We start from the raw sequence: 203,023 nt of genomic DNA on the forward strand, positions 1-203,023 counted from the left end.
GAAACAAGGAAGAAACCATGTCGCGCTGACAACTTTTTTTTTCTATTTTACAAGTCGGTGTTGATCGACAAGACTGACCGGCAGAGCCCTCCCGTTTGGGTCAAATGCACGTTCTTGCCGTCGCATCTCACCTGCACATGGCAATCTGTCCAGACATTTTTGGCGCGAAATTGCGCTATAATTTCCACTATCATCAATATAATGCATGCCACGCCAGCCAAGCTGGCGCGTTCGCATACCTGATCACAATCTGTGCAATCCGAGGTATGTTGTTGTTCTTTTGTAATTCTGAGAATTTATGTTTCTTTCTGTTAACCGGGAAAGCGTTCTTCGGTTATCGAACTAGGAATTGCTTCTTGACAAAGTCTCCCATACAACATACTTTAACTGCATTTTGGAGCCTGCTGGCTCACCTACCTTAGAATAGGGGCAGGTCGTAACCACTGTGCGTCCCAGCTTGCAGCTTCTGGGAGGTTTCTAAGGCCCTAAGGCCCCTAAACTGGACTCCACTGACTGCCCCTCGAGAAGTTGAGAGATGCAAGCGAACTGCCAAACGAGACTGGAAGCTGAGCGCCAGAACAGGCTTAGCGCGGTTGGTTTGCGTGCCATAGGCGGCACAACAGTGCAGGAGCGACGCGTAAAGTGGATACGCAGTTCGCCGCCAAAAGCAGGAACCAGGGACCGCACCACCTAAAAACAAACCTGGCGCTGCCGCAGCGGCCTTGGCTGAACTTGACCCCTGGCGCGAAGCGCCCAAGAAGGGAAAGGATGGGGAAGGAACCCGAACGTTGCTGCCTCCATACCCTCCTATTTAAGCAACCGCCTCTTCATTAAATAACAGTCAAGCGCTGCAAATTCTTGAACGACAGGGGAGCAAGCAAAGAAGGAAGGAACGGAAGCCCGAGTCCAAAAGGGAAAGCGGAATTCGATCGTAGGGAAGGAACTAACAGCCGCAGCACCTCTTTCTTTGTCTGTAGTCCGGACGGTTACTGTCTGCAGCGCATCTTTGTCCAAGACGATTGTCATTTCTCCCTTTAAATGCATTTCTGTCCGACTGAAGCTCAACCGTGGCAAACACTGCCGGCCGCTCGTCATTGCGTCTCGCCGAGCCTTCGGATTGCACCTGTAGTCCACTAACTGCTAATTCTCATTGGGCCGCCGAACCAACCCCCTCCCCCTTGGATCGTCGGTCTCAGATTCTCCAAAAGCATTTGCTCCTTTTTTATTTTCTCTCATTTTTCTACGTCGTGTGTTTCCGTAACCGCGCACGCCGTGCTATTGTTTTCTTTTCGCGACGGCTCATTTCGATAGTATCGTCCTTTTGCCGCCAAATATTCCGTACCTTGAGTATCTCAACACCCCTTCGATCCGCCAAATCGAGCCCCTGTCCACCCGTCCCGCGAACACGAACCAACTGCCGACGTCGTCCTTGCAAGCCCATCCGTCCTCTCTCGCCGCAGCCGTCTTGCCATGGCCTAACGAGCACGCAAAATACGTGGCGCTTGCTTGTTGGGACTTCAGCCAGTGCCCGACTGGAGCCTACACGACAAGAGACGCGAGACACATCGGACTAGACTCGCCAGACTAGAGCAGCATCCTCATCGCCGCTCGAGACGACGATATACGGACACACGACCCGCCACAATGAATGGTCTAGGAGCCAGGAAGGCGTTTGGCCTCGGACCGGACGAGACATCACCCTTCCAAGACGTCGTACCTACCGGTCGCGCCATGGCCAAAGGCTACAGACAAGAGATCATGAACGGATTCGAGGCAGAGCGGCCACGATACAACCCTGTGAGTTGACCGTCTGCTCGGAGGGCGGTTGTGTGACACATGCACAAGCAATCGGGACTAACCACCTGCCTCCCATAATAGATGAACGCCGACCGTCCGCAGAGCTCGCCACTCGTCGACCTCAAGGACCCGATCCAGGTCCATCTACTCACCGAAACAGCACTGTCCGACAGCCGAGAATGGGTCATCCTGTCCCAGGAAGAGGTGGACGACCTGAAAAAGCAGTGCCAGTCCATCACACAGCGTATTGAACAGACCCAGGCCAACCTGGCCATCCAGTCCAAGTACCGCGATGCCGCCGTCTCCATGGCAAAGCTGTACTCGCCAGGCAAGCGGAAGAGCGTTGTGAGCGACCGCAGCAGCAGCGATGCCGATGCGGAACGTCTAGCCTGCGAGCAGCGGTGCGAAGAACTGGCCACAGAGCTGTTCACATTAGAAAAGCAGCTCATGGAGCCGCAACGGCGACTCTTCCAGCACACGGCGGGCATTCTGCAGCTGACGCACCGAGCCGCCCCGCGAAACAAGAATGCCAACGGCCCGACACTGCCCGTCAACGGCATACCCGGCAGCCCCGAAAGCATGTACACGTATTCCAACGGCCGCGAGAGCATGGAGCTTGTTGCTGGCAGCGACAGCATGTTCGACGACCGCAGCTTGTATCTTCCCATCGACCAACCATTCGACCCATCCGGCCGCTCCAGAAAGAACGCCATTGAGATCCCGCAAAAGTCGCCGATCCGGAAAGAAGCAAAGGAGCTCCGCGAAGAGAGCGACCGCCTGAGGGACACCAACGCTCGACTGCAGGTTGAGTGCGACCAACTGCGTGCTGCGAGCGATTCGGTTGGGCTTGAGCTGGCTGCATTACAGAGAGAAAGCGGCGAGCGGCTCCAGTCGATGGCCGACGCCGAGCGGCAAATCGAAGACTTGAACGGCCGCCTCCGCGAGATCATTGTCCGGTTTAACCCGAAAAAGAACGGCGGTTACGAAGGCCCTCCGGCCGGCACTGGCAACGAGCCAGGAGACGGACTCGTCTCTCAAATTCAGTACCTCGCCGAGGGCCTTGGCGTGGCACAGCAAGAGCAGGAGCTGAGTGCGTCTGCGACGGCCAGACAAGCCGACTTGGGCGGCGCACTGGCACAATTCGAAGGCCGTTTGGCAGCCGTCAATGGCCAGCTGCAGCGCATCGTCTCGTCGGCTGCTGCTTCTCTAGAGCCGGTTCCGTCCGTGTCTGGAAGCAGCTCTAGTGCGGGCCTGGGCAGCCAGCTCAACTGGCTGGAGGATGTCCTGCCCACGATCGAAAAGGAAGTCGACCGCGCGGCAGAGGCGACCAATGCATCCGCTTCGAGCCAGCAAGCAGCTGAGCAAGCAGACACGGTTCTCGCGGGCCTCTGGGACATAATGCAGTCTGGCTTCGCCGAGCAGCAGCGGAAGCGCGAGGAGCGCAAGGCATCCAGAGCATCCATGGGCCTCGGCGCCGACGAGGAGGACGATTCAGGCGACGAGTCGCCCATGAGCCCCAGCGAGACGTACTCGCTGCAGGCCTTCTCCGCCAAGGTGCAGTGGCTGTACTCGCAGACAACAAAGCTGCGCGAGCACAAGTCGGTCCTCAAGCGGCAGATTAAGCAGCAGCGCGAGCTCAACAACAAGTCGGACGCGGAGAAGGATGAGGAGCTCCAGAAAACGATGGCCGAGCTGCAGACGACGGCCGCTGCCCTGCAGAACAAGACAGTCGAGCTGCAGCAGACACAGCGGGCGGCCGAGGAGGCACAGGACCAGCTGGCACGGACACTCCTAGACCTGAGCGAGGCCCAGGAGGTAATTGCAAAGAAGGACGCCGAGGTGTCCTCGGCCAGCCGGTCGATCGAGCAGCAGTTGTCGGAGCGCACAAACAAGCTCTCTGCCCTCGAAAAGCAGAGCGCGCAGATGCAGGCGGCCGTGGCGACGGCCGAAGCCAACGTGGCCAGCCTGACCGCCCAGCTCAAGGAGGCATCTGAGGCACGCGATGCGGCAGCCGCCAACGCCGCGCAGGCGGCCAAGGATGTGCAGGACCGGGACGCCGAGCTCGAGAACCTCAACGCCATGGTAGTGGAGCTCAAGACGGAAGCCACGATTGCCAAGGCAGAGCTCGAGGGCGCGTACGGCTCACGGACACAACGCGCCAAGGACGTGGCGGCCTACTCCAAGTCGGCCGAGAACGAGGAGCTGCAGACGCAGCTTGACAAGATGAAGAAGGAGCTCACGAGCACGCTCAAGGAGTACGAGGACCTGACCAAGGATACGATCGCCGCGGAGCGCGAAAAGCTCGATCTGGAGGCCCAACTCGACGATGCCCTCGCCGCGAAGGCCGCGCTCGACGCCGAGGCCCGCGCCACGCGCGAGAAGCTCGAGGCAACCGTGGCCGCTCTCAAGGAAGAGCTGGATGCGGAGAAGCTCAAAGTGGGACCCGCGTCAGGCGGCGGTCCATCGCGCGCCGGTGCCAGCATGCTGAGCGAGCAGTTCCGGGCGACGATGAAGGAGGAGCGCAAGAAGTTCCAGGAGGAACTGAGAGTGAGTTTGCCCACTGCTTTTTTGGCCCTTTACGCCACAACAAGCCACAAGACTAACACCCGCAGAACGAACAAACACAGAGACGGAAGCTCGAGGACGAGGTGCGCGCATTGAAGCGGGCTGCAGGGCCTGGCAAGAGCCCATTGAGTCCACGATAACAAGCACAAGTTCGCTTGCTTTGCTTGACCGTTCAAAACCATTTACCACTTTCAATTTCCCAAGTCTTCATCCGTCCTTTCGTCCAGATAAGGCCATTTGCATCATATATGCAGTGGACCAGTGGACAGCATACCGGAGTCTCTCGGCGCTTACATTGTCCGCTTTTTTTGGGATTCAGTTCTATGCTTTTACATCTTTCCTTTGTCGCTCTACTTTCGTTCTTGTACTCTTGGATACTTGTAGATTTATTTTTGTCCCATCTTTCCTGGCATTTGGATATAGAATTTTGAGCGTCGCAGCATTCTGGAGGAACAGCACGGTGCTGTTTGGCGGGATTCTGGACAGGACACATGTACCCAAAGGGCATTTGCCGCTGCCAGAGGGCCTGGGGTGTCTGGTTGTACTCTAATGCATTTCAAAAAATAGATATTTGCTTCATTTTGGATCTGGTGTGTTTTATATGTCTTTTGGCTTGTGTGTAATGTTGCGGCACGTGACCGCCTACAGCAAGGCTCAAGCTAACATCATCCCGTCACCAACCAACCGCAGCAAACCCGCATCGTCAACCTTTTTAGATGAATGTGAGTCGGACCCACGCCACCTTCTCATATTCTACGACACCAACGTATTTTCTTTGTTAAGTAATACGGCAAGGACGGTCTACGCCGCCTGGTAGAGAACCGCTCGAGGAACATTCACACTCCAAACAACGGTGCCAATGGGAGACGACAACACTGCTGCCGCCGCCGCGCCGCCCACGGAGATGAAGGTCGATCCAGCACGTACCGCCGCGCTGGTGGCCAACCTCGCGGCCGTCAAGGAGAGGCTTGCTGCGGCTATCTCGGCATCACCGTCTTCGGCGGCACTAAACGTCCGCCTGGTGGCGGTCAGCAAGCTCAAACCGGCCAACGACATTTTGGCGCTGCACCAGCCGACCAGCACGGGACAGGAAGGCCAGCTGCACTTTGGCGAGAACTATGCGCAGGAGCTGCGCGACAAGGCGGCGCTGCTGCCACGAAGCATCCAATGGCACTTTATCGGCGGTCTCCAGTCGGGTACGTCTTCCCGCGGTCAGCGGAAACGCCACCCGCCGCCCAAACTGGCATGTCGTCGGTTGTCGTCGGTTTGTCTAACCAGTCACAGGCCACTGCAAGAGCCTCGCCCGTGTCCGCAACCTGTGGTGCGTCTCCAGCGTCGACTCGGCCAAGAAGGCCAAGCTTCTGGACACGGCGCGGGGCGCGTTCCGCAACGATGCCGCGGGCGGCGACGATGTCGGTCCCATCCACATCCATGTCCAGGTCAACACCTCGGGCGAGGAGAGCAAGTCCGGCTGTGAACCGGGCGACGAGACCGTGGCGCTATGCCGCACCATCGTCGAGGAGTGCCCCAACCTCAAGCTGCTCGGTCTCATGACCATCGGCGCCATTGCACGGAGCAAGGCCGTGGCGGTCGACGCATCCGAAGAGAACCCGGACTTTGTGGCGCTGCGCGAGCAGCGGGACCTGGTGACCAAGGCGCTGGGCCTTTCGGCACCGCTCGAGCTCAGCATGGGCATGAGTGACGATTTCGCGAGCGCCGTGGCGTCGGGCAGCGGTGAGGTGCGCATCGGCAGCACCATCTTTGGTGTGCGGCCGGCCAAGGCGGATGCGAAGCTGACCGTCTAAACCACAGGTGGTGCGGTCACACGGTGTTATCGGATGCGGCGGGAAGGAATATGCCACCTGAAATAATACCGAAAAGCAACACCAACTTTTGTAATAGACATCATCGCCATTGGTGCTTACCACCTCGCTGTTCTGACAGCCAAGACACTCCATTGCGCATTACAGAACTGTCTTTCCTCGTCTCATATTTGTTTTCGTCTCTTGGTATGGTTCTTTCTCCGAGAAAGTCTCGTCGGCGTCGATCACCCCAGTTCATGCAATGCGATCGCGGTTGCGACTTCGTCCCATCATGAAGGGGCATAACGAACCAAGGATGCAAGATACGGCAGATGCGTTCCCGTGCAGATCACGGTGAGTCTCGTGAGTCAGCTTTTCATCCGTTGTTGTTCGTGTAATCGATTTTGTAATTATTTGGTTCATGTTTTTAATTCATATTTTATTCACAAAATGTTTGGTGGTTTTCCCCGCCCTTATTGTCACGTCGCAAATTGCGTAGCGCATCCGTATATAAGTTTTTATTTGGATTTGTTTACTTATTATTATTTATTTCGAAGTACGTTAAAAAATCGAAGAAAATCAAACCTTTTCTTGAAATATTCACATTTCCGACCATCAAGGAAGGCTGGTGACTGCGTATCAAGTGGACGCATCAGGATCTACGTTCCATTCCGTCTCGTCGAACTTCTTGCGATCGCTCTCCAAAACATAAAACCACTACAAAGCTCGAGAGACACACCGATTTTGGAAAGATGAAATTCCCATTTCCACTACGAGTGAAGCATACGTGACTGCCGAGTTTTTGCTTTATTGTCCTCCTTGCTCTGCCGCCTGGCAGTTGTGTCTGCGCTATGATAGCCTCCGTGCGCCAACCATGCAACACACATCCACGGGATAAGAGCGACATCTGACCTCATCTCGAGTGTTACCGTAGACGAGCCAACCGACATTCGCACACCCATCCAAGGCGCTCCCCAAACTGACCGCTGTGTATGTCGTATACCAAAGTGGCGTGAATAGTCGACTCTTCTGGATTGCGATTTGATCACGTCCGGCAACAGACGGCAACCCCCCAGCAAAAGTGGCATCGAGAACCACGGCACGGCAGAGCAAGCCTGACCATGTCCTTTTATCTCGAAACGCCCCTGTCAACCCCGGACTGACGCGTCGCCGTAATTTCTTGTTCACTGGGGACGAGAATGGGGCAATAAAAGACAAAGGAGGACGGAGGAAGACTTGAATTTGTGGCCTGTTGCGAACGTGGAGAGTCGAGTCTATGTTGGATTGGGGATATTATGTCCTCGGTCTTTCCTGGACGCAATGTATATTCTCTGGCCAGGCTGGACCATGCTTAGCCCATCATTTGCCGCGATGGAAGCCGCCTGGTATAATCCGAACCTTCGTTTGCGGCCCGCAATCAAAAGAAAAGAGGGTGACGTAGAGAAGGCTAGCCCCCCCAAAACGCAAAAATCAACAACAACAAAATAACAAGAATGCTAAATGCCCGGCTCATTCGGTCCGCCCACACGTCGCGTATGCACGGAACACGGTTCTTTTGGTTTCTTTCATATATAATCCATTTTCACATCCCGTGGTAAGAATCTGTGTATTGACTCACGCGGTATGTGTTGCCATAAAGCATGGAGGGCATGAAGAGGCTGCGCCGTCTAGCCTCAGCGTATGGAACATGGCCTCGGACCTTCAGCGCGACGCAACCGGCTACCCACACACACCAGACGATACATTCTGCACGCTTTGTATGCTGCACGCTCTGTATAAAGAGTAATACTCTGTGCAGCACCTACCACACGCCCAGTTCTCCAGCGCTTGGTTTGCGAAATACCGCACACCTTGCGACCCGCTTGCTTCACCGAGAGCAAAGGGCTAGGCCACTCACCGACCTTCCTTGGGGTGGGCGCTTCGGCACGGGGGACGCTGACACCGAGAAGTTGTCGGTATTAGGGGTAATTTCGATGTGCAGAATACTCCAGTGGAGATAGGAGACCCTGTCAGCACATGGTTGACTTGGAAGGAGGATCGCAACTACTTCGTAGAGGGGAAAACTCTGCACCTGTCGCCAAGGAGTCTTGAGCGCCATGATACGGATGTCTTCTCTCCACGAAAGGTCTCTCTCTTTCTGAATCGAACCATGCTGCGTTTCATATTCTTCTCGCGGCGAGTAAAACTTGCCCGCACGGGAAGCAAACTTTTCATTTCAAATGGGACACGGCTCACAGTGTTGAAAAAACGACCACTCGCTTTTCTTGCCCATGGGGAAAGGTGGCACGTCAAGATTAAGCGGTAGTGGCAACAGCTGCCGTGGAGACCACCATGTGCTCATGGTTGTCTGAGTCTGTGTAACTGTCGGAGTCACATTTACCTCCCCACCGAAATTGCGAGGTTGGTGGGAACATGAACAGAAGGTACATCGCAACATCGTATTACTACCCAGTCCGGAAAGCGTCGTTGGACTCCTTTGATGTTGCAGATCATGTCGCGTGGGAAACAGACGGGGGGCTCGGCTGCCCACTTTGACAGAGCCCGCAATGAAGACCAGAGAACATCAAATGTGTACTTCAAGTACCGGGATAGCTCCACAGCACGGGTGTGTACAACATAGTGAAGCGATCAAATGGTCTGGATGGAATGAGCTCGTGAAAAGCCTGTCGGCACAAGCATTGCGGTTAGCGAGTCCGAACGGAGAGTCCACGTGTGGGAGGCGGGAAGCAAAAACGACTGCCTCAGTGCCCTGGCCTCCCCATATCCCTAAAATGCTACCTCACACAACGGTCGTTTGAGGCAAACACGAAAGAGGTCACTGCAAGGAAGAAATCGAAAAGAATAGGCGTGTTCTTGTCTTCCCGCGTTCGATTCCTAATGCGGCCTAGGGTACCATTGGAATTGACAAAAAAAGACGGAGAGAACACGGATTGGAAGGGCGCTGGCTCCGGTTGTGTCGTTCCTCCCGTGTTGCTTTGGTAAAATTGATTTCCTGATCGGGAAACGGCTTCGACGAACACAGAAGCTTCCGAAACGGCTGGACTACAGGGGGTTGGGGTGTGCGAGTTGACCTTCATTAAAAAAAAAAGCTTTGACTTGTGGGTGTGTGCAACTCCACAACAGAGCTTGGCTGCCTGGCTGCCGGGCTTCTTGTGGGCTCAATATGAAGTAAACTCATCTGTCAATTCGTGCTTGGGTACTTTGGTACCGGTCTGGGTCCGGTCCCGTGTACTTCGTATGAAATTGGCGAAAGTTCTTGTCGATGGGCGAACAGGAAACCGCTGTTCTGTTCCTCATGAACGCGTCGCAGGCTGTCACGGTCTCGGGCCCAATGTCACCTCCAGCATGTCGCATAAGGATGGACCAAGATGGACCAAGAACAGGACGTTTGGGCGAGCCGTTGTCGACGCTAACTGACCTTGACAGGGGACCAAAGTGGACCGTAGTGGACCACTTAATTCAAAAGTGCGCGGATATCTTCCCCGGCCCCAGGCAAGTCGAGGGAAGACCGAGAAGCAGGGCGAGCAACGATGGAGAGAGCCCAGTCTGAACATGACACTGAGACGTGGCATTGTGGCGTTCTCAGAATCAAGAGAGACACCGAGCCCTGGGCCAGAGACCCTCACCTTGGCCTTGCATGAAGGCATTGCTGAACATCAGATGAGGAAGAAGAAAGACATCCAAAACCAGTCCTAGGGGCGGTCAAAAAAAGACGAGCATGGCCTCGAAATGGAACCGAAAGTCCAAGAAAGGGTCTGAGCATTGCTCTCCCGTCCCGTACTCACAATTTTTTTTGTCTCTTTTTGGCTTGCAGATCGGAAACCGGGATCACTGCCGAGAAAGCGGACATGGCAAGCGGGCCCGTGTGCGCGCGCCGGCTCTTTTCCTGTAGGTGGGTGTGTAACGGTGTGTGCTCAGGTTGACATTTGGCGCGCGTGTGGTAGGATTCGTATCTGTGAGCGCCGCAGTTCGTACATAGCTGCGCGGATGCGAGACATCAGTGTACTGTTGTTGACGAGAAAGGCCCTTGTTAGGACGGGGTGGAGTTTCCAAATGCACAGTCTAAGATTGTTCGGATGGACACCATATGCAGGAGGGCGTCGACAGCCTGGCCCGCCAGGATGTAGGGCAAGGTGAAAGCTAGCGGAGCGGTGAGCATGCTGGAGATGTTGTTCACCTCGAGTTGACATAGACGCTGAAGCATTCAAGGTATTCTGAACTCTTCAGAGGTCCCCGCGCATTCCCCCCCCCCTGCAGAGACAACGCAAGACCTGCCCAGGAAGGATGAAAAGCGTGGCAGGGGCCCCACTGAAAAAGTTTTTCTTGGGAAGGGATCAGAATATGAGAAGTGAGCAACAAAAAGGGGTTGCAGCCAAAAGAAGCAGCTGCGTGTGAATGGGGGTGCCTGGATGAGCCTGAAGAGCCCCTGTGAACAGTGGACTTTCTGCTGTCTTTTCCATTCGGACCCTTCTCCGGAGTGGATCGAACAGGGTCTTCCCGGCCGATTGGATCCAACGGAGGAAATTTAGATTTCCTGGGAGCGGAGCAGGGGGGGGTGAGACTTGAGGGTAAGCAATCAGTATGGAAATATTTTTGAGCGCCGTGGCCTGAAGCCACACCGTGTTCCGTATTGCCCCTGGAGACGAGTGCTTGGGCGCAGTCCTGAGCACAGGGCTTCGGCCTGACCAGCCCCAACTACAACAAATGAGAATGGCTCGGTAACGAGACTTTCTCACCCCCGGGAGCTTAGAATCACCAATCTGTTGGTGGTGGTCTGCGATGTGTGAGTCGTCCATGTTGCAGAGGCGCGAAATGCGTGTCGAATGAAAAGCATGCGGCCAGGCTTGGGTCGCTTGAAAGTTTCATCACATGATGGGCGGCGCATGCAATGGAATGGGGAGGATGGTGTATGCGCGAGCTGCGTCAGTTTCCTACTGTTCGGTTGGCTCGTTTCAATCCTGTAGGCCGTCCAGCTCGACTGGAGGGAATTCGGCGACTTGGATTTGGACGATCAGTTATTTGATAGGTCGAAAAAGAAAAGCAAAGCAGGGAACGTCGACAGGAGGAAAGGGGTGCCTGCGAGAGGAGTGGCCTCTGTTGCGCATGCTTCATGAGATACTTAACCAGCCAGGAGGTAAAGACACTGTATCACCCATCACAAGGGGGGTGTGCTTCGACCGCATTGGCTGGCAACAGTATCGTGTTGAACGATGGAGATTCGTGACGAAGCACAGGCGTGTATTGGGCGGTGCTTGTGTGAGAATGGGCGGCGGCTCGTACTCATTGGCAACTTTGCATCCTGTGCTTTGTGTGCTTGAAAAGGGTTGAGGAGGCAAAAATAGCAATCCAAGCAAGGGCGACAAGACAAGAGACATAATTGGAGGCCCCTTTTGGTTCCTTCCTTTCCCACCCAATCCTGCACCTGCCTCCCTTGTTTCATTCGGTCACTCCTACCTCTTCTGTCCAACAGCAGCTCGAATGGGAAGGGGCGAAGCCCGAGATACTGGGATTTGGGAAGGGATGAGTGATGCACCAGGGAACGGACGAGCGACGCTATCACAAACACAGTTTCCTTTATTAGAGTTGTGTCCTGACTCCCTGTTGTGGTACCCAAAGAGCAGGCGCGATCCAATGGGGCGGGCTTGTCTGTACGATGATGTACTTTGGTAGCGTTCTCCCATTCACGAGCGGCGCTACTGCAGGAACAGCGGACGCTATCAGCTGGCGGCCGGCAATGGCTCCACGGGGTGTGGATGTGGAACCGAAAGGTCCAACAAGAACAATAGGGGAAGAACAACAGAACGTGGCGACAAACCCTCGTTAGGAAGGAAGAATCGAGCCACGCATTTTGCACAGGACTTTCGGGGGCAGGCATGAATTTCGTCTCGTCTCGGTGAAGATGGCACTGACCAGGCAGGGGCGATGGTGTGGTAAGGTACTGTTTTGAGGGCAAAAACCGTTACAAAACACATTTCAGGCGAGCATGGGGCAAGAAGCAAGGTTTTGACGCATCGAGTCCCCTTTCCGGCAGGCACCTTCGCGGAATACGGAGTACGACGTACGGCGGCAGTCTGTCGCCACTTCCCCTTTTCGTTGGTCGGGATTGCAGGGAAGGGCCAGACGGGAGGAAACATGGAGATGCGATGATTGCAGCTCATGATTTCATGCTATTTCTTTACTTCTGCATACGGCTGTATTTTGCGCAAGCAACTTTCACTTCTCATTGATACCCGCCACTAACTCTATCGAATCTGTCAGTGCTCGCCTCAAGTGTCCGAGGTGTGAGGGTGTGAGAGGCTGGCCCCGGCGTCCATACTTGGTAGTATTGGTCGTACGATGCTGGTCATTTGGCCTCCGTAGTACGAAGTAATCCGCAGGCAGGATTGGGTTGTGTCTCGTTTTGCAAGTACCTCGCTCGCTGCCCGACAACGACGCCCTGTAACGCAACACGCGGTTTGTGCTGACTTGCCCGAGGCGCAGCCTGTAAAACCCTGGATGGGGGCGGATTGCTGCCTGCAGTCTGATTCCAGCTGCGTTGTTGTCGACTGACCCGAAAACGCTGGTGTGCATTCGTTTGCGACGTGCGTCGGACGGGGGAACAAGCGTCGCATTTCTGGTGCCTGATTTGCACACGGGGACTCGATCCGATTACCAAGTCAAGGCCCAAAGCGCAAAGCTCCAAACTCGGGTCGCAGGCACGGATCTTTGATTGCCAGTGATCAGGAAAAGGATCCAGGGCGGGAATATGAGGCTTGCCTTGCGTGTGGTAACACAACAGATCGGGATGTGCTGTGTTGGGCAGAGGAAGAGACAAAATCGAGGACACGGGTTGTAACGTATGCGACGCGCAGCTTTGACTCCAAGGGCCATCCCGCCTCCAACCGTACGTACATATATCGGCTTCCTGCATTTGGACGAATTGTGTACATACGAATAAAAAAAGGACAGGGACTGTATTCTGACAAACAAGTGACACAAAAGCCGAGAAACACTAACATAAACCGTAAAGATCATTACGACGTGGAGTCTCGCAATACGGAGACGCACAACATGCCGGACGCAACACGGGATTTTGGGACACGGCGCACGGCATCGGTGTCCAGAGATCAAGGGGGCCAACGGCAACAGATTTTGCACATATTGGTATTCGTATGTCGTACTCCGTACAACACACATTCCTGTCTTTATTCCGTTTGCGTAGAATACGACAGCCAATGGAGCCCGAATACCCACGGATCTCGATGGTTTGTACCTGAATCCGCTCGCACAGAGACAGGAGTTTGTTACCAATTGTCTCGGTGTCGGTGAAGACGGAGGGAGGACGATGAGGATGAGGATGAGGATGACGGGCTCAGCCTATTTTTCAACCACGTTTTTGTCTTGGATCGGATATTGGTTTGGTAAAGATTGAAACCGTGCAACGGTAGCCGTCTACGTCATTCTATGAGCCCCTATTTACGGCATACTATCGATATTTGAAGACTGGTGTAGGGACGATGTCGCACAATGTATTTGTTTGTACGATTGCTCAACCTAAGCTTGCCTGGTGACACCCTGTTCGCGTTGAACGTTTCTCTGTCCACTTACACAGGAAGTTGGTGGCTTTTCTGTGGCTTCTTGGGTGGCTGACGTAGATGGTAAACGTAAATAAGTTTAATACGGCATACGGGAGTTTGAACATTGGATAATGCCAGCATCTTGATTGCTACGTCTACCCTCAATCGGGCCGCTGGGCTGGTTGTCTCGCACCCACTGTTTTCCAACGGCCATGGGTAGAAATGCAACAGGCAACGCGATGATTGGTCTGCTGCGGTACAGTTTTCGCTACCCCGTTGGTAGTGGAAGGACGGGCTAGGTGCCGTTGGAGAGAGAAAATACGGGGTAAAATGAGTGACGTTTGGAGTCTTTTCCTTGTTTCCCCTGCTGAAAAGAGGCCATGGAGAGTTTGAAGCAACCTACGGAGCCAGAGAGAAAGGGGGCGTGTGGAAAAGGAGGACAGAGGTATTTCGTACGAAGTAGAGAATCTTTGAAAACCGAAGAAAAAAAAATCAAAATGAAACAAACACACAGACCTCTCGTTTGGGCCTCGGAAGAAACGTGCAAGCGAGAGAAAGAGAGAGTGGACCCCCATCGTTGGACTTCTAGAAGGATTCCTTGGTTGCCTCGAACGACAGGATAAGGACGCCAGAAACAGACCCAGATGAATCTTAGGACGAGGGGGGTGTGGCTGGAATAGAAAAAGAGAAGCAGGAATCTCCATGGCCACGGAGTAGAGTGGAAAAATAAACAATTAAACCTGACACGAAATAAAAGCAAAATTTCCAAAAAAGCCGGGCCGTTCAGCGAGTTACCCTTGTCCTAAACCCAGGAATCCACTTCTTCCCTGGTCCGGCTTCAGTTAGCATGGCATTTCCACTCAGTAGTCTCGTTTATCTCTCTTTTTCCCTCTCCCTAATTAAACCAGGCGTGCCAGGGACGAAGGTGGTACTTTGGAAGAAAAAGGATGCATCCCAAGAGCCTTGCCTAGCGTCCGGTCGCCTGGCAAAAGTCATCAGGAAGCCGACGGAGTCATACGACGCAGCAGGGCTGGAAACACAGCGAAACATGGTAATTCAAGATCCAAAAGAAAGAGCCTCGAAGCCGGAAGGAGAGGCAAACCGGACAACGAAAAGAAAACCTGAGGCGAACCATCCGCATGTTGCTCGTGAAAGCTCGTCAAGGTTCGTCAAGGTTCGTCAAGGGTGGTCAAAGATAAGCGGAAGCTGATGCGCCGTCCTCACTTTTTTGGGCATACACACGGCCTCTTAACGGGACGAGATGCCACACCAATCGATCCTCTGAACCACTTTGGCCGGTAGGATTGGCCGGTAGGTAGAGACACACTGGTGGCATTCTCTCGGCAAGGAAGAAACAAGGCCATCACAAATTGGGCCACTCCAAGCAGCGCGATCAGAAAAGACCTCACACCCTCTTCGTCGAAAACGGCCGACCGTTGTCAGAAGCACCGGCGGCGGCGCCATGTTTCGGCAAAGTCCTTGCACCGTGTGCCGACTTTAAGGGTAGATACGTACGATACTGGGAAACCTGTTGGCAGCAGCATCCTTCGGCCTCCTTTTGGATAGTATCTTACGTGCTCCTTTCCGAATATGGCTATTGGGATCACCAAACATACGTATTCCGTGCGGTCCGTTTTGTCGCCAACGTTTGTCTGATCACGTCCAGTTTTTTTTATTTTTTCCCCCTTTTTTCCCTTTCTTTTTTCATTTATTCTTTCGCGACCGCTCGAACCGAACGGCTGCAGCTTGCCGTTGTGCAGGAACAAGAACAAACGAGACGAACTGCGAGGCTGCCTCCCGCCCTGCCCGAGAGTTTGGCATGCCGTGTCTGATTGCTCGGGCAGGCAAACAGCAGCAAAATGCAAACAGGAAACCAACCTATGGTCCACTAGGCGCTAGTCTGGGGTTTTGGCTGGCCAGGGTCAGGGTCAGGGACATCGACTCGGCGATACTCCATCCCTCACATGCTAATCCTCGAAGCATCAGCGTTTGATGGCTTGGACATCACGCCCTGTGTAATTCCACTTACTGCTACCCGAGTATGTGTCTGCAGATGATTTGGAGAGTATTGTCACGTGCGGTTGTTTCGTAGGATCCATGTGTGTTATCCTAGTTATTTCTTCATACTTTTTTTTTTTTTTTAAACTAGCTTCATTTCTACGGAAGGTCGTTTGTGTCTCCGGAAGTTGTATTCAGTTTACGCGTGTGACCGCAGAGAGGAAGAAAAAGCAAACAAGAAAGGGTTTGCGTTCTGTTGGGTCGCATTGGCAGTCCCCTGTCCTCTGTACTTTGCATTTGTTCACTTTGTCGTTTTATTGGTGTTGGTGAATTGCATCGCTTTTGCCCTAAACTGCAGCGGTTTAAGAGCGTGTGAATAGTTGGGCTGGCCAGCAACTCTGTCGTTCGGTCTGAAAACCTGACCTGTATTCCTGGCCGAGGCTTGTCCGAGCTGCGCCACACGCCCTGCTTTTGATGGCAGCGTGTTCCTTCAATGATTCTTGCAACTTTCAGCCCTGGCAGTTTTGGGTGTTGATATCATAGTCCCCTCTTCCAAGCCTGTGGTCCTTGTCAGGCAGCCTGAGTCTTGCCCTGGCTTTTGTTGCAGTTCCGTGGCCTTGCTTCATACGACGACGGTGCAACACAGCTAAAGAAAGGGAAGAGTAGGTCCACATCGCGGCCTGGATGGGCGTCAATGAAGGGGGGATGTACGGAAAGAAGCAAGGTTAAAGAAACCAAAACTGTTCCGTAATACTCCGTAGGGGCTGACCCGACCAGCTGGATCCCTCTAAATTTAAACGAGAGGCGAACCCATTTTGGGACCGAGTATGTTTGTAGTAATGAGTATTTTTCAGTCTTAAGAATGGAACATAAAGCTGAGCATGGCAAAAGGGGCCACCGAGCACGAAGCGTGCAACGTGGGATGAGACGAAAAAAGGGACGCCACTTACCAGGTTCGTGGGAGAGCAAATGGGGTCTCCAAAGCAGGAAAAGGAAAACGTTCGGAGAACGGAGTACGCTGTAATTGAAACAAGGGAAAAGCGTGGGGGGCAGTCGTTTTGGCAGAGGGGCATCACGAGAGACAGAGGGGGTGTAAGTTTCTTTGGCAATTTGGCGGGGGCGGGTTTATTGACAAAGACCGAGACCAAGGGCGATTCGAAACAAAAAGAGACAAGATGGCGAAATGGCGACGTAAGAGGGGGCGTGTGTTGTAGGCAAGATGGGGGAGAGCGTCAAGAAGACTCGAAGAGTTGAACGGCTCAGAAGCACACAATTGTGTCGCGAATTCAGTCATCTTCACAACATATTGTGTCTGTTTTTCCACATCTCACACTTGCTTCCATACTGGCCGATAGGAACAGAAATGCTGCCTGCCATGAAGAGCACTGCTGTCCAACAGATGACCCACGTCCTGCGTACGAAATAGAGACCTGTTCGTGTTCGGATTCGGACTTTGTCCGTAAACATTCAACGAGGCGTCTATATTGCGCTGCGAGACGGCGCACAAGCAGAAGAGGAAAGGGAGCTATTGACAAACGACGTAAAAGAGAAAGCACAAGAAAACAATATTGATGGGGCGGTACAACGGCCTGCGTACTGCTACGCAAGGGACTGAAGGGACAAGAGGGCAGCCCTAAGAATAGAAAACGAAAAATTCTCTAAACTGTTAACACAGCCGTGTTAGTATATTGGCTTTGATGAGACGTGTTGTGCTCTTGACACAACATGCTGTGCTGCCCGCACTTGTGGAACACTTGTATCCCGACGACGTGGCGTTGACTTGGACAGCTGGCGGGTATGATGGAGCTAGATGTAGTGGTGTATAGGCGTGCAGGCGAGGATTGGTTGGTAAGTACGTGACTTATTTCAGCTTCCGCCCGGTTTTCAGCTTTCGTCTACAACAGCGTAGATGTATTGTCCGTCGTGTAAGATAAGATTTATATGTTGCACTGGGGTGCGATATCATAGGAATATGGAAGAAGAAAAGACCATGAACGCCTGTGGTTACATGGATGACACGCAATGCATCTCATCTTAGCCCGCTCAGAACGGCGTATGGCATTCCTTTTGGCACTCTTGTGGCAGGCGCAGGACCTTTCGGGAAACAAATCATAATAAGACGAACAAAGTTGACGCAAGGATTGCCTCCCTGGGAGAGCTCTGCTTGGATGCTTGTGTCCAAGGCCGGTTTTGATACAGACTGCCTCCAGCCCCCTTTTGCTTTTTCTTTTCCTTTTTGCTCCCACGACTGGCTCCACTCGTTATATTCGTTTCTAGTCTCCCATCGCCGCGAATTCAGAGTTTCTCGTATCCTCTGCTGCTCCATGGTGCCTGCAGCAATACTACCCCAAACGCAGGAAGAAAAAACCGTTCCGCCGACTTGTTGGGACGGATAGTTCCCTGACATTGGCGTGGTCTCATATTCTTAGCGCCATGCAGCAGGGAAAGAAGCTGGGTCGAGCTATTCCATTCTGAGGCAGACCAGCTCACAGCGGTTTGCGAGTATGCTGGATCAGGAGATTTTACACAGCTTGGCTGGAAAAAAATGATGAAAGATGTATTAGCTTGCCGACTTGTGTGACCCGAGCGCCCATGCGAGTGTTGCAAAAGAGACATGGAATCGTGTCTTGTCAGGCCCGCAGGCCCAAGTCGTTGGGCAGCCGGGCTGTCCTCGTAGGTCGTGGGCGTTCTTGACAGAAACGGATTGCGCCATAAGGATGTCGCTGTAACCGCGACGTTCTCCCTTGAGGGAAGAAAGACGGCGACCTCTCAAGGGAAATTCGCTACGACTGTGCTGGTTTGTATTTCTCTCTTTCTTCCTTTTCACCTTTGATTGTTTGCCTGACCCTCCCTGGGAGGAAATATAGGGCGAATTGCCAGTATAGAAAGGACGAGAGGTGGCCCGAACCAATGCGTTTGGGCATCCAGCTGTTGTCATTGTGGCATTTGGCATGATGTGACAATGTCCGTGTTTTTATTTGTTGTACCCCGTATCGTACCTGCATTCCGGGCAAGCCTGCTTGACAGCTGCAGTCCAGAACACGCGTCGGTACTTGCTCCTGGAGCGCGCAGAGAGCATGCAGTAGCGGGCATGACACTCGATCTGCTGAGCTACCCACACGGAATTGCTATCCCATGTCACTCCTCTGTCTTTCTGTAGTGTGGATGCGTCCTGAATGGGCGGCTCAGCGGGTCAAGTACCCGCCACTTGGGTTCGTTTGGGATTTACCCCAAAACAGTTGCGCGTTGGAATGGCGATCGCTGGTCTCTTTTTTCGATTTGTGTTTTTGTTGCTGTGTTTGACGGTCAGTGACCTCTCATCTGCCTGTCTCGCTTTCCGCGACGGGGCCTGTTTCTTTTCCCTGTGGCGACTGTGGTGATATCTGACCTCATTCTGGATTCCTTTCAGCTTTCTTTTCTTTTTTGAGTTTCCCGTTTTTCTTGTTTGTTGTCTCACCCTGTCGTCTCTCCCTACCTTGGGCATGGTGGAACAGACTCGAAATTGGATTCACGCCCCGTCTGCTCTCCTCCCCTGGCAGGGAAGTCGCTGGGTGTACGGAGTTGTAAAAATGGGTCGCTGTCAATCAACTATTGTCGGGGAAGCTTCCGTCCACCGTCCTCAGCTCGCACCACGGAACCAAGGAATGTGATTACAAGATTCGCGGGTTCATGTCTCAGGCGAAGAAGGCGCGAAGGCGAGGAAAAAGCACAGAGATCAGTCGTTAGAGCGACGATCGCACAGCGATGTCTGCCACTGGGATCGCGGAAATTGATTCTTGGGTCTCTGTCTTGGGATGCTGGCTTCGGGGTGCTGTGGCCTATTTGTCGATTTGTCGCACTCGAACTCGACGAAGCAACGACACATTTGCCGACCGGCCTTGTGTTTCGTGCTTTGTGTGTCGTAATACTACGCCGTCAAATAAAGTTGGCGGTGTCTTGCGGCTAGCAGCAGATGACGCTCACAGCCATTCGCCGAAGTGGCAAAGAGGCACCGGGTACTGTCGTCTGCTTATGGGTAAGATTACTTGCACCACTCTGGTCTACAGAATCGCATATCGTTGTGCAGGACTCTGCCTCATCTGCCAGCGAAGTACTCCTTATCGTCTTGCCTCGTTTTAAACAAACCACTGCGCAGAGGGCGGGAATCTTGAATCTAATCGTGTTGTGCAGCACAGCATTTTGCTGCGGACAGCTCGTACCTGACGGAACGGGCCTCGCAGGTCAGCCTGACACCAACTGGGCGGCTGTGAGGGCATGATGTGCGAGGCGTGGATGTCAGCAAGGTTGGTTGTCTGGTCATTGTTGTTCGATCCTTTTTGTTAAGAGTGTCCACGACTACGACGCAACCGTTCTCTTGTCCAGCGAGTGCGGGGGGTTGCCAGAGTGTTGGTCTTGGGTTGTAAAGGGGGTGCTGGGAAGCAAGGTCGAGAGACGACGAGGGAGGGAGGTATACAGACAGTCAAGGGTGAAGTCAAGTCCGGCTTGCTACTTCGCAGATGTTGATACTCTCTGTAATATACGTAAGGCCTTTCCGAGGTGTCTTTCCAAAGGTACTCGACCAGGCCTACTGGATCGACGAGCGGAGATGTTGAGCAGTAAAGGCCGTGGATGGAGGGAGGTGCCAGCACTGGGATGTATGCAATAGTATGGGATGCGGCGAGAAACAGTCACAAATACGACAGAAAGCAGAAAGAGAAATTATGTAAAAAAGCCATTGAAATTGAGGCGAAAATATCAACACACTATCAGCCACTCAAGCAGAAACACGGAAAGTGCTCGAGGTCCAGTCCTGCCTGAAGGAGGCGATCGAAAAGAAAGCAAACAAACAAGGCAGGAGCAAACAGCTAAAGCTTTCGAGGGAAGGAGCAAAACGGCCACGTCCATCGTTACTTCCCAAAGCGACATCTTTTCGCATTATAAGAAGGCAGCCAAAGCCCCTTCCTTCCCTCGTCTCTCGTCCTTCCTATTGTTGTCATCCTTCATCGAAAATCGTGTCGCATCTGGCTAACAACATCCTCTATTTTGAGCTTCATTCTGGCCGTCATCGGATTTTCTCACCTCTGTGCGAACACACCTACACTGCCTCATTGACACCGTTGGCTGCCAAAACACCTTCACACGGTGACAGTGACTGTACCTCAGATAGGCCAGCGCAACGACCTGCGGAAACCAGCCAGAATCCTCCTGCTCTTCTAGAAGCCCGCCTCAGGCCTTCTCTGCACCCCCCGTCATCCTCGCTGCCGGGAGCCCTTTCGAACACCCCTTCGCAAATCCCTCCCAGCGGCCCTTTTCTTCCGTACACCCCTCTCCCCTGCTCTCACGCTCTCGGCCTGTCTGCCTCTCTTCCTCTGCCCTTGGTGTTGCACTCCCAGCGCGGAGCATCCAACGCCTTCTCCCGCCCTGCAGGTCCCACTCGCGACCCGTACCTGGCACTGGTCTCCATTTCCTAATACCAGCTATTAGTCTGAAATCAAAGTCTACCCCCCCCCTTTCGCTGCCTTTTCCCTGTTCCCCTGATCCCCGGCGCCGCTAAATACACACGCGACCGCGCGCAAAGAAAAGGCCAGAGAGAAAAAAAGAAAATACCCATCCCCCTATTTTCCCTCTCCAAACCTTTTTATTATTTGAAATTTGCGCTTGTTTCGTGGTTATTTTGCGCCCAGTGTAGGTCTGGTCCTTTCTGTACAGCGTTCGCCTCCCCTTCCCTGGCCTGTCGCTTTCTTATTTTTTTCTTTCCATTCTTTTCACACAAAAAGAGGATCGCCCCCGACTTTGCGACTCGCTTCAGCTTCCTTCTCTCCCTTTTCTTTTTCTCTCCTATTCCTCATTCCGCCTTCATATTTATCTTCCTCCGTATCCCTTTCGCTTTTTTCTCCTTTTTCCTGTACTCTATTCTACATTACTTCTAATAATCTCTTTTACACATTTCTTAGCTTCACCATTTACTCAACCTCAACATCCTCGCCTTTTTGCGCACCAACTTCAGCTCAGGAACACACACCGTCCAGAACATTTGCAACTCGACATCTATTTCTGCCCAACCTTCTGGCTTTGCATACATCTGCAGCCGCATGCGCCGTCCCATAAAATCAAGTGAGTCAGAAGAATCATGGACTTGTGTGATGCGGTCAACGGAGCAGCCGGTGCGGTCAACTTCGACTTGGTCTCTTTTTATTTTGTTTTCGGTCGCACACTTATTTGACTATAAATGGGGGCACCTCTGCGAGGCCTTTTGTTCTATAGCTGCTAATATCCCGTCACAGAATAAACATCTTGTTTCTGTTAGCTCGTGTCTACTGCCGCAGACCAATACGCGCACACGACAAACTACATTCTTCTCCCTACCTCTCTTCAAGAATAAGAGCCTTCTACATATTCAAAATGGTCGGAAGCCCATCACAAAGTCTCGTCAACAACGGCCGTGGTGCCTACGACACAACAGGCGTTCCGAAGCCGACGCCGCCAAAGCCTCGGTAAATTATCGAGAAGCTAGAGCTCAGAGAGGCATCTCGCGATGTTTTCTCGTCGCTCACTGCCCACTGGTCTGACAGCTACTTGACCTGTTTTGGCAACAACTCATCGTTCTCTCTTTTCTTCCTGCGAACCTGGCCGGCTTCATCTCTCCATTTCTCTCGCCATCGTTTAAACTACTGGACCCCGACACCGGGGCGCCGAGACGCTCACCGCATTCACTTACAACAACGCATCTTGCATGCTGCATGCAACGCCAATAACCGAATTTCCTTTTCGACAAACCCATACCCACTCACCAGCTCCCACCGCCTTTCGCTCTATCGTTTCCCACTGTACTACTATCGCCTGTTCCATTTTCTCTTGTTTGCTGCATGTCCGCGTCATTGTTTGCTTTTCCGTCGCATTATCTCTTCAGCCATATTTCCTCTTTTCTTATCAACTTTTTAATACTCACAAATCCTTCGAGGAGAGAACACGAGGATGATCAACAAACATTTACACTATTCGGCTCGCTGCCAAACCAACGACTTCGTCTTGCTTCCCAGCAGCTAGGCATGGGACGACATAACAACCAACAAAACGCGCAGCATCGAGGAGGAGAGAATGCCTTCTCGGAGACATGGACGATTTCGCGGTTTTTTTTTTTCATTTCATTTCAGTCTACTGTTTTTTCCATTTTCGGTTCGGCGTTCAAATTATAGACGGTCTCAATTTCGGTTTCTCTTTTCGGATTTTTTATTTTTCAAATCCCTCTCACCGTTTCTTCATAACTACCGCCTCTCGACGCACATCCAACACCGACAACGCATCGCGATCCGCGCCCACCTTCCTCCAGTCGTTGTCTCACCGGAGACGGTCATACCCGCGAACCAACCGGACAATGTTATCGTCACCTCATGAATGTTCGTCGCTGCCCAACGTCATAGTTCAGCTGCAAGGTCTTTTTTAGGCCGGCATTAGTGTGAATGCTCTCACCTTCATTTCGACAGCGTCTCCGTCGACGGGTCCTATACTTTTGCGCTTCTGTTTGCCCCGCTACGCACTTTTTCTGCTTCGCAGTTCTGTTTTATTATCGAAAAGGGCATCGTTACAAAGGGTTTGATTTTTTATGGATTTGTTCGGAGATGGATAGGTTCTTCACTTCCGCGGGAGGCCTGTCTGCCACCTGAGCAATATGGATTTGTATTTTCTGTTTTATGGGACGGACAACAAAAATGGGGGGGACCGGAAAAGAACTTTGCTTTTTCTGCTTTGATTTTGTATTAGCTTCTTTTTATCAATGGGCCATGCATTATATAGATAGACGGTTTCTTTCGCTTTTTTCGCTTCGTTATTTTTTTTCTTGCTTTTATACACTCGGCCAGGTTTTTCCTGTTTGGTCTTCACAGACCCATGGAAAGATTCATCCCGAGTATGGGTGGACTTTCTCGTTTCATCACTTCTTTTCACTCTACTTATTTCTATACCTATTTCCTTTTGTTTTGTCTGCTTTCACAACGCAAATTATTCCCTGTACAGATACTACAACTGGTTTTGCTCTTAATAAAAGCCTGAAGATGCCGCACACAATAATGATTTGACCGAACCGGCATGGTGACCACTTGTAGCCCGAAGGAAGAGGGATATACGGGAGTATGTCTTTCTCTTACGTAGTCCCAACAGTAGTATATCCTCATCCGTTTGTGTCGTTAGCTGGGGTAGATGTGTCAGATGGCTCACTTTTTGCCGTTTCATTTCGTATTCTATTTCGGAAGCTTACGGAAAGGCTGAAGAGATTTTCGAACGGCAAGTCGTGTATTTTGAGGGCACTTTTATAGGACGTTAAGGTTAGCCATCCGAGATAAAAATCGAGCCTCGGCACAAAGCCATTGAGCTCCCAGGCTCATGAATACAATAATACACTGCTGCAAAATTGAAATACGGGCTAATTATCCGTACTTGTGACGGTAGAAATGGTGCTGGCCGGGCACACCGTCCTCGACTTCTCAACAAGTTCAGTGCCCGGAAGCACAACTGGCGCGGTGACCCCCAAGAATGAGAGGATAAGGAGGGTCGCACATATGAACGACGCACTTTCTCTGGGTTTTCGAATCCGTGCCTGCAACAGTGCTGCATTCTTAGCGTAAAATAGAGTTCATATTTCATTATACGGCGTTATTCCCATGACATTTCTAGACGACCTTCTGAGTCGTTGCTTCCTCTCCTCTGTCTCGTGTTGTGACTCAAGGTCAAGGCAGGACGAAGAAGCACTGGCTCATGACGGTTCTGCTCCTTCTTCGTTCATACATTCTGAGTGGTTCCCCTCTCTACTACATTAGGCCGGGACGGGACGCGGCTTCCCCCATACCCTAGGTGCTAGCTTGCCTCTTTAGTGCCGAAAAAGTAGCACATCTCGAAGCTGGCCTCCATTTTTTTTACGTTCCTGTAGTGTGTTGGAGCACAGTCTGGAGCAAGCTATGCTCCTGTCGTGCTAAAGGCTCACTAACTAATGACTATCGTCGTACCTCTTAGCTCAAGACTATGCTATTAAGGGCTGCGTGTGTGTAGCCGAGAACTATTTTTTTTTGCGGGCAAAGATTTTCAGGGGAGACTAGCACAGAGGTAGGAGAGAAAAGCAAGGACAAAACCGATAAACAAGAAACATCCCAAAAAGCAAGGGCATGCATGGCACATGCGGAGGAGGCCGAGATGGGTCTCCATTCGGCGTCCCTAAGTATTCCTTGTTTTTACCACTCCTTACAATGGAACTTAGATGGAGCCAATTACGGAGCTGGACGTCTCCGGCAGTCTGGGTAAAACGACTGTCGATACTTGCTTTGCACGGAATAGGGCAGCTTCAAGAGCCAAACCACATTTCTGGGGTCGAGAAGGTTGCCGGAGCCATTGAACCGTTGGGTTTTTGTCCCTGGTTTTGGGGGAATGTATCGTGTCCTTACTAAGTCTTTTGAATCACCACAGCGAGCTCTCCAGCATCAACTTTCGCTCCCATTGCGACGAGCAACCGCTCCGTCGCCCTGGCTGTTCCGGCGATTTGCATTGGAATGGAACGTGAGCTGACTATTTCCTTCTTCTTAGTCTTTTTTGCCCCTTTGAAAGCAATTTATGATTGGTTTTCTTTTCTTTTTCTTTTTTCTTCTTCCTTTTTTCCAGCTCTTTCCCTGCTCTCAGACCTGTCACTTTTTGCCCGCCGTCCTGAATGTGGCCATCCTTCTTGTTCCATCTTGTGCCCTGAAAGACAATCCAACCAATACTCCAGGGCCTGTATTTTCAATTAAAGTCCTACCAACACCGCCCTGTTAACACCAATGAGGGTGAGCCCGCCATCACGGAACACAGTCCCGGCTCCGCTCTGAGACTAACGCGACAACAGCGAGACAAGAGACATGGCTCGGTGGTAACATTGCCCCATTAAAAAATATGGAGCAGAAAAGTACAACAAAAATGCCTGCAAGTCTTGCCGTTGCAGCTCCCCTGAAAATCTCTTTACGACGGATACTCAATATTATCCTGAAAAAGTATCTCTCTGGGACCGCTGAGAGCGTTGTGATGTACTCCGCCACGCCATTTCTCTCCCGGAGAGAGCAAACGAGGATGGTAGGCAGCTAGAGCTGAGAGTGAACGTCCAAAGCACGTGAAACCCGGACCACGACCCTCTTCCACATGCGTTACTTAGCTTTTTTCTCCCGAAATGGTCTCGTGCGGCGTAGGTCGTTATTTCTTCCTTCGCGGTGTCCTCCGCGAGCAGATGAATATGTAGACTCCACATATAAAAATCCAACACGGCAGGGCAGGAAGATACGAAAAGGGAGTGAAAAACTGGAGTTGCACTTTTGCACTTCTGCAGGTCTCGGGGGGTTTTGTGGTGGCTGGCAAACCCAGGACCACGCTGCTGGGTCGGTCCAAGTCCCCGACGTCGCCTCTGCCCGATACTTTTTTTTTAAACAAAATAAAAAATAAAAACACCAGTAAAGATAGTTCGGGGTCAACGCACCATTGCCCCCTTGTCGCCAAGATTTCCAGCTGCATGCTGAATGGAGACAGCCACGCCCCCAAGGTGAAAGTTATCATCCTTCACGACTTATAGTGCTTTGTCGCGAAATATTGTGTCCCCTTTGCTTCGGTATCAGCCACAGTTCATTTGTGACGATGGCAAGGAGTTCAAAGGACAACACGAGAGACGTGAAAAGAGCCCGATCACCCCACCCCATGGCGCAAATATTCGTATTGGGTCTCATCCAATCTTAAGTCAACATTGATCCTCAGGTGCACTTGGAGACATTCATTCAAATCAATCCCTGAAAAACCGAACCCAGTGTGCCCTGCTGTGGCGACTGCCTGTGTGCTGCCTGCCTGCTGCCTGTTTCTCTCACCGTGCATCTTTACCCCCATTCAGTCCCCCCACGCCTTGTATCATTATCACAGTCCACCTTCCTTGGCCAGCACCCCCGTTTCAGACGACCATTGCAGCCGTCGGTGACCCAGCAGGCTTCGGCGCATTCCGAAGTTCACGATTATCATATTACGTTGAACAACGCTGCTGTGTGTACCCCCACTCACTGCAACTGCGTGAGAGCCAACAAATCCGGCCTGTAAAATGCGCACACCGAGAGCCTCCTGAATCGACGCAAGTCTGAAAAACAAATACATCGAGCCAAATACCAAGCTAAATTCCAGACGAAAATCAACCCAGACCTTGTCCCAATGACGCAAGGGGTATTGACCACAGTAAAGGCGCGCCTTAACTTTTGTCTTGCAGTTTTAGCGCCACCTGCGAGGCTGCAAGGGGTGGTGGTCATATCTGTACGGCTACTCAGTGTTGACGCTCCAGTATTCTCCCTACTTTTGCTGTGTATGGCAAGTTTTTGGCCTCCTGAGCAGTCTCTTGCATTGACCATCTCGATGCAAGTGTATTTCGACGGTTGTTTAGTCGATTTGCACATCCATTTCGTGCTTTCAATAACACCACCATATCCGGTGGTGGGAGCAACCACTTCTGTCGGGCTTATTTTGTCTTTGCCACTTCACTGCTCCTGCTATTTCTCGGCGCTTTTCTGCCGGGTCACTTTTGTCTTCCTCGCACTGCGCGTAGATGTTTTGAAACAAGTCACGATAGGTAGCCGTCATCCCACGTCATGACACATTGCACACACACACACACACACTTTTTTGGCCCTTCTCTTACCCTCTCCCTCATTTCCATATCACACCCCTCCCCCTTCATCTTCCTCGATTTTGCGACAAATAAGGTCAACCACAGGGAAGCACGGAAGTTGGCGGAAGACTGGAAGACAACTGTTCAAAGTGCCGGACCTGCCGTTTTACGTCGAGTGGGGTGCGCTACTCTGTAAATCCAAGGTATGGTTGGGGGATAGCCCAGGCCACTGAGAAACGAGAGAATGGAACGAGAATAAAGATTGGACGAGATCGCAGGCCGAAGAACTGGGCTGTGCATACTGCGTCATTTTCTGTTCTCTGACATTCCCTTTCTGTCGTCCGCCACCCAAGACGAAGGGCATCTGGGCATGTTGCACAGCGCTCACAATACAAGAGAACGTCCACGACATCCCATTTGAGGTCTTTGCCGCTAACAACACGCCCCTTCTTCGCCTCTCCAGCGGAAACGGCCATCACTCGGCGGGACCCAGACAGCTGGTCTGCATGCTGCATGCCTTTCTTACAACAGACCACCGTAGTTACCCTGTGTTGGCTGCTTTTGGTTATGTTCTCGGCCGCCTGGCCGCGGGCTGCCCGCTGTGGCTTCTTAATTGGGGCTTGTCAGGCAGCCGTACCGGTTGCGCGCAACAATGGGATGGCAGCATCCCGCCATGCAGCCATGCACCTCAGGCCGCCGGGCTGAGCGCGATGCTACAGCTGATCTGGTAAATGGAGAAAGAGAGGGTTAGGGACGCATCTTATCGGCTACTGCAAGCACTCACTCGGTGCGCCGTGGGCCCATCTATGTATTTTGTTGCAGGTCGGATGGATAACATAGGACCGCGTTCTCGTAGAATCTAGCTGCCTATGGAAGTTTGTTTGTGAGCGTGGCTTTGGCTTCTATGTCCGCCTGGGCAGAAGGCATTCTCGTGCGGCATATGCGGGTTATATAGAAATACAAACTATGGCTGAGATTACTTTGTAAATTGACTGTGTCTGGGTTTAGTTGCAGTCTTCAGCCTCGCGGTGCCTTCCGTTTTGATCGAGTATGCTGTTACACAGGCAAGAATGATCCGCTGTCGACATACTAGCGGGTAGCTCTTTCCTCCACCAATTCCAAAGAGTGGGGCCACCTGCACCCAGCTTACTACAACAGAAGGTACGCCCAGCCCCGCACCAAACGCCAGTTGCCTACCCGCCAAACTGTTGCGCATCGTTGTCACGCATCGTCACCATTGTGCAGCTCCGACTCTGACCTCTTACCTCCATTATTTTCTGTTGCGACATCAATTGACGACACACGACAGTTTGCCTTACCACTTTACCACACCCACGCATCCGCGATGTCGATCATCCAGCAGCACAACGCCGCGTCCCTCAGCGACGCCTGGCGCACCATCAACATCGATGCCCTCGAGGAGGACAGCCCAGCCAACTTCGACGTCTCCACCTTGCGGCCGCCCGTCCCCGAAATCACCGAGCCTGAGGTCCGCCAGCTTGCCGGCCAGGTCCGCCAGCTGCTGCGCGGCGGCGACAACGACGGGGCCCTGCGGGGCTGCCTGGAAATGCCCGTGTACGTCGGCTCCGACGGCGCCAAGGAGGCCGCTCTGCAAACCATCCTCGAGGTGCTGCAGTCCATCAAGGCGAGCGACATGAGCCCGTTGCTGAAGCGTCTGTACGCGACCGAGAATGGCAGCGAGCTCCTCGATGTTCTCATGAAGTATTTGTGCGTCACCCACCGCGTCTGCCTCTCCATCTGCCCGAATGCACTGCCCGCCACTAACCCTCCTCACCACGCCCCAGGTACAAAGGAATGGCCACAATCAAGGGCTCGGGCTCGTCGACCCCCCACACGCCGACACGCACATCGACAAGCGGCTTCAACACCATTGGCAACCTCGGCTCTACCAAGGGCTTCCTTCCCGGCCAGGGCGGTGGCGACTCGACGGGTGCCGCGATGAGCGTGCTGCTGAGCTGGCACGAGAAGGTGGTCGAGGTCGCCGGCCTGGGTAGCATACAGCGCACGATGACGGACTGGCGGAGGGTGTAAGAGAGTGGAGTGCAGAGGGCAGAGGGGACCCTACGGCTGGGAGGAGCGGATGCACACAGTGGCTCAAGAGCTCACGAGCCACACTTACTCTTGATTTGATGTGGGCAGCTGTGTTGCATTTGCTTTTTGCATCATTGGGGTTTAGTGGTGTAGTACCAATTGCGAGTCTGTACGTACATGGATGAGTCAAATAGCGAAATCAGCTTCTCATGATGTGTTCTTTTTAATGGACTAGTCTTCTATGTGTGCATGTGTGTGCATTTTTGTGCGTATATGCGCTTGTGTGGGGTTCGAAAAATGTCTTGCAATGTCTCTATATTGTTTGGTACAGTACTCGCTGCTTACTTCTTCTCAAGCACGTCCTTGAGGTTGATCTGTCCACTGCCCCGGGGCAACGGCTGTGGCTCCTTGGCCGACGGGTGCCACCCAATCATGTAGATAATCCGGAACGTCGCCGGAATCGATCCGTCCTCGTTGCCGTGCAGCTCCCGGTAGATGGCGTCGTTGGCCAGCAGCACGTCCCGGCCAATCGCGCCCATCTCCCGCCCCAGAATCACACTGCTCTCTCCCATCGCCTGCAGGTCCGCCATCAGCGCAAACGTATCTGGGTAGTCCACAATAATGTCGTCCACGTCCACCGTCAGCATTGAGAAACCTGCCCGCTGCAGCAGCCCGCCCACATCGCGCACATCCGCCAGGGGCGACACGTGCGGCGACAGGCCACCACGGCGGTCCTGCTCTGCCAGCTGCAGCGACGTACGCAGCTCGAACAGCGTGTCACCGCCGAGCATGGCGCCCAAGAACGGCGCGTCGGGTTTCAGCAGCCGGTTGATCTGTGTCAGGACGCCGGGTAGGTCGTTGGACCAGTGCAAGCTCAGGTTGCTGAGGATGAGATCAAACGACTCGGGCGAAAACGGCGAGTCTGCTGTAATCGTTGGCGAGCCGTCGCCGCTGGCGCTGGCTGCGCCGCTGCCCTCTTCTTCCGTGAAACTCATGACATGGCGTGCAATGTCCATCTCCTGGTTGAAAGGAAGGTCGGCATCGCGGTACAACAGGCCGGCTGACGACTCGGCCGCGACCAGCTGCTGAATACGCGAGGACAATGGCAGCGTGCCGGGTACTGCCGGATCGGGATCTGGCCGGACCAGCGCGCGGGCCACATTGCACGAGTTTGCTCCAAAGTCGAGGGCTCGTGGGTATTCCCGTTTGATGTCCTGCTGACGTTAGGCTTTTGGCATAGTGGTGGCCCATGCAGAGTGATCACTCTATGTACATACTAATAACCGCTCGCAGAGCCGGATGGCCACTTCGTCTTTCAAATAATCGGCTTGTCGGCTGGCCTCCACATTGGCAGCTGCCCGCTCCTTCTGGAGCCACTTTGCGCGGCGGTTGAAGACCTCGAACACGGGCTTTCCGCCAGCCTGGACGGCATAGCCGCGCCGAGACGACCAACGGGGTGGTATGGGGGACGCCGAAACCGACAAAGGCGAAGCAGGCATACGCGCAGCCGCCAGCACCGCCTGCCTCAACGACGTAGTCGCTTGGCCGCAGACACAGAATGTTTGCATTTTCTCTCTTCAACTCGTCTCTGCGAAGGACTTGGTAGGAGAAACAAAACTATGGGGTTTGGTCCATAGCTCCTGGCAGAGTCTGTCAATATAAGAAATCAGCTCTCAATGGGGCTCATGCGGCGCCTGCTGTAAATGCACCTGAACATCATTGTCCGTTGGTCTTGTCAGGCGGGTTAGCCACAGTGACAGCCACACTTTGTTCCGACTGGTTCTTTCCCTTTTTTTTGCGGGTTCCTTGCGACCGTGCGGTGAGTAATTACAACGGCAGCCGCGGGGCGGGGCAGGGGACTTGAGGAAAGGGGGAAACCATCCACTAACGCCGCCCAGAAAGGAAAGCGCCAACAACAGGCCAGAAGCGGCATGGCCGCCCCAAACAAGTATCCACGGCAAAATAGTTACGACGAGAGCTCTCCTTTCTGTTTTTTGTCCGATTGCAATCTTCCCCATCGCCTCCCCTTGGCGCTGCTTTCTAACATCAGATCGCGCAGGACACCGACTACCGGTGCAGCCGTCCGACTTTCCCTTTGCAGCGTCCGTCCTTTTCCGCGCGTGCCGCCCTCCTGCCGGCGCTTCGATCACGAACTCTTTGTCATCACAGCCTTCTCATCCTTCGGCCCCCCTGTTCGCCGGTCTACCAGGTTATCTCCCGCAATTTGATCCGGCTATATCTCCACCCGGCCAGAACGACGTGCCGTGCCGCTTTCTTGCCGACGACAACAGGAGCCCTGATTGATCCTTTGCTCACGCCTACGTCTCAGGGGTGACCAGCGCCGGCTCTCACTCCCGGAGGTCGTGCCACCACCATCCGGAACCTGGATACACCAGCACCGGCATCGAGTACCCCGCCGCCATTGTCTCTATCCTCCGTGAGGCCCGTCCGTCATGTCGTCGTCGACGGGCGGCTTCCTAGGCCGCTCCAGCACCAGCAACTCCAACATGCGGGGTCTGGTGCAGTTTATTGCCGACTTGCGAAATGCTCGCGCACGCGAGCTGGAGGAGAAGCGCATCAATAAGGAGTTGGCCAACATCCGGCAGAAGTTCAAGGATGGCAACCTCAGTGGCTATCACAAGAAGAAATACGTTTGCAAGGTGAGATGGCCCTTTGCGGCCGTTGCGGCTATTCTACGCCTCCGGTAAACCCGAACTGACAATCTGGTAGCTTCTTTACATCTACATCCTTGGCTGGAACGTCGATTTTGGCCACCTCGAGGCCGTCAACCTGATTTCGGCGACCAAGTACTCCGAGAAGCAGATCGGCTACCTCGCCATGACTCTCTTTCTCCACGAAAAGCACGAGCTGCTCCATCTGGTCGTCAACAGCATACGAAAGGACCTCCTCGACCACAACGAGCTGTTCAACTGCTTGGCGCTGCACGCGATTGCCAACGTCGGTGGCCGCGAGATGGGCGAGGCCTTGAGCGGCGAAGTGCACAGACTGCTGATCTCGCCAACATCAAAATCGTTTGTCAAGAAAAAGGCCGCCCTAACCCTGCTCCGCCTCTACCGCAAATTCCCAGACATCGTCCAGCCGCAGTGGGGCGAGCGCATCATCTCGCTGATGGACGACGTGGATCTCGGCGTCGCCCTGTCCGTGACGTCGTTGGTCATGGCCGTGGCCCAGGACAACCCGGACCAGTACAAGGGTGCCTACGCCAAGGCTGCGGCGCGTCTCAAGCGCATCGTCGTGAACGGCGAGTACTCGGCCGACTACCTATACTACAAGGTACCCTGCCCGTGGCTGCAGGTCAAGCTGTTGCGGCTGCTGCAGTACTTCCCGCCGTCCGAGGATAGCCATATTCGTGAGATGATCCGCGAGTCGCTGCAAAAGGTTCTGAACCACGCCATGGAGTCCAACAAGAACGTGCAGCAGAACAACGCCCAGAACGCGGTGCTGTTTGAGGCTATCAACCTCATCATCCACCTCGACACGGAGCACGCCCTGATGAAGCAGATCTCGTCTCGCCTCGGCCGCTTCATCCAGTCGCGCGAGACCAATGTACGCTACCTCGGCCTCGAGGCTATGACGCATCTCGCCGCGCGTGCCGACACGCTCGATCCCATCAAGCAGCACCAGGACATTATTGTTGGCTCCCTGCGCGATCGAGATATCAGCGTGCGGCGCAAGGGCCTCGATCTGCTGTATAGCATGTGCGACTCGTCCAACGCCACGCGCATTGTCGGCGAGCTCCTCCACTACCTGCAGAATGCCGATTTTGCCATCCGCGAGGAGATGGTGCTCAAGATTGCCATTCTGACCGAAAAATACGCCACCGACGTCCAGTGGTACGTCGACATCACGCTTCGGCTCATCGCCATGGCCGGCGACCACGTCAGCGACGAAGTGTGGCAGCGCGTCATCCAGATTGTCACCAACAACGAGGAGCTCCAAGTGTATGCTGCTAAAAACAGCCTCATGTACGTGAAGCAGGACCACTGCCACGAGACGCTGGTCAAGATTGGCACGTACATTCTCGGCGAGTTTGGCCATCTGATCGCCGAGGAGCGCGGGTGCAGCCCCATCGAGCAGTTTCTGGCCCTGCAGAACAAAGTGCCGGCCTGCTCGGCCAGCACCAAGGCCATGATCCTGTCTTGTTTTGTCAAGTTTGTCAACCTGTTCCCCGAGATCAAGCCGCAGCTGGTCCACGTCTTTGAGGTCTTTAGCCACACGCTGGACTCGGAGCTGCAGCAGCGGGCGTGCGAGTACCTGGCACTCGTCAACATGCCGACGGACGACCTGCTGCGCACGGTCCTGGACGAGATGCCGCCGTTCCCGGAGCGGCAGTCCGCGCTGCTCTCGCGGCTGCACCAGAAGCACGCCAACACCAGCGACAAGCGCACGTGGGTGGTGGGCGGTAAGGACGCCAACACCGACTCGGGCGAGCTGGGCATGGTTAAGAACCCGGGCCTACGCCGCACGTTCAGCACCAACGACGCATCGTCGCCCAACGGCAACGGCCACCACGTCAACGGCAGTGGGCCCAACGGCTCGGCCAACGGCGCCGCCAACGGCCAGTCCAAGTCCATCAACGACCTGGCCGGCATCGACATGCACATGCAGTCTGGCGACACCAAGCCAGTCAAGACGCCAAACCTGGCGAGTGCCGCCCACTTGTCGCCGGGCTGGGAGCGCGGCTTCAACCGGCTCATGCTCCGGGCCGACGGCGTGCTCTTCGAGGACGGCCAGCTGCAGGTAGGCGTGCGGTCCGAGTACCGTGGCCAGGTTGCCTGCCTGATCCTGTACTTTACAAACAAAACGCCGGCGACCATCACGTCGTTTACGACGACGCTCGACCTCGACGAGTCCGAAAAGGGCAAGCTGACGTGGGACGTCAAGAACCTTCCGGACACCAACATTGGCCCCGCCGCGCAGTCACAGCAGGTCATCATGTTCGAGGCCAAGACGGTCTTTGAGAAAAGCCCCACCATCCGTGTGAGCTACCTGGCCGGTGCTCTGCAGGCCATTACACTCAAGCTGCCGGTGGCCATTCACAAGTTTATGGACGCCACGGAGCTGGCGGGCGAAGATTTCTTCAAGCGCTGGAAGCAGATTGGCGGCGCACCGCGCGAGGCGCAGCAGGTGTTTGGCATCGAGGGGGGCCGCGAGTCGGAGCGCGAGTTCAACGAGACGTTCATCAGCAAGGTGCTCGAAGGGTTCCGGTGGGGCCTGCTTAAGAATGTCGACCCCAACCAGAAGAACTATGTCGGTGCCAGTGTGGTGCACACGTCCGAGGGCGGCAAGTTTGGCTGCCTGTTGCGGCTGGAGCCTAACTACGGCACTCAGGTACGTGGCCCCTGTGTCTGCGATTGCATTGCATTTTGTGTGATTTTTGACAAAGAATAGTACATGCTAACACGTCCCAGATGGTCCGTTTGACAATCCGTGCTACAGATGAGTCTGTGCCTCCGGTGCTCCTCAAGCTCATGCAGAGCCGTCTGTCGGCTGGCTATGCGATCCACGGCGAGGCTCTACGACCGCCGACGAAGCGGGAGATTTCTGATGCGTTCAGCAACGTGCTTGTCGGCGCCGAGGAGAATGGCCGTTAGGAGCCGCCACCCGTTCCCGAGGAAGCAGACGATCTGTCGCCACGGCGATGGCCTGTCGCTGAAGTCAAGATGTGGCGGGCGCTGGGTCCCGTATGGGAGGAGGACGAAGACGTTGCTGGGACGGAACCAATCACACAGATGACAGAGACTGGAGGGATTGGACAAACAAACGAGACACATGCGATGGACGGCGGGCTATGCAACGACGAACCGTCTGGGGATGCCGACGCAAACGGGGTCCATGGCCAGCATATCAGTATCGAGATGTGGCAGCGGGAGGTGGAGTGCTACCAGGCACACGAACGGGAGCATGAGATGGAGCGTGAACACCTCTCGTCGAGCCCCAGCTGTTTTATCTAAGCCGGCGTTTTGCGTGCACTATGCGTTTGCTTGTTTGGTTTGCTGGATGATATATGTACCTATTCTATTTTCACCGCGCACAGCTTTTGTCCCCTGTTGATTTTGCTCCAAGTTGGATGGCATCGTGTTTTCAGTTTGTTGCATCTGTCTTTGTCACTTGCATTATTAGCGTTTTCTGCAGTATGGTCTCCATGGTAATAAAAGTTCATGCGCAGCGTCCCGATCGTTTTCCGATTCCGGTTTTGGTACCCCTCAAGCCCAGGTAGCATGCTGCCGCAAAAAAGAGACGTTTTATGACGCGAGAAAGATAATATCCGCTTGCATCGTGCCCTGGCAAGACGAGAACGGCGCACGGGTGCAGACTTCCGTACAAGTCGGGAGAACACCGTTCACGGTCGAAAATGGTGCAGAAAGATGCGATGCAAATTGCAGTCACATGAAAATGCACGTGTGACAGTTGCGGTGTGCAATGGCCTGTTTGAGACGGAATCGTACCTGGGCAATGTTGTGGGGCGCCTTCTGGGCCAATCACAGCGCACATTGGGTCCTGCAAACTCGTCGTTTCCTAACCTCTCCGACAACCGACAATTTCCAAGCCGAACGTCCCTTCCCTCAGCGCTGTTTTGGGGTGTTTTGTGGTGTTGTAGTGCCCGAATGGCCCGCATGGCCCAGTAAAAAACTAGGCTCAGGGGATCGTACGCTAAATCGGACCTCGTTCACCGCCCGCACCTGGGCACTAAAACTACGAGAAAAAATAAGTTACCTGAGGAGGAAGCAGGAGCAGCCGGTGAAGAGAGGGCCGAATACAGCCAGTAGGGACAGGTTTTGGGGTCCTGCCGCGGCCAGGATAGGTGCATTTGCACACCAGCGAAAAAGCGCGAAACAGCCCCCTCTCTGCGACTGTGTCTATTTCCCCTCAAAATACCACTAAAAAGACGACGACGACGCTCCATCTCTCCGTCTCCTCTGTCCCCCCGGTCATCCCGATTGGCATCGCTTCTCCTCGCCGCCTCCTTCGCATCCCCTTTCTCTCCATCTGTCGATTGACTCGACAGCTGTCCCCTCCTCACCGACCCGACAACGCCGCCCCTCGAAAACCTCACGAAGCTCTCGCAGCTCGGATCTTCCCTCTACCCCAATCCGACACCATGTTCAAGCTCGGCCGCAGCAGCAGAGCTCTGGCTTCGGCCTTTGCTGTTTCCAAGGTATGCTCTATGCCCGGCATTCCGACCGGTCGTGGCTCATTTGTTCGTGGACAGAGACACGTCTGGCTGAGGCCGCAATGCGGCTTATCGCGGCATGCCTCGGCCATACCGAGAAGCTGGTTTTGGACATGCGTTCCCCTCTGCCAGACGACCTCTATTGCTTCAAGAACGAATGCTAACGACATCTTGTTCTCCCGGACACAGCAGCAGCTTAACCCCTCCGTCCTTCGTGCTCCCGCGCTCAGCCAGCAGCGGCGAGCTCTGAGCATCCACGAGTACCTGTCTGCGGACCTGATGCGCAAGGTGCGTAGCGAACCTGGGAGGAAACGATCAGATTCCGTCAAGAAAGAAACAGAACCGCCCGCAGTGCCTGTCATGATGCAGCATCTGGATGAGATACTGGCTGCAGTTGTGGAGGACAGTGACGAGTAAGACTGACAACTGACGTATTGTCTCGTTCTTTCAATAGTATGGCATTGCTGTCCCCAACGGCGCCGTTGCACGTACGGCCGAGGAGGCCGAGGATGTTGCCAAGAGCATTGGCACCGACGACATGGTCATCAAGGCGCAGGTCCTTGCGGGCGGCCGTGGCAAGGGCACCTTTGACAACGGCCTCAAGGGCGGTGTGCGCATCATCTACTCGCCTACCGAGGCCAAGATGTTCGCCGACCAGATGATTGGCCACAAGCTCGTCACCAAGCAGACCGGCGCTGGCGGCCGGCTGTGCAGCAGCGTCTACATTTGCGAGCGCAAGTTTGCGCGCCGCGAGTTCTACCTGGCCGTCCTGATGGACCGTGCCACCCAGAAGCCCGTCATCGTGTCTTCGTCGCAGGGTGGCATGGACATTGAGACCGTCGCCAAGGAGAACCCGGACGCCATCAACACCACCTACATTGACCTCGAGGTCGGCGTCACCGACGAGATTGCCCGCGGCATCGCCACCAACCTGGGCTTCAGCGAGCAGTGCGTCGAGGAGGCCAAGGACACGATCCAGAAGCTGTACAAGATCTTCCAGGAGAAGGACGCCACCCAGATCGAGATCAACCCCCTGTCCGAGACCTCGGACCACCGCGCCATGTGCATGGACGCCAAGTTCAACTTTGACGACAACGCCGACTTCCGCCAGAAGGAGGTCTTTGAGTGGCGCGACACCACCCAGGAGGACCCCGAGGAGGTCCGCGCCGCCCAGTCCAACCTCAACTTCATCAAGCTCGACGGCGACATTGGCTGCCTGGTCAACGGTGCCGGTCTGGCCATGGCCACCATGGACATTATCAAGCTGAACGGCGGCGCCCCGGCCAACTTCCTGGACGTTGGTGGCGGTGCCACGCCTGCGGCCATCAAGGAGGCCTTTGAGCTGATTACGAGCGAGTCCAACGTGACGGCCGTCTTTGTCAACATCTTTGGTGGCATCGTGCGGTGCGACGCCATTGCGCACGGTCTGATCAAGACGGTCGAGACGCTGAACCTACGCATACCCATCATTGCTCGTCTGCAGGGCACCAACGTGGAGCAGGCCCACAAGCTGATCAACGACTCGGGCCTCAAGATCTTCTCCATTGACGACCTCCAGAGCGCCGCCGAGAAGGCCGTGCAGCTGTCCAAGGTCGTCAAGATGGGTGAGTACAATGCCTCATGAGCCTTTTTTTTTTTTTTGATGCAATACTAACTTCAGATTTAGCTCGCGAGATTGACGTCGGTGTCGAGTTCACGCTGGGCATCTAGAGAGATGGAGGCAACGGAGCGACACGCACCACAAGAGACAAGAGCAGGGGAGAGGCCATGACGTGAGATGTAGAGCGTCATGATCCGAGAGGGACAAAAAGGGACGTTCTTGGACACGCTTGGGCATTTCTAGGGACCACAAAGGGGGGATATAACCCCAAACGACTTTGCGCGACGAAGACTTTACACAAAAACAACTCGACAAAAACAGCCACTTGCTGACACTGCATTTTACTCCTTCACATTCCTCCGCACCCTTGCCCCAGATCCCGTCGTTTTGCATACACGCGCATCCTCTAGTTTTAATTCTAACAAATAGAATTTGTGATTTGGTTCTAATCTAACTATCCTCACTGTTTTTTCGCATCTGGTGTTGGCTTTATTATTTTTGGCAATGCCAGACTTGTTTTTTGTGTGATCGATTGCGACATGAAGTCTCCTGGTTAGTTTCATTCTTCACTTCTGCTTCTCTCCTTTCCGAGGAAAATATCCACATACAAAGGTCTTGTGGATCTTGGCACCCTTTGACAGCTTGGGGAAGACCTGCAGATCTCGGCGCCTGGATATTCCATTTCCTTCATTGCTTCGTAGCTCCAAGAAGAAGCCATTAGGAAAGCTCCATTAGTCTCTCAACTTTCATTGGCTCTAGAGCTGTCGGTCAAAGCACAAGGAGTCAAGTGAGCTTGTTCACCTTGGCGTATACTTGACTTTCATCGTAGTGCATATTCCCACCGATTCTTCTTTTTCGCCGCAGCATACTTTTACATTGCGGTATACTCCGCACTCATTCTCTTCATTATCCGTCTTGTCATGTTGTACGTCATACACTCTGTGGCTTCGAGTCCTATCCTCCGTGGCCAAATCCGTACGGACGGGCAGAAGAGACGCAAGCAGCAAACAATAATACCGTGCTTCGCATAGGCCGGTGAGACAAGATGTTAGGCTCGATAGAGTTTGAACAGTGAAAACAAAGCGAAGTGTAAAGTGCCATAAGGGCTTGCCTCGAGTCAAATTACGGGAAGAGGCTGCCTTGTAAGGCGACGAGAGGCTGCTGATAGGAGATGAAGTTACATTACAGTTACGGAGTACAGTGTCAGAATAGCTTGGACAGGTGATCTCTGCCTTTTTGGGATCTTGCATGATCAAGGAAACGGCCAGGAGTACAATTTTAGACTGTCAAGTCGATCTCATACACCTGTCAGAGTGGGCACATACTACGGCAACTGCCGGCTTCCGAATGTCCGAGTTCCATCCTCGAGTAAACGTACCTTTTATATATTTTTGTCATAGTTTTATTCTGCTTTGCTTCTAGACATATTGTTGCCTACTCGCCATAGGCCCCCCGTTTGACATTTGTAGTGCGGCCCACAACTAGAGGTCTCTGTCCAATCATTTTATTGCTCTGGATGTGCCCGGAGTTTGGACATTGCGTTTTCTTGTGCCGACGGAAAACGGTTTGCTCCGTACGCGGCTTTCTCTTGTTGAATCGTGGCTTAGTCAATCTCGGACTGTAAAGGAAATTCGGATGTAAACTGATTTTCGCAAGCTTCAAGAAGAACGTAAGCAACTTGAAGTTGTCCTCTTTAACATGCCGGCTTAATACGGGCAGTTTGACAACCGTTTCTCGGAACGACCGTGCTACGGTGAGGGTAGTCGGAACTCCTAATCTGCGGAATACGAGACTGCTACATTGTACTGTTTGACACCGTCATATAAAAATAAGAAAGGCAAAGCAGAATAAAACAAAAATAAAATAAAATAAAAAACAATTCGCGACCTGACTGCCGGACAAATGGCACCGATATCGCATCGAATTTGCGCATTGGTCACTCCCATGTGAAGCATAGCACTTGGGCGAAAGGCCATGCCGAAAGTAAAGTAATCAGGAAGAGTCAGATGTCAAGACCAACTGCGCCTTGTGACAAAGAGACATACAAAAGAGTCAAAAATATCAAAGTCACTTAAGGCGTCATAGCATCGCGACATTGACAGATTACCAAGAAGTCGAGACGAGCCTTGCCGGATCAGGCCAGGCCAGGCACAAGAAAAGAGACGTAAGAAGTAAGAAAAGAGCCGCTCAGCCGGAGCATGTCGTGGCATATTCAACGGGCATTTGGCCGGCCAGACGTTGTTTATGCGACGGCTCCGTGATTGGACGAATGTCCGTCATCCGATAGCGTCGCAAGTCGGGTTGTGCTGTACGGAAACGGAGCGGAAAGGAAAAAATAGAATAAATGGAGACAAAGGTTGTCAGTTCCGCGATGGAGCTCATACTCCACATTCGAGGCTCATGCGACGCAACTTACGACATACAAAGCTTTCGACAGAAAAGGGTCCTTGCCACGTACGACGTATGACTCCGAAGTTTGTTTTGTGTATTTTGTAATTTGTGAATAGGAACGTCAAACATTCGGCAAAAGAACCCACGGCAATTGGGCCAAGACCCACCGACTGATTAGTTCGAAAACCATGAGGCCATGTTGTTCAAGCAGGAGCATTTAGGACGGTCGGCTTTGGGAGGCGACCGTGGGTATTTTCGTTCGCCCTGGTGCCAAAGTTCTCTCGTTTGGTTTGCCGGGTTGGTGCCACTGCCACCGAGGGAAGAGGGAAAAGTTTAGGCTGGGCGCGTGGTTAGTGCCTTTCGGGTGTAAGTCGGGATGGCCCTAGGTCTAGTTAGGTTTGGACTGGCTTGGGTGGCTCCTGCTGCCCCAAGGGCCGGGGACGGCTTGTTATGTCAAAACAAGTCGATCCGATGGAAGGAGCGTCAGCGCTCGAAACCGACTAAGATAGGAAAGAGCAAAGGAAAGGCAAAGGTAAGACGGTTCAGGAGTGGAAGAGTGTACAGAAGGAAAGAACAAAGGGTTAGCAGAACATATGCTTAAAGAGGAAACAGCACAGAGACAGAAGAGACACAATGGGTTCACTGGTGACAAGGTCAGGAAGGAACGCCTGGTCAGTGGAGCCCGGAACAGGTTTGATGCCAAGCCTCAACATCCACTCCTGTTTTCTTACAACCCTTTTCGCTCTGACAGTTTTGTCTTGCGTTTCTACAAAAATAGTACTAATCGGGTATCTTGGGTCTCGGCTTTACACCCTTTGCATTTGCCCCCAATCCACGGCTGTCGCGTTATGACTGGTTTTGTTGCTTGACCTAAGCCAACAGACGCTTGGCTTCTTGGTGGCGCTTTCCCGACCGAGTCTGTACGCACTTGCACTTTCTGCCACTCGAAAAAAGATATCCCAGTAGTATAAGTCTCGGCCGGGCCCTCTTTCCTCTGATTTTGATTTCTTCTCTTTGTTTTTACTTGCGTTGTCCTCCTCAATTCCAAGCCCGCAGACTCTCTTTGGCATACGTTGGCCAAAACTCGTTTGACTTCGTCTATTCTAACGTCAATATAACATCACCTCATTGCTCACCTCAACCTCACACCCACCACCATATCCTACATCGCCATGTCTCCTCTCGCGTTCTCGGCCTCCTCCACCTCCTCTTCCTCCCATTCCTCCAAGAACTCATGGCCCAGCAAACTCGTCCGCGCCAGCCCCAACCCGACACAGCTTGAAGGTGGACGCCAGCTCGAAGGCGCGCCCATGTGCCCTTGCAACGACTGCTGGGAGTACGGCTCGCACAGGCTCGCGCCGCCCAGGGCCCCCAAGGCTCCAAAGGCTCCAAAGGCTCCCAAACCATCCGCAACCTCGTCGTCGAAGGACAAGAAGTCACCTCTGCATTTCATCAAGAAGACCAACACCAGCAAGGAGAGTGTGGCCTCGGACATGCACCCGCTGAAGCAATCCGTCACGCTGGCCTCGGCAGCCAGCTCTGTCTACGGCGACAAGTACTAAATCGGCGGCGATGATATAAGCTCCCACGACATGCTGTACTGTGTTGCGGCTTTCTGCTTTTCTACTCTTCCTTTCTCCTTTCTTTTTTAATGTCGTTTGTCCGTTTCCACTTCAGCGTTGATATACCATTTTATCATTTACGTCCTGCGAAATTTCACTACAAGCCATCTTTATCTTTGTTTTTGTTTTTGAGTACATTTCCCCCGCCCTCGACGCCACACTATTGGCAATAGACACATTTCAGCACACTTGGCAATGCAGCCAAACGGACAAACATTGTCCTTATCAAGGGACAAGGCTGCATGACCAGTGTCTTGAAAGGGAGCCAAGGATGTCATGGGGGCACAACGGAAGGCAGGGCGCGCCGTGTGGCCCCCAACCTGTTGTGGCGTTTACACCTTTGCAGGCACGACAGAGTGCCACGGCGTAACCCCCCGATGCAGGGAAAACTTTTGCAAAAATAACCGCCAGCCTCCAATGGACGTTAGACACTCAGCGAGGGAACCCGCTTCTCCAACGTCTAACGGCCAACAGTCAACAATCAGAAGATGTCGACGACCAACTGACAACCCCCTCACACCCGGAACTTGCTAAAGACCATCCCGGCCAACAACAGACATTGCCATCAACAAGCGACGGTTGATGTTATTCACTTCCATCTTTCCACTTTTTCCTTTTCCTTTTCGGTTTGCATTTCTCACTCGGGATATGTTCGGACAGTGCGAGGCGTTTCTCGGATAAAGCTCAAAGTCACGAACGGTACGATACAAGACTATTCTATACAAAAAAAAAAAGCATACACCAAAAGTACATGTATCGCAAAAAGTTTCACACCCGAACCAATATCAGCCTCAAAATAGAAAAGCGAATTCGACTAAAAGCACATCTCTCTCTGAGAGAAGGGCCGCTGAATTATGGACAGACACATAAACCAATAAATTGTACATCATGTCGTACTCTATTTATTTGATTTAAATCTCTTCTCCATTCACATGTGAGAACGAGCTTTTCCGCGGTGAATGAGTGTGGCATTGTGCCGGACGCTTGCCGAGTCAACTCCGAAGGGCAAGTATTTGCGTAACTTTTTTTTAGTGGCGAAGTCAAAGCTACAAGTCCATGCGCTACAGCGTGCTCCAGCGCATCACCACCGTCTTCAGCACCTGTAGCTTTCTGTACATTCGGAGCCCATGACACAAGGTGGCATGATGTCATGTGCTCTGCCACTCAGAATCTCCGACGATTTTTGCTGTAGCCATATGCCTCTGGATCGATTCAGTGAGCATCTGGACAGTGCTATGTTGTATTTACAAAATGCGTTGCCGTCTTGCGATATCTTCATCGTTTCTTCGTTCTGGGAGACATCGACGAATGGTTTACGCTGTAATCATACAAAGTCGGAGAGCACGGGACATGCTGCAGCGGCACGGGGCGTCTCCCCGCCTTTGCGGTACAGCATGCAGGTGGTGTCGTATTCTGGCCTGAGATCATGACACAGCCGTGAGGTTTTGGGGCTTGTTGATGTCGATCGTAGTTGCTTGTCGTGGGATGATGACTTAGCAGTGTTTGGCGGGCAGGTGCATAGTTTGTATTATCTGCCAATCTATTACGTCGTTGCCCCTCAGCAAAACCGCAACGCGACCAGCCTCAGACCACGTACAATTCCACAACCTCAATATCATGTTTCGATCCAGTGTCCTCAACAAAACCACCAAACGGCCGTTGATCCTAGACCATGATTGACATCTTGGCGTCAACTGACTATTGAGACTCGCAAGCCGCCTCGACATTCGAAAGTGAACGTCCGAGGTCGAAGATGCCTTCCAATGTCGACCCAGCCCTCGTCGAGGCGCTCGGCCTCGACCGCACGACAGCCAGCATCGAGTCCCACGGCGGGTCTGGCTTTTCCTCGGCGTACAAATTGACGGGCGACAAAGACGGCAAACGCGTGAAATACTTTGTCAAGACGGGAACCGGCGCCAACGCCGCGACCATGTTCCGCGGCGAGTTTGCGTCGCTCAACGCCATTGCTGACGCCGTCGCCGACTTTTGCCCGCGGGCCCACGCATACGGAGAAATGCAGAACCGAGCTGGAGTGCACTTTTTAGCGACAGACTTTCTGGAGCTCGGTGGAAGCTGGGGTGGAAACAGGGCTGGCAGTGGGCTGTCGTTTGCATCGAAACTGGCCGAGTTGCACACGCGAGAGAACACATCCTTGCCCGACGGTACGCCGTTTGGCTTCCCCGTCACGACATGCTGCGGCTCCACCGAGCAGGACAACAGCTGGAAAGCGTCTTGGTCGGAGTTCTACGCCGACAACCGCCTCCGCCACATCCTCGCCGCCTGCCTGCGCAACAACGGCCCCGACGAGACGCTGTCCGAGTCCGTCGAGCGCCTCGCATCTACCGTCGTGCCGCGCTTACTGGGAGATGGCCACCTGCGGCGCAGCAGCGAGCGCGGCGGTGGACCCATCCGGCCCGCCGTCATTCACGGCGACCTTTGGAGCGGCAACCACAGCCGAGGACGGATTGTCGGCAGCGGCGGCGACACCACCGGCGTCGAGGAGGTCGTGTATGACCCCGCGAGTGTCTACGGCCATTCCGAGTACGAGCTGGGCATCATGCGCATGTTTGGGGGGTTCTCGTCGGCATTCTGGCGCGAGTACACCGCGCTGGTGCCCAAAGACGAGCCGGTCCACGAGTGGGAGGACCGCGTGGCATTGTACGAGTTATATCACCACTTGAACCACTTCTCCCTTTTTGGCGGAAGCTACCGCGGCGGTGCTATGAGCATTGTCGACAAGCTGCTCAAGAAATATGGATGAAGCAACGGTACATTTATAGCCGTCCGCCGACAAGATGGTATATTTGAATGATAATTAAATCCACGCTACGTTGCGTGCCATTCTGAAGCCGGTATGGCGTGATCTTTCCATGGACGCCCATACCTGTCAACGAGCACGAATGGGGATATCGCAAATAGTACGTTGGACTTTCGTCATGGCACCAGGTGTCTCAATGTATTAGTGCAAAGGCCCAGTCACTGCCAAAGAGTTTGTCCTTAATAGAATTATTTCCTACTTTGCTAAATCGCTAAATGAAATGTTGAAATAAAAAATCAGTTTAGCGTTAGCAGTGAAATAACAAGAAATTGGGAAGAGCTCGACGACTCAGAGGCACTGGAGAGAAACTGTTCCCGGGCCCCAAGACCGCCGATCTCCAGCGATATCGGGCTCAATTTGACCGGTCAACCGTCCTGTATTTCTCAAAGCTTGGGGCACTTTCGGGGTAAACTAATGCGAGCAACCACAAGTAGATGGCGCTTTCGGTCGTTCCTGCAGGGGTTTAGACAGTTCATATCCACGACTTCGGGGAAGAGCAGCCTGACATCCGTCATAACAATTAAATTTAACTGGCTCGCTGGTTACTTCCCTTTCACATTTCTCGTAGAACAGCTGTTGACACCTCCGGTAGGCACGTACACCGCCGGAACATACCCGGTGCCATATAAATGGTTTTCAGAAACACCACCTTCGTTTCTGACAATATGAACATGAGGTACGTCCCTCTCTTCCTTGTTGATGCGACACCGTCAAAGCTGAGAATGCTGTGATTGGCTTGTTGGCTGGGTAGACTGGTAGCTCTTTCCCAAATTGTGCACCTTTCCTCCTATCGCTCGTAGCGGCCGGACCGGACGCCGATAGCCGCAGCCGCTGGGAGCGACCCACTACCGGCGACGTGCAAGAACCCACAAAAAACGTGCCCAAGCACGACTCCTCTTTCGCCTAGTTTATCCTCCCACGCCGCCCCTTTCCCAGCCTCTTACAACTCTAGTCGATACGTGAAAGTAAAATAATGATGGGTCCAAGCAGCCCGGAGGCAGACATTATACATCGTCTACTAACTGGGCCGAAAGTTTGTTGACCGGGGCATAAGAGCGAGAGAGAAAAGAGGGGTATACTGTAAAAGCAGGTTGGAAAACAAAACAGGCCGCCCAAAGATGGGATCCTATTTCTATGTTCCTCGCTATTCTGTTTAGACTCCTTTTCGGCTCAGACTTTTAAACTTTGAATCCATATTGCATCCATCCCGCATTCTTGGGTCTCGCCTCTCATTTTGTTGCAGAGACTCGTGTTCCTCCCGTTGGATTTTGGTTGCGGTTAGCTTTCGTTGCCTGCCGCCTGCTTACATCCGTCCTAGCCGGCAAACTACGTCTCCCAAAAGAAGGCCGGCCTCTGTTTTTACCCAACAACACAACAAAGCACCCAATATTCCTGCGGCCCATTTGGAAATATACTCGACATCAGGACGCCTCTTCTATGCCAGCTGACAAGGTGATTGTCGTCCACCTCGTCATCACACCTGATACAAGTTCCACTTCCATCGACAAAAGTGGCTCCAGTCACAAAATGACACCAGACATCCGTTCACCGCTTTCATAAACGAATAGGACCCAGCACCACCATGGCGCCCTATATCCAGATGCCTCAGACACCCAGCGCCAAGACACACTTTGATGAACGTGTCAACGAGCTTGCCTTCGCTTCTGATCGGACCGCGTCCTATTCCACCCTCGACCGAGCCACCGATGCTGAAGAGATTGCCCGGTACCGCCAGAAGACAGTGTCCCCGAACCCGTCACAACAGGAAACCCGTGACTCGCACCTTGGACTGCTCCAGCAGGACGATGCCTTCCACCGCCTATCAATCGGCTCTTTCTCGGACGCCGGCTACGGCCCGTCCGTGTCCTCGGCAGCGTATCACACCTACCCAACATCGCATGGTCCAGCATCCTCGCCCGGATCGATCGCACCACGGCCCATGTGGGCCCGCATCTGGGCCCGCCACAAGGCCGTCTTGCTCGTCTTTGGTGCCCAGTTCTTCGGTGCCCTGATGAACCTGTTTGCCCGCCTTTTGGAGCTGGACAGCGAAGGCCAGAACTTCCACCCCGTCCAGCTGCTCTTTGTCCGCATGCTCGTGACCACCGGTGCCAGCTGTTGGTACATGCACTACTATCGCATACCCCATTTCCCCTTTGGCCCACCAGGTGTGCGCTGGCTGCTCGTCCTTCGCGGCCTCACGGGTTTCTTTGGCATCTTCGGCATGTGGTACTCGATGATGTACCTGCCGTTGGCCGAGGCGACCGTTTTCACCTTTTTGACGCCCAGCGTTTCGGGCTACATCTGCTCCATCCTGCTGAAGGATCCATTTACCCGCAAGGAGCAGATTGCGTCTGTTGTGGCATTATTTGGCATCATTCTCATTACGCGGCCGTTGTCACTGTTTTCGTCGTCGTCGTCGGCGGCGCCGTCCGAGTCGTTCGAGTCATCGGATGGCTTCGACGCTGGATCTCTCAACGCCACCGTCGTGGCCTTCCGTGACATGGTCAACGCCACCTTAGACGCGAGTCTGGACACGCCGTCCGTTGCCTCGTCCAGCATAGCCGACGCCGATTCCGGCAACATCTCCACTGGCCAACGTTTGCTGGCCATCGCCGTCGCCCTGTTCGGCGTCCTCGGCGGCTCCTTTGCCTTTACCACCATCCGCGCCATCGGCACGCGCGCCCACACTCTGGTCTCCGTTAACTATTTTTCGACCTGTTGCATCATCGTCACGTTCTGCGTCCTGACGTTTGCTCCCATCCTTGACATTGGCCAGCCAGCCTTGCAGTTCGCCTTGCCCCATTCGCTGCGCCAGTGGGTCTTGCTGATGCTCATCTGCATCTGCGGCTTTGGCACCCAGATCCTCGCCACCAAGGGCCTCGGTCTCGAGCGCTCCAACCGGGCCACCGCCATGGTCTATACGCAAATGCTCTTTGCCGCCGGTTTTGACCGTTTTGTGTTTGGACACGAGATGGGTCCCACGAGTTTGGTGGGCTGTGGTCTGATCATTGGCAGTGCGCTCTGGGCGGCCTTGTCCAAGAAACCGGCGCCGGAAAACAAGGCCGTTGGTGCGCCAGCCATAGCAACTGAGTTGGGTGTGCTGTCAGAGCCGTCCGGGGCTGCCGCTGCAACGGCGGCTGACGCGCCGTTTGTGAGCTCCGCGGCCGACCTTGAGGTTGGCCTAGTCGGCTCTAGGGAAAGACATCCCGAAGCTGTGTCCATGCTTGCAGCCGAGGATGGCAGTGACGAGGAAATCGAGGACTTCCGTTCACACTAAACATTGCCGTTTGGAGACGGTGCTGGAGAGGCCTTGGCAATACGCCGATGAATACCACAGTAGAGTGCGTCATTTTCTTGGTGTGAAATAGAACCTCGAGATGTTCAATGGCAGTACGTCAATGATTGGAAATTGAACTTATTTATGTTGAAATGCTTTGTACGACGTAGAAAAAGTAAATCTCCCCTGAAACTCGAGAGGAAAGAACGAGGACGTGTCATGCAGTTGCGGCCTGCACGTGACCAAAATGATCCTTTTGGCAGCTCCCTTATCGATAACGGTCGCGTTCGCCAGAGATTTGGCAGGCGCGCCGCCCGCCTCCCTAGCAAAAGTCTAGAAGAGAAAGAGCAAGCGGCCCGGTTTTCTCGTCTTGACCTCATCTCATTGTTCCCGCTCCAACGACCGCATTTCCTTCTCGTCGGCATCCAGCGACATCCGTCCAATCCATTGCGCGCGCATCGAGTCTCTGCGTCTACGTAATTAAAAGACCGTCCTTTCCACCCCGGCCCCCCCAGACGACCCCCGAAGACCACAGCTTCCGCACGGCGCGGCCAGGACGACCACACTCCGAATCGCCCAAAATGGTGCAGATTAGCGAGGTCAAGAACAGCAACCGGGACCAACGCACGTCCTCCCACACGCACATCAAGGGCCTCGGCCTGAAGAGCGATGGCACGGCAGAACGGCAGGCATCTGGCTTTGTCGGTCAGGCGTCGGCACGAGAGGTAGGTGGGAGCATGAAACGTGGAAGACGTGCATATGGGGGGGCAACTCAACTAACCTGTTGTCGCTTCGTCTGTCTCCCAGGCATGCGGTGTCGTTGTAGATCTCATTCGCGCACACAGAATGGCCGGCCGCGGCGTGATGCTGGCCGGCGGCCCGGGCACGGGCAAGACGGCTCTGGCGCTGGCCATTAGCCAGGAGCTGGGCACCAAGATCCCCTTTTGCCCCATTGTCGGCAGCGAAGTGTACTCGACCGAGGTCAAGAAAACGGAGATGTTGATGGAGAATTTCCGGCGCGCCATCGGGCTCAAGGTCCGCGAGACAAAGGAGGTGTACGAGGGCGAGGTGACGGAGCTGACGCCCGAGGAGGCGGAGAACCCGCTGGGTGGCTACGGCAAGACCATCAGCACGCTTCTGATTGGCCTCAAGAGTGCCAAGGGCCAGAAGAAGCTGCGGCTGGACCCCAGCATCTACGAGGCGATCCAGAAGGAGCGCGTCACTGTCGGCGATGTCATCTACATCGAGGCCAACACGGGCGCCTGCAAGCGCGTCGGCCGCTCCGACGCATACGCCACCGAGTTTGATCTCGAAGCCGAGGAGTACGTGCCCATCCCCAAGGGCGAGGTGCACAAGAAGAAGGAGATTGTGCAGGACGTCACGCTGCACGACCTCGACATGGCCAACGCGCGCCCCCAGGGCGGCCAGGACATTATGTCGATGATGGGCCAGCTCATGAAGCCGCGCATGACGGAGATTACGGACAAGCTGCGCGGCGAGATCAACAAGGTCGTCAGCATGTACATTGACCAGGGCGTCGCCGAGCTGGTGCCCGGTGTGCTGTTCATTGACGAGGCGCACATGCTCGACGTCGAGTGCTTCACGTACCTCAACCGCGCGCTCGAGTCGCCCATTGCACCGATTGTCGTGCTGGCGTCCAACCGCGGCATGACCACGATCCGCGGCACCGACGACCTGGTGGCGGCGCACGGCATCCCGCCGGATTTCCTGGCGCGCCTTCTGATCATCCCGACGCACGCTTATGACGCCGACGAGATCAAGCGCATTGTGCGTATCCGCGCGACCACCGAGGTCACGCCCATTACCGATGCAGCCATCGACAAGATTGCCGAGGAGGGCGTTCGCATCAGCCTGCGGTACGCGCTGCAGCTGCTCGCCCCTGCCAGGTACGTTTCGTGACAATGTTTGCACTCGTATTTACTCGTATTACTTGGTTTTTGGACACTTTTCTTTGTCTAACAATTATAGCATCCTGGCCCGGGTAAACGGCCGCAAGGAGATTGATGTCAAGGACGTCGCGGAGTGCGAGGAGCTCTTCCTGGACGCTCGTCGGAGCGCGCAGCTGCTGACGAGCGAGACCGCCAAAGGTTTCATAGTATGAATGAGCTGCGCATTTCATTTCTACTTGGCATGGCGAATGAGGACAAATACTATAGATATGAGGGGATGCGGGGGACGACGAAAAAGACAGTAACACAGAAAGACAGAGAGACAGAAAGGCAGCGACCGAGACCGGACGAAGGATGCTGGTTGTGTAAGATGGAAGATTGTGCCAGCGGCGAACCTGGACGCGAACGGGCGAAAACGGCGAACGACAACCGGAAAGGAAGGTTCTATTAATTTACTTTATTTTTTCTTGTTTTTCTTGTTTTTCTCCCTGTTACAGTTTTATGATCGTCTTACTTTTCTTTGCAACAGAGAAGCAGCTACCAAAGACCAGAATCGTATAGGCGACGCAACAATCCCCACTGCAGGGGAAGCTATCTGGTTCACGAAAATGGCGTCCCATTTTTATAGTAATAGTTGTGTCTCTGTTCGTCTCGGTGGTGCTTAATATTGTGCTCTTTCCTCTGCCTCTGCCCTCATTTCCAGGCCCTGTAGACGACATGTCGAAACAGACATGAGCAAAAAGCGCAGCTCAGCTGGCCGTTCCCAATCTATGTGCAACATGCAACACGCAGGCAAGCAACGTTCGTCCTCACTTTATGGCTCAACATGTGCACCTTGGGACATAACGAGCACCATGCGGGTCTCACGACGGAGGCAGAACAAAGAAAACAAAATGAAAAGATTATGAGAGTAAACAGGGGTGCGGACGGAATAGGTAAAGTTTGCGACCGTGCCCTTGACACAGTATTTACGCACTATTCGGAAAACGAGAACCAGAAGACAATCCGCAGAGGGTGAACGGCTGTCAATAGGAACGAGGAAAGCCCGGTTAGAGAAACCAGGCAAGGAGTGACCAAGAGCGGAGGCGATGCCGTTCCCAGGTCTAGAATTACAAAGAGACATGTCATTTCATGCAGGTGCATTCAGGATGGCAGACAGCAAAGCGTATGCAGCGACAGGCTCAGGCAGACAGCCACCAAGAGGCCACTTTCGCGGGACATGATGTTTGGATGTATTATTCGAAACGACTTGACTGCCCGTCGCATTTGCGGTCCTGTGATTTTATGATGCTTCTCGCACTCGCATCCCATTCTTTTCCTTTCGTATAGGATTCATTTATTGGATTTCGCTGCTTCTCATTTTAGTTGTTGACATATCAAACGCCACAGTTGATAAGTATGCATGGTTCGGACCTTTTCGGGGAGCGACGGCGATGAGAGACATGCCAGAGCCTCTCCTGCGCCTGGCCGGTCTGGCCCTCTCTTGTCTCTTTTGCGGTTGCCGCCCCGTTCGTAATCTCTTGCAAACGCTTCCGCATCCTTTGTGCTCTCCGGTTTGTGATCGCGTCTTGCTCTTGCGCAAAGCCATTTTCTTGCAATTCTTGGTTGCCGCGTTTGCCCTGGACAAGGCAAGCTTTGCTTTTTTTTTTTTTTTTTTTGGCTGCAGTCTTTCCAATGCGAGACACGTCAGAGAATACGGCCTCCAAATCCAATTATAATGAGACCATGAAAAATGGTAAGGCAGGCCGGTTGTTGGTCGCACAAAATATTATCGTCGGTTTTTTTTTTTTTTAAAAAAAAAAAGAAAGAACAGAAAAAGAAACACACTCCTAATTTTATCTGATTTCGTCTTAGCACCGACGCCTCCGACGCCCCTCTCGAGCATCGCTCTCTCTGCCAAGACTCTAGTTAGCCATGCTTTCCGTGACCTTGTCGGCTTCTCTTTCTTTCTGCCTATGGGTGTGTATATCGTATTACTCCGCACTCATTTACGAGTGTCCGCGTTGGCTTGTCGACTTGCCTCCCTATTTCAGCTCATCACAATGTATGTACTCCGTATAGGGGCGCGATAGGCACAGTAACCCTGCTGAAACTCGCCTCCCTTTGTCGTTTTCTTGTTGGCAGTGCGATGAATGGCATTTCTCTTCCAAACAGACTGCTCGGCCGGTCTGGATTTCATACCCCCAACCCAGCAACTTCGTCTTTTCTTTTAGATTTTTTTTATTCTTAAATTATATTTCGTTCCTTCTTAAAGAGCAAGGCATTTTGTCACAGTTTTCTATCATTTTCGTTTGTGACACAATTCAAATACGACGTCCTGACGTGGGGGCAGCGTAGATAAAAACAAGCCCAAGGTATATAGACAGGACTATCAAGGAAATGGGGTCTGTTGGTGGTCAGAGCGCCTCCGTCACGTGAGAATAAAAAGGATAAATAACAGAAGTGGTTCGAGGCGTTTGAAAATGTTGTACACAAACATCCAGGGCACCTACTCCGTACATAGGGACATGATAATAAGTTGAGGTTTGCAGAGAGCAGATAGAAGTATTTGGATACACGTTAATTAAATACGGCGTGGCAGTTTGTGTCACATAAAGCTTTAACCAAATGGAGTGTTCTCCAATTCTCGTCTTGTCGGAAGGTGCACATCGGCGCAGGTGAGGATGAAGGGCCGATGTATGTTCCTCACAGAATGAGAATATGAATGAAAATAAGAAAGGGAAGTAAGGAAAGGAGACGACTAGGCACATCGTAGAAAAACGTGGTAAAAGCCATATCCAGCTGCAGCCGTTTTGTAGCACTCTGTTATTGTCCTTCCTTTATTCCCTCAAAACACATGCACTCTTTCGTAAGCATGCAACCACGCTCGTCGTCTGAATCGACGGGACGCTGGAATTGTTCCCCGACCAACGACAGCGGCAGAAGTACCAATGCGACTGCGCCAATCCAAATACAGAAAATCCAAACTATTCTCAACAGACAGTGCAACCAACGTATGAGTCGATTGCGAAAACAGAAAACAAAAGGCAGTGTCATCATTTTCAGGATCATGTCACACCACACCTGCTATTTCCCCAAGTTCATTTCCCATTTCAATTTTTTTCATGCCCTTTTCTCATCAGAGGACTTTTCGTATTGGATGAGCGCAGTTGATTCTTGCTTATTTGAGGACGTCTTACGTTCGACATTCAGCCAGCATCCATCTTTTGGCCCCCATCAACCTCTTCCCCTCCCTTTTGCGGTTTGTTCGCTGTTCTCCCATAGTTTCATTTTGGCCAACCATCACAAGCTCAGCTGATTGGCTTATTGTCTCGAGGACACAAAGGAATGAAGTGAAGATGGTTTGGCTGAGGGGAAGCAAGGGAGAACAACAATCTCATGCACAGAATCAAAGAAATGGAAGCTTCGGGCAGCGTGGAAGGAAAGTGATTTTAAATATGCAAAACTATAAATGAAAACAAAAAAGAGCCGAATGGCATGAGATAGCCGCGAAAGGCAAGTGCAAAGTGGTGAAATATAATTGCAAAAGAGAAGTTCTAAGCATTCTTTATTTCTTTTTTTTTTTTTTTTTTTCAGCCAAGACTGTCACACTTGCTGCCCAACTCATAACTGCATCAGAACCGAGCACGATCCAAGAACTCCGGGCACAATAGGGCACAAGGCTCGACGGGGGAACGTAATGCAAGCATCATATCTAATCGGCGGAGTGGGAAAGGGGGAATACGATTTTGACAGGTGGAAAAACGATTGACGAGCAACAGACGAAACGCATTGTCAAAGTCAGCTGCCGATGTTGGCCAAGCCCGCTGCACCATGCACACTTCCCTTTCACAAGAAATTACAGTGGTTGGCTGTCGGCTATGCAAATGCTAACCCAGAAATGTAGCAGCATGACCCCCATGTTGTCGATCGGCTACTTTCCCCAGGGGATAATTTTCGACTCCCAGGGTCTAAGACTCCCCACGCTTGCCCATTTCCGTATCGCAGATACTTGCACTCCACCTGGCAAAAGCAATGGTCAGACAACGTTGTAAGTTACAGAGTTCGACGTACAAGCGCGGCTAAGCGGTATCAACGAAAAGTTATGGGTAGTTAACTTGCATCTTGACTGTGGTTGCATCTATCGTTGGACTTTGGACCATCTATGGACCAATACAATGTGATTTTCGCAGCGTTTTTCTACTTGTTTGTTTCCGTGGCTTTTTCCATACAGCAACTCGTTGCGGTCAATTGTCCTTATATGTCGTAAGAATACGAAATGTTGCTAGTCGAATTAAGTTCGGACGCAACAAGATCCATCCATTGCCTCGTTTTCTGGCCAGTGATTTTGTATTTTACCAATACTTTGTTTTCTTGGCGCCTGTTGGTTGCTGTCCTCAGAAAGCAGCCGAGGGAGGCCGCATTGATGCACCTGTACTTGCAGCCCAGCATTATTTTTATGTCCTGTGTTTGGCGCTTGGACGCCAGTCCCAATGGATTTGTACCGCCGTGCCGCGCATTTTCTTTTTTCGGCACGTTGATCTTGACATTGGCACGATAACACTTTTGCTATCCTTCTGGGCACTTCTTTGTTGATCAAAGCACCTTGTCATGGAGATATCTAAAACGCGGAATGAAGATGGGGGCTCGAGACAATCAGGAGGGACAACAAAAATGAGAACAACGAACTACCAGAGCCAGAACCCAACAGACACAAAACAGTAAGACGGCCTGACCTAAAAATACAAACGCAATAGTACCGTACGGGGTCAAGGACAACAGCAGGGAGACCATGGGCGTTGAAAACGAAGCACAGGAACAGAAGAGGAAAGGAAGAAAAAAGAAGACCAAAAAAATCAATAACATAATGCATGCAGGACCCTTGCCAGTTGCTGGCTGGGATACGACCTGAAATACATGCGGAAACGAATGAAAATAAAACACAATCACAGTAGGATGGGAAAGCTCAAAAGTGCAACACTCAAGGCTAGTGCAGACGGGGAAGGAGGCCTAGAACAATACCATGCAAGACAAGATGTTCAAAGAGAGATGATGTCGTCGCAAACAATAACCAGGGAACAGCCTAGGCCGGAAAGAGCAAGATATCTTACTTTAGACAGTAGGAAGTGTTCGAAGAGGTCCGAGAAAGCCATGCAGCGGGAACTTGGGAAGATCTACCTCTTATCTTCGTACACCCCCGTATGATAAGGAGCCTCGCGGTACAGAAGCATCTGGGCAGACAAACGTGGCTATGAGAGGACGCTCAGCATTGAGAACAACCATGGCCCGTACTGCTTCCGTCGTGTCAGCCCAAGGACCTATCACAAGCGCCAGGCGCTCAACAACTGCATGTAATAATATGGTGAAATAAGAAACGGGCTAGTGTCGCAAACGAACAATACGGTAGCACAAAAAAAGAACGAAGAGGGAAATTAGGGGAGGGGGAAAGAAAGAAAGCAGCAAACTGAAAACAGGGCACGTCACCTTGTCGTGCTGGCAGGCCATTGTCTCATGCATGTTAGCCATTCTAGGGTACTGTTTGTTGGCCTGTTGTCCCGCATTGGGACCAACCGCCCGTTGTCGCTTTGTTGTCGCACGGATTGCCAGCTCGCTGCCCTTATTCGCGATGTCTGTTGGGCGCGTATTTCTCTGATCTTGCGGAGGAGACGCAGCAATAGCAGACGTGAGGAGGCTCACGCGCTAGGAAGGCAGCCTGGGGCATGACGCGGTATGTACATGGCTTCACGCTGAACAGTGTGACGGGGAGGACGGCGCAAACAGCAGCTTGAAGTACATTGTATCTATTGACACCAATGGTGTTTCTTGCAGCACACCTTTTCTGTCTCCTTCTTTGTTCAAACGAACTTTACGGATAGAACGGCTGGTATCCCTCGATCGCCCCTCCCTCTTTTAGCATCTGTCTGTTGGTTTGTCGTTTTGCATCCCTCCTTCCTAGTTTTTTTTGGATGTCTGTTTACCTTTGTCTGGGATGGGAAAGAGCTCCGAAGCAAAAATACCAAGAACGCAGGGCGCAAGGGGAAGGAGCATACAAAGAGGGCAAGAACAGGGAGAGAATGACTCCTATTGTTTGTTCTGCGCGTCGCCTTGTCGTCCAGGACGCTTTCGATGAATGCAGAGAATGGCATGGATGAACGACACATCGCGACTGGCTTTGGTCAGGGGAAACCAACGGTGTGCTGAGATGCATGCGTTCCCAGTAAAGATCCACAGACAAAGGAATGAGTCGGTAGTCGTCCAACCGGCCAAGGGGCTCCTGCCTTCAATGCTGTAAAGGGAAGCTGCGATGCCAGCGAATGGCATCGAAACCAGAAGGTGCGTTTCTGGCAGCCTCGTTTCGTGCACGAAGGGGAGGAGCAGGCCAGGCATGGCTCGGGCTCTTTCCTACACTGATCCTGTTGTCCTCGCTTCCCCAAGTCGCCTTTTTCACATTCGTGTTTGTGAGTTCTTCTTTGTATTTTGTTTCCACCCCACGACCTCCTTCGAACAACCCTCCTACCAACCTCATCCGCCCTTGGACTTCCGTCTCCGCGATACGTCTGCCTCTACTTCCTTTTGAGCCGCCATGCATCACACCCCGGAGCTCTGCTCCCCCTCCCCGAGCTTGAAGATGGTCTCCATTCGCTTCTAGATCAACTGCTTTGCCACTTTTGCCTTTCCTCGTCGATCTCTCACCGCTCTGGAGATATTGACCCAGTCTGTGTTCAAACTTTGTTCGAGGCATGTTCGTGATCCTCCTTTCGACCATTTCTCCACGTTGGTCTGTACGCTTTGAAAAACATCAGGTCCTATCGCAATAGTTGCTCTTTCTGAGAAAACGCCGCACGACTTGATTTGATGCACTCTTTCTGCTCCCTCTCATGTGCCGAGATATCACATATCTCTTTGCTGGCAAATCTGACACATCCAATCGCATGACCGCTAGCAGACGCTTTTCTCAGCTCTATGTGACATGTTATAGCGGTGCGGCCAGACCTGGATTGTTGCTTCTAACTCACAATATCCCGGCTCCTGACTCGTCCGTGCCAATTGCCGTCGACTTATGCTTGTTGTATATTTCATTTGCAAGTACATCCAGCTACCCTGTTTCACAGTCTCTTCTTGCCTCTTGCTTTCTTTCTTACTGCTCACTTTCGACCATTCATCGATATATCTTAATTCTCTTCAGAGAGAGGTAACGGAGAATGATACCCACAACTTATCTCTTCAGACATTTCGTATCGGCATATCTTCGACTTTCATCGTCCTCTGTTTCTCTTTCCAGACCAAACGCCTGCCAGTTTGACCCAAACGACGGGCATGTGTGGTTCCGTGTGAAACTTTCGACATCCGCAACCTATTCTCTCTCTCTTTTTTCTTCGTTTTTTTGCGGCCGCTGTTCGTCATCTCATGCACATTGACTGAACTGAGCGGCGTACACCGATCAAAACACTGTCGTCACCGTTGACCTTAGGTGTCTCCCGTCCCATTCCTTAAAGTATTTGCCGATTTTGTCTCAAAACCCGTTTCTCATTTCCCTTTTTTGGTCTTTACAAGAGTTTTTCTGTACTTCATTGCTTTTCAGTGCCAGGATTGACCCGTCTGTTTCTTCGTGCCTCGTTTGTTTTCATACGAATCCAGGTGGCCCTATTTTAGGTCTCCATGCCCTCTGCCTTTCTTTCTTTCTTCTCCCTGAATCTTCCTGGAAACCACACATCCTTTGTTGTCTTCTATGGACCTCCTCTCCCTCTCATTCTCTTTATCTCCACCTACACTGGAGTTATGTTTGCTGTCCACGAATAGAACTCCCGCCTCTTTTTCCTTTCTATTATATTTGGACGTCTCTCACCTAACCATCCCTTGTTTGGCAGCTGTCTTGTTTTGTCATTCCTTTTTGCTCTGTACCTTCCTCGTTATATACAACCCGCCGTCCTACTTTCGACTGAGAATTTTGTTTTCTACCGTCTTCTTTCTCTTCGGTTTCCTCTCCTCTCAGTTTTCGGTCCCCCGGTCTATCGATCTCTTTGCTGCACTGCGTCTCGAGCCACTTATTTTATTTCTCTTCTTTGTCCTGCACCTGCCAACCCGAGAATAGACGCATTCTGGCCTCCGTCTTCGTCCTTTTGGTTTCAAATCAAAAGTGCAGCACAAAGCTCATTGTGTGCTCGAGCTCATTATTTCACCATATCCATTCCAACCTCTGACAGCAGATATGACGCTAAAAACTACCAGGCCCGTCGATGGCGAGACGCCTGACGAAGGTCTAGGCGCAGCAAGGAGAAACGAATCGCTGGGCCACCGTTTTGCGCCGCAAGGTCGACATTTCGCATCACCAAAAACTGGTTCGCGTGCCCAGGCTCACAGACCTCCTCCTTTGGATCTCACACCTCCGCCACCACCAAGAAATCCCAGTTACAATGCTCATAACAATGATAACGAGCGTGTCCAAGGTCGTGGTGACGGTGATCCTGAAGATGGCAAGGACTTAGCAAGTGACAGCCGGGACAACACACCTGGAGGCACTGCGCCTCTACCAAGTCGGAAACGGCCGTGTGACTCTGCAACACCGCCAAGTGAATACGACGACGACGAAGTAGACTACGATGACGGGGACGTCGCGGACTCTCGATTCGATATGTCTGTTACCCTAACTCCCGTGCTGCCTGAAGGCCATCTTGCGGACGACTCGTTTTGTCTCTGTAGAGAGCAAAAAATCCCACGTCCTCGCAACGTGTTCATGCTGTATCGACAGAGTTACCAGTCTCAGGTCGTGGCAAGAAACCCCGGCATCGCAAATCCGGACATTTCCAAAATTATTGGCAAAATGTGGAGGGAGCTGGATGGCAAAGGCAAAGCGTACTGGAAACAGCGTGCCGAAGAAGAAAAAATACGCCATCGAGAGATGTACCCAGATTATCGCTATCAACCCAAGCGAGCAAAGAAGAAAAACACCAGCGGGGAACAGCAGGGCACTGCGTCGTCACTTGGCAGTGAGAGTCGGAGCGGTGCAGCCGGTGATGGACCGGACTTGGGTACTTGTGACAAGTGTGGCCGCCGCCTCAAGGCACCGCCTCTCTCGTCACGCTCCATCCCCAGCTCGGTTAGGTTGGCCCCAACTCCATCCTCGCCGTTTGTTGCACCTCACGGGCGTATGCAAACAGCTTCATTTGACGGCTTCGATGTGGATGAGGATCGTTCTCGCCCTCCTCATCCCAGTCCCAGCCCGAAACAGCACCAGTCACCTCCTCGTGGTCGAGGTGCCTTCTCGAGAGAGGCCGTAGGAAGACGACCCTTGCCACCGTATGGACGGCCAGGTACGGTGGGCGCTGTGCCTCGTGGCTATCCAAGCCTCAAGATCGAAGACACGTATGCTCCATCTGACCAGAGGATGCGGCACTATGAGCCACCTACTCCTTTCTCGGCACAATTTTCTCCTTACGAAAATGGTGAGGGTAGCATGCACCCATCTTACATGCGGCTGCCATATCGCCCTGCCTCCGACAATATTTCGTCTTCGCTTAACCAAGTACCCCATTCGGCATCTGTGTCGCAGTATCCTTCCTCAGGTCCTGCCCCTCCGCCAGCATCCCCATGGATGGGACCTCCACCGCCGCCGATGCGCCATACCCCACGAGGATATGCAGGGCATCCGCCGCCTCGTCATAGCTATGATACCATAGGGGGTCCTCTCACACCTGCATCGGGGCATCCAGCCAGAGGAGAAGGCCATGGGATCGTGCCTAGTCGGCTGCCACCGCCCACTCCACAAGACGGCTATGGATACTACCAAGTGTCAGGCCCCGGTAGTGCGGCTACGCCATCAACGGCAATGGCGGGACCTCCAACTCGTCCAATGCCAACACCAACTTCAGCTCAAACAGCACTCGGCAGGTCAATGTTGGATTCTGGCAGGATATCTGCTAGCAACCGTGAGCGCCTCTTCCAACAGAATCATTCACGACCCACGTCGGGTTTCACCGACGAGTCTCTCAAGCTGCCCCCTCTCATGACTGACGTATCTCCCGCACTCCAAGTAGCCCGATTGTCGGGATCGAGTATGGCGCCAGATCAATCCGCTTCGGATGTCCGGGGATCCACCGGAAGCAATGGGCCCACGACTGGAAAACTTGCTGCCACTCCTGCGTACTTTCAAGATATGCGCACCTTTGCTTCATCGCCGACGCCCATTGTGGCCAGGCGCGACGACGACGGAAATATCGTCGACAGAGACAGCCGGGCAAGCGGCATCCGGGCCATGGTAATGAGTGTGTCCTACCTCAAGAAATACGAAGTACTGCGCCGGATCTCTCCACCGCGGCCAGTGCCTCCTCGTCGCGGCCTATTCATTGCCATCGAGGGCCACAATGCTGCTCTTCGAGATGCTGTCGGCCGTATTGTGGAGCGAGCACTTGTCTCTTGCGGTGAATGCAACATCCGCAGTTGGACCATGACCCCTCTGGAAGGAGACGAGACCTCCGGAATTCATGGTATGCAGAAGAGAAACACAGACAGCGGCGTGGGCAGCAGCATCCATGTCGAAGATGTGAGCATGGCACCCAGCCCAGAGTCTGGTGGTGACTGCAACAGCCGCCGTGGGAGTACAAGCTTTGAGAGCACCCACCCAACGTCTCTCTCTTTCACCATCAGCACGATCGAGGATCTTATGCGGCTCGTTCCAACCTGGCACAAGATCACGACCGAAATCAACGATCACATTCACACGGCTGGCGGCAGCTCGGAGATTTTGGGGTCGATTCCGTTGTCGAGGAAGGTGAAAGACATCTCCAACGGTCCACCGTCACCAGCCAGGTCTCCAATGGACTTGCGACTCTCGCCGACCTCACAGTCTTCGGCATTGCAGAGTGAAGGTTCGTCCAAAGCACCTGACAGCTCTCGGATGGTACAGACCTGTGACGGTTCACAAGCCTCTGCCAGCCCCTCCCTTCACTCGACAACGACAACACTCGCAAATTCACAGCCATCCCAACTCTTGCCTGTGGCGCTGGTCACCACTGGCTACAGCCTTGCCATTGCGGACAAGTGTGCGATTTCCATCCCCATCAACGACTCGTTCCCCCCCATAGCCCACTGGGAATACATGGCCGGACTATGGCGTGGCACACCAGGGCCAGACTTGGTGGTCTACGCCGATCCCTCACCACCGCCTCTAACCAGCAATGGGGCACGCGGTCCCACTGTCCACTTCATGGACCAAGAGGGCATTCTTGTTGCCCACATCCCACCTCCTAAGACAGCAGTAGACAAGCAAGTTGGCAGCGCGGACCATAGCAACGACACCAACAGCAACGACAAGGATGGCGATGATGATGGAAGCAGTATCATGGACCAAAAGACGGAAAGGCGGTTGACGTTTGAGATCTTGGAGCTGGTGCGTTCGGGAAACTTTGGAGCATTTAAAGAAGAGACCTAGAAGGTGCTCTTTGTAGAGGATCGTGGATGACATGTACACCAACCAGCCTTTTGTAATTAAGTATTTGAGATGCCTTTGACTTCTATTAAATCAATTCTGTTTCTCTTTGATAATTCTGTGAAAGGCTTGATGAAATTCTTCTTGTACTTCAATCTAATGAATTTGACAAACAAGTGAAAGGGACAAAAGGAAAGAACAAGCAGTTCCGCCCAAAACACGTTCCACACATTGTAGTACATTCTATGCTGTCTTCGCCCCCAATATGTCCCAAATCCCTGGTCTTAGTACATGTTCATCTCCCCGCACTTTCACCTGCCCATCGGCGTGCGTGGACGTCCTCGCTCCTGCCTTTCCTTCCCTAGTTTCTCACTTGGTTATTTGTTCGGTTCGGACCGTCTGAAGCTAGTCGATATGAGGAAAGCACTAGGAAACCGGCTCGGTCCTTTCATTTCCCTCTAGGACGACGTCTCGTCAGGCCGGGGCGGATTCGGCATTGGCGGTTCGGGTCCCGGCTTGGGGTTTGGTTTGTCGGCATTGTTGCCGGTCGTCATTGCCGAATTTGCCGCCATTGTTGTTGTGTTCTTTTGTGGCTTATTTTCGTGGTATTATGTTGAGCTGGAGGTGACAAAGCTTCCAAGTGATCAATGACACTAAAGGTGAGTGATTGAAGTGTGCTTTTTTGAGCGGTTTTTTTGAAGAGGCAGCCACCGAAGTTGCTGAGGGCTAGTCCTCACTGAGAAGAATGCTTGAGGTGTATTGGTAGCGAGATGTGAAATTTGACAAAAAAGGAAAGAAAGCAAGACAAAAAGAAACACCATTTTTAGAGGCCGATGGTGGGCAAGCGTCGATATTTGACCTTCTCCAAGACGTGTGCTTTGTTCATATTTTTATTCTAATCATATGACGGAGCGAGCCTACGTTGACCCTCCATCACGACAAGGACCGAGTTTGTCGTCCTATTTGACATTTTAAATTTCTGGCTTCCTTGCCCCTTTTCCTGATATGCTTCGCATTTTCTCGAACTCTCCCACCCCCACCACCACTTTGGCTGCCTCTGTCTTTGCTTCACACACCCCCCCTCCCCCGACATCTGTCTGACAAACACTGTCTCCAATATTTACCACATACACAATTGCACACATGCATGGTGCTGGTAAGCGTCATACAAATACAAGCACAGCATTTCCTATTCCCGGCCTTGAAGCGTTTCCTCTGGTGCTTCCTTTACTAGGCTCCTTTTCCGGCTTACCGGGACGCTATTACGTGCTGTCTTGAAAGATACACAAGAGATGAAGCTCAATGCTCGTGAAGCACAGTTACAGTATATATGTGATATGAACAAAGTATGGCTCGAGTAGCACACAACATTCCATGGACTGGAACCAGATGATGGTCAGCTGCGGTTCTTACGGGCTGGCAGGTAATCAAAAACCAGAAATCAGGCTGTCGGCTCCACACAGGCAACAAGGGCACAAAACGCAAGAAACTGTACAGCGTCTCACACACTTTGTGATCTTGTTATCTCATTGTTTTAGGAGTTGTGGAGTGGAGGATTGTGGACAGAATGCTTTGACCTCGAGGCATTCTGCCGTATCCGCTTCGGCCATGACGTTCCTCTGTTCATCTCTTTTTTTCGACTCTCTGTTAATTATGTCCGCACGTGGCACGCAAAAGCTTTTCTTTTGCAAGTGTGTTTTTTATTCCAGGATCATCCATGCTTTGCCTGTCAACGAGCCGCTGGCATCGAGCCGTTTTGACCCCTATAAATGTGGGCTCGCCCAAAACAAGACCACCTTGCGATCTTGCAAGTGTGGCAGGTATTGGATACAAGAGCACGAACCATAAAGATGCAGAGTCTGTTCATGATCCGTGCCGGTTCATATCTCTGCGGTTCCCTCGTCGGTTTGTACCAAGATGCGCACGGATAGCAACCCTTGCCACCATTGCGCCAATTGGTGTCATACTTCGTCTGGATAGAACCGATCTCTTTTGCTGTCCCCTGGGCTGATATCCCTAGCAGGTGTCTGTTTTTTTGCTTACTTTTCATTTTGGGCCGCTGTGATGCCCGCTATCTGTGTCATAAAAATTTGTTACCTCGATGTTGCATACGCCACATGCAAGTTTGTTTCGTCCTATTGTCTTTTCCCCCCCGAACCTTCAGAAGAACTGTTGCGATACCTTGCCGGTTGGCATCCTTCTCCTACATGCATAGCCCTACCAGTATATCTGTGCTATAGGAGGTGGTCACGAGAGACATTCAAAACCGGGGTGGCCTGTCTTGCGCGTCGTAAGGCCGGTTCTCCTTGCGACATGTCAGGTTCAGAAATCATTGGTACAAGGGAAACAGGTGACACGAGCTGCGTCGGACAGGCCAGACGCAGCTTTGCATTAAACCCTACATTGGTAAGCCAACAACCTGTTTTGGGTTTGCATTTTGATATATAGCACCCTCAGGTGATCCTGCTGATAAGGCAGAAAGGGTGGTCTACGGAGTGAAAGACGACGAAATTGTGCCATAGTACTATATAGAATGTCCCTGACACATGCTTCAACATCAAACAATTGCGCCAGTGACGTATGTACATAATATATCTACTCAGCAGAAAGCGTCAGTTAAGTAGGTTTCCTGATCAGAAAAATACCTCTACACAGGCCGGAGCAGCGGTCGATGATGGAGGGCTATAGGTGAGCTTTGCACAGCCGGGTCATTCCAGGTCACATGGATGGTAAGTTGTTATATATTTGTCTATTTCTACTATTGCGGCAGTTGTTTGGTTTTTACGGCTCGTTTCCGAACCACGACCTTTGACCACTTCGGGGCGCTCTGCATTGTTTCGCTGTTGCCTGGCCGGCAAATCGATGTTGAAGGCAAAAGAGAGTAGATCAAAGAAAATCCACGCGGAGGATTCATTCGATAGACACGGGAGCAGATTAACAAAAAAAAAAAAAAAAAAAAATAAACCGCAAATCCCCAGAACCCCAGAACCTGGTCAATATTCTTCATAAGGCCATCTCGTTTCTAAATGTCGCTCTTTTATCTTAGCTCAAGGGAACAGCCGAGACAAGCAGGACGGCGAACAATGATCATTCATTTCTGCCCCGGCTTGGCAACTGTGTCGATGAAGTAGAAAGAAAAGTCGGCGACAAAACGTCAAACCTGCCCAAGAAACGACATAAATGAGGCCAGGAAGCAAAGGACGTCCGTTCACAGGAGACTACCCGCTGCTCTGCATGACCTTTCTAGAAATTCTCTGCAGCTCGGCGTCGTGGCAAAGTGTCAGTGCGTGCATTGGTGCCGTCGTATTGTCGCGTTGCAAGCAGCTGGGTGAGAGGGAAAGGACTCTGCACTGACTGGTGTTCTTGGTATCTTGTTTCAAGTCGATGGATAATGATGGGGGCAATAATAAATTGATTTGAGCAGAAAGGGAATGCCTTGGCAGCGATGACAGTAATACTAGTCAAACATAAACGAGATTGCTTGGGAGGATCGTGTTCTTTGACACAACGTGCGGCTTTCATCATCGGAGTTCATTTTACCCATAAAATACTATAAGACGATAAAATAAAATACTTCAGTAAAATAATACAACGAAAACGCCTAGCCATACTGACGACTGGGAATTCCCGTGGCATGACAGCAAGAACGCCTCCTAACGTCTTGACAGAATGGAACCCTCGACTCACATGAACCTCTTTGGCCAACCAAAGTGCATCCCATCTTGGCCAAAAACGCTATGACACTACAAGCGTTGCACCTTGTCGTTTTACATCGGGGAGCTCTTCTGCATCCCACCCCGACCAACTTCTGGGACATTATCTTCCACTTGCTCCAATATGGCGCTTTGACGTTCACAATGAAATTACTTTCGTGGGGATGGCATAGCATTGTCTGAGAACAAAACGATAAAATAGATTGTTAAAAATTCGGGATGAGTGTAGATGTGAGAGCAGATACAGGAGTCAAAAAGGCTCCCGCTTCGCCCAAGAATGAAGGTGCAACGCCGATTTGCTCATGTTGTCTCGGACATGATTTTTTTAAGGCGTGCCATCTCTACCTCGTACGTCCGGATCTTGGCCTGCGACTCCTGAAGCTTGTCTAGCAAGTACCTCATCCGGTCGATCGTCTGCTGCGGCTGCTTCGACAACGTGCCCAGCAGTGCCAGCTCCTGCTCGACCTTGGCCACCGTCTTGGCCTCCGTGTCTGCCTTTTCGGCCAACACGCCACGGTCGAGACGAGCCGCCAAGGCAGCGTCGGAGCAGAGGAACTGGAACGCTGCCAGGTAGACCGGGCTGCCGGCCTTGATGGACTGCGGTCGGCCGCGGAACGACTTGACCGTCACGAGCTCAGCGGCCGCCAGGGCGTCAATGGCTGCAATGCCAGCATTCGAGGAGGCGAATGTGTCGGACAGTAAAATATCGTTGTAGCAAATGTCGCCGCCCTTGGCGCCAATCTCGCGCACGAGGTACCACGCTTGCTCAGCTGTCCATGCGCGGCTCGACGGCGGCGAAGCTGCGGCAGCAGCAGGCGCACTAGACGACGAGCCACTTCCACTCGACGCCGACGATGTCTTGGGCTGAGACAACAGGAACATCTTGATGATCTCCGAGGCGCTCTGCTCCACAATCTCCGACACGGCCCGCTTCGGCGACTGGCCACTCTTCAGGCGGCGGACCAGGGATTCGAGGTCTGTCAAGCGGCCACCAAGCACGCCGATGCAGCCGTCCAGCTCGCGGATGACGTCTTGGTGTTCAGGTGAGACCTGCGACTGCGAGGCTGTGGCGCTGATAATGCCAGGCACACCACCCTCGGCACCTAGGGCCGCCTTGGCCGCAGCTGTGTTGATAGTGCTCGGTTCACCGCTGACTCTTTTCGTTTTCCTGGCCGACGTAAGGCCCTTTACCTTGGCAACGGCCTTCTCGGTGAGTTTCTTCTCTGTAGGTGGTGCTAGCGCTCCTTGGGCAGCGTCTGCATCTCTGCTATCAGCTGTGGTCGTCGTCTTGCTGGTGTCGTCGCCATCTGCCTTTGACTTCTGAAACGGCATAATGACCTTGTCGAGGATGGATTGCTGCTTCGGCTGGGCTGCCAATTCGTGTGCCTTCTCGCGAGCCTTCTTGGCGTCAATAGCAATGTCTGCCGCCGCAGTGGAAGCCGGGGTCTCCGGCTGGTCCGGTTGTGGCTCCTCTGCACCACCCGTGGCAGCGACGACCTCCTCCTCCTCTTCCTCCTTCTCGGCCAGGTGGCTCAGCACATAGTTCATGGCCACTTCGGGCGACAAGTCACCCAGCGCAATCTGTCGGAACACACGGTCAGGCATGGCCTTGACCAGTGCCTTGGGGTACGACGTATCCGACGTCAGGAAGACAACATGTGCAATGTTTCCTTGCACCAGCGTAGCCGCCCACTCGGCGAGCTTATCGTAGACCGGGCCTGAGGCGTCCTCGTTACGGTGGCCAAAGTTGTCCAGTACGATCACTGCTCGGCGCTCCGGGTGCGCTTCCAGATACGCGTCCTCGTTGAGGTCGGCATCGACATCGGTCTTGTGGCGCCCGTCCAGGCTGACCTCGCGCAGCGCAGACGTGGCCGTCTGCAGAATCTTGGACAGCTGTTCGTCGAGTGTCTCGGAGAAACCCGTCTTGACACCCGTTGTGCCTTGCACAGCCAAATCAACTAGACTGCTCAGGTTGTTGGCCCACGAGAACACGGGCCGGTAGCCAATGGCTGTGGCAATTCTCTTGATTGTGGCGCTCTCGCCGCGTGCTTCGACAATCGGCTTGCAGTCGATGACGAGCACATCCTTGCGTCCCTTGAGTGCCTGGTCGATAACGAGCTCGTTCTTGCCCGAGCCACGCGGGCCTTGGACAACAATGAACGTCTCGGACGTCTCGAGAAGCCACGTGCGCAGTGCATCCAAAAGGTCGCGGCGGTGCGTCATGAGGGCGTCCTGTCCATTCGTTCCGGGTCCCTTGCGACTCTTGCCATTGCCGATGCCCATGTTGTCAGCAGCCGTATCATACGAGTTACGGGCGTACGCGACGAAAGCACTGGTACGGCCCTGGAGCCACTTCCAAAGCTGGCTGTCGCGCAGCGCAAAGGAGTGCTGCACGTGGGCGCGGATGAAGAACGACCGGATGGGGTCAAAGACGGCGACCGTAATGGTCGCCAGGAGGGCAGCCAGAATCGGAATCACAATGCGCGGGTGGGATGTCAGCCAATCCCAGATGTGGTGGGCGCGGGCGCGCGGCTCGTACGATGTGCGCAAGCGCGTGGTGCCGCTGACAACGAAACCGTGTAGACAGCTGCGTGCCATGACGGCATCCCGGAGGCGCATAAAGTCAATGGTGGCGTACCGCGGCAAGGTCTTGGACTCAAAGGGCAGCGAGCTGATTTCGGCAATCTTGCCGTACCGCCGGAACAGGCCATAAAGAGTCTCGTGGGACAGCTCGAGGTTGGCGCTGCCCGACGCATCACCGACACCACCGCTGCCGGAAGAGGCTGCGGGCGGTGCACAAAACTCGACTCGCACTCGGCTGGACGGGACGCGCGACGCCAGGTCTTCGAGCCACGGTACGCCGCGCACGAGACCGGCACGCATACAGCCCCAGAGCGGGTTGAACCACGGCCGCACGGGGTGTGCTTCGAGTGACTTGGCCAGACGTGACTCGATCTCCTCCAGATTTGTGTCAGCGGGATGCCGGAATTTGACAAAGACGCCGCCGTCTTTGAGGCGGGGGATGATCTCGGAGACCGTCAGGTCGAGACTGTCGGGGATCGCGCGCTTGACAAGGCTGACGGGGTCCAGCACAGAGGCAATAGACACCATAAAGCTGGTAGTCGAAGGCGGAGAGGGAGGGGCGGGTGCATTGCTGTCGGGATCCTTGGTGAACCGCTTCAGAAGCTGTGAGATCTCGCCGTCGTTGTAGTCCGCCGACGTTCGCCAGGGCCGCCAGGCGAGGAGGTTGCCAATGCGGAGAGGGAAGACATTGTCGAGGAAGATGATGCCCTCGCCGGGCGAGGAGGCGATGTGGCCACTTTTGTCATCGCCTGTGGTAGAGGTTTCCCAGCGCCGGCCAGACAGCACGAGCGATGTCACGGGCGGCACGCGTGCTCGGCGGGCAAGCTGTGCTGTTGCAGCTGTCGCAAACCCCGGCAAAGCTGTTGTGGCCGACGGGAGTAAGGGAGACGAGAGGTTGTGTTTCTGGGATAGAAAACGGGCCCCCTGAAAATGCGCCTGCTGCGAAAGTTGTTGCCCTTGCCAGGCCCGACGGGTGGCCGGCCAGAAGGTGCGCCCGAGGAGCATCGTGATGCTCCTGCCTTTCGCTGCCAGGTACGGAAGGTCTCAAGGCGACTGGGGAGTCAATGATAAAAAGGAAGGAGCGACTGTAGGTGATCCCTAATTTTACAATTCCACGGCTACGACAGAATAAAAAATAGGAAGCTGCAAAGCTTCTTCGACTATCGTGGAATCCTACTTTTTGTGGGAAGGAGGGGAGCTGAGACGGAAAGAGTAGTCCACTGTTCGAGCTCAGTCAATGACCTCACAGTGGAGGAGAAGCGGCGTTCAGCTGCCTTTGTTAACTGAGCTAACTCAGAGGTCGATCTCCTGGAGTTTAGGTGGGGTCATCCCAGTCGACAGAAAACTGTCGCTGGCCAATCAGAGCTCCGACTTCAGAAAATCACGAGCCGTCTAGTTTTCGACTTGGTTGAATGGGAAGTGGTTTCTATTGAAAGTTGAAATCTCATCGAGCAAGAGGAAGACCTGCACGACTTGGGAACCGACTGATACATACGGCGCGCCGACTGTATTTGCATTTGACCTACTCTCATCGCGAAGGCATATTCGTTCCCACAATGGGCTGGTTCTGGTCCAACAAATCGGCCGATGAGAAGGCATCGTCATCTCAGGCCTCACTTTCGTCTCCACAGCCCGACGCAGCGTCATCATCACTGCCATCACCACATGAGGCTTCGCCAGAGAAGCCAACAACGGCAAACCCAGTCAATGATGGCAGCCCAGAAAACGACCCGGAATTGCGCAAGCTCATGGCCATGTTCGAGAGCGGCGAGATCGGGCTGGAGGATCCCAGACAGGCGGCACGTTCATCGTCAACAGCAACAGGAGCAGCACCCTCCAAACTCGCATCATGGAAGGCTGTCTGGTCGGCGTCGTCGGCAGGAGAGGCCTCTTCCCCCGTGGCCGAAGGAGAGGAGCCCTTTGAGCCCCGCGAGCGCTCCCTTGGCGAAGCTGTCCTGCCCGTGCACATGTCCTGCCGACAGGCGTTTGACCTTGCCTGGGCATGCCAGTCACCTGCGGGTCAGTGGCGCGCCGTGTACCGACATGGTTCCGTTCGGCAGTGCAGCGACCTATGGGACGACTTTTGGTTCTGCATGCGAGTCAAGGGATACGCCGAGGGTCCGATGAAGGAAGAGACCATACGCAGCTACTACCGCAAGAAGGAGATTGACCGGTACTATCTGCCGGGTAAGCCATCGAGTGAGGACGTGTGGCGCAGCCGGACCGTCGATGAGGTGTTGCCACCAGGCGCCGTGTTCCAAAACGACTTTAACGTTGTTGTGGGCGGCAATGGCGGTGATGGCGGTCAGAAGCAGCAGACAGACGCACCGGTGGATGACAACGGCCGCGAGGATGCCAGCAAAATTTTGGCCGATGCAGAACGGCGCCGGCGTATCCGAGAGCAGATGGGCTACAACAAGTGATTTACGGAAGCAAAATTTGCATGTTTATTCACCGTTTGGCGTTCTGGATATCACAATGTATGCAACGAGCACGAAATGAATTCCATCATACCGTGTCACTTACGACGTAGGAATCTCGTGTTATGTTTAATCTTTTTTATTCATTAGTTTAATACCACTGTATACCGGACTTTTTCCCCAGATCGTATGAATCATCGCAAAACGAAATAAAATCAAATGCAAGACCCAGCGAGGTAAAAAGGAAACACAGCAGAAGCATGGTAGAACAATAAATCTAGCCCCCCCTTGCTACCCTCCTGTGACCAAACAAGCTAGCTGCATTCTGATAGCAGCACACTCAGGCGTACCTCTAACCATTGACAAAGCATGGGGAAATCATTAAAACAAAAATAGAAACGAAATCGAGGACATATCAAAGAGGCGACCGTATTTAGTCGACCTCCTCGACGGTCGGGCCGTCGTCGTGCGTGGCACCACCGGCAGCACCGGGGAAGCCACCAGGGGCACCATCGGGAGCGCCACCGGGAGCACCGCCAGAGCCGTAGAACTTCATCATGATGGGGTTGGCAACGGCCTCGAGTTCCTTCTGGTGCTCCTCGTACTCCTCGCGGGTAGCCTGCTGGCTCTCGTCGAGCCAGCTGACAACGCGGTCGATCTCGCCCTTTAGCTTCTCCTTGTCGGCAGCGTCAAGCTTCTCGTCGACCTTGGAGTCGCTCAGGGTGTTGCGCAGAGAGTAGGCGTACGACTCAAGGCCGTTCTTGGCAGCGACACGGCGGCCCTCGGCCTCATCCTCCTCCTTGAACTTCTCGGCCTCTGCGAGCATGCGCTCGATGTCATCCTTGGACAGGCGGCCCTTGTCGTTGGTGATGACAATCTGGTTGGACTTGCCGGTGCCCTTCTCGACGGCCGAGACGTTCATGATACCGTTGGCGTCAAGGTCGAAGGTAACCTCGATCTGGGGAACACCGCGGGGCGCGGGGGGGATGCCGGTGAGCTCGAACTTGCCCATCAGGTTGTTGTCCTTGGTGCGCTGGCGCTCACCCTCAAAGACCTGGATCAGCACGCCGGGCTGGTTGTCGGAGAAAGTGGAGAAGACCTCAGACTTCTTGGTGGGAATGGTGGTGTTGCGGGGAATGAGCTTGGTCATCATGCCACCGGCAGTCTCGATACCGAGCGACAGGGGGGCAACATCGAGCAGCAGGATCTCGTTGGTGGACTTGGACGAGGTGTCACCGCTGAGGATGGCAGCCTGGACGGCAGCGCCGTAGGCAACAGCCTCATCGGGGTTGATGGACTTGTTGGGCTCCTTGCCGTTGAAGTAGTCGGTGATCAGCTTCTGGATGCGGGGAATGCGGGTGGAACCGCCGACCAGGACGATCTCGTGGACCTGGGACTTGTCGATCTTGGCGTCCGTCAGGACACGGTCAACGGGCTGCAGGGTAGAGCGGAACAGGTCCTGGCACAGCTCCTCGAAGCGGGCACGAGTGATGGAGGTGTAGAAGTCGATGCCCTCGAACAGAGAGTCGATCTCGATGGACGTCTGAGCAGACGACGAAAGGGTGCGCTTGGCACGCTCGCAAGCGGTGCGGAGGCGGCGCAGAGCACGGGCGTTGGTGCTGACGTCTATACAAATAGTTAGCAATGCAGTTCTGACAACTAGAGGAGAAAAAAAGAAGAATTGAAGGTATGCCAAAAGGAAATTCCCTTTGAACAGAGGGGAAAACGGGTAAAAATGGGGTAAATATCCCAAACAAATATCTTGAAGAAGTAGGAGCGACCTTCGACAAGGCAGGAGCGACCCAACTTGGATTCTCCTAAAAGACATTTCCGACTAAAACAGGAAGTATCGCACAACACCCCTCATTTTTTCCGGATGCGGCAAGAGCCAACCCAGATATAGACAGAACGTAAAATCATCAATCGCAAAAATATCAACAACTGACGGGGGTAAACGAAAATTCTTTCGCAAAATCATCAATTGAAGGGGGCAAACAAGAATAAGAATACTTTCCTTTTTTATTTTTGCGTTTGAATTCACTAACAAAGTGGTTAACGAGGCGGTTGTCAAAGTCCTCACCACCCAGGTGAGTGTCGCCGGCAGTCGACTTGACCTCGAAGATGCCCTCCTCAATGGTGAGCAGCGACACATCAAAGGTACCACCGCCCAGATCGAAAATCAGGACGTTGCGCTCGCCTTCGACCTTCTTGTCCAGGCCGTAGGCAATGGCGGCGGCGGTGGGCTCGTTGATGATGCGCAGGACGTTGAGGCCGGCAATGAGACCGGCATCCTTGGTGGCCTGGCGCTGGGAGTCGTTGAAGTAGGCCGGGACGGTGACGACGGCGTTGTTAATGGTGCCACCCAGGTAGGACTCGGCGGTCTCACGCATCTTGATGAGAACCATGGAGGAAATCTCCTCCGGGGTGAACTGCTTGGTCTCGCCCTTGAACTCGACCTCAATGACGGGCTTGCCAGCACGGTCGGCGACCTTGAAGGGGAAGTGCTTCATGTCGGCCTGGACCTCGGGGTCGGCGAACTTGCGGCCAATCAGACGCTTGGCGTCGAAGACCGTGTTCTGGGGGTTCATGGCGACTTGGTTCTTGGCGGCATCACCAATCAACCGCTCCGTGTCCGTGAAGGCCACGAAAGACGGCGTAGTGCGGTTACCCTGGTCATTGGCAATGATCTGAAAAACAAGAGTTAGTACTTGCTTGTTTATGATTTGAAAACACAAAACCTCTAGGAAGTGCAAATGGAGCAAAGACATACCTCAATGCGATCGTCACGATAGATACCCACGCAAGAGTACGTGGTACCAAGATCGATACCGACGGCGGGGGCCATGGTGTCTGTGTGTGTGTGAGGGGCGGAGATGTGATGATGTGAGTGAGAAATAAGACGTCGTAAAAGCTCTCGCAATGCAGAAAAAAAGCAGAGAGAGGGGTAGTGTGTGAAGAGAATGGGGAGAAGAAGAGAAGGAAGGGAGAAAACCTGAAGCGGAAGCAGGAAGTTTGCTTATATGTGTGAAAAACTCGGGCAGGTGAGGGCAGAGGGCAAAAATGGGTGCAGTCGAAGTGAGCGGAAGGTGCTGGCCAAGGACAACGGCGGGCGGTGGTTGGCGGGACACCACCAAAAAAAGTTGCGAGACGGAAGGTTCGAGAAAGCCGCAGAAACGAGTTGACCCCACCAGCAGCTTCCTGCAGCTTTCGTGGTGGGGGGGAAAAAGCACTGGAGGGGCCTAACTATCACTGGCTTTTACTAGGCTGACACCCCGCGGCTGCAGGGGAGCTGCCAATTGGGCCAATCAAGAGCCCCACAGAAGCTGCTGGGTGACCAGCGAAGGGAAGGAGGGGCGAAAAATCGTTGACGACACGGGCAGTCGCTGGTTTGTCCTGGGCAGAGCTGGAAACTACTGGATGGTGCCTGACGGCACACTGAACATAAGATAGCTTTACTGGACAGGACACAGCTAAATTGTGTTGGCGACCACTGGACTTGGAGCTGCAAGCACTTTGGCACCCAGTTGGGCCAGGTCTGCCAGTCTTTGTGCAGCCTCAGGGGGTGTCATTAGTGCCTGGCACAAACGATGCAGCAATTGCCACCCCTCTTTCGGTCTACGCCCAGACCAAGGAGGAAATCAGAGGCAGTAAAGCAGATCTGAGAAAAAGACGAGGAAACCCTTCATTCAGTGGCAAGCTCCAGTCGATCTGGGATGCAGGCAATGATGTTCTTCCGGCTCTCTGGCCTGGACCGTGACGACATCAGACAGGTCTAGAAGGATATGCCCCCCATACTTTTGCTTAGATGGGAAGTGAAGAGCAAATAACAAAATGTAGACGACGGTAGAGCTCTGCTATTGACTGTGGATCACCGGATGTGATGCCAAAAGGTTGTCTCGTGAATACCTCTTCATACCGGGCCTACGGACCTACGTTGTATCTTAGCTAGTTGCTTCGAAGTAAGAGTCCTTTTCTTGGGGCTTTGAGAGAGTATTGGTGATTCGTCGTTCTGTTGGCATGCCCGTTCTTTTGCAGATTATGACGCCCCGTTTTTTCTTTTTTTTCGGTACCTGCCCCTCCACAGCCATTGGCAGCGTCATTCTGCCCCGCTGGTGAGAAGTAAAAGGAACGTCAAAGAACTGAAGAAACAAATCATGGGAGGCAAAAGACCCAATGCCCCCAAGCCTGGAGGCCCGCGAGACCCGCACTCTGTACCCCATTTAGACCAGGAGGTGGCAGAGCCTGCGATAACAAGCTGCTGCACGGGACGCCAGGAAGCTTCGGACGTATTGAAGTAGCAGTTTCCAGTCGAAGCACTCTGTCTGCTATTGCATGGTGTCTCGCCTTCGAGCACCATAGCTCCTGAGAATAGCTTCGAGGGGCAGCGACTTGCGTACGCGAGAGGGCGCCGTGCCCACGGAATCAGGTGGCTGTTAGTAAGATGAACAAGTTAAAGCCAAGTATTTTAATAGCTGGCTCGAAAGGGAGGGAAGGGGGGGATCAAACTGCTCCCGCCAATGGAGAGCATCACGCTCCGTGTTGCTCAGTAACCGCCGTCATTGACCTTTCAATGGGCATTTAGTTCGAAGGACGGAACATAGGCCAACAAAGGCTTCAGCTAGTGATGCTATTCATGCCACTCCCCTGACCCCTTTCTGTTGCCGCCAACAGCCGTTTGGAAGCTTTGTACGTTGAATGTGTGGCCTCGGGAAACGCCACAGGTCACATCAAATTGTAATCACGTGATGAACAACGTCACCTCGCTCACATAAACAGAGCATCAAGATATCAAAGCCAAGGATGGATGGACAGTTTATTCAAAGTCCAGGACTCGGAATTCTCCAATCTGCAAAGAAATACCAATGGGCAACCAACACCGTGGAAGCCATGTTCATATAGATTAAAATGGCAAGAAAAAAAGGAAGAGAGACAAGAAAAAGACAAATTGCTCAAATAGATACCAGCCGTCTTTAAAATACGGGCAATTCTTGGCGTCTTGGGGAGATTAAGACGTACAAAAAACGAAGGAAAAAAAGCATTAACCCACAGATGTCCAAAGCCCGTCTAAAACCAAATGACAAAAGAAAAGGAGGGAAAATGAGACACAAATATGAATTTGGAAGCGACGGAAGAGCGGAAGTTACCATTCAAAACCGTCCTCGTAGCAGCTATTGCTCATAGTTTCACTGCTGCTGAGACTGGTTCGGCTGGTTCGGCGGCACGAAATTCCGCGGCGGCGGCGCGTTGTTGCCGCTGCGGCCAGCCAACGACGAAGACGAGACACCCTGCACCGGGTTCAGCGCCATCGGGTTCGTTTGGTACGCCGGCTCACCGCCTGTGGCGGAAGCGTACGCCGAATAGCCCATGGCGGCCGTGGCGCCGGACGGTGGTTGGGCCAGGTATGGGTTGTTGCTGTTGTTGTTGCTCGTCGTCGAGTAAAGGGCACCGCTTACGGGGTCCATGCTGGGCCTTGCACCAGCGCCACCTGCGGATTGAATCGGACTGCCGCGCTCGAGGTCCAACGACGGGCCACCACGGCGCGACGAGGACATGGACGCGTACCGCGAGAGGTCGGCCGGCGGCAGATCACCACCAAGTTGCATGGGTGGCAGGCCCTGGCCAGCCTGGCGACGGCCCTTTTGGCTCTGCGTCTTGAGCAAATCACTGCGGATGGCCTCGACATCTGTGGCGCTGCGCGAAGCCGAGGAGGCGCCACGCTGGCGCGAGCGCGAAGCGGCGGACTGTGCGCCAGACGTCGTGGGGTGAAGGTACGAAGTTGACGAGGCAAAGGTGTCCTGGCGCTCCCGCTCCAGCGATGACTCGCGCGATCCGTTGTTCAGTGTGTAGTCGTCGTTGTCGGCCAGCGGGTTGCGCGTGTTGAGCACTTTTGTGGCGGCCTTGCTCTTACTCGAGCTGCGGCTGCGACTGCTGTCGGTGGAAGAGACATGGGGAACCAAGCGGCTCTGGTTCTTCTCGTCGGCGGATTTGGCGCGGGCGGCCGCTGCAAACTCGTCCGTCACGGAGACGGAGTACGTGGGGTTCAGGGGGCCACCAGCCGCATCGCCGCCGCCACCAGGCCCGTAAATAGGCACCTTCTTGAGAGCCAGCGCCAGTGCGCACATGAACTTGGACCGACGGGTGGCACGGACAACATCGTTGTGCCAGTTGGACTTGTGCATGATGGACACCTTGAGCTGCAGCTTGTCGCAGTCACCGACCCCAGCCACGCCGAAGGCAATGTCAGGCTGGAAGTCACGCGAGTTTTCGGGGTCACGGACAAACTTCTCCATCTCCAGGCGCAGCAGCTCGATATCCTCAAACGTGGTGTCGTACGAGACATTGACTTCGATGGTCTCACGCATGGCCTTGCTGCGCGACACGTTCTCGATCCACAGGTTGTTCAGCACAATGTTGGGAACCTGCACAATCTGCATCTTGTCGATGCGGTGAAACACGGTGTAGAGTAGCGAGATCTTCTCGACAACCAGGTTCTCCTTCTCAGGGCCTTGGATGTCAACACGGTCACCGACATCGTACGGGTGCTTGACGAAGAGGAAGATGCAAGAACCAAGAATCTCCTGCGTAGTCACGGCGAAGACAAAGGACAACGACAGGAGGGCGGTACCGGCCGTGGCGAGGGTCGTGATGAAGCTGCTCTGGAAGAAGGCGAGGAAGATGAAGATGACGACAAGCAGGACGAGGAACAGCAGGACGCTGTCGAATGCAGCCAGGGCCTCGCTAATGTCCTTGAGACTGTTGGCCATAGCCTTGCGCTCTTTGCCAATCTGCACAACCTTGCGGATCATCTCCTCGAGGCTGATATCGCCGTTGGAGTCGGCGTCGATGGCGGCAAAGCACTCGTCGGCGTCCTCTTTGTGCGTGGGGCCGAGAACCTCCTGAATGTCAGCCGGGTACAGTGCCTCGTTGTCTTCCACCACAAACGACATCCAGATACGACGCGCCAGCGCCTCCGACGAGCGGGTCTTCTCGAGGGCCTCGACCACAATCGAGTGTGCCGAGTTGGGGTTGAACACCTGCTTGCCGGTGATTTCCGAGGCCAGGTTGCCAAAAACGGATGTGACCTTGTCGCCGAAGCGGCCCACGTTGCCAATAATGCGCATCGGCGCAACGGCCGAGCCCTTGTTCTTGCCGCGGCTGCCAGGCTTGCCAAGCATGGCCTCAATGCTGTCGTTGATGATGTAGTCTTCCTCGGCGAACTCTTCACAGTACATTGGGAATAGAGTGCGCGAGGCGTCGTACATAAGGCCCAGAAGGTAGATGTCGCGCTTCGATTCCTTTATGCGGTTGGCGAAAGACCGTGCGTGGTAGCTGATGCTCATCAGGTGGATGATGGCACGCTCGCCCAAGAAGACGGCGGACGACACGAAGACCGCGCCGAAGATGTTGGTCAGGGCGTAGATCCAGGTGATGTTGGTGTTGGTGAACAGGAAGCGGAAAACCAGCCAAGTCACGAGGGCCCAGAAGAAGAGCGACAGCGGGATCTCGAGACCGCGCAGGACGGTGGCGTACTTGCGCGTGCCGGAGCTGACGACACCGCAGAAGAAGACAAAGACGATGGGAATCAGGTGGGCAACCACCTTGCCGGCCCAGAGGCCAGCCCATGAGGCTTCGAACCATATGAAAAGGTGGAAGAGCGGCGGGCCGTACTCTTTGGTCGGCGGGTCGGTGGTGGCGTTGGTAACGTGGGAGCCGAGCGGGATGGTGTTGGTGTTGCCTGTGACGGGGAGGAGGACGAGAGGGATGGCGAGCAAGACGGCAACGGGAATGACGTAGATGAGGTATCTTGTCAGCGTGGATTTGGCCACGAGGCGAGTGTACAGGCGGCCCATGAAGTTGAGAGCCACCTCGGAGTCGGTGCCGCGGCGCTTGAGAGCCTCGTGCTCGTTTCTCTTCACACGGCGGCGGCCAATCGGCCCGTGGTGGTGGTCATGAGTTTTGAAAAGGCCATGCTTCTCGTCGGCAGAGCTGCTGCCGCCGGAGGTGCCCGGGGCGCCACCGGCAGACCGGAAGCGCTCTATTTCGGGGCCCACGCCGCCTTGGTTGGCCTTGCGGGCGCCAAAGGAGGCATTGGACCGGATCGGGGCGAGGGGGATATCGGCCTCTTCGTGATCCATTTGGTTGCTACCGTCGTCGCGGCCTTGATTTCCTAGTGGTGCGAAGCCCTGATACTGAGGAAAGCGAGAAGATGTGAGGGGTGATGCCGGCATTCGATTGGCGATTTGGATGCCGTGCTTGGAGTATGCGAGACTGTCAAAGCCTCGAGAATAGTTGAATTATAGAAGAAAACGCCCCAGGGAACGATGTCGTTTGGCGTTGACTGAGGATATATATGAACGTAAATTGAGATTGTTTAAAAAGTACCGGACCCGACGGCACTGCAAGGCGAGCCAAAGTCTAGCTTTGAAGGCGCCTGGGTATCGAAACTTTTGAATGTACGAGCGAGGAAAGAGAAACGAGCGTGGAAAAGAACGGGGGTCGTTGAGAAAGCAAAAACAGGGACAGGAAGGGATGAAGGAAGAAGAAGCCGTGCTGCTTCGATCGGTCAGATCGAGGCTCGAACACGAAATAAGAGGGGGTGGGAGGGGATGGGGGAATAGATGATATGTGGTGAAAGGGCAATGCAAGAACAGCAAAGGAAATAACGAGAGATGCGCTTGGAACGTCAAGACTTTCTTGCTTGTCGTGACCCAAAAGAAGAGGTATCGAGAACGGAGTCCAGGGTCTATTTTGGGACAGCGGGATGCAACAAAGGAGAAAATAGGAGATAAAACAAAGGAGAGAGGCGGCGGGGATAGTTGGGCTGTCGAGATCCAAATAAAGAGCGAAAGCAAAAGGTTGGAAAAAAAGAAGCGAGCGAGTAGGACCAACGTCGGGCGTTTAAAAGAAAAGTGGTAGGAAAATTGTGGAAGAAGAGAAATGGATCAAAGGTCAAAAGATCAGCGCAATCACCTAAAAAAAGAAGGAAGGAGTGGGTGAGGAGCACAGGTCGAGATGCAAACAATAGGAAAGTGTGAGAAAAGTGGAAGGAGCGAGGGAGGAGGTTGAACGTGCATCACAGGCGGCGACAAAAGACGTGGAGATCCGCATCGAACTTTTTTTGGAGAGGGCACCCGCGTACCTGCCCCTGCTCGTCTGCGCCTTCCGTGCTAACTGCTAAGTGTGACGAAGGGAGCGAGGGGAGCAGGGAGGGTCCTTCCCAGCAGGAGAGAAAAAACCGGTTGGGCTTGACAGACAGCGGGTGTGGAGCACCAATGGTGGAGATTATTACAACAGGGAAGGAACATATGGCATTCGTACTCTGGCACTGTCGAAGTAAACAGAAAGATGGTAGGAGCTACTCAGGAATACGTCGGACAACGGAGTCAGGAGAGTTATACAGGGCAGTTGCGACCACGCAGTAAGTCCCAAGGGTAGTCGCACTGTTTCTCCACCTCGTGCATCCTTACACATTCATTCTTTTGATGCCTTCGCACAATGGCGAATTAAAGGAATTAAAGGGGTCTTGGAAGGACACAACCCAGCATATCAGGCGGCGCAATTGAACAATGAGCACGAAGACCAGATCAAGTTGAAACACAGGCGGGTTCAGGGGTCCCAGACCACCCAGCTCAACGGCGTCGACTTTTTCGACCGGCCTGGCCATCGCATCATTTACGGAGCACAGAAAAGAGCAGGCGGGCTGGTTCGATGGCGCCGTGGCCCCTTTTCTTTCCCAGTCGCCGTCGCGTTTCAGAATGCGTAAAGCACGACCAGAGGAATGCCAAAAAGTAAGGGCAAAACGAGAGGAGCCAGAAGGGTGTTTGGCTGGGCTCGCTTGGCTTGGGTCCCAGAGGCGAAACAGGCGAAAAAGGAAGGGTCTCCACTGCTGTTGCCAAATACGACGTACGGGATCCGTTTGAACGTGGTAAACAACAGGAACGCAGGAGCGTCCTGCAGTGGCTTAGCGGATAGCGGGCAGTGGAGACCCGAGGCCCACTACTGCCCAGGTTTCGAGTGTTCGCGCCTGCCCAGTCTCCACTGACGACCAAGAAAAGAAACTTCTTTTGGCTGTTGTGTGCCTGTGGACGTGGCTCAACTGGCAGCCGCAGTGAACATGAAGGAAGGAGCATTGCAGGCAGGAATTAGGGCCTCAGGGGTGCAATGCCTTCGCATGGCGCTCGTGTCTGCGCGAATGGCAGCGCCGCAATTTGTTTCAAACAAAACATCAACACATGCAATCCTGAAGGCTTCGAGCGGTTTGTTATTTCTTTGACTTGGACCCTGAAGCGGCTGGCCCCTGTCCGGTTGGCCAATCTGGCTGCTCCCGTCGACCCTGGCGAACGGGCTGTTGGGCAAAATTGCCTCGTTATTAGTTTCTTTATTTTCTCTTTTCTTCTTTCTCGTATCCCAGCCGCACTCTGCATTTGCCTAGACCTGCGACGGACGTTTCAGTGGCTTGTTGGAGCCGTTGGTGGTTCCTGGCGCTCTGTTGTCCGCTAAAACTCTATGTCGACCATGACGTTCCCAAGGTGGCAAAGAGGATAGAAAGGGACAAACATTGACAACAGAACACAAAACAACACAAGTGACAATTTACTGACTATGTCAAAAATACCAAGCCGAGCCGAAGGTAAACGTAAGCACAAGGAAACAAAAAAACCGTCGGCTCTTCGACTCTCTCGATCGTTACATATAATGACGTCGTACTCGAGAAAGGGTCGAGATTCAGGGATTGCCGAGCCCATGTAACTCAGTGGCAATTTTGTGATTAGTATTTTCCATCCATAGTCGGCCGGTACGAACGTACGTCGTACGACGTAGACGAGTTGTCGAAGGTTGTGCTTGTGCGTGCACACCGTTTCTCTTGTCTGTCCTATCGCCATGTCACGTTCATCGTGCCTCGTGTGTTGATGTTGTGTCTTTGAAGACGCGCGATTTACCTAGTTTCGATTAAATTTACAGATGCACAATTTCCTGCACGACATGCCAACTTACTTCGTACACTGTGTCGTTGAAGGATCCTCAAGACATAATCGGACAGCGCCGATCAATGGTCTAAGGAAAACGGCTGCGGGATGACAAGAACTGCCAAGACCAGTCACCTTTCAGAGTCGTTTACCGGAGCCGTCCTCCGTGACCAAAAAAACCGCTGATAGTTGTTCGACGTACGACAGAGTGGTGCTCAAACGCGGGTCATGTACCCCTGTATATGATCGGCCCCTCCATCAACGTGATTTCTTACTTTTCTCGCTCTCTCTTACGTCCGTCTCCGGAGGTGTTTTGGTGGCACAGGCACCGAGTGCGACGCAGCGAAGTTTCTGTTCTGGGAAAGCAACCTCAGCATTGGGATTTATTAGAGCGCTGCATTAGCAAATGCAACCTCCTCTTTGACGTGCCATCGTTCGATGAGAGGATCAGCACTGTAAAAGGGAAGACATAACAAAATGATGGAATAATCGGAGCAACACCGATCGTAGCGATCCCAGCCATCAACGCAAATCGAGGGTTGGATGGGTCAATCATATGCTTTGTCGAAATTCTGACGTGGTCTGCAATCCCCGCCTCGAAACGCCGTCGCGGCAGCTGCTGCACGAAGACTTGGTCAAAGCCTGTTCAACTTGCAGAAGCGACAGGGACAACGCAGGGAGTTGGATGCGTCAGTCACTGGAGATGGTGCAAGCCTCAGATTTAGGGGCAAAGGGAGCTAGGAGAACTCGTTGTATTTCGTACTGAATGTGACTGGCAAAATTGCTCTTTCTCGTCCACATCCTTTTGTGCGTCTCCAGTTTGTTCAATCCAGCAAAAAGGAGGCGCACAGGGCGGCGTGCGTACTTATGACGATGCCGCTGGATGGTGAAAAGGCAGTCTTATAATAGATGCAAAATACACTGCGTTAGATACTGCCTTTTGACAAGTCCCTCCCAGATTTTAAAGCGCGGCAGGCCACCGACATCGTCAATGGATGTGGGCACCTTTTAGAGTAATGGCGCTGGACGTCCTCTGTATTCAGAGAACAAGTCTTTGAACGGCTGCGTCGACGTTGATTCGAAATTCACTCGTTTTTCGTCTTGTAAAGCGACCGAGTAGAATGCTCCGTTCGATGCAGAAAAGGTGAACGGACGTGAATGAGGTTTGCGTTGATTGGTTCATATTGTCCTCCAGCACATGGTGGGGCCAAAACGGCAGGCACGCGACGTGCCATCAGTGGTGGTACCATTTGTGTGGTCCAAGCTCAGAAATGCACCTTCCCTAAAACGTTCCAATTGGAGCTTCCACTTTGTAGCGTGACATCACGAAAACTTTTGAGCTTCAGACGACCGACGACGAGACGACGTCTCACGACTGTCAAGCCTGCACGTCCTATTTGGCACTCGACAGGGAACTCCCTCTGTCATTGCCAACACCGCAACCAAATCTACCATGCGATTCGTCTCAATGCCGTGTCTTCGTGGTCTGCCATCAACAGCCCACTTCCGGGCGACGGCTTCGGCTTCGGCGTCGACCACGCGGCCAATTACAACACACCTCCTCCGCCGCTGCTACTCTTCAGAATCCCCAGCCCCAGATGCGCCGGAAACACCAGCAGGTGCCCCGCCGGCACACCCAGCACAGCCGTTGCCGCCACAAGGGCCCCAGCCCACAATCGACCTCAAACACATCCGCTTCCATGCCGAGCAATACTCGCAAAACTGCGTGCGCCGCAACTATGCCGCCATGGCCGGCTACCCGGCTCGCATTGTCGATGTCCACCAGAAGCTGCAGCAGATGAAAAAGGACAACGCGGCCCTGCGCCAGTCCGCCAACCGCATACGCCGGCAAATGATGGTGCCCAAGGACGAAGCGACCTTGGAGCGAGAGGCTGTAAAGAATCACTATGAAGACGCGCGGTTGTCGGAAACAGGTGCCGGCATGGCCATCGACCGCAGTGACAAGCTCAACACCAGTCGCGAGGACCTCATCGAGGAGGCCCGCAAGCTCAAGCAGGAGCTGGCAGCCGCCAAGGCCATTGAGACGACCCTCAGCGACGAGATGGAGAGCCTCGCCCTTGCCCTTCCCAACCTGACGAGCAGCGAGACGCCGGATCGTGAGCAGACTGTCCTCAGCTACATCAACTGTGACGGCGAGACAGGCGCGGGCGAGCGAAGCGAAGGACGCGAACAAACCGGGGCCGGTGCTGGTAAGCCGACCAACGAGTTTGGCACCCCGTCGCCGTCCATCGTCTTCAAGTCAACAGCCGACACGTGGCGCTCCCACGCCGACATTGGCACCGAGATAGGCATCCTCGAGTTCCCCGCCGCCGCCGCCGCATCCGGCTGGGGCTGGTACTACCTGCTAGGTGACGGCGCGCGCCTCGAGCAGGCTCTTGTCCAGTACGCCCTGAATGTGGCTCATCGCCACGGCTGGCAGACCGTGTCACCGCCCAGCATTGTGCGTAACGGCATTGCCGCTGCGTGTGGTTTCCAGCCGCGCGACCAGGGCGGCGAGCAGCAGACATACACGCTCGAGGGTCTGCCACTGAGCCTGGCCGCAACCGCCGAGATCCCGCTCGCAGCTCTGTACGCCGACACCACCATTGATGTGGCCTCGGAGAAGCCCCTGCGCCGCGCCGCTGTCTCCCGCTGTTACCGCGCCGAGGCTGGTTCGCGTGGCACCAGCACCAAGGGCCTCTACCGCGTGCACGAGTTCACAAAGGTCGAGATGTTTGCATGGACGGCGCCCGGCCTCGACGACGCCACCGACACGTTCAACGAGCTCGTCGACGTGCAAACCGAGATCCTGTCAAGCCTTGGCCTGCCGTGCCGTGTGTTGGAGATGCCGGCCACAGACCTGGGTGCATCCGCATACCGGAAAATCGACATTGAGGCCTTCTTCCCCGGCCGCATCCGCGCGCCCAAGGCAGCAAGTGGTGGCCAGTACGACTACAACCCCGGCTGGGGCGAGGTGACGTCAGCAAGCATCTGTACAGACTACCAGACGCGGCGACTGGCGACCCGCACGCGAATCAGCACTGAAAAAGGCCGCCAGCTGTCTTACCCTTGGACGCTGAACGGTACAGCACTTGCTGTGCCGCGTACTATGGCCGCGATCCTTGAGAACGGCTGGGACGAGTCGACCAAGACGGTCGCCATCCCCGAGTGCCTTTGGCCGTGGATGGATGGTCAGGAACGACTCGGAAAGCCGGAGGATCTGGCAAAGCTGGCGCCCAAAGAGCCAGAGGAGCCAAAGGAGCCGAAAGAGGTGAATAAGGCGAAAGAGTTGGAAGAATAGCGTAACGATGTAATGCAAAAGGACATAACCGCTTTCACGATGTGCTTGTTTGAATAAGAGACGCATTGAACTCGAAAATTTCACAAAGAAAACACCAGACCAGGCGTAAGATGAACAAAAGAAAGCTCCAAAAGGGAAATGCGCATATAGCAGCAAGTAGCAAGGTAGGTGAATGGTGAATAGCAGTGAAGCAAAAATAGGTACAAAAACCAATATCGAAAGTAGCAAACGAAACCGCAGCTGAAAACCCAATCAAGTCGCAATATCATGAAGCTCCATCATCATCCAAAGAAAGTGAATACAAAAAAAGAAAAAGAAAACAGCCATCGTTCTCACCGTGCACGATCTTCACCCCGATCTCACAATCTTCGGCCAAAACGTACCAAACCGCCATCCTGAGAAAATACACATGCTCAAGAACAGAAAACGTCTTCCCACTCAATGCTCGAAACACCTTTTACAGCTCACTGCCGTAAAGCACCATCCCGCCCGGCGGTGCAGAGCTGAGCTCACTGCTTGTCCACTGGCTCATCACATCGTTGTCGTCCTCATCACCCGAATAAAACTCGCCAGTCTCGCTTTGTGAGTCGCCCGTCACCACTGATACGCCGACACTGGACCGTCGCAGTGTTCCCGCTTCGCTGCGCTTATCATCGGCCTTGTTATCGTCGTCATCGTCGTCGCAGCAGTCATCGAAATCATCGGCACCTGCTCGTCTGTAGGGGACGATGGCGGCACTGATTTCTTCGACTCGCGGTGTGCTGTACTCGACAGACTCGTGCTCGTCGTCATCCCCGTCCGGCGTGTCTCGGTCGTTCTCTTCGTCGCTTTCCTTGAGAGGAGCGTTCTCCTTATCCATTTCCAGGCCACCGTAGCCCTTAGCTGGGAGCCGCCCGCCCCAGCTACTCTTTCGGAGGCCGCCCGCACCGCCGACATTGGCACGCACGCTGTTGCTGCGCTTGATGCTGCCGCTCGACATGCTGCTATTGATCTGGCTCAGGGACAGGATTCTCCGGGAACCATTGGGCCCGCCATTGGCTGCGACACCGAGAGGCGAGTTGGTCGGGAAGGGATTGCGCTTGGCCGACATGGCCATGTTAAAGGCGGAACGCGGTTTGGTTTCGGCCGGAACGGCTCTTGCGGCTCTAGGCATACTGTTGCTATCGCTCGAAGGCGGGCCTTCCTTCTTGGATGGCACAACACGCTTGCGGCTCATAGCCTCGCGTCCCTTGTTTGCCTTTGCCATGAGAAGTACCCGGGAGTGATCCATGACGCCCTCCAGGATGCGCCGCTCTAGGCCCTGGGCGCGTGCGTCCATTTCGTGCAGCTCCTCGCGGCGAAGGTGAAGCGCCGTTTCCAGGGACGAGACGTCGGCCGCCAGCCGGACCTTGTTGCGCTGGAAGGCCTCTTGTTCAGCACGCAGGCTTGCAACGCTGTCCTTCAGTCTCCGTTCCTCTTCGCGAAGAGCCGCCACACTGGACTCGGCCTCCTCCTTCTCAACCTGGCGGCGCTCAAGGGCAATAACGGTTTCTTGCAGCGTCCGCTCACGGTCTTCATGGTCGTCGGAAATCCGCTGTGTTTGCGTGGACATGTACTGTGCGAGGTCGGCCGCAGTGCGCATCACCTGCTGATGAACCTTTTCGAGCGTTTCGAGCTGAGACAGAGTCCGATCAGCCTTGTCGTCAGCGACACGTGAATGGCTCACAAGCTCGTCCAGCTGGTCGAGTTTCTCTAGTTTCTCCAGCTTCTCAAGCTGCTCTAGACTGTCGAGCTTGGCATACGCATCCTGGGCCATCTGGGTATGATTGACAATCTTGTCAATCTTCTCGTGTTGGGAGTCAAAGGCACGTCCAGCCAGCTGAGTCAGATCGACAATCTGGTCAAGCTTCACCAGCTTCTCGAGGTTGCCAAGGGCCTGGCTTGTCGTTTCGGCCTGTGCAACAAGGTAGTCCATCTTTTCAAGCTTCTCCAACTTCTCAAGCTTTTCAAGCTGGCCCAGCTGGTCGCGCTGCTCACCCAGGGCCTTGTCGGTGTCCTCAGAGTGCTCCACCAGTCTGTCGAGCTTCGTAAGTGCCTGGCCGACCGCGAGCGTGTGGTCGACGAGAGCATCCATTTTGTCGAGTTTAGTGAAGGCGTCGGTTGCCCTGTCGGTCTGACCCACAAGTTTGTCGAGCTTCTCTTGCATGGACGTGTCATCGTACTTCTCGGAGGGTGCTAGCAGCGGCATCTCCGGAGGCTTGGCTTCGATGATCTTCTCTTGGATCGACGTTGTTGACGACTTGGAGTGTTCAAAGTGCTCACTGACGACCAGCAAGACGTCTTTGATCGCCTCCAGAATCTTTGGCTGGTACTCGGTGACATGGCCCTGGACGCCCTGGACAGCGTCAATGGCCTGTTGCACATGGTCGCGGGTCTGCTGGTGCTCAGCCTTGTCATCCGAGTGGTTCTCTTCCGCCTTGCTAACCATATCATCAACGCGTTCGAAAACAGTCTTGGATGCCTCCTCCATCTTCTCCAGCGACTCAGTGACAGCCGAGCCAAGTGTGTCAATAAGAAGCTTCAACTCGTCTGCGATGACCTTTGTGCCAACCACAGCAGCCTCCAGCTCGACATCGCGGCCCTCGTTCACCCGCATACGATCGTCGGAAATCGACTGGAAGTCATCAAATTTGGCGACAAGCTCACCGATACGGTCGTCAATCTTGGCCTCGAGGGCGTCGGTTGTCTGCTGGAACCGCTCGTCCGTCTCCAGCTTGGCACCGACGACTCCAGCTCGCGACTCCTCGAACTCGTTCCGCATCGTCTCGTACAGGTCGTTCAGGTCGGAGCTGTTGCGACCGATTGTGTCACTAAGAGAATCGAGAATCTTGCCAACCGACTCAATGCCGAGAACGCCGTCTTCAAGGCGGTTCTTGACAGTCTCATTCAGTGCCTCAAGGAAGTTTTTGACATCCCGGACACGCTCACCAACGCCAACGATCTCAGCCTGGCACTCTTCGGATGCCTTGGCTGCGACGCTGGAGTCCATCTCGAGCTGGCTCCGCACATCGCGCACAATCACAGCCAGACTCAGGAGGTCATCCTTGGATGGCAGACCAGTGCTGTCGTCAGCCTGGGACATACGCTCAACAGCAGACTTGACCTGCAGACAGGCCAGAGAAACTGCCTCCACGTCGGACTTGGTGACTCTCTCCGGATCATCAAACTGCTTTTCGTGGCGCTCCTTCATCTCATCGAAGCCATTGGCCACTTGGGCGACAAGCGACTCCACCAAGTTGATATCCTCGCGCGACGAAAGACCGTCCATCTGGGTCTTGAGATCAAGCAAGTTGTGCTTGGTATCCAGAATAAGCGTTTCGATGGTGTCGATATGGTCTTTGCGCACGTACTGATTGCTGTCAATGAGATCGTCCAGGCGCGCTTTGGTGTTGCGGAGAATTGTCTCAATGGCCTCCACATCCTCGCGGGAGGCGGCATCAGTAGAGGGCCGCGGCGCAGGAGCGTCCTCGGATGCAGAGAAGGCCGAAGCAGGGACTTCCCGGCTAGCCAGTCCAGTAACAGACTCGTGGATCGAATGGAGCTTGGACTCCATCTGCGTTATCTTCTCCTTCCACTCTGCATCCCGTTCCGTGGTAAGGGCAGACGACGGGTCTTCGTCGGATGTGGTGGTGATGTCACGGTTGGTCGTTTGCTTGCTTTGTGAAGCGTCGATGACGTCGACCTTGGTGCGCAGCTGTGTAATGAGCATCTCGAGATTCTTGATGTCGTCGTGTCTCAGCATATCGGCAGGAACCAGTGCCGTGTTGTTAGCCTCAACGGTGGAAACAGCATTGTTGTTCTGGTCCCGCAGACCGTCAATATCGGTGCGAACATCACTGAGACCGGACTTGAGCGCATCCAGAATCTCGTCATTGGCGGTAAGATCGGCAGGTTTATTGCCGAGTCTGTCGATGCTAATCCGCAGGTCGGAAAGGCCCTCTTGAATAGCGTCGAGAACTTCCGACGTGCTGTTGACATGTCGATTGCTGATCTCGTTGCGAAGGAGGTTGACGCCCTCCTGGAGCGCCTCGAGAACCTCCCGGTTATTAGCAGGAGCCGCAGCAGACGGGACCGGAATGGCAGGGACAAGCGAAGTGTTGACTGTATCCCGAAGAGATTCAATCTCCTCCCTGAGCATATCTTTTGCGCCGTCCGAGGCCTTGGAGACCAGGTTCGAGATCTCGTCGCGGAAAACATCCAAGGTCCGAATAAGGCCCTCGGAGAAATCTTGATGTGTGACGGCAGCAGCGACCTTATCAACATAAGTCTCAAGATCACAGCGTAGCTTCTCGAGGCCATCTCTGGTCGCATCCAAGACCTGCTCGGTGTCGCGACCGTTGGCAGCAACATTCTGCTTCGCCTCGTCGGAGACAGCCTTGAACTCTTCGCGCATGAACGTCATGATTTCGTGGAGGCGTGAAACAATCTCGTCGCTGTTTTCGGAGGGGCTCATTGAAATTAGGTCACGATTCGACTGCGGGAAGTCGAAGCTATTGAGGCCCTGCTTAACGGCGTCAACCATATCCTCCTTGCTAATCTCAGCCCCCATGGCAGACGGAGCAACGGGGAACTCGAATTCCTCGAGACACTCGCGCACAGCCTCAAGGACCTCGTCACGAGACATGCCGCTGGAAGGCATCTGAGGCGGGACAAAATGGGCAAGGCCCTCGACAACAGCCTTGAACACTTCTTCACGAGTAGCACCAGCGGGCTGGCCGTTGCGGGGGACATAATCGCGGAGGCCCTGCTTCAGACAAGTCAGGACCTCGTCACGCTCGAGGCCAATTTGCTGAACCTCGATCTCAGGCTTGTATGTCTCCCAGGCGTCTTTAACCGCCGCAATAATATCGTCGCGACTCAACTCTGGCCGATTGAGCTTGTTCGCCTGCGAGTCTTTCAGGGCAGCACGCATCGAGTTGTAAACTTCTTGGTAGTCAACAGCCGGAACGGCTTCGGCAGCAGCCGCCGCAATGGTGGCAGCAGACGCAGCCGACTGGCGGCGGTGTTCACGCATGAGGTTGTTCATGTGCTGCTTGAGTTCGGAAAGGCCCTCCTCGACCACCTTGGCCATTTCGGCTTGCGTGGCAGCTGACGGTTTGCCTTCGTCCTTGGCGCGGACCTCGACTTCGTCCAAACGACGGCCAATCTCACGGCCCATACCCAGAACCTCGCCACGAAGCTCTCGGACCAGGGCCTTAACTTCGGCCGTGAGACCACCACCCTGGGCAACACTGTCCTTGACCGTCTTGATGATGTTGAGAACATCGTTGTTGATCCCATTATTGACGCCAGTGGCAGGCGCAGACGAGCGACGCTGTTCGATTGCCGAGGTGCTCGCACTTTGAAGAAGGCGTTCCGCGCGTTGGGTCATTGGACCTTTGCGGTTGTACTCGATCTCACGCTGAGAGTTGACAGGCTCGTCGTCAAAGCTATAGTTGCGGGGCCGGCTAGGACCAGAAGCAGCAGGAACAATAGACTGCTCCTGGCGCTCCTTGACAAACTGCAGGAGCTCCTCAAGCTTAGCGGCCGACACCATGCCCGAGAGCTTCTCGATGACTTCAGAGAGTCTGCTCATGAGAAGGTCCTGTCCTTCCTTTGTGCCCATTTCGCGTACAATACGTTCCAGCATAGAAATGGTGTTAGGCCCATCCGCCGCATAGAGAGACGGCGTGCTCATGGACTCACGGTCGAGAGATGCAGCAAAGCTGTTGGGAGATGGAATCCGGGGAAGCGAGAAGGGACGCACAGACCTAGATAAAGGCGAGGTAGCGTGAGGCTGGCCATGCGGCTTGTTGTCGATCATGAAGGGGCCACCAGGGTGTGAGTCGCGAGACCGAGTGGATGCCACTTCACTCGCGTTGGTGATAAGTTCGCGAAGGCTCTTGCGGATGTCCTCGTCTCTGGCATTAGTCGCCTCCTTGAGGCTGAGTAGATCGGTAGCATTGTCCCTGCTTCGCCGGCTCAGTGCGGACATCTCCTTCTGCAGGGATGTAGCAATGTTGGTAAGGCTCATGATTTGCTTAGACAAATGCTCCATTGGCATATGTGGCTGCTTGACTACGGTCATAGCCATGCTGTTGTTGTTGTTGTTGTTGTTGTTGCTGCTGCTGTTCCCACTGCGGCTCTTAGCACCGCCTGCCGACCTGTTGTTTGAGACAATTGTGAGGGGAGCCTGGTCAGGAGCAGGAGCGGTCTCCAGCTGTGCAGTTGGCTGTTGCGGTGGGGGCTGCGGCAGCTGCTGTGTGGACGAGGGTGGCAAGGGAAGCGGTGCTCCCGGCTCGCGTTCTCTCTGGCTCGGGTTGGATGCGGCCATGCTGTGCAAAGCGAGCATGGTCGCCGACTGGGGCGGAGTGTTCTCGCCCAGGATGCTCTGCTGTGGCCGCCGGACGATGGGCCGCACAATGGGCGTCAGGCTAGGACCCGGACCAGGGTTGACGTTGATCGGCTGTTTGTCGTCTGATAGAAAGGGGTCAGTCCGGTTCTTGAGCGGTGTCGAAGGTAGACCGATAAGGGCGGTCTTCTCGGGCGACCGCGGCGTCGTGCTGTTGGGGTCACGGCTGGTGTTGCTGTTCGCGCCGCCGGTCTCAATCATCAAACTGAGATCGCGAACTGTGTTGGGCTGCAGTGACTGCATGCGCCGGTGGGATTGTGAGCGCGGTGCGGAACTGGAAGAGGAGTTTGTGGAGATGGAGCTGGTGTGCGAGAGGGAGCCGCGAGGCGTGCGTTCGGGTGAGGCGTCGCCGATGCGCTTAGCGAGAGCGTTGGACACGAGAGCGCTCTCGCGGGCCTTCTCGGTGAGCGCGGCGTGGGCTGACTGGATGTTCGTCGAGGTGCCTGGCCGAGAGGTACCGACACTCGGCGACTGCGGGTTCAGAGGCAGCGGCGGTGGTGCCCGCTCGGGATCCGAACTGTCCCACCTGTTTTTGCGTTTCTGTGTCAGTCGACGCCAAACGACCGCCATATCTGGGGAGAGGGAAGGGAGATTAAGAGAAGCTCATTGAGAATACGGGGAGAAGTATAAGACTATCTAACGCGTTTGTTTGTGGCCAGATGCAAAGCCACATAACGAAGTACGCGAGGCAGCAGACACTGTCTGAACGTGCATACACAAAAGAACGCAAAAGAAAGCAAAAGGCAAGGAGGCGGATAGCAATCACACGCACATGGGAATGAAAGAACGGCCATGATCAGACGACGATGAATGCTGGTGTCTGAGCACACGTTCCGGGTCCCAGAGAGCGACGTCGCGCTCGATGGGAGGCATTGTTGTGGGCGCCGTTACGGGCGAGAGACGAGGCCGCACAGCTCGTTAGGAGAAGGTAGGTAACTTGACTGGAATGGCGCACGTTGCAGAAAGGGGAGGAGATGCGTGGCGGGAGGAATGTTGACGATAGTTCTGAGAGGGCGAAAAGTACAAGAAAATATTCGGGATCAGCGCTGGTTTGCCGTTGCCTGCCTTCCAGGATGATTTCAATACTCTCGGGAAGGACAAAATATCGGCGTAAAAGATAAGAAACTGGGCGAACTGGAAACAAAACTTGAGAACGCAGGAGTTCTCGAAAAGGGCGATAAAAGAGCGTAGTATAGAAAAGCAATGGCCAGAGCCTTCTGGGTGAGAACGGCGGAGGATATATCGCAAGGTCTATCGCACCTGCCCGAACCAAACTTTGCGTACACAGCTATTGACTGACAATGCAAACAAAGGAAGGCACGGGGGGGTTCGTCATTGCAGGGAAGGAGGTGGCAGCACTGCTCGCACGGCCAGCCGTTGCGTGGATCAAAACAGCGTGCTGGGATAAACAAATGGCCCCACTCGCTGCTGGGGCAACCACGACCGCCACAGACAAATTAAAGTGGGTCGTTTAAGACGTCTTCAATATGTCTGCAAAATTCCATATTGTTGAGCACGCAGAATCCTTCTTGACAACGCAGACAACCAGTTCAACGTCACACAGCTCGATTGCTACATTGGCAAGGTCGTCGAAAGGCTGGCCGTTTAGTACATACATTTGCGTCCAGCATCTGATGAATCCGGGTCTACAACACCCTTCAGACAACGGCACACGGACATCGGATTAATTAAGGAACGCGTCTTTTCCAAACGATTCCGTCCTTCTTTTTTGCCCACTCAATCAATTCACGGAGATGTTCTATGGCCGAAAACAAGGCAGAAAAATTAAGAGACAAAAAACACATGCCAGGGTTATTTTAACACACAAAACGCCATCCATCCAAGACTACCCTTCTCCCGCGAAGAGACTGTTGCCCGCCCAAAAGAGATAGTTTCTTTTTGTACAACGTAAACCCGATCTCGCGCGTCGTCACAGCCGCTTGTGATTCTTTATATTTTCAGTTCGCCCTCGGTTATCTGCGCTTGGCTTGCATCACGCGTCAGGCCTCTTACCGCTTCAGAGCGGTGTCGAAGGCCGGGATGAGCGTTTGCGCCAGCCAGAAGGAGAAGACCAATTTGGGACCCGTCATCAGCAGCTTGGGGACAAGGCCCTTGAAGAAGCTAGAGAAACCCTCGTGGCGGGCCATGTTGGTCAGAATGCGGAAGCCGCTCTCGGGATTCTCAAAGTTGCGGTTCTGGATACGGGTCTTGATGACGTCGAGCGGCGCAGAGACAACCAGTGACGCGGAAGCACCGGCAATCGAGGCAACAAAGTTCTGGAACCAGGTGGCCTTGTTGTAGTCCTGCAGCTTGAACAAAAACTCCTTGGCGAACGCAGAACCACCGAAGAGCTAGTGGGAACGTCAGCACGTGCCCGCAGAAGACAGACAGAAAATGCAGGCGGAGAATCGACAAAATATCAAAAAGTACATGAAACGTGGGGGCAGCAACGTACAGCAAAAGAACCCGGCGCGTTGCGGGCAGCCGTCCAGCCCCAGCCACGGTACAGGCCGAAGCCCTCGTCACGGATGATGCGCAGCACACCGCGGCCACGGAATGCCTCGGGGTTCGTCTGGCGCTTGATCTTGAGAACGTCGAGGGGCAACAGCACGATCTCACCAATGCCGATCAGACTGCCAGCAGTGGAGTGCATGATGGCCTTGCCGGTCTTGGCACCGAATGCCTTCTCAAAGTTCTTGCCGTAGTGCTCGGAGAGGTAGTCGCGAGCAACGGGTTGGCCACCGTACTTGTATATCCGCTGCAGGACCTTGTAGCCGGCAGCGTAGCCCAGGCCGGGGAAGAGAGACACGAACTTGCGACCGAAGGGGGCGGCGGCCTTGTCCTTGAAGATGACCTTGTTGAGCTGCGCATAGTTGACAATCTTGAGGAAGAGCACGTGTTAGTCCGAAAGTCCGGCGCATGGGCATCATTCATAATGGCGTCGCATACCTTGCCCTCGTTGCTCATCAGGCGCTTGGCGATCGTGTCAACCTGTTGTCGCAGAAATGTTAGAAAAGCTGGTATGTACGGGGAAAACCGCATCGCGCCTCATGTGCCGCCGTCTTGCGGGGTCAACCTACCGGGTGGAAGACAGCAAGCTCAGCGATACCAGCCGATCCTATAGATTTGCACACCGCCAGTCAGCCTCAGTTGCGTCTTCGTATTGTACCCCCAATACAAGCCATTGCTGCTTGTCCATTGCCGTTTGTGGTCGCATACCGGAGCCCAGCAGACGAGCCAGGTTAGACTCCTTCTGAACACCGCCCGCAGGAGGAGACATTGCGTATGGTGGATGTGTGAGGCGTCGGGAAGTGGCGAGGTCGATGAGGTTGAGGAGGAAAGTCTAGGAGGAAAGTCGAGGAGGGCGGAGAGATGGTCGCAGCTGGACGCGGCGTCTTGTTGATCAAACCGCCGATTTGTCGTGAAAGTCACACTTGCGTCGGCGATTCTCGGAAAAATCCAGGGTCATACGAAGTAAAGTCGAGGATTAAAGCATTTCTCGCAAGACCGGGACGACGACTCAAAAAAATTTCCCCAGCGAAAATGGCGTGTGAAAATGACTAGCGTTATCGGACCGTGGGCTGGCTCGGCTTGTACCTGGCCAGCACCTGGGAAGGTGCGGCCTGCTGGGAAAAGTGGCCCTAAAAGTTGACAGGAAGGACCAATCAGCCCGGCCAGGTCCCTTGTGCCTTCCTTGTGCCTTCCATGTGCGACGCCTTCCTCCCATCTGGCTCTGAGGTGGGGCAGTCATTCGCAAGATGAATTACTGTCATTCGCTAGCTGCGACAAAGCTATCTATATAAACTGCGGCCGCTGCAAAAACCTTTCTCTCGTCAATAAGCCAAGGACGGACACCTTTATTCCATTAATATTTTTTGTATTTACTCGTAATAATACTAGCCATGATCACAAAATCACTCCAATTTGTTGCCTGCATAGTCTTATATTTTGTAACAGTTTTTAAACTTTATTTATAAACAAAAATAATTGTTAAAAAATGACCTCGAAATTCGACGCATGTATTGTTTTTATTTTATATTTTCTTGTTCTTTTTCTTCACCTTCTCCCGCCATTTGATATTCTCGTTCAATACCTAAACCACTAATCAAAAAACACCCTTCATGGTTTATTGTCTTTTGAGATTGAAATGTGGTCGTTGCCAAATGCGAAAAAATACGAGTCCCAACCAGTAAACGCAAATAAACACAAAACATTGTGACAAAATACGCCTTGAAAACGAACGCCGGCGTCTTTCCTTCTTTCCTTAAAGTAACATGGGACAGTCGCCCTTCACTCCTTTTCGTTTCATTCGTCTACCGCCACAGCGGTGCTGTCACCTCCACAGCACGCTCGACAACAGCGCGCACGCGCTCAGCAAATACTCGCTGGGCGCAGTCAATTTCCAGATCATCAAGCCAGACCTTGGCCTCCATCTTGTCGACCTTGACCAAGACGCCCGGGACCGGGATGCCGGCGGCGTGCAGCCGCTCTAGCTCGCGACGAACGCGTTCTTGGCGTTTTTCGTCAACAACATTGGCATCTTGACCGCCTTCGGCAGCTTCCTCTTCACCATTTGTGATCTCCTTGACGGCCCCTCCATCCTCGTCTTCTCGCACTCGTGGCTCGGCGATGGGCGATACGTTGTCGGCACCAAATTGGGCCTCCAGGAACATGCAAAGGCGGCTGAACTGCTCCTCAGGCGTAATATGAGCGTGCAGGTTGCGCACAGGGAGAACATGATGTTCATGATCATGTGCGTCGTGATCGTGGCTGTGAGAATGCCCATTCTTGCCGGATTCTAAATGTGTTAGCAATAATGTGACCCATATGAAGCGGAGACGTTGTTTCTCTCAAGGCCGCAGGACGTACGCTTCACGGCAGCCGGGCTGCTTTCAACGGAAAAGAGGACAGCCATGACAGCGTCGGCGATGCCGTCATTGAGCAGATTGCCCTCCCATTCTAGCTCGATCTCGCCGCTTGCATAATACCGCACAGACACGCATCCCATTACGAGGTACGCGGCGACCAGCTTGTTGATTTCCTCATCAGCCGCCTCCTCGTTGTCCCCATCCTCGTCGTCTTCCTCGTTGTCGTACAGCTTGTCGTCTTCCATGTCCTCATCCTCTCCATCGTCGTTGGACTTCTTGGCCGTGTCCGATTCCGAATTTGTGGCGCCATTGCTGACAATCTTCTTCGTAGCTTTGCCATTCTGCTGCAGCTGCTTGACGCCCTTCTGCTTGTGCATCTCGGGCAGCTCCTCGATGGCGCCAAACGTACCCTCGAGCGCCCAGCGGATGAGGTCAATACCGGCCGCACTCAACGTGAGGCGCTGTCGGCAGACAATGGTCGTTGTCGTCAAGCCTGCATACTCCTGCAAGTCTTCCGGCGCCATGAACGACAATTTAAAGTCGTTCTGGACGAGCACGCCTGTGATAATGGGTCCTGATGACCGGTCTTGGTCTGCATCCTGTTGTTGAGCTGGGCTGATTTGCGTCGGCGGGGTCACTGTCGCCAGCTTGCCGACGACCTTGGCAATCTTGTCCGTCTTGAACGGGATGCGCAGCTCCTCGCAGTTGCGCGGGCTGAACACCTTCATCTTATCCTTCTCTGCCTTGCCCGAGTTGAGGGACAGCAGCTTGGACTTGAGTCTCATCATGTTGTGCTGTTCGCCATGGACAAGAATCTGGGCAACAAGTTGTCAGTGAATATAACAGTCATTAGAATGCAGCACAAAGGAGTACCTACCACCACCGGAGCGTTCACCTCCTCGATGAACTCGCGGTTTTCTGTGCCGTCGACATGCGCAGCAAAAGAGTACTCCTGAACACTGCACCGCCGCGGAATCAAAACCTTTTCCGAGTCTGCGCCCGGCGCCCGGCGGTTGGCGCCCGTCAGGTTGCGTGACATAACGGCCTGGATGTGCTCGGGCTCCTGCATGATTTGCTTCGCCATGGTGCCTTCAACACTGTAGCCCGTGATGATCACGCCGTTCTTGTCGCTGGGTGCCCACCGCTCGAGCAGCTCGCGACTGACACCGTTCTGCAGCATACCAGGGCTTGCGAGCATGACACAGCCGCCAATGTCCTCAAAGCGGTCAAGGCTCTTGAGCGACCGAATGAAGCGGAAATCCCATGGGCCACCGCCACCCGCAGTATTTCCCGAGGCCTCGGCCTCCCGTGCACGCTCAGCATACAGACGCTTGATGTTGTCGTTCATGGCGCCCGTGTACGTCTGGTACACGACCATGCACTTCTTGGCGAGATTGCTCGCATAGTAGATGGGGAAGTTTTGGAAATCAGGATGTTTGCTCCAGTACTCGTCGAGAATGAGTAGCAGCTCCTGCGCACGGCCGAGAGCAAATACAGGCATTAGTACGCGGCCCCCACGGTTGAGGATGCCCGTGATGGACTTCATCAGCGCCTGTTCACGCTCAAGACGAGGCACGTGCGATGCTATGCCGTACGTGGACTCGGTGATGAGCACATCAATCTTGACGCCTTTGGGAACCTCGGCAGAGACCAAGTGCCGATCCAGCTCGCGCGAGTAGTCGCCTGTGAAGAAGATCTTCAAGCCGGCAATCTCGACGAGGAACATGGCGGCGCCGAGAACATGGCCGGCCGGATACGGCGTGATACGGATGCCCGAGACTGTATGTGTTGTGTGATAGTCGATGGCCTCGATTTGGCGAAATGTGCTGAGATGGTCCTGCTCGGTGTAGACTAGCTGTGTTGTCGGATTCGACGATGTGTTACCCACGCGAACACTGTCTTGGATAAGCCACTTGTAGATGGCCTTGGTCGGGTGTGTCATGAAGACGCGGCCACGGAAATTTGTCTTTGCCAGCACATAAGGTAACGAGGCGGCGTGGTCGATGTGGAAACTTGTGACATGCTGTTAGCATAGGCGGATCTAGGATAGAGGCTCACGATTTACTAAATGAAGCGGAGGAGACAAGAGACAAAGCCGTGTGCAACAAAACAGACTCGATTGTATTGATAACTGCATACTAAGCGGCTTCTTGAATATACACACACATGAAACCGAGTGCCCAAAACCCAGCAATTGCACGTCACCGCAGGACTACTGCGGCGGAAACCAAATAAATTGAAGTCCTTCTACCGCCTAGGGTATGATGACTGCCTGTGTTATGGCTGATGTGTAGACCCTTGGGATTCCGGTTCGGCGACACAGGGACAAAGTCTTCTCCGGTTCCTCGATGCAGAGACAGACTGGTACTCTGACAGAAATGGCAACAAAATATACACGCAGGTGTGGGCTTACTGGCTGATGAGAAGAACGTCGACGGTGCTGAGATCAAAGTCGTCGAAGAATGGGAGCGATGCGAGGCCATCGTAGGCAGGGTGCTGGCCAGCGTCGAGCTATATGCTTGATCAGAGACTAAGCTCAAACGAAAGATGCCCTTCAGTGCAATGAGATGACATACCATGACTGTCTTGCCCTTGTACTGGATGATATGGCAGGACCGGCCAACTTCATTGCCACCGCCGAGACACAGGAACATCAGTTCGTCGGACGGGTCGACAGGCTCTTCGGGCGCAGCGCCCATCGCCGCAGCCTTGCGCTTGGAAGCCATCGGAACGAAGTGCTATGTTAATAGTGCAGCGCAAAGACTGTACGCGCAAGACTGTACGCGCAACAAGGTCGCGAATACGACCGACGTCGTTCAAGCTCGACAGCGTTTCGATATTTCGAAATCGCTCGGCTGCTTCGAAACGGCTATTATCGATACAAAACGTTTGAGCCCAAAGGCTCACTGAAACTGCCGGTCGGCACTCGGCATCCGGACAGGCAAGCGGCCGGAGACGTCGGCGGGTGTCAAGGGAACTTGGAGAATGCGAGATGTTGGAGTGCATGACAATGCTTGGACCTGCAACGGTGAGCTTTTGGCACTAGAGCCGATGCAGCTCATCCTGGCGCGCGTACGAACCATTATGGGAAGGCGCGCCTCGCGACTTCGCTAGCACTGTGCCGGCACGTCGTTTTTCCGCCCCGGGCTCAGTCTCTTGGTGTGACCTGTCACGTGTGTCACAGAACGCGACCGACAATTAGCGCCGCGGTCCTTCCCAGAGGTGTTCGTTTGCTTTCGCAGAGGCGAGAGGCAAAACCAATAACCTCTTCTTCGGCATCCATCCACACTCCCTGCTCTCGACAACGCCTACGCACCACGCCGGCATCACTACGAACGTGCGCTCGATCTGCCTCTCATATTGCATCTTGCGCTGCCACCGCCGACTTGTTTCTGTCGCGCTTTCGACGACTGCGAGTGCGGCGCGTGTCCCGCTGAACGCTGCTGTCTCAGCTTTTCGACACTTGCAACTGGCCTCGTGGACGATCTGGATGGGCGTTCCAGCCGGCTGCACAACTCTGGGCGGCTCGACAGGCCTCGCTGTCTGCCGGGTGGCGGCGGTTGCATCGCTTTTGTGAAGCATTTCCATCAGCAACCCATCGAACTCGCTTCTACGTCTACGCTGCCATCAATAATCGGCAATTCGGACGACCACATTTACGCCCCTCCCACGAGATCCCATTCCCCCCATCACTGATTTCTCACTGCAACGCAACCTTGGCGGGATTTCCTACTCCGTGTTGTATTGTCATGGCTCAACCGCAACCTCAGGTCCCTCAAAGGACCTTCTCCCCAACCTCCCAACTAAGCCCGTCCCCTGCTCCTCATCCTGCGGCGTTTTCGGGGCAGCCAGCTTCAAAAAAGACACAGCTCTCTCCCGCACCATCGCCAACCGGTCTCGTGCAGTCGCCCTCGGGCATTTTCTCTCCTGTCGGGGCGAACGGCGGCCCGCACAGCAACAACAGCCCTGCGACGCCGTCAACGCCAAATTCCCTAGCTTCGCCATTAGCACTTCCTTCATCCAACGCCCACCCGGCGAACGCGCCACTCTCCATGCCTCTCCCTACCCCAGCACTCCCCACCTCCGCCGCAGCTTCTCCGATGCCGATGCCCTCTCCGCTGCCAGCCGCCGGCCAGGCAAACAACGCGTCAAACGGCTACTCGCCTCACAAATCCCAAATGCCGTCAGGTTCGCCTGCACCTCAGATCGTGTCCCCGAAACCAGCCCAGACACCGACACCACCGACGCCATCAGGTCCCCCGACGCCATCGGGGCCTCCATTCCCGCAGGCGACGCCGGGCATGCCAAGTGGCGGCGCTGGCCCTACGAACGGAAACCACTTTGTACCGATTGCTGCAACCCCAACCGTACAGACATCGGCAGGCGGCGCTATGGGCCCACCTTCGAAGCCACCGACAAAGGAATACCAGTACGATGTCGACGACTCGCTGGCCGGCACCGGTATCGATCTCCGACAAGAAGAGCAGTTTCAGGCCGACTATTTTGCGGGCACGTTCCGGCCAGAGGCACGGACGGGATTCCCTGCAAATACACCGGGACCGCGAGGCTCGTTTTATGGCTCTCTGTCTGCAAACCAGCCGGCCGAGACGGTTGACGAAGCAAATCAGCGGATATTTGAGGTGGAAGCTGCAAAGCACGCATGGACCGACGCAGCACGGGCTTTGGCATCGTCGCGGAGCAATGCGCTGCAGAACCGGTTCCTTGATTTCGGCGCTGTGTTCTTACGGGCCGAGAAGATTGCCAACGAGTACGGCATTGGTGTGGTTATGGATCCCAAAGTGCCACCAGTGACGACCGGACGGGCGCGGCAGGAGGCCGAGTTTCCCAAGCCATATGTGACGGTCAATACCAAAAAGGGGCCGGACGGCGTGTCGCTTGTCTCGACAACGGCGGCGTTTATTCCGGAGGATACATTCCTTGCAGACCAGCTGGCGCTGCTGTCTCTTGCCGCCAAGCATCGGATTCGGGAGCTGCTGGAGGATGCGAACAAGGTGGCAGAAACGCGCCAGACCACGTCCCACGGCGTTGTTCCGGACGAGTGGCTGGAGGCCGCGGCACCTCTTCCGTCGGCTACCGCTGCGGCAGAAGCGGCAGTCGCCTCCAAGGATGGCGACGCGATCATGACTGACGCGGACAAGAGCTCCTTGAAGCGTAAGTATTTTTCGTTTTCCTTTTTGTGTGCGAGAGAGAAAGGACAATGGCGCAGATGCGCATTGGAGCGTCAATGTGTATATGATGTATTCTAACAATCGGAAGGCACCCTCGAAGTGGACGACAAGACGGACCTGGGCGGTGTCGCGAAAAAGATTGCTGCCGGCAATACTCTCATCCAGAGCTTGCGCATTGTTAGCAAGGCCGAGCGTAGCTTCGAGGAGCAGCGGCTGCTTAAGCGTCAGAAGCGCGAGGGTAAGAAAACGGACTCGGCCACGCCATCTACGCCGATTGCGCACCGCACAGCCACGCCTGGAACGCCAGGGTCTGTTGCGCCGGAGCCCGACAAAGCGCCGACAAAGAAGGAGCTCAAGAAGAACGCAGCTGCCAAGGTCGCCGAGCAAAACGACACACTCAGTGCCAACCGCACAAGTATGGCCTTCTTGGGCGGCCGCAAGAAGCAGTACTCGTGGCTGTCCGGCGGTGCTGGCGCATCGCCCAAGCGTGGTCTAGGCGGCGGCGGCGGCGGCAGCGGTGGTGCAGGAGGTGCAGGAGGCTCTGGCGGCGCTGGAGGCAGCGGTGCCAACACGCCTGGCCGGAAGTCTAGTGAACCCGCTATGTTGACTGCGGAGGCGAGAACAAAATGGGGCTCGTGGCGCGAGGACGGCATCAAGGGCAAAGACATCCAACTGCGCGACTTGGTGGTCGTCCTCGAGGCAGATGGTCGGGAGGTGGCGGCACTGCAGACGGCATATGACAAGCTGGACGGCGTGCCTCTGCCGCCGCCGAAGCCGGCACCATGAGCGGCAGTATTGTGCTTTTTTCGTAAACCTTTTAACACAACATCTGTCACAACATTGCCACAACATCTCTCAAACAGACTCTATACGGATCTTCTTATCCGCTCAAAGATACTGCACAAAAGAAGGGGGAGATAAAGGACGGCAATGGGGCCTTGTTCTGCCGCCTTGTCTCTCAGATTTTGCTTTTGGGTTTCCCTTTACGTTCTATACATCTTCGGGGAGTACGGCGTGTGTCATGTGTAATGGCAGATACTCGATCATTTTGTCAATGTTTCTGCGGCTTTTGTCACTTGGGCTCATCAAAAGGGGTTTTTTACTCCCCCGTCTTCGTCTCAGTTTCCTTATATAGGTCATCTTTAGAGGGAGCGACGACTTTATTTGTAATCATACCTTTTATTTTACCTGTAGTTTGCATTCTCGACGTGGACCTGGATGCTGTGATTCGCGTTTCGTTGTAGCTGTCTGTCCGTTGTGGCTGCAAAAATGATGCAATCGGGTCCCGCCAAGCTCGTCTAAGCTTTATCTCCGTTATGGCCCGCGCCGCTTAGATAGCATTGCCCCTACCGCAAGACGACATCCTGCGTCACAACTGAAACAAACATCGAGTCGAGCCAGAGTCTTTTCATAATGGCGATTGCTGTACGTAACTTCTTCTCTGTCGCCCATACACCAACAATCGCCAGTCTAACACACCTCGCAACTCCAGGCCATCGGCCAGATCTGTTCCACGGCCTCCGTGGCCCACAACCTCGAGCAGTGCGTCAGCCTTGTCTGTCGAGCTGCCGCCGCCGGGGCCAAAGTGCTCTTTTTGCCCGAGGCATCTGACTACATTGCCACATCTCCGGAGCAAGCCCTGGCTCTCGCGCAGCCGGTGGACGAGTCGCCCTTTGTGCTCGGCCTGCAGTCGGCTGCCGCCCAGCACGGTGTGGCCGTGCATGTGGGCATCCACGTGCCAGTGGCCGTGACTGCCTCCGCGGCCGGATCGAATGCGGTGATGCCGACTGTTGTACAAACCGGCGAAGCATCTTCGACGACAGCAGCAGCAAGCGCTGGCAGAAAGCTGCTCAACCGCACCATCTACATTGACCCGGCCGGCCGCGTCGCGCCTTATGGCAACTACGACAAGCTGCACCTCTTTGACTATGCGGCTGCGGGTCTGCGCGAAAGCGCCCAGACACAGGCCGGCACGGCCCTGCTCCCGCCGTACACGACACCCCTCGGTCGCCTGGGCAGCCTGACGTGCTTTGACCTGCGGTTCCCGGAGCCGGCCATTGCTCTCGCACACTACGCCCAGCCCGCACCGGCGCACATTATCACGTACCCATCGGCGTTTACGGTGCCGACGGGCCGTGCGCATTGGGAGGTGCTGCTGCGAGCGCGGGCCATTGAGAGCCAGTGCTACATCATTGCGGCGGCGCAGGTCGGCCGGCACAATGCCAAGCGCGTGAGCTACGGGCGCAGCCTGGCCGTGGATCCGTGGGGCAAAGTGCTGTGCCGGCTCGGCGGCGTGGTGGGCGGCGACGATGAGAACGCGACGGGCCCGGATGTGGGCAATGCCGACGAGGGTGCAGAGGGCCAGCTGGGGCTGGTGGACATCGACCTGTCCGTGTGGGAGAGCGTGCGGGAGCGGCTGCCGCTGGTCCGACGAACGTGAGTACTTTGAGCCACTGATTGTGAAGGTTGGTTCTGTCAATGGCTTGCTAACAATGCGACAGGGACGTCTACCCGGCGCTGGACTTGGTCAAGGATGGCGAAACAGAAGGGAGAGAGGCGGAGCATTGATGATATGTATTCGCTAGTTGGCGCAGGCCTAGATACACAAACAAAACTGTCCAAAGCACGGCCTCAAATAACCGCGCGCTTGCAAACAATCTCGTACAATTTGCTGCTGTAAAAACGGGACGGAGATGCGGCTCGAAGAAGCATTCTGTATGCTTTCACAAGCTCGATTTGTAATCGTCTACTTGCACCTTTTCCCACTTCTCTAACTCTCCTTCTCTCTCTTTTCACTCTCTTTTCTCTCCCTCTTCCTCCACATTCAGTCCCATGTTCCCAAACGCCGGCGCCAAACAGTATGCAATATAAGAATGTAAACCGAAGCAAAAATAAATGCCAGAATAGAATATGATGACAAAACAACAAATAATAGCGGTCAACGTCGCGCATATCTTTTTACTACCGCCCATAGACGGCAATTGTCGGCTCCCCTTGCTGCGGCACCTAGCGTTGCGGCGGAACGGGCTTGGGCGGCATGTTGCGGATTTGCTTGATGAGGAACTCGCGCTCGTCAATAAACTGCTCATCTTCAGTTCGCTCCTCGAGGAAGTGTGACAGAAACGTGAGAAGCTTGTCCCGGTTCATGATCAGGATCTTCTGGACGGCGACCGACTTGTGGGGGTTGGCGACAAACACCTTGAACACGTGGAAGCCCTCGTACTGGACCATCTTGCGGTCGTCGCGCAGCAGGTTCATGCAGATCTTGAGGTGCTCGCCCGAGTCGACGTACCGCGTCATGACTGTGTAGTTGGAGCGGTCCAGCAGCACCTCGCCAAGCAGCTTGATAGACTGGCGCTTGGTGACGTAGCTGTGGGACTGCACGAGGGTGGTGTTGTAGCGGCTGAAGAAGAGGTCGAAGTTGATGCTGAGGTAGCGCGGCACAAGTTCCTTGTGCCTAGTAAGAAGTTCCTAGGGACAGGGGGTTTTGGATTAGCTGTGACAAAGACCCATGTATGGCAATGAGCAACAAAAACGCAGCGAAGAAGACAGAAACATACCCGAAGGGTGTTGAATGCATCGGCGGCCACCTCGAACGAACTCGTGTCGATCCACTTGAAGAACTGCCAGAAAATGCCGCGGCCACTCTGCACGCGGTTAAACGCAATCTTGGACACGCCGCCGGCGCTCGAGCCGCTGTTGGGGTCGTCGTCTGCGTCGTCGTACAGCACTACGGCCGCGGCAGCCTCGTGCTTGAGCACCTCACGCAATATCGACCCGGCGGTCGTGGCGCTCTCCTTGTGGTCGTAGCCACGGCACAGGGCAATGAGCACAGATGGCGCGTGGTTGCTCACAAAGTCGACGGCGAGCGGCGCCGGCTGCTGGTTGTTCTGCGGGTCAGAGGCGACCGGGTAGTTGCTCGGCGGTCGGTAGCGGAAGACGAATGAGAAGATGACCTGCGCGTCCTTGCGCGACTCAAAGGGTAGCAAGTGCAGGATCTGGGGTAGCAGGCAGAGCACCTGCTCGTCCACAATGCCGTGCACGAGTTGGTAGACCTGCTCGGGGCTGGACTCGGCATCAGGTGTGCCTTGGAGGATGGCCTTCATCTGGCCAAGACATTTCGGCAGCGGCTCGTCCACCTGGTAAGATGACGGAGGACGGTCAGCATAGGCTTGGTAGGCCGGAAGTCTGGAGTCTAGAGTCTGGAATCGGTGCTTTGGTTTCGTCCCCTACCTTTATCTCTGGGTTCTTGGCGACGTCGATGCGGGACAGCAGGTCGTATGTCTGCCGCGCCAGCTCGGCCGCATTTGTGCGGCTGCGCCCGCGATTGAAGAAAAACGACATTGGAAGACGCACAGGCTATGGCACTGGCGACGGTGAGGACCGGATCGAAGCAGAGTCCGGTTCGTCAGAGTCAAGATCGAGCGACGACGGTGAAGCGATCGCGGCGCAAGAACAGACTCTCAGAAATGGCGGTCGCCTGCGGGCATTGAGGATGTCGGATGTCGTCAACTGGATGCGCGTTCCAGGACAGGACAGGCGGAATAAAAGGGGCGTGCTGTGCTGGATCGTGGGATCGCAATCGGGGTGAAAGCGTTGGTGCCACTATTTACATCACACTATTGTTTGTTGTTGCTATTGCCAGAACGTCTATCCCCCTGCTTGGGCCGCTTTGGGCAGTCGCAGCAACCGCCCGCACCACCTAGCCGGAGGTGGAGTGGGGTGCGCGTGGTCTATTTACTGACCGAACGAGACCCCTGCAGTGTTCGCTATCGCTGTTACAACGGGTTAATTGGAGGGTAGTTGTGGGGACTGCAGCACGAGGCACACAGGGGCCTCTTAGCGCGTTTGACATGTGGTGCAAAAGGGTAAGGTGCATGATGTGGCATCGGATAGTGCGATATATATACTGTTTATAGAGATATTCGATTGGGGCAGGACCGCATCGACATTGTGAGTGTGTACGGACATGGACGAATATGAACTACATAGCAGAAAGAAGTGCAATCAACTTCGCCTCATTCTGATACATTCGGTACATGTATCACAATACGTTCGTGCGATAATGTAGATATATGTAGCCTAGTAGAGGTCTGTTGGTGTCCCAGGTGGTGGTTGTTATCAAATTCGTTAAATCGACTTGCTGCTCCCACGATGCAAAAGGAGCATCTGCCACAAGAGGCGTCCGCATGCGCGAATGCGTGTAGACTCCATGTCAATCAATAAACGTTGCGTCCATGGCATCGTGGATCGTGGCATTCTTCCCGGATCGGGCCTCTCCATGGGCCACCGCTCACTTCTGCCGTAGTCGGCACAGCACGCCTGGAGACCTTCTTGGCATGCTTCTAACATATATTCGTGCCCAGAAAGAGTCTTTCGCCCGTCGATAGCGACCGCAATCTCTCGGCAGCTATTTGGACTTCTTCATCGCAGCCTTGGGACGGTCAGCAACTCTCCAACACGCAGCAAGGCCTAGCGAAGCTAACGCAGCCGGAACTCACCAGGTAGCAGTCCTTCAGCTTCATAAACTCGGCGGCACATTTGTCCTTGTGCACCGCGTTGTAGTCGGCAACAATGCATTTGCCATAGACGGCGGCCTAGTTGGTCAGCTCGGGTGGTCCATCCAACACTCCTCCTAACAAACCACGAGTGTCCATACCTCAGCAGTGCACTGCGATGTGGCGGCCGCGACCCGCTGAATGGGGCGTGTTCGTGGCTGCATGGCTGTCGCGGTCACAAGAGCACTTTTATGCGTTGCTTTGTCGTGTCCTCACACGGCTGGCCAGTGCAGTTTCCGAATCCAGCTTTCGGTTCTTGCCATCTAGGCCAAGAAGCTCTTGCCCTCCACGCGATTCGCGGACCATGCCCAATCCGTCTCTGGTGGCAGGAACCCACTTTTCTACTGGGCAGGCGCCTTCCTACGCGCTAAACCTCAAGACCTCTTAACGCGTTCCCCTGCGGCCCTGTCTTTCCCCTTGACGACACGACAAGCTTTTTTGGGCACGCTGCGCATATCGCAGTCCGTGGCCACTCAAGCTGCAGAGCATACGATTCTTCCCGGGCGTCTGTTCTTTTTGACGTCGTCTTTCTTTCTGTCACACCGGCACTGTCCTACCTAGTGGGCTCTCTACCGTGCCTCCTTGCGTCTGGCGCGACTCTCCAACCTGAGCCGTGGCCGTGCGATTTGCTCGATTTTCTTCTTGTACGACTTTCTTTTGTTGTTTCTTTCTCTTCACTCTTTGTCTCCTTGCCACCCCTCTTGGCCTCCTCTTTGTCTCGCCCAGCCCCCTCTATCATGCCTTCGCCGGTGTGTTCGACCCCATGCCGTCTCACGCTCCGCTATCCTCTCGAGATGGCAGGATCCGGTCATCGTCCATCCGCCAAGGGAGCGAGCTCTTTTACTATACCAACGAGGGTATGAGAACTCGTCCTCCGTACCATCATGCTCTCCGGCCTCGGTCGCTAACCCCACAGACATTGAACTCCTCCACCAAGTCGTCGCGCTGGGCCAGGACATCCTGCCCACGCTGCCGAAGCGCGACAAACTGCCGACGACCGCACTCTTCCGAGCCGCCGATATCGTCTTCCCTCGCCATGGCCTCGACCCGGACGGCGAGGATAAGCTCAGCCGCATCATCTTCCTTGTGGGCGGCATGCGCTCCACCGACAACCTGCTCGACCGCTTTCGAACCGTGCTAGGCCGCATGGGCATCGAGCTGGAGTACGTACCGGAGAGCAGCAGTGTCAATGCCGACGTCGACGGCGACGACGACAGCAACAACAGCATGTATGCTCCAGAGGACGGGGAAAACAACGTTCAGCACGCCCGTCGCCGCCAGTCACACGTGCAAGCTTCGCCACCGTCTCCACACCCGCCATCACCACCTCTTTCAGTTCACTCCCCGACGTGCTCATCCGCTGGCGGCCTGACTTCTCACTCTGGTGTTTTTCCCGTTGCACCACATGTGACCGGCCGGCGACGACGCAATTCTGACAGTGTGGCTGAGTTTGTGGTCGCGGCGGGCGCGAGTCGGTTCAACCGCGGCCACCCTGAACACTACGAGTCACCTATTGACCACCAGTCGCATCGACCCACGGGCCGGCAACAACAACGCCGACAGCATCACAGACGCAGGTCCGACTCGCTTGCACCGCCACTGGTGAACTATAAGGACTACTTTGGCACAGCAGACGAGCCAAGACCAGCTCCACGACTACCTTCGCCGCAGCGACAGCAGCGTCCGCAGACACGGCCGCGACCCCCTCACACATCGCGGCCGATCGACCCATGGTTGTCGCAGGTTCCTCGGTACCCTGCTGCGCCCGAAGAGGTCGACTATACGGAGGAACATGGTAACAATTTCAAGGACAACCTACATGCTAATCCTTCCGAAGGAAACTTTGATTACGATGACGATAATGATGTGCCTAGTATCGACCAATACACGCAATCCTTGGATTTACTTCGTGCGGCAGCGCCACGGAAGGACGAACATGCCCTACAACAACGCAAGCAACACGATACACCTCCCAACGTAATAAGCGGCCACGGCGCTGCCCATCTTTCTCACAACCACAACTACCAATACCACCAACAACTCCCCATCCGCACTCGCCCATTCTCGCAGAACCGCCCCCCCTCTGCGCAACCCGGTGCTAGCCCAACAGGCCCGGGTTTTGTTACGGACGCCCAAATCTCCTCGTTGCAACCGGCTGGTTCCTGGACCGAGCCGCAATCGCCCCGGTCGCGGGTCTCGTCCTTGGCCTCTGACCACGAGGCATTCCATGGCGCCAGCGACACAACCGTGCAAGAAGAACTTGAGGCCGGGCCGCCACCTCGAGTTGACCCCTTCATCATGGCCAAGGTAGCGGACACTTATTTTATGCGGTTTGCTTTCCTTGGCGGTCTTGCGGTTGACGTGTGGCGAACGACATGCGCTGCACACCAGCAACAGGAGCGGTATGCCGCACTCATTGACCGGGAGCTATCCGCATCAGAAGCGCTTCTCGTGTGGAGCAGTGTGGCTGGTACTCACATTGAGGATATGACGGGGAAGTCCAGGCAATTAACCGCCCTGCAACAAGAGATGGCCATCGTCGAGGAACGTCAACCGGACGAAATTGAGCGGCTAGGAGACGTCGACGAAGAAGAAGCCGAAGCGGAGGACGACCAAGACGACGAAGCCGCTGCCCAATACCGAAAAAAGCAAGACGAGCGCGAAAAGCTTATGCGCCGAGCAGCCCGCGTTTTTACCATTACAACCATGTTCAATGCCGTCAGCCACTGGCAGGCTATGGCCAAAGAGGAAGCCGGCCGTACCAAAGTGGCTCGTCGCCACCTCTTACGCCGCAAAGTCTTTGGTGCCTGGCGCGAGCAGACGGCTACTGATAACGTCAAAGCCGACTGCTTCGCGCTCAGCTGGGCCGTTCGGCGCTGGTCGTCCGCGATGCAACGAGGGCCCCAAGAGAATGGGAAATTGGCCATCCAATTCCACCACCGCGACTTGGCGACCGTCACGTTCTGGACCTGGCTTAGAGCACACCAGGAGCGGATCGCCGAGGCATGGGCCGTCGATCGTCTCAAGAAGAAGGCCGTCGAGAGCTGGTGCCAGCGGACCATTGCATTGGCGCACTTCGAGGACAAGGCCGCTCGAAACGTACAGCAGTTTCGTCTACGCGTAGCGACCGCCACATGGGCCGAGCAAGCTCAGAGCCAGGCACTGACGTTCCTCAGTATTGAAGAGCAAGAGAATGAGACCTACATGCTGGCAGCACTACAAGACTGGTCCAAAGAAGCGTTTTGCCAGGAAAAACTGCGCGCTATGCACGCTGCCAATGAAACCCGCACCAAGTCGGCCGTGTTAGAGGTCTGGCGCGAGAGCGCCGCCGAGGCCAAGCATCGCGCAACCCAACTGGACCTCGACATCGCCGAAGAGTATGTCGCCCACTGGCACCGCGAAACCCGCCTTGCGCTTTTCCGCGCCGACTATGAGTATGACCTCAAGATGGATGCCGTGCAGAGCTGGGTACTGGCCGAGAAGCTTGCGTTCCTTATCCGGTACCGCGACGAGCAGCTTCTCTGGAAGACATGTGTCGCACTCAAAGACAATTTTGGTATTGGTAGCCAAGGTCGGCAAAGAGAACAACAGCGCGAAGACGACCTGGCTCAGGTTGCGGATAGACTAGACAAGACCAGCGTCTTTGCCGGATTGGTCTCTGCTTTCCACCAGCAGGGCGAGAGGCGCGGCGCCTGGAAGGAGATTTCAAAGTACCTGGACCACGAAGCTGTGGCAAACAAAACCCTGGGTTTGTGGACAGCAGCGACAGCCGAACACGACGGCATGAATGAAATAGCCCGTCGTGGAGCATTTTACGTCGGCACCGCGAACGCCTTAAGTGGCTGGTCTACCTACGCTAAGAACATTCGAAAGGAGCGCCTGCGCTCCACGTACTACACCTTTCGGAGAGAGGTGAAGCGCAAGACGGCGTCCGACTGTATCGCCGTGTGGCGCGATGCTACTCTCCACCAAGGTACCGAGACGAGTGGCAACGGCGCATACGCAATGGCAGATCAGCTCCGCTACGAATACGAGGCCTACACTGTCTTTACAACGCTCAACCACTGGATCCTTGCGACCAACGACTGCATTTTCCAGCATACCGTGGCTGCTGAAGCAGACACCGAGGTGTATCTCAGCCTCTGGCGACTGCAGCTAGCCGACTGCGAAGAACTCGGCGCAGCGGCTGCTGAGCACGATACAGTTACAAAACTGGCCGGGCGCTGGGACGACTGGGAGCTGCAGGCTGTACAGGCCCGGGGCCGGGAACACACGGCGGCGGCACTTCTTGAGAAAAATGAGCGTCGGCTCGGAAGACGCGTGCTGGCAGTCTGGCAACAAGAGCTGGTAGACCGGCTCTACGTCGGGTCGGCTGAGCCAGAGGACGACCTACGGTTGAGTTACACGGCATCCGCGGCGTCCCGTTGGCAAGGTGAGAAGGACCACGGTGCTGGCCCAAGCTCCAGTTTTTGGCGACTGGGTGCATCGTTCTCGTCGCCTCTGGTTGGCCGCTCGGACGCACCTCGGCCAACTCCGTCGCGGGCGCCTGGGTCTGACGACCGCAACGATCGCCCACCTCGGGTTGCCCTAGTCGGCGCACGGCCAGCCAGTCTCCTTCTTCACCCGATTACAGAAACCCCCGTCACAACAACAGCGCAGCGGCCGTTCTATTCTGGTGGTGTTCTCGGCGCTGTCGGCGGCAGCCATAGTGTTCCTGCGCCCGGCATCGTGGCGGCCGAGTCGGTGACGACAACAGATGTGATTCAACAGCCACCAACTGCAGGCACCAAGCCACTACGACGACTACACCGATCAACAACCGCGGTTTCGTATCGGCACCAAGAGCAGGCGCAACCAACGCCGACCGCCTTACCCTCGTCTTCGTCGCCAGAGACTGCTGTTTCCCGGGTTCGCGCGTCGCCTTACAACCACCGTCTTCTGCAACGCCGGTTACTGTCGGCCGCTCGCTTGGCCGATTCGGTCCAGCTAGGGCCTATGTCTGAGTTTGACGAAGTGGAGGCTGGAGCGGAAGACGCTGAAACTGATCCACTCCCTTTGCGGGACTATGCTGATGCCGACGTGTCTTCCGAGGGCGATGACGACCTCGGTCTGGGTCCTGACAGCCCCCATGGCCTGCCAGATCGCCGTAACCTCCAACTACTGTCTCCCACTGCCGCCCACGCTGCACACACGCCTACGAAGCACCTGTTTCGCCCAGGTAGCAGTGAGCTAACAGCGATTGCGGCACCATCGTCCCTGGGGACCCCACAAAGCCGGCCAGCGCCTCCGCCAATCCAGCCACACAGTGACCTTCGGTCGTCCGTTGCCGCCACCACCGGCGGTGGAATACGCCACAGTATCAGCAGCCTTCCCGCGCCGGCCGATCCAAGACTGCCGAGCTTCCGCCCGGGCCACTCGTTGCTTCAAAAGAGTGCCGTCGTCGGCGCAGCGGCCGCCTCTGGCGCGGAGTTCCCTCCGAAGTCCTCCTCGTTCGACCCCGTCACAACGACACCAATGGGCCCTCTGCCGTCGCCCTTTGAACGCCGCTTGCGTGCGGCGTACGGCGACCGATCCGGCGACGGGCTCCTGAACGTGGTCAATGTCGATGCCCTCAAAGACAGTCCCGTCCCACTGGTCCCCCTTGATCTCACACCGCGGCAGCTACCTCTGCGAACGTCACTTGCGGCATCGACAGCACCCGCGACAGGACGTAGAGGAGCAAGGGTGACGTTTGTAGATGTCGACCGCAAGCAAATGAAGGAGTAGGTGAGGGGTGACGTGCCGTTCCCTTTTCGAAAGTATATAGGAGCAAAAGGGAAGCGGGAAAACGCGTTGGATATGTTGTTCTTGTTCTTTTATGTTTGGCGGCTTGCTTTTTTTGTTATTTGGTCTTTCAGTTGCGTGGCGTTCACACCTGGCCGGCGTTCTTTTGACTTGTATTATCTTTTTGGGAGGCATGTGTCCGACTGGCTTGTGGAACACTTGTGCATTTTGATATACAAGGTCATGGCACAACAGCACCGTTCGTTAATCCGAAATCGAGAGCCGGTGTCATAACTTTGCAAACTCGGCGTTGTAGGAGCGTTGTCCATTATTTATATACCATTTTATTTCTCTTTTTTCATTAAAAAAGGGCTTTCGCTTTTGGGATAATCTTCTGCTTATGTATTGACGTACGGCCCTGTATCGCAAACTGAGGCTGCAACAAGCCGGAGAGCGAGGCTACTTAGTATGTCGCAAACCGTTACAGACTTCACATTTGCGGATTAGTACCAGGGGTCGATCGGAACAACGCTATCGTGTTCTAAAGCGGTCGTGTTTGAAACCAGCTGGTTTTGGTGTTTTTTGGTGTCATTTTCCTGCTGATGTTCGACTGACGAAGTGTATAAAAACTCTCTAGTCAAATCAATCGCAGAGCTAGAAAAAGGACTAAATCAAATCGGTTAACGACATAACGAATCATGAATAAAACCCCTGGTATGGGACCTGAATAGCTCGAAAAGCATGAATGTGATTGGCAACCCAATGCTCCAAAATGGTGCATTCGTTCAATTTTGAAAAACCTATACAACTCCGTGACGCAGACGCAGTCGCAAGTCCCAGTATATCCGTACAAAGAAAAAGCAACATTGCTCAAACCAAACGTAAAACAAATGGCCTCCCTTTAGCTAAAACGACACAAAAAGATTAAAAAATGGATAAATCAAAATCAGTCTCTGGCATGAATCATTAGATATCTCCAATATCGTCGTAATCGTAGGCCCCCTGAAGACCCTGCAGTACAGCGCACCGTGTCCGGTCCAACTGCCGGTCCCGCTTGTACAAGAGGTGCAGTAGGTTACGGTACTTCTTCTCCCAAAGAGCGGCGAGGGCCAGGATCTCGTCTTGGGTATTTGTGTTCGTTGGACTGGCTGTAGCGGGCAACGAGTCGCCGGCAGATCCCAGAGCACCGCCCGCCGTGGGCGGATGCGCGGTCATGGGCATGCCATAGCCGATGCCGCTGGCCATAACGTCCGCTGTACGACAGTAGCTTTGGATGTCAGGGTTGACAGCTGGGACAGTTCCTGTCACCATATCCTCGTAGCGGCCGGCGTCGTCGAGGTTGTTGCTCTGTGTGGGGAAGTGCATCCGGCCGCCCTCCAAGCTCGTTGGGTGTGAACCATCGAACCCAGTGCTTCGTGTCGGAGGATACGGCTGCTGAGGACGCTCCTCGGCCTCGGTCTTGAGGCCAACCGCTCGAGCTACGGACGCCTTGACATCTGCCGTCATCTTCTTCCAACGAGCGTGCTCTACCGCTTCCGTAATGTTGAACTGGCCGCACACGTCGCCGAAGCGCAGCTCCCAGGCGAAGTCGTATTTTGTGTACTCGGTCGTCTGCTCGAGACGCTTGATACGAGCGCCTGTGTTTGCCATGAGAAGTCTGCTGCCGGCAAGAGCAGCCAGGTTGATTAAAAACGCCTCCTTGCATGCGGCGCCCTTGGTCAGGCCTTCAATGATGCTGTCCACGAGGGCACCAGCTTCCTCGACGCTGCATGGCTGGATCCGCTGGTCGTTCTCATCGTACCACGCCGCCGCAAAGACCTCGGTCATAAAGTACGCCTCGATCTCGTCAATGTTTGTGCGGTCGGTGGCTTCCCCAGTGCCAAAGTGTACGCTGTACATAGGCGGTGTTTTTGATGTCATCTGCGGCAACTGGCGGTCTTCTTTGTGCTTGTGCGCCCGGCTGTTTGTTGCGATCTCAGGTGTGACGGACGACGCCCCCGTTGTTGCGGAGCCGACATTGGTAGCTGCCACCGGCGGGTGAGTGGCACCTAAACTCGGTGTCTCGCTGTGATGAGCAGTCGCATCTGGCGCAAAATTCATATTGAGCGGTAGGTCTAGCGTGCCTGTACCGTAGCTTGTCAGAGACAGTGGCTTTTCGGAGAGGGCACTCGTACTTGGTGCAGAGAATGGGGAATGCATACCAAAGCTAGAAATGGGGTCGGACACATGCTGTGACGACGGAGACGTCACACGTATGTCGGTTCCTTGTTTCGAAGGAACCTGGAAAGGCAAGTGATTTGGATAGTTGCTACGCGATGGCGCTGTAGTAGAAGACGAGCTCATGCTGTCGGACAATGTGAGCAGAGGAATCGATGAGGACAGTGATGACGTCGTGGGGACATTCATGTTGGTCAGTTGCATCGTCGGAAGCGGAGCAGCTGTTGTGGGTTCCATATGTGAGGCATACGATGACGTTGCTGTAGGAAACGCTGCAGCGGTACGGTCGAGGTTGACCACAGATGTCTGGTGGAAAACCGGTTCTTGGGCGTTCGAGTTGTGATGGTGTCCGTTGCGGTTGATTGGGGGCCGTCCACGCGTCTTTCCGGAGCCGCCTGCACCACTACTCCGCCAAGCAGAAGACACGACTTTAGCACCGTACCGGCGGCCTGGGCGGCGCGATGACTGCCCAGCGGAAGAACCCGCGGCGGCAGGCTTTGGCTCGTCAGCCCAATAATTTGTTCTGGAGGATGGCATGATGCCCGATTGTGGGTATTCGGAGAGCGATGTGCCCATACCATCGAGGCTCGCTGACCAACCTGCGACCGGGGTGGGTGCCTGAACGTAATTCGGGCCGAACCCACTCATTTCTGGTGGTGATACATGCTGCGGACCCGTCTCCTGTGCATGTGAGAGGGGGACCCCGAAGTCATATCTGCTGTCCGGTTGAGTGGACCACCGGCTTGCCAACGAAGTTCCGGAGCCTGGAGCAGAAAGGTCGTCGACGTAGTCGTCCAGTCGCGGTCGATGTGATGATGAGTGGTTGGACAGAGTATCCTGGTCGGAGTCGTCGTCTGGTCGGCGGCGGCCACGGCGCGGTTTGATTTCCGGAATCAAGGCCCGAAGGGCCATGTCGTCTTTTGCTGCAACACCATCGCGAAGGTGTTCACTAACAGAGTACGGGCTTGTGGGGATGTCGGTCCAGTAGGGATGCGGCCGGTCCATGAGATAGTCGAAGAAAGCATTTGCGTGCATCGAGTGCATCCAGCGCTGAACGTTGCATGTGAGCCAAACTGTCGTAGGCCAGGACGAGCAGCCACAACAAACCATAAAAAACAGGGCGAGGGAGAGCACAGGCTACGGCTTATGCATTTTGCTGCAACATACCTTGAGGCGGACAGCATACTGCTGGATCTTCTGGGAGCTCTGTCCCTTGTCTTGGTCGGGGGGGTCGACGCCCAATTTCAGGGCCAACTCAGCCCAGGTCTTGATCTCTCGTTCTTCCAACTGGCAGATCAGCTGGTAGAGCGTGAAGATACTAAAGTTCTTTCCATCGCTCCGGGGCGGTGTGCGGAAGGCCTCGCGTAGAGCAGTCGTGTCTGTTGCCGGCGACACGGCCGGGTTGCAGGCAAGGATAAACGACACGTAGGCATCCTCTATTGTAGTTGCTGTGACGGTGCGGTCTGGCAGGATGGCGGGACGGACGTTCCCCTGCTGCTGCTGCTGCTGCTGCTGACCAGGGACGACGCCGAGACTGTTTGCTGATAACGGAGGCTGCCCTCCAGCACTCCTTATTGACGAAGCACGAGACATTGATGTCGACTGGGACGCGAAGAAGCCACTGGCTTGGCTTTGCATGGCGAGGGCTTGCTCATATGGGAGGGAGGCAGCCAAGGCTAGGTTGTGGAACCGAATGACAATAAAGATAGTGGTAATAGTAGTAGCAGTAGCAATATCAGTGAACAAACACTGGGCAGTGGGCACATGCCCTTGCTGCGTAGATAGAAGAACCAAAATAAGAAATAAAGAGGAAAAAAGAAATAGAGCAAGGAGTGGAACTGAAGACTAAAGATGAAAGTTGAGGGTAATTGGGATAAAGGGGAAACAAGGCCGCATGCCGTCAAGGTAAAGTAGAAAAATAAGGAAAAAAGAAAAGAGGATCCGAAGACGCCAGACAAGCTGGGACGATGAAAATAATATAATAGGATTCTCAATAGGATTCCTTTTCAGTCCACAAGAGGCAACGCCAAGCAGAGAAATAGACGATAGTAATAGGGAGGTCGCCAAGATCCTCGAGAGGCGACGGTCCGGTGGCCAGCATGTCGCAGACGAGAGCCGGCTCGCAACGGCAGAGAAGAAAAGACCTTGGCAACGAACATGGACAAATGTATTTTCAGACTATGTCATCGCCTGGAACGCGGCAAGCCATGCTGTAGCGGCGCCGGGTTGTGCTTCGTAGGTAGGAAAAGTCCCAAGACGCGCGGTCCTCGTCCCTGCGAGATGTGTCGGTCCGTGATACTTGTGGCGACGCCGGGTGGCGGATCCAGACGTTGCGTGGAACAAAGGCCAGTGGGGTGCAAAGCGACGGTGTCTCGGAACCGTCAGGTCGGAGGCTCGATGTGGCCCTATTGGAGATCCGACAACGTGGGAAGACGTTTTGGCGTCCGGGCGGAGTCGGTGGCAATCACAACAATGGGCCCGCCTTGTCTGTTGGTTCCTCTAAATGGGCAAGTGCCTTCTTTGCTTGGTTGGCAGTTGCCTGGGGAAAAAATATTTTCTACATAGGTCGTAGGCTCCTGCCTCCATTGTACAAGAAAAGGACCGCGAGGGAAGGCGCAGCCTTGACACTGATCCTGACGCGAGCCGTGCATGGCGGACATCGAAGAAATACGTAAAACAAGACGTTCGTTTGTATTTTTTGTACTTGTTTGTTTACTCTGGATTTGCTCTTGTCTTCGGATCAGCTGTACGATTTCAATTTGTGTCGTCACCTTCCTCGAAGACTCCGGGGAAGCTTTTGCTCATCGCCTTAGGTTCTCTGAAGCAAGATCGTTCCTTCTGTTTTCGTTTTTGTAGTAGTCTGTCGCAATTAGCAACTACATAAACGCCCTCAAACGTCCTATGAGGTCTGTAGTTACGCGCCTACCTCTTTTTGTCTAGGCAAAAGCGCCCAACTCGTAGATCATTGCAACGCCAATCGACTTTTGTTTAGAACAGTTTTTTTTGTCATAAGGGTCCTCTCCGCTCACTTACACACGATGTCTCCTCTCACCCTCCTCGATCCATGTATCACGCAGATCCAAAAATAGTACCTCTTGTTTATGAGGATCAACCACTGAATGTAAAGGTTACCGTCGATATGCAGCTGTCGTACAATAGAAAGTACGGTGAAGTTTTACTAAAGTGGCTTCGAAATGGGACCATAACCTTGGCAAACGCTTATTCTCGGATAGGCCGAGACAGAAACACACAATACTACACCACAGTCGATTCCTTTGGTATTTTCTAGATACAAAAGTCTCAAGGTATGCAGAGAAGCGAGGAACAAAAGATACTGCACATCCAGCTACAAACACAACGCCACGCATGTCTATGGGAGAATCATTCAACGAGTCGCTGCGGAGGAAATTGTCCGATAGCCTAGAAGTCTGGGGACTAACGTCGACTGACTATTCGTAGTGCCATCGCAGTTCGAGCCGCTCTAGTGGCAAAGGAACAGCAATATCATGAACATGCTTTGTCGTTCAGCGCTGAAAGTTCACCGCGGTCTATCAAGTATCTGACCTTTCGGAGGCAGCCCCTAGTTGAGTGCTCGTTGCGTCGTGGTGGATACGTCTTGGGAAAGGACATATGGCCTGACAGCAAAGTTCGAGACCGCGTCGCGCTCTGTCTGCACTCACTCTAGCTCCTATGCGCCCGTCTTCTTTCGCATCTTTCGCTCCATTACACGGCTTGCACAATCCACCTCCATCGAGGAAGAGGGCAGCCAGGGAGGGCTGAATGGTGTGCGTGAAGGTGGACCCATGACGTTCCATCCACAACACAAAAAGGTAAAATGTTTCTACCGGTCAAGTATGCTCCCCCTGGACAAAAAAAAGCGCACTCACAAGGCTATTTAGTGGAGTTCCCTACACTGTTAAGAGTGTTACAGTGAGGATTCCTTGCTCTGTTAAAGTGCTAAAACGGTTTGTGAGTGCGCTTTATTTTGTCATGCTGGAGGTATGGTCAACAGCTCCAGGGGGCAATTAGGAAAGAAAACTCCGGTGGGGTATTTTCAAGTCCCCTTTCGTTACAATTGGTCGAATAAAAACAAAGAACGACATCTGCATATTCGCCCCAGACCTGGCCTCCGTCATGCTATGGGAGCTTTCCAGGGACACTGGTAGGTCACTCTAAACAGGACGGAAGGGAGCATCAGCGGCAAAGATACGTCGTTACAAGACGAACAAAAGTAGGGGTTCTTTTCGTGCCCCGCTACTGGAGAATAGTGTTAGGCAGCACCCCGTGCACCGATCCCAGGGAGAATGGCGGAACGGCGTTTGTTCCAAAATGCGTGGACAAGTTCAGATACTGTTCCGGAAGACCTTGCAACGGCCCACAGTCAATTCTTACTCAATGACGTTCTCACCAATTCGCCAAGTGAAGAGAACAGACGCCTCTCATGAAAACGACGGCGCGCAAATATCCCGAAATGGAAGGGCAAAGGGAAAAAGCATCAATTCACTGTTGCCCCCAACGTTAAGGTCTTTCACCGGTCTTTTTTTTTCTAGTCGGACGCTTGTCATATTTAGATCGGAGCAAACTTTCCGGTTGGCGACGGACGAGTATGTCTAGAACACAAAGAAAATCTGTCCAAAAACACGAATAGCACCACAATGACTACATTCGCATAGACAACCACGTCTAGAAAATATGTTTTCGGTACCTTGACGGTTTTGGTTCTGATGCGTAGTACTTTTGTTTTGTGGGGGGGATTGCGTGTAAATCATGTAGATAACCTGGCAAGTTTTTCGATTGCAAAAAGCATAAGTCAAAAACTTAAAAACTTTTTTTTAAAAAAAAAACCACAAAATTAAATCAAAACGTAGCTAGATGTTCGTAGATTATGTCGCCCGTTGCATTGGCGATTGTCTTACATGCGGCTCTGTATAACTTACTTTATTTTCTTTTCTTTTCGTTTATTTGTCTTTAGATCATGAATAAATGAAACAATATTGAGGTCAAGTAAATTAGACGAAAGTAAATATACCGTCAATAAAAAGGTCTTCTAGATCTCGGCCCAGCTTTTTAAGGATGTAGTTAGGCAGGGTACGGAGAGCACACAAGGCTTAGATTGTCAAAGTAAGTAGAAAAAGTCAGATCGCCATTTTCTTTTCATGATATCCCAGTTTTAGCCTCTTCATCGAGACCTCGCATCAAAACGAGACGACTGTTCTGGCCAAAATCTTGCTGAAAATGAACCCAATATCAGGCCATTGCCACGTGGGTGATGCGCGACTCCCCACAATTCGGAACATTTCTACGACTGTGGCGTCTTATCCTGGATGTTTGTGTGACGGCGTCGACAAAGGGGTGGGAAATCAGAGGTGCTTTTGGTAACAAAACTTTTGGCAGTATTTCCAGGGCGTGCCTTTGTGCCTGTTGTCCATTGCGGGCGGTTCCAAGTCGAGTGTGGTATATGCAATATAGCCATTCGGATTTAAGCATAGCCTACGTATCCGAGCATTCTTGCTTGGCATTGCGACAACCTGATCTCATCAGCCTCTTACGTCCCATGTTCTCGAGGCAATCTCTGCCTTTCTAGGTCGAAAAACATCACTCAAAAAACAAGGTTGGTCAGTGCATTGTATGACATTTGGGATTTACGTATTCTCATCGTCGCATTCCTGGGGCCCGATTTCGCCCGCAAGATGTTTGCCGAAGTGACCAGACAATAACCCTCGAGTGACCGTTGAGTTGCAGTGGCATCTTGATCATGCGCCGACATTGGGGTAGTTGTTTTCTTTCTTGTATTTTGCTCCAAAGTATCGTCACAAGCCAGCGATGCAATTTCCGTTCTTAGTCATGCAGATGCCAAAGACTATGCACCATCCCACATTTTATGGTTGATCGTTCCTTCAGAATTTGCACGTGAAATTTCCACCCTGAGCAGATAGAGGGCAGCTGGGAGCGGAAGCCGACGCTCGGGAAAGTACGCACGGTATTTGCAACCGACCGCCAAATGCACTTGCCGCATGGGTCGCCCAGCCCCAAAAAAAGTGGTTCAGTGGCTCGCCCCTAGTCATTGCCCCAACCTGCACTGGAGAACCCCAATCTCCTCCACGGGAAGGCACAGTCCATGGGCCTGTAGAAGGCCCGGGGTTGCAGCATTTGGTACAACTTACCTCGGCATTGGAGGGGTTGTCAGGAACGAACCTCGTCATTGTTCGCGCCTTCCCGCATCGCATGCATACCCCAAAAGGGAGCATCTACCTCGATTGGTGTTCCCCTGCATGAAAAGTTCTTATTTCTTAATTTGGTGCTATTACTAGACATTCAAGAAACAAAGGGAGGCGTCTAGAAAGGAACGAAAACAGCTTGTGCTACTTCCTCCGTATAAAACAAAAAAAGGGAGAATCGAGCCGGTCGCGTTTTTCGCCTCTCGATCCAGCCTACCAACGCGCTCTCTCCGCATCGCAGCACCAAAGTCATCGCCACAATATCACCACATTGTCACCGCCACAGAATCATCCTCCCCCTTGCTCTCTATTCGTCGCCATGGCTCCCGCTGCTTCCAAGCCCGTGGCTGAGACCACCGCAACCTCGTCTTCGGCTGTCGCCGCTACCGTTCCGGCCAACGACAATGTCGCCCACGCCATCGCTGGTGCTGGAGGTGGCATCCTGGCCACTGTCCTGACCTACCCGCTCATCACCCTCTCGACGCGTGCGCAGGTCGAGTCGCGCCGCGCCGACTCGTCGTTCCTCAAGGCTGTTGAGGGCATCGTGGCCCGCGAGGGCGTCGCCGGCCTGTACGCCGGCCTCGACTCGGCCGTCTTCGGCATCGGCATCACCAACTTTGTCTACTACTACTGGTACGAGTGGACCCGCGCCGTGTTTGAGCGCCGCGCGGCCGGTGTTGCTGGCCGTGTTGCGGGCCAGCTGACCACGCTCGAGTCCATGCTGGCCGGCGCCCTGGCCGGCTCCGCGACCGTCATCCTGACCAACCCCATCTGGGTGGTCAACACGCGCATGACGACGCGCCAGCGGGCTGTGGAGGCGGACGTGGAGGCCGGAAGCGCGTCCAAGCAGGCAAAGGCCGCGAAGAAGCCGTCCACGATCGGCACCCTGCTTGCGCTGCTTCGCGAAGAGGGCCCCCGCGCCCTGTTTGCCGGCGTCGTGCCCGCGCTGGTGCTTGTCATCAACCCCATCCTGCAGTACACGCTGTTTGAGCAGCTCAAGAACGCTGTCCAGAAGCGGCGGCCGGTGACGCCCGGCGTTGCCTTTGTGCTGGGCGCCCTGGGCAAGCTCTTTGCGACGAGCATCACCTACCCCTACATCACCGTCAAGAGCCGCATGCACGTTGCCAAGGAGCGCCAGGAGGGCGGTGTGACGGCGTCGCTGCGTCGTGTCATTAAGGAGGAGGGCTACGCCGGTCTCTACAAGGGTATGTTTTGCTCGCCATGCATTGTCGTTTCCGTCGCTTTTCGTTTGAAACTATGTTTCTGTGTGTCTCGCATCCACTTACTAACATGCAACAGGCATTGGCCCCAAGATCACGCAGAGCGTGCTGACCGCCGCGTTCCTCTTCGCCCTCAAGGACGTCCTCTACAACCAGACCGTGCTGCTGCGGTCGAAGACCAAGGCGATCCGGGCTTAAACACACCATCCGGCAACCCATTGATAGCCTCACTCGAGAAGCTATCGTGTCAACATCCACTTTGTTATATATACCATGGCGTTCGTCTGTTTTGCTCCTTACTTTACACGCCAACCTCCGGCAGTTCCCACCCAGAGGCTGCTGGAACATCTCCTAGTCTGGCATGCGCGTCTTGCCCTGCACGCACTATTTTCTATGTTTCCTTTCTGTCTCTGTGCATGATCTAGATTGTTCTATGAAGTACTCTTGAGTACCGGTGTCAAATACCAACCAAAACGACTGTAAATATAAAAATGCAAATAAATCACAGAGAGGAGGCTTGTGTATACGATACTTTATAACCATTTCTACTATGTCATGCGACGTGACGCAATCACTGCTCTAATTCTAGTTTTGAAAATCCATGTCACCTCCAGCCACCGAACTGATGCGACTATCGCACAACAACGCGCAACACCGAGCCGTCATCACGACGACGTGGCTGATGCCACCTTTGGGACGATCCACCACTCATGGTAGCACTTGTCAGGTTTCGGGACCTGCGCCGTGAGCTTCAGCGCCGCCGCTCCTACGTCGCTTTCTAATCCGTTGCCCACGCTACGGGCATCCATTTCGACCCGAACCACCTCCCGCTTAAGAGACGCAACCGCGAGGCCCGCAAATATCGCCGATTTGTGCATGCCCTTGGTGCCTGACAGCCACCGTTCGTGGTGATGGGCCGAAAAGGCTTCTGCCTCGGTGAAGCGCGTCAGCGCCTCGCAGCCCTTCTTGGCGCCGCCAAGTGCTTTCTCGGCATAGTCCAGAATGGCCTTGATAGTCGAGGTGCTTTGCTGCGCTTCCTTCTGAAACGTCTCAAAGGACGGCAGCGCAGGTAGACCAATGGCCGCAAAGGGCCGCATACGAAGCTCGTACCGCAACTCGTCCGTGCTGTAAGGCCGCACAGGCGTCTTGAGAAGCCCCGTGCGGTGCAGCGCGGCGTATAGACAGGACAGTGCATCGGCCAGCTCCCACGTCACGGACGCATCGAGCATCATCGTCCGCAAAAATGTCAGCGATTTCGTCATCACGGCCTCCTGATCGCCCGGTAACGCCCGGCCGCCACCCCGCTGCCGCATCTCTCCATGGCTGCGCAGCGTGAAGGCTCGGATGCGCTCACAGTGCATCACTCGCCTCTTGGCGAGGTAGCTGAGGTACCAGTACATGCCGGCTAGCTCGTCTGCTTGGTAGATTTCCAGCTCAAAGCCGAGCTGGACGACCCACTCCATCAGCCGGATCTTGTAGAGGAAGGCCCACGAAGAAAGCGGCAGCGGTTTGTCGCCGGGCCCGGTACCGGCCAGGAGACTATTCTCCGGGATCTCGTTTAGGGTTGACTCCACGAGGTTGTCAATCTCTTCCGCGTCCATCTGCACGCGCTCCCACTCGTGGAGAATGTGGCACATCATACGCCGCGCACGACTTCGATTCTGGCAGAGTGTGCGAAAGATTTCCAGGTACGCGGGGAACGACCGTATCCGGAACTCTTCCATATGTTTGGCAAGAGCAAAGCGCGGGTCCCTGGCCACCTCGATCTCGTCATTGATCGGGTCAAGAAGAATGTTGGCTGGAAGCACCACGATCGACAGGTCGTCGTCCATAATCTGTCGTATGCTATGCTCGCCAAGCATGATGTTTTCAGCAAAGATGAAACTTTGCATTAGCACCCGTATGTACGCGAGCGGCTGTGGCTTCTTGGCTTGGAACGTAAGGACAAAATTCTGGGATACCAGTTAACCTTCTACTACACGTTCTTGGCATCATGGAAGACAACATCATACCAGTAAACTTTGGGGATCTTCGTACGCGAGGATGCCCATCGCCTCAGCACCGTCCGTGGAGAACCGAGACCATTGCTCAACAGCGTCTTCAAAACTGGGCTGCACAATTGGCCGTGGAGGCATAGTGCTGGCCAAAAGGCCTTGCATCTTCGTGTTGAATGCCGCAGGCACTGCAATCCCTAGATCGTGGGACTCTTTAATGTTCTTGACTGCGTCCGTCATTTGCGTCCACGGTACTTTCAAGGCATCGGGGCGTATCCGCAGTTCGGCCAGCTCAATGGCCGTGAGAAACGTCTCGCGGAAGTCAAGCCGTGCCTCCAGGGCCAGAGACACGGTGTCCGCCCAAGCGTCCCCGACTTCGACAATTGCCGTGCGCGCTTCCTGGAGCACCTGGCGGATTTCGTCGCGGCCCACGTCTTCGAGCAGAGACAAGTGATACGTGTTTGTCGCAATGTCCTCTTCCTGTTCAAAGTTAAAAAACCCCTCTTTTTCTCGCAAAATACGCCATCTAGACAATAGTGCTGAAACATGACTAACCTCGTAGTACACTTCACTTTTGAAGCTGGTAATAATATCTCCCACCGTCTTTATCACGGCGATGCAGTATGCTCGAAGGACGGCATGAGCTGGAGACCGTGTGGTCCCTTCAGCGCTCTGCCGCCGCATATAGTCCGCTTCGTTCAAGGTTCGTGGCGGGGGGTTAAGAATACCAGTCATGTAGATGCTTGTCAGGAGCGTTTGTGACAGCGGGTATCCAAGGTGCCATGCCATCTAGATATATGCTTTGTCAGGCAACTACGAGTCAAACGGCGCACACGTAGGAATAGAAACGCACCTCCAAACATAAAAGCTGATCGATAATGCCAACCACTTCGGCCGGAAGCAGCGAGCGCATAAGTTGCTGGTGATCATTGTCCACCAACTCTTCCGCTGAGACGCAGCCGCTGTCCATTTTCGGGTCCATTATCTAGAAAAAACAGTTGTAAGAAAGGACAACGAGATGTAGCCGGGCTAGAAGCAATGCTCACCTCCAAGGCACCAACGGACTCGAAGAGCGTAAAGTAGCCATCCTTGACAATGTCTCCCGGTTCAAGAGCTGCATGGTACGTCAATATACAAGATCCAAGAGATTGTGTGCGGTTGCGAGGGGACATGAGACATACTCGAAGCTGCAGCCGTAAATCTAGACGTTATATCTATGGATACAACACCGTTGCTGGTAATCCTTGTCGACGAAGACGCCGGCGGAGGCGGCGATCTTGGTGGTGACCCAGAGTTTGGGGTCAGCGAGAGCCCCTCGAGGCCTACGACGCATATTAGATACGAAAGGTTTTATGGATGAGAGCACGTCAAGGCCGACGGCATGCGCTCACTCACCCTGGTTGACAACAGCCTCTTCGCGGGGTAGCCGTAAGGCGTCCCGGGCCGCGTCGCTGGCCATCTTTACCGATCTAAAGGACCGGAGGCCGCAGTTATGCGAAGGCGGAGGTTTGGGCGTCGTTTATATCATGCGGTTGGACGTATGGTGGGGGTTCTCGTGGGTCCGTGGATGAGTGGGCGCAAGTCTCAACGAGGCAGCGGCGGGGAAATGGCCGTACGCGACGCAGAGTACACAACAAGAAGCAACCGGTCCGAGATGCGCCGTTCGCTTTGCGCCAGGGGTATCAGTTATGTCAAAGGTTCAAAAGTTGCGCTGTAGTGCGTGACTCGTGAGGAAGCTAGATTGGTGCAGACGCACTTAAAACTTCTGGGGAAGGAGCCTGCCAACAAGCTCCGTCACTCTTTCGTTATACCCGCGACAGGTTCCCAAATAAGAAACAACCAGGAACGGCGAGACAGATAAGATTTTGGCAAGAGCAGACGAACATATATTTAAAACACAACACTTAAGAGTAAAAGCTTCTCATGCAAAATCCGATCACGAAATTTGTTGTATCAAACTCCAGGGCCGTTGGAGGGGTCTTGGGAAGACAAGCATCTGGGCCTGGGTAGACCTGCTGGAGCTTCAACCAGAACGCCAACTAACCGCTAAAAATTCTTAGGAACCTGCCTGTTGGTCGGCGTTAGCAGCCTTCACTGTGGCGGACCAACGCGGAAGGCTCGACTGTGCGCTTCACACAGCAAATGTTATTGGCATCCAACAAGAAGGTGCGTCCAACAACCTACGGCTTCAAGAGCTCCATCCACCTAATTGGCGAATTCAAGATTGAATTTCAAAATTTGGTTCTCTTTATTTATGGCTCTAAAGACGTACAAGGGCCTTTAAATTTTCGCCTTGTCGCTATGTCCCCGACAAAATAAGTACATACAGTTGGCTTGGGGGCGTTTGCGTCGAAGCATCCACAAGACTGCAATTGTCACACGAGACCATTCTTTTTTCTAATCCTCACGTCCTCGAGCACGGAACGGATGGCAGAGTCGGGGTTATCATTTAGATTTCTCCTCGGCATCCACACTTCCGGCTCGTCCAGGATCCTGTCGGGTCTCTTTCATCCGTCGTCCGGTCATGGGTGTCGTCGTTTATGCGGACGCGGCCTCGGTAGCGGCAGCGGCCTGGGCGTCGGCCACGTTCTTAGGCTCGCCCTGCTTTCCACCCTGTGTTCGACAATGGGTCAGTTGTCCGTCTTCCTGTCGTTCCTGTGTTTCAATTCGGACGGATGGGGCCGTTCCTTACCTGCCACTTCGAGAAGCGGAGGTCGAGCTGGCCGCGGCGCTCAGCAACGAGTCTCTTGTCCTCCTTCAGGCTGCGGCGCACGGCGCGACCGGCAATTGCCAGGTAGCGGTTGTACCTGCGAAAAGAATTGGTCAGCTCTACATTCGCGTCCGTCGCCTCGGCTTTGTTGTCGGGTTTCGTCCGCAGTCTTGCGCTCGCGTTGGGTGACTCACGAGAGGCCAGCGGCTTTCCACGCAAAGGTCATTTTGAAAAGGATGGGTGTTGTTCGGAGGGCAAATCGGATTGTGGTGGGTGGTGGTGATCGTGGGATGTAGCGCACAGGTGCGGACAGGTGCGGTCGGCAATAAAACCGTTTTCGAACTTCAAGGGGAAAATCTCAAGAGACCAGCAAAATAGCTCGGCTGCGCGACATATTCCGGCCGCCTTCAGCCGGGACATCACGTGATTCTCCACCACACCCCAAACAAACAGTGGACAACCCGTCGCTGTCTACAACGAACATATTCTGTACGGCGAAAAATCCCCAACTTCAGTTGTAAAATGGGCCAACTCATCGACAATAAGGGGTGGCATTTTCCCACCTCTTTTGCGTGAATTTATCTTCAACATGCTCAAAACCTTTCAGATTCGCTAGTCACCAATTTCGCTCCTTAAAAACTTAAATAGAGGCTTCTTTCTTTCTTTATATGCACAATATCCGACAAAGAAGGCGGACTGACCACGCCGAACGACAACTCACGTCTTTTTGTTGTCCAGTTGCGCAGTTGTTGGTTTTGGACGAATGTTGATACAAGAAGGGGGTTTTCTTCTCTCGTTTTTTGTCTCTGTTTCTTTCCGTATTTCTGGGCCCATCCCTATCTTTCTCACTTCTTGCGCTCTTCTCTTTTCCGGCCATCGCTTCCCGTCTGATGAATCGACAACCTGAACCTAAAACCAAAATTAAGAAGGAAAAGAAAAGGATCCAACCGACCTACGCAGCAGAAACGGTAAAAGCAAAACACGCGCATAGACACAACAAGTCACCCTTCTTACACTGTCAGGCCGACATCCTCCGCGAAGGGGAGGACATGCAGGTCACCGACAGCGGCAAAGGACGCCTTGCCGTTAACAAGCTTCTTAGCCAGCTAGGGAGAGAGAAAGAAGTCAGTACGGTAAATGGCTTTTATGTGGGGGATCAAAAATAAAGAAATGGGCGAGGTAGAGAACGTACTGTCGTCAGCTTCTCAGCCGTGACGCCGGCGTAGGCCTTGCTGGCATCGGCTGGCTGGAAGGTCTTCAGGCCGTGAAGGACGGCCGTACCGGCGGCCGTGATGGCAGCGCTGGCGGGCTCCTGGGCGGTCAGGGCATCGAAACGAGCCTTGGCAATAGCCTTGGCAACATCTTCTTTGGAGACCGAGCCAGAAGCGACGCTCTTGAGGGTCTTGACGGCCGCATCGGCGGCCGCCCGCACAGCACCGGCAGACTGGCCAGTGACCTGGATGGTCAGCAAGCCAGCATCCGAGTACGAAAGGTTACGGGCCACAGCGTTGGCGCCGTGGGCGCCGGCAGAGGCCTTGGACAACAGGGTGAAGCCGGGGGACCATTTGACGCTGGACTCGCCGCCGAGCAGGGACGTCAGGACCTCGACGGTGGCGTCGGGGGCGTTCAGGCCATTGGTCGGGAAGGCAATAACGATAGCGTTGCCTGAGGCAGACTCGATGCGCTGCTGGCCGCCGTAGTACTTCGAAGGGGCGCTGGTGAGTGCGCTACCGGAGCCGGTGGACTTCTTGAAGAACTGATCAACCCACTTGCTCAGGGCAACCTGGGTGGCGCCGTCGGCGACCAGGGCGAAGTTGGAGCGGGAGTAGGCGGAGCTGGCGAACTGGGAAACACCGGTGTGGCTGAGGTAGCTGCTGAGCGGCGTAGTCGTCGAAGGGCTCAGGGCCTCACCCAGGCCGGTGTGGAAGGCAACGGCATGGGCGGCGTCCAGGGCGGCGGCTAGGCTGTCGGCCGAGTACTTGGCCTGCTTCAGGTGCAGGACGGGCTCAATCTCCTCCGCCAGTTCGTGCTCTATTAATTTTGCGAGACAGGTTAGTCTGGTGCGCGTGACGATACACGTTTGAATATATATGCAGTCGCGCCACACGGGGACGAGAAACCGTCCCATCTACCATTCTCTTTCTCTTATGCCCCCCTTTGCTCTGGTTTGCTCCACGTCTTCTCGTCCCCTTTCTCCTTCTCTTCCTTTTTCCATCCCCGCCAAAACACATCAGGACGGCGCTTACCAGTGAACTTGGTCTCGGCAACAACCTCGGCCAGAAGCTCGGTGAAGTACGGCAGGTGCTCGCGGAGGAAGTTGGCCTCGAGGACAACGGCCTCACGGGTGTGGTAAGAGGTCAATTCGCCGCCGAGGAGCTCGGTCTCGCGGGTGATGCGGAGGGCGGAGCGCTTCAGGGTGTTCTAGATAGGCGACATGTCAGTACGTCGAAATCTCTCAACGCGAGCCCAAATTGTGTCCCCCGACGATCCTCCAGCCGGTTCTCGATCCTCAACGGAGCTCGCTCATGCATCGTTGTGCATGAACAATCCTCCTCTAGGTCCTCCGATGCCTTCTGCGGTGGTCGGGCTCACCTTGAAAGCAAATCCCTCAAGACCCGCGGTCAGACCGGGGGCGGGCTGGTAACGGGTACCGGCCTTGGCGACGATGGCGAGCTTCGTGGACGGGCCCTGGGCATCCTTGGACACGACGGAGACGCCGGACACCTCGGTCGGCTCGAAGGCGCCAGACGACGAAGCAGCAGCGGCGAAGCCGCGGCTCTGCGCCTGGGCGCACGACTGCCGCCGGAGGGCAAGCTGGCCTGCCCTTGAGACGGCGGATCTCGAGATCATTGTGAGGAGAATGGGCGGGATGGGCGACGAGGAAACAGGGGCGAAATTCGAGTCGGCGAGGTGGTGGGGAACCTCAATTGACGGGTGGTTGTTGGGTGTTGATGCGACGAGGTTGCAAAAAAGGTGCAAATGAGGCAATGGGGCGGCTTGCAGGCAAAGACGGGCAGCTGGTGCTATTTTTTTCTCACCCGGGCGGACGTCCAATTGCCAGCGGCTTATTTCATTTCGCGTGAGGGAAGCAACGGCCTAACGACGGTTCCGAGCAATTTTCGGCCTGCGACGAGGAAATACAGGAAAAACTGGAGCTGTGCCAGCTGGTGGCCGGTCTAGCGGGGATGCTCTGCCAGCTGCAAAACAGCGAACACCAGGCGTCAGTACTGAGGATGCAACCCGCCCTAAAATGACAAACAAGGCAGGTGGCTCCCTTTGCTACTCCCTTGTCGCCGTCCGTGGCCAACCCCGCTAACTACTCGTCGCCCACCCAGCCGCCTGCATTCAGTGCAGCAACTGCAATAAGCACTGACGATTACTTGCAGCAGATGCAGCAGGCGCCGCCTTCCCCTAAGGTCGGCACAGTAGAGCAAATGCAGGGAGAAAAACCACGGGATTATCCACTAAAACGTCAGTGTCCACTCTAGCACGCCCAATTAGAGGGCCCAAATGCAGCTAACTCCATTTCCACGCCAAAAAAAAGTTCGACATAGAGCCTTCCGAATATCGTTTTTTGGTCTGCTTCTTGTCCACCATCACCTCTCAATGTTTCTACGGTAGCAAATGTGGCAGCTCTAGAGATAGTGAGAGGATCTCTAGACGCCAAGTCCTCCTGGCAGACCCGATTCGACCCTGAACGCCCTTTTCGCTATGTTGTTGGTGGTGAGTCACTCCCCGCAAATCTGTGGCCTCAGTGTTTTGATCTCGCGATGCGATGCGACAGCCGTCTGCTCGCTGCTGGCTGAAGATTAATGCAAGATCAATGCACATGGGCATTTAATGCACCCAGGCACTGTCTGAAGCCACCGACTGCGAGACGACCGCTTGCTGACCATGCACCTTCTACAGACGAAGAATCTAGCAGAGCTCTGCACCCTGGTCATCGATGATATCTACGGGGAGCTGCCATCGGTATGCATCTTTTGTTTGTCTTGGCTCAAGTCTTTGTATGGTCATGGTAGCAAAGCTCGACTAACGCTCCCCAGCGCATCTTCGCGGCGCTGCTGAACAGAGGCAGAGCCGGCCTGGCACAGCTCGCGCAGTACACATCACTCACTCCGAAGCAACTCCGTCACGGCCTCGCCGTTCTCCTACAATACGATCTCCTCTTCTTCTATGTCACCGGGATAGACCGCACAACCGTCTACGATGCCAACCCCTCTGCCGCCTACAATCTGTTGCGGTCGGGCAAGGTGCTCGAGATGGTTGAGACGCACTACGGCACCGACGCTCGCGATGTGATGCAAAGCCTGTTTGCCCTGGGCCATACCCGCATCGCCGACCTTAAAGAGGCCTACAAAGCCAAGATCGGTAAAGCAGATGCGTCCAAGAATGGCGCAAATGGTGCAAATGGTGTAAATGGTGCAAGCAGCAGCCACACGAACGGCCACCACGGAGACGGATACACAAACGGCGACATCCCCCACCACCCCGAAGACGAGAGCCGGGCTCGAGGTCCGGAGATCCGCTCGCTCGAGCACCTCAACTCTGTTCTCTGCCGGCTAATCCATGCCGAATTGCTCGAGGTAGTAACGACGGCGTCTTTCAAGAGCTTTCCCGACCGCCAAGCCGAAACCCGCGAGATGATTAAGAAGAAATATTTCCCCGACGGCATGCGAGGTCTGAAGAAGAAGGAGGAGTACGAGACTCGCGTGTCCGAAGAGCTATACAACCTGCGCGATGAGCCTCGCAAACTCAAGCGCACGCTCCAGGCGCACGGCGGCCCCCAGAAACGTAGGAAGCTGCTCAACGGCGACAAGAGCAATGGCTTCTACAGCGACGACAGAGACCCGCCATTGGACGTACGTTGTTACCAGAGCACCCCATTCGTATTCTATATGTGTTGCCGCCTGTCGCTAACCGTTGTTGTTTTTTTCTTCTTTTCTTATCACAGCCCAAGATTGTCCTGCGCGTCAACCACGAAAAGTGTGCTGTAGAGCTACGGAACCGCCGCCTTGTGCAGGCCGCTGCCGCTGCCATTGGAGAGACCACTGCTCAGGTCTACGATGCTCTACTGCGCTTGCTGACCGAAACGATCCCCCGCTGCCGCGCCGATCCGCTTGTCGACATTGCTGGCGGCGACTTCTTCCGCCCGCGCGCAGTCAACACGTCAGATATCTTTGACAACCTCAGCCCAAACCTCGACGTTTTTACTGGTATCGGAAAGGCCTCGGCTGACGAAATCGACATCCCGACAGCAGAACGCTTAGAACGCCACGCAAAGGTCGACACCGTTGTGTTTGGCGGCGATGAGGGCGGCGAAGAGGAAGATGTCGATCTGGATAACGAGGACTACGACTCTGAAGGCGAAACCTACCCGCCCCCAGCCGCTCCTCTACAACAAGCTTCTACCCCTTCACTGAACGGCAGCCACACACCGAACGGTTCTGCAACCACCAAAGCCGCACTCAGCACAAAAGGTGTCAAGTTCGACGACAGTGCTGCTGCTGCTGCCGCGTCGCCACCCTCGGAAGAACTGCGCCTGCAGCAGATGCGCCAGCACCTCCTCCTCCTGTGCGACAACAAGTACAAGTTTGTGCGGCACTGCGACCGCGGCACATGGACCGTCGACTTTGAGCCGCTGCTCAAGCGGTTGCGCGAGTCAGAGCTCGACAATGCGATTGAGCGCAAGGTCGGCCGCCAGGGCCTCCGTCTTGCCCGCATTCTGCGCGACAAAGGCAAGCTCGACGAGAAGACGCTGCCAACATTGGCGCTGATGAAGAAGAGCGACGTGCAGAACAAAATGCTCGAAATGCAGATGCACGGCTTTGTCGACATGCAGGAGGTGCCACGCGACAACAACCGGTCCGCCAGCCGAACGCTCTTCCTGTGGTTCTGCGACACGCCGCGGTCGCTCGACACGCTTCTCGACAACGCCTACAAGTCCATGGTGCGCTGCCTGCGCATCCGCGACGTGCACCGCCAGGAGAACAAGGAGGTTCTGACGTTTGTGCAGCGTCCGGACGTCAAGGGGCGCGAGAAGGAGGCGCTCGAGAAGAAGTACTTTGACAAGTACCAGTCGTACTGCGAGATCGAGCAGAAGCTGATGGGCCAGGTGATGCGGCTGGACAGCCTTGTCGGCACACTGCGCGACTATTAAGAGGGGCTGGCGAGGCGCATCTCGGGAGTCGGATAGCGCACACAAAATGGGAGGGCATTGTCTAATTTTATTTGGGACGAAAATCGGGTGGATCATTTCTTGCATCGGGGCTGGCGTTCAGTTTTTCCTCCTTTTCTCTTTCCTGCCCCAATCATTCTACTACTCGCGAGTATTGTATACTACTTCCCGCTGTTTGGCACTATCACACCGTTCTCAGCAATTGGAGAACAAGCAAAGAAATGAACAGAATAAAACATGTGAAGAGTTACCGCATGGACATGCAAAATCGTAGTAGTTCTCGGGTATATAAACACTCTTAATAAGGCTAAAGGCTTGTACTTCCACGCCTCTCACACTCAAACAACACCCCAAGATCCGAGCGTCCAGCTCGCAGTTCCAGACCCAGATGCTCCTCCTAAACCACCGCCCACCACGCTGCGTAGGAGGCCGCCATGGCCCATGCTCTGCCGCTGCATCTGTTGCTTGGCGTCGACATCACTAGGACGTACCGCGCTCAAGACGCCGCCCTGTTGTGTCCACTGCTCCTTGTCGACAACGGCCAGAGCAGGAACACGCAGCTGTGCTAGCAGGCTGGCACCGCTCCAGGCACCCAGCGTCTCTGCCGCCCGCATTTGGCCGTTGATGTGGCCCTGCTGCTGCGGCTGGCCACCCGACACAGCCGGTGCGGTGCTGTCGCTGCGCATGCGTGTCTTGCGCAGCTCCTCCTCGACCGGGTCGATCTCGGGCCGCGCATTGGCAGCATCGTGCCAAACGCCATCTGCAGATTCAGCTGAGTCCGCCGACGACGTCGGCGATATCGGATGGCTACCGTTTCCGTCGGCATTGGCGTTGGCGTTGACATCGCTGGCGCCGTCTCGGCCCGACTTTCTGCTGTTAGGAGTGCCCTTTTTCTTTTTCTGTAGCTTTGCGCTCGCCTTGTACTGCGCAAAGCCCTTGCCACGCACACCCTCCCACCCCTGCTCGTCAATCAAGCGAGCGACTTCGTCAAAGATGCGGCCGCGCAGACCCAAAACGCCAGTGCAGCCGCCCACGAAGATGATGCGGGCCATGCAGACCGCACGCACATCAACGGACAGGTGTTGTAGATGGCGGAAGATGAGGAGCGGTATCGGGAGCTCCTCGTCGTCCCAGCTGGCCGGTATGTCGAGGCCTTCGCCCATGCCCCCAAAAAACGTCGTCTCGCAGGGCTCGGCGAGCTGGTCAAATGACAGGCTGAGCGTCTTGGGTGGTGAGCACGACCGAAGAGGAACACTCGTCGTACGGGCGCCATTGGCACCCGACGATCCAGTGCCAGGCCGCGTCGAATGGCCGTCCTCTTCCGTTTCGTCCGTCTCGGCGACGGTCGCCAGAACGCCTTCTGTAGGCAGTGCAGCCGCGGCCGGCCGAGCATTGTTTTTGCTCGGGCCGTTCTCCGTTTGTCGGCACCACACAAGGCGCGCAGCCACATCTTCGCACTCATCAAAGCTAAGCACGTGCTCTCGGTTTGCACGCGCACTTGGCGTCGCAGCCACCGGCCTACCCTTTGCATCTTTTTCCTGATATTCCGGCGCGATGACACCGGCGAGCAGGTCATGCACACTTTGGATCAACAGGCGGCCCGCGCGCACCGACCTAGTCGACGACACCTCGCGATACTCGTACACACTCGTCACCACGGTCTCGGCCCAGCCAAGGTCAACCACGAGAGCGCTGCGCAGACCAGCGGCCACGGCTGCCGCCACAGGTGCCGACAACAACGACACACTCGGGCTCTGGAAACGGCCAAAGATTGTGTCCAATGTTGTAGACAATAATGGGTGAGGGATCGAAGGTGGAAGTACAGCCACCATTCGCCTTGGACGCGAATCAATTAGTAGATATCTGTCACAGTTAGTAAGTGATTGCTTCCAGACGGAATAGGGGGCAGAGACAAAGAGAGGGAGACAAACTTTGTAAATGCTTCGCGCAATGCCCGCTCCAGCTTGTCCGAAATCAAGCCTGCGTCAATGTTGCGCACGTCCATCTGCCACAGCTCATACGCCGTGTCCCACGTACGTCCTGCACCATCCTCGCCGGCTCGCCGCCAGTCGTACTGGTAGTCCTCCTGCCACACCCGCAAATCACCCACGCGGCGCTGCTGGTCGGGCCCAAATGCCACCGTGCCTCGGCAGACCACATCGCCCGCCAGTCCGATGCGCAGATACCGCGCACCCACCTCGATCACAATGGTCTCTTCCTCGGCGCGCAATGCAGAGGGAGACGAGAAGGCCGACGGCGTCGTACGCACAGGGGTGTGCGGTCCCCCGCCCGGCGTCGTCGGCGCAGCTTGGCCACCCGTCCTATAGCTGGACGCAGCGGCCCCGGCACTCCCAACGCCGGTTCCCGCACTGACGCTCGTCCGGATCGTCGAAACTGTCCGATGCGGTAGAGAAGGGCTGGCGTTGGACGCCATGGCCCTTGGCTCAATATGGAGGCTGGTGGCAGATCGAGCTGTACTTTGTATTTCAGAAAGTAGGCCAAGAACAATGTTTGCCAAATACCAAACCTGAGGGCCGCATGTCCCGCTTGTGCGCAATTGCGTACCGTGAAGTTGTGTTGTCGTGGATGTTGGAGGAGCCTCTGAGAGTGTTTACCGCCTTTGGCAGAAAGAACGTTGTGGAAAACGCCCCCTGGAACGCATTGGTAAATGGGGGGAAAGTGCGCCCGAGTGCCCCTGAAGCGAGCTTAAAGACCGTTGTAAGGAATCGCGCGCCATTCTTTTTAGTGGTCTCTTCTCTGTGGCGCTCAGCCCCATCGCCATAGGAACGCCACAATGCGTCCCAAAGCAGTAACGGCGTCAACAAAGAGGCAACTTTGACGGCGTCAGCTGGCGTCGCTCATTCAGCATCGCTTTTCGTCATCATCATCGTGACAACGACACGGTCGTGTTCGAGGTATTCATTCTTTCGCCGTGCCTTAATTCATCACGAAAATGGATACACAATTTATTATTGATATCGTCTAATTGTTCCTGTCCGATTTTGAAGCCCTGCCGCAGCTCTTTTTGGTCCTTCACGCCGTCAAACAACGTACCCTTTCACAACAATGGGTATCAAAGGACTCTACAAAGAGATTGGAGCTGGCGCCCGTGTTTCCTTCTTGCGCCTGGCTGTGGACAGTCTCGAGAAGCGCGGGCGGCCGCTACGCCTAGCTATTGACATCTCCATTTGGCAGTTCCAAGTCCAGTCTGGGAGAGGTGCGTTGGAGCTTTTGTTTTTTAAAAAAAAAAAAAAAAAAAAGACCCCAGGCCCTTCGATATTTCCTTAGTATTTATTCTACTTTTGTACTTACAATATCTAGGTGGTTCAAATCCTGCTGTTCGCACACTTTTCTACCGTCTCATACGCCTTCTGGGCATGCCCGTCCAGCCCGTCTTTGTTTTCGATGGCATCAACAAGCCGCTCTTCAAGCGCCACAAGCGCTCGACTGGCCCGGGCGATATGGTAGCCTCGTCTATGGCGAAGCGCATGATCCGCATGTTCGGCTTCTATGTCCACGATGCACCCGGTGAGGCCGAAGCCGAATGTGCCTTGTTACAGCAACGAGGCGTAGTGGATGCTGTACTCAGTGAAGACGTCGATACCCTCATGTTTGGGAGTACACGTACGCTTCGTAACTGGTCTGCTGCTACTACGAACTCGTCTGGAAAGGGCAGTGCCTCAGCTACGGCGACACATGTCACAATGTACGAAACCGAGGCGGCTGTAGCGACATCCATAGCCCCAGAGGCGATCTTGAAGACGAAGGAGACTGGCCTCGATCGGGAGGGTATGATACTCGTTGCTCTTATGAGCGGCGGCGACTATCTCCCTGAGGGTGTCCCAGGCTGTGGCGTTAAGCTGGCTTGCGAAGCGGCCAAGGCAGGCTACGGACGGAGGCTGTGCCGTATAAAACGGTCAGACGCTGCATCGCTGGCAGAGTGGCGCTCTGATCTGCAGCACGAGCTTCGCACCAACGAGAGCAAGTTCTTTCGCACATGTCACCACAAGCTTGTTATCCCAGCAGACTTTCCAAATCTCGATATTCTACGGTATTACACTCACCCCGTCGTCTCTCCGGCTGACGTAGTGGAACGCGTGCGGCTGGATCTAGATTCAACCATTAAAACAGCTCCGAGCTCGGTGGCGGTGCAAGGCACAGACTCGATCAAGCCTAAGCCTATCGATGTTCTTGCTCTGCGGGACTTTGTGGCAGAGACTTTCGACTGGTCAAACCGGGGTGGTGCCATTAAGTTTATACGTGTTCTTGCCCCAGTCTTATTGGCACGAATGTTACTTCTTAAGTGGCCATCAGCCAACGGAGGAGAAGAGATGAGCGAAGATCTGGACAACGATATATGGCTGCCGTCCCTTGTGGAGGGCATCTCGAGACAACGGATACACGCAAGCACAGATAACACCCCCGAGATACGAGTATCCTATATCCCTGTCAACGTTGTCGGACTTGATTTAGACAGCGAGCTCGACGACCTTGAGGTCAACTATGGACGTGATGGCCTGGCACTCAACAGCGACGACGATTTCGACGACCTTCCACCCACGGCTCTAGCACCAACTATGCCCGGAGATACAGCAGGCTCTCTGACGGTAGCCAGTGTCAAGAAACCCACCACAGGTACCCCGTACGACCCGACAGTGCCTTGTGTAACGTGGGTCCCTCGTACGATCGTTCATATAGGAGCTCCAGCAACACTCGCCGAATGGGAAAAGAAGCAACAACGTGGCAAGAAAAGTGCCACCGAAGGAACAAAGCCTACAACACGCAAGCCGAAGAGCAAGAAATCCAATATGCCGGCTGGTGCCCTTGACCGCTTTGTACGAGTCACAAAAAACACTAGAGACTACATGCTCACTGGCAGTCAAGTCTCGAGTACAGAAAAAGCACCCCCAAAGGTACCACCTACATTCAAGGCCAATACCGAAGTGTTACAGAGTCTTGACTTCAGCGAAGATGATGTTCCTGACCTGGACACCCAACCAGGTGTCGAGGATTATGACCTCCCAGAAATCCCAAGAAAGAATATCAACAAAACCTCGTCGACTGCCAAGATAGCGAGGTCTCAGTATCAGAAAAAAGGAAACAACCCTTGGGCCTTGTCCGGTTCGCAAAACGTGCCGCGGGTCACGAAAAACAACACAAGCAATCAGAAGCGAGAATTCATCAAGCCTACCTCACCGCCAACGGTAACAAAGTCCACGGAGGTGATTAATCTGATGACGAGCAGCCCCTTTACGACAGCGGCATATGAGCCCATACAAATCCCAACATCCCCGATACCGTCATCCCCTCCACCTGCTGCGAGCTTTTCATCCCTCGCGTGGTCGCCATCCCCACTGAAGAAGGCTGCAGCGTCACAGACTCAAGATACAGGTGCTTCGGTCACGGGAAAGGTGAAACCAAGATCGAAAACCAACCCCAAGCTGCCGTCCCAGGCTAGTCCTCAGAAGCAGGCTTCGATTCGTGATTTCCTTTCGCCGAGCAAGCCATCCCCAGCCAAGTCCCCAGCCAAGCCATCGGCAGCAATTCTGCTTTCTGATGATGATGAAGGAACTAGCACTTTGGTCAAGAAACCAGCTACTACAGTAAATAACGAGGATCCTTTCCTTTCGTCATCCCCTTTACCGGCCGTCTTTATGAAACGGTATGGACAGGCCGCACAAGTTGCAGAACAAGTGTCACTAGGCGCTGAACGTGTACTGGTGAAGTCTAACACAAAGCGAACGCAATATATTCCGCGGACAAGTGCCACCGGGTTCTTTCGAGAAGAAATTGCAGACGACATGAGTGCGGATTCTCGGAGCCCGTCTCCGGTGCGAAGCCGTCGTTGGCGGCAGAGCGAGATTTCCATTGTCGATCTGACTGAGGAAGGGTTGAAGTAGTGTGTATTTTTTTTATGGTTTGGGTTAACGCAATGAATTATGACTCTTTGGCTTCACTTTTTTATTTGACGCAGTAAACGATACAATCCATGATATTTTGATATTCGTCCATTTTATTTTTCATTTTCTAGAAATGTTCGTCTCAAATTTAACCATGTTTCTTTTGAATTCTTATTTTTTGTTTCAATGCCAACGGGGGACTGAAATAAAATAGTCTGCAAATTATATGGATGAATAATAACACATCTCTACATGAGTTGGCGGGTATCCTAGAATCAAATCATGGTGCTGTTATATAATGGGCCAAAGGAGAACAAAAGGAGAGAACAAAAGGAGAGAACAAACAACAGCTAAAGCGGTGCCAGAGCATCCAGCATTCAAAACAGGGAATCTCGTTCACGAAAAATGACTGAATAATATCAAAAACAAATAGTAAATATAAACATAAATCCAACCAGATGTCATCAGCGGTGTCAAGAGAGCAACCCCATAAGTCATTACGCGCGTATATTGTTTCGACGTCAAGTATCATGTCACATCACACGCCCTGGGCGGGGAAAAATTTGCGAAACGGTCTTCACGAGACGCCTCACATGTCTACCAACCAGGGTAGGTCACGATCGGACAAATATGTGCATGTGAAGTAGGAGATGCCGTCGTGAGTCCCGTTGCTGCTACCAGTGCCGCTGCCGGACTTGCCGCCGGCGACGTCCAGCTCTAGCCCGCTGCCCATGAGAGGCCGCACAATTTCGCGAGCCAGGACTTTCAGCTCGTCAATGCGTTTCTCGAAGCGGCGGAGATTGTCGCGTGTGTAGAGGTCGGGCGACAGTTTCAGAAACCGCTTGCAGTCTTCGTGGCCGAGATAGGATGGGCTCGGAGCCAAACCGAGAATGCGATAGGTACGGCCGAGGGTGGACAAGGGCGGGGAGAGCGCTGGGACGAGCGCATTGCGCACATGAAGAGTCAGGGCTGTTTCCTGGTGATGCCGGCCCGATCCTGAAGACGAGGACGAGGACGATGAAGCGCGGCCGCCATCATGTCGAGGGTGTCCCCCCCGATGTGGTCCACTACGTGGATGGCCATAGCGATCGCCCGTGGCGCCTGCGCCGCGCCGTTCTGGTATCACGACCTTGGGATCACTGCCGCCATCCATCGGAGGTGTTGTGTTGTCTGCAAGCCATTGCCGAAACAAGGACACAGCGAGCCAGTCCACGTATGCAGTCGAAGGAGCCACGCGCTCACCGCCGCGCGTGGTGAGATGCAGACGGAAAAGGCGAGCCTCAACACGGGACACGGCTTCTGCAAGTTCGTCAACCTTGTCCTCGATCAGATCGAGCACGGAATCTGGCAGGGCAGCACGCAGGCTCCGCTCGCCTGCTGGCCACTGGCCGACAACATGAACAAGGGCCTCCTGGAAGATGACGCGTGACCGAGCCATGTATCCCAAACGCAAGTAGCTGATCGGGTACTTTGCAATCTGGCGCCAGAGGCGGCTTTGGAACTGCAAGAGATGGTGGTCGACACGAGGCCCAACAAAGGCAAGCGCGTCATACTCGTCGGCGACGGCAAGCAGGGATTTGCACTGGACATAGGCATCCGCGATGTTGACGCCGTCCAGTACGGGCGGGTAGTTGTACATGATGCGGAAAAGGTTGTCGTAGTCACGGAGAAGACCGACCTCGTCGGCTGTAGGTGGTGGGAGGAGGGGAGAGGAGGTATTGTATGCACCATAGCTGTCACGGTGGTTGCTGTGCCGAGAGGACGAGTGTGAGAGGGCCAGGTTGGCGACAGATCGAAAAAAGCTGGCGTTACTATGAGTGGGTGCCGCCCTGCTCCCGTTGTTGCCTCCGGTGTTGTGATATGAATACGAGTTGTCGATATTCGACGGTCCCCCACCAAAAATTGACTGAGGAGCGTCCACCGCTGACATTGCTGTCCGGCTGCTGCTGCTGCTGCTGCTGCTTTCGTCCTTCTGCACAAGGATCGGCTTGTCATGCTCGCCTTCTCCAAGGTCCAACTCGTATCTCCACCTCCGGCGAGGCTGGCCGCTGGCGGGCAGCGTGCTAGCGGTCTGTCCATCTTTCCCGCTCTCGCTCCCACTCCTGCTACCACTACCACCGGGCCTTACTCGAGCCACCTCGCCACCACTCGTCAGCGCACGCGAGTCCCCGTTGTCTGGCAGCTCCTGTCGCGGACTGACCACTTGCGCTCGCGACCACTCCTTGCTGGTGCTGGCCTCGAAGAAGCCAGAGCATCGGGCTAGGGTATCGCGGTGTAGTAAGTATCGATTCTCATGGCCGGAGCGAACGCGCACGACAATCTCGACATCGCCGGTATTGGTGAAGATGGGGAACTCGTTGAGGTGGGCGTAGGGAGAGGATGAGGACGAGCCGCCGATATGGCTGCGGTTGTAGCGGCGAGAGCGGGTGGAGGACGTGTGCCCGCCACCGCCTGCCACCGAGGCGGCAGTTGGCGGTGGTGGTCCGCTGTGGCTATGGCTATGCCCGCTACCAACGCCGACACCGACGAGTGAAGAGGTGCCCCGGACGGCGAGAGAGTTGTTGTAAAAGTGCTGGTCTGGTTGGGAGACCATGGGGGCGGGTGAGGCACGAGAGACGCCCCACGACTGCGGAAGCAAAATAAGAAAAGGACGCTGGGCGGAGTGCGATCGTAGAGAGTGAGCCGTGTGCCTTGGAGCGTTGGGAAGAGATAACGAAGGTGTCGAAGCTCCTGGTCATAAAATGCACCTTGTTCGGAGAACGCCAGCGGCGAGTGTGTGGTACGCCGTGTGATCGAGGGGGGGAGGGAAAAGCCGTTGGAGGCACCTCAGCGAGAGTTTACTGGCGACTGGAGAAAGCGTGAGAGGAGACGAAGAGCAGCCCGAGAAATTTTAGAGCCGGTCGACGACTTCGTGACTCGTGTCGCTACCAGCCTCCTGCAGGTCGCGAAAAGATAAACAAGCAATTGGGATGGGTTTGGGGAGCGAGCTCTGCTATCGTGTCGCAAGGCCGTGGCAAGGCGACATGCATGGGGCCGTTTTGCTGCAAAAAAATGAGGGGAGGCCGCCTTTGGGGGGATATGCTGGTGGTGCTGCAGCGTGCCTGCGTGCATGCGTCTGGCTCGGTTAGGCGGCCGTGTGCCTTGCTTGTCGCAGGCTACTTCTGCGGTGGGTGTGCGCAAGCAAAACACCAGCGGCTGTCAGCGGTCAGAATATGTGAAATTCTGGCTTTCCTGAAAATCATGAAGATGAGGGAGAAAGAAGAAAAATGTTTTCTGCTGAGAAGGCAAAGGCAAATAAATGGAGTGGCGAAGAGAGGCAGACGTGACTGACAAGAATCACGGCAAGGAGATTTTCACATGGGCGAGTGGCAGGGGCAGGTTGGCAAGGCAGGATAGGAGACGAGAGACCAAGAAGAATGAAGGGATAAATTGGCACGAGAAGCACAGAAGGCGAATGAGGATACAGAGGAGGCAGGATGTCGGCTGTCGATTGGATGGCGCGACAGGGACACATCCAGACTAAGAAAGAGGGGAGGGACGAGAGCAAACATCGCCCCTACCGTTCTCCATAGGAAAGAGCAACCTTTGGAAAGACCCAAACGTATGGATAATAAAGTTGGGGAGCGGCAGGAGCCCAGACTTCGACTCGGATTGCAGCCGACAAGAGTACAGGCTCATGGCGATCAGTGTGGGAAGGAGTGACTGGATGGTGTTGTTCTGTTGTGCACCGATACTGATGGGAAAGAGTAGCTGGGCGCTAAACGGCAGGCACGACGTTCATCTCGAGTCCTCTCTCGCGAGGTTGGCTTCTATTCAACCAGCACAGCGTTCCCATCCGTCGACATTTCTCCAATATGCTCGTTGCTTCCGGGCTCTTCCTGGTCTGCAACTGCCTGGTGAAATGAGGCTTGTCTCGTGCAGAACAGGACAAGTTGTGAGGCTGTGTACATGAGAGCGCAGCACACCACTTACGGTGCAGTCTTTTTGCATATTTTACGACATATTTGCTTTGGACCTGCACGGCGGAAGACGGAAGACAAAACCTGTCAAGGTCGTTCACCTCGACAGCGATCCTACCTGGCCTCGCTTGCCTACGGAGCAGTACTTCTCGAGGACGGCCTAGGAATCGGTTTCAACCCTTCTCGCTCTGGTCTTACTTTTTTTTAGCCATCTCTGGGACATGATTGGCTTGCTCTCGTTTGCTTCTGGACGCTGGTGTGCCGCGTGGGTTGGCCATGCATCTGTAGCTCTTGATTGGCCAGCACGGACGAAGAGGAGCAGAGGGTCATCCAAGCGTGTTGTGGGTGAAGAGGCAAGACGGTAAGACCAGAGAACAAAGGGGGTCATCGGAGAGAAGACGGCCATGCAGGGGGCTTTTCTGCCTCAGATCTTCCCCTCCGTGCCGCACCGTCTTAATCAGTTGATTCAGCACTGGTCGACATGCATGTCACTGACACGAAAGAAGTATACCAATAGTTTGGGTATTGTCTTTGCAAAGGTACGGATTCGTTGACAACATATGAATTTGTTTTGCGTTTTGTTGGTTGAGCTAAAAATACAGTGTGCAATAAATTGACAAAATTGACAAAAATGCGACATTGATTGGAGCAAATCAGAGTCCCTGATTGACTCGGGAACTTTTAGACACCTGACGTGAACTTCGATAAATGCAATGAAGGAAATGGAAAAGAACTATCCCGCTATTGTTTACCTTCTCGCCGCGGTGCGGTTTTTGTTTCGCGGTTCATTTTCTTTTTGTTGTTCGCTCGTCTGTCCAGTGCCGATCGTAAAAAGAGCCCCCGATAAATAAATAAGTCGATAGCCACCCCAAGTGTTGCGCCGCCGCCACTGCCCACAAGTCGCCGCGTCACCTGCGCGGCCAGAGAAACACCGTTTTGGAAACGTAAAAGATGCAATCCCGTAAGAACAAACGCCTTCCATTCGAGCAATTGGTGTGAAAATGTTCCCTGTCCGTTTAGATCATGTCCATCTCGACGTCCGTGGTGGCGGTGGCCGGCCCGGCTGTTAATGCAGTCGCAACCTCCGCGGGAAGGGGAGTGCCAGCGGCACCCATCGTTTGCGTGCCGTCAAAAACAGGCGGGGACGACTTGAGATTGTCGAGAGCGTGTTGCGCGTTGCTGCTGACAAGCCGACCCTGACGAAGGTTCTCTGCAAAGAGAAAGTACCCTTCGCGTGCCTCTACGAGGTAGGATTCGAGACCCTTGCTCTCGAGCAGAATCTTGGGTTCCGTTACAGGGTAGTGGTTTTCGATGTAGCGCGCCCAGCCGCGCGCGGCCGCCTGGATGTGCTCGTCGTCGCTGAGGCGGTTCCAGCCAATGCCGAGGTGCAAGGTAAAGTCATCGATGACGGGCTGAGATGCCCCGCCGGAGGAGCCGCCGTCAGGGGTCATGGGCGAGGGATCGCGTACGTCGCGCTTGGGACTGGACCGGCTGCTGCGTGCGCTCTCTGGAGACTCGATGTGGGCCGAGAGGTCGAGGCGTGATGACTTATGGCTCCGGAGAGACGGGCGGTCTTGCGCTTGGCGTTGCTGCTCAACAAGAGCCTCCTCTTTCCTCGTGGCTTCCACCGCGGCAGCCTTCTCCTCGAGCCAAGTACCTGATTGGTTGCTGGCGTCGTGGATATAACCGCTGCCCTTCTTGATGAGGACCATGCCGGGGCCGTACTCCCACTCGTCCTCGTCTTCCTTGACAGGCTCGACGGCGGGGGGAGCTTTTTCGGGGGGATCGAGATTGACGGCAGCCTCGTCCCGCGACCGCTTGCGGCCCCGAGGTGGAGCCGTTGGCTTGCGTTGGCCAATATTTTGCGACCATGCAGATGGGTTGCCAAAGGGCGAGGATTGCTGCATTGCATACGGGCGGTCAAAGGGGAGTTGGTGCGCAGCTTGGGACGTCATTGTGAGAACTGGCGACGACGTGCGGTGGAAAGATGCCATGGTGACTTGGCCGTGCTGACTTTGAATAGACAGTGGGCGGCAGCAGGGTTGATATGAGGTTTGAAACTAGCGAGAGCGGCACAAAGTATACAAATAGTGATAGAGGTGTAGAATCAAAAAGGAACTGGACGTAAATAATGTAAGTAATGCAGGGCGAAGGTGTGCGAGGGAGAGCAGAGACGGCGAATTGAGGCTACAAAGAGCGAAAAAACTGTGAGGCACGCGAGCAGTGTAAGTAGTGAAAACAAACGGCACTAAAAGGATGTAAAGGCGACACCAATTGGTCCACGGGAGAGTTATCGAGCGGTCAGTTAAAGAGACGGAGGAGTTGAAGCCGGCCGTGGACGTATTGTCAACTTATAGGTGGAGGCAAAGTCGGTAGTGGTCTGGCAGTGGTAGTACGTTTTAAGGTGGCAGTTAAGATGAGAATGGGAGAGGAGGAGGAATTAGAGGGGGGAGAAGGTGGGCACGAGAGGGGAGGAAGTATAGATTTGAAAAGGATAGCTGTTACAAATAGTAAATAGGAAAGAGCAACACGGTGTGGAGGGAAAGGAGAAGGGGAGGCTATAGAGTTTATGTGAGAGGAGGTTTTGAATTCAAGAGCGAGAAGGAAAGAGCGAGCGTGGAGATGTAAGAGGGAGGGAAAGAGACCGAGTGGGAAGGAACTGTGGGCAATATGTGAGAATTGGTTCTCTGGGAGAGCAAATGGACGATGAAGGAAAGACGGGGGGTGTACATGTGAGAAGAGAAAGGAAACAAGCAAATAAGAAGGGAGGCTGTGGGAGAGAGAGTGGCTAAGAGGTGACGTGCAGGTGGACGAAGGAAGGTCGGTAGAGATGAATAAAAGAAAAAAGAAAGGAAATAAAGATTCAAACGAGAGAAGGCGAGAAGGAGACAAAGATAAAAACATGAGCAGTCCCATTAAGAGGTGACAGGCATAGTACTTGTATTTAGTATGTGTGTGGCTGGGAGAACCAAGTGTTTCTTATGTACTACGCTAGCAGAATCTGAGCCAAAATCTTTTGGCGCTACCATCTCCAACTGCTTTTTGAGGAAACTCGGAAGGCACGACCGCACAACAACCCTTAACCGACACGATCCTGTGTTACTAAGGTTTGCGAAGCTTTTAAGACAGAACACCACGAAGCCCGAAAAAGGGTACCAATGCCCACTGGTCCTGTGTTGTCCAGCCGTGCAGCCGTTGCGTCTAACAAACAGCCTTCCAGTAGAGGCACTTGTTGTCCTCATTTGTTCTTTATTCAGTCTCCATACAACTGTCAAAGTTTTCTCTCTTATTCGTCCGTTTGTCTTGGACTGTGGTAGGAGCGCCTGGCCAACCGCGTCCTGCTGACTTATATCTACTTTGCTAGACAAAATACTCCGGCTTGTGAAGCCGTAGCTTGGGGAAACAGACTGGGTAGATGGAGGGTAGAGGGATGTGGGTGACGGATGGACCGAGGCCAAGGAACAGAGATATTATCATAAAAGCACAGTCAAACCAACTTGGAATGTCAAAATGCCCTTTGCAAGACAATACATGTTGGCCGCATGATGAAGATGCATTGGTGGGTGTGTTGGGAGTGGGAGATGGCAAAGTATACGAAGAACGAGGTCGGTGACAAGCAGGACAAGACCGAAAAGACGGGGCGTGCCCAGCAGGGACGGAAGGGATTTGGGGAGATGGACTGATGGAGTGGCCCTGTTCTGTTCTGGGGCGGTTGGTTGTCTGTTTGCCTTGCGGGAACGGAGAACGATGCAGGGTGATGATTCGCGGCAGACCAGCCGTCGAAGGGAGAGGAGGTGGTGGGTAAGAGTGAAGACGAGAGCGGCTTCTCCACTGGTAGTACTGTGGTCCGCAAGGTTATTGCTCCGTGCTGAGAGTGCGTATATATTAACGCACTGTATTGTAGACTGTGCTATGCTATCCCCTGCTGCGACGGCAATCAATCCCCCACGGGCGCTGCTCTGGCAATTGGCCCCGCCCACCGTCAGCAGAGGGCAAGGAGCGCTCCCTCGCGTGATTTCATCAAGGGTGCCGGCACTCTGGCCAGACCCAGTTTTTTTCAACGCTCTTCTACTTGTAGACTAACAAAATGGGCACATTTTGGCACACGTTCCGCGGCAAACATGATGGTTCGATTGTACCTCTCGTCTTCTCCGAAGCGGTGCCAAGGCTCAAGGAGCGATTGAGGCACTCTGGCAACGCAAGACGGACGCACGCAAGTGTAGCTCGTCCAGAGTGCTCTTCCGATCCGGTTTAGCGTCGCTCTGTTTTCAAGACCTTTTGCAAAGTGGTGAGTGTCCGCGAAGGCACCTTTGGACGCCCGGACCCCATGGCTGGATGGAGATGCGTCTGGAATGGGTTGCCCTGTGCGAGTTGCCAGTCCCAGCCGATTTAGCACAGAGGCACGACATAACTTTATGTTTTGTGCACGATATTATTCACAACGCACGAAAGGCCACTGCTCATAAAAGACTCACAAAATCGCATAAAATTATGTCCTTTGGTTTGTATTGTGCATAAAGACATTCTCACAACGACGCAACGCCAATGTCGACCTTCCAGATCAAATAGTATTTTAGAACACGTCGTCATCCCTCGCCCCAATGCTGTAGTTAGACGACCTCTTCCAGCACATCTGGCACGTCGTCATCGCTGCCGGCATTGACACGCCCGAAGAATTGCTCAAATTCACGACGGCTCACTCGGACCACTCGCGAGGGTTCTTCGAATATTTTAAAGTCGGCGGGCTCTCGGTCGCGCCCTGTCGGTGGGAAAACATCGGGCTGCTTGTGGGCACGGGGAGGCTGCTCAAAGTGTTCAGGGCCTCTTTCCTTTTCTTTTGCAGCGCGTCTGTCTATTGCTTCCAAGTCGTCACCATGTGATTGCGAGCGTCGAGGAGTGCGAACTGGTCTCTACCGACCGGTCCAGTTAGTGTTTTGTACCACTACTTTGTCCTGCTTCCAACACCCACTTCATGGCTTACCCGATGCTCAGGAGTCACGATCGATCGTCTCCGTGCCGTTCCAACGGGCGAGGAGAATGGACCTGTAGCCACAGACGTTTCCGGATACCGATCCACCTGTGGCTAGTCCACTTCAATTGGTGTGTTGTTTGCACTGTCTGCCTGTGATGCAATTGCGTCGGCTCCCGTTGTATGCTGGCGCTCCTCTTGTCGCTAGCGAGGAACTCGATTGGCAAGCGGGCTCGTGGCGGTTTCCCGCTCGGCAGCTGCCCACGCTGGATGCGGCCTGCGGGGTGGCAGAGACAGCCACCGAGGCGAGGCGTTGTCGTCATATGGCCCTACCTGAGCAGGAGCGTCATTTTGGCTCGGGGTGAGATGAGCCAATACTTGTCCATGTTGGTGAGGTGTCGCCATGTTTACGTCTTCGCTTAGCTCTGCAGCGTGGCCTGCCTCACTATCACCTGCAGTCTGACTGTTCTTGCTGCTGTTGCCACCGCGAGTGCGAGTTTCTGTCAAGGCCGGCACCGGATGGGGCACATCTTCCATGTAACTGTCATCCATCTCCGGTTCGGCACGTGCTTGCAAGGGCAATGCATCTGGCTGACCGTCCTTTGTTGATGCCGCCGTCGGTGATGCCGAAGCCTGTGCAGCGGTGTACGGAGGCTGCTCTTCGGAGCTATCAAAGACGCTTTGTTTGCTAATCTGCTGGCCGATGTGATTCGTAGTCTGGGTTTCTGAGTCGTCGGAAGACGAGCCTCGACGCACCACAAGGTTGTTTACATCCTCTACTGTGACAGAGAGGGCAGTGGGGTTGAGACGAATCATGATGGCGCGGCTTCAAACGTATGGGGGACAATGGCGATGTGGTGTGTGGTGGTCTGTGCCAGCCTTGACTGGGCTTGTTTTGGGCCCGCGTCCGGGGCTTTCCATGATTGTTTGAGGCAAGAACACAGATTACAGGACATCACAGGGAAGGAGCGGATGGCAAGCGGTTTGCTCTTGCCGTTTCTGGCCGCGATCCTATTGTTCGACGCTCCCACGAGCACCAATGCGAATACACGGCGCTAGCTCGAATGAAAGGCAGGAACAGCTTTGCTGTTTGTTTGTGCCTTCAGGTCCTGGCGATAGCCCGCCTCGCCGCCTCGCCCAGGGCAAGTGCAACGTTGGTCGTTGCTCGCGTGCCTGATGTAGCTAACTGCTATAAGTGCATTTAAACTATTTGTGCGCATGACATACAACATACATACTGTGCCTTTTATCACGATTTTAAGTTGCATGTTGCAGAACGACAAATCCGAGATAAAATTAGAAAATATTGCAACCCTGCGTACATAGTCATACTAAGCAGTCTATCTCCGGAGCTGGTGCCGAAGCATGGCGTCGACATTATTACGAAGGCCAAGCTTCCCAGATCGAAACTGTGGTGGATGGAGTAGCTAATTTCCCATTCTTCTCCACTGTGCCAGGAAAGCTGAAGCTGAGACGCTGCAGAGACTACCTGACGAGTGACCAGCGCAAAAGAAAGCACAATGATAACGGCATGAGCTTGTGCGCGGTCCGCAGAGGGCACTATGTGCGCCTCGAAGCCATATGACGTGGTGTTGCGCGTGGTGGTTCGAGCGAGGCTCCTGGCTCTGGCGATGCCTCTGCACATGTTGTCAAAGCTAAAGGCACAACTTCTCTGCTGCTTCCATTCGTCGTTCGTGCGTAGACTGGGCGAACCCTGTCCAAGCCAGTTTGGTAGAGCAGGGGCAGCGGGACCTACCAGCTCGCAACAGGGATTCACCTCTTGGAAATGCCCAATTTCCCTAGGTTGTAGCCTGCCTTGTTCGGGACGACCTCCAAAATAAAATAAAGAATGCCCCGTAACACTCGTACTGCTTGAAATCGTCGACGCGCGATTCTGACTGTGCTGAGAAGCTGCCCACACCGCAAATTGCACAAGACAGAAGGACCGCAGTCGACGTCGACAGGAATATGGAGCACAAAGGTAGGCACGGCCAGTCCACTCTAAGTCCCTAATAGCAAACGCGAAGTGTCTTTTCGGTAGGCAAGGATTGCGCCGAGTTTTGGCTGCTGTCCGTCCCTGCTAGCGATTTCCGATGCGCCATAGGCGGCGCATCTGCACCACTATCACGCTACAACACTGCTCCATGTGGCAGTAAGCCCCGATAATTTACCTGGGTACTTTCCCGCTTGGTGGTCTCTTTACGATTGCCCGTCTCCGCCGCAGGCCTTTTGTTCGTTCCTTCCTCATCCAAGTCGGCCTGGCCATTTTGTCAATTGGGCTGTTTCCCAGCAGCGACGCTTCCAGTCCTGCTTCCACCTCCTTTTCTATTTTCAAGCGTCATTGTTTCTCGCCGTTTGGCCTCTGCGTCTTCGTTTCATCTCGCATTTCCGGCCGGCCACGCTCAACCGGCACCGCACACCCCAAGCGCGATCGATCGAACGACCTCACTTGGCGGCTGGTCCGGTGACAGGCGTCCAAACAGACTGGTAGGACCCCATTCACGGCCTTTTCTTCCGATGTTCTGCACTGGCCTCAATTTCATCATTTTCGACCGCACTTTTGAACCTGTTGTCGAGATGGTAGCCACCGCCAGCTGCACACCTCCCTTTGCCTTTCCTGCTATCCCTCTTTTCCCGCCCTTCATACGTCAAGGCGACGTTGCTAATGCCGACGCCACCGCAACCAGTTTATGACATACCCGGCCACGGTTCTCACAATTCGATCTTCTGTTTCATGAGCTTCTCGTGCTCGTTGATTCCGCCGTCCTCCTTCGACCTTTGGGCGTATGCCTTTGTGCTTTCTTTCTTTCTTTTTTCGTGCGCTCGTGTACCGGCCCTGCCACCGTCGTCCGCAGTGCGTGGTGCGGTCTGCAGTCGTCACCCTGCATCCTTCTTGGCCAACAAAAACCTGCCCGCTCTTTGCACAGCCCTCCTCGAATTAGTTGCCGCCCACGAACCTTACCAACGGGACAACCTCAATTCCCGCGATACGAAGACGTCTGGCGAAACCAAACGGTATCGATTTGGTTTTTCGACGCATTGACGGGTTCCGCCAGATGGGATCAAATGCTGGATTGGCTACCCTGGCTGCTTCCGCCCTTGGTTGTTAATATTGCGGCGGGCACAATTGTGGACAGGGGTGCTTCTTCGAATGCGATTGCCAAACCTCGACCGTGCACAACCCTAATCTGAATCTGCCTTTTGCTTGCCCTCACCGTTGCTGAGAGCCGAACCATTCGCACCAACAAAGCCGCCAGCAGGGGACAAACCCCGTCACCATCGCCGCCATGAACGGGGACCTGAGCCTCTCCAAGGCCTTGGGTGGCTTGCGTATTGCGAACCCCGATGACACGGCGTCGCCAACCATGGACACCGATTCAGAGCCCCGGGAGGCGTTCCCACCATTTCAAGCGTCTCCCGATCCGCAAGCAACCTACAGCTCCCAGTCGGCCTCGCACTCGTCGACTTCCCTTCCAGCCCAGCAGCAGGTCCCATCCCGCGGACCAAGTCCACTCGCTAGCCACAGGAGACCACAAGAAGATGCATCGGCTCTTTTTAAGTCGGCGCAAACACACCTCAGCAATATGCAGACCCCCGAAGCTACTGGGAGAGCGCCGTCCGATCCCCATTTACAGACGCAATACTCGGCATACAGACAGAGTTCCGGGTCTGTCGGGGCGGTGTCTTCCGCAAGGCCCATGTCAACTTTGTACACCAGCTCTGGTTCCGGGGCCACCACAGACCCAGCTTCGAACTCACCCACGGGTTATGGTGCTTTGCGAAGCACTGAACCAGCTCGTGCGGCGTCATATCGGCAGCCTTCTCGAAGCGAGTCTCGCTCTCAACACCCCCCCACCTCATATATTTCTCCTGAACTGTCGTCGGAGACGAACCATACGGACCGGACATACAATGGACCGCGCCAGAGCATTCCGCTCGCGTCAGGAAGCGGCCCCCTTCCGTCACGACGAAGCTCAAAGGGCATGGGTGGCGGCTACGTTTCTATCCCGGCCGGCTTAGGTCCTGCGTCGTCTGGACCACCTGTAGCGCACGGGATGGAAACCGCCGTGTCAAAAAGCAGTGAGGAGTGGAAAGAGCGGGGAGCAGCCGTGAGTGTCAGAAAGGAAGTGGACGCATCCGGAAAACCTGTCTTCAGGACAGTCAAGAAAGGTGTGCAAGACTTTTCTTTTGGTCGGATACTGGGCGAGGGCTCTTATAGCTCGGTCTACCTTGCAACGGACCGTCAAAGCTTAAAGGAGTACGCTATCAAAGTGCTCGAGAAGAAGCACATCATCAAGGAGAAGAAAGTCAAGTATGTCAACATCGAGAAAAACACACTCAACCGCCTCACGGAACATCCTGGCATTGTGCGGTTGTACTACACGTTCCAGGACGAACAGTCTCTGTACTACGTTTTGGATCTGTGCAGCGGAGGAGAGCTTCTTGGCATTCTGAAGCGGACGGGAACCTTTGACGTAGAGTGCACACGCTTTTACGGCGCTCAGATTCTTGACGCCATCAGGTACATGCACTCAAGAGGCGTCATCCACCGCGACCTCAAACCAGAAAACGTGCTTTTGGATGAAAACATGCACGTCAAAATCACCGACTTCGGCACAGCAAAGCTCCTGCCCGATCCAAGAGACCCATCAGCAGCCGACGGCAACGGCACGGGCGGCTCCTTGACGTCACAGGGCGACGGCCGCTCAGCATCCTTTGTGGGTACGGCGGAATACGTCAGCCCTGAACTTCTTATGGATAAGTCTGCAAGTAAAGCAAGCGATCTCTGGGCATTCGGCTGCATAATCTACCAACTTTTGGCTGGCCGACCACCGTTCAAGGGTGGATCCGAGTATATGACATTCCAGAAAATCGTTAACCTGGAGTACGAATTCCCACCCGGATTCCCACCGGCCGCTCGCGATTTGGTGGAGCGGTGTCTTGTTCTGGAGCCCGCCAGACGGCTGACAATCGAACATATTATGAACCACGAGTTCTTTGACGGCCAGCCTTTTGGGCGCGATCTGTGGCGTACAAAGGCGCCAAGGCTTCGGCCGTACATGCCGCCGACACAGGAAACGCACGTTATCCAGCTCAATGGGTCGGCCGCCCCGCCTCAGTCGATACCTACGTCAAGGGGTGCATCCGGGGGTGTGTCAAGTCCCAGCGGTAAAGGGGGTGCGGCGGGCTCCCAGATGTCGCCAAACAATGGTCAACGGCCTCCGAGGATTATTACGGAACTTCCTCCCCCAACGCAACTGGACCTTGACTGGTCACCGGTACTGACACGGCAAAACGAACGTATTCTCAAGCTGGGTGACCTCATGGTCGTGTCGACGCCAATCCCCAACAGCCCTCATGGCAAATCGGAAGGAGACGGCCACAAGAAACTGTCCCGATTCTTTGGCGGCAACACAACGAAGAAGCGGCAGCGGTTGGTCATGGTCACCTCGAGCGGGCGTATTGTCTTCGCACCTGCAGGCGGAGACGAGAAGAAGGCGAAGCAAGAGATCTCGCTTCTTAATTCAGACTGTGTATGGAGGACTCAGACTGACGCCAAGGGACAGCCTATTTGGTGTGTCGATACGGTAAGTGGAACACTTTCGGCGTCGTGTGCGTGGTAATTGATACAATGGAACGACTGCTGACAGACTTGTAGAATGGCACGCATTATGTTTTCGAAGAACCAAAGCAGGGTTCTCTAGACGGTGGCATGGCCGCTGTCGAAGATTGGATCGAGTCTCTGGAGCGGGCCAAAGATCTCGCCCTGTCGCAAAACATTCTTGCCTCGTACCGGAGCGAGGAGTTTGGCGATATGTCTTCGTCAATGTCCAGCCCTGCGAGTACGCTCGGCGGCCGGATGAACCACCCCGGACGCAGCCAGAGCAATGGTGACGATACGATTATCTCGGAGCGGAAACGAAACCGCTTCAGCAAGCGGCAATCGAAGAATGGACTCGGTGCCCAGTTTTAAGACGGCACAGCTCCCGTGGGCCTCGTCACGGAGTTCTTATCCTTCTCTACAACGACCAGACAAAGCACTTTTTTTTGGTGGCCTGTTTTTATTTTGCATCATCTTGGTGGAGCCTTTATTCCTTCGTTTTCTTGCCATCGATTGCTTTCCATAATGCGGTTCACATGTTTGTTTTGTTTTACTTTTGCATTCTGTCACCGTTCCGTTCCCCTTTTCCTTTGTTTTGTGCCCTTCTTTTTGAATTCTACATGGCATCCTGTCTCTCCATAGCATTTTGTAATTTGGCATTTTACTTTTGAAGCATGGCGCCGGAAATATATCAGAACAGCCACATCAACCAACATCGCAAAACAAAAGCGACTCGACTGTGGGCGCTGGAAAAACTGTAATACTACGTCTAATCTTTTCAACTTGATACTGTGGACGATACAAAGAGTAATCATGACCAAGAAAAGTTGGCGATACACGTGACTTCATGACCAGGCTCACGTGCTTATGTACAGGTACATATTCTAATGCAAGGAGTGTATATCACAGTATGTACTAGATACGTTATTGTACTTGGCAGCAGACACACCCGTCTGAAGCGGGCCCGACCTTTTTCCTGGACCCCCAAGTTGGCCAGGGCTTTGCTCGTTTGAAAGAGGCGCGTCGTCCCGTGTCCTCTCCCCTTCTCTGCCCTTTTATTACTCCCTTCCCTCTGACGATTCTCCTCTTGCCACGGCCAAAAACGAGGCCCTATATCGCATATCACATCGCAACTTTCGGCCAACCTTGCCCTTTCCGTTTTCGCAAACAACGCCAGCCCTGTGCTGCGACACAGCGGAACCCCACCCGAACTACTGAATTACGGAGTACGGGGAAGGAAGGCTCGTTTTTAGACGGAGACTCCGGCCCAGGTTAAGGTGGCTACGGGGCGTCTTTGGTCGCAATAGGCTCATTCTTCGCCCTTTGCCGCGTTGTCTTTGGGGGTTCTTTTGTACCCTTTTATTTCCTGTTCTGTGTCTCGCCTCTCCACTTCTTTGCAGCTGCTTCTTTCATTCCATTCACTTGGCAAAGTCCTGTCGGGACATCACTCAAGGCTGATTTGACTTCACGAGGAGGACCATTCCCTAGTCTGACAGTGGACAGAAACCGGAGTGCATGGTGTATGACAAGCGATTCTCGTCCTCTTGATCTTGACCAGGGTGTCATACAGCGAAAATGCAACCGGGCTTCCGTCCCTATCCACAACAGATGCCGTTGCAGCGGTCGCCCCATGGCAATGCGCGACGCGGCGGGCCAGGTACGTAATACGGCGTGCGACTGGGTGGCGCTTTCCTCTCGAGTATTACCAGTTGCGGAGGACGAAAAACTACAGCGTAAAATGGGAAGGCCAAGGCCAGGCCTAGGCGGCAAGGTCCCCCGACAGCACTAAATTTACCGCCTAGCACGGTCGCGCGCCTTCTTTTCTTGGCTCTTTCCACGCTCTGTCGTCCATTGTCAATCTGAGTCGCCCTTCCTTACCCTTTTTCGTTGCAACGCACTTTCCTTGTCAAACAAGCAAGGGCGAACAAAAAGAAACAACGAAAGGCACGGTGAGACAAAGACACAGAAAGAGCCAAGGAGACAAAAGATCGACGCCGTGCAAATCGTTGGACAACGCGAAACTGGGGCAGAAAGGAACCTGGACCCATCAAAATAGTGGCACAATAGCCAGCGGCAAACCGCCCCCGATTTTGTTCTCGTCCTCACTAACGTTTTTCCGAACCTTTTTTCTTAGCCCCCATGATGGCTCCTGCTGGCGTGGCGCATCACGGCATGCTACAACACGCGCCGATGCCTATGCAACCGCAACATCCTCACCAGCATCAATTGGCGCCGCAACCTCACCATCCGCACCTCGCCCAGCAGCAGCAGCAGCAGCAGCAACAGCATCAACAGCAGCAACTGCAGCAGCACGCTGCGAACGTGCATTCCATGACCATGGCCCCCGGAGCGCATCACCACGGCGGCGCGCCGGTTCCCATGGCGCAGCCGCACCACCTGCCGCCACACCAGGCACACCAACAACACCAGCAGGCGGCTGCTGCGGCCGCCGCGCAGCAGGCCCAGAACAATGCCATTGAGGCGGCCAAGCGACGCAGCCGTAAGCCTACGGACAAGACGATGCCGGACGGCGTGGAGGACGTCGTGGTGGGCGACGGCGTGCAGCGGTACCGTGACCTGCGCGACTTTGAGCGGCGGCTGGACGCGACGATGACGCGCAAGCGGCTGGACATTGTGGATAGCGTGCAGCGCAATGGTCCCAAGGTGGGTTTGCCCCCGAATTCCACGGACGCTGCGATCGGCCCATGGACCACCTAGGCCTGAAGCTCAATTTGTGACTAACTTTTTTGCCTACAGAGATACAAGACACTGCGCATCTGGGTCAGCAACACGGTCGAAAACCAGCTGTGGCAGACGGATAGCGCCGGTGTCAACGTCGACAGCTTTGATTTCTCGACCAATGCAGAAGCCTCGTACCGCGTGAAAATTGAGGGGCGCCTCCTCGACGACGACGACGACGACGACGAGGGCGCCGAGGGCGCCGACGAGACCAAGACAGACGAGAGCAAGGCCGCCAAGGAGGCCGGCAACGAGGCCGACGGTGGTGATGCGATGGAGACGGACGACGCTGCTTCTGTGAAGGCCAAGCCGCCTCGGTACCGGTTTACACAGTTTTTCCGTGCCATGTCGGCGGAGTATGTCGTCAAGAAATCACGGGCAGCGGCACAAAACGGCGCCAACGATGCAGAGCCGCGGCCGGTCGAATGGAAGCGCCCCGAGCAACGGCCACCCAACGCGCCCGGCCAGCCCAACCTCCCGCCGGCGCCGGTGCCCGAGTTTGACGAGCTGACGTTCAAGCGGCCCGGCGACGACAACGTGAACATTGTGATCAACCTGTTCCGGTACGAGGAGCCCGAGCGGTTTGCGCTGGACGAGGTCCTGTCCGACATTGTGGACATGCAGGAGGCGACGCGCGCCGAGGCCGTGATGGGCCTGTTCGAGTACATCCGGCTGCAGAACCTGCAAGAGGACGAGGAGAAGCGCAACTTCCGGTGCGACGATTTGCTGCGCAGGCTCGTCAACAACGACATCGGCTATGTTCCGATGCTGCACGAGTACGTCAACGCGCACATCCGCCCGCTGCCGCCCATCCAGCTGCCGTACACGATCCGCGTCGACGAGGCGTTCCACCGCAACAACCCGCAGCCGACCATCTACGACGTGCGCGTCACCGTCGACGACCCGCTGCGCGCGCAGCTGCGGCCGTTTGTGCAGAACCCACAGTACATTGGCCTGCTGCGCGACGTGGGCGTGCTCGACGAGCAGCTGGCCGTGCTGGTGCAGGCCATCAGCATGTCCAAGAGCAAGCACGAGTTCCTGAGCGGACTGGCACGCGACCCGGCACGCTTTGTGCGCCAGTGGCTGAGCTCGCAGAAGCGCGACCTCGACATGATCATGGGCGAGTCGGTGCGCGGCGGGGCTGGCAGCGACCTGGCGGGCGAGGCGTGGCGGCGCGGCGGCAAGGGCAGCGTGTGGGCGTCGCAAAACGCGCGCGAGAGCGTCAACTTGCACCTGGCCAAGCAGCCCCTCATTCCGCGGACCGCGTAGGAGCGCTACAAGTACGGGGAGCGGGCGACGTTCTGGGACTAGGATGTGTCAAGGGAAGGAGTCCAGGCTTGGTTTGTTTGCTTGGTTTGTTTGCTTTGTGTAATCTTTGTTTTTCTTGTCTTTCTTGTCTTTCTTTTCCTTGCTCATCTATTGTCGATTGCTGGTTTGGCCCTGAGGCATCGGGTCGTAAAGAGGTCATTATTCCTTGCGCCTTGTCTCTTATCTTTATCAGGTGTTTTCTTTCAACTGTCATGTAGTATTAGTTTGCTGATCTTGCCATACCTCTATCCAACGGTTTTCGTTTTGTTTTCTTATTTGTTCAACACAGTCTATGACCACTAGCAGCATCCAGGTTGGTGTAATGCGCAGCCATTCTACCTTTGCCAAACGTGGTTTGTAATCGTCCGGTTCATTTCCATTAAAGTCCGAACTGACATCACACATCGGCACTCTGCATTTTGCGGAGCCGCTCACTTACAGCTTGGGAAGGTGCCGCTTGTTTGGCGCCCCCCGACTTTTGCCCTTGCCAGCTTGCCAACTTATCTCGTCGCGCCTCTTACTCAAATAGAAGGAGCGACTGCCATCATCATCCCATCCCGCCCCCGTTCTCAGGCACTATTCTCATCGTCTCTCTGTTCGTACCAAATTGTACTTTTCTTGTATGTTGAACTTGGCATCAGTTTTCAACTCTCATCGACCTTTCAGCTATCAAAAGTAAACTACAATGTCTGTCTTCGGGCCTGGCAACACCGCTGTCATCACGGGCGGCGCCTCCGGCATCGGCCTTGCCTTGGCCGCCAAGTGCCTGGCCAGCGGTATGCGAGTTCTCGTGGCCGACAAGGACGCCGCGTCGCTGGCTGCCACGCCCAAGCATGCAGCCCAGCTCGCCGAGACGCTGTACGGAGGAGCGTCGGCGTCTGGCTCGCTGACGACGCACACGCTGGACGTGTCCCAGCTCAAAGACTGGGCCGGGCTGCGGTCGGCCGTCGAGGACGCCAGCGGGCCGTTGCAGGGCCGCGTCAACCTGCTCGTGCTCAACGCGGGTGTCGGCGGCAGCACGCCGTGGACGGACGTCGCGGCGTTCCACAAGATTTTGGACGTCAACCTCTGGGGCGTCATCCACGGCATTGCCACACTGCTTCCGGTCGTGCAGGCCACGGCCGCCCGGGCCAACGATGCGCCCACGGCCACGACGACCTCGATTGTCATCACGGGCTCCAAGCAGGGCATTACCAACCCGCCCGGCACGAGCCCGGCCTACAACGCCTCCAAGGCCGCTGTTCGTGCGATCGCCGAGCAGCTGGCGTACGACCTGTCCCGAGAGGACAGCAAGGCACACCAGCCCAAGACGGGCGTGCACCTGCTCGTGCCTGGCTGGACGTTTACGGGCCTCAGTGGCAACGACCCCATCAAGCAGCACGGCGACGACGCGGACAAGCGGCCGAAGAAGCCCGAGGGCGCGTGGTGGCCCGAGCAGGTGGTCGACTACCTGCTGGCGGCGATGAAGGCCAACAAGTTCTACGTGATCTGCCCAGACAACGACGTGACGGAAGCCATGGACAAGAAGCGCATCCTGTGGTCGGCGGGCGACATTACCGAAGGCCGCGAGCCGCTGTCTCGGTGGCGGCCCAGTTACAAGGACGCCGTGGATGCGTGGATGAAGAAGTGACGGGGCTTAGATGCACATATGCGTGCACAGTAGGCAGCAACAGGTGGTGAAACAGAATGTAGCACGACAATATACAAAAATATGACACATGATTGACAGGGAAAATGACTTGATATTTTATGAATGCCGGCGGACAGCGAAGGACAAGTGGTACAATATAGATAGACCATTTGAGAATATAGCCTCAGTCTAAGTCTCGCGTCGCCTGCTTCCAAGTCCTCCCACGAGCGGGATCAACGACCAGTTTGTCTCCCATGAGAGGGGAGCTTGCGTAAGCCGATGCAAGCCCATCTGGAAGAGACCGAAGATTCCCGTGTTGCTCGAATCAACTATCGCATTTTGTGTCACCGGGCTGCCGCCGACTCGCGTATATCGCAAGACGTCATGACTCGGCAGCCGGTGCCATCTCTTTTGTGTAGGATCTGCTCTGTCGTGCTGTGGCCGACAGTTTTCCATCTGCTATTCAACCCTTGCGTGCCTTCTTGCGTCCCAGTGCACTCCGCCCAACGTCCTCGTCGCTGCTATCGTCGCCGCCGTTGTTGTAGTGCTTTTTCTTGGTCGCGGCGATTCTCTCATCCTCCCGTCGCGAGGCAGACTGCGGCGCAACCATGAGCTGCCGCGCCTTGAGATTTCGTGCTGTTGCCGTCATGGGCACATCGGTTCTCTGGCTTTGGCCTTGGCTCTGTTGACCCTGACTCGGGTTCTGCACACCACCTTCGGAATCGCTCCCACCGCGGGCCGTGCCCACGCCGCCAAGTGGATTGGCTCGGCTGTATTTCTGGAAGCCGGCCTCGAGTTCGTCCTGAACCTGTGAAAATGATGGGCCCGTTGATGTCGATGTCGTCGTCGCTACGGATACTGCCCCGGCCGTGTTGGTGCCTGTGATGGAGGATGGCGAGGCCAATGCTGCTACCCAGTCCGTGTTGATTTGCGCCTGTGGCTTTGCCTTTGCCTTGGCCTTGGCCTTGGCTTTGGTTGTTGCAAGCGCCGAGAAACTGCCACCACCACTGACCTTGTGGAAATTGGACGGATCGGCTGTCGCCGTGGACGCCGCCGCCACTGTTCCTCCGACAGACCCGCTGGGCTTCGGCGCATTGCGAAGTTCTTGCACGCGGACTTGTCGCTGGGCACGCACAGCCTCGAGAAAGCTCCTCTTGGGCGGCGCCAAAGAACTTGTTGTCGATGCCTCGCCACGGACAATGGCGGTAGCTGCGCTCGTCGGCGGCCTTGTGTCTTTGGCGCGCATCAGCATGTCAATCGAGCCACGCTGTGCTGCATACTGGGCCGATGTTGGGTTCGGATTGCCGGTGGATTTGTTGCTGCCGGCCTTGGCCGAGGTAACGGACGCCATGCTCTGTATACGTTCCAGTCTTTTTTCTTTTCTAGTCTTTGTTACAACGCAGGCGGGTGGAATCGATGTGGATGAAAAAAAAAGAAAAAAAAAGCAGTCTCGAGTGAGGTTGGAAAGAAGTTTAGCTACGCCAAAAATTTCCACGAGGCTGAGGCCATCGCCAAACAGCCTCGCTAGGCCTAAATGGGGGGAACAAAGGCGCTAAACAGCCTGGCGATTTAGCGACAACCGACGGCGCTCCTCTGCGCTTAGGGGCTCAAACATCAGACGAACACGTTTTGCCACGTTTTGAGATATATTACGGCGTATTGTGGTTAACATGCCCAATAAAATGACGCGTCTCGCTTTCAAGAATGCCAATGTCCTTGAAAAAAGTTACCGTGTCTTCGTTTTGTGGAACGTACCAATTCACAGTTTCGAAATATAAAAAAACTCATAATCCAAAAATCAATACATAATCGAACAACTGACAACATTAAGAACTGCAAACCACACACTCCTTCCAAAAAATAAAGAATAAAAAATGAAGTGTAACAGTCTTCCCAATGGTATATGGTGATGCCCTCTTGCATACCAGAAAATTCAGATAACCCCCGGGATGTTAATAGATGCTGTGCCAGAACTCGCCTAGGAGCTCTGGTGTATGATTGTCAGATGTTGTTTCTTGTTTCCTTCCCCGGTAGACCAACCACTTGTCGTCAATGATATATATAGACATTAGGCCGTTATCGTATGCAGTCTGAGAGAACCATCTTGGTCCTGCCGAGTCCCACGCCCCTATTTTTTTTTGTTCGAAGCCTTCGCCCGTCCTGGATGTCCGTTCTCGCCATGTTAAGCACCACGGCCGATCCCATGTAAAAACCACAATGCCGCGTCGATATTAAGACTTCCTTGCAAAATGCGACCGCAAACATAGGGAAAAAAAAGAAAGACAGAAAGAAATGGGAGAAGCCGTACAAGTACAATGCCTCAAATATCCAAAGACGAGAGAACAAACTGAAACTCGTTATCAAAACAAAGGTTCATGTATCCAAAATCGAGACTAGAAAGTGGTGAAAATATGAACCGAGCACGTAGGCACTACCTGGAGTTGGCTAAAGGGAGTCACACATGCGGACACTGCCGTCATACCATGCGCTTACGCTTGCGCTCGTCCTCTCTTGGGCTTCCATCCTCGTCTTCGCGCTCAGCCGTATCGGTCGGGTTCAGAATATGCGCCATGCTGCCACGCCTGGTGGGTGGTGCCGAGCTGTCCTTGATGTTGAGACTGTTGTTGCTGCGGTTGGCCGAAGCCCACGACCAGTTGCCAAGGTCTGGCCCGTTGCCATTGCCGTGGTTGCTGCCGTTGGCAAATGGCGGCAATGTGGGTGGCGGTGTTTCCGGCCGCGAATGGGGCTGTGACGCGGACTGGAGCGAGTAGGCGGAGAAGGAGTCACGGATGCGCTGGTCTTCGGGAGGACCCGCTCTGCTGGGTGAGGATGGATACTGTGTTGGAGGAAGCGGAGGGCCGCCCGTGGGTGGATAAGGGGCATTGGTCGGTTGCCAGCCATGGGCACGGATATCAGCCGATGTGTGGCGGCGTGCCATGTTAGGTGACGGTTCAACAGTGGCCAACGGGTGCTGCGACGGTGGAGGCGGCGGGGGTGGGTGCTGTGGGCGCACAGAGGACGGAGAGGACTGAGTCGTTCCACCGATGGAGCCGTACGGTCGCCGTGTGCTGATGGAGAGATTCGAAGGTACTGGCGGCCGGTGAAAGTTGGGTGGCCGCTGCTGCGGAACGCTGAGATTAGAGCGTCTCGGGTCGTCTTGGGGCATCTGTCGCGGAGACACGGGAGCATTGTCGACGTTGGCAAAGTACGGCCGGCTGCTGGAAAAAGGATGTTCGTGCGACTCGTCAAGGCCCCGGGCCATCTCTGCCTGTCGCTGGATTTCGCCTTGCAAGGCGATGACGTCCCGGTGAAGATGACTGTCCGTAGGTGGCATCATGTTCATGAGGATACGGGACATTTCTTGGTTGAAGTGAAGCAATCGCCCAATGGTGTCCATAGCTGCCTGATGCTTGATGTGCATATAGTGCATCGCCTCCTCGTTGCGCTGTAGCCGAGACTCGATGTTGTAGAACGCATGGTCCAGGCTTGACATTCTCGGGTCCGAACCGTCCGGTATCGGCATGGCCTCCGCTGGCGTTCCGGGTTGTGACGATTGCGGCGCCTTCTGTGCGTTGTAATCGCGATGGACGAGAGAGTGCCGCGATGCTCTGCGCTTGATCTCTCGTAACCCGACTAGATCACCACGTTTGAAGTTGCCGTTGCCATGCTTGAATTCCCAGAGCGTGGTCGAGTCCGATCCATTGGCAAAAACATCGCTAACTTTGTGAAAGCCGTACATGTTCAGCTGGCGCACGAAGGACGAGATGTTGGTGTGCTTGAAATATTGGCTGTATGGCCGGTTAGCAAGACAAAACGCCGGATTCCGTTACAATCCTTTGATTTGCGTCGGGCGCGGGGAGAAGAACAAAAGAACATACGCAAGCACTTTAGAGAAGTCATGCGAAGGCGACATAACGAAGCTTTCGGCTGAGGTTGACCATGAGATAAATGTTGGATGTTCGGGTCCTCCAGCATGCTATTTTCGCGCAGGGTTAGCTACGAGCGCGGTTCCGGGCCGTGGCGGAGAGCGTGGGGCACATGAGAAGCAGCAAACTCACTTGTATAGCTTGTGAATAAAGGCCGTCTGAACAATTTTGGGTTGGTGTACTGCGGGCGCAGCTGCCGCTGGTATTTGCGAGCCGGCGCTGGTTCCCGACGCCGACGGGGCCGCCAGGTGTGTACTATTGGGCTCGGGCTTCGTGGGCGTTGGCTCGGCACTTTCAGGTGGAGACGTGGAGTCACCCTTGCCATTGCCAAAGCCGTTGGCCGCAGTCGTCGAGTTTTCGTTGGAAGCTCCGTTTATTTCGCGTTCGGGGCTTTTGTCGTCGGAGCGCTGCGCCGGCGCGGGCGAACTGTTCGTCGGAGTTGTGATCTCCATTGGGTCGCCCGGCGAAGGAGCAGACATTTGGATGGTGGGCGTCATTATCGGAATCGTTCGTGAAGCCATTGGCTCACCAGGGCTGTCAGTCAAATGTGGGAGGTGTGCGGATTGGGTTGCGGCGGTCATTGTCTAGTAGTTCGAGAAAGGCAAGACATGTTAGCGGTGATGCGCAGGATGTGCCAGTCGATGCGGCATTGTCGACATGGAGAGGGGAAGGCGAAAGCGACAAGGGGCCAAAGGGCGTGGGCCAAATCAGGGAGAATTCTCGCCAGGAAGCCGTCGCAAAAACAGACACACAGATCATACGAACCTCATTGCTTTCTGAAGCTGGAAGGTGTCAAAGCTAGCCTGCTGCTTGACCACATATACACACTCAGCCAGCTGGTCCTGTCCACTAGCTCGTCCGGCGCGCGCGCGCGCTCAATCTGTCTGTGCCACTCTCCTTTTCTCTCTCGGCCTCTGAGTCTCTCGCCGCGCGTCCCGGTATCTTCAATCCAGGCCTCGCCTGTTGCTCGTCTTCTATTGCCCTATTCCCTCTTTCGCAGAAAACCGTGCGCCACTCCTGTCCGTGGAGAGTGGTCCAGCGAAGACCACAGTTTGCGCAATTGATCCACGTCGACAAGTTTGGTGCTCGTGTATGGTCGTCGAGCACTGCAACCGACAACGGCTAGAAGCGAGCGACAATGGTATCGGAGAGGTAATGGTTGTAGGAAACAGCCGAAATAAGTATAAAATCGACCGTGGGTTGGAATGCGATTGCGACTGCACTTTGCGCTGTGCCGCGAGTTCGAGAATGGAGCCGTTCGGTGCGGCCTATCGCCCGGTCAGAACGACAACCAGCAAGATGGATGCAACGGGTGCAATGGATGCGATGGATGTGACGGATGGGGAGAAAAATTCGAAGCCGGGCGGGCCTGGTATATGCGGGATCAAAAAGGGGCAGGTCGAAGAAAGGAGCAGGGGAAAACTCGAAAAAGGAGAGAACGAGAAATAAAAGAAAGAAAGAAACAGAATGACTATTAAGCCGCGATTATGTCGTACACCGAAAAGGAAGTAGGGACTAAGACAGGCAAAAAGTATACACAGGACAAAAGGTGTACAACAGGAAGAGGGAGGGGATGGAAAAGACGAGGAGAATGGTGGCGCACAGTGTTAGGGACGGACTGGTAAAAATGAATAATACCGACTGGAAACTAAGATCTAGAAGCGTAAGAAGGGCCTGTCCCAAGCTTCCTCAGAATCAACCGTGCGTGCTGATTGGTGACGGAAAGGCACCTCGCAGGAGGAGCCGAAGCAGAATGGGAGATTAGACGTGAGGACGGGAAGAAAGAACAACGGAAAATAGATTGAAAGTACGAAATACAGACACAAGGAAAGAGAACAGAAAGCAGAGCACTAGGCGCAGTTGGCCCGGGATTTGCAGCACAGTTGTCCTGTTGACTGTGCGAGTAGTTTTGCAATGGAAGGGACGATGACGGGGGAAGAAAGAGGAAAAGAAGTCGTCTTACGTCCCAGAGCTCTTTCGTCTTTCCACAGAAAGAAGACAAGACCGAAGAAGGCGGAACGAACATACACTAGCGCATTCGTAGCGCAGCACGACTCCACCTACCTGCACTGCGAGACTGCGTCGTGCTGTTCAAGGAGGTCTGGGCGGTGCTTCGACAGGATAGGGGGAGAGGAGAGGGGATCGAGGTGAGATGCGAGTTCTGGGGCGCAAGAGCAGCGCAGGTCGGGGGTGGCGGCGGGTTGATCTTTGCTCTATCGGATGCTCCTATTTAGTGGTGGCGGGATGGGCGAGCATGTAAGATAAAATGTAAGGATCTTGCAAAACAGACAATGTCGAGCATTGTGTCCTGTCCTGCAACTGTATTTCGTGCTGAATTGTTCCAGCAGGACCCTACTGTGGCTATTGCTGCCTCTGTCTCCAGGAACACGTGTATTGCTCGGCAGAATGTGTCTTGAAATAATTGACCAAAAGCTCTAACATGCGCACACACCTGGAAATGGCTGGCCAGGGGTACTTTAAGGCGCCCTCTGTGCAGGAGAGACAGGACGGACAGGTAATGATGCAGCAGGGGCTGTCGCACGGATAGAACAGTGGTCGGAGGCGTCCGGAAATCGAGATGTGGGATGGGATTCGTGGCAACAAGGCGCGAATACAGCGGTTGGAGTTTGTTCGTTGTCTGTGTGTTCTCCGTGTTTGTGTGAGAGGCGAACGGCGTATGCGTACGGCTTATTGTACGCGGGGTCCCAATAAGTCGCTTGTCAGTTGAACTGCGTTGTGTGGTACGAAATAATATGTCGTATGTTTCGCGTGTGTGTATCTTGTTAGGTGTTAATTCGTAGCTGTGTTCGGCCCGCACTGTGAATGATCGCCTCCAACTTCAGAGAGACTTGCCCGCTAACTCGGATCGAGTGTTTTAAGAAAGCAGCACTAGTGATGGTATAGGGCATCTGGCATCTGGCGAGACCAGTTGACTCAACCAAGTCTAGTACTTATACTCAGTAATTACCTGGGCAAGAGGCAAGTAGGGAATGTTACATATGCCTGGTTTCTGGTGGACTGAAGCAGGGTATAACGTGTTGGTTTGCATTCGCCAGAGGATTTTGTCAGTCGCCTTCCTTTCCACACAACCCACTGCTGTGCAAGGTCGTGGATTTGGTTATCACTGCATGCTACCCGTTTTGTAATTCCTTGGAGAAAGAGGATTGATCCCTCGTTTCTGGGACGGCCGGGCAAGTGGGCAATGTATTGGAAGAAGCACAATAAGAGAGTCGAAGACTGGGAAAAGAGCAACTAGAAAGGCTCTCTCGAGGACACAAAGCTGGCGATGAGGCAAGATAGAGGAAGAGGACGAAAAGATAAAAAATATGGGGGAGGGGTGGCCACAAAGAAAGGTGAGATGGGGGCGGAAGGGAGGGGAGCGAACTTAGAGTTACACTTACAGCATATTACTAGCTCGCCTCGCTTGCCTTCCAGAAGTCTTAACTGGGGCGTAGTCGCTACTTAGGACCCTCGTATCCTGAGTTCCTAGAGGCTGAAGACCACCTCGAGCTGGGCTATTAGGCGCAGTCTCGACCCGGAGGAGCGTCCAGAGGGACTGCGTTGACAGTGTGTTGTAGACAGTGTTCCCGAAAGTAGGGTGTTGACATTACACCATAGCCGAGTCTCGGAACTTGTAACGAACGTGGATGATGGGAAAGAATAGCGGGCTTCCAAGAGCGCTAACGCAGGAAAAAGGGAGGAAGGATGCGACGAAAAATATCACCAGGTAAACCCGCTAGTGACTCCATAAGTGGCACCTTTTGGTTAGTGAGACTTTACAGTTTGACAAGCCTGCGCAAGACGGGAAACGGGAGTGGAGAATCAAAAGGAACGGAAAAGCTGTGTTATTCGCAGAAACGTCAACAGAAGCACTTTACATCGTAGAAGCTTTGCGTGGAAGCGGTGGGTCTTACGTTGGAAACGTCCCCAGTAATGGACCCAAGAACATAGCAAGTTTGGGACTGTCTCATTGCTTTCTCCGACTGGGAAACTGGCGATCTAACGACGTTTGTTTGTGCAGTTTTGGTACCGTCTGGTCTTCATCGTCGTCTGGGACCCTCTCTGTTTCCGGTTCTGGTTCTCGTGCTTTGGCTGCCGTGGTTTGGCTTGTTACGCCGCTCACGAGCTGTCGATCAGCCTGTAAGTGTGCCCAAAGCCCAATCTGCACGACAGCAGGATACACGACACAGTCCTGGTAAGCAATGGTTGGTAACGGATTTGGCCTGGTAAGATATTACTGTCTATGTGCAAGAGCTTGTGGGAGTTTGTGGAACCTTTTGCTTGTGCAGATTGGGCTGAAAGAAGGTCAACGTAAAGTGTCGGCCGCAAGGTTATCGAGTATCGGCAATGTTTACAAAGCCAAGGAGCCAGCGGAAGCGAAGGAACTGGTGTGTATGGGTGGGTCGACAGACAGTCCACGGAAAGACAAGCCGCCAGATATCGAGGTTTGCGATGTGCATTGGTTGGGGTAACATTTGATAGAAGCGGCACTCAAAAGCACTCCCTTGGAATGCTGTATCGTATTCCAACCTACCTCCAATCGAAGGTCAGGGGCTCTGGGACGTCTCTGGAAAGATGAGGCTCTATTCCGTAAAGGGGCCATACTAACGGCGTAGGGCTATGCTACAACGACACATTAAAAACGGGAGCAATACGACATACTCCATAAATGATGGAAATGAAGGGACCGTATCTCGTGGCTGAGCAAGGGTGACGATGTACCTGTACAGAAGGAGATCTGCGCGGACTTTCTGGCCCTGCCTTGTTAGTAACATTAACCAATCTCTGGTGACACTGACAGACAAGGCAGCTTGAGAACGGGGTGGTACCATTGGGGACGAGTCCAGAACACTGGAGAGACGATTGGGGCACTGCCGTTTGTTGATATTTTTTCCAGAGTGCGAAGGATAGATGGGCGGTCAAGGGGACAGAGGAGGGGGATGCAGTGCGTCGTATTGGACGGCTTGATATTGCTATAAGAAGGAGCGATCGGGTGTGACGTCGTCATAACATCCATCGTAGGGAACTACGGGGCAGGCCAATTGTGGTAAGGTAAGTGCGATGCGTAGAATGGAATTTTGCACTATGTCCTTGGCCAAATACTGTTCTTTCCTTATGGCAGGGCATATTCTTTATGTCCCTTCCTCTTTAGAAGTTCGGCTTCGCTTCGGCAACCTCACAATGCAGCACAGTGGTGTTAAGTCTGGCTGCCGAAATAGGAAGGACATTCGAGCTAGTTGGTCCTGCCATCTTGTGTGCAATATCTTGTCCAAGAAAGGCAGCTGCGTTTTTTCCATGGTCCGCCCCTTCTTGTAAAATAACCCGTGTGCAAACTGGTCCTGCCAGAAATGAGAAAGAGGTGGCGACGGAACAACTCCAAATTATGAAAAGGGAAGGATCCAACGAAAATGAACAACACGCGTTGCACCTTAAGGGAAGAAGGAGCGCAAGGAATGGCGACGACCGGCACAAGTTACATCGCCATCAGCAACATCTGCCTTCGTTGCGCCATTCTGCCTAGAACAAGAAGCCACGCACTCCCAAGTTCCCGCGCAGCGTACCCGAAATGCTGTGCGACAAAACCCTCGGGCACAGCGAGACCTCTGCTCGGGATGACACAAGAAAGGGTTGGCCAGCCCTGGCAGATCAGCGTCTGGCGCCCCCTGTCTTTCTCCCAACAGTTGATCAGAATCGGGGAATTTTCCGTTGACAATGGTGACGAGCTCTCGATTTGTCCGCGGCTCTCGTTGGCAGTTCCGCTCTCTACTACCTTGTGAGCCCTCGGCCTTGTCTTACGTCGGTACTCCCACACCCGACTCATGGTTTAACGAGAACTGACAACTGACAAAATAGTTCACAAAAAATGCTGCATGTGTCACACAAGGCCCACGCACCTCAATTCAGGCATCGCACATATTATTACACAACAAATCACACACATCCCTGTCAACAATGCCAGACCATATTGATGTCGGCAACAGCCCCCACGCTCACTGCTACTGGTGGTTTCCCCGGACATATTCTAAATTCACACGCCCAGATGACAAGTGCTCGGCTTGGTGATACAAAAAGCCACGACGATGAGAAGTAGATAGCGCTGAAAGGAGGCTACATGTGACGGCAACGCGGCGTGGATAAAGACAGAAAGACACAGATGGCATACAACACGCCACGGCCATTACACCCCCATGCGTACCATACCGAAGTCTCAGTTGTAACTGCCCTCCCTTCTGGTAAGATTGCGTCGAGGCTACGAATGGATCTGATATCGACTGGACATATGAGCCAATTATCAATCAACTACGACATACAGCGGAAAGCGATGAACGCAAAGAGACACGGCGGCAGCTTCACTCGCAAACGCCCTAGCAAACGCCCCAGATCCCTGGTATGTGGTTTGCGTGGTGAATGTTGTGGTCTGTCTAGCGCCCCGCCCTCGTTCTAGACAGACATGCACCGAGTGCATGTACAAATGCACGCAAGCATACAATCATGTACCGAGTCGGATGCCCGTGAGCGGTGCTCCCTAGGAGTTCTCGGTACACAAATTCTTTGAAAACACGACCAAGGAGGGCTGCGTCCGAGAAACAATATACGAACTGCCGGTCGGTGCCGCACCTCGGTAAGCACTTATTTATTTTTATACTGTACATGGTACACCCGTCGACTAATTACCTTGTGGCTGGACTGCAAACACTGTGACAAGACGAACTACGATGAGGCAGATACTTCGCCGGCACGGAAATTACGACACGGTACTCAAAACGTTTGTCCGGCCACGGCTCGAGACATAAACCAATAGTCACACACTTGCTAACACGGCACGCTTTGTCGGATCTCGCAGGTAAATGTTCCCCAAACGTGGGGAGCAAGAGGCTAGTCCACCGGTCAAGCCTTTAGACTCGGTATGTTGAATAAGAGAACGTCGAGGACGGTCCCATGCAACCCCATCCTTCGGCTCTTGGCACTGCTTTTGAGCATTCTTGCAAAGCGACTGGCAGCTCTCAAATATCAGAGAAAGCTGGTCAAAGTACTGTAGCAATTACACATAAAATACACAATTCAGAATTCTGTGTGCTTGAGCGCAACATGCAACCCATTTCATTAGCGGTCAAAGCTCAATGTTTCATCACCTGTCAACCTTCTTCACTGGAACCCGCGAAGACCAGTTTTGCCTGATCTACCTACCATCGCCCCCTTTCTTCCTCCTCTCGTCACCTGCAGAGGTAATCAGTCCTATTGCTCTCTACCAGGGCTTGCAACGCTAAGCATTTGTAAAGTTGTTTCTCTGGGGCTTCTTTTCAAAGTACAATTTAAAACTAACCTCGAGACAATAAATAGGAGAGTACCAAAAATAAACATAAAATTGGTCAATGCTTTGCCCCTGCATAGACTTTTGATTACGGAGTAGCCTGTTTCGGTCTAACATGTAGGGAAGCTGCGATTATGACAGCAGCGCGACAACAAAAGCGTCGTATTTCAATCAGCTGCTGCAGATATTGACACAAAACGATCGCCGAATCAGCCTCTTGACATTGAATTATCTAACAATGGTCCGATGCTCCGTACTGTGCTCATATGGCAATGCATTTTCTTGGGTTTCTTGGAGTTCGACATACTGCAGTACTGCATACACCACTCTTCACGATATTGTACTGTTATAGTCCCCGGGCCATTATGTCCAATTCGTCCTGCGGATGATATTGTCGGTTTCCTCCAGGACCGAAGTGGAAGCTGTCTGTTGGGTCTGCCATTTATACCTTTTCCCCCGCTCACAGCCTGGTGCCTCTCATGAAAATAGATTGTCTTGTCAAGTTGCTGTCGTCACCCTATAATGCAGACAGCATCTCTCAGCTCGCGAGTTTCGTCACGGTACTCCGCATCTTACCTCGGAACAATAGTCGATCCCGCACCCCTTAATCTATCTTTTGTTTCTCAGCAGGTCATAGCAAACCGGGAACCAACAGGCGGCGCTCCTTATGAAAGATCAACCCTGGACTAAGCTGGGGAAGACAAATAGGCGTCCGTCAACAGAGAGCTACTGATACGTCTTGGTGTCTTGGTAAGGGCGGCGTCCGCTATGGGGGAACCGTTTGAAGGAGCAAGAAGCGTATCGATGGAAGAGGGGTCGCAGGGCGTGGAGATCAGAAGCTCGAACGCCTGTTCCCGATGACGAACGTCAGAAGTTCCACCCAGGTTTTGGAAAAGAATCAGGGGCGGCACAGCTGCCCGGTTGGCAAAGCGCAAAGTTGCGCGGCAGACGAATAGTACTCAGTACAGATGCTGCAGGACGTACCTTGAGTCGGCCATCACATCGACTGTACCCGTCGTCTGCAATTGTGTCTTTGTGACGAACGACCACCGCGAGGCGCAAGACGAGGAACGCAAAATCATTTTGGAGCATCAACATGAACAAAACAAGACGCAGGAAGCAAACGGAAATAAAAACAAAAAATGTAAAATAAAAACCCTTAATAAAAAATGAAAACACATACCAAAACAGTACCAAAAATACAACCAACATTCGTATCCCGTAACGTAAAGCCATGCATGAAATCACAAAACCAGACAGTGAAACGCCCGAGAACGACTCTTCGTATACCTCGCTTCCTTTCGCCGGTTCCCGGCTCGTTGACCCATGATCGTTCGTCTTTTCGTCTTATTTTCTGGTTGGCCCTGCAGATCAATCACGTTGCATCCATCCCCTAATTTGGTCCAACCGTTCTCACCCATCAACCCCTTGCCCCTTTCATTTCGAATCTACTCGTCATCTTCATCGTCGTCATCCAGCAAGCCCAGCTGGCCTTGCATACGCCGCTCGCCCAGGGCCCGGATCTTGGTGCCCAGAACCGTCCGGCCGTACCGCTCGGCCACCTTGCCGGCAGCCTCGACCATCTTGCCACCGCCATCGCGCATCAGCCGCACCAGCTCGAGCGCGCGCATGCCACGCTCCTCGCCGGCGCGGCACTCGAGTGCCAGCAGCTGCAGCAAGGTCTTGTCGGTCTCGAGCTCGAGGCGCGCGAGTGCGGTTTTGAGTGCGTACGAGGATTTGGATTTGCCTTCGCCGTCCATGTCGAGACGGTCGACCAGTTGGGCGGCGTGTACGCCGTGTAGAACAAACGTATGCTCGAGACGGTTGGCGGCCGCATCGTCGTCGGCATTTTCGTCGGCGTCGTCGTCAGCAGCAGCAGTCTCAGTCTGCTTAGGCGCGCGGCCCAGCGGGATGCTGAAATCAAACTCGGACAACAGCGGACGCGGGAAGTAGGGATACTGGTCGCCGCCCTTGAGGATAATACAGTGGAACTTGCCGTCGGCGACGGCGATGGGGAAGTACGTCTCGTGTTTGCGTCCTGATGCCAGACGTGCCATCTGTCGCGTGTCGAGCAGCGGCACCCAGGATGCGCGTGACGGCCGGCGCCAATGCAGCAGTGTCAACAGCGTGCCGGTCGAGTCGTAGATGCACGGTTCGCCCTCGTCGGAAAAGAAGACGGACTGCACCGAAGCGCCAGCAGGCAGCGCGACGGCGTCCTCGTTCTGGCAGATCTCGTCGCGCTGCACATTCTCAATGGTGTACTGCAGGCGCGCGGTACCGTCGGGCGCCATGGGACCATTGCCCAGCGTCCAAACGTAGTCCTTCCAGCTCGCACACGTGACGACTGGCGTGCTCTTGGGCCGGTAGACGCGGTAGGGCACACCAAACAGCGTGTAGACGCGCACGTAGTCGGCGCTTGTGACGACAGTGACAAACGATGCGCTCAGCGACATGGCGACGACGGATTCGCCGGCTGGCAGTTTGGTGCGCCAGTCGAGGCGCTGCTGTGTCCAAGACTCGTGTGGGCGGTAAAACACCATGGCAGGCGAAGACGATGGACTGGATCCGTCGCCAGCGCCACGTGGTGGGCACGAAAAGAGTGTGCCGTGCTCGTTGAGGCAGGCTTTGTCGTATAAAAAGGTGTCGGTGAAGTGGAAGTCGCGCTGGAACTCACGGTCGTAAAACTCGACCGTCACAGTGTAGTGGGCGTCCTGGTCGATGGTCCAGACCACGCCCACGAGGTTGAGGCAAAGGTACTTACGGTTGCCGCGCCAGGGCGTCGATCCGGGCTGGAAGGCCGGGTGGTATTGAGGCTGCCACAGCGCGCGGCCACCTGCGCCAGCACCGCCGGCTCGCTTGGCACCCCGGACTGGGAGAAGTCCGCTGTCGCCGTCATGTGGCCGTTTACGGCCACCATTGGCGCCGGCCATGGTGTAGCCAGCGCCGTCGTCGTCCACGACAAAACCGTCGTCATCATCGGCCATCATGTCATAGTCGTCGCCATTCAATAAACTGTCGAGGTCCTCATCGTCGTCGTCGCCCTCCACAGCCTCACGGGCAACCAGGCCCGACTGCTCAGCACCGCCAGCATTGCGGCTGCCGTCTGGCCGCTGCTGCTGTGGTCGGCGGGCAAGGCCGTTGGCGGAGATCTCGCCGAGCGGGTCGTGGATGAAGGGGCTCGGCTGCGTGGGCAACCGTAGCAGCACGGCGTACTGGGCGGTGATAAAATCTGGGTAGATGTACACCTCACCCTCGCCGTTTGTGAAGGCTACGAGGTTGTTGGTCGGGTGCCAGGAAATGTCTTGGACACCGCTGTAGTCGTAGCGGGCGACAACGCTTTGGGATTTGGTCTCCCACAGGAGAATTTTGCCGTCTTTTCCGGCGGATGCCAGGAGTGCGCCGTTGGGCGACCAGGCGAGCGCGGTGATCTCGCCGTCGTGGCCATTTGCAAACACGCGCTGCTTCTCCCAGTCGTGCTTTGAGACGACCTGTATGTCACGCGTGGGCGTCGGCACGGCAAAAGCACGGCCGTCGGGGTGCCAGGCGACCTTGGCAGAGGTGTCGGCTTCCGAGTCCAGGCTGCCGATGATGCCGTCGACCTTGCGAATCAGGGCCGGGTCGCCTTTTGTGCTGTTGTTGTTGTTGTTGTTGTTGTTGTTGGTTTCAGCAGCATCGGGTCCCGCGGCACCAGTCTCGTTCTCGTCGTCCGTCTCGATCAGCGAGTAAACGTAGATGATGCCATCCGTGCAAGACACAGAAACTGTACGACCCTTCGGGTCAAACGACACGTGCTTGGCTGGCCGGTTGTGGGCGCGCAGGTGGCGGACGACCGTATTGTCGTCAACACGCACGATGCGCACTGTCAGCTCGTCACTCGCCACGGCGCACCAGCGGCCATCGGGCGACAGGGCCACTTCACGCACGGGCAGCGACGTGCGCAGCAGAAAGCTCTCAAAGGAGGGTGGAGCGTCGAGGGAGTAGAGGCTAACGGTGCCATCCTCGGAGCCGGCAACAAAAAACGTGTCGGTGGCGGCGACACTGACATTTTGCTCTTGGCAGTCGTCGACGTTGGTGGGCTCGCCGTCGGAACCCGTCTTGAAGATGCGGATGGTGTTGGTGGCGCCGACGGAGATCAGCTGGCGGCCGTTGGGCGTGTAAGCACAGCGAGTGCAGCCGAGGCCATGCGCAGGGCGCGGCCGCGGGCGCGACGCCGCAGCGGACATGGTGAGGAGAAGCAGCTAGACGGCTTGGAGACGGACGAAAAGCGACTGTAGAAAGACAACGACGAGGAGATTTGACGAGAAACAGACAAGGTCGTCGTTCAAGTTTGTTTGATCGCTTTATACAAGCTCAATGAATTAGGAAATGCCTCCCCAGTGCGAATCGGCAATGCTGGTGATTGGATTGGGCGATGATGGCTGCTTTGTGGCAGTCGGCGTTGTCGTGGTCATCGTCAGGTGTGGTGAGGCACACGCAAAATAATACAGCGCGATGCTCGCTGCGGTTTGGCCGTGGGGAAGACGCGTCGAGGCGCGTCGCTCGTTAATGGACATTTTAATTGGGGCCTTCCCCTTTTGGCGCTTTGTCGAAATGGAAGGAGCCCCGCCAAAAATCGAGCACTAGGAAAGGAGCTTTTCGACCGCCGCTTGCCGGACCGGCTGCCACCTGGCCGCCTCCTTTCTCATGTTCTCCTATTGTCTCTATCGACACAAACAGGCAGACAAATACGTTCCTAGGCAACCACATCGGAACTCTTTATTTATACAGAGATCCGGCATTAGATTCTGGGAAGAAGGGAAAGAAGAGGAGAGGAACAGCAAGTAGACTGTGTCCACCTTTCAGTTTCCCAAGAACAGCGCAAAATGCAGACTGCCGATCCACAGCGGTTCTTTGAGACCGAGTGAGTTTGAAAATCAAAATTGCTCCGTCTCAGGGGGCAACTGAGACTGCCTTCTATCCATTGTCAAGATAAACATCCAGAAGAGAACATCCGCTAACAGGCGACAGCGCCGCCCAGGAGCAGAGGGAGCGCCGGTCAGCCAAGTCGGCAAACAAGTATGGCAGCCCCGTATTGCTCAAGTCCAAGGTCCTGGCCGTTCTCGCCGACCCAACCTCGGCAGCCCACGTTTTTGTGGCAGAGTCAGCTGGATCCGCCCGGCGCGTGAACGTGCTCGACGAGAGCGACAACGACGTCAAGGCCACGGCCTATCGCGGCCCAGCGGCGCCAGTTACGTCGCTCGCGCTCGGCGGCCCCGGTGGCAAGACACTCTTTGCGGGGTCTTGGGACAAGACAGTCTGGTCCTTTGATCGCGATACGCACCAGCCAGGTATACGGTACGGCCTGGCCGGCGGTGCCGGTGGCGGTGGCCACACGGACTTTGTCAAAGCTGTCGTGTGTGGGCGCCTGGGCGACCAGGATGTGCTCATCAGCGGTGGCGCGGACAAGAAGATTATTGTATGGGATGTGGTATCGGGCAAGCGGCTGCACACGCTGCAGGACAGCGGGCCGACAGCCAAGGGCAACCGACAGAGCATGCTGGCGCTGCAGGATCTGGCAATCGACCCCGTGGCAACGACGCGCGACGAGATCTGGTTGGTCAGCGCGAGCAGCGACCCGCACATTCGCAGGTGGCGGATTCGTCTGGACGGCTGGGAGCAGGTGACGGAGGATGCACAGGACGACGTCAACAACAAGGACGTCACAACAGACCGGCCCAAGAAGACGCTGCTGGCGCACCAGACGACCGTATACAAGGTCGTGTTTGAGGACCACAACTACAGCGGTGGCGGCGGCGGCGACGACGACGATGACAACGGTGAGGATGTCAACCTGTGGACGTCCAGTGGTGACGGCACGGCTAAGTGCCTGTCGCGTCAGCACGGCTTCCAGCATCGTGAGACCGTCGGCAGCGGCAGCAGCACGTTCAACCACGGCGATCATGTGCGCGCCGTGGCCGTGACAGATGCGTGGGTGATAACGGCCGGGCGCGACGAAGACCTGCAATATTGGGACCGCACTGGCGCAGCCGATGCTACTGACGACCGGGCCACTGTGCGCTACGCTGCGATCACAGGCCACTTTGACGAAGTGACTGACCTGGTCGTGCTGAGCGACGGACGGCGGCTCTGCAGTGTCAGTCTTGACGGCACGGTGCGGACATGGCCGCTGGTCAAAGCCGACGTTGATGCCCTCGTGAAGCAGCAGAAGGAAGACCGTGCGGCTGCAGCAGCTGGGATTGTCGATGACGATGCCGACAAAAATGCTGAGGAGGGGGGTTTGATGACGGCTGACGAGGAGGCCGAGCTTGCCGCCCTGATGGAGGACGACTGAGTTGAGATTAGGGCGTGAGGCACAAAATGCACAAAAGGCACAAAAGGCAAAAGCATTTAGATTTTTGTTTACTTAGATAAATCCACAACATGGCACCCAGTAAGATACAGTGCATGACTAGATTTAGTGTGCTCTAGAAATTCCGCAATTTACTATTTTAGTGGATGGTGCCTGACTTTGTAGCGCATGACATCACACCAGCTAATATGCGTTTCAACTACAGTATTTGAACGTCCGCATCCGCCTTAAACCACAACTAAACCAAGCAAATCAACTCCCAAGCAATTACATAACCTCCGCATTCGCCATGCCGCCGCCAAAACCAAAACCACCTCCGCGGCCGCAACTGACGCATTTTCTATGCATCCCGCTGGCAACCACAGTCGGCCGGCCACAGCTCGCTGACAGTCTGGCCACATTCCATGCTGACGTGGCAGCTACTGCGGTCGCCATGACCAGCGGCGGCAACGGCGGGCCCAGTAGTGCCAACGACCGGAACGCGAGAACGAGCCGGGGCCCGCTGCCGCCCACGGCACTACGAGCGGTCGGTACTTTGCACTTGACGCTGGGCGTGTTGAGTCTGGGCGACGGCGACCGACTGCAGGAGGCTGTGTCCCGGCTCCAGTCGCTCGCAAGGCGGGACGAGGCAGCCGAAGGCGCAGCCGGAGGCAAGGACATGCCCATCTCCATGGCCCTTCGCGGCCTCCATGCCATGCAGCCGCCAGCGCGGGCTACTGTGCTCTATGCGTCGCCGGTAGACGAGAAGACGGGCAGTCTTGCCGCAGCAGGCGGTCCTCTTCTCGAACTCTGTGAGCGCGTGCGGACTGTCTTTGCCGACCTCATGGTCCCCGACGAGCGGCCATTGTTGCTGCACGCAACAATTGTGAACACAGTGTATGCCAAGCAGCCGCGAAGCAACGGCGGAGGGGGAGGAGGACGTGGACGAGGAGGAGAAAAGCTAACGTTTGATGCACGCGAGCTGATTGAGCGCTACGATGACTTTGTGTGGATGGAGAAGGTGCCGGTCCATAAGGTGGCACTCTGCCGGATGGGCGCGCAGACGACCGCCGTGGATGACGACGGTGCCGTTGTCGATGCAGCGTATCCCGTTGAAGCCGAGGTTCGCATATAAATATACAAGAAATTGTCTACGAACAGAACATGAACAATGGATGCAAACGCTATGAGATCGCTGGTTGATCTGAGGATCGCGATGGCATCCAAGACGACACATATTCCTCAACTGGATAACAGAGCAGCCACCCTTGACTGCACCTTAGGCACCAGTTAAATTGGTGAGGGGGAGAAGACATCGAAGCAAGGCACAAGGAGGACGGCTGCATTCGATGGTCCCAAGTTACCTTGCGCCAGGCTGCCAACACAGCTCCAGTAATAGCGCTAACCGGTTGTGCATGTCCTGAAAGTGATGATCGTGTGTGTACGACATACACGTATAAGCTGCTCATAATCTTTGACTGCCAAACACCACTACTAATATCAGTGATTTCTTTCAGCCTTGTCAGCCTAGGCACCTTCTGTTTCTATCCATATGTGTTCTTTCTTGCTCGACTTACAGCACTAAAGTCTCCTCTTGCGCCCTGTGGCTGCCTTGCCCCGCCGTGGCCTGGCCAGTCGCCCCGTTTGCGCCTTCCTTGTTCCCCACGAATGGCCCGTGTCACCTAATGTTCGCATGCGAAGACCCACTTTCGTCCTCCCTCGCTCCTTCTTGTCGCACACTCAACCGCACGTCGCCAACAGCGTCTCCTTCCTTTGCTGTCCTGAAGGAGCACGTGGGTGACGAGCACCGACAAACCGACGAAATTATTGCAAAATCCCGTCATTTACATCTCAAGGGTTTAAACCTTATCAACCCGCTTCGACGGCCAACAATTGACCTGCATCGTAGCGGCAACGTGCACCCTCCGCCTCGCCTCCGCCATTTCGCAAGGGTGAACCCCGCCGTCTCCCGTCTGCACACAGCCAAGGACGCGACGATCATGCATTTCGATGCCAACGCTTTATGACAATAGGATGGCTCTATGAGGCAAACGCCGTGAATCACAGAGACTCACGGTCCGCCTCGCCTTTCCCGTTCTCACGTGCTCTCATCCAAGCCGGTTCCGTCTGGACAAGACCGTGCCACCGGCACCTCCGATCCGGATGTCGTTGCTGCGCGGCTGGTTGGGAAAGAATAAACCATGCTAAACCCACATCCGGCGGCCGCTACTTCCGCCTCATCACTTACGTCTTCCTCGTCCATCTCGTCTTCCTCGTCTTCGTCGGTCGTCTCCTCCACCTCGGACGTCAACAACAGCGGCGGTACCGCAGGCTACCATCCCCTATCGTCAATATCCTCGTTTTCTGGAACACCAAATCCACCTGTCACCGTGGCGTCCTCAACAACACCGCAGCATCCTGGCGGCGGCGGCGGTGGCGGCGCTGCCAGCGCTTCGACCAGCGTGCCGGTCGGCTCGAGCTCCAGTGCCAACCGGAGCAGTAGCAAACGACGTGGCGCCGGCCCGACCGCGGCTGGGGTAGCATCCTCGTCACATGTTCTCCGGACGACCTCGGCGGTGACGGCCGTGGCGGCTTCTACGTCGGGGGCGGGAAGCGGTGGCGGCACCGGTGGAAGTAGCAGCCACAACAATGATAGCAATCAACGCGCCGGTGGAAGCGGACCGCCCTCCCCGCCCAACAATGGCGGAAGCGCAGCTGCTTCTTCGGGGATTTTAATAGCACCGCCGCCCCGTGTTGCTCTCGGTGCTGGAAATCAAAGTACGTCGACCGTGCCAGACCCGCCGAGCGGAACCTCCAGTGGAGACGGCGGTACTAGATCGGCGTCTGGTCCGGGTGGCGGCGGCAGTGGCAATAGTGGAAACAGCGGCAGCGGAGGCGGTAGCGGGAGCGGAAGCGCAGCCGGAGGAGGAGGAAGTGGCGGCGGCGTTGGCATGGCATCGTCCGCCAGCAGCAGCAACAGCACCAAGGATGCGCACTGGGTCTACACGGCCAATCACCACAACTACCACCAGCGGCAGCACCACCACCACCACCATGGCCACCACAGCATATCGTCTTTGGCTTCATCGTCGTCGTCTGTGTCTGCATCAGCCGCGGCAGCTTCGCTCAATGCGGCCGCTGCGTCCGCGCAGCTTGTCAAGGAAAAGGACATGCGCATCGCCCAGCTGGAGCGCGAGTTGCACATTATGGAATCCGAGTTCACTCGCGAGCTCGACAAGCTTAGCAAGGCCGAGTCAGAAGCCGCCACATTTTGGCAGGCAAAGAATAGCCGCCTGCAGCAGCAGCTTGCTCAGGCCGATACCGAGAACCAGCTGCTACAGGCCGAAGTGGAACTACGCGAAGCCGAGCGCGCCGAGCTACGGGCCGGCTGGGAGGAAATGCAGCGTTCCGCGGTTGCACGAGACGAGGAGGCAAGGTCGTTGCGCGAGCAAGTCCGCGGTCTCAAAGAATGGGTCAGCACGTCTACACGTGCCGGCGGCCAGGTGGCTAGCGACGAGGTCTTTGGTGACGGTATGGCACGTCTGGCCAACGGCGTGCAGAATTGGGTAATTATGCACTTTCGGCGTGCCAAGTTGGGTATGTAGATTGTGGATGTGGTTGACTTCCGTGCATTGTCCTACCCGATCCCTTCCTTTACCCCTATTCTATTAGCCCACTCATCCCGTCCACCAATCTTTCTTGTCCGTGCCGTCACCAACCAGTCACAAATGTCCCTTTGCACCAAATGCACTGTTCTGTGCTACATACAGCAGAGCCTCTTTTTTTTGGTTTTCCCCCTTCCGCCTGCTCATTTATTGTGTTTCTTCGACATGAGGCCCTACACAATCGACCGTCGTATTTATCGCGTCTTTTCCTTCCCCCCTCCTTATTCGTCCCTTACGGTGTCTACCAATCGTATATCTCTGAAGCCCCCCAACAACGGATGCTAACCAAATACCCGTGTCTCCCTTCCTCTACCCCCCATACAGATACCGACAAAGCCAGTAAGAATGCGCGTGAGAGCCTCGCACAGCTCGTGCCCATGTATGACGATCTACGGCATTCTGCCAAGCTGCACTTGCTGCAGTCTGCCGTGTCACGGGTGCTTGTTGATTTGATTTTCGATGCCTACTTCGTCGGTCTTCCACCGCAGCAGGCCGCACAGCTCGAAGAGGTAGAATCCTTTTTAAAACCCTTTGGTGAGTGATGCCACTGCCGGCAAATATTTTCTGGCCAATGCTTTCTTTGTCTCCCCCCACACCCTTCTCCCCGATTTTATTTCCACGCGGTATTGGTACTCGTCTTCTTGCCGTTATTCTTTTTCTAACTAGGCTTTTCAAATCTACAGCCGGAACCGCCGAGCCGATCAACCAGTGGCGGGCGTTGACCTTGGACATTGTCAGCAAAGACAGTGCCCAGCAATTGCAGGCGGAGACAACGCGCGTGATCGACCAAGTCGTAACGCGTGTCAACGACGTGTTGGATGCCATAACTGACGTGCAGCGCACCGATGCGCGCGATCATGCCCTACGGCAGCTTGTCACCAGTGCACTGGAGCTGGCACGCCTTCTCGTGACCCAAAAGGCTGTCTTCCGCGTAATTATGCCGTCCATCGTGCCGCACCAGCAGGTCCTTTTTGATGCAGCTACCATGGAGGACATTGGGGGCGAGGAGGACGACGACGACGGGCTGTCACAACGAGAGATTGCGTGTGTGACGTTTCCAGGTATTATCAAACGAGGTGACGAGACGGGCAGCCACCTGCAGTACACCAACGTGATATGCAAGGCAAGGGTACTGTGTGCTGCAGAATAGAAGCACGGAGCCCAACGAGGCAGGTGCAAGCCATCGTGCAGCGAAGCAATCGTGCGTGCAGTCAGTCCAGCCGCAGAGCCATGCAGGCAAATGTCCAACCAGGCAAACATGTGTGGGCAGACGACGGAGATCAACAACGTATGTAAACAAGTGCAGAGCAAAGCCAATACAGCAGTGCAAAAGAACCAGGCCCAGCTCCCACGTAACCATGAGAGATCTTTGCAAATGGCAGGGAGCCGCTGTGAGGGACTGAACACGCTGGGGACGCCTCTGCTTCCTCTGGTTTGTTCCCCGATTTCGTATCCCCAGATTTCTTGGTTTTAGAGATGCCACTCTTTGTTGTTGTGCGTAAAACCATATTCCCCTCTCCACGAGTTTATTATTTTGTTCTCTTGACCGCTTCAGCCCGATGCCGCCCTCCATGGCCCAACTGTGCTGGCGTGACACACACAACGCATTTGCGTCGAAGGCCCCAACATGCGGTCGGCAAGAGAGCTAGAGCACCAAAACCGGCCCCCACCTCTCATTTTCAAAACTGCCTGCGGCCAGGTTGTGTGCTGCGCCGCCGCGAGCCAGTTGTTGTTCCTCGGCAGCCGGCATAACACTGGAACGCTGAAGCCAGAGGAGCACCCCCAGAAGGGGGAAATGAGAGGCACAAAGAACCAGATGACTTGCGGCCGCAAAGGGATCAGAGCCCCCTTTATCTTCTCTCCGCCATTTCTCCGCATAGTTAGTCTCTCCCAAAAACGATTCGTCATCTCAATGACTGTGGGTGAGGTTGGGGGCGGGGCAAAAGGCTGACTGGCACCATTTCCGTTCTTCGTTTCGCTGGTTGATGCCGGAAATCCACTCAACAATCTTCGTTGTTTGATATCGACCTATGGGGGTGTATGAATCCTGCATGGCTTGCTGCACGCGGAGAGCGAGGGTGACCCTCCACTGAACATGGTGCTAGAGAACCAATGATCGAATCCGAGCCAAATAAAACAGAGTTGGGAGAAGACAGGCCTCGGGCTTTACGAGAAACCAACTCGAACTATTGCTGTGCAGAGCCGCACGTCATTTGGGATGCGGTGGCCAGCTATTGTATCCCCCTCTTTTTTCGTCTTCAGCGGACCGCCCTGGTACTTGTCTCCTTCGAGCGAGATGCCGCCATGTTTAATGCGGATAGCAACGTGACAAATGATTAATTTTGCATGGAGTGGGTCTTTTGAGAGGCCGGATGGTGCTACCGAAGTGGACTTGGGTCGTTATTGTTCTTATTGTCGTCTTATGCTAGATGCCCGTCATCTTTGAGTTGTGCTCTTGACGGTCCGCGCCGCCCATTGCCAATAAATTGCAGCAGTGCCGCATCTGCGAGTTATGACGTGAGCCCATGGATCGACATAGCAAGTGAAGGGAGAATGTCGGTGCCTACTAGGGGGCTGGAGCCGAGTGCGAGGCTACCTATATCCAACCTGTATCACTTGGAGGAAAAGAATGCCGTGAATTGGGTATCTTTTCTTGTCAGCTTTTCTTGTCACATGGACGCGGTCCATGGCTCGTTGACGGTGTGTCTGGTCTCGCTTGTTTTGGCTCGAACGTGTTCCGTTGTGATTCGAGACAAGGTGCTCTTGAGCCGCAAACATTGTAGGAAGGGAAAGACGATCTTCTGTTATCGGCCTGTCGGCTTCGCACTCCTCGTCCTCGTTTTCGTCATTCCATTCTATCGTAGAAGCCGTGTGGCACCAAGAAAATAGTTGCAAGAAATTCGTGTACGCCATAGCATGCAAAGACAGGAAGAGCTAAACGTATCGTCCTTTGCATCTTAGCACGGCGGCCCAACCCTCTGATGTTCGTTCCGCCACACGAAAAGGAGTCCTTGAGCTGTAGGGAGCCAAGCAAATCCCCCCTCCCCTCGAAAAAGGAAAAAGAAAATAGAGCGAGGCTCATCCTTGAAGGGGGTAGCATTCATCTCCGCTGGAGTAAAGCGATGACGGAGTGTTGGGCTGTGGGCGAGCTTTTGCGTGCCTGCAAAGAGGTTCTTGTCGTATCGCAAGTCGTCCTATCAGACCGAGAGCCGCCCAGCCATCGCGGCGTCGAGATACGCACCCTCAAACGTAGCCAGTATGCAAGTTGTAGGCGGTGAGGAGAAGGGTGTGATGATCGCGTTGTCTTCTTGTTGAAATGGAGTATGAATTCAGCATAAGACTGGATGTTTCCAAGAGGAGGCTAGCCAGCGTGTAAGTTAATACATGCCACCTCCACTTTATTTCTTGGAATAACAATGGTAAGTGTAAACTGGACACCTTCGTCGGGCCCTAAGCGGCCGTTGGTTTCGAATCGCTGGAGAGTAAGTTGATCCTTCGACTTCCTTGTGGGATACCTGGGTCCTTCCATCGTAGCGGCTGTAGTCAAGTCGGTCCTGTGTATATATTTCCGGCTCTGTCCTGGTCAGTTTCGGTTCAATCTCGAACCTCACTGTATGCCCAGGCATCCATATCCCGCCATCCTCACCTTGTCTGAATTTGCTTTCACATATCAAGTAAAATATCGTGCCCTTCGGAGTCCATTTCGGTTTTTGGTTCTGTTCCATTCACCTCCTTAGAGCCTCCTATTGAGACTTACACTTGTACGAAGACACTCATCTTTCTGCGATGGCACCAACAGGGGACACGACCGACGATCAACCGATCGATAGTGGCCAAAAGGACGAGGAAGAGGAGGAAATCATATTGGACGATACTTGGACCGAAGACCAAGACTCGGTCTTTGCCGATCACAACAGCGTTGCCGCCACGATGGACGCTTCCGACACACCTGATACCGCAGGTACTTTCTCTCCCCGAACCAACCCCTTCTGGTTCTAAGTGCTGGTCGTTAACCTTCTTTGCTTTTGTGCGAATAAAGAGATGTCAACGCCAAACAACTCAATTGGCTGGTCAGTGCCCGACGACACGTTCACGGAAAACGGAGACTTCTACGTCGACGAACCCGTGTCACCGGGAAGTATGGGAGATAATCTGTCGATCTCAGACGACGGATACGTCCGGCCGTATGCCAATTCCATCAGTGAGAGTCCACCTCTTAGTGGCGTAACTGTCCTGGAGACAAACGTTATCCAGCCAGCCAACGGCGGTCATGCTGGATTGGGGCCCTATCATGAAATCGGCCACCGTTCGCCGAGCCCTATAGCAGACGACTCCCGGAGCCTTGGCAGCAGACGGTGGAGCATGTCCAGCACGTCCAGCACATCCAGCACATTCGACAACGTGGTCGACACTGTCGAAACCGCGCAGCCTGTTGAGGATGCTGCTTCCAATGTTCTTCCATGTGAATTTGCCTTCACGGACTGTGACTACAGCGCTCCGTTGGCATATGACAAAGAATGGGCGAGCCACCATCTATCCCATCTAAAAGGGAAGATACCCAACCAGTGTTCGTGCTGGTTCTGTGGGAAGCTGTTCAATGCCGAGGAGAAAGGGCGGAAGAGGGAGACGAATTTCGAACGCCGCATGCTCCACATCAGTAACCACTATCGCGAAGGCGATTTTGGGGACGAGATGCGTGCCCGTTCCGATTTGCCTTTTTTGCAATACCTTTACCGAAACAAAGTCATCAGCAAAGAAGCATATGCGATGCAGAAGCAATATGAACAGGAGCAATCAACCAGCTATCTACATGACGATGCCAGGTATGCTGGCGATGGCAGCTATACAGGCGATGGCCATTATATCGACAGCATGGTCTCAGGAAATGGCCGCGAAGACATACCTGATACCGGTGGGTTTGTTGGCGACGACGGATACTTCCATGATGGCGACGACTACCTCAGAAGTCGAGAAGGCGATAGCAAAAAGGGCGGCAGGAAACCCGACAAGAAAGACGGTAAGAAGAAGGATGGCCACAGGAAGAAGAAGTGACGCGACGTGTGCTTAAAAGATGAGAGGTGAGAACTGAAGAAGAGAGAGAGGACAATGGAAGGTTCGGAGAATGGGAAGAAGAGGCGGTCATACCTGCCTCTGTTGCTTCCAGCTCACAATGCTGCGACGGTCGCACCTACCAGGTCAAGGCGGCGATCTGGCGGTGTATGAAGTCGATTTCCTCTTTTGGAAACAGCGGTGGGCGGCCTGTTTGTTTTGGTTTCCCCCATTTCACCCCTTTTCACCCCTTTTCTACGTTAGTTCAATTCGTATTGTGTACGGTTCTTTCCTTGTGCCGACGTTTCTGATTGTTCTTTCCTTCGATATGCCTCTGTTTATTTTCGCTCGCTGCTCTTTCCTTTCTCGATTTTGCTTCGCGCTTTCGTGCAATGTCTTCTCATTTCTTAGCCTTCCTCTTTCCCTTGTCTTGTTCCTTCCCACACCTAACGACGCCATGACTTTTTTTTCACTTACCTCTTTCCCCAAACCCCAGCATAGAGCGAGATACCTTTTATTTCCTTTTATTTCCTTTTTTATTTAGCAATCTAGCATGTGTTTTGGAGGAGAATGAAGAATGTAAACTTGGATGTCTTCCCCTCATTCGAACATGGATAGCAGCGCAGTTAAATATAACGACGTTTTGATTTTGTAACACACTTTCCATGCGACGTCACAACACTTCTTCCTTGCCTTGCGACCCGCAATTACCTGTTGGGGCGTAAGGCGCTCCTTCTCTTTTGTTCTGGCCCAGCTCTTGCCGAATTTTACTGAGGAGACAGACCAGTTTCATTTTTGGGCATTAATGACAAGGCCGAGATGCAACAATTGTCTGCATGGAGAACCACAAAAAAACATGCACATTCGTCATTTTTCAACTTTGTCTACATCGAGACGGTCGAGGCCTTTCAACAATTCCTAAGGTATTGTCACATTGTGGCCTGCCACGTCGGTTGTCTTGCGCATCGCACAAATCGGGGAAGGTGCCTTGTCGGGGCGCACCTGCTGTTTTACTCGGATAACAGGACACCATGTCGATACAGCACATAAATACTACTCGGGAAGGAGGGAACCAAGCAAAAGTTTGTTCCTCCTGTTTCTTTCAAGGTGAGATTATCGCCAGGAAGGGGCAATCCAGACGAATACGTACAAAGCTAAAAAGTGCAAAGTGCCTTATTTGTATCGTCTTGTACCTGTGTGTATCTTCGAAATGAAAAATAAAGTGCGCATACCAAACCTTCCCACATCATCTTTCTCCTTGCTACTCAGGACAAAAGTGCACTTTCTGCCCTCCTCGCCATTCACATTGCTACGCTAATATGCAAACTAAACAAGAGACAGCCTGGACAGAAACAAACCGAACAAAACCAAAAATAGCATCCCCTCTCTCCGCTTCTCGTCCTCACCTCTCTTTTCTCTCGTTTCCAGTCCTCCAATCAGTGGAAGTCTGCCTCAACACGGCCATAGCGGACTCCGTCGACCTTGAGCTCGAACCCTAGCCCGGCACTGTCCACGACCATTTCCAAGGTAAAGTCGAGGTTGTCAAACTCAACGCCGCGAGTCGTCGTCAGGCGCGTAAAGAGGCTTCGCGGGACGGCGCTAAGGTCCGTCGTCAATGTACAGACATGTATCAGTTTGCTTCCATTACCGTCCGCATCATCGCCGTCACCGCCGCCGCCGCCGCCGCCGCCGCCTCCTAGATTCTCACTACTACCGTTGTGAGCACCACTCTTTGCAAGCGCACCACCGCCAAACCCGCTGCCGCCGCCTCGGGTGTACGAATCTGGCGGTTCGTCGGCAGCACAGGCAATCAGGTCGTCCGTCACAATCAGCGACTGACCCGGGCGGAAATTACGAGTGTAGTGGAAAGCAATGGGTGACAGGGGCGAGATGGAGTCGCCCTTTGCAATGTGCCACTGCATGCGGTCGGACACCATCCACCGCTCCCAGAGCGGCGACCAGTAGCGCTCGCTGACCGAATGCTTCGCCTCGTCGTAGACGGTGGCATACGATGTGCCATAGTGGAAGCGCGCCCGCCGGGACAGCACCATGCTGCCTTCCAGTCCCCGCAAGACGGCACCACGGACAACGGCTGTCCAGGCATACACGGGCTGCATGACCTCGATGGGCGGAACCAGAACGGATCCGTTTGCAACGCCGTCGCCAAGACTCAAGTTGGCAATGTCCAGCGACGCAGCTGCCGCATGCGTGGGACGCTCGCTATAGGGCGGTGGTGGCAGTTGTGACGAGCCAGTGCCATGGCTGGCGAGCCCATCCATCAGGTTGCCGCGGAAGTGGTGCTTCAATCGCCTGTACAGATAGTCGCTCTGGCCAAAGCCACCGACAAGAATGATGCCGGATACAATGCCGCCCTTTGCACGCAGCTTGTCGACTTGGCCCTGGACAAGATCGCAGACCTCTTTGACGATCGGTTCGAAAATCTCCAGCACCTGCTCGGCTGACATGACCAAGAAACCGGAGTCAAGACCAGCCTCCTCATCATCGGGCAAACCGGGGAACCTGGTGTCGCACGTCAGCACAGGCCGCCCAAAGCAAAGGCCACGGGGGCAAACAATCACAACAACAAAAAAGGCCACTTACGGAATGTTGACTTCCTGATGCTCGTCCTCGTTAAAGTTGCGCTTCACAAACTCCTCAAAGTATCGCAGTCCCATCTGCCAGGTCTTGCTTTTCTTCGTCTTCATTTCGTCGAAGCGGCTCTGGCCAAGTCTACGACACACATGCTCCTCGAAGCGGTAGTTGAGGAACGCGCTGCCACACAGTCCGCCCGTGCCCACGGCCGATTCCTCCACACGCAACGGCTTCAACGAAATAATTTTGTACGCAATCAGGTCGACAGTGCCTCCACCGCCATCGCATACAATAAAGTTGTCACCGACATTGAGGTGGTTGGGCTGGATGGCCTTGAGCGTGTACACAGCGGCGGCCTCGGGCTCACTGATCATCTGGATGGACGAGCGGTCGCCCATGCCCGCGCGCTCGGCGGCCAACAGCGTCGTGTTCTTTGCAGCATCGGACCACACAGCAGGGCAGGTCAGAACAAAGTCTACACGCGTCGAGGCCATAAAGGATGCGCCGTAGCGCCGCGAGAGCGTGTCCATGGTGTGCCTGTAGACCTGGGTGAGATAGTCGGCAACAGCGTCGACCACCGTCTTCTTGTAGCGGCTCAACTGGGCGGCGGTCTCGAGCGGGCTGACATAGAACGGCAGCTTTTGTGTGCGGTCGAGAAACAGCTTGATGCAGCGCAGCCGCGACTCCTCGGGCTTAAACTGAAATCCCCATCGCACCGTGGGCTCTGTGCCCGGTGGCGCATCAATTGGCAGGTCATAGGTCATCTCGGTCGGCACCTTGTCGGAGGTGATGCCGTTTCCGCCGGGCCACGTTTTGATAATCTCGATGTCGTCGGGCATGGGTGTGTACACGGCGGCGACTCCCGAGAACGTCGTGCCAAAATCGACTCCCACAATGAGACGGTCCGTCGGTGGTGTGAACTCGCGAACGGGTTCACGGACCGGGCCATGGATGGCTTCCGCTGCCGAGGGCGGGTTTGGGGTGCCCGAGCTGGCCGGCTTGGAGACAGCGGCGCCAACGGGTGCGCCTGCGGCTGCTGCTCCTGCTGCGGCATTGGCAGTGTTTGAGTTGGAGTTGGAGCGAAAGAGGGAGGTTGTCGACGACGAGGCCGAGTTGGCGCCACCGGGTATTAATGAAGGTGCCGGGCCCTGCGACGTCGGCGACGTCGGCGAGTAGACGGTGCCTCGCGCGCCAGCCTGGTTCGCTGCTAACGACGCTGCAGTCAATGACGTTGGTGTCAACAGCAGCGAAGACGAGGAGGACGTGGAAGCGTGGACTCTTGGAGGTGGGGGCGGAGGCGGCGTTGGCACTGTATAGGCAGCTGCTGCTGTTGTGCCGGCGACTGCTGCGGCCGACGACGCGGCGTTATTGTGTATTGGTGGGGGCGGCGGGGGTGGTGTGGGGGTAGAGACGGGCGCCGAGGTGTACGTCGCAAAGTAGTTGCTCCGTGTATCTCGCGACCGCTGCGCCGGCGGTGGCGGTGGTCGTAATGGCCCGCCGTTGTTGCTCATGGTCGGAGGGGCAGGGACGAAGAGAATCGGCTTGGAGGGGGGGCGGGGCAGCTCCGGCGTCGCTCAAGTCCCTTCCGGGGTTGAAACGGAGCACAATGTGCGGATGAGCCGCCGCCAAAGAAGCGACACACAAAACTGGGTAAAGCGCACGGGAGTGAGTGTGACCGTGCCAGCGGCAATGAGAGGGAGACGAGGAGGTGAGCTCGGTGAGGTTGACGGTATGGGTCTGCCCCTCCGCTATTCCACCACTAAACTAAGCCGTCTTGCGCTGTATTGACAACCGACGACGATGTATGGTGAGGAAGGTTTGTTGACGGTCGCGTTTCCGGTATGGGACGCAAAAATGAGATCACCAGCGCTGGTAAGTCGAATTGTGTCGTGAAGTCATTCATGAGACGTTGAAAGGAAAGAAAGGTAAAGGATCATCGACCAGGAAGGGACGGGGAGGTCAGTGCCTACGGTTGTGCGTTCCGTGGCATGTGTAAAGCTAGGCTGTAAAGATTAGAAAAGAACTGGGCAGATTGACCAGGCTGACTAGTGGGGAAGAGGAGAATTGGCGGGGAAAGCGCGATTGAGGTGAAAACCCAAAGAAAGAGGATAAATAAAACTAAAGAAAAGAAAGAAAATAAAAAATACAAGAACGACGAGAATCACAGAATAAGAGAAAGAAGCAATGCGAACGTGAGTCGGTATGGTATTACCAAGACTATCGAGAAAAGCGCGTGCATAATTGTCCCCAGTCATTTTTCATTTCTCTTCTCAGACGGTTCTGCGAATTGCACGAGAATAGAAGGCTGATCGCGGCCTTGCAAACTGTCCGTCCTATTACCTTTTATCGCGTGCCACTTTTTGGTGCCAGGCACCCGTTAAAAATAGTGCGGATTGGGGCCCGCTCCGCCAAAAAAAGAGGGGAAAGCGAACAACCAACGAATTAGGGAAACAGTACTGTTTCCGAACCTTACGCGATAGCTTCATTTTTGTTTTGTTGCTGCCTGGGGTCTGAAAGGCAGGGAGTTAGGAGCTTCCCGTCCGCCTGTGCCAATCCTTTCCTTCTTCACTTAGCTTCTTCCAACCGCGCGTTGACCTCGACGGTCTTGAAACTACGAAATACATTGGCCTCGCAAATGTAGGCTCCGCGTCGATAAGATTTTGTTTCCATCCACTAGGTCAAGAAGTTCGACCTTTCTGTTTTTCCATACTTCATAAACAAGGTGGCAGACAATCCATTAAGCTGACATCGTGTTTGACCGTCTTGGGGTCTAAAAAGACAGGGATCCAGAAATGGGTGGCGCAGTCGCAATTGTATGGCAAGACAAACGAGAAGGCTGAGACTCGGCAGGCTAAGCATTTTGGGCTTTTGCGTTTGGACTGACAACACAGCCTTATGACAAAGGCACCGTTTCAAGTATGGACTTCGCATAGCTCTTGTGGTACAAAAATGTTCATTTTTCAACTAATCAAAACATAGCGCCCAGGCCTTTGTTCCCGAACATGCATTTTGCAGTGGAAGTATATAAGTAGGTGCGTCCCACGGAAGGAACAGTGCCAAATGAGAAAGGAACCTTTTGACACCGATCCAGCCTCCTCGAGTATCACTCTTATGCTCTCCGGGTACCGCGCAATATAATAAATATATAAGAAGTATGAAAACGATGGTATAAAGGGGGCTGCTGGAGGGGATGTGCGAAAAGTATAACGCAGGAGAAGACGCGACGGTCAAGAAAGGGAGTTGCGAGATACAAACTTGTAGAAGGTCTGATAGTCAACAATAAAAGCAGTGTAGGCTGGGAATAACCTTCCCGCTAGATATAACGGTTATATCGGTCCGGCGGTCAAGGTAGGAGAGCATAGGAGTGAGCAGGCGAAAGAAAATGGTCGAGCCATCCAATGTATGCAACTTGGGAAATGTACAACATATAGTAAAAAGCGATTAAACAAAGGAGAGATTGAAAGCACTGTAAGTGGACGAAAACGAGAAGAAGTGTGAAGAACCAGGGGGTATTATGTAAAGCGTCCAATTTTCTAGCGCTGGTAGGTTGCTTTGCGGATATGTGTAGGTATAAAGCCAAAAAGCCAAAACAATAAACGTACTAAAAGATTGTAAATAAAAGATCGCCATGCTGTTTGAAACTATATGAAATCGGGTCACAGACACTGCAGAACCCATTTGCCAGGCCCGGTGTTCGATTCCAAAGGGTGGGGGTATGTATGTGCGGTTTGCGAGAAAAGGAGAAAAAGAAGCAAAAACGCGGCAGCTCGACAATGTCGACCCGGCAGTCTATATACGTATGTGGAACGAGGGTAAGAAATAGCACAAGGCGCCGGTAGAGATCGAAATTGGACGAGGTGGTTTCCTCAAGTCATCTCGTCTATCCCAGGAAAGAAACTTAAAACAGGTAAAAAATGAAAGTGAAAGAAAGTCAGAAGAGATAGCCCGCAGTAACACCGCCATATGACTGGATAGATGACAATCAATGAAAGACAAGAAATGAGAATGAAAGTAAAGCAAAACGACTTTTTGTGAAAGTGCTGAAACCCGCCACGACGACAAAACAAAAAGGGGAGCTGAACAAATGAGCGAAGACTTAATATAAATATAGACAAAGGAAATTAAGTGGTAGTAAAGTGGCATAGAATGAGCAAAGAAGATGGGGTTTGAGATCTTGTTGGTATCGTCCTTTAGAATCGGTTACTCGCAGCCCAGATGCTGGCAGATGCAGAGGCGGCCCAGTCGTTCTCGTCGTAAGGAGGTGTGGGCCACTTATAGTCGCCAGCAGCCTTCTTGCCGAGGTCCAACGGCTTAGGTGTGACAGCTTCATTGCTGTCACCAAACAGAACGTTGTGGCCGCTGGCGGAAGGTGACGGCGTCGGGTAGGGGTTCGAAATGGCAATGTTGCTAACCGATTGCCGCAGGGCCGGCTTGCCATCCTTTTCAAGACGCTTCATGGCACGGTGGGTCGAGTTGAGAACTTCGTCGAGCAACTCGTCCTCCTCATCAGGTGCGTCGTACTGGTACACGCCCTGCGTAGCCTGTGCACGCCGTGTTCTGCTGGAGATAGGGCCACCGCCACTACGTGCCGCAACAAGCAAGTTGTCAACGGAGCGCGGTTGGTGGTGAGGCAGCGAGTGGTGGCGCTTGAGGTTGGTCATACCTGCCGGAGGCACGCCCACCGTAGCACCCATGGTTACCGAAGATGTAAGATTGCTCGTTGAGCCATGTGCCGGGATGGTTGGCAGGTAGCCGCTGTTGGCATCGCCAGCGTGGCCCTGCTTTTCGAGTGAATCGTACGTGTTGCTGGTGGGGAGCGCCGAGGTGCTCTGCACTGGAACAGCCATGGGCATGTACGAAGCCTGCGTCTGTTGGTCAATCACCATGGACGAGCGGTTGCTGGCCCAAGGACCGCAACCCGCTTGTGCCTCCATCTCATCGTATGCTGGTGAGATGGGCGTCTGGTGGCGGCCAGAGAAGCGACGTGCCCGCTTACGGAGGTGGGAGAAGAAGCTCTCCTTATGGGCGCTGGGCGGCGAAACAAGGCCCGTGTTCCCATTGAGAGCCTGCTCGGCCTGCTGGCGGTGGAGGTCGGCATAGTGGTTAGTGCTGGAGGCAACGGACAGCTGGCGGCCAATCTTCTTGGGTGTCTTTTCGTCTGACCGGCCGGCGGCATTCGCGTACGCATCGTTGTACATGGGCGTCCGGTTGTTGGCCTGTGCCGTCACAGCATCGGACATTGGTGAAATTGGACGGATCGTGGGGAGAATGGGCATCGGTGCCACGTTAGACGGGCCGTTTGTCCAGGTCGTCCGCTTGCTGGCGGCCGGCCGCACCTTGGGCAAGATGGCCTCGGCAGACTGGTGATGCTCTGGCGCTGGGCGCGGGCCAGCTGGTACCTGTGGGGCAGCCTGTACAACAGCAGGCGTGGCAGTGGCCTGTGACGGAACTGGTGCCCGCGTGGGCAACTGCGCGTGAGAAGGAACCACCGCTGGTGTTGGTGCCTGGGCAGGCGGAGGTCCTGCTTGTGGCATGGCGACGGATGCCGCGGTGGGCGATGTCACCATCGTGGAAAGGGGAGCCAAAATACCAGCGGGATCCTTAGACACGACGGTCGCCTCGGGAGCTGGCTCGGAGCGGCCAATGAGTGACTTGCGGTACCATGGTTGCTTGACAGAAGTAGGGGTCGACGAGCCGGAGTCCTTGGACGCGCGGCCGAGATCCGACTGCTTGCGGCCCAGGATGCGTGAAGCAGATGACTTGGGGCGCAGAGGGTCAACAGCATCTACAAAGTACTCGTGGGCCAGGGCCTGTGTTGACGTGGGCCGCGTCTTGGGGTCCCACATCAGACACCAGGTGACGAAGTGGCTCAGTGATGCTGGCCACTGCGGTGCCTGCAAAATCGTATCGATGGCATGAGGTGCCATCTTGGGGAAGGAGAAGCCCAGCTTGCCCGCAAGGCGCGAGCCCTCCCGCCACTCACCGCCGCCAACACGTTGGCCGGCCTTGTTGTACCAGTTGCCGGGGCTACCCATGATCTCACAGACGCGCCAGAGCTGGTCGACCTCGTTGACACCCGGGAAGAGCGGCTTAAGGGTGGCCACCTCGACAGCCATAGCACCGACTGCCCAGATGTCGACAGGCGCCGAGTACTCGCCGGCGCGAAGCAGGACCTCAGGTGCACGGTACCACCGTGTCGAGACGTAAGTGGTGTACGGCAGCTTGGAGTGGGTTTCACGGGCAAGGCCAAAGTCGGCAATCTTGACCGTGTACGAGGGAGGCGTCGAGGGTGGTGTGACGAGGGATGAGTAACGGCGGAAGGAGTTCGAGGTCTCTTGGTGGCCGGAGGACGAGACGAGTATGTTCTCGGGCTTGATGTCGCGGTGGAAGAAGTTGTGGGCGTGGATGTGCTCGAGACCCTGCATGATCTGAAAGAGAATGCTCTTGACGCTGGCGTTGTCGAGGCACTTGTGGTCCCTTGCCTTCATGAGCTGGTAGAGGTTGCCCTCCATGTACTCCATGCAGATGTGCAGCTTCTTGCTGAAGGGGTCGAGGAAGATGTCGAGAGCAGGCACGAGGTGTTGGTGCGGCGGCAGTGTGCGCAGAAAGACGACTTCACGGAGCTCCAGGCATGGCGTGAAGGATTGAAAGGTCTTTTTCATCGTCTTGATGGCAATGACGGTGCCACGACGGGCAACATTGGAGCCAGCACTGCGGACGCGGGCAAGGACGACGCTACCGAAACTACCGTCGCCAATCTCTTTGAGAACCTCAAAACGCTCCTCGAGGGCCATCGTATTTGCGGCATGCTGATGACTCGAGGAGCCCCGGTGTGTGAGATCGTGTGTGACTGCCATTGTGGAGGTAAAGAATGGCGGTTATAGCGACGCTGAGGAATCGTAAACAGAACGCGAAACGTGAACGAATGACAGAGTTATCGTCGGGCGAGAGACAGCACAACCCAACACACTAAATCACATAGGTTGTCCAAAAGAACCGAAGAGGCAAAGCCGATAGAGAAACAGGTAAGGAACGGAAAGGTCGGCGGCGGCTGTGGCAGCAGCGTCAACCCAGGAAACTCAGAAGAGTGCTGGCTGCTTGGGAGGATCTAGAGAAAGCCAGTGTTAGAAGAAAGAGCATTGGAATTAAAAAAAATCAAAGATCATATACGTCGAGGTAGTCAAATGTAGCAAGAGACAGCTCGCATCGTCAGGCATAATTGTGACGCTCGGATTCTCTGGAGTACAGCAGACAACGGCAAAGGAGAGTTAATCGCAGGAGCACAGGAAACACCTGTGTGACGTGCGGCACCCTTGAAAGGTCGACGACGAACGTACTTAGATCCCAAAGTCGAAGGCTCTTTCAGAAAAAGAGCAAGCTTGTGGTTTCCGGCACATTCAGACTGATTTTTGAGGGGTAACGAGAGCGATTTGCGAGAGGATCGGTTTGCGTGTGAGATGGACAGTGACAACACGACTGTCTTGTTGTTTCCGGGGTTTTGGATTCGTCGTCGTCCGTCGGTCGTTGACAGCGAGAGAATAAAGGGCGAAGCTGAAGCGATTGACTGGCTGTGACGGATCGATTGGAGCAGGTGCGATGTGCTACGGTCGCGAAGAAGAGCGGTCGTTGGCAGCACCAGCTGTCATCGAAGGAGGTCGATGCTGAAGCTTGTTGCAGAAAAGAAAACAACGAGGGGGGAACGAAAGATGTAGACGAAGGAGGAAAGGGAAAAGAAAGGAGGAAAGGAAATGAAGCTAGATGTGAGAGGGAGATGAGTATGGGAGGGGGGTGTGTGGTAGCCACAAGTACTAGCAGGGTAAGAGCAAGGGACTCAGTGTAGCATGCCTGACTGGTATTCAGTAATTATGCTCTGTGCTCCATATGGAAGGAACCTGAGGAGTAGGGAGTGGAGTGGGAAAGAACGAGGGACTTTAGAAAGAGAGCAGCTACTCGGAAGGAGGAAAGAGGGAAAGAACGAAGGAGAACCTAATAAAATGAATATCGAAACAAACGAACGGGTTACAGAGGAAGGGCCAGAAAAGGACGCGAAGGGCGGAGAGAGAGAAACGCGCAAATCAAGAGCGACAGTGCGATGAAAGCTATTACATTGGGGATTATTGCAGAGAGGCGGATTCACAGTGCTCACGAGAAAAGGGAGAGAGCGTGTGTATAAGACTGTGAGGAGAGGCAGAAGAGAGAACCAAAGGAGAAGGAGCGTCTGATGGGGAGACACGGCGAGAGATTGGGGGAAGGCATTGACGGGCCCAAGGAAAGAAGGGGGTGTGGGCGTAAACTCGTGGGAGAGAACGCGACTTGTGGGCAGCTCCTTCCATCACGAAAGGAAAGGAGAGTGGGAGCACGGAAGGGTACCTGACTTTCGCGGGAGCCGCCCGGCGACGGATAAGTACCGTCCTTTGGTTCTCCTGGGCGACCCTGGCCTGGCCAGCGCCCTGGCCGGTCTGTCATGGATGCCACATTAACAAACATACGCCCCTGTTGGAAACGGTCAAGGACCTACGGGGGTCCCTAAAATTAATGGAGGAAATAAATAACCAAAAATAAAAGCAGAAAATCAAAAATAAAAGGGAAAAAGCGACCGTAGCGAGGATCACTGCCCCGTGAAGCAAGAGCAGCACCTGAACTAGCGTCCTAATCTAGGCTTAGTCTCCCGTTCATGGGCCACAAACAGCAAGACAACACACTATGCGTCAAAGGCGCTAGCAGTCGTGGAAGGAGCTCCCCGGAACGCCAAAAAGGAGGGATCAAGGGATCAAAAAATTGTGACACAGTGGAGAGGCGTCAGGAGGGCAGGAGCGACGACACATCGGATCTGGCAAAAGGCTCAGCCATACACAGAAGCAAATGTCGCGCCAGGCAAAGGACCTGTAATATTGGTAAATAAGACTGAGCGACGCCTTTTTCATCTTTCTTTCTTTCTCTTTTTTTGGGCTTTTGCAACCCTTTTTTTTAGACAAAAACGGTGAGAGACAAAGTAGTAGCATATGAAGCAAACCACCCAGCGACATTAGCGCTATGCGGTTGCGGAACTAGCGCACGCCAGGCGGACGGGCGGTCTGGAGACTGCCGCGCCGGCGAAATTGACAGGCTACTTTGACTTTACTGGTCGGTGAGGACAAAGAATGATGGCGCTTCTTATGGCACGAGTTCCCTGTCTGTTTTGTGCTGCTCTCGGAGAACCCTTTTGATATTGTGGCAGGTCCAAATTGTGGCGTCGCTCGCTACAAGACCATTCGCAAAGGGTCGACGTCCGTTAGCAAAAGCGAGCTGCAGCTTCTTCGCTGGAAATCGCGAAACGAAAGCGGCCTCATCAAGCGGCCTGGATTGCTAGGAAGAACTAGGTCGCATCTTGTCTAGGCCTGGCCGATGCAGAATCGCCCACACAGTACTTTGGAGGACATGCACCGGAACAAGTTCGAAACATTGAAAAAGATAGAATTGGGGTTTGCAGGTTAAAAAACTGCGAGAGGCTCATTTATGCTGAAAGTAGTCTTACAGTTCCATAGCGGCCGCCAAGCCAGGCCTCAGCGGGCCTCCTCATGCGTCCTGAGAAAACGAAAATCGCCCCAGTTGGGGACATAGTAAGATACAGAAGCAGAGAAGGAGGCGAGCGTCGGCTGCCAGTCCTCCAAAAAGCCTTCCTGGTAGGCTCGGTAAGGTTGCAAGGCGATATTTACGCCCGTAATCAAGATTATCGGCAAGGAGCTCGGAGAACGCGAGAAGGAGAGGCAACGAGGGAGAGAGACGCGAAAAAAGATACTAGTAACGACACACATATTCAGAGCAAACAGAAGTACTGTTACACCCAACGAATCCGAGCAATATCTCAAGGCTGGCCTCAGTGGTCGCCTATTTCAAGTAACCGAGGAAATTTGGCCCAAGTTGTTACCATTTAGCATGAACGAGACATTGAGAAAAGGATTGCACAAACGTCGGAGGAAGAACAGTGGGCAGGAAATGGTATCTTTGCACTAAGGACAAGATCCTGCAAACGTTGTTTATTTCGGTGTCCGAACAAGATTGGTGGCAAAAAGGTGAGAAAACAGGCCAGAGGACAGCTTCATAGAGGATCAGCACGCCAGGCAACGACAGGAGCCGATACTGCTCATTGTTCAAAGGAAAACAACGTGTGCCATTGCACAGTTTCTTGGCTCTTGAGGGCTGTTGCTGTGTGCCATTTCCAGAAGCGAGATAAATAATACAGAAATATCTTGCGATAGCAACGACAGTCGAGTAGGTTGACGACAGCCTGTTTCTCTGGGTACTCATGTTGCATTGCGAACAGTTGTTCCTGTGTGCTGTATTCCCTCTTTGTTTTGATACGAAAACTGGTTGGGCGAATAAGATAAGAGGCACGGGCAAAGTGGTTGTGGTGGTAGTAACAGGCGGGAGCCACTGACAAATACCACATAAGAGGCGATATTTTTGGCGTTGGAATGCGTGAAGTGCTCGCCCTGGGCATCTGGGTCTCCAGAACTGAATGGCAGTGTGTCTGTTGCTGCCACGCAACCTTTGTCCATTCCAAGGCGAGCGTGAACACTCTCGGTGACTTAACATGGTACTATCATTTGTACCGTGCCTTTCCTGTGCTGCATCTCGAGTTTAAAGTTTACCAAAAGGTCTACATAACTTGCATCTTCTCTCCGAAATACCGCCCGTTCGGCATATCATCAGATACAATGCAAGGTGCAACAGTAATGTACGGAAGTAGAGGAAACGGCTAACCAGTCTCTACAATGCCATCGTTGAGTGCTCCGTTTTGGGGAGAGCGAATCGCCAGCAATATCTCGTGTGAGCTATTAGGGCGGGATCTACGACATACGGAGTAGTGAAAGGAAGACCCGAAAATTACTTGTGAGAACGGAAGCAAGGATGCAGGTTTTGCTAGAAATAAGTAAGAAGAAACGATGAACTGTGGCTAAAAACGGGGAGACTGTGGCATAATGGGAAAAGCGGGTTAGCAATGCACCCGTCGCGGGAGCAAGCCGGTGTAGGGAAGGGAAGGGAAAGGGACAATGGAAAGAAAAGGGAAGTGAAAGCAATACAATACAGTTATGGCATACTCCATACGGAGGTACTTAGAACAAAATAGTCTGTAAAATGTGCAGAAAGGATGGGGCCTATCAGATACACCGACAAGCCGGCGAAACGACCATGAACTGCAATCTGCTCCGGTAGGATGAACAGAAACAAAGTACAATCAGTGGTCATCTTGTCTTCGTCTGTGGCCTTTTTTCGAGCCATCGGTCATCTTCATTGCCTCCTCCGCCCTTTCGATATGGTTTCTCTCTGTTACCACCGTTGGTACCCTGTATGCTTGATGCTATCGTCAAAAAGTATGTGTGTGTATGTAACAAAGAGAGGGAAACACACACAATTTGTGCAGTCACACACACACCAATTGCAACAAGCGGACAAAACGCGCGCCACTGGTGTACGGTACAGCTGTCGCCCTTGCCTTTTTTGGCTTCGGAGAGCGGGTCTTGGTCTCTCCTTCCTCGTTCTGTTTTGGCAGAAGAACACAGATGAAAAGGGGGCAGTCGCAGATGGCCCCAGTTTTTATTCAGGGACGTGACCCGCCCGCTTCCCGAACTGGACTTTGCGTCGAGGGAAGGTGCAGATAGTCTTTCGTGAAAGTGCACAAATTCCGCATTCAGACAACAATATCGTATGAACCTTCCCTACTGGCCTTCTCTTTTGTCCTTTTGCCGTCTTGTCCTTGGCGTAGCTGATGAAGCTTCGCCGGCGTCCAGAATTATTACCTCGTGCCTCACCGTCTGGTGGCATAAAGTATCTCTATCCAGCAGGACGCAATATCAATATTAAAAAGCAAAAAAGAAAGCTTTCTGGTCGCAGAACTCTGGTCCTGATTGCGCCAGATATAAGAGGCTATAGGTCGCCTTTTCGTCCTTTCCCAGTCGCGGCATTTGTAACATGACACAGGTTGCTTGGTTTTGACGCGTTTGATGAAAGTCATGTAAAAAGGGGGTACTGAAAGAGTACTTAAGATGTGTATGAAATTGCAGCTGATCGGTGCGTATCACCTTGTACTCGCTTGTGAGCGACACGCGCTCCGATCCCTGGTAAATTGTTAAATGGCTATTTGGGAGCGTTGAGGGACGCTCCTCCCCACTGGTCTTGAAACGGTGACAGGAAGAAGGAAGCTAAATGGGGAAAAAGACCAAACGGAAAGAATCGCTGTGCCGAAATGCTCTGAAATTCCAATCAAATTCACCTCGTCCCGTCTACTATTTACTCAGGGTGGTATTAAGGTAGGGGTCGAGAACGTAGCTTGAAACGGCAGTTCAGACAGTAAAGAAGAAAAATAAAATAAAAAAGAAGAGAAGAAAGAGCATGTGGAAATGTTCCATATTGCGACGCAGCATCAGGGCGGCATGAAAAGGCAACTGCTTCTGGAGTGCTGCTTTCAAAACGGCAAGAGTCCAAGGACAAAGAAACACAAAAGCCTAATCAGGGCAGACTGTCCGCTGTCATTGAAAAACGGGAGACGGGAGCTGAAAAAGAAGCATCCTAGAGACAGAAACCACGCGTGGGTAGACAGGAGGCAGTCTCGAAGAGGTCCCGATTGACTGAGATACGCCTTAGTTCATGTCGTGAAAAGGGGGCTATGCCGTAACAGATACAGCGATCAGAGGGCCTTCCGCCAACCAGAAGACACCAAAACCAAGCAAGAGGAATGTATCGCCATGGTCAATCAGCCCATCAGACAAAACTGGCCGTTTTCCAGCGGAGGCAAGAGACAGGAGGCAAGGCCCGTCAAAGAATTAACTCAGGCAAAGGTATAGTTTGCAGACGAACTGGCACGCGATGCAAGGGATAAGCCTCAAACCAGCCCATCTTGCTGTCGACAGGACACTAAACACATATTAGTGGCCTCGCTCTTCGAAAAGAGTTGCCGCCCCCGCCAACAAGTCTCGGAACAGCCAGTCAGTTCGGTACAGAGTAAAGATGAGAACAGAGCTGGCATGGCGTAGATCGGCCGGGAATGTCTTTCCTTGTGTGAACTGTCGTAGTTGTGGCCAGAGGAATCATGGAGAACCACGTAGGATAAGAATATATTTACTATCTTTATCGCAGACCATACAACAAAGCAGTAACTTTACAGAACGCACGAGCCCTCCAAATAAAAGGAGGCGTGTTACGAAGAGAAAGAAGAGGACGAACGAATGGTCGATGCGAATGCCTGTGTGTGCTCTGTGGGTGGACGTGCGCAGAGAGCAATGCTTCTGTTGGCTAACCATCGCGGGGATAAATGCCCCCATGGTGTGCGCGCTTCAAGGCAAGGGAGCTCAGCTCCTTTGGGATAGGAAAGGTCTCACATGCTGTGAAATGCGTCGGACAGTCGTAGTGCATAGCGTTTGTCACTCCACGCCTGTATTTTATGCTCTGCATATGCACCTTTCCAGAACCATATGCAGGAACACTGCTCCCAATATGTGGTCGCGGCTCAGGTGTGCGGGCGGCATGCACCGGCGAAGTCTTGCCGGCCACCGAAAGCTGGGACTTATGGTGGAAGGGGAATGGCCCTCGGAAAATCTGTCGCAATGCCTGACCATCGACGACGCAGCAAATAACACCGCTCTCCATCTCCACCACGTTATGTCCTTTTGAAAAGGCACCTACGCCAAATGCGGTGTTGGCGCTGGGTCCAAATGTCGTTGCGAAGTGAGATACTCCCCCGTGTTAATTATGAAAATACCACCGTTATTTCGCCCAATGATACGTTCCTGAAATCGCCCTGTTCGGGCGACATAGAGACTCCATACTTGTCCATCCTTTTGTCCTGCAGTTTTGGTGAGGATAGTAAGCTTGACGTGCCCTCTTTTCTGGATGTTTTCTATTTTTTCTTGCAGCCATGTCGCACTTAAATTCTATTAATATTCTAGAAAAAAAAAATCTAATGTAATTACGGAGGCGATTTTCGCCATGTAATTTCTCTCCCTCCTGTTTCTCAGAATCACTCCACTGGCTTGACCGGGGGTGCAGGTCGACCTCACAGGGATTCAGCCAGAAAAGGAGATGGGGTACGGAGTAAAGGGGCTTTAGAGGCCAAGTGAATATGGGAGAAAAATCTGGCAAATAAAGTGCACGGAAAGAGGGAGGTGAGAATCAAGCAAATTCATGCAAAATCCTGGGAAAAGAGCAAGGCAAGGAAAGGAAAGGAAACTGGGTGGGTTGGGCACGTTGTTTCAACTTGCTGCCGTCTCGGCCAGTGAGATCGCACTCCGTATCCTTCTTTTCATTGGGATCACTGCGTCCACTAGGTGCGTCTCTCAACCTGTATGCCACCATGTTTCGCCCGTCACACATCTCTGACGACCAATCACAGCTCATGCTCAAGCACCAGTTGTTACGTCGAATGGCCACCAGCCAGTCTTCCATTGAGGTCTGGTACGCCTTACGGAGTACTTTTTGCATGGTGGTCCAGAGTACGACGTAAACTGATCTGCCCATATATCAGTTCTGTCAAACGAAGGGGACCGATGAGGGCTGGCCGTTGACGCCAGTGAGGAGAAGACAGGAGTGCCTTTCTGTTTCAAGAGCCTGTCAATAAGCAATACTTGTATAGTATAGGCTTGGAGACGGGCTGCGTGACAAACCATCTCCGTTGAAGAAGTTTGATGTAATCTAAAAGGGTACGACATACTTACCAAGAAAAAAAAAAAGAAGAAAAAGAAGAAGAAGAAGAGACGGTATCAGAGGTGCAAGTGGATATGGAACTATGTGAACGTTCAGCGTACTTTTGCGCGTTTGGTTTTTTTTTGTTTCGATAAAGAAAATGTTCACCTACCATCACTGTGTATTTGTTTATTCATATGTTTTTAAATTCAATTTTTACTTTTCAACCCTCTTATTTAATAATAAAATAGCTACGAAGTCTATTCTATATAAAAAACGCAGTGAAGCATGACTAAATCAATTGAAACTTGAGAATTAATTGAAAGAGGCAAAAGCTTGGGACGAAGTATAACGTAATTGACTCATCCATATACATCGTCCAATATCAATATGCCAACAAGGATGGCACAAATACATGCCACTCCACCCCCATTCATGCATTTC

The 203,023-nt window shown here is 54.3% G+C and overlaps 59 protein-coding genes across 59 annotated transcripts; 29 read left to right on the top strand and 30 right to left on the bottom strand.

Moving 5' to 3' along the window:
• Positions 1-1,644: 1,644 nt before the first annotated feature.
• On the top strand, positions 1,645-4,502 carry SPSK_08484 (involucrin repeat protein; the record flags this gene model as incomplete). The annotated part of the gene is made up of 3 exons (XM_016735080.1): positions 1,645-1,797; positions 1,879-4,344; positions 4,410-4,502. The coding sequence occupies 3 exons, from the start codon at positions 1,645-1,647 to the stop codon at positions 4,500-4,502; spliced, it is 2,712 nt and encodes a 903-aa protein (XP_016588065.1).
• Positions 4,503-5,221: 719 nt separating this feature from the next.
• SPSK_09612 (uncharacterized protein) lies at positions 5,222-6,167 on the top strand (the record flags this gene model as incomplete). Its single annotated transcript, XM_016736184.1, has 2 exons — positions 5,222-5,558; positions 5,647-6,167. 2 exons carry the CDS (start codon positions 5,222-5,224, stop codon positions 6,165-6,167), a joined length of 858 nt encoding a protein of 285 aa, XP_016588066.1.
• Positions 6,168-7,746: 1,579 nt separating this feature from the next.
• Positions 7,747-8,262, bottom strand: SPSK_10913 (uncharacterized protein; the record flags this gene model as incomplete). Its single annotated transcript, XM_016737150.1, has 2 exons — positions 7,747-7,935; positions 8,062-8,262. 2 exons carry the CDS (start codon positions 8,260-8,262, stop codon positions 7,747-7,749), a joined length of 390 nt encoding a protein of 129 aa, XP_016588067.1.
• A 10,016-nt stretch (positions 8,263-18,278) lies between these two features.
• Positions 18,279-18,656, bottom strand: SPSK_10038 (uncharacterized protein; the record flags this gene model as incomplete). Its single annotated transcript, XM_016736600.1, has 1 exon — positions 18,279-18,656. One exon carries the CDS (start codon positions 18,654-18,656, stop codon positions 18,279-18,281), a length of 378 nt encoding a protein of 125 aa, XP_016588068.1.
• Positions 18,657-28,689: 10,033 nt separating this feature from the next.
• On the top strand, positions 28,690-29,396 carry SPSK_09785 (uncharacterized protein; the record flags this gene model as incomplete). Its single annotated transcript, XM_016736355.1, has 2 exons — positions 28,690-29,072; positions 29,150-29,396. The coding sequence occupies 2 exons, from the start codon at positions 28,690-28,692 to the stop codon at positions 29,394-29,396; spliced, it is 630 nt and encodes a 209-aa protein (XP_016588069.1).
• Positions 29,397-29,737: 341 nt separating this feature from the next.
• SPSK_09372 (uncharacterized protein) lies at positions 29,738-30,964 on the bottom strand (the record flags this gene model as incomplete). The annotated part of the gene is made up of 2 exons (XM_016735945.1): positions 29,738-30,610; positions 30,674-30,964. The coding sequence occupies 2 exons, from the start codon at positions 30,962-30,964 to the stop codon at positions 29,738-29,740; spliced, it is 1,164 nt and encodes a 387-aa protein (XP_016588070.1).
• An 885-nt stretch (positions 30,965-31,849) lies between these two features.
• SPSK_08429 (AP-2 complex subunit alpha) lies at positions 31,850-35,011 on the top strand (the record flags this gene model as incomplete). Its single annotated transcript, XM_016735027.1, has 3 exons — positions 31,850-32,056; positions 32,127-34,748; positions 34,829-35,011. The coding sequence occupies 3 exons, from the start codon at positions 31,850-31,852 to the stop codon at positions 35,009-35,011; spliced, it is 3,012 nt and encodes a 1,003-aa protein (XP_016588071.1).
• A 69-nt stretch (positions 35,012-35,080) lies between these two features.
• Positions 35,081-35,371, top strand: SPSK_10126 (uncharacterized protein; the record flags this gene model as incomplete). Its single annotated transcript, XM_016736681.1, has 1 exon — positions 35,081-35,371. The coding sequence occupies one exon, from the start codon at positions 35,081-35,083 to the stop codon at positions 35,369-35,371; it is 291 nt and encodes a 96-aa protein (XP_016588072.1).
• A 1,148-nt stretch (positions 35,372-36,519) lies between these two features.
• Positions 36,520-38,301, top strand: SPSK_08941 (succinyl-CoA synthetase beta subunit; the record flags this gene model as incomplete). Its single annotated transcript, XM_016735525.1, has 3 exons — positions 36,520-36,879; positions 37,046-38,195; positions 38,258-38,301. 3 exons carry the CDS (start codon positions 36,520-36,522, stop codon positions 38,299-38,301), a joined length of 1,554 nt encoding a protein of 517 aa, XP_016588073.1.
• A 3,453-nt stretch (positions 38,302-41,754) lies between these two features.
• On the top strand, positions 41,755-42,144 carry SPSK_10031 (uncharacterized protein; the record flags this gene model as incomplete). The annotated part of the gene is made up of 1 exon (XM_016736593.1): positions 41,755-42,144. One exon carries the CDS (start codon positions 41,755-41,757, stop codon positions 42,142-42,144), a length of 390 nt encoding a protein of 129 aa, XP_016588074.1.
• A 1,813-nt stretch (positions 42,145-43,957) lies between these two features.
• On the top strand, positions 43,958-44,965 carry SPSK_09552 (phosphotransferase enzyme family protein; the record flags this gene model as incomplete). Its single annotated transcript, XM_016736124.1, has 1 exon — positions 43,958-44,965. The coding sequence occupies one exon, from the start codon at positions 43,958-43,960 to the stop codon at positions 44,963-44,965; it is 1,008 nt and encodes a 335-aa protein (XP_016588075.1).
• A 1,639-nt stretch (positions 44,966-46,604) lies between these two features.
• Positions 46,605-48,299, top strand: SPSK_09008 (Integral membrane family protein; the record flags this gene model as incomplete). Its single annotated transcript, XM_016735589.1, has 1 exon — positions 46,605-48,299. The coding sequence occupies one exon, from the start codon at positions 46,605-46,607 to the stop codon at positions 48,297-48,299; it is 1,695 nt and encodes a 564-aa protein (XP_016588076.1).
• A 581-nt stretch (positions 48,300-48,880) lies between these two features.
• Positions 48,881-50,421, top strand: SPSK_09128 (RuvB-like protein 1 (pontin 52); the record flags this gene model as incomplete). Its single annotated transcript, XM_016735707.1, has 3 exons — positions 48,881-49,024; positions 49,107-50,206; positions 50,289-50,421. 3 exons carry the CDS (start codon positions 48,881-48,883, stop codon positions 50,419-50,421), a joined length of 1,377 nt encoding a protein of 458 aa, XP_016588077.1.
• A 6,047-nt stretch (positions 50,422-56,468) lies between these two features.
• Positions 56,469-56,930, bottom strand: SPSK_09970 (uncharacterized protein; the record flags this gene model as incomplete). The annotated part of the gene is made up of 1 exon (XM_016736535.1): positions 56,469-56,930. The coding sequence occupies one exon, from the start codon at positions 56,928-56,930 to the stop codon at positions 56,469-56,471; it is 462 nt and encodes a 153-aa protein (XP_016588078.1).
• A 1,467-nt stretch (positions 56,931-58,397) lies between these two features.
• SPSK_08416 (uncharacterized protein) lies at positions 58,398-61,616 on the top strand (the record flags this gene model as incomplete). The annotated part of the gene is made up of 1 exon (XM_016735014.1): positions 58,398-61,616. One exon carries the CDS (start codon positions 58,398-58,400, stop codon positions 61,614-61,616), a length of 3,219 nt encoding a protein of 1,072 aa, XP_016588079.1.
• A 4,010-nt stretch (positions 61,617-65,626) lies between these two features.
• Positions 65,627-68,914, bottom strand: SPSK_08409 (mitochondrial escape protein; the record flags this gene model as incomplete). The annotated part of the gene is made up of 1 exon (XM_016735007.1): positions 65,627-68,914. One exon carries the CDS (start codon positions 68,912-68,914, stop codon positions 65,627-65,629), a length of 3,288 nt encoding a protein of 1,095 aa, XP_016588080.1.
• A 551-nt stretch (positions 68,915-69,465) lies between these two features.
• Positions 69,466-70,332, top strand: SPSK_09676 (uncharacterized protein; the record flags this gene model as incomplete). The annotated part of the gene is made up of 1 exon (XM_016736248.1): positions 69,466-70,332. One exon carries the CDS (start codon positions 69,466-69,468, stop codon positions 70,330-70,332), a length of 867 nt encoding a protein of 288 aa, XP_016588081.1.
• A 430-nt stretch (positions 70,333-70,762) lies between these two features.
• On the bottom strand, positions 70,763-73,174 carry SPSK_08625 (heat shock 70kDa protein 1/8; the record flags this gene model as incomplete). Its single annotated transcript, XM_016735216.1, has 3 exons — positions 70,763-71,955; positions 72,371-73,016; positions 73,100-73,174. 3 exons carry the CDS (start codon positions 73,172-73,174, stop codon positions 70,763-70,765), a joined length of 1,914 nt encoding a protein of 637 aa, XP_016588082.1.
• Positions 73,175-75,512: 2,338 nt separating this feature from the next.
• On the bottom strand, positions 75,513-78,557 carry SPSK_08445 (Mechanosensitive ion channel family protein; the record flags this gene model as incomplete). The annotated part of the gene is made up of 1 exon (XM_016735042.1): positions 75,513-78,557. The coding sequence occupies one exon, from the start codon at positions 78,555-78,557 to the stop codon at positions 75,513-75,515; it is 3,045 nt and encodes a 1,014-aa protein (XP_016588083.1).
• Positions 78,558-82,764: 4,207 nt separating this feature from the next.
• SPSK_08906 (seryl-tRNA synthetase) lies at positions 82,765-84,597 on the top strand (the record flags this gene model as incomplete). The annotated part of the gene is made up of 1 exon (XM_016735492.1): positions 82,765-84,597. One exon carries the CDS (start codon positions 82,765-82,767, stop codon positions 84,595-84,597), a length of 1,833 nt encoding a protein of 610 aa, XP_016588084.1.
• Positions 84,598-85,054: 457 nt separating this feature from the next.
• Positions 85,055-91,900, bottom strand: SPSK_08267 (uncharacterized protein; the record flags this gene model as incomplete). The annotated part of the gene is made up of 2 exons (XM_016734872.1): positions 85,055-91,553; positions 91,800-91,900. 2 exons carry the CDS (start codon positions 91,898-91,900, stop codon positions 85,055-85,057), a joined length of 6,600 nt encoding a protein of 2,199 aa, XP_016588085.1.
• A 1,136-nt stretch (positions 91,901-93,036) lies between these two features.
• Positions 93,037-94,307, bottom strand: SPSK_09325 (uncharacterized protein; the record flags this gene model as incomplete). The annotated part of the gene is made up of 5 exons (XM_016735899.1): positions 93,037-93,378; positions 93,483-93,908; positions 93,977-94,018; positions 94,108-94,145; positions 94,247-94,307. The coding sequence occupies 5 exons, from the start codon at positions 94,305-94,307 to the stop codon at positions 93,037-93,039; spliced, it is 909 nt and encodes a 302-aa protein (XP_016588086.1).
• A 1,033-nt stretch (positions 94,308-95,340) lies between these two features.
• Positions 95,341-99,477, bottom strand: SPSK_08326 (cleavage and polyadenylation specificity factor subunit 3; the record flags this gene model as incomplete). The annotated part of the gene is made up of 8 exons (XM_016734927.1): positions 95,341-95,825; positions 95,897-96,710; positions 96,773-97,907; positions 98,309-98,406; positions 98,472-98,633; positions 98,686-98,915; positions 98,976-99,061; positions 99,212-99,477. 8 exons carry the CDS (start codon positions 99,475-99,477, stop codon positions 95,341-95,343), a joined length of 3,276 nt encoding a protein of 1,091 aa, XP_016588087.1.
• Positions 99,478-99,644: 167 nt separating this feature from the next.
• SPSK_08695 (uncharacterized protein) lies at positions 99,645-101,870 on the top strand (the record flags this gene model as incomplete). Its single annotated transcript, XM_016735283.1, has 2 exons — positions 99,645-101,067; positions 101,173-101,870. 2 exons carry the CDS (start codon positions 99,645-99,647, stop codon positions 101,868-101,870), a joined length of 2,121 nt encoding a protein of 706 aa, XP_016588088.1.
• A 627-nt stretch (positions 101,871-102,497) lies between these two features.
• On the top strand, positions 102,498-103,652 carry SPSK_09442 (hydrolase nit2; the record flags this gene model as incomplete). Its single annotated transcript, XM_016736014.1, has 3 exons — positions 102,498-102,509; positions 102,577-103,520; positions 103,586-103,652. The coding sequence occupies 3 exons, from the start codon at positions 102,498-102,500 to the stop codon at positions 103,650-103,652; spliced, it is 1,023 nt and encodes a 340-aa protein (XP_016588089.1).
• Positions 103,653-104,090: 438 nt separating this feature from the next.
• SPSK_09283 (calcium binding protein 39) lies at positions 104,091-105,428 on the bottom strand (the record flags this gene model as incomplete). The annotated part of the gene is made up of 3 exons (XM_016735859.1): positions 104,091-104,555; positions 104,645-105,286; positions 105,318-105,428. 3 exons carry the CDS (start codon positions 105,426-105,428, stop codon positions 104,091-104,093), a joined length of 1,218 nt encoding a protein of 405 aa, XP_016588090.1.
• Positions 105,429-106,528: 1,100 nt separating this feature from the next.
• On the bottom strand, positions 106,529-106,806 carry SPSK_10145 (uncharacterized protein; the record flags this gene model as incomplete). Its single annotated transcript, XM_016736698.1, has 2 exons — positions 106,529-106,681; positions 106,744-106,806. The coding sequence occupies 2 exons, from the start codon at positions 106,804-106,806 to the stop codon at positions 106,529-106,531; spliced, it is 216 nt and encodes a 71-aa protein (XP_016588091.1).
• A 599-nt stretch (positions 106,807-107,405) lies between these two features.
• SPSK_08296 (uncharacterized protein) lies at positions 107,406-112,408 on the top strand (the record flags this gene model as incomplete). Its single annotated transcript, XM_016734900.1, has 2 exons — positions 107,406-107,499; positions 107,559-112,408. 2 exons carry the CDS (start codon positions 107,406-107,408, stop codon positions 112,406-112,408), a joined length of 4,944 nt encoding a protein of 1,647 aa, XP_016588092.1.
• A 963-nt stretch (positions 112,409-113,371) lies between these two features.
• Positions 113,372-116,260, bottom strand: SPSK_08473 (uncharacterized protein; the record flags this gene model as incomplete). Its single annotated transcript, XM_016735069.1, has 2 exons — positions 113,372-115,672; positions 115,790-116,260. The coding sequence occupies 2 exons, from the start codon at positions 116,258-116,260 to the stop codon at positions 113,372-113,374; spliced, it is 2,772 nt and encodes a 923-aa protein (XP_016588093.1).
• Positions 116,261-121,159: 4,899 nt separating this feature from the next.
• On the top strand, positions 121,160-122,258 carry SPSK_09484 (solute carrier family 25 (peroxisomal adenine nucleotide transporter), member 17; the record flags this gene model as incomplete). The annotated part of the gene is made up of 2 exons (XM_016736056.1): positions 121,160-122,045; positions 122,140-122,258. The coding sequence occupies 2 exons, from the start codon at positions 121,160-121,162 to the stop codon at positions 122,256-122,258; spliced, it is 1,005 nt and encodes a 334-aa protein (XP_016588094.1).
• Positions 122,259-122,725: 467 nt separating this feature from the next.
• On the bottom strand, positions 122,726-125,513 carry SPSK_08503 (amino-acid N-acetyltransferase subunit Mak10; the record flags this gene model as incomplete). The annotated part of the gene is made up of 7 exons (XM_016735098.1): positions 122,726-124,012; positions 124,073-124,534; positions 124,610-124,843; positions 124,908-125,039; positions 125,101-125,168; positions 125,236-125,376; positions 125,450-125,513. The coding sequence occupies 7 exons, from the start codon at positions 125,511-125,513 to the stop codon at positions 122,726-122,728; spliced, it is 2,388 nt and encodes a 795-aa protein (XP_016588095.1).
• A 1,079-nt stretch (positions 125,514-126,592) lies between these two features.
• SPSK_10022 (F-type H+-transporting ATPase subunit epsilon) lies at positions 126,593-126,990 on the bottom strand (the record flags this gene model as incomplete). Its single annotated transcript, XM_016736585.1, has 3 exons — positions 126,593-126,667; positions 126,747-126,861; positions 126,959-126,990. The coding sequence occupies 3 exons, from the start codon at positions 126,988-126,990 to the stop codon at positions 126,593-126,595; spliced, it is 222 nt and encodes a 73-aa protein (XP_016588096.1).
• Positions 126,991-127,774: 784 nt separating this feature from the next.
• Positions 127,775-128,892, bottom strand: SPSK_09469 (ubiquinol-cytochrome c reductase core subunit 2; the record flags this gene model as incomplete). The annotated part of the gene is made up of 2 exons (XM_016736041.1): positions 127,775-127,870; positions 127,957-128,892. The coding sequence occupies 2 exons, from the start codon at positions 128,890-128,892 to the stop codon at positions 127,775-127,777; spliced, it is 1,032 nt and encodes a 343-aa protein (XP_016588097.1).
• A 17-nt stretch (positions 128,893-128,909) lies between these two features.
• Positions 128,910-129,614, bottom strand: SPSK_09788 (uncharacterized protein; the record flags this gene model as incomplete). Its single annotated transcript, XM_016736358.1, has 2 exons — positions 128,910-129,185; positions 129,357-129,614. 2 exons carry the CDS (start codon positions 129,612-129,614, stop codon positions 128,910-128,912), a joined length of 534 nt encoding a protein of 177 aa, XP_016588098.1.
• A 1,044-nt stretch (positions 129,615-130,658) lies between these two features.
• Positions 130,659-132,924, top strand: SPSK_08673 (DNA-directed RNA polymerase III subunit RPC3; the record flags this gene model as incomplete). The annotated part of the gene is made up of 3 exons (XM_016735263.1): positions 130,659-130,736; positions 130,811-131,626; positions 131,719-132,924. The coding sequence occupies 3 exons, from the start codon at positions 130,659-130,661 to the stop codon at positions 132,922-132,924; spliced, it is 2,100 nt and encodes a 699-aa protein (XP_016588099.1).
• A 356-nt stretch (positions 132,925-133,280) lies between these two features.
• On the bottom strand, positions 133,281-135,376 carry SPSK_08753 (uncharacterized protein; the record flags this gene model as incomplete). Its single annotated transcript, XM_016735341.1, has 2 exons — positions 133,281-134,778; positions 134,874-135,376. The coding sequence occupies 2 exons, from the start codon at positions 135,374-135,376 to the stop codon at positions 133,281-133,283; spliced, it is 2,001 nt and encodes a 666-aa protein (XP_016588100.1).
• Positions 135,377-136,008: 632 nt separating this feature from the next.
• On the top strand, positions 136,009-138,842 carry SPSK_08490 (holliday junction resolvase YEN1; the record flags this gene model as incomplete). Its single annotated transcript, XM_016735086.1, has 2 exons — positions 136,009-136,159; positions 136,264-138,842. The coding sequence occupies 2 exons, from the start codon at positions 136,009-136,011 to the stop codon at positions 138,840-138,842; spliced, it is 2,730 nt and encodes a 909-aa protein (XP_016588101.1).
• Positions 138,843-139,431: 589 nt separating this feature from the next.
• Positions 139,432-141,435, bottom strand: SPSK_08787 (uncharacterized protein; the record flags this gene model as incomplete). The annotated part of the gene is made up of 1 exon (XM_016735374.1): positions 139,432-141,435. One exon carries the CDS (start codon positions 141,433-141,435, stop codon positions 139,432-139,434), a length of 2,004 nt encoding a protein of 667 aa, XP_016588102.1.
• Positions 141,436-142,651: 1,216 nt separating this feature from the next.
• SPSK_10909 (uncharacterized protein) lies at positions 142,652-143,207 on the bottom strand (the record flags this gene model as incomplete). Its single annotated transcript, XM_016737147.1, has 2 exons — positions 142,652-142,725; positions 143,000-143,207. 2 exons carry the CDS (start codon positions 143,205-143,207, stop codon positions 142,652-142,654), a joined length of 282 nt encoding a protein of 93 aa, XP_016588103.1.
• Positions 143,208-143,817: 610 nt separating this feature from the next.
• Positions 143,818-144,795, bottom strand: SPSK_09581 (uncharacterized protein; the record flags this gene model as incomplete). Its single annotated transcript, XM_016736153.1, has 1 exon — positions 143,818-144,795. The coding sequence occupies one exon, from the start codon at positions 144,793-144,795 to the stop codon at positions 143,818-143,820; it is 978 nt and encodes a 325-aa protein (XP_016588104.1).
• A 2,616-nt stretch (positions 144,796-147,411) lies between these two features.
• SPSK_09423 (uncharacterized protein) lies at positions 147,412-148,586 on the bottom strand (the record flags this gene model as incomplete). Its single annotated transcript, XM_016735995.1, has 3 exons — positions 147,412-147,711; positions 147,783-147,884; positions 147,987-148,586. 3 exons carry the CDS (start codon positions 148,584-148,586, stop codon positions 147,412-147,414), a joined length of 1,002 nt encoding a protein of 333 aa, XP_016588105.1.
• Positions 148,587-148,825: 239 nt separating this feature from the next.
• On the bottom strand, positions 148,826-149,415 carry SPSK_09877 (uncharacterized protein; the record flags this gene model as incomplete). The annotated part of the gene is made up of 2 exons (XM_016736444.1): positions 148,826-148,956; positions 149,103-149,415. The coding sequence occupies 2 exons, from the start codon at positions 149,413-149,415 to the stop codon at positions 148,826-148,828; spliced, it is 444 nt and encodes a 147-aa protein (XP_016588106.1).
• Positions 149,416-150,482: 1,067 nt separating this feature from the next.
• Positions 150,483-150,810, bottom strand: SPSK_10086 (uncharacterized protein; the record flags this gene model as incomplete). Its single annotated transcript, XM_016736643.1, has 2 exons — positions 150,483-150,638; positions 150,733-150,810. 2 exons carry the CDS (start codon positions 150,808-150,810, stop codon positions 150,483-150,485), a joined length of 234 nt encoding a protein of 77 aa, XP_016588107.1.
• A 247-nt stretch (positions 150,811-151,057) lies between these two features.
• SPSK_08534 (3-phosphoinositide dependent protein kinase-1) lies at positions 151,058-153,744 on the top strand (the record flags this gene model as incomplete). Its single annotated transcript, XM_016735127.1, has 2 exons — positions 151,058-153,358; positions 153,430-153,744. 2 exons carry the CDS (start codon positions 151,058-151,060, stop codon positions 153,742-153,744), a joined length of 2,616 nt encoding a protein of 871 aa, XP_016588108.1.
• A 1,767-nt stretch (positions 153,745-155,511) lies between these two features.
• On the top strand, positions 155,512-157,380 carry SPSK_08882 (uncharacterized protein; the record flags this gene model as incomplete). The annotated part of the gene is made up of 2 exons (XM_016735468.1): positions 155,512-156,036; positions 156,130-157,380. The coding sequence occupies 2 exons, from the start codon at positions 155,512-155,514 to the stop codon at positions 157,378-157,380; spliced, it is 1,776 nt and encodes a 591-aa protein (XP_016588109.1).
• Positions 157,381-158,104: 724 nt separating this feature from the next.
• Positions 158,105-159,049, top strand: SPSK_09615 (oxidoreductase, short chain dehydrogenase; the record flags this gene model as incomplete). Its single annotated transcript, XM_016736187.1, has 1 exon — positions 158,105-159,049. One exon carries the CDS (start codon positions 158,105-158,107, stop codon positions 159,047-159,049), a length of 945 nt encoding a protein of 314 aa, XP_016588110.1.
• A 463-nt stretch (positions 159,050-159,512) lies between these two features.
• SPSK_09666 (uncharacterized protein) lies at positions 159,513-160,400 on the bottom strand (the record flags this gene model as incomplete). The annotated part of the gene is made up of 1 exon (XM_016736238.1): positions 159,513-160,400. The coding sequence occupies one exon, from the start codon at positions 160,398-160,400 to the stop codon at positions 159,513-159,515; it is 888 nt and encodes a 295-aa protein (XP_016588111.1).
• Positions 160,401-161,525: 1,125 nt separating this feature from the next.
• On the bottom strand, positions 161,526-163,556 carry SPSK_08775 (heat shock transcription factor; the record flags this gene model as incomplete). Its single annotated transcript, XM_016735362.1, has 2 exons — positions 161,526-162,837; positions 163,108-163,556. The coding sequence occupies 2 exons, from the start codon at positions 163,554-163,556 to the stop codon at positions 161,526-161,528; spliced, it is 1,761 nt and encodes a 586-aa protein (XP_016588112.1).
• A 4,892-nt stretch (positions 163,557-168,448) lies between these two features.
• Positions 168,449-168,796, bottom strand: SPSK_10068 (uncharacterized protein; the record flags this gene model as incomplete). Its single annotated transcript, XM_016736626.1, has 1 exon — positions 168,449-168,796. The coding sequence occupies one exon, from the start codon at positions 168,794-168,796 to the stop codon at positions 168,449-168,451; it is 348 nt and encodes a 115-aa protein (XP_016588113.1).
• A 2,939-nt stretch (positions 168,797-171,735) lies between these two features.
• SPSK_08508 (chromatin-binding protein CTF4) lies at positions 171,736-174,510 on the bottom strand (the record flags this gene model as incomplete). Its single annotated transcript, XM_016735103.1, has 1 exon — positions 171,736-174,510. The coding sequence occupies one exon, from the start codon at positions 174,508-174,510 to the stop codon at positions 171,736-171,738; it is 2,775 nt and encodes a 924-aa protein (XP_016588114.1).
• Positions 174,511-175,149: 639 nt separating this feature from the next.
• SPSK_09177 (WD repeat protein) lies at positions 175,150-176,618 on the top strand (the record flags this gene model as incomplete). The annotated part of the gene is made up of 2 exons (XM_016735754.1): positions 175,150-175,187; positions 175,295-176,618. The coding sequence occupies 2 exons, from the start codon at positions 175,150-175,152 to the stop codon at positions 176,616-176,618; spliced, it is 1,362 nt and encodes a 453-aa protein (XP_016588115.1).
• Positions 176,619-176,925: 307 nt separating this feature from the next.
• SPSK_09703 (uncharacterized protein) lies at positions 176,926-177,750 on the top strand (the record flags this gene model as incomplete). Its single annotated transcript, XM_016736274.1, has 1 exon — positions 176,926-177,750. One exon carries the CDS (start codon positions 176,926-176,928, stop codon positions 177,748-177,750), a length of 825 nt encoding a protein of 274 aa, XP_016588116.1.
• Positions 177,751-178,300: 550 nt separating this feature from the next.
• Positions 178,301-178,642, top strand: SPSK_10074 (uncharacterized protein; the record flags this gene model as incomplete). The annotated part of the gene is made up of 1 exon (XM_016736632.1): positions 178,301-178,642. One exon carries the CDS (start codon positions 178,301-178,303, stop codon positions 178,640-178,642), a length of 342 nt encoding a protein of 113 aa, XP_016588117.1.
• A 174-nt stretch (positions 178,643-178,816) lies between these two features.
• Positions 178,817-181,430, top strand: SPSK_08557 (uncharacterized protein; the record flags this gene model as incomplete). Its single annotated transcript, XM_016735150.1, has 3 exons — positions 178,817-180,212; positions 180,605-180,814; positions 180,964-181,430. The coding sequence occupies 3 exons, from the start codon at positions 178,817-178,819 to the stop codon at positions 181,428-181,430; spliced, it is 2,073 nt and encodes a 690-aa protein (XP_016588118.1).
• Positions 181,431-181,907: 477 nt separating this feature from the next.
• On the top strand, positions 181,908-182,231 carry SPSK_10093 (uncharacterized protein; the record flags this gene model as incomplete). Its single annotated transcript, XM_016736649.1, has 1 exon — positions 181,908-182,231. The coding sequence occupies one exon, from the start codon at positions 181,908-181,910 to the stop codon at positions 182,229-182,231; it is 324 nt and encodes a 107-aa protein (XP_016588119.1).
• A 1,835-nt stretch (positions 182,232-184,066) lies between these two features.
• SPSK_10218 (uncharacterized protein) lies at positions 184,067-184,279 on the top strand (the record flags this gene model as incomplete). Its single annotated transcript, XM_016736763.1, has 1 exon — positions 184,067-184,279. One exon carries the CDS (start codon positions 184,067-184,069, stop codon positions 184,277-184,279), a length of 213 nt encoding a protein of 70 aa, XP_016588120.1.
• Positions 184,280-184,321: 42 nt separating this feature from the next.
• SPSK_09548 (uncharacterized protein) lies at positions 184,322-185,332 on the top strand (the record flags this gene model as incomplete). Its single annotated transcript, XM_016736120.1, has 1 exon — positions 184,322-185,332. The coding sequence occupies one exon, from the start codon at positions 184,322-184,324 to the stop codon at positions 185,330-185,332; it is 1,011 nt and encodes a 336-aa protein (XP_016588121.1).
• Positions 185,333-186,765: 1,433 nt separating this feature from the next.
• On the bottom strand, positions 186,766-189,432 carry SPSK_08539 (uncharacterized protein; the record flags this gene model as incomplete). The annotated part of the gene is made up of 2 exons (XM_016735132.1): positions 186,766-187,849; positions 187,931-189,432. 2 exons carry the CDS (start codon positions 189,430-189,432, stop codon positions 186,766-186,768), a joined length of 2,586 nt encoding a protein of 861 aa, XP_016588122.1.
• A 2,679-nt stretch (positions 189,433-192,111) lies between these two features.
• SPSK_08540 (meiosis induction protein kinase IME2/SME1) lies at positions 192,112-194,778 on the bottom strand (the record flags this gene model as incomplete). The annotated part of the gene is made up of 1 exon (XM_016735133.1): positions 192,112-194,778. The coding sequence occupies one exon, from the start codon at positions 194,776-194,778 to the stop codon at positions 192,112-192,114; it is 2,667 nt and encodes an 888-aa protein (XP_016588123.1).
• Positions 194,779-203,023: the final 8,245 nt, after the last annotated feature.

This window comes from Sporothrix schenckii, assembly GCF_000961545.1.
Source record: "Sporothrix schenckii 1099-18 chromosome Unknown Cont44, whole genome shotgun sequence".
Taxonomy (NCBI): domain Eukaryota; kingdom Fungi; phylum Ascomycota; class Sordariomycetes; order Ophiostomatales; family Ophiostomataceae; genus Sporothrix; species Sporothrix schenckii.